This window comes from Podarcis erhardii (genome assembly GCF_964252035.2).
Source record: "Podarcis erhardii genome assembly, chromosome: 12".
Taxonomy (NCBI): Eukaryota; Metazoa; Chordata; class Lepidosauria; order Squamata; family Lacertidae; genus Podarcis; species Podarcis erhardii.
In genome coordinates this window covers 37044937-37332551 of record NC_138513.1, presented here as the reverse complement: position 1 = coordinate 37332551, position 287615 = coordinate 37044937, and the positions used below count along the sequence as shown (strand labels likewise).

General features: G+C 43.0%; 8 protein-coding genes and 6 long non-coding RNA genes across 36 annotated transcripts in view; 7 read left to right on the top strand and 7 right to left on the bottom strand.

Annotated features, from left to right (window-relative positions):
* Positions 1 to 10575, bottom strand: part of LOC309325710 (uncharacterized protein) — an 87360-nt gene extending 76785 nt beyond the window's left edge. For 6 of the 18 annotated variants that reach the window (XR_014149891.1, XM_081833996.1, XM_081833998.1 and 3 more), the window contains exons 1-2: positions 9934 to 10575; positions 7972 to 8099 (exon numbers count right to left, since the gene is read on the bottom strand). Coding sequence is in view for 9 of the 18 variants with exons in the window: in XM_081833996.1 (XP_081690122.1) it covers positions 7972 to 8099; positions 9934 to 10018 (213 nt within the window). In the remaining 9 variants the exon portion in view is untranslated. The other 12 variants (XM_081833993.1, XM_081833992.1, XR_014149892.1 and 9 more) reach the window with 11 other exon arrangements.
* A 98-nt stretch (positions 10576 to 10673) lies between these two features.
* TOPAZ1 (testis and ovary specific TOPAZ 1) lies at positions 10674 to 48922 on the top strand. Its single transcript, XM_081881828.1, has 20 exons — positions 10674 to 12454; positions 13757 to 16109; positions 20621 to 20688; positions 21121 to 21248; positions 22045 to 22097; positions 23759 to 23874; positions 26598 to 26668; positions 27457 to 27576; positions 28371 to 28434; positions 29803 to 29954; positions 31801 to 31893; positions 33541 to 33647; positions 35514 to 35580; positions 36893 to 37067; positions 40646 to 40746; positions 42656 to 42821; positions 43788 to 43952; positions 46221 to 46424; positions 47938 to 48121; positions 48649 to 48922. Exons 1-20 carry the CDS (start codon positions 11185 to 11187, stop codon positions 48845 to 48847), a joined length of 5856 nt encoding a protein of 1951 aa, XP_081737954.1. The 5' UTR covers positions 10674 to 11184; the 3' UTR covers positions 48848 to 48922.
* A 6005-nt stretch (positions 48923 to 54927) lies between these two features.
* Positions 54928 to 75093, top strand: TCAIM (T cell activation inhibitor, mitochondrial). 3 transcript variants are annotated; one of them, XR_014161534.1, is made up of 12 exons: positions 54928 to 55030; positions 58985 to 59054; positions 59555 to 59690; positions 61365 to 61518; positions 63543 to 63795; positions 67499 to 67621; positions 68150 to 68247; positions 68926 to 69017; positions 70624 to 70856; positions 72394 to 72525; positions 73406 to 73947; positions 74859 to 75093. XR_014161534.1 is itself a non-coding variant. In XM_081882243.1 (12 exons), exons 2-12 carry the CDS (start codon positions 59026 to 59028, stop codon positions 73803 to 73805), a joined length of 1425 nt encoding a protein of 474 aa, XP_081738369.1. In that variant the 5' UTR covers positions 54928 to 55030; positions 58985 to 59025; the 3' UTR covers positions 73806 to 75093. The 3 variants fall into 3 exon arrangements, 2 of the variants coding, with proteins under 2 accessions (XP_081738369.1, XP_081738368.1); XM_081882243.1 differs by having other exon boundaries at positions 73406 to 73554; positions 73780 to 75093; XM_081882242.1 differs by having other exon boundaries at positions 73406 to 75093.
* LOC309325804 lies at positions 69059 to 70617 on the bottom strand. Its single transcript, XR_014150025.1, has 2 exons — positions 69741 to 70617; positions 69059 to 69381 (listed from the first exon to the last, which is right to left on the bottom strand). It is a non-coding gene; the product is annotated as an uncharacterized lncRNA (long non-coding RNA).
* A 15364-nt stretch (positions 75094 to 90457) lies between the features above and the next one.
* LOC309325800 lies at positions 90458 to 116181 on the top strand. The gene is made up of 3 exons (XR_014150019.1): positions 90458 to 90528; positions 114034 to 114118; positions 114682 to 116181. It is a non-coding gene; the product is annotated as an uncharacterized lncRNA (long non-coding RNA).
* Positions 116182 to 119168: 2987 nt separating this feature from the next.
* On the top strand, positions 119169 to 170750 carry TRIM71 (tripartite motif containing 71). The gene is made up of 4 exons (XM_081882007.1): positions 119169 to 120129; positions 154029 to 154196; positions 160532 to 160666; positions 162634 to 170750. Exons 1-4 carry the CDS (start codon positions 119185 to 119187, stop codon positions 164083 to 164085), a joined length of 2700 nt encoding a protein of 899 aa, XP_081738133.1. The 5' UTR covers positions 119169 to 119184; the 3' UTR covers positions 164086 to 170750.
* A 477-nt stretch (positions 170751 to 171227) lies between these two features.
* On the bottom strand, positions 171228 to 213253 carry CNOT10 (CCR4-NOT transcription complex subunit 10). Of its 4 annotated transcripts, none has more exons than XM_081882043.1 (19): positions 213088 to 213253; positions 191761 to 191855; positions 191105 to 191266; positions 190598 to 190748; positions 189664 to 189806; positions 189143 to 189229; positions 188314 to 188397; positions 187254 to 187371; positions 186741 to 186890; positions 185675 to 185877; positions 183672 to 183793; positions 182615 to 182791; positions 182095 to 182175; positions 175258 to 175371; positions 174196 to 174326; positions 173695 to 173730; positions 172360 to 172487; positions 171918 to 171993; positions 171228 to 171653 (listed from the first exon to the last, which is right to left on the bottom strand). In XM_081882043.1, the coding sequence occupies exons 1-19, from the start codon at positions 213236 to 213238 to the stop codon at positions 171499 to 171501; spliced, it is 2364 nt and encodes a 787-aa protein (XP_081738169.1). In that variant the 5' UTR covers positions 213239 to 213253; the 3' UTR covers positions 171228 to 171498. The 4 variants fall into 4 exon arrangements, with proteins under 4 accessions (XP_081738169.1, XP_081738170.1, XP_081738172.1 ...); XM_081882044.1 differs by having other exon boundaries at positions 171230 to 171653; positions 182095 to 182172; XM_081882046.1 differs by lacking the exon at positions 213088 to 213253 and adding an exon at positions 193348 to 193438 and having other exon boundaries at positions 171232 to 171653.
* On the top strand, positions 195636 to 202368 carry LOC309325797. Its single transcript, XR_014150016.1, has 3 exons — positions 195636 to 195852; positions 198616 to 198673; positions 201435 to 202368. It is a non-coding gene; the product is annotated as an uncharacterized lncRNA (long non-coding RNA).
* On the bottom strand, positions 212059 to 213081 carry LOC309325803. Its single transcript, XR_014150024.1, has 2 exons — positions 212552 to 213081; positions 212059 to 212188 (listed from the first exon to the last, which is right to left on the bottom strand). It is a non-coding gene; the product is annotated as an uncharacterized lncRNA (long non-coding RNA).
* A 172-nt stretch (positions 213254 to 213425) lies between the features above and the next one.
* DYNC1LI1 (dynein cytoplasmic 1 light intermediate chain 1) lies at positions 213426 to 242913 on the top strand. Its single transcript, XM_081882172.1, has 13 exons — positions 213426 to 213792; positions 214679 to 214752; positions 227059 to 227175; positions 228588 to 228818; positions 232960 to 233129; positions 234711 to 234804; positions 236666 to 236801; positions 237282 to 237393; positions 238758 to 238817; positions 238924 to 238968; positions 239814 to 239934; positions 240758 to 240919; positions 242293 to 242913. The coding sequence occupies exons 1-13, from the start codon at positions 213629 to 213631 to the stop codon at positions 242403 to 242405; spliced, it is 1599 nt and encodes a 532-aa protein (XP_081738298.1). The 5' UTR covers positions 213426 to 213628; the 3' UTR covers positions 242406 to 242913.
* Positions 233139 to 240751, bottom strand: LOC309325791. The gene is made up of 3 exons (XR_014150009.1): positions 240299 to 240751; positions 236175 to 236330; positions 233139 to 233822 (listed from the first exon to the last, which is right to left on the bottom strand). It is a non-coding gene; the product is annotated as an uncharacterized lncRNA (long non-coding RNA).
* Positions 241214 to 243808, bottom strand: LOC309325785. The gene is made up of 2 exons (XR_014150003.1): positions 243611 to 243808; positions 241214 to 241886 (listed from the first exon to the last, which is right to left on the bottom strand). It is a non-coding gene; the product is annotated as an uncharacterized lncRNA (long non-coding RNA).
* A 439-nt stretch (positions 243809 to 244247) lies between these two features.
* Positions 244248 to 265379, top strand: CMTM6 (CKLF like MARVEL transmembrane domain containing 6). Its single transcript, XM_081833902.1, has 5 exons — positions 244248 to 245258; positions 248683 to 248837; positions 259514 to 259690; positions 261409 to 261507; positions 263878 to 265379. Exons 1-5 carry the CDS (start codon positions 245075 to 245077, stop codon positions 264019 to 264021), a joined length of 759 nt encoding a protein of 252 aa, XP_081690028.1. The 5' UTR covers positions 244248 to 245074; the 3' UTR covers positions 264022 to 265379.
* Positions 265380 to 273048: 7669 nt separating this feature from the next.
* Positions 273049 to 287314, bottom strand: CMTM7 (CKLF like MARVEL transmembrane domain containing 7). Its single transcript, XM_081833988.1, has 5 exons — positions 287067 to 287314; positions 281539 to 281712; positions 278904 to 279002; positions 275996 to 276077; positions 273049 to 273929 (listed from the first exon to the last, which is right to left on the bottom strand). Exons 1-5 carry the CDS (start codon positions 287226 to 287228, stop codon positions 273916 to 273918), a joined length of 531 nt encoding a protein of 176 aa, XP_081690114.1. The 5' UTR covers positions 287229 to 287314; the 3' UTR covers positions 273049 to 273915.
* Positions 287315 to 287615: the final 301 nt, after the last annotated feature.

Genomic DNA, 287615 nt, shown 5'->3' with positions numbered 1-287615 from the left:
TGTAAAAACACGCTGATTCCCGGACCGTCCGTGGGCCAGATTTAGAAGGCAACTGGGCCGGATCTGGCCCCCGGGCCTTAGGTTGCCTACTCCTGCTATATACAGACACTAGGGAGATAGCCCCATTTAACACACTGAGACTTGCGTCTTAGTAAACATATGAGATTGTGCTCTTAAATTCCATGCAGCACAAGTTGATGCAGGCTTACTCAGAAGTAAGTGCCACTATGTACAGAGGCTTTGCACGTGTGCACACAAGATACACAAGAGATGACATTCTTGTGTAGAACCAGAAGGTGGTCTGTGTCTGCCCCCCCAAAAAAACCAGAGCAAAGGCCCATCTGGTCCAATAGCAAACGAGATTAGATTGTCACTAACTTCAGAATGCCTTATGGGGTTCATGAATGAATGAATGAAATAATAGCCCATTCCTGTTGCTTGCCCTCTTAGCAGGTGGAATTCATGATGTCTCTGAACCTGGAGGTTGTATAGAGTCTTCATAGCCAGAGACAGATTTCTTCTCCTTGTCTCTGGGCATTTGTGTAATCCCCGTCCCAGCCCTCCAATCTGGTAGTCCTCATCACAACTTGTGCCTGCGAATTCCACAAATAGTTACAGGAAGAAACCCTTTCCATGATCTGTGCTAAATCTTCCCCATCAGTGATACTGAATGACACAGAATTCTAGTATTAAATGAAATAAACTCTCCCTCTATCCTCTCTAGGCCCTTGGCTGCCTCTTCCCTGATCTTTTCCCAGCTGTTAAGATGTGCTACAATTCAATTAAATGCAGAGGTACGGCTATGTCTGTCTGTGCAAATAAAAAGCTTGAAATATATTGTGTCACCTACATTTCTGTTCTTGCTGCTGTTCTACAATTATTCCCTATCCTTTCTAGACCCCCCCCCCACCTCCCCACAACAAGAACATTTCTGGTATTTCTGGCTAGAGGCCTCTGCCTCACTTACCCCCATTCAACGCCAGCCCAGACACTGAGGTCCAGCTCTGAGGGCCTTCTGGTGGTTCCCTCGTTGTGATTGCAGAAAAAGACCTGGAAGCAATCTGGATCAACCTTTGTTCCAAGAAAGATGCCATTTAGTGGCTCTAGGTATGTTTGTCCATAATTCTACCCAACCAAGTACATATGTACCTGCAAGTGCATCCAAAGAAGTGGACTTATGTATGCCACAATAAATTTGCTAGGTACTACAAAAGACTGCTATGAAAATGCCTCTCCTTTTCCCCCAGCCACCAAATCATAAAGCCCAGAAAGAAAATCAACACCTCTTCAAAGTACTGCTATGTTTTATTTATTTAAATAAATTATAATATTATTACTCTTATCATCAATGGGAGTTAATTATCTTGCACAAGCCCCTCGATTTTTTTCAGATCCTTTAATTCTGAACGAAGCATGAGTCAAAGAGAAAGGAAAAGTCAAAAGGATAAAGAATGCTAATAGGCATGTTCAAACAGTCAAAGAAAGACATAGGAATTATATTGATATTTATTACTACTATTGTTGGCATCCGTCTGATTGATTTATGAAATAAGCAGCATTAGATAGGGAGTATCCAAACTACAAGTTAGAAATGCTAGTTATATTCACAGATAACATAAGGCAGGAAATGTTGGCTTCCTTATGAAAGGCAGTTCTGCTCCTCTGCCTGAACACACACAAACCAAAATCCCAAGATCACACATTTTTCCTGAGCGTGCTTGTTGACTTACCTATATGTGGGTGGGTGGGGTGAGGGGGATTTTAAAATGTTTTTGCTTAGCTTGCTTAACCAAATGAAGCTTGGTTTACTTGCTTGCAGCTGAAGACAAATTAGGCTGATTATATTGGAAAGGGCACACAGTATATCTAAGAATTAAAAGCATGACTGGGTATTTAGGATAAAGGAAATGAATAGCCCACATTATCCTCAGACTTTGTACAATTAAGTGCCCCAAGGCTTTACGCTATTAATTTTAAAGGAAACGTCCAAATATTTTTAGCACTGGTCACAAAACACTTTTCATTTCCAGCCTTGGGCTGGCTTATGTACATATTGTGTACATGCAAAATTATTCACTTGAGGATGGGGGAATGTTATATAGTTCTGTGACTTGCCGCCTTGCTTTTATGTGAACAAATGGTCCATTTTTTATTAACAGATGTTTCTTTTGTGCGCACATCACACATTCCCCAGTTCATTTTCTTTCCTTTGAGATATTGTCTGGTATGCACATTTTTATATGCTAATATTAAACACGTGGTATTTGCCAGAGCAATTGGTATATAAAACAGGAAAGCACCACAGCTTCAAAAGTCTTTTGAAAAGGTTGAGATTAGTGCACTGAGTCCGTGCTAGCCTGAAACTGCCTATTATAAACATATATAAATACTAAACTATAAAAGCTTGAGATCTCTACAGGTTAGAGTATAGCACTGAGAAAGCTAGTGCATATTTGAACTTGAGAGGCTAGCACACATACATACATCTGCCACAGGATTCTTGTGGTGGGGTGCTGGTGATGTGAAAAACCTCAAAGGACTTGACTGATACTGAAACTGATGCAACAATAAAGCCTTACTCTGCTTTGACCACTTCTCTACATTTTTCTGGGTTCCTAAAGAATGTTACAATCTGCACACTGCGACAGAAGATCAAAAACAGGATAACAATTTGGCATGCATAACAATTCAGTTTTTGCTCTACTTTGGGGGGAAGGGAGATATTATTGCCATATTATGCACCTATTTTAATTAATGGGCATATTTTTTTCCATGATGTATTCAAATAGCATAAAATGATTAATATCCTGGAAGACAAGATAAAGCAATCATGCTAATTACAAAAGCAGTATAATGCAGTGGATAGAGTGTAGTGTTTGCATATTCAAGGGCCATGTTCAAATCCCCACCCAAGCCACAAATCACATGATAGCCTCTGCTCAGCCCCTCTCACAAGGTTATTTGAAAGATATGTTAGTCAAACACGACTCATGGCGCACTCTCCAAAAGTGCTACAAGGATGATTAAAAAAAATACTGTACTCAACGACAAAATTCAGACTTCTGACATAAATTCCAAGTGAATAAAATTAAGTGCATACACATATTAATGTTTGCAAACTGTGTTACAGATGTTTAAAAGCAATATAAATGCAGTCAGATCAGAATTAAGCGATTCAACATCTTGCTCCATACTTTGGTAGTTTTGTCTACTTTATTGCTTCAATATTTTATTACATTTATAATAGTTTTGCATAATTCCATAAATCTTCACCCAAATTTCAGAGACAACAGTGGACAACAATTTATGTTGACACACTACATAAGCTACTTGCCACATTGAAGCTCTTAGCAATAAAATTCAGCTGTAAAGAGTATTCTTACTAACCCCTTTGTACTCCTTGGGGATTTTTTTAAAATGAGAAACATTTTCATAATAGCATAGATATTACTCTATATTAAGGGTCTTTATTTTATATTGCAGAAAATTATTAACCAGACGCCACATGTTTTATCTATGTAGGCAGTACATTAAGATAATTTGCAGAAAGCTAACAATTCCTAAAAGAAAGTAGCACACACCACCTAGAGCAATATAACCCCTCGCTCTTTTCTAAAAGGAATGCTGGATTTGTTGGAAACCTGTAGCTTGTCTTACAGTAAAAAGCCAGGGAAAGTGATTCAAACCTTTGTCTGCACTGCAGGTTCATAATTAAGCAATGCAGACACAGCACCTTACAGCTAAACAAGAGCTGCAGTCTTTTGTTCACAAAACTAGCTACCTTGTAACTGCCAAAGATGAGCTGAGCCTGTAACCAAAGAAAATGTATTGGCTGGGAGTCAGATCTACAGCTCTTGCCAACATGATATCACAAATCCTGATTTAACACTAGCATAACAATGCACATTATTCTGACCTCACAGATAGACTGGTACAAGTGATTTGGGCAGGAGAACAATAAAGTCACCGGCCCCACCTTTTTATCAATCCATATTACAGCTGGCCACCTACAAACACTGGGCCCCAATATTTTATCTGCTCACTCATGGTGTGAGCGTCTCTTCCATCCCAACCTTAGCAGCATCAGGGCAGCCTTCCTAGAAAGAGTCATAAATGTGATCAATAGTTTGTGCTTTTGTAACATACTGTTACAAAAGTCGTGTGTCTGCCCCTCTCTCTGCCGAACAATAGCAAGAGACTATGGGGTCCCAGGCATCCCCACAGGGTTTGTATTCCTTTGCAGAATGGAAGACACGGCAGAGACTGTCATGGCTTTAAGAATTATGGTTTATTCACCTATTTACACCACAGAGGGAGTCCAGGTCTTAAAGCATGGTCCTTTCAATACCAAAGTAACACAATCTATCATTACTAGAAGGTCAGTGTGTCTGAAGGACTGGACAGAAGTTGTCTGCAGCTGAGAAGGTCCCCATGAACTAGACAGCACCCTCAAGAGACTTGGGGGCATAATTCAGAGGATACCATGGCTAAATTTTGTAGTATCTCTAGTTCAGCAATCTAATCTCATATGCCCTAGAGGTTTGAGACAAAGGTACTCTGCCCATACTTTTCTGTCCTGGGCATGTAGATGAATACCAGAGGCAAACTGCACTTTCTGGAAGCAACACCAATATGCATCCTCCTTTAGGTTTAAAGTGGTACTAGATGCCTAGCATATATAAACCCAAACAGTTCTACCTGGTGTTGGAGAGAGTGTCCTACTAAAGGGACATACTGACACATGTGGTGAGAGTGTCCAAAAACAAAAGTTCTGGGGAAATGTTTTCATAGAGATGTCTTTGATTGCGAGGCAGACAGTACCCACGACTCCAGGGCTGGCTCTGCTTAAACTGTATAGTCAGGATATGCCACAAATTGGAAACAAAGAACTCATAACACATATGTTAACCAGGGCAAGAATGACCATTGCCAGGACATGGAAATCATTGCAATTGTTGACCATGGACCTGTGGTTAGTGCAGTCTGGCAGGTAGCATTACTGGGGAAACTGACGTGGAAATGTAAGATAGCAAGAGGCCTGGGGAATATGATTAACTTTTATCCAGTCTGGGGCGATTTTATAGATTATACAAACAGGGAGGCATATGGTAGAACGATGCCTATGGTCTACATCTACAGCACAGTTTGACATGCATGAAGTAAACATTTTAATTTAATTTTTTCTCCTTCCCTCTTCCCTTTCTATAAACCTTGCAGACCAGCACTGCTGCTGTTACAATATATCTTTTTAGTTGCGGACAATAGTCTAAGTGATAGAGGTTATTATGTATCATTTTGCATTTGTTAAGATTGTCAAAGTGTATATGCTAAAATCATCAGTTTTGTGGAGTATTCAGAGATGCTTCTCTGATTGTGTGTAGTTGTTTTATCTTTGTTTTAAATATGTATTTTTAATGCATACTTCTTGAGGCTTCGGCCATTTAAAAGTTTTGCCAAATACTCTCCACATGGTTTAGACTAAGCATTATTATCCACATAATGGCAGATATGCAGAAAGCATATGACCCAAAAGTTACTGTCTCTTATCTCTAGGAGTTTTGTTTTATCTTAGCAGAGCAAACAATGCTGCGTAAATCAGGAAGATCTTTTTCCATTGACTGGACTCCAGCCAGTTAGTGACTTGTCAGTCAAACGCAGGAAGCTTGTGGGAGACAGAAAGATGGATTACATATGCAGAGAGTTCTGAGCACCTCCACAGGGAGCCTTTCCAGTCACAGCAAGGTTCCAAATGCGTTTTTATGCTCACCATGCTAATGCCTTCAGAAAGATTCCATGTTCCACTGAAGGCTGCATTTACCTTGATTCCAGAAATAGCATCCATATCTTCAGGAGGAAAGGACATTTAACACTGAGACCAACATTTCAAAATTGGACATGAAACATGTTTCACAGCAGTAAATTCCTGCAGTAATATCAAGACAAATCAGGATTTACATCCTCAGGGAATTGGAATGGTTTTTTAAAATTACCAAAATATGTACCCTATCATTTATGGATGATACTTTTCCCTTTCAAGTCCTACAAAGAGCAGCAAGCTCCCTATCTCATGGATCTGTCCTGATTACAGGAGAAGAGGGCAGGCATGGCCTTTCCTAACACTAGTGGATCAGTTCATTCCAATCAAAGAAGCAAGCATAGTGGTACATTGGGTTACAGACGCTTCAGGTTACATACGCTTCAGGTTACAGACTCCGCTAACCCAGAAATAGTACCTCAGGTTAAGAACTTTGCTTCAGGATGAGAACAGAAATTGTGCGGCGGCGGCAGCGGGAGGCCCCATTAGCTAAACTGGTACCTCAGGTTAAGAACAGTTTCAGGTTAAGAACAGACCTCCGGAAAGAATTAAGTTCATAACCCGAGGTACCACTGTATTCCTTACCAGGGAAGAGGCAAAGAGCACCAGTTTTGTATGTCATCCAGTTCTCACCTGACAGCAGGGAGGGACTCTTATGCCAGTCTGACAAGTTTATGCTCATACAGTGATTAGACTACAAGCCTTCAAATAGATGCATTTTGGGCAATAAGTAGACAAAGCATACTTAAATATACTTAATGTTCAAATACATTTGGTCTTAACTATTAAAAGAACAAACAAATAAACAAACAAACAAAAAACCTATTATGCCACATTAAGACAAGAGCAACAATTACCCAGGATCTTAAAATCACGATATACAACTTGTTATCTGGGTAGAAAAGAGTGTAATTTATTTTAAAGAACATCACAACCAAACAGCATGTACTATTTTTTAGGGGAAATTAAAATACAGGAGGTTCACTCTAACCTATATTTATTCTACTGCACAAAGCCACACATAAAATAGCTGTGCAGAGATGGAAAAGCTTGGGTGTGAAGTGAATAAATTGAAACTAAATTTAGCTTCTCTGCAACAAAAGTTTCAAAATTCCTGCTGTGTACTCATGAAGTTTAAAAGACACAAGCTCTTTGAAACTCCTTGTGGTTTAATCTATTCACTGAGTAATCAGTAATAGTTTAATGTATTCAAACTCTCCCTGTGTAAATGGATTTTAAAAGAAAATTAATCACAACCAGAATAAATCTACATTTCAACATACTATATATTTCCCTACTCCTTAAGTGCAAGTAGATAAATAGGTTCCGCTTTATAGTGGGAAGGTAAACGGCGTTTCCGTGTGCTGCGCTGGTGCTGGCTCGCCAGAGCAGCGATGTCACACTGGCCATGTGACCCAGAAGTGTTTGCGGACAGCGCTGGCTCCCGGCCTCTTAAGTGAGATGAGCGCACAACCCTAGAGTCTGGCAAGACTGGCCCGTACGGCCAGGGGTACCTTGACCTTTACTTTTTATATACATACTATATATACTTGCTACTATATGTACATACCATATAGTTCCCCATTTAAACCTAAAGTGGCTGCAAACCACTGTTGTGTCGTTATTTTAGGAAAAATTATATTTTCTCAAAATTTTACACTCAGAATTTTATTGACAGGCAGTCTATAAATACCTAGAATATTTTTTTTAAAATCCGCAATTCATTAAAATTTAAATGACAAGGAAATCCTTTCTTTACCATAAAAACAAACAGTAAGGAGAACTAATGCTAATTTCCTGCTATAATATTAATCTGAAAACCTAGTATTTATATGGAGAGAGAGAGAGGGAGAGAAAGACAGAGAGAGACAGAGAGTCTTATTAGAGTGTCTAAAGCAGGTGCTTCCTGCTGAAAGAGGGAGGGATAAAGAAAATAAATCTAATTTTCAAAGTTTATAACCTAGGGGTGATATTCTGTCACTTCTGTTGCCATCTGCACTAAAACTTAGTTGAATTAGAACTGTACTGCATTTAATACTACAGAGTGTGTGTCCAAGTGTTTGCATTCTTGCACAAATGAAATGTGTTAATGGCAGCCTTCCGGCAAAGCAAATGCTTAGTCTGTGCCCTTCAAAGGGTTTGTGAGTGATCCTTACCCTGCTGTCTTCATCCTTAATTGGCCTCCACTGTGGGGAGCAATTAAAAATAAATGGTAGCTTGCTGAGCCGCTGGGAGGGATGTTCTGCAGTTCTGATCATGAACTTCATAGGTCCAGCATCAACGCCTGAAATGGGCAAAGAGAGAAATAAAATTAAACTGAACAACTGTGTAAATACATTTGGTGGAAAAAGCTACCACTCACATCAGGCTAGTTGTTTAAAGCTGAAATTAGATTGACTTTAAAAGCGATGTACAGAATATTTGCCTAATGAACTGAAACTAAGCCTACGGATATGTAACTGAAGCAACTGCATGCAGTATTCTGTAAAGCACGGTGCTTACTGATTGTGCTAAATAAACATAATGATGAAAGCGCTAGAGATGTGTTATATGGAAATTAATGGTTATTTAAATATGATGTATCAAGGCATGACTCCTCTTGCCTAAGTATCAAATAACTAACATACTATGGTAGTTAACAGCATGGGCCTAAAACCCAGAGTTCTCCCTACCCCAACAATTCAGATTTAAAGCTCATCACTTAACTTTAAAGAAAGGCCTTAAAAGAAGCCACCCTCATCACACTCCATATCTGTAATACGGGGATAATTCTGACACACATTAGAGGATCTCATAAGAACTGAAATAACAAATAAAATGACTGAAGATTTAGTCTTAATATCATGTTTTCCCCTTTCATATTCCCTTTTATGTGAAGTGGCTAAACAAGACTGAGCACTTTCAGAAGGGCTGCGTTTTATGCAGCTTTTTCAGTCATTCTATTGTTACGTCATCAGGAATTGACCAGGTACAGAAGGAAATGAGAATAGGGCAACATAGAGTCCCTTCCCATTCTTCTTTGGCTTGGCATCTATGGAAGAATTGTCTATAATATATATCACATCTGAGTCTTTTTTTAAAAAAGCCCTGCCATCCCCTGATGTTCCATCTCAAATTATGTAACATTTCTAAGTATCATTCCAATTACAGGTGCAAGCAACAGCAGGAGTGCAGAATTATCCAGCAATTATCCCATAAAACCTTTGTTCAAATAAAAATGTTTAAATACTCCTAAGAGATGGCATGGTGAGACCTCATGGGGTTTCTTTCAGAAACGAGCTCAAAGCTAAAACACCATGGAGAAATCCTTGTTTTGTACCTTTCCAGATTCCACTTCCCATGTTGACAGAAATCAGAGTAGGGCATCAACCTCTAACCTGAAGGAAAGGGGTAGTAGTGTCATAAGGCTGAATATGCTTTTAGGGTATTACAGAGTAAGCATAGAAGCTAGCAGTTTTGGAATCAATGAATCCCATACAAAGCAGACACCTGTATAGGTGAAACTATAACCTGATTAATGCAAAGCATTAATGCAAAGCATTATAAGCCTAAACTATAGAAGCATAAGTGATTGGCAGTTGACCTCTGGAGACAGGCGTTGCACTTTAAGGTACCTTATTTTTTCCAAAAGCTCATTCTCATTTCCTTAAAATTCTGCATAAATTAACACACTGCGCAAATTCATTAAGTAAACTCCTACATGGCACACCAGAGCAGCACCATCTAGTGGCAGATTTCGAGAAACCAAAGGGGTTCTCTGGAGTTTAAACCAGGGTTTCCCAAACTTGAATCTCCAGCTGTTGTTGTGTGTGGGGTTTTTTTGGACTACAATTCCCATCATCCCTCACCACCGGCCCTGCTAGCTGGCGACGATGGGAGTCGTAGTCCAAAAGCAGCTGGAGAACCAAGTTCGGAAAACTGGTCTGAACCAAAAAAAAAAAGGGAGGGAAGAAGCCCCTCGAAACGATGGTGAACAAGAAGAGAATAACATGGCGGGGGGGATGTTTGAAGTGTGCGTGCAGATTTTCCCCATCCGCACGTTATCTCCACGAGACCCTTTAACACGTGTCTTCTGAGCACACTTGAGAGTTATAAAGTAAGGAAGAGACTCCCCACACCTTTCCCTTCCCTCTGAAACTCTTCATGGAGGGGCAGGAGGGCAGGGCGCCTTGACCGACGCCCGCGCTTCCTCGACGGCGCCATTTTGCGACCCTGCGAAGGAAGGGACCGGCTGGTCGCGTCGTTGTCGTTTTTATTTTATTGCCTTTTTCTCCCTTTGCTTAATATATTGGCAGCGGGAAGAAGAGGAGGAGAAGGAGGGTGGGAAGGGGAGGGGAAAAGCTTCGTCCGCTTCCCTCAAAGCTTCCCCGTAAGGTGCAAGGTGACCGCAGCGGGTGCGCCTGAGGGCGAGCGGGCGGGCGGGCGGGCGAGTCCTTCCCTCGTTCCCTTCAGCGGCACGCGACGCCTCACTCTCGCGCTCGCGAGGGAAAGCCGTGCGCCTCAACCCTCCCTGCGCGGCCTTTTTTTAAAAAAATCCCGTCCCCTCCCGAGGCGGATCCGCGGAGCCACCGCCCCTCAGGCCGCGCGTCTTTCGCCGCCTTGAGTTCGCTCGCTCCACGCGGTCGCCTCTTAGAGCGTGTGAGTGTGTGGGCGGGAAGGTGGGGAAAAGGGCGGGAAAGGAGGGCGGCGGCGGCGGCGGCGGGCCGGAGTCCGAAGGCTTGCGGTCGGGCCTACAAAAGAGCGTGAGGGGAGCGGGGTGGGGGGTGTGGCATGCACGCGCTGAGGGGAGGGAAAAACGGGGTTTCTGAGGGGGGGGGCGACGGGAAGTGGCTTGGGGGTCGCGGTGCTGGAGGGGAGGTCATTCAGAAGTGCGGCTTCCCCGGTTCTCTTAGCGGTTCAGCGGCGGTTGTTTTAGACTCGGGGCCGCGCAATTTCCGCAGGTCTGCAACGCGGCTGTGGGGGCTTCTTCTTTCTCGCTTTCCTACTGAAGGGGCTGCAGGCCCTAAAGTACCTCAAAAGAAAGGGATGGGCAGCTAGGGTTAAATCAGTTGCTATCTTTACACACAATATATTATACACGTCTTTGCTGTCGTGGCCTGAGGAAGACAAGTTTCTGTGGCAGGGCCCTTCCATCTTTTTTTTAATTAAATTTCAACGTCCTTTGGAAGCGGGGTTTTGTTTTTTGAAAAAATATTTTAATTTTATGTCTCTCTAGATTTGGCAAGTAGGTGAGCATAAGCTTCAAGTGAATCTAAGATTTTTTTTTAGAAAAAAAGAGGAGAGTTGTAGGTGATAAAACATAGGCCTGTCTCTAGAAAAATATAACTTTTTTTTAATTAAAAAAAGAAAGCACTTTGTTCCATTAGTCCATGATGGTACGAAAAGTGCAAAAGAGTAAAGAGCAGCCGGTTTGGTTGTTGCCAGAAATAGGGATGGAAGCTGAAAAGGGGCAACCATCCAGCAGTCTAGATCGCTCTCGGAAAGATGAGAGCAGCTGCAAGGAAAAGTCATTTTCTTTGTCGGCTAGTAACTTAAGCAACCCGATTGTTCTTGGTTCTGAAGTACAGTTAAGGGAGAAGCAGCAGCAGAGCAAGGAATTTGTCTCTAAAAGAAGGAAGGGGCAAAGTACTAGGGAAAGGAATGCAATCGGAGCAGACTGGAATTATGATGTGGGCATAAAATTGAAAGGGGAAATGGCTTTGGTGGAGAGACGTAATTCAAAGAAGGGTGTCCAGAGTATGACGGATCAGCCGAATGATTCTTCTTCTAGAGTTTGTTTGCAAACTAAATTGGCATCATGGGTTAGAAAGAAAAGAGAGAGATCCTTGCTGGGAATGGAATCTCATGACAAAGATATGACACCGGGGGGAAATAGTCTGAGTTCCTTGTTGGAACCTGAACGAAAAATCCAAAGTTGCTTGAAGAATGCAAGGAGCTTGAGGAAAAAGCACAGCTGTTCCTTCCTAAAACCAGCTCTTTGCTTAATGGGAAAGGATAGGAGTTCTGTAACAGGGCTAGAATCTCAGGAAGCAACTAGGGAACTGCAGAAAAGCGAGAGCTGTTCTGAACCGGGACCACACCAGAAAACATGGAACATGAGGAAGAAGACTAAATTGGTTTGGCAAGAGCAAAAAGCTTTTAGGAACCCGGAGAAAAGTCAAAGAACAAATAGGGGGTGCTTGTCTTTTAAGTTAAAGCCTGATATACACAGCGTAAGCCCGAGAACTTTGGGAGAAAGTGAGGAGAATTCTTCTGTTGCAGGGAATCTAGAAAAATTACATGTAGGTGCAGAAGTTCCAAAACAAAATAGCAAATGCCTATTGAAGTGTGTGGCAAATCTAGAAGAGAATGGAAGGTATAGGAACACTGCAGAAAAAAGAAAGCATAAAATGGTAACCCGAGCGTCTTTGAAATCAGTGGTGTGTGAAAATGATGATAAGAACCTGAGCTGGACACCAGAGAAGTCTGTTTCAGAGGTTCCTGGGTGTAGACAAGTGATCTTTGAGGAGAAAATGATGGATTGTGGACCCACAGAGGATCTACTGATAACCAGAGTACATGGTAGTATTAAGAAACAGAGAGATGGAAAGGATGAAATTGTGACTTCAACTGAACTTAAAAAAAAGACCAGAACATCTAGTAAGGATGCTTATTCCCTCTTTTTCTTTGTATTTGTATTTGTATGTTATGTTTTTTCACCATAACTTCCCCTCCAGCCTTTATTTTCTTACAGCCTGAAAATCTTAATTCCTTTTCAAATTTAATATAAAAACTAAATCACAGTCTTTATATTTACACTAGGATACTGTTAACTAGGAAATCTTTAAGCTAGAAACCATTGTACAGTAATTTTATTGGGACACTTCACAAAGCAAGCTTCTTGCTGGAGGAGACAAGAGGCTGAAATTCCATCCCTGACTAGGGAGCACTCTTTCTGCTTACAATTTGCATGAAGCCATTAAATTGCTCCTTTTGATTCATATTTAGATTCACTTTTGACTAACAAAAATGTAAGGCACCACAGTTTTAGCCCATACAGTGGTACCTCGGGTTACAGACACTTCAGGTTACAGACTCCGCTCACGCAGAAATAGTACCTCGGGTTAAGAACTTTGCTTCAGGATGAGAACAGAAATTGCGCGGCGGCAGGAGGCCCCATTAGCTAAAGTGGTACCTCAGGTTGAGAACAGTTTCAGGTTAAGAACGGACCTCCAGAACGAATTAAGTTCTTAACCTGAGGTACCAATGCACTTAAGCTATGGGAAAAACTTAATATGCTTGTTAACAGACGCTAACTAGGGATATCACCAAATGTGGCCAAGTTTGAATTTACAATTTCACAAAACTTTCCTTCTTTGGGTATGTTGCCTATATTATGTGTGTGTTTGTATATATGTGCACATTCTACTTTGTGTAATTTTCTTGATGTATTGCATTGAATTTCCAATATTGTGATTTTTTTGCCATTCTGGAAATGCTTGCAAATATATTTTAGCAATTTAAAAAACTTTTTTTAAAAAAACCCCAAGTATTTTACATAGCCAGTAGCAAAATACATAACTCAGTCAGTAGAGCATGAAACTCTTAACCTGAGGGTCATGGGTTCAAGCCCCATGTTGGATGAAAGATTCCTTTATTGCAGGGGATTGGACTAGATGTCCCTTGTGGTCCCTTCCAACTCTACAATTCTGTAATTCTTATATTCTGTATTTCTAATTCTGTTACTCTAATTGCTGTACTAATGAATGCCAGCCATAGTGGATGAGAACTATGCTTTATATTTTTAAGCTGTTAGATATGCTAGTCGTTACTACACTTGCATTTTATAAAGACATTTTTATAAAATACATATTTATTACAGATATGCTTTGGCAAAGTCCAACCTTGTATATTAGAGTGCATTCAACATTAGATTAATTATTATCCCCTTTTTTAACTCAGGAGAGCCAGTCCATGAACTTTCAAGCATACAGCATGGAAAAGTTTGCAAGACTGGTCTGAGTACTTCTCAAGATTGCAATATACAAAATCTGCTAGAGCAATCTGCAAGCCTTCCAGTATCTAAATCGGATGAGACTGAAAGCAAAGATCCTGTCATCCCTTGTTTTGGAGCAGATACTTCCTTGTTTCCTGTTACAAATGCCAATTCACAGCTTTTGGACATAACAGTAGCTGAAAATGTGGAAACAAATGCACTGGTAGTGCAGCAAAATGAAGAATGCAAATGGTTTTCTAGGCATAATACTTTGCCATATACAGTAGAAAGGACTACTATTCCAGTAGTGAGATTGCTTGACTGTCGTTACATTAAGGCACTCTTGACACCTACAGATTTTGAGACCACCCAAAGCTGTAAGGTTCACTCTGGATCTCTGCATGTTGCACTTGATCAGTGTAAGGTTTTGTTCTCTAGCGGGGGTATGGGACAGAACGATTTGAGTTGCAGCCCTAATATAGTACAAGCTGGACAATCATTTCCAGAAAAAAGCACATTGGTTGAAAAAGAGATGTGCCAAAATACTAAGAACTCCTCAAGACGTCAAAATAGAAAGCGATCCAGGGAAAGTAAAATGTGTTTAGATTTCAAAAAGTTAAACAAAGGGGTTAAAGTGCTTGAGGATCTGGAAAAAACAGACCAGGAAGCTTTCACAAGTGTGAATACACACAGTGAATGTGGATTACAAATGAAGAGTAAAACTGCCGTAAGAAGTTCAACGATTTTGGAAAACCCAGTCTACAATGAAACAACTTTATTGTCTTCACTTGGTCATACATCTGATTTTGTTCTTGAGCAGGCTGTTCAAAAACCTCAAAATAAACGTGCCAAATTATCTTGCGGTACAGAGATGAGCAAAGCACACTTTATCACATGCAGTGCCATTGGTTTTGAGAAATCAGAGATTCTTGAAAAGGAAAATGAGTTAAGCATAATAGAACCACAAATTTGCTGTAGTAATAAATTGGTTGATAATTCTATAAGGGAGACATTAGTCAGTCAAAAAATTACCAACCACAGCAATAATGTTGCTGGCTGTATGAAAAGAGAAAAAAGAACCATCAAAGAAAACACAATACATAAAGTTAGAAAGAAATTGGAGCTACAAAGCTGTCAAAGAGCAGTACCAATTTCTGGTAAAAATGTTTGGCCCCGTGAATCGTGTGCTAGAACATACTTGTGGTTTGGTAAAAATCATGCATCAGACTCAAAAAGAGAATTTTTAAGAGTTTCTGATTCAGTAATTCTCTCTGGCCAGGCAGAACTACATAAGCCATTGGCTTGTACTGTCAAAGCTTCTGCATATAAGGTAATGGATCATAAAACGCAACTTCCCAATGAAAACCCAGAATCTGTAGTTGATATATGCAAGGCTCACTCGGCTACTGCTAACGACAGCAGAAGTTCCTCTATGGGTATGGAGGAGAGACCTAAACATTGCAGATCTTCTAGCACTAAAAATGTAAAGAAATCAAAAAGAGCTTTAAATTCATCAGCAAAGGAGGCTAAAAATAAAGGAAGTATAGCAAAAAGAAATAGTTCTATAGATACTCATAATGGTGTTTGTTCCGACAGTGGAAAACATAGGAAGACCTCAGTTCTCAAACAAGAACCACTAATCAAAGGGAACCTATCAAATTTCAAAATTCCTTTACTGAAGGATAAAAATGAATCCAGAAAAACAGAATATACTAGATTGTCAAGAAGAGATGTTTGCAGTCCTTTGGACATCCTAGATTCTACTGTGTCAGTGAAGAAAGCCAGAGCTAAAGAGACCTCGTCCAATGTGCATTCTAGACATCAGTTCAAGTCAAAAGAAGTTAATGGAATTACTGTCCTAGAAGAAAATGCAGACCAATTTGACAAGGTTCTTGAAAGCCTTTATAAAGAGACAAGTGTTCATAATGAAGGTGTGAAGACTTCCCATGAGAGAGAATTGGAATTAGCAGATTTGAAAGATAATCCTGACGCTTTGAGTACTGGTTATATGGAGATTCAAAACCACAACCCTTCTGCGGTATTGGAAGTGCAAACTAATGATGAAAGTAATTACAGCAATAACTTTGCACAGGACAAAGCTAACTTCTCTGCAGAGGTTGTTAAGGCTTATGAAGATGATGTTCTTGTGATTGATGTAATTCAGGATGACCCTGATCTGTTTGGAGAAACCAAGGAAGAAGACAAAGGGCATTGTACCCAAACCAACTTGAATGTCAGCATTTCCATAAAGGAAGAAATGGAAGTAGAACCGGAACCCCCTCAGCTTCCACAGAAGAGACATTTGGATTGCTGTCCAAGGTAAGCATATCTTCTGGAAATAATTTGTATAGTAAGTGTTTTGAGTTATTAGATGCTTGTGCTTTAGCTAGGTAAAGGGACCCCTGACCATTAGGTCCAATCACGGACGACTCTGGGGTTGTGGCACTCATCTTGCTTTATTGGCTGAGGGAGCCGGCATACAGCTTCCGGGTCATGTGGCCAGCATGACTAAGCCGCTTCTGGTGAACCAGAGCAGTGCACGGAAACGCCGTATACCTTCCTGCCGGAGCGATACCTATTTATCTACTTGCACTTTGACGTGCTTTCGAACTGCTAGGTTGGCAGGAGCAGGGACCGAGTAACGGAAGCTCACCCCATCGCGGGGATTTGAACCGCCAACCTTCTGATTGGCAAGTCCTAGGCTCTGTGATTTAACCCACAGTGCCACTCGCGTCCCTCGTGCTTTAGCTAGCCTTAAACAATTTAGTGACTTTGAGGTTAGACAGTTACTAAAAAATGTGATTTGCTTCTACTAAGTATATTATGTAGGATTTACAGTAATAGTTTGGGATTTACAGTGAGAATTGAGGATTAGCAATAATGGATTGTTCTGCTTTTTATTTTTATTATTTTAACCCAGTGATAAAAGTAAAAAGTAAGACTATAAGAGTAACAATTGAAAGTGAAGTTTGAAACACATTTATGCTGGTCAGAGGCAGTATAAAATGGTCTTTTGCAATTGACAGTAGAACTAAATAGCCTCTTCAAATTATCTTAATATTTTTCATTTGAAGATTGTTCTTTGTAGTACCATAGCATTTAGAAATACTTTTCTATTCAGCTGCAGTAAACCGTTTTAGCTAAAGCTTACTTAGCTTAATTTCATTTGCTAGGTATTCTTTTTTTTTTTTTTTAAGAATAATTTTTTATTAACCAACCAATCACATCAAATCAAACCAAATTACATAAATTCCAAATTACACAGCCGAATTTTAAATTTTTGTTGGGGGTACCCATATTTCAAGTTCCGAAGGGATCCAATCAACTTCTTGCTTCTTACTGCTGTTTTAATGTCCACAAATCTAACCTTATGATGTTCACAGTACTATCCAGTCCTTTCTTATTATTTTTCCACATCTCTTGTTGTTATTTTCATATATTTTTCCTTTCTCTTTGTGACCTCTGATAGTCTCCGCAAGCTGGTTAGAACAGTTTGTAATCCTGCGTGGATTTTTTTTATTTTTTTATCCAGTAGCCATATCCAGACGTTTTCCATATAACATCATTTCCATACATCAAAACAGTCTTAGCGTCATTAATCTTCACCAATCTGCCTCCTTTCTCAAAACCTCTGAGGACATTCACTAGGAATGCGGTCTAAAAACAAGTCCATTCTTCCTCCCAGCTGTAAATCCTTTGGCAAGATGGCGACTCAGAATTAATTGCTGCGCCATTCCAAAAGCTCTTATTGCTTCTCGGTCTCCATAAAGCATACTTTTGGTTAAAGTTTATCTCCACGCAGACCTTAATCATCCTGCTTGGGTCAGTTCAACCGACGGTTCTAATGAGGAGGGGTTCTTGTAAATCACATGGAAGGAAAGTAAAAAAGGTCCCCCCCCACCCATTCAGCCCCGTTGTCAACATACCCTGCCTTTGGTGTATCTTCATCGTAAAATATTCCTGTTTCTCCAGCCCGTTGTCTTCTTTCGCAGAGGTCACTTAAATTAGCAGACTTCACTCCCCTTCTTCACTTGAAATATGTGCATTTGCTTCTTTTGTAATTAATTATTCCAAATTGCTGCAACTAGTGCGCGATCAGAGACAGCGTCCAGGAGAGCCGAGGTCCACACGGGGGCATTCTGCCTAGGGCCCTCACCCCCTTCTTTCGAATTAGGGGGTGATTTATGGGCACAGCAGGCAAGGGCAGTGTTCCCCATTTCCTTGGGGCAACAAGGGAGGCTGCCTACTCCCATAACAGCCTCTTAATTACCCCGTGTGGGTCGGAGAGATGGTATTGTCGGCCATCTTCCAATGCGCCCCCTAGTGGCCCCCCCATTTGCTAGGTATTCAGTAGTTAGATTTGTGGTTAGCCAACGATGAATATGCTTGCTTGACATAGTTAATAGAATGTATCATTTATATCATAAAAATGTATCATTTACCGTATTTTTCGCTCTATAACACACACCCGACCATAGCACGCACATAGTTTTTAGAGGAGGAAAATCCGTAGGCATGCCACCCGTAGGCATTCCCTCCATAACACGCACAGACATTTCCCCTTACTTTTTAGGAGGAAAAAAGTGAGTGTTATGGTGCAAAAAATACGGTATATCATTTAATCATGTCTATCAATAGAATACAACCAAGGCAGAATGGCAAATAATTTAAGCCATCTACTGCATACATAATATGTTGTGTGGGCAGTAGTGAATAGTTCAGCCTACCATCAATACTCCCAAATGTGATAATCCTACATTTGCTTTTCCTGTATTGTGAAGCATCTTTATGAAGTTGTGATCCCTTTGGAGGGATGTGTTTAGAATACATAACAGCTTTACGACTGGTAACTTGCCACACTAGGCAGGTGAAAGCCTTTAAAAACAAATCTTGTATACGTCTTTTGTGAATCTTAACTATGCTAAATTCTCCAGCTAAAACTGCACATGTTTTAATGCCTAAGGCTCAGAAAAGAATCTTCAATTGACTAAGAATACTTAAAAAGACAGAATCATTTCTAACAATAATAAAACAAGAAAACACAAAACAATAAAGAATTCTATAATAAATTACCCAGTTAAGTGGGCATATCTCTCTCGTAGCTAAACAAAATCAGTACAAAGTAACGGTTCTAGCTTTTGCATGCAGGTCTCCATGTTCAAATTTGAATGGCAAGATTTTACTGCCCTTAGCTTTAAGGCACAGTTTGTGATTCTTTTAGACACATCTAAAATTTTATTTTCTGTTTTAAAATACCACTATTGTTACACCTGTAGGATGAAGAGTCAATTCTAATCTGATACCCAAATGCCAGAACCTATTATTAAATTATCATAAATGAAAACTCAGCCTGGTTAATAAAATAGCTTTCTTTGGTAAGGCACTACTTGTTGAACTGAGCTGAGAGGTGGAAGACTATATTGTATATACAGTGGTACCTCGGGTTAAGAACTTAATTCATTCTGGAGGTCTGTTCTTAACCTGAAACTGTTCTTAACCTGAAGCACCACTTTAGCTAATGGGGCCTGCTGCGCCGCTGCTGCACAATTTCTATTCTTATCCTGAAGCAAAGTTCTTAACCCAAGGTACTATTTCTGGGTTAGCGGAGTCTGTAACCTGAAGCATATAACCCGAGGTACCACTGTAATATATGCATTCCCGGTCTCTTTAGCTCCAAAGTTATGTTTCTTATTCTAATACAGTGGATGCTCGGGTTGCGAATGTGATCCGTGCAGGAAGCATGTTTGCAACCCGCAGCGTCTGCGCATGCGTAAAGTGCGATTTAGCGCTTCTGCGCAAGCGCTGAAACCCGGAAGTAACCCATTCCGGTACTTCTGGGTTCGGCGCAGTGCGCAACTCAAACTCACACAACCCAAAGTGTCTGTAACCCGAGGTATGACTATATTTATATACTGCTTAATATACAAAATACCCAAGTGGTTTGCATAAAACACAATAAGTTTAAAAAGGAAAAGATAAAGCTGTTTACAGCATTGTAACCAGAATTACAAATAAATTCTTCAGTAAAAAGAGAGTTTATTATTAAAACATTCAGTTAAATATCAATAATTGCTAAACAGCAGTGTGATGAATCTAATGAGCAAGGGTAAACCTGTTTAAATAGATGGGTCAGCAGGAGTTATTTAAAGTTTGCTACTATTTCTATTTCACAAACAAGACAGGGCTGGGGTCCCATAATGTCAAAGGACTGAAGGTAGTCCATCAGTTTACATCTTTTATCTTGCAATATCCCAAGAGAGGATCTCCTGTAGGCGTAGTCATTTATTGAACTAAGTGGCTGGAAACAATCAAGTAAGGGGACATTCTTATGGATTCTCTCCCTATGCTTTTAATCTAAACTCCAATCTTCAGCTTCCTTTATAGGACCAGTCTCAGGAATCTTACTTGATTTCAAACTCTCCTAGGAACTTCCTTTCACCTTTCTTGGAGAATTGCTTTTAGAATTGCTTTGTTCCTTCAGGGAGGTAATGGGTCCTATGATAACAATGCAAGAAAGGTTATTGGGGAAATGCAGAAAGGAATGTGCCTCACCTTTCCCCACCGGGATTGTTGCTATAAAATTCAAATATTGTCATCAAATTTTCCTCCTGAGCTTATTGATAGGTATAAGGGGCTTAGATTGAATAGGCCCCATTTTCAAAAACAGTTTATGGTGCTAGGAACTCTAGGCAAAAGAACTCATGACCCAGATTGTTAAGGGTAGTTGTGGCAGGCTTACTGCACTCATTGTGTTTTAGTTAGATGAGTGTGGTATTGGTTCAGAAAACTTTTCCTTCACTTAACATTTTGTAAAATTTTCTTGCTTACAGAGAAGATCCCATTCCGTATGATGGAACATTGGAGTCTTTCACAGATGTTGGTGTTCCACTGGCAGAAGGTAAGAACAGGAATTTAAAAACGCAACATTAAGGAGAAAATGACAACTTGTGCAGGGGGAGTTAAGTGTTAAACAGCGTCTACTCTTAAACGTTAATGGGACGCAGGTGGTGCTGTGGTCTAAACCACAGAGCCTAGGGCTTGCCGATCAGAAGTTCGGTGGTTTGAATCCCCTCGACGGGGTGAGCTCCTGGCCACATGACCCAGAAGCTGTCTGCGGACAAACCCCGGCTTCCCTCAGCCAGTAAAGCAAGATGAGCGCCGCAACCCCAGAGTCGCCCGCGACTGGACAGTACTAGTACAGTACTACTGCATACTTTGTAAGAAGGGTCATCATTTAAAAAACTCACCAGTGATATGCCCAACTTCATAGTTAAGCATTCTGTTCTTAATTTTACTATGTTTCAGCAGTATGTGTTGCATTTTTTTCCAGTTGATGGAAGTAAATCAGAATTCCTATGTGAAATAAGTTCTGCAGGAGGTGTAGCTGAATCCTGTTTTGAGGATGGGCAGTTGAGCGAATCAGATGATGTTTTAAAGAGTTCTAACACAAATGAAAAGGTACTGAAGTGAATTAATTTTTTGTTTATAAAAGGTAGTGTTGCAGAAGAGTGTCATTTATTTGAGGGAACTTTTGTCAAGTACTGTAGTAAATTGCACTACATGCAGCACAATCCAATGCATGTTTACTTAAAAGTAAGTCCCACTGAAATTGGGCAGTTCTAACTTCCAATTATGTGTGCATCGGGTTACAGCCTTAGGCATAGGCAAACTCTGCCCTCCAGATGTTTTGGGACCACAACTCCCATCATCCCTGACCACTGGTCCTGTTAGCTAGGGATGATGGGAGTTGTAGTCCCAAAACATCTGAGTTTGCCAAGTTTGCCTATGCCTAGCCTTAGAGATATCTGTATGCTGTTTTAATACAATGAGATTCATTAGATGTACTGTTGTAAACCAGCATGGTACTTTTAATTTCTCTTTCATAAATCTGAACCTGTGCTGTGAATCTTAAGTGTGTAAATCAAAATTAAGCAAAGCAAGGAAATTGGATGAACGTTAAAAAATGATTTGTTCTTTTATTAACTTATGGGTCTAGCAATACTGTGAGCTATAGAGGGAAGCCATGGAACTTCCTTCCATTCTAGATTTGAAGACGACTTTGGTAGGCTTTTGTTGGTACTGTTTCATAAATAGGACATCCTGCAATAGGGAGTTGGACTTAGACATTGTAGAACCATAAACAACAACCACACTTCGTCCGCTTGAATATTCTATGAACAAAAAGAGAAAGTTATTAAATGAAACATGAGTTTCTGTTTATTTTAACTGAATTACAACCTTTTTAATCTTACAGTACAAAATTTCAACTGTGAAAGAAGAAGCAGAGATTCAGGACACTGCAAAAATGTGTGTATGAGTTTAAGTAGTCCTAGTTAAGTGAAAGGACGACATTTTATCTTCAGACCTTTTTCTCTGGTCTTATATTCAAGATTAGACATGTAGAAGTTAGAGATAAAATGGCTGGTCAGAAGCTCCCCTTGGGGAGAGCATTATAGAGCTGAGGCACCACAAACAAAATGAGCCTTTCCCCACATGCCTAGCAAATTGTCCTTTAAGCTACCTGGGTATCAAGCTATGTATTACGTTACGTTACGTTACGTTACGTTACGTTACGTTACGTTACGTTATTATATTTCCTATACCACCCTTCATCCAATAATCACTGGACAGTTTACGATATAAAAACACAAAAATACATCACATAGTCACAAACCAAAACAAATAACCTCTTCCCACAGTATTTTATTTATTTCTTTATGCCTTAAAATGAATGTTGAATTGAAGCCATTCTTGAGAAGTCCATACTTGAAGCCATTGGAACTGTGTTAAAACTGGCAAGATGTTCCACTTCACCAGTTTTGATATGTAATTGAAGCAGCAGTATTATGAACCAGTTGAGGTTTTGAGCAGTCTTCAAAGGCAGCCCCATGTGCAATGCATTCTCAGTAGTTTAATAATAACTGTCCATGTTTTTGCAGTTGCTGGAAAGCAATTCATGCCACAGCATGAAAAGCATTAAGAGTTAGTGCAGGGTTTAACAGCAACTTGATACAGAACGTGTTGAAAGGCCACTTCTCAATTCACGCAAGCAGCCTGTCAGTAGTAATTTTGTCCTGCCTAGATTGAAGTGCAGGTTGCTCACCTTCTTCTAGTCTATTACTGATCTTTGCCACCTATTGAGCACATTGACCACTTCATCTGAGTTTGAAAAGGAGAAATATTACTGGGTGGTTGTCGCTCCAGAACAGTGTATGTCAGGGGTCAGCAACTTTTTTCAGCCATGGGCTGGTCCACTGTCCCTCAGACCATGTGGTGGGCCGGACTATATTTTTTTTGGGGGGGGGGAACGAATTCCTATGCCCCACAAATAACCCAGAGATGCATTTTAAATAAAAGCACACATTCTACTCATGTAAAAACACCAGGCAGGCCCCACAAATAACCCAGAGATGCATTTTAAATAAAAGGACACATTCTACTCATGTAAAAACACGCTGATTCCTGGACCGTCTGCCGGCCGGATTGAGAAGGCGATTGGGCCACATCTGGCCCTCGGGCCCTAGGTTGCCTACCCCTGGTGTATTGCGTTACATAGTGATTTTACATAGATGTAAAATAGCATGGAGCCTTATGGAACTCCACAACACAAGTGCTGTGGAGCAGAATCCTAACCAATATAGTCAATGGAGGAGGATTAATAATAATAAAAATTATTGCCTCATCAGCTGGTCCCAGGGCAGGTTACAGCCATTTAGATGGTACTGATCCAGAAGTGATAAATGCTATGCCCAGTTCATCCCATCTCTCTGCTCACATTTATTCTCGTTCCCAGCTCACTTGCTATGTGTATCTTTGCAACAGTAGGAGCAGCCTCCTTTCCTCCACAAGGGAGGTGTGCTTGGGTATAGAAAATATAATTTACTTTATTGTGCTAATTTTTAAATAAAAGATACAAAGTTTTTGTATTATTAGTCAAATAAGCATCTTTTTCCTCATTTGGAATTTAGTGAGAGGGCTCAGTACATTGAATCTATGAGCCATGATCATCAGCTAGAATTGACACTTCCTGCTATGAAAACTGATCCCCGGCAGCAAGTCACAGCAGTGAAACCGTGGGTGCATGGTATTGTATTAGTTCAAAATACCTACACATTTTCGTTTTATGGTACTACTACAGTGCTACTTTTCTGTGTCTGTATAAAGGTCTATTTCATTGACAGGATTTGGTTTGCAGGAAAAACCTGTGGGCTCTCTCATGCGTGCTGATTTCCTCCATTTCCTGGCTCACAGCCATAATCTCATAATATTTGAACTAGACAAGCTATTACTGCTAGCTATAGTTTGCCCATGCTGGATAGCTCAGTTGGTTACACAGTGGTGCTGATAACACCAAGGTCGCAGGTTTGATCCCCACAAGGGACAGCTGCCTATTCCTGCATTGCAAGGGTTTGGACTAGGTAATCCTAAAGGTCCCTTCCATTCTGTGGGAACCACAGTCTAAACCACAGCTGAAGTGGGCAGTGGATTCTGGTGGTAGTGGTAACCATAGTTTTCCCAGTTCAGATGTGGCAACAAACTGGTTTCTGCAAACCATGACATAAACAATGTGTTGGGAGAGGCAGGAGTGTGTGAGCCCACAGCACACTCCAGAGGCATAAATGGTGTGGCCATGATGTCTGTGTACCTGGTGCAAATGTATGTGGGTGGGTGTGCTTATTACTTTATGTTTATAAAAGTTAAAATCCAACCTAGGAAAAGTAAGGTGATTCTGTATTAAAGCTTGGAATTAACATCTGGAGTTTCCTTTCTGTTGCCTGTTTCACTTAGTTCTACCTTCTGTATCCAGATCAGAGGGTTCTTAGCTTAATTGTACTTGGGTTCTAGATTTGCCCTTGCCAAGGCAACCGTTAGTTGAGATTTAATATAAATGTATCTTTGTTTAGCTAAAATGGCCATCTAATTAAAATACTATGGAAAGTTAGCTAAACAAATTCTAAAGATGACAGTGAAATAAATTACTGAATTGGTGCATTATTATGTATATTTAGGATAACGTTAGAGTGCCATTTCTATTTTCATTGGCCAAGACTCAGAGAACCATGTAACTAGTTATCTGCACTCAAGAAAGCTTTGGCATTACAAAACTGTTTTTGAAAACAAGGAAACTTCAAAAGTAGTTTGCTATGGCAAATCCACGTTTTGGATTCTAGTCACCATATTGAGTTAGATCCTGATTAGATAAAATCTTGAGAAATATGGTCATGCGTGTAAAGTAGGGTGCAGGCCAGATCCTATTGCAGTCAAAGAGCCCAGATGATTTTAGTGTCTGTAAATTTGACCCTATGTGACTAGAACTGCATTTTCTGTGTACCTAATCATGCTTACTTGGATTCTTCAGAGTTACAGCTTTACAATAGAATTAAAAATCTTTCAAAGGTTGTCACCCCAGAAGTCAGAATGGGGTATTGAAATAGCCCAAAGTTTTCCTTATGTTGAGACATCCTTCAAAGACTTAAAATAAATTACAGAATGTCATAGTTAAAATGAAGCATTCCTCTCACTTTTTTTTAACACAGAGGTATTGTATCCTCTGGGAATATAGGAATGCATATAAACAACAATATAGGAATGCATATAAACAACAAGTTTAAAGACTGTTGTAGGGGTACAGTTGTGGGTCCAACAACATGGAGGACCACAAGTTTGCTACCCTACTAGTAAAACCATTTAATTCTTCCAAATAGTTTTTGTACTTCTCTTAGGATGCTGAAGAGCTATATGACCAAAAGATAAAGAACAGCTACACACAAAATAATTTCAAAAATGCATTACTTGTGTGTAAGATATCAATGTAATACACTGACTGTTGGCATATAATGCTAAACCAACCACAACTACTCCTCTAGCTTGGCAAGTGTCTAAGGTGGGGTGGCAAAACAAACCATGCTTAAGCAAGTCTGTTTGGTTAAGACATGGCTCTAAAATGTAGTTAAACAACCAGTGGTTTATAAGGTGGACGCGGGTGGCGCTGTGGGTTAAACCACAGAGCCTAGGACTTGCCGATCAGAAGGTCGGCAGTTCGAATCCCCACAACAGGGTGAGCTCCCGTTGCTCCTGCCTAGTAGTTCAAAAGCACGTCAAAGTGCAAGTAGATAAATAGGTACCGCTCCGGTGGGAAGGTAAACGGCATTTCCGTGTGCTGCTCTGGTTCGCCAGAAGCGGCTTAGTCATGCTGGCCACATGACCCGGAAGCTGTCTGCGGACAAATGCCAGCTCCCTCGGCCAATAAAGTGAGATGAGCGCCACAACCCCAGAGTCGGTCACGACTGGACCTAATGGTCAGGGGTCCTTTGGTTTATAAGATAACAACAGATCTTTGCTTCAGATCATGGTTTGCTGCTAGAAAACCATGGCTAATCTGATGGGCAGGGTCCAGATATTTGAACAAACACACTTTGGCTAAACAAACCATGATTTAGAGTTGTGTGTGAACCAGGCCACTGTCTATATACTGCAACATCTGAAAAAGCACACATAAAAGAAAATGTATGTGTTAAGGTGTACAGTACCTGCATAGATGCAATATCAACATAAAGAAATCACTCTTTGTTACGCTGACACGGAATCAGTTTGAAAATTGCAGAATTTGCCTTCCAGTGTGGCAAATTTCATTTAAGATTCGTTATTGCTCATGGTACTTGAAAAGAGTTTAACTTGTCAGTGGACAGGAAATGAAAGCTTTAGTTGTCAGTCATCTCTGGGATAAGATAAGTGAAGTTTATAATGTATAATCATGACTTATGGCTATTTCATTCAGTTTAGGAGGATTTTTTTCTTCAATCTTAGATTTCAGGTTCTCAGGGAAAGGTCCTCTTTTGCAGCCATCATATCCCAACAGTTTAAAAAAAAATGTTATGGTAAGTCCTTAAAATTCATAAATTTCTGCAACTAAGCATAAGTTTAGTTACCATTTAAGCATTCACATTGTTAACAACCATTTAAAGCTAGTTTAAACAGCTTTAAACAGTTAGACACAATTTACATGCTTGTTTGAGGTTTCTCTTTCATAGGGGTTTAGTCATCCTGTTTTCAAATGTCCTGCTTTTATATAAAGTTTTTGACTTAAGGTATATAGCTGCTAGAGACATTTGATTCATAATTTTTGAAAATTTAGCATAATCAGGTTCCCTTCCAACTCTACAAGTCTATGATTCTAAGCCTCTCTCCTGGTTCTCAGACCCAAATCTGCTAGCTTGAAAGCTGATGCAAGGCACTCCACTCTACTGAGGCCATCTGAGCGTCAAACAACAGCAAAGGATCCAGTAGTACCCCAAAGCAATGTACCCACTCCCTCAGAAACAAGCCATGCTTCATAAGCCAATAACAAATCATGGTTTCTCCTCATGGTTTGTTTGTAGAAAAATAAGCTATAATTAGTTTGCTGGGCTAGGTTTGTACATTCAAGTAAACCATTGTTAGGTTAATCAAACTATGACACTTTGTGCTATGTGTGAAGTAGTCCATACCCTGCTAAATGCACATAAATCCCAAAATATGTGTACCATATGTGTTTGTGTTTTTTTTTTTTTTTTTTTGGTGTTTTTTCTGGTGGTGTTTTTTTTGTTTGTTTGTTTTTTGTTTTTGTTTGTTTTCAAATGAGAATTCTGAGAGGGAAATGAAAGACTTCTCTCTGGTTGCATTGCAGACTTACCTAGGATTGAGTTATCTACCCCGTGGAGTCTGCAGAATTCATTTCAATACATTGAATGGTTGTCAGAGAGCAAATTGCCGGTATTCACATTCACTTGCACCAAAAAATGAAAAGGTAAAAACTGTTTCTTTCTTCTCTGTGTAAAATACTTGGTTGGTGCTGCCTGGTTAAAGAACAAAATACGTGAGGCCTTTATCAGATCTCCAGGATAAGATTGTCATTAACAGAGTAATCAGAGAATTCTGTGGCCTGAGAGACATACACATGCTCATTGCTTGATGACTACAGAACCCATTGGTAATCTGTGAATGCAGCCATCAAATAAGACGGCACAGATAAAACTTTAGTACCACCTCAAATGTAACCTGTGAACTGGCTTTTGCAGAAACTGCCAACCTTAACTGCTGTTGCCTCCGACAGAATGCACAATGGGAAGTGAAAGAAACTGCCTTTTCTCCATGAACAGCGTGAGGGTTCCTGTGGGGTTTTTACACTATTCCTTAACAGCAATGTGCTGCTTGCATCTTTATCGTAAGCCCAATACAAGGACAAAACATTCCTTTATTTCCTGGGTTCTCTACCCATGCCTGGGGAAAGTGGGGGGTGGGATGGCAACCACAAACAATGGGTTTGGCTAGTATACTAAGCAAAAGGTTGTGCACAGGGGTGGTAATAATGATAAAACAATTGCTGCAGTTCCATGTGGAAGTTATTCATGCTTTACACTCTTGTCCACATCTAACTCTTAGCTACAGTTTAATATGTATTGATTATTATTTTTTAGTTGTACCAAATATAGATCATTTGTGGATCCTCACGTTCTGGAAACTTGTAATACGCTTGTAATAGATGGCAAGTTTATCTGTAATATATTTATAATAGATTTGTGGTTTTATTTTATTTTTCAGCTTTTCACTGAAATACTTAATACATATATAAGTATTGGTGAAGAGGTTTTGTTGCAGCGTGCAGGTATGATATAATCACCATTATAAGACAATATATAGGTTTTGCTTGAAGATTGACGGTGCCATATGTAACAGACCACATAATACATTCCATTATACAGTTGAGTAGAAATTTGGCTGTTAACATTGCATAGTTTCTTAACATGTATCCTAGCACAGCATTTCTGAAATAGTTTTTGATAGGCAATCTGATATGTAGATCATAAAGGCAAAAGCCTGTAGAAAAATAAGAGGATAGTTCTGCTTAGATCTGGAACTCTATTCAGAACTAGAATTCTAACCTGAATGAGGGTTTTTTGTGGCATAAGCACTTAAAGTTCTTTGGTTTGTGGGCTTTATTATATTAGTACTTCGGTGCTGAAACAGAAAGTATTATTATCATTATTGGGACATAAGTATATGAGACAAAGGCCCTACCATAATTTAATTCTTTTTAAAAAACAATAATATGCAGATAAATTGTTGCAGAAGCTCTATATGACATTTTTCAAGGTAGTGGATTTCGCTGTTGAGAGGGAAATTTTGTTTTCCTAATATGCTCCCCACAATAAGGTTCTTTTGGATATTGTACATACTGAGGCATCCTTCCTGAGGTGCTTGCTTTAGTAGGTACTATCCCTCTCTCATTTTAGGTGAAGTTATAAAGGTAAAGGGACCCCTGACCATTAGGTCCAGTCGTGACCGACTCTAGGGTTGTGGTGCTCATCTCGCTTTATTGGCCGAGGCAGCTGGTGTGCAGCTTCCAGGTCATGTGGCCAGCATGACTAAGCCGCTTCTGGCAAACCAGAGCAGCACACGGAAACGCCGTTTACCTTCCCGCTGGAGCGGTACCTATTTATCTCCTTGCACTTTGACGTGCTTTCGAACTGCTAGGTTGGCAGGAGCTGGGACTGAGCAATGGGAGCTCACCCCGTTGTGGGGATTTGAACCGCCAACCTTCTGATCGGCAAGCCCTAGGCTCTGTGGTTTAACCCACAGCGCCACCTGCGTCCCCTGGTTAGGTGAAGTTATGAACCAGTAAATATTAATGTGACCTACAGATTAAAGTGCTAAATTAATTCTTCGTTGGGCTTGACGAGGGATGCGAGCATTTTCGGATCCAAGATGTACTACTAGAACAATTGTTGTAAATGAAAGGAACAAAATTTGGTACAGCTATTTTCATCCAACAGATCATGAAATAATGCTGATGAGAAATAACGGAGCTTTTCATATGTTCATAGGTACTGCAACATTACAAATGCACTTGCCCAGTAAATAGATTTTCAGTGCTTCATTTTTACTCATTTTTGCCTTTTAAAAATGTGTTAATTAATGTTTCAGTAGTATGCCACATAAAACAATTTCACACTTAAATTTCCCATTTTTTTAGCCCAGGTATTTACAGATTACTGCAGAAATGGTGTTCCTGAAAAGCACTTGGATTCACAAATACTAAATAACCTGCTAACATCTTTGCTCCAGTGCTGTTTGCTGAAAGAATTATTTCTTGTATTCCACACCAGCATAATGATTAAAATACTGGTAAGTAACTTGGTATTTTTTATTAGTGAAGCCTATATATGTCTACCTAGAAGTAAGTCCCATTGAGTAAATGGATATACAACTGCAGCTTAAAAGGCCTTCTTACTCATGATATGATGACTTGTCATGTGTTTATCTTAATAAGCTCTCAATTTCGTTTTCTTGGGTTGTGATTCTGAGCTATTAATTTGGAAATCATAAGATAATTTTAAAAAATCTACAAGAGCCAAAAATGTTAAAGTGGGGCAGGGAGGTGAGACAGCCTTTAAATGGCCAGGGAAGTGCAGTACCTGACTCAGCACGTGAGTGACTGCGGTACGAACCTACCAAAAGGCAGGAAAATTGCTGTGCAAAACTCCTTTGATTTTTCTGGTTGAGCGGGCTGAAAACTAAACTTGCAATGTAGTCCATTCCATTAGTTTTCCAGAAGTGACTTTTACGTTCTGTCAAAGCTCAAGTATAACGTGCAAAATAACAGAGAAACATCAGGAAAACGGAGTGCACTGCAGTGTGGATGCAGCCTAAATCAGTCTCGAAGCAAGCCAGAACCCAGACTGAAATAGGTCTAGATCAGGGGTAGTCAACCTTTTTATACCTACCACCCACTAATGCATCTTTCTTGATGGTAAAATTTCCTTACCTCTCACCAGTGCTTGATGATTCAGCTTGTGCCGTAGAACCCCCTATCGCCCACCTAGAATCCTGAAACAACCACTAGTGGGCGGTAGAGAGCAGGTTGACAACCCCTGGTCTAGATAATGCATCTTGTCCAAGAGCATATGTAACTGAAGTGCCACAATCCTCTTGGTTACCTGCCTCAAGTGGGAGTATTAGTGTTCAGCCAGTTGTTGCCAGGAAATCTGCATGTGGGATTTCTTTAGGAGTTGTTGCATCACTGCTTCCTTCAGGTCAGCAGGCACCACTCCCTTGTGTAATGGCATGTCAGCCAATCATACCTTACAGGCTAGCTTTAAGTCAGTAAAAAGATCAAGAAGATGATCCCTTTGTTTTTCTCCCTTTGGGGGGGCCACCACCCAAGACAGTGTTTCTTTTCCCTGGGAAGCTGATGTAATCAGGAGTCTACTAGCTGGAAATGGCTGAGTCGGGCCTCATTCCTCTTGAAGCCAAACTCTCTTGCAGAAACACTACAGGTAGAAAGCAGGCAGCAGAACTTTGGTTCCTCATCTGAACATATATCTACATGCAATACCCAGAAAAGTTCATGACACTGAGGAAGCTGGCTCAGTCGTACAACAGCTCGTGAAACAATACATTTATTAGTCTTTTTAAACCTAAGTTGTTATTAAGATCAAGTACCCCCCCCAAAAAAAAATCGCTTGTTTGGAAGATACCGTATATTTCTGTCTATAAGATATATTTTTGGAGACTCCACTTTAAGAAAATGGGGGAAGATTGCCCAGAGTTGTTGAGCTTTTGGGGGGGAGGGATGCCGAAAATCACTCAACAGACTGACAAACTCTGCCAATCACCCACGTCACAGAAGCAGAGAAGCGTCTGCCCAATTGGCACAGCAGCAGCCCTTGCCACAGCCACCGATCAACCACCCAATTGCCGCACTCATGGCGGTCACCACAGAGAATTAACTTCCCACACCATCACCACGTTGCCTGTCCAGTGCTTGAGGTTCACCAGGACAGGTGATACTGCACAGGTGCAGTATCCCAGTCACTCAGAAGTAGCAACCACATGCCATGGAGTAATGATTAACTCTTGGAAGCCATCTATATGAGAGCCAGGTGTTTTATTTCAGATTGAAATTGTTCCTTGAAGTTCTGTTAATTACAGCTAATGTATTTAGCTCTAATGCTAAGGCATTTTTGTTTAGCCAACTGTAGACATTCTCCTCAATGTCTTTGAACAAGTGGCGTCCATGAAACTAAGAGTCTTAGTGCCTGAGTTAATTGACATTTCTTGTAAGGTATGACTTTGATTATTTGATTCTATCCTAAATGTCATTCTGCCTTCTGCATAAATTTATCTGCTTCTTCTACACATCTTATCAATCACATAAATTATGTCCATTTTTATTTGATTTGATGCTTTCTCATGCTGAAGGTTGTGGGTCCAAAGGTCAACCCCTTTTAAAAACTGACTCCAAAAGAAAGTTACAGTCATACCTTGGGTTGTGAACGTGATCCGTGTGGGAAGCACGTTCGCAACCTGCAGCGCCACATCTGCACACGCGTGATGCAATGCGGCACTTCTGTACATGACGTCATTTTGCACTTCTGCACATGCACGAGCACTGAAACCCAGAAGTAACCCATTCCGGTACTTCCAGGTTTGGTGCTGTCCGTAACCCGGAAACGCGCAACCCGCAGCGTTCACAACCCGAGGTGTGACTGTATATGGACGTAGAGCATATTTATTGAAAATACATTCTACCATCCACAGTCAATACACACAGAATTAAAAACTTAAGCCAAGAAATAGTATCAGCCTTGCAGATAGTATACTAAGCTATTGTTTGTTTACTGCATTTATATTCCACCTTTTTTCTCCAATGAGCTCAAGGTGGCATATATAATTCCCATTTATTTGTTACGTTACTGTTTATATAACTAAGTTCATTGGGCAGTTTGTTCAGATGATTAAAACTGACTAAAGTTATGAATGCCATGGAGGTGTTTCTGTTCCTGTAATATTAAGGACTGTTTTGAAAGATGCTTTCTTGAATACCAGGGAGAAAGAATTTTAAAATATATATATAATGGGAGCATGGAGGATTGCAGCTGAATTTTGTACTGTAAATCGGTATAAGATTTGGAGAATTTGGACAGCTTTATAGAATTCTGGGTCATCCCTTTATATGATCATAAGCTGCTGTCATGTACTAGCTTCTATAGGCCTCTGCAAAGGCTATAACATCATAGTATTTAGAAGACTCAACCCGGTCAGTACTAGGACTAACCTTAGACATTTTATATCTCAAGAAAAAAAATCAAAATTTACACCCTTCTTACATAACACAGAGGTCTACTAGCAGGAGGTGCAAAATTGGCATCCAAACTAAAATCTGTTGACTGAAGTGACTGCTTCATGTTATGATAAGCCCTGGCTTTACCATAAGAATAGTATAATTTGCATTACCTATGAGTCAGTGCAACTGTGAATTAAACAGAATTTGGCTGGAGGTTGCGAATGCTGTTGCCTCCAAAATCCATTTAGCTATAGAATTCTTCCACCAATTTTCCCTTATCCCCAGAGCATAGGTTATATAAGGCTTTATACTAGAGATTGGCAACCTCTTTGCTGTTGAGGGTTGCATACAGTAGGGCTAATATTTTGTTGGCGGGAAATTCTGACAATTGGTGAAGCCTGAACCCAACCCCTTTTCTTTCTCTGCTTGGGGAAGGAAAGATCACTCATGCCAGATAACAAAACTGATCACTTGCAGCGGGATTTTGAAAGCCAGTTGCCCAACACTGCTTTATACATAGATGCATTACTTAACTGTCTATTGTTAATCACTTGTACAGAACATTGCAAACATATAATTGCTTAGGAAGTCTTCAGTGATATTCAGGTTTTTGGTGCTTTTGGGTTTATTTCCTTCCTGTCATAGCTTTGTGATGGTGGAATGGTTTTTAAAGACGAGCACATTGGCTGCATCACCTCATTCCTAAACCAACTACAAGTTTCCAGTCAGGAACAAGCTATTTTTTTGTCCAGGTATGTTCATCTCTTATGCAATCTATATTAAACCTAAAATATAAAATATATTTTCTCAACTACTTGTGCCATAAAATGCCAGTCTACACATTTTATAAACTATTTTTCGATCTCAACAAGATGACAATATTAAATATTGGGTTATATTATTGATTTTATTTATTTATTATTTTGGGAGCTGCCATTGAGGGCTCTTATGCTTGGTTTTGTTGTTGTTTAGTCGTCTTAGTCGTGTTCAACTCTCCATGACCCCATGAACCAGAGCATGCCTTGGAAACACTTTTTTCTCAAAGCTTCTCCTTTTATATGTCCATGGAGTTTTCTTAGGATGAACAAAAATGAAGTTTGGCAATATCACTTTCAAATGAGTACATACAATGTGATAAAGATCTCCCATTTCTGAATTTTTATGTCTGGTTCAGCCATAACAATCTTGGTCTAATAAAGTATGGTTTATCAAACCCAAAATGAGAATTTGCTTATGTGCTTCCTCCTTTCGCTCATGCTCCACAATTAGGTCTCAGTTTATTAAACCATACTTCCTCTTTATATCCAAACCTGGGAACTGTAGTATGACACTCAGAGTACAAGCTAGGATATGAAACCAGGATCAGATCCTAGTTAAACCAGTTTCCCAGTTTGGATGCAAGAGAGAAGCTTCGGTTTAAGAAACCCTGGAAGTCCTTCATTACAGTGCATAATGCTAATCTTCCATCTAATAAACAAACCATGGTCATTGCATCTGAACTGGGACTTGAACTTTCTGTTGGAGCTTGTGGACAGAGGAAGGAGGAATTGGAGCAAAACCCAACTAAGTAATTAATGAGCTACACTTGGTTATGCTTACCACAATCCCCAGTAAGTATGCTGAGTTGTTGGGTGAATTTAGGAGTAGAAAGAGGTAATTATTTAGACTGTAGGGACCAAATCCGAGGCCACAACAGGTAGGAGAATGGGGAAGCAGGAGGGAGATGCTGTTTGGGTAATGTCACTGTTAAACCCTCATTATAGTAAGCATTGTCAGCATCTTTTATGAGCTGCTTCATCTGCCAATATTTAAAGTATTATGAAGGCTGTGCCCTCAAACCTTTTGCAATATTATTGTTATGTAAACCCCAGTCTCCAAGTGGCAAGAGACTTCCAGCAGTACCAGTGCTTGCCCAGGGTTCAGTTTCCTTAGAATGAAGGTCAGTGGAGATCCTGGCATCTTTAGAATATATGGTTTTATTTACATATATACAAGCTGAGCATAGGATGGAAAGGCTCACACAGTATTAACATTCCAACAGATCTTGCCTCCCCGTTAGGTTCTGAGGGAGATCCCCAGGACATAGCTCTGGGTCCAGCAGGGGCCCAGATACTCTCGCACACAGCCTTACCCCCTTTGCCTATTGTTATCTGCCCTAAGGTGATGTAGCATACAGCCAGGTGAGGTGGGAAAAGACCCACACATTTGTGTCTATGGGAACAGAGCAACCTCTTTGGACATGTCAATGGAAGTAATTAACTGGCTAGCTAAGGCAATTATCTTAAGAACTGGTTTGATTTCGTCTCACACAGGTTTCCTCTCACACATTCTAACCTCACATATACAGCATCATAGGCCTCGAAGGAACACAAAGATATCCACACTGAACCACACAAACATATAACACTATGAAGTATCCAGGTGCACACTTTTGTTGTATGCTACCCATGCCATGCAGCAGATAAAAAAAAACTGGATCATATTTTGATTGCAGAGTGTATGCTTTTTTGGGGGGGGGGGAGTGCAGCAAAATATAATTATTTAGAAAGTCACTTGTTGCTTTTTCTGTTAACTCCAAATTTAAGCTTTCTCAAAAGCAGATAACTCTTGTTCCTAAGATTTCAGGAAAGACATTTCCATAAGGCTAGCCTTTGTGGCTTGGATTCAGCAATTGCAGAATTTCAGGTACAGTTTATATACTCATTGTTTTAAAAGCAAGCTTGGGAGGACATCTCAGTACTAATCAAATCAAATGGAAGAAAGATACCTTGGAATCAGTAGACCTTGCTTCTGTATATCACATGGCGATTGGATTGCTAAATGCTTGAATGTCATATTTGCTCTTGGTGGTTAAGTATTCCTAAAAATATGGAGGGAAATAACTTTCCCTTCCAAAAGGAGAAATAAATGGGGCGGTGAGAGATTTAGGGACCTGGACTGCTAAAGCCTGCTTAAATGTCCCCCAATCTTCAGTCTCAGAAATCACATTGATGTATTTGTTAAGTATTCAATGTGAAAAGCTTGAAGATTAATTGCTTCATCATCACTCCTAGCTAGCAGTTGCAATTCACCTGACTGCTACACTATCATCTTTCATAATCTTGGGTATTCTTCCTTCCTTCCTTCCTTCCTTCTTTCTTTCCTTCTTTCCTTCTTTCCTTCTTTCCAACCATAGTTGCTTCTCAGAAAGCTTGACTCAAATGCTTATACAGTGTGCCAGCCAAATGTGTCTGGTGACTTCATGGCACCGCATCTTGTTCATCTTTTTAATTGGAACAGAAAGTCATCTGTTGATCTTAATAAGTCCTGTCCAAGAAGATCCTTCCCTGAAGACATCAGTCCTGATGGTAGCTGCTTTTGGAAGTACTAAATGTAAATGATATTAGGCTTGCACATGACGAAAACTTGACTTTTTGGCAGCTTTTTGCTGGAGAGAAAAGTTGTGGGTGCACCTGCATCCAAGGTTTTCATTGGAAAACCCACTGAAGGGGTACAAGTGGCACAGCCTAGCTTGAGGTAGATTGCAGCCTCCATTGCTGCATTTTGTATATGTTTAAAAAGCTAAATAGAAACCCAAACATCTTTGTATTCAGCATCTTTGTTTGTCCCTATGAAGCTACTGTTAAACAAAATGTAAAGTATCTGTCAGCTGCTTAAGGCAGTTCATTTTAGATAATACTATATATTTCCCTATTTGAAAATTAGATTGCATTTTGCAAGAATAATATCTGATCAATATGTATTGTTTGAAGAATAATTGGAAGACTTATCTTTCAGTTCTTTGTAAAATAACTATTTTGAATGCTTTGGTTGTGAAAGATCTTATAAAATTTACTAGTTTCCCAGTGACAAAGTTACAAACAAATCCCAAGTTACTAAAGTGAGATAACACTTCCAATTTTAAAACAAAAAACTCAAATGCTTATTAAGTTTACTATGTTTGTGATCATATTAAATTATGAATAATTCTATTTACATTTTATTACTTTTTGAACAGCATTGCAAAGAAAAAGGTGACTGGGCCAAACTGGGAACTTTATACGTTAATGTGAGAAGTGGATGTGAAAATTTTGGTGACCTTGAAAAGTACTCATTGTGTATTGCTAACATCTTGACCGATTCAGTGACAGAAGAGAGACCAGGCGTTCCTTTTTGTGAATTTGCAGTTGCAGGTAAAATTTGTACAATATTGCCCATTATTCTGGAGTCACATGCATAGGGAACTTTAAGAAAAGTTAGGGGTATTTCACCAAAATATCATTTCAGCAAGTACTATCACCCCCAAGTCCTCTTCCAAGTGTAGCACCATCACAAATATTTCACAGGCAAACCAACCCAATGAGATTTTAGAGGAAGTTCACAGGCATGGAGAGATCTTTAAATAGTGCATCCACAGAAGTTCATCTAACACAGATATGTGTGCCTCATCTGCAGTGTGAGGTGTCAACCCATTACCCTTATATTCTGATTGTGTGGTATGTTCAGTAGGCTGTGGACAAGGGAACAGAGCACAGACCAAAACACATGTACAGTGGTGCCTCGCAAGACGAAATTAATTCGTTCCGCAAGTTTTTTCTTCTTGCGAGTTTTTCGTCTTGCGAAGCACGGTTTCCCATAGGAATGCATTGAAAATCAATCAATGCGTTCCTATGGAAACCGCCTTCAGACCAGGTCCTGGGACAGTCTGTCCCCCGACCTCTTCTGAAGGCTGGGGGGGGACAAGGGCTTTTCTTCCCACCGCCAGCCTTGAGAAGGCTGTTCTGAAGGCTGGCGGTGGGAAGAAAAGCCCTTCTCCCCACCTCCTGCCCCGCAAGCTCTGGGGACAGGAGGGCTTCGCTGCCGCCCGCCAGCATTTTAAGATCGCCCCGGGACAGTGGAGAAGTTTCCGCTGTCCCAGGGCGATTTTAAAATGCTGGCGGGCGGCAGCGAAGCCTTCACTGCCGCCCACCAGCATTTTAAAAGCCCCCGGGACAGCGGAGGTCTTCTGAAGGCAGGCGGTGGGCGAAAGTCTTTGCTTCCCCCCCGCCTGCCTTCAAAAGCCGTCCGGGATAGCGGAGAAACGCGTTGCGCTTCTCCACTATCCCGGGAATGCAGGCGGGGGGGGGGGAGCAAAGACTTTTGCCCCCAGCCGGCCTTCAGAAGAGGTCCAGGACCTCTTCTGAAGGCCGGCGGTGGGCGAAAGTCTTTGCTCCCGACGGCCAGCATTTTAAAAGCGGTCCGGGATAGCGGGAAAGCGCAGCGCTTCCCTGCTATCCCGGACCGCTTTTAAAATGCTGGCGGTGGGGAGCAAAGCCTTTCGGCCCCCACCGGCCTTCCTGGACCTCTTCTGAAGGCCGGAGGGGGGCGAAAGGCTTTGCTCCCCACCGCCAGCATTTAAAAGAGGTCCCCGGAGATTTCCCTATGGGCTTTCTTCTTGCAAAGCAAGCCCATATGGAAATTCGTCTTGCGGAACAACTCAAAAACGGAAAACTCTTTCGTCTTGCGAGTTTTTCGTTTTGCGAGGCGTTCGTCTTGCGAGGCACCACTGTATGTTTAAAAGCAGGCCACAGCTTCATTATTTGCAGCAGGTAAGTGGATGTTGACATAGCAGTGGGGCAGGATTGGTTCTTGATTCAAAAAGACCTCCCTGGTGTTTGCTAACCCATCCTAGCACAGCCACTGAGGCACTTGGGAGTTAACCAGCATCAAGAACCCGCTATAGCACAGGCCATGCATTTAGGATCCCACTGGCAAGCTGTGGTGAGCAATGTCAGGCCTGAGCCTCTGAGCTATGGCAGAGACCTGAAACATTGCCCCCAAGACCCCATATGAGGCTCCACCCTGCATTGGAGATTCTGCCCAGTGCAATTTCTGCCAGAGTTATGACGAAAGAGAACAAACTCCTATCAAAGTAGGCTTTCTACTGAAGGAAAGGCAAAAGCCTACCAAACACTTGACTTGGTACAATTGAGAAGAAACCAGCCAGTATGGAGCCTCAGTGAAATGCACTACACCGGGATTTCCAGCTGTTTTTGGACAACAGTCCAGATCATCCCTGACCACTGGTCCTGCTAGATAGGGCTGATGGAAGTTGTAATCCAAAAACTGCTAGAGACTCAGTTTTGGGAAACCTTGCACTAAACCATGGGTAGGCAAACTAAGATCCAGGGGCCGGATCTGGCCCAAATGCCTTCTAAATCCGGCCAGCAGACGGTCTGGGAATCTGTGTGTTTTTACATGAGTAGAATGTGTCCCTTTATTTAAAATGCATCTCTGGGTTATTTGTGGGGCATAGGAATTCGTTCATTCCCCCCCCCAAAAAAAAAATATAGTCTGGCCCCCCACAAGGTCTAAGGGGCAGTGGACTGGCCCCTTGCTGAAAAAGTTTGCTGACCCCCGCACTAAACCATAGGAGGGTGGATGAGGAAGTTCAATGAGGAAGGCCTGGTCAGGCATGTGGCAGTTCCTTTTAAGCAAGTCCTCACTTCCAGAGTTCCCATGAGAGCAAATGGAAACCCAGGGAAGACAAGGGCGTCCCTGACATGCCAAGAAGGTGCCAAACCACAAGTTATCTGATAAGGCATTTCCAGGCAGGAGAACACACAAAGCCATCATGGCCAGCTGGGAAGAGTCTGGACTGTGCCATCAAGGGACCTTTAATGGGATTCAGGGAATAGCTGGTACAATCTGCACCTTACTATGTTATTGTTGCCACAATACGAAGTACTCAGCACTGCAAATGTAAAAAGATAAGGGCTGGTATCCTGGCGTACAGTGGTAGACATTGCCACTCACTAGGCCAGTTTGGACATAGAGCTAAACAATAATATCGCATTCCAGGTACTACCTATGGAAATCATTGGGCTTGTGTACTCTTTCACATGCAAGAGGAGGAAATAAAAACCTCCTGCTTTTGACTTTGAATTAGCCACGCTTTATTGCTGTGCCCAAACTTTGATTACTTTGCTTAAACTCTGTAGACTTAATTGGAACAAGCCCAGGGCCTTTTATGATCTAAAAAAAGAATGGGGAAACTTTTTCAGCCAAAGGGCCACATTTCCTTCTGGGCCACCTTCAGAGGGCCACATGCCAGTGTTGAGTAGAGCCAGAGGCAGAAGTGAGTGGAGCAACAAATGTAATGGGGGGGGGCAGTACGCTAGTTTCTACTCACACTTAAATACCCCCCTCTATCCTCCATCCAGATAAATAAGAGCCATCAGAGTTCCAGGAGACATTCCAGCCAGGAATGCAAATACTCAGGATGCAAAGGGTGCAAAAAAATACTCGGGGTGCAAAGGATGTGGCCTGGGGAAGGTTCTGAAGGGCTGCATTTGGCCCCAAGGTCTGAGGTTCCCCACTCTTGATTTAGCTTTTAACGTATCTGAGCCAACTGGCTCCATACTGATGGTGTTGGTTTCCTGGCCCTTAAATGGGCCGTATGTGGTGTGGTTGTGCCATTTTCTCCTGCCTTATTTGTCACCCTTCAAAACAGAGTTACAGCATAATAACTCTATGCACGCTAGTCCCACTGTGTCCAGTGAGACATGCCACCTAGTAAGCATGTTGAAGATGGAAGCCTGCTAATCTGCTACGTTTATTGTATGTCTTTAAAAAAGCTGTTTTCATGGGAAATAATTCAGATTATTTATTACCCAGAATGAATGTCACATTGGCACATATGGGAATGGGTAATCACATAACTAGTTTCTCCATTGAAAAACATTATTTCAAGAAATCTAAAGCAACATGTTGGTTTTTTTTTCTTTTCTAGTTAAGGCTGATCCTTGTCACAATGAGACAGATACAACTTTATTGGGAAGGATTGGTATCGGTGCTATGTTTTCATATTACAAACTGCAGCAGTGGCCAAAGGTACTTTGCTTCTTACAAGGCATACCCATGTGTCTTATCACATATTACATGAGCATGCAAGTAACATGACAATGGGAGCATGGTTTTGGAGATACTTAATCTAGAAATTGAGGGTGTAGGTGGCGCTGTGGTCTAAATCACTGAGCCTAGGACTTGCCAATCAGAAGGTCACAACAGGGTGAGCTCCCGTTGCTTGGTCCCTGCTCCTGCCAACCTAGCAGTTAGAAAGCACATCAAAGTGCAAGTAGATAAACAGGTACCGCTCCGGCAGGAAGGTAAACAGCATTTCCGTGCACTGCTCTGATTCGCCAGAAGCGGCTTAGTCATGCTGGCCACATGACCTGGAAGCTGTACAGCAGCTCCCTCGGCCAATAAAGCGAGATGAGCGCTGCAACCCCAGAGTCGTTCACAACTGGACCTAATGGTCAAAGGTCCCTTTACCTAATCTAGAAATTATTGCACACCTCGGCAGTGGGCGGGGGGGGATTTTACTGTTCCTTTACTCATATTAATTACTAACAATAATGATTCCCACATTCCTATGATTATTCTAATTTGCTTCTGCCAACTTTGAATCTCTAAAATTCAATTAGATGGATGACCTTGGCAAACTTTTATAGGCAATTTAGAAGAAGACTAAAACAAGTTGTAATGCTTCAAACAATTATTGTGGTTATTGCATTGCTGTATTTAAATTTAAGTCACACTCTTTTCAGTGGGAAAGTGCTTACTTCTACTTAAGTCAGTGGGATTTTAAAAGTACTTAACTTTGCCTGATCATGCACAATATATACTGTATAAGCAAGATAGCATAAGAAGTACTTTGGCAGAAACAGTGCCTTTAAGTGTTTTCTGAATGGGGATGGATTTAATTATAAATTGATCAGCAGTTTCAAGCAGCATCTGTGAATGCTTGGGGATTTTATATATACTGGTAGTTCTAAGTTAGCTTGTTTTCAGAGGCATGCACATTCTTGAGAACTGTAGTATGGGTTTAGGGGAGGCAGTGTTTCTTTCCTTACCTGTACATCATGGTTATTAAGGGTTATGTGGAGGACATGCCAAATTTAAAAATTGTTTCATTTGCTAAACTTGGTTAATTGGTTATATATGTGGCAAGGTTTTCCTGCTGTGACAAATGGACTTGGCGATTTGCTTTTAAAGAGTCTCATTTGCCTGATGCTTGCTCTCCTCTTGAGGCGTGTGTGTGTGTGTAAAAAATATTGGAAATTTCCAGCCAAATTATTCATGTAAAGGCTTAGGAGCCAGGGTAATGCTTGGTATACTACATACTCATTTTTATAAGTTCAAAGTGGTTTTGGCAATCATTGAACACATGCCAACAAAGCAATTTGCCTTTTTGGACCCCTAAGCTGAAATTGCAAACCATACAGGTATAAAAATATTGGTGCCTTTTAATCTTGAATTAAATTTATAAGCAGAAGACAATTCCATGTGTGAAGGGAGTGCAGCTCAAGATGCTTGTGTATTGTGCTTTGGCTGAACCAATATTTTCCTGTGGTGGAGGATAACGTCCTTGTTCACATTGCTCCTCCCACTAGACTAGGGCTAAACCAATTAGGCTTCAAGGCTCCCTTTTGGGAGGCAGCAGCCAATCTTCAGTCCTTTGTCCTGACTGGTCCGAAAAGAAGCAAGTGGGAGGAGCAACCCAAATGAGGATGTCATTCTATCAAAGCAGAAAGGAGCTTATCGCAGGTAAAAACTACTGCTCCTTTCCATGCTCATTTTTTTCATACTTATCAGTGTTGCTAGCTAAGAACAAAAAAAACAACCAACCACCACCTCTTGTGCTTAGGAATGTACAGTGTCGTGCATGAACAACTATTCTGAGACAAAAAAAGTGATACTGTGGTAATTCTCTACGCTGCTTTCCCCCTTTGTATCATAGGCCAAGAAGGTTCTGGATACGCTTCATGCCTTAAAGATACATTTCACATTTTTGAAAGGACTTCTTGGTCAGGAGAGGTTGGCATCACGGTGCCACATTGTTAACATTGCTGTGGAAATATTTCTCAAGTGCAGGAGCCTAAATGGAGCATTATGGGTATTGAGAGGTACACTTCTTTATTAACAGAAATAAGCAAGGCTTAAAATGACACGTCTAGGTTCTGCCTTAACGTTACAGCGGAAATTGAGAGAGCCAAAATATGTGGTTGAAGTCTCAAGCTGACAATTACTCATATTTCTGAGAATTTGCTGACATAGGCTTGGTGAATAATTAAAGTATGTTGACAATAGTGCAGAATAAAGGAACCAAGGGGAACTGTCCGTCATCTAAAATTTGGTCTCCTTCATATTTCATGTCTTGCTAAATGCAGAAATGTCAAATCCTTACCTCCCTTGCGTTTTTAAGGAGAGCAACTTTCTCTCATTAGTTATGTAACGTTTTGTGAGATTAATGGCCTGTTCCATAACACTGCGGCACAGTGCTGTGCAAATGGTCCCTTGGTGCTCTTGACTGTGTCTAACCCCAGCTTCTACTGCTCTGACCTGCTGCTGTGCTTCAAGTGACACTTTTTTGGTAGCTGTTCCAAGCAGTAGCCAACCAGGAAATGAACCCCATAGACCTGCGGCTTCTGGAGGGGGGATATATGATATATGACAGTATATCCTCCAATCACACATTTTAAACTCCTCTCTCTCTGTCTGTCTCTCTCTCCCCCCCCCCCATCCTGTGCAAATACCTTGAGGACACCTGGTTTCTCTCAGTCAGGAACTCAAGCTTGTCAACAAGACTAGGCCAAACTGATAGTTTTCCACATAAGCTGCCAAGATAACACTCAAGACTTGGCAGCCTCCATACATTTTCATGAGATTCACAATGGTCAGTACAGTAGTTCATAACTGGACATCAAAATTATTTTCCTCAGGCTATGCATGGAGAGCAGTTCTTTGTTAAATAGCTGAATGCAAGGTGGGCAGTCATCTGGGAGCTTTCACAAGGCCCTATATTATTTCGTTTGTCAGCATTCATGGCCTCATTTTAATCACTTTTAAAATACCAGTATCAATCTCTCTAGAGTCGGAATGGATAATAAGTACTCTAACATGGCCATGTGATCGAATGGATGTCCTCAAGCGACATAACCTGCTATATGTAATAGCATCTGAATGCATTGCAAAGAGCCGTTATGGAGAAGCATTTGAAGTCTTGCAAAATCTACCAGGCTTCAGGAATTCTTGTAGTAAGTGTTTATAATTCCATTCTCAATGGCTAGTAAGCATCTATTGACTTTTAATCAGATACTAAGATAAATTGGTATTTTATGCTGCAAGTTCTTGATAGAGATGGCTCATTTCATAAGAAAGGTTTTCCTTCCATTCTCTTCCTGAAAGGAGAGCAACTGTTCAGTTTAAAACAACTGCTTCTTTCTGTTTTTTATCCTGTCTCTTCTGTTTTGAGGTCTATAGAATTAAGAAACGCACAAGGTGTTTTTGTTTTGATAAGACCTTTCAGGAATCTACAAAGCAGGATACACCTGGCAGTAGTATGTATCTAGGTAGATACCATGTTGCATCATCACTGCCATTCATATACAGTGGTACCTTCGGTTACGGACGGGATCCGTTCCAGAGGTGCAGCCGTATCCTGAAAAGTCTGTAACAGGAGGTGCTCTTCTGCACACGCATACGGCACGATTGAGCGCTTCTGCGCATGTGGCAAAACCCAGAAGCATACACTTGTGAGTTTGCTGCGTTCGCAACCCGAAGTTTACATATCCAGAGGAATATGTAAGCAGAGGTACAACTGCATATATTTTAATCTCAAGTATTTGTTCCCTACCTTCTTAGAGTGCAGGCAGTCTGCATTGGGTTGGTTCTCCTTTAAAATCAGAAGGGGGAGAGACTAAAGCTTATTGGTTAGCCTTCAAGAAGGCTCCTCCAGAAACAGGTCCTCCTACCTTAAGTCATGAAAGTAGTGTTTGCTGGGGATCTGACCTGCCTGTCCTTTACAATATATTCTTAATCTGCCAATAAAACTTTAAAGCTGCAATACCTTGATGCTTTGCAGGGTAGAGGCAAAGGAACTGTAAAGGGAGGCCTTGGGTGTCAGGAAATGAATGAGGTAAACACAATGGGCAAAGATGATCAGAGGAGCAACAAGCTGGAAATGTGTACTCCTGAAAATGATGCCAAGAGATGGTGGGGCAATTTTGGATGAGATTGGAATGAGAACAGATTTACTGAGATCGATTATTTCTTGGCATATAGCAGTGTTGGAACCCTTTGTGGACTTGCAGTGTGGAGATTAGAGTTAAAATTCCTTAAATGTCAGTTGCTGGAAAACCACAGCAGAAGAAGGCAATTGCCCTCTTCTCCTTCCCATAACTATCTTGCCAATCACTGGGAAAGGGGACGCTGTACCACATAGACCTTAGGTCTGATCCAGGTCAGCCATGAAGCTTGCTGGATGGTCTCAGAACTATTTTTAAGTCTTAACCTATACTTCTGGATTGTGAGGGGCAATAATGGGATAAATATTTGTATATTAACATTTATATACTGCCCATATATGGGTGGTTTCTACACCATTCAAATACAAAATATAAAATTTAAATTGTAAGTACGAAAACCAATTATAAGACAATCAAGACAGTGGAAGCCAACCCAACACAGCAACTGAAATCAATTTAAAACAACATAATACCAGCCAGGGGAGCAACTTGGTTCTGAGTTCTAAAAGTACTAAAATAATTGTATGATTAACATTCAAAGACTTAACAAAACCAAAAGGGATCATAGTGTGGGCACCAGTCAGTCTTCTCTAGGGAGGCCATAAGACCCTTTCTCTAGTCATTAGTTGGCTTGCCTTGCTAAGCAGGAGAACCTGGACAAGGGTTTCTGATGAAAATCAATTCTTGGGCAGGTATAAATTAGAGCAGGTGGTCCTTCAGGGGGCCTGGCTAAAAGCAAATAAGGGCTTTAACAGTTAAAACTAGTGCTTTTAATTGGGCTCAAAAACATACTGGGAGCCTGCACAGATGTTCACTGTTTGCTTGCCCAAACTCTTTAGAGGGGTTACTAAAACAATCACCTATGTATCTCAGGGTGCAGGATTTAAGCTGTTTGTTTTGCGGATCACAATATATTTGTAACTTTTTTTGCTTCTCATCAAGATCTATTTCTGTGCAGCATTTATGATATGACAATAATATTTATTGCTTAGTGTACACACTTCTGAAATATTTCGTTTAGCAGAAAACCATTTTGCAGTGCAGTTATTCCAATATAAGAAGAAATGATGCCTCAGATGGCCGGGGTGGGTGGGTGTGCGCGCATTCTAAGCAGAGTTGATTTGTTTATGAAAATGAGAGAAACTAGGATCTTTTTTAAAAAAATTTAAAACTGAGAGGGAAATCTTTGCTGTAGTTTTCCACTATTATATTGCTGAAACCAATGTTCTACTTAATAATTGAAGAAAATTAATCACTTGTAATGTTTTTCTTTTGCAGATAGTTTGGATGTATCCCAGTACAGGAGTTTATTTAATAAACTGCTAGGTGCTTCTTTGGAAAGCCAGAAGCTTCAAATATCATCTACTGTAGTAGATTTCATGCTTGCAAAGAACATTCCCGTTGAATTTGATTTACTTAGAGCATTAATCACAGCACTTGGAAGAGGCTGTTGGTGGCTTAAAGCCAGAGCACATTATAAACGTAAGCTCTCAATGTCTACTACATTACTAGCTGAAGAACTTCAGTTATGCTGCAATCTTAAATGCACTTATATAGAAATAAGCTACTGTATTTTTCGCTCTGTAAGATGCACTTTTTTCTTCCTAAAAAGTAAGGGGAAATGTCTGTGCGTCTTATGGAGTGAATGTGTGGTCCCCGGAGCCGAATTGATCTATTTTCTCTCTCTCTCTCTCTCTCTCTCTCTCTCTCTCTCTCTCTCTTTTTGAAAGAGGGAAGTGGGTGTCGAAACAAAGCTGCTAATCCGCAAGAGATCGGGGAGGGAGATAAGGGACGCTAGAGATAAAGGAGGCTGCCTGGGAGGGGAGAGGTAAAAGCACATGGATCCTCAGGCTTTTTGCATTGGGTCACCCCAAATTCACCATCAGATCACATAGCATGTCCATGGCTACAGCCTGCACCAAAAAAAATCACGCACCCACTGTTGCATGGGGCCACAATGGCACAAAAACATGGTTACAAAGCATGGATCCACATGGATTCTCTGGATTTTTGCATTGGGCTACCCCAAACTCATTGTCAAATCACATGTCTGCGGCCATAGCATGAAACACAAAAATCATACATCAACTGTTTTGTTCGGAATATTTTTTTTCTTGTTTTCCTCCTCTAAAAACTGGGTGCGTCTTATGGTCAGGTGGGTCTTATGGAGCGAAAAATACAGTACCTTGAATTTAGTGCGTCTTATGGTCAGGTGGGTCTTATGGAGCGAAAAATACAGTACCTTGAATTTAGTAGCACTCACTTCTGAATAGATATGATTCAGGTTGCATTGTTAGAAAACTTCAGGCTGCAGTCTAACCCACAATTACACATTAACAACTAGATATTGAAGAATTCTGCCCAAAATTATTTTTGGGAGATCTCTTGGGAGCTCCTGAAAGTACAATATAGCTAAAGAAGTACTCGGCTTTGTTTGACTTCTTATGACTTGCTTTAAGATATTGACATGTGCTGGAATTATTCAGAAGACCTGTCTGATATGTGTTGCCATTCCAAGCAAACCCAGCATTTTCTAGATTTCCTCGATTTGTGCTTTAGAATGAATCTACAGCAAAAGGAACATTCAGTGACAACTTCTCTTTTTGAAGAAAAGTAGTAGGCTGCTAACCTTGTCTGGAAAAAGTGAGGTGGGAAAACAAAAGCTGGTCTGGTCCCAGTTGCAGAACTTTAAAACTGAAGTTTAGAGTTTTCTAGCTTTTAGGAATAAGTAGAGCAGCTTTGGACTTTCTGAACAAGTAGTGGAGGTTTCCCATCTCTCCTTGCCTTCAGTTTTTGAGACTGTCCAAAACAGCAATTATAGTAGGATGGAAATTGGAAACAGTTAAAAGTAGTCCAGAAGCTCAAATAATCTTGGAAGAAACTGTTTTTCAATAAAGCAGTAGATGATACAAGTACCCACACACAAACCTAGAGATGTGTGCTGTTTAGTACAACTTTGACACCTTCTTTTACATAATTTACTGTCACTTTTTAGATGCTTTAGCATTGGGTTGCTACCCACCACTGGAAGGAAATCTTCACCGTAAACTTCTTCTGATTCCCTCTTACATGACTGAGATTGAGATGCTGTTAGCAATTGAAATTTTCTTGGTTTCTAATGCTAGTAGTATTCAGAGTCCTGGTGCTTCCAATCAAATACTTCAGATAGTACTGAAAAGGTGAGTTCATTTGCTTTTCCAAGTGCATGATTCTGTATCCTCCCCTCAGCTTTCTTGCTTATGTCTTTGATTTGTGTCAAGGAAAAGAATCTTATGAATAATCAGTTTAAATCAGTAATTTATAAAATACAATAAATACCTAATTTCTTCAAAGTCCTTTTTGTAACATGTTGCCAGTAGTAGGAACCTGGTTTTATTATTTTGTCTTTTTGAATTTTCTCCTCCCACTACTGTTGGTGTTGTCTTCTAATTTTGCACCATTTCCTCATTATTATTTTTTTGTGATCAGTCACACATTAGTTAGGAAGAAAGCTTGTTCTGGAAAAGAGCTGGTTCTTCCACATAATTGCTTCATTTCTGCTGACACGTTACAGTAGTTATCGTTTGTTCCCAGTTGAAAGACTTAACAGAAGAGGATTGAAGCACATTTGGGGAGGAAAGGCAGGATGGTAGTTCATATAACACTGCTAATCATCTTAGAATGACTGGTTGCTGGTTGTAACTTTTCTTTGTGAAAACTTTTTCAGATGTGAAGGCAAGGATGATAACTATCAATGTGCAGTGGAGAGGTTGATTCAAGCTACTAACATATCTACTCCAAAGCTTTTCATAAAGCATTTCACAGTAAACAGTGGCACGGAGCAAGTGTGTGGTTTGGAAAACATTTGTGCACTTGAGTGGTTGAAAGAGAATATGAAGTGGGCAGGGAAAGTCTGGCTTTTTTAGTCATTGATAAGACTTCAGTTATAGTAATCACTGTTCAAAATAATGAATCAATAAATGGTTTCTGTTGTGTTCAAACTTCCTATTGTTAATTTTATATAATTCAGTTTTCTAACTTGTTTTTTATGTTTTAACTTCAGTAACCCAAGTAACTGTTGCGTTTAACAGGCTCCTGACTTGGCAGATACTTGTTTTCTTACTACAAATTCACGATCTACCAACCAGTTGCTAAAGACAGAATTAAACTGACCACATTTGGATTTTAGGAATTTGTCTTCAGTAGCAGAACTGATCTGCTACAGTCCTTTCACACAAGTATTCTCTTGGTTAGCTTTCTTCATTTCAGCCATCTAATTTAGGTGGGAAAAGTTGTTTCTGTTATTAACCCTTGCCAATTTGCAAATTACACGGAGATCTTCCAGAATAAACTGATCTACCTGCTGCAAGCCCTTGACAATAAGCTGTGGAATCCTGCAAAGTACAGGGTCTTTTTCCTAATACAAGAAGTGTGATAACACCAGAGAGCAAACCATTTTCCTCCTACCCATCATGCATGAGGATGTCAAAGTTTTGAGACTATGTAAGCCTTATTCCTTTTATCACTTGAAAAAGGAAACTTGAGTGTGAGCTGGGAATTCCCCGATTCAAATCTGAACTCACTAGCTTCATTTATCTTTTATATTTAAAAGCATTTCTAAACCACTTAATATTTAAGCAGTATATAAAAATGCAACATAAAAGCAATACACATCATAAAAATAAATAAAAAACAGTATTATTAAAAACAGGAATTGGATAATAGGGTCCAATCTTGTCGGTCAGGGAAAGCCTGAGCAAAAAGATACATCTTTACCAAACTTGTGAAATTACAGGTGGGCGAGGTTTCATCTATGGCATGGAGAAGGACACCCTACAATGGAAATGCTGGGAAATGTGTATTTTGGAGGGTCAGTAGCCTGTGGCACTCTGTAGGGTGTGGCACCATGAGTAAAATTTCCCCAGATAGAAGTTTTGCAGATCTATACAGGGACAAGTGTGGTCTTTCAGGTAACATTGTCCCAAGTGAGGGTCTTATATGTTAATAACATGGCCTGGTAGCTGACTGGCAGCCAGTTCAGTGCCCTCTCCAATCAATGCACATCTAAGGTGCTCCACTTGTTGACTCCGATCTGTACCAGCTAAAGCTTCTGGACCAGTCTCTGCATGCTACATAGAGCAGATTGCAGTAATCCATTGGTGAGATTTCCAGTGCATGAATCATGGTGGCCAAGTTATCCCTGTCTTGGGGAGGGTGAAATTGGCATACCAAGTTAAGTTGCTAACAAATCTAGGAGCACCTTCAAATTACATACCTGCTGCTTCAGAAGGAGTTGTGCCTTGTATAGAATTAATAAACTCCTGGACCTGGGAACAACTCACCCACAGAGTCTCTGTATTACTGAGCATCAGTGTCTGTTATCCCCCTCACCCAAGGACCAGTCTAAAATGCCACACCTAATTCAGATACAATAAATAGCTGTGTATAGCAGTGGGATATACACATAAACTCCCGGCCCTGTTCTGTCAATTCAGCCTTTTAAGTAGGAGTGGGAAACAGTGCTACCAACTTCCAACTCACGATGACTGTTGTTACCCCTCTTGTACTTCTCCCCAAGGTCATCCATTTGAGTGACCAAGGCCAATTCTGTCCCAAAACAGCCTGAAGCCAGGCAAATGGGCCAAGATAAATCTTTTTTTCCCCAAGAGCATTTGGAGCTGACCCAACACCACCCTCTTTGAGCACCTTACCTAAGGTATTTGTGACTGAGCGTTAGTTGTCTAGTACCTCAAGGTCCAGAGGGTGTGGGGAGGGGTTTAAGGAGCAGCCACAGCTGCCTCTTTCAAGGAATCTGGCATCATCCCCTTGTGATGCACTAGCTGCTTCCTAGGCTCACCCCACAGTCTGCTCTAGCTCAAGTCATGATGCGGCAAGAGTCAAGAGAGTATGTCGTGGGCCAAATCACTGAAAGTACCGTGTCCACATCCTCGGGCATCATCAGTTGAAAGTGATCCCACAACATCAGTTAAGACTTGGCTCTGTTAAAGTAGTATTCAACTTAGCATGATGTAGGTGAGCGATTTTATCCTCAAAGTGCCTGGCAAACGTACTAACAGCAGGCAGGCCTGCGCAAATCATTCTCAGTCCTATTCCATCTGCAGCACACTGATAATGCAGCTAATTTACCTCACATGACAGTTGTAAGGATTACAGAGAATCTCTGTTGGAGGATTTTGAATATTTTATATTATATTGTATTGATGCACTTAATTTGAAAAACGCCAGTAACGGAACAAAGGATTTGCTGAGTTGTCTCGTGTTACAGTCTTCATCTCTTTACCATCTTTAGGTAGACTTATGTGCAAACTTGTTAACTCCACAGTAGGCAGAAACAGCATTCATACAACTAAAATATAGAACACTTGCCGGAGTATCAAATTTCCATTCAGATATGAACAAGCTCAAATGAGGAAAGAGGAATTGTGTTAAAATAAGTTGCTCTATTTGCTAATCCTTCTTTATAGTTTGTGGAGTTCAGTGCTTTTTCTTTTTTACAACCCAAGGATCCATTCAACACTCTGGCTGGGTTTCATTTCCCATCAATCACATGCATGAGGCCAATAAATAGATTTACTAGTGAGAAAGTTAAGTGCTTAAGGTAAGTTACACTTGGCAAAAGGACCCACACCTCAACGGTTTTGCGTCAACTGGATACGAGCGAAATGGTCACCACTTGTTATATAGTTTAGAAGTTTAGTTGTAGGGAGTTCTCTAGTCCCATCTGGATTGCTATATATTGAGCATGCTCAGAACAACTGCTGCCTTGGAAATGAAAATAGGTTCAGGGGGTCTTCAAAGATTCTAACCAAGAGCAACATTTATAATTGCAGTAGTAGAAACCGTGGAGGCTTCTTACTGCAAGCGAAAGGGGCAGTGCCCTCTCACAGCAAAAGACTACCATCTTTTCCCACTTGCGCTACAAGACACACTTGCTTCACCCCAGAAGTCAGTTCTGGCTGCTGTGTGAGTGCATCTATCCTGACCTGTGCTATGGCTCACCTGCTCCCATGCACCTGCCCATCTTTTATCCAAGAAGGAAATATTTGTGCTCCCACCTCTACTCCCATTCCCTGAACCCAATCTTGTATTCCGGAGCCTGCAAGCAGCTGGTCCAATGCCACTGACATGCCTCTAGGGTGCCATTTCATGCACCTAATAAAGTGGTTGTAACCCAGGGAAGTTCCTTGCTGCTTTTGTTCTAGTATTCTTGCTTGGAAAAACTTCCTGCATCGCTTTGGGAGCTTTGCAGTGTGCAGATTCTTAATCTGCACGCTTACGAGCTTCTCAAAAGGCCCCTTACATGGTGGATTAAACTCTGCTCCAATTTTATGAAATATCCTATTATCCTGGAGACTATTAAAGCACCTATAAAAATTTGGATGAATATAAAAAATACCGTATTTTTTGCTCTATAAGACTCACTTTTTCCCTCCTAAAGAGTAAGGAGAAATGTGTGTGCGTCTTACAGAGTGAATGCAGGCTGTGCAGCTATCACAGAAGCCAGAACAGCAAGAGGGATTGCTGTTTTCACTGCGCAATGATCCCTCTTGCTGTTCTGGCTTCTGAGATTCAGAATATTTTTTTTCTTGTTTTCCTCCTCCAAAAACTAGGTGTCTTGTGGTCTGGTGCATCTTATAGAGTGAAAAATATGGTAATAAGGATGACCCCTATCAGCATGAGATATTAACAATATGGGCCAACCCAAAATTAAAAATTGGAAATCAAGTAATAATTTGGCAAAATTGGATGAAAAAATGTATTTTGACATTGAATCAATTAATTGATGAAAATTACAAATTTGTGGAATATAAGACTTTGCAAGTAAAGTATGGATTAACCAGTGAAACACAACGGCAATACATCCAATTGAAACATGTTGGAAAGGCAGTTTGGCCCTGATGCTATAGCAGCATCGGAAACACCCATGCTGCTACAAGATTTAATTTCTGCAACAAAAACAAACAACTCTACACTTGCACTATATAAAACCCTACTCAACAGGAAGAAATATGATTTAGAATATGACAGACAAAAATGGAGTGAAGAATTAGGGGTACAGATAACAGGATATATGGGAGTCAAGTATAAAATCAACAGAAACAGCATCTATGGATCTAAGACTAAGATTTATCCAACAGAAAATAATATTCAGAGTCCGCTGGACTCCAGCAAAACTATACCAGAAGAAAATAACAAGTGCAGACAACCGCTGGAGATGTGGGAGTAAAAATGCGAACTTAGTACATATGATGATTAACTGCCTGATGATAAGATCATTTTGGTGCAAGGCGAGGATATTTATAGCAAAAGTAATAAAAAGAAATTATTTAGGGGAATTTAAATTCTAAATTATATTCCGGGAATGTGGGAGATTACAAGGGGTCAAAAAAATTGGATGTACCATATTAGAAGCAAAAAAACTTGTTTTGATGAATTGGAAGAGCCGCAAAAAGAATCCATTGAGCACATGGATTGATAATATGGACAGACCAGCCACACACAAATGAATTACATGTCGACGCAAATTAAGAATGGATGAATGTGAAGACATCTGCAAGGAATATTTAAACGATAAGGCGGACAGTGGTGGGAAGTAGGGGAAGGAGAGGTGGGAAAATATTGTTAGAAAGGTGTAGTCATAGGTATATCAGCATTCAAATCTGAATTGTAAAATTGTGTTATTAGTGTTATGGTTTTTGTTGTATGTGTCTTTTGCAGTTGTTGTTTGTATTGAAAAAATGATTTATTTTTTTTTAAAAAGGCCCCTTACGTAAGAGCCAGGGCGGAGTCGGCCCAGCACCCACTTTCCAAGGAGCTTGTGCTCAGTAGGGCATCACTTCTGAGCAGACATGGAACAGGACCACACGGTGAGCTCAACCGGCTGCCTCTGCCACTGCAGTCCATGCAGATCTACCAAGCCAGTAGCATTCTCAAGGAGGGCGATGGGCACATTTCCAGCATCTAACCCGTGGCACCACAAATGCAGCTGGAGGAGCCATGAAGTAAGCCAGCCAGGGCCGCCCACATAGGAGGCAAGGTGAGGCAACTGCCTCGGGCTGCGGAATCCACAGGAGCAGCCCATCCCAATGTAGATCTTGTTCCTGATGTATTGTTGTTGTTTAGTCGTGTCTGACTCTTCGTGACCCCATGGACCAGAGCACGCCAGGCCCTCCTGTCTTCCACTGCCTCCCGCAGTTTGGTCAAACTCATGCTGGTAGCTTCAAGAACACTGTCCAGCCATCTCGTCCTCTGACGTCCCCTTCTCCTTGTGCCCTCCATCTTTCCCAACATCAGGGTCTTTTCCAGGGAGTCTTCTCTTCTCATGAGGTGGCCAAAGTATTGGAGCCTCAGCTTCAGGATCTGTCCTTCCAGTGAGCACTCAGGGCTGATTTCCTTCAGAATGGAGAGGTTTGATCCTTCTTGCAGTCCATGGGACTCTCAAGAGTCTTCTCCAGCACCATAATTCAAAAGCATCAATTCTTCGGTGATCAACCTTCCATACACCACTACTGGGTCCAGCTCTCACTTCCATACATCACTACTGGGAAAATCATAGCTTTTACTATAGGGACCTGAGGTATACAGTATCTTTATTCCCCTTGTTCCTGCTATGGCACACCACTCTCCGCTTCTCCCCTGCGGGGGGGGGGTAGGGAGAGGGGGCGCCATTTTGTGGTTCGCCTCAGGCGGCAAAATGTCCCGGGCTGCTAATACCCCCCCCCCCCCACTTTTATTGCTTTTCTTCACAGCTCAAAGCAATGAGCCAACGGCAGCCTCTGCTGCGCATGCGCAGAACGGCGGCGGGGAGGAGGAGAGGAGCGAGTGACGACGCCTGCGTGACGCCGCCTGCCTTAAAGCGCCGCGCTTCGGAGGCGTGCGTCCTCCGGCCCTCCCTCCGTCTGTGGCTCCTGGCCGTCAGCGTGACGGCGTCGGCCCCGCCCCCTCGCGGACCTCCCGGCGGTTCAGGTGTCTCGCGCGCAGAGGCCCGAGTCCCACAGGCAGCCCGGCGCTTTGGCGAGCGCTCGCTTCGCCCCGCGTGAGGCGATGGGGGCCGCGTCTCTTCCAGCGGGACAGCGAGGAGGAGTAAGGTGAGCTTGTCGGGCTCTGAGATTTCGGAGGAGAGTGCTGGGGGCTCTGAGAGTGGGGAGGACTTTCTGCTTCCTCGAACGTCTGAACGGCTCGACACGCGTCAAGTCCCGCCGAGCGCTCCCACGTAAGCTGGTGTGCAGTGATTTCCTCACAGTGTTTGGGTTGGGGGAAAGAAGAAGCGCTGGGGTTTGGTTTGGTTTCGTTTGGTGTCCCCTCACCTTCGTCGTCGCTGAGGTAAAGCAACGGGACCGGCGTTTCGCGGGAGGTTCGCGCGGTTTCGAAGTGACTTAGGCCTGCTTCACCCGTTGGGATGAAGGGGGGCTCTCGTCTGTGGCGTGTAGGGGTGCCGAGTTGAAATAAAATATGGGGGGCAGGAAAGCCCCATCCCACATAATCGCATGACTGAATGGCAGTGCCTATCGACTTTGGGGAGGCCACCCCCCTTTAAATATTTTATTGGGGGGTGGGGGGTGCAAAGGGACCGCAGTCCCTAGGAGTTGGCCCCTACAGTGGCGTGTTAGTAAAGCCGGGCGCTGCCCTGCCTTGGGAATAAGATAATGGGGTCCTGAGCATCATATCTGGAACCTTTTGCTGTGGTAGCCTGGCAGCAGGTGGTTCTTAAGCTCCCTTTCCATCTTAAGATCTGATATGCACTCATCAATGTGCTTACTTGCAAGCAAGCCTCGTTGAACTTGAACGGACCAACTGGATCACTCGGTTGGTTAGAGTGGCCTCAGGTTGTGAGTTCGATCCCCGTACGGGACAGCTGCCTGTTCCTGCATTGCAAGGGGTTGGACTAGATGGTCCTTAGGGACCCCTTTCCAACTTTTACAATTCTGTTATTGTTGTGACCGGAATTGAACTGCTAACAGGATGGTTGGCAACAAACGTAGCATAATGACAAATGAAGGCCGTAGGCTGCATTTCCCCCTGTATTTAGATCAATTTTATTAAAGGTTTTTGACAAAGAGGAAAAAACAAACAAAAATGGTTAAGTATCTACAAATACTGTATGAGGCTGCCGGCATAGTTTTGTATCTCCTAAAGTGATGGTCATTGGCATGTAAAAGTTCTGAATCTCTAGGCACCTGTCTGATCCTTCACATGCTTACCTCATGCTGTACTTTTGTAAACATCAGCTGTGCTGTTAAAATGTACCTTTTTGTTCAGCCAATCAGAGTGTGTTATGGCACTTTGCCAATTCATAGAGGTTACTCTCCCTTTTCCGCAAGAAACTTAAGTAGCTAGCTTTGTCCTGAGTCTGCAGTTTTTATGGTAACCTTTGTGTGTCATGCACTGTACAGCCTTCAAAAGGTGGCTAATCATTTGTCTATAGTGTGATCTGCTGTATCTCAAATTTCCATTTGGCATGGTCTTGATTCCTACCCCCATCCTGCTCCTTTTCTGCACACAATAAGGTTTTAAAAGCTTGGGCAGATTGTGTGTGGCTTTCCAAGAAATGCTTTAAAACCATTCAGATTTTCTAAGTTTTGGCATTATGTAGTTCTGAAGAATAGGGATTCTGTGCATGTATCTAAGCAATCAGAATTATGTCGACTTTCTATGTGCATTTGAAGTAGCTTTACACCATAACTTAAGATATTTAAATTGTGTTCTTGGGAAACCTGCTAATATGTGTTTGTGCCTAACACTAAACCATGGTTTAGCACTACCTGGACAATCTCTGGTGAGACTGAGAAAAGCACTGGGCTTGAGTGCTCCTCCATTTCTTTATACTCTGCTGCTGGGAAGAGGATCCCTGCTGAATTTTATTTTGCTTTCAAATACAGTGGTACCTCGGGTTAAGAACATAATTCGTTCTGGAGGTCCGTTCTTAACCTGAAACTGTTCTTAACCTGAAGCACCACTTTAGCTAATGGGGCCTGCCACTGCTGCTGCACGATTTCTGTTCTCATCCTGAAGCAAAGTTCTTAACCCGAGGTACTATTTCTAGGTTAGCGGAGTCTGTAACCTGAAGCGTCTGTAACCCGAGGTACCACTGTAATGTTGGCTTGTCAACCAGTAATCCTCACTTACAACAAAAACTGGTAAGGTTCAAAGCAAACCACCTTCAAATCATGGTTTATGAAGCTGGCTTAACTAAGCAGTTTGTTTTAAGCCATATTCCAGATTTGTACAAGTTGAAAAGTCAATGTTATCTGCACAGAAATCCTCTGAGCCACATAGAAGGGGAGAGGGATTTTTGCTTGGGCTCACAGCAGCTCATCCATGTAGCACTAAACCATTGTTTAGCGTTATATATCCCCAAACATAAGGGATAGGCTGGAGCAAATATTAACATGGTTAAAGCAGTCTTCACATAATAGAGCTTCCCTTGATCTGGACTCTGGACTTCTGTTGATGCTGCATAGAATAGCTTTAGCTATAAGTAATAGTACCACTCTGTTCTGCCTTTGTTAGACCACACCTGGAGTACTGTGTCTAGTTCTGGGTGCTACAGTTTAATAAGGATACTGACAAGCTGGGACATGTGCAGAGGAGGGCAACCAATATGATCAAGGGTCTGGAAACCAAGCCATATGAGGAACAGTTGAGAGTTTGGGGTATGCTTACCCTGGAAAAGAAGAGACTGAGAGGATATATGATAGCCATCTTCAAATCTCTAAAGGGCTGTCACATGGTAGATGGTGCAAGCTTGTTCTCTCCTGCTCCGGAGGGTAGGACGCGAACCAATGGCTTCAAGCTTCCTTGATAGGTTTTAAGCAGAGGTTGGATGGCCATCTGTCATGGATGCTTTAGAGGGGATTCCTGCATTGCAGGGCATTAGACTATATGACCCTTGGGTCCCTTTCCATTTACAGTTATCTGATTCTATGCTCCAGATGGTGGAATTGCCCTGAACTGATGAGTTCAGATTACACAAAAAAAAAGGTTATGACTGACCATCACAAATAGCTTCCTGATGGTACAAACTGTTTGACAGTGGTTGTCTTGTAAGGTTGTGGACTCTCCTTTGTTAAGGGTTTTAAGCAGTGGTTGGATAACCAGGGATGCTATAGTAATAGGTTTCTTGTATTAGCAAGGGGTTGGTGACGCTTGAGGTCCCTTGCAACTCCTTGATTACATTTAAAATCAAGATTAACACAGAGCTCTACTTAATGTCAATGAATAATCTGAGGGATTTTCATATACAGTATTTTAAACATTTTTTTATTTTGTGTACAAGTGTGTGTCTCTTATAAAGACTGGTATTTGAAAAAACTGGAAGTGGTTATTATAAGTTGCTTTTGCCTGCAATATATAGTTAAACTTTTTTTCTGCTCTTCTGTGGTCTCCAGGCAACAGGTTCCTGTAACATTTTTAATTGTATCCTGGAAAACGTGTAAATTACTACCCAGCAGCCAACCCAGCTAGTACTGGTGCAATACATGTTAGTTGTGACTGTTGCATGCGCCTTTCAGATAGTACCCATGATGAGCAGCACTCCTCTTTTCCTCAGTTGATTTTATTTTATTTATAAGAAAGGATGTATGAGTGCCCACATATTTGCTTGTATCTCTCCCTGTCAGTAATGCCTTTACTATTCAAGAATATGTTTTATTTCTCTTAAAGTTTCCTTCAGGATGAAATTGACTAGAACAGCATCTCTTTGTAATCTGATTTATAGTCGGCGTGCTCTTACCATTGTATTGGGGCCCAGGAAAGGCGCTCTAATTAAAAATTAGTACTGTATAGAAATTATCAGGCTTTTGTGTTTACTTGCTTACACAAACTTTTAATTAGTTTGTCCCTTTTTAAGCGACTTGTGTCACAACAACATTAAAGTGGTTGTTCCTGCTACTGTTTAGTGTCACTGGTGAACATTTTTACGTAAAACCAGATTGTAATTTCACAGTCAAATTCTGTTGCTTAAAGTATAGGCAAAATGAAAGTAAACATATACAAAACTAAATGCATTAATTACATGTTTAATATGTTTTATTTGCTTAAAGAAATTTAGAGGCAATCTGGAATCAAGATTAAAAGAATTGAGATGTTTTGCCGTTGGGGGACTGTGAGGAGGTAAGGCAGCTCTATTCCTACACTTTTAATTGTAGCATATAAATGATTACATCTGCTTTTGGCTTGATTTCTGGGAGTTTTAAAATTTTAGTTTTAGGAATTGTAAATTAGAAGTAGGATTGTAAATTGGAAGATCTATTGGTCAAAACTATAGAGGTAAATGTACTTCTTCATCATCATCATCATCGAGTAGGCCATTCATACACAGGAAGAATGTGTACTTGTACATTTAAGACAGCACCAGATTGCAAGTAGTAGCCAGAAATTCATCTACAGTTTTGTGTTGCTTATTGGACTGATGTGATAGTTCTGAGTACATGCTTATATAATTCTAAATTTATTAGTACTGTTACAAGTATTATCCACATAGCTACCTCTTATCGCATAGCCCAATCCTTATTTAAATAGTCCCAGAATTCTCCCATCTCTATTGCAATTTACCTTTAAGCATTTTGTGGTCTCTTAGGCTGCTTAACCTACTCTTCATCTTTATTTCTTAGGTTATGTCTCAATAAATTACCATTGCAGCATGTTATCCAGGCAAGAGCTTTATCAGGGGCTGATGCTGTCAATGCTCTGCGGCCATTCTATTTTGCAGTGCATCCAGATTTCTTTGGCCAGCATCCCAGAGAAAGGGTAAATATATTTTTCTCCAGTGGTTTAGGCTGCAATCCTAAACACCTACCATGACATCATGTAATGGTTCTAGGGGTTGCTCGTGCGTAAAATCGGCACCACACCTGGCTGGGTTGCCTGAGTGAACCCTTTCTGTCCGGACAGCCACTCACCCGTGGCTGTCTCATTCGCTGGCAGAATCCGTCAGTGGGCGTTTCTTGAACTTCTTCCAGCAAAGAAGCTCTTTGACGCCTAGTCTCCGCCTACTCTCCCTGCACGGAAGCCTTCTGCGCAAGGAGGGTGTGGGCAGTGGAGGACCCTTACTCTCCCCGCTGGTCTCCGGCGAGGAGTCATGGAGCCACCTCGCCGATTCCCCCATCTGCCCCCCTTCTCCACTGGTGCTACGCTGATTTCCTTCCCCAGAAGATGGGCTGCTTCTCTCCCTCCCGGGACGCTCTCCGGAATCCCTCTGGAGCCCTCCCTCTCCCCCTGGCTCCGATGGCAGTTCCCTGACAAATCATCAACATCATCATTATTATTTTTTAAAAATTGTATGCCACCCTTCATCTGAAGATTACAGGGCAGTTCACAACATAAAAATAGAAAATGAGAACAGTATGGAGACTGAGCTCCATTTAACTCAGTGGGACTTCTGAATTGATAGATACTGTTAGATATTTGTATTATAGACAAACTCTAATACAGTCATGCCTTGGATCCCGAACGCCTTGCGAGTTGAACGTTTTGGATCCTGAATGCCGCAAACCTGGGAATGTTCCAATTTGCTAACCTTCTTTGGAACCCGAACGTCAGGTGCAGCTTCCAATTGGCTGCAGGAGCTTCCGAACGTTTTGGAAGTTGAACGGACTTCTGGAACGGATTCCGTTCTCCTTCCAAGCTACCACTGTATATCACTTAAAATATTTTTTAGAATTGTTGTGAAGATGAACTTAGTGGATAAAACTTGAAGTAGAAATGCTGCTGTTAGGAATCGACAGGGCTAATTTCCCAGTAAAAAGAGATGCATAAAAACCTGATGAAATCTGCATCATTCCCTCTTGCCCTAAAATATTAGGAGTCCTTATGTACTAAGGCATTATGGTAGCTGGGTCATTACTAATCTGTTTGACACTTTTAAAATGCACACACTGTTTTCATAGTGATTTTCATAATATGTTCCAGAGAACCCTAGGGTCCCTTGGAAGCTTATGATGGCTCCTCTGTGAGAACATTTTATAACCCACCCTCTATCCAAAGTTTCAGGGTGGAGCACACAAATCCAGAAGATAAAACAATAATTATCTTAAAACATGTGACAGTTATTATAAAATTAGACTGTGAGATTAACAGTTACTAAAAGCTTGAGTAAATATGCCAATTTTACCCTGGCACCAGGTGGGCCTCAGAGGAAAGGCAGTGGACTCAAGATGGTGAACATGACTCCCCCTTCACCACTTTTTTCAGCTATCTGTGTTAGGTTAGGCTGAAAAGCTGCCTGGCACAAGGTAACTCATGGCAGAACAGGGATTTTTTGAACCTGAGTTTCCTCAGTCTTAGTAAACTACACACATTTCCATATAAATACACTGTGAATCAAAAGTTGTTGTGAACAGACACTGTTAATGTATGTGTATTTGCTTTAACCTGGGCCATATTCAAAACTTGAGTAATTCTTTTTCTTGTAATTATTTTCAGGAGATCAATGAAAATTCTTTGAAGAGATTAAATGGTTATTTGGAGAATCTCCAAAAACCGGGTTTCAGGTCTTTAAAACCAACTCGGCTCACTTTTTACGTACGCGAGAAAGAACAAAATCCTTCCAATGTTCAAGAACCATTTGGCTCCTCAGGTATTTTAGACATTTTGGGTCCCACCCACCCCCCTTACAAAATAAAATGCTTTTGAGTACTTGAAATTTTGTCATTAAAATTTCTAGCCGTTAAGCACTGGGTTGTTGTTTTTTCTAAGAAGCCTCTTAAACAGAGTTTAATTAGATTTAGCCACCAGATTTGTTTCTTTGTGTATCTGTCAGAGCTGCCCCAAGGTCCCAGCTCACAGAGGACCAACGCCAGGTCGTCGTTATGTACAAAAGTCTTTATTAAAGTTCAGTTTCCATTTCAAAGCCGCAGCGCGCAGCTCTACGTCTTAAACCCTAGACCGTCGAAGTTCCATCTGAATCTCCTCCCCCTTGACACCAGTTTAAGATTCTAGCCCTGCTCCACCTCTTCCTCTGCTCTCTCCTCCGCTGGGTCCTCCTGCCCGCTGAGGCATTCCCCTTTCTGGACTCTTCTGACGCTGAGTCTCCTGACTCCTCCCCCTGCCTCTGGCGGGCTTTAGGACCTGGTTCCCAATCCTCGTTCTCTGCTGTCCCGTGCGCCTGTACATTTGAACTTGGCTCTCGCGCCAACCCAGTGACCTTCCTCCTGACCTAGTTACAGATAGGTAGCCGTGTTGGTCTGCCATAGTCAAAACAAAACAAATTCCTTCCAGTAGCACCTTAAAGACCAACTAAGTCAGTTCTTGGTATGAGCTTTCGTGTGCATGCACACTTCTTCAGATACACTGAAACAGAAGTTTCCAGACCCTTCTATATAGTCTATATAGACCCTTCTATATGACTATATAGAAGGGTCTGGAAACTTCTGTTTCAGTGTATCTGAAGAAGTGTGCATGCACACGAAAGCTCATACCAAGAACTGACTTAGTTGGTCTTTAAGGTGCTACTGGAAGGAATTTGTTTCGTTCTTCCTCCTCACCGTTACACTGCTTCTATCACTGCTTCCCTCTTCCGGGATGCTGGCTGGACCTGACCTCCCCTCCGTTGCCTGACTCTCCGATGGAGGCGTGGTCAGCCCTGACTCATCTTCCCTCCCTGCTGGGGGAGACGCTGACCCCGATATCTGGGACTCTTCCCCCCCACTACGCTCTGGTGGGGAAGCTGGTCCTGATCTCCAACTGCTGCTCTGGGAGTCCCCGCTGGCCCCTTGCTTCTGGAGTGTCCCCCTTGGGACCCCCCTTGCCCTGGCCACCGGCGCCCCCTTCTGTGAATCTTCCGATTCGCTGGAGAGGCTCATGGAATCTCTCGGGCCACTGTCATCTTCTCCTACGCTGCCCTCCGATTCTTCCCCTTCGCTCTCCCTTTCCTCCCTTCCCTGTGCTTCTGCTCCTGAGCCCCTGACAGTATCCCTATTAAAATTATGGTTTCCCTCACTTGGCCAAAATATAGTGTATAAAACTGCTTAATGTAGACGGGAGGATTTTTTCCGAAAATTAAAGCTGCACTTTTGAAAATTCATGTAGCCTCTAGATCAAAAAGATGTTGAGTTTTTTATTTGAAAATATTAACTATTTCTCGCTTTACTATATCCTGTTCTAGAAGTTATTAGCACAATGACCTGAGAATTAATTATGAATAATCACTTTTAACAAGTTCTTTTATTTACCATCTAATACGTAGTAATCTTCAATTGTTGGAGCAGGGTGCTGTGATAATAGACAAATACACTGATGTTTCTGTGTCTTAGTATCATGCATACCTGCCCATAGCACTTCACAGCTATTGGTTTATATTTCAGTGTTGTTGTTGTTGTTTTATTAGAGTCCCGTAGTGCACTTCATCCAAAAATAGCATTAGGAAAAGCCTTCACAGTGGAGCCTGTTCATATCAATCTTGGAGCATGGGGACTTAATCTGCTGAGTCCAGGAGCACTGTCAGTTGAAATCAAATCAGCTAATAACAGTAGTACTACAATTTAATGAAGTTGACTAGGAGATTAATCCATGCAAGCCATGGTTTGCATTATCTTTGGTAAGGCAAGCATAAGGAAATGCATTCTGTTAAATACTGCCTTGTTCTGGGTTTGCATTTTGTAGGATTTCGAGCAGTCAGTTTCACCTTGCGCACCAGGGACCTACTAAGCACAGTACTGGACATCCTGAACTCCTGTAACTTATCTACGGAGCATGTCCAAATTCTGAATGGCAAAGTGGCAACTCCGTCTAGCCAGTCAGCAGAAAGAATCTTCCACAGGCCTATCAAATGGGACAAGACTTACTACTCTTTTACTGGATTCAAGGATCCTGAGGAAGAACTTGAACAGGCTCAAAGGATGGAAACTACACTAAGGTACTGACCTTAGTGACATCACCTTCCTCAATTTCAGAGTCTTAAGAGGCCTTTTCAGGATTTTGAACCAATTGATTTTTCACCAGGAGATGTCACAGGTAGAAGTTGGCAACTTCTACTTGCAAAGCATATGATTTATCCCAAACACATATTTTAGACTTGAATGGTTAATTTTTAAAACATTTGAGTAGGGAAGTGTTGAATTTGGAACTCCTACCAGGCATACAAGCATGCTATGTGAATGGACTTCAGCTTGCACAATGGAAGTTCAGTTTCCGCTGCTCTCCCACTGCAGCCCCCAGCTCCCCATGCTCCCAAAATCTACCCCACAGGTTCCCCAACTAGGAAATAGATGGATGTGGGAAAGTAGTATTCGTGAAATAGACTTTGACTTGACCATCACAATTTGAATTGGTTATCTACTGATAACGACATGCTTTTTCCATCCCTGAGAGTACATACAGAAATTTGCATGCATAATTCTAGAATGACAGCCACACTCTTTAACTTTATATAGTTGTCACTACGTTGCCATCAGTCCTCCTAACTGTTCACAGGCTGACAATACGGGTTTCCATGAAAATGTTCCTTCCTCCAAAGTATTTACTGCCAGGAATGTTGGCAGTTTTTTTTTTTTTTTTAAATAAATATTTATTAAGGTTTTTAAATATAAATGCACACATAATAAACAGTCTTACTTCTTTCACAACAATTTCGTCACTTCTTTGGACTCCCTCACGTCTCCCGCTCCCATTTACATCGTTAAAAAAAAAATTTTTTTCCAAACAAATTATCAACTTGTTTACAATCTCATGTCCACTCATTCACATATAATCTAGCGCTTCTTCCAAAAAATTTTATATTTTCTTTAGTCTCACTTATCATCAAATTTAAATCTAGTTTAGTGGTGACCAGTTTTTGATAATCTAGCATCCTTCTTAACATTCAACCAAATTACAATGTTTTTGTAGATACATCTTGAATTTCTCCCAGTCTTCCTCCAACTTCTCTTCTCCCAGATCACGGATTCTGCCGGTCATCTCGGCCAGTTGCATATAGTCCATCAGCTGCATCTGCCACTCTTCCAGTGTGGGTAGATCTTGAGTTTTCCAGTTTTTTGCGATGAGAATCCTTGCTGCCGTTGTTGCATACATGAAAAATGTTCGATCCTTCTTTAACACCTTCTGGCCGACAATGCCCAGAAGGAAGGCCTCTGGTTTCTTTGTGAAGGTATACTTAAATACCTTTTTCAGCTCATTATATATCATTTCCCAGAAGACCTTCACCTTAGGGCATGTCCACCAGAGGTGAAAGAATGTTCCTTCATTTTCTTTACATTTCCAACATTTATTATCAGACGAATGGTATATTTTGGCAAGTTTAACTGGGGTCATGTACCATCTATATATCATTTTCATAACATTTTCCTTCAGAGCATTACATGCGGTGAAGTTCAGCCCAGTGGTCCACAACCTTTCCCAGTCCTCAAACATAATGTTATGCCCCATGTCCTGTGCCCATTTTATCATAGCCGATTTAACCATTTCGTCTTGTGTATTCCACTTTAGCAGCAAGTTATACATTCTAGATAATACCTTGGTCTTTGGTTCTAACAATTCTGTTTCTAACTTCGATTTCTCCACCTGGAACCCTAACTTTTTGTCATTTTTAAAAACTTCTTTAATCTGAGCATAATGTAACCAGTCTCGCACCTTATCCTTCATTTTCTCCAAACTCTGCAATTTCCAATTGTCTCCATCTTTTTCTAATATTTCCCAATATTTTGGCCATTTGGCCTCCATATTGGGTCTTTTTCGGGCCTTAGCCTCCAGAGGTGAAAGCCACCTTGGAGTTTTATTTTCCAATAAGTCTTTATATTTTGTCCAGACATTAAACACTGCTTTCCTGACAATATGGTTCTTGAAGGCCTTATTGATCTTAACTTTGTCATACCATAAATATGCATGCCAACCAAAAGCATTGTTAAAACCTTCCAGGTCCAACACGTCAGTGTCTTCGAGAAGTAGCCAGTCTTTTAGCCAGCAAAAAGCTGTGGCTTCATAGTACAACTTTAAGTCTGGCAGGGCAAAGCCCCCTCTTTCTTTCGCATCTGTTAATATCTTAAACTTAATTCTGGGCTTTTTGCCCTGCCAGACAAATTTAGATATATCTTTCTGCCACTTCCGGAAGCACTCCGTTTTGTCCACAATCTGTAATGTTTGAAACAAAAACAGCATTTTTGGCAATACATTCATCTTAATAGCAGCAATTCGGCCTAACAAAGAAAGCTTCAATTTTGTCCAACTATCCAAGTCTCTCTTAATTTCAGACCAACATTTTTCATAGTTATCCTTGAATAGACTCAGGTTTTTTGCTGTTATGTTTACCCCTAGGTACTTTACCTTTTTAACCATAGTTAATTCTGTTTCTCTCTGAAACCGTTCTGACTCTATATCTGTCAAGTTTTTTCCCAACACTTTGGTTTTCTGTTTGTTTAATTTAAATCCCGCCACCCGACCAAAGTCCTGTATCAATTGTAATACTCTTTTCGTACTAGATTCTGGCTCCTGCAGGGTCAAAACTAGGTCATCTGCAAAAGCTTTAAGTTTGTATTGTTTCGCTCCGACCTGAATCCCTTCCACCAACCGGTCCCCTCTGATCATATTCAAGAGCACCTCCAGAACCGAGATAAATAACAGAGGGGAAATCGGGCAGCCTTGTCGTGTTCCTTTTTCAATTTTGAACTCTTCTGTAACCACATTGTTAACTATCAGTTTGGCCTTTTGTTCTGAATATATTGCATCAATCCCATTTTCAAACCCCCGTCCCACTCCCATTTCTTTCAAATTTCCCTTCATGAATTTCCAAGAAATATTATCAAAGGCCTTCTCCGCATCTATAAAAATTAACACTGCTTTTGTATTTATGTCTGTTTGCAAAAGTTCCAAAATGTCAATAATGTTCCTAGTGTTAGCAAACATATGTCTACCTGGGAGAAAGCCTGCCTGGTCTTTATGAATTACTTCATTAAGAGGAATGTTGGCAGTTTTGAAGAGCACCATAGGGAGGCTAGCCATTGTTGAATGAAAGCCAGACACAACTTTTAATCAACAAACCCATAGAAATTCTTCGTTCGGGATACAACTGCAAGTCATTCTCCAAGTATGGATCTTTATGTAGCCAAAAAGGCAGCATTCACACTCGAGGTGGACAAATCAGCAGGATTAGGGGAACCTGCAGGGGTTTGCAGAAATATAACAGATATTTCACAGGGAGGGAAACAAAACAACCCAGTGAAGACTAAGCATGCTAAATTGGTACTGAATGCCCAAATACCTTGAGAGAGAGAAAACGGGGAGGTGGAATGGTACATCCTGGAAGAGGGTGTGGCTGGCTGTGTGCTAGATAAATATTAATTGAAAGCTCAGTCAGTAGAACATGAGACACTTAATCTCAGGGTCATGGGTTTGAGCCCCACATTGAGCCAAATATTCCTGCATTGCAGGGGGTTGGACTAGATGACCCACAAGGTCCCTTCCAACAATTAGTTCTATGATTCCATAATTTTAAGAAGGTTCCTGATGTGCTCTCACACTTTTTCTGATACATGAGCACTTTAAATCGCTGCTTAAAGTTTATCGTTAATCCTCTTCCCCAATTACTGTGTTTTTAAATCTCTTTGTGATCCATGTTGTTTTTCTAGTTCTTGGTTAGATAGTAATGAACAAAGTGCAGAAAAGAAGCTGAAGAATAGCTTACCACTCAGGAAAGAGCTAGACCGTTTGAAAGGTGAACTTTCTCAACAGCTACACCTCTCTGATATCAGGTAACAAATTAACTTAAGCTGTGTGAAAAAGCAATGGTTTTTATTTTTTTCAAGATTAAGGGTGGAACAGAGCAATACTGCTGGTATGTGATAGACTCCAGCAAATGTATTTCAAATGTACCAGAAATGTGTGCTTACAATGCTAGTCCAAGTGTTACAATGGTCACTGCAATTTTATTCTTAGTTTAGTTGCATTTTTAAGCAACTGCATCCAGTGCATCAATGTTTTAATACCCTCCCACACAATTGTTTCAACAGTAAAAAATAGTTAAGAACACAAAAAAGCAAATATATTTAAAAAAAACTAGATTAAGAGCTATATAGGCATCCATGGCAGTCACCCATTCATCCAAATTGTCAAAGTTTCTATTTGAGTTATAGATCAAGTTCTTAATGCTCAAAGCTGCTTGTCTGCTAATGACAAATAATAATGTCTTTCATTGACAAGCTCTGTCACTCTTTTGTTATCTAAGTTGCTGTGCAATTTAAAACGAGTGAAACATGCTGGTGTTGGTTTGGGTTTTTTAGATGGCAGAGGAGCTGGGGTATTGCCCATCGGTGCAGCCAGCTACACAGTCTAAGTCGGTTAGCTCAACAAAGCCCAGAAGCGCTAAGGAATGCTAAAGGTACATTCTTTTGCAGCCGTTTTCTTTCTTTCACTTGTCAACGATATTATGCTGCTCTTTAAAGAAAATTCTGAATCTTTTAAGCTGGTGCAAGTTGGTCTCCTGCTTTCCTTCTTAGCAGAATGTGGGGTGCTGTGTTTGAGCTTTAAAGCCCTAAATGATTCAGATCCTACATGTCTCCAAGATTGCCTTGACAGAGGCTAAAGCTATTACTGGCTACTAGGCACGATTGCTATATGCTACTTCATCTGTCAAAGGTAGTTTATTCTAGACACAAGCTGCAGAGGGATTGCAGGTGGGGAGAACGCCATTTGAATCAGGACCCACTTGCAAGCTTTCCTGTTGGAGAGCACCATTGCCTTTGGAATTATCCAGCAGAGCTCTTTGTATGTTCTTATCCTACCCTGATCTCTGTGATAACTCAAAGCACCCATATGAGATTATGTTGGTGTTAACTCATAGGGTTTACTTATGTATGTGGGTGCCAGGAGTTCAGGCGGGCCTAGAGAGAGATGCCTAGTGGAGGGTGGCCTAAAAGAGACCTTAGATCTGTAGCAGGGGATCCACAGGGAACCTTTTGGAATCCCTAGACGAATCCCCTTTGTTGTCAGTCAACCCCACCCTCCAAAAAGCTCAGCTGTGAATAGTGACTAAAAAAATGCCTCCCCTTTTCAATAGGCCGCACAGTGATATTTACAGACCGTTCAGGCATGAGTGCAACAGGCCATGTTATGCTAGGAACTATGGATGTTCACCACCACTGGACCAAAGTAAGAACTGGTAACTAAATTATATATTTTTTTATTTTAAAAAATGTTGCCTTTTCCAGCCTGTTTTAATATGTATGTGGAGTGCAAAAAGTTAAGTGGGCAAAGATTTGGAACCTCCTTGTTTCTGGTTGACACAACCTGTCACTGAATTCTTAAGGAGAGTTTGTGGTGTCTTGTCACCTTGCTGCTGGAAAGTGGAGTTACAACATTGTATGTGCGTACAGTAATTGACTCTTTCTCTAGTGCCTTAATGTCTAAAACAACTAACTCACAACTCTAAAAGATAACTTATAAAGCTATATTTTGGTTCTAGTTAAGGATTACATGAATGCATTTTTTTAAAGCCTTCCTGCAGTTCTGATGGCTCTGTACAGTGGTGCCTCGCAAGACGAAATTAATCCGTTCCGCGATTCTCTTCGTCTAGCGGTTTTTTCGTCTTGCGAAGCAAGCCCATTGACAGCTTAGCGGATTAGCGCTATTAGCGGTCTAGCGGCTTTTAGCGATCAGCTGAGAAGCGGCTTATCAGCGGAACAGCTGATAAGCGGCTTAGCGCTTAGGGAAAGGGCAAAAAAAAGCGGGGGGGAAACCGCGGGAACTCGCAATATTTTTTCGTCTTGCGAGGCAACCCCATAGAGAAATTCATTTAGCGAAGCGCCTCCAAAACGGAAAACCCTTTCGTCTAGCGGGTTTTCCGTCTTGCGAGGCGTTCGTATTGCGGGGCACCACTGTAATATATTGAGCTAGTGCAGGCCTAACTCATGAGCTCCCTCCTCCCACCCCTCTCTGCCTTAAGGGATATGTTGGTACAGTCTTTTATTTAAAGCAGCCATTTGGCAAGGAATTACGTGTAGGCGAGTGAGGAAGCTTCCTAGGAAAGGAGAAAGTGCTTTGTTCCTACCCTAGATAGCTAAGCAGGTTGTCAGAGGATTCCATCCCACTCTGCTAGCCCCTAGGGAGCTAGTGAAATGTTATGCAGGCTAGTAGTCTGTGTGAGCTTATTTATGAGGTTGTGTCAGAGCCACTTTGACTCTAGCTAATACTAACCAGAGTTCCTATTTACAATTTAATGCTTTTGTTTAAAAAATAGCTGTGCACTTAAACCTTTTCTGGGGTTAAAATCTGAAGTGAATAAATGGTGCCCCTGGGTTATCAGCTGTATTTTATTTAGATTATTGTGATCTTACTGTTTTATTATTGTATACAGTACTACCTTTTGAAAGATTGTAATAGGCAATGTATGAATTCTTTTACAAATGAAAATTTGTAAAAACTGAAACGGCATTAACAGATGAGAACAAACCGAAATACATCAAAATGGAAATACAGGATGAGTCACCTGACAAGGCTGTAAAAACGTTAAATCGTTTTCATAAGATTTGCTGAAATTACAAAATCCTTAAATTGGTGCTTAAAACGCCTCACAGATATTTCCAACTTGATTTCATTAGGTAGAAAGTTCAAGTCTCAAGCTGGGAGCTTATCATTTTCCATTAACAGTAACTCTCTGCTGATAAAGAGTTTCTAAAACGTACATTTGGACAGTTGGGTGGGAGTTGGTTGTGTTTGATCATGTCACCCACTTAAATAAACCTTTTAATTTGTGCAGATTTTTGAGAGATTGCCAAGCTACTCTGCACTTCAGAAAAAAGTGCTGCTTTTGGAGGATCGCATAAGCCATATTTTGGGAGGCATACAAGTCGGATACGTTGAAGAGCTTCAACCGATGCTGATGCTTGAAGAGTATTACTCTGTCCTGGACAGCTTTTACAATCGGGTGCGCAACAGCAGGCTCCCATTTCACCCTCACAGCCTGCGTGGGTTGCAAATGATTCTAGAAAGGTGTGCATTTACGAAGATGAAGACGATGATGATATCTATTAACCTGCTGCTTGTTGTACCAAAGTGTCTCAAAGTGACTTGCGTAATAAATATAGAAATTGGCAAAATGTTAAAACCAAGTAGTAAAACAAGACCCTAATGTAGGTATGATTTTATTATACAAGAAACAAATCCTACCCACCCCACTTAAAAGGATGAGCGCAACAAAGAGGCCACAGATATAGCTAGTTACCCTCTCAACTAAAGGCAAAAGGCTTGAGTAAATAAAAATCTCGTTGCCTGGTGCCTAAAACAGATGGTGATGGTGCCAAGCATGCCTCCCTGGGGAGAGAACTCCACAAGTGGGGAGCCATCAATAAAAAGGGCCGTTCTTGGGTTACTACCTTCCACACACTCCTCAGAGGGCAGCCTGAGAAGGGTCTCAGATGACAAGTGCTGGGTTGGGTTGGTTCATGTACGGAGAAGCGGTCCTTGAGTTAATTGGAGACCTGAGCCACACAAGACTTTATAGGTTAAAACCAGGACTTTGAACGGAGCCTAGAAACTACCTGGCAGCCAGTGCGGTTGTGCCAGAGTTGTTACATGTTAAACCATCTTGCCCTGGCAGGCAATCTGGCCACTGAATTTTGCACTAGCTGCAATTTCTGAACTGTCTTCAAAGCATTGTGCATTACAGTAATGAGGGCTGGCCCACTCATGTGGCAATGTGAGGCAACTGCCTTGGGCAGAAGGATCCACAAGGGCGGCAGATCTGGCCTCTAAGGCAGAGGTTTTGAACCTTTTTGAGTCCATGGCTCCCTTAACAAACCACATTCCATTTGTGGCAACCCGGGGGGCTCAGGAGCCCAGTTATGTCACCCCTTCCCTGCCAAGCTGGCAGCTTCTCACCCTTTTTTGAGCACGCTCCCTTGTGGAGTGTTCCCTCCACAGCCTCCTCTACCCTTTCCTTGGGAGTCCTCTGGGCAGCCGCTGCTGCAACAAACAGTTGTCCAAGCCTTTGGGAGGCAGAGACAGGAGAGGGGATCAGAGGAGAGAGGGAAGGAAAGAGGCAGAGAGGCTAGTGCTGCCCAGGGCACCCCTAACCATCATTCAAGGCACCCCAGGGTGCCATGGCACACTGGTTGAAAGCTACTGCTCGAAGGAATATTGTCTGCAGTGGCAGCAACAGCTGCAGAGCATTCTTTGGAGGCAGCTCCATTTTTTTTTAAGAGTTCCAGCAAATTACAGACCAGTTAGATTTAATATATGTTCCAGGAAACACTGATGAAAAGTATCATTAAATAGAGAATTATGAAGCATCTCAAAGAAGCAGAATCAGCATGGCTTCTGCAATGGTAACTCTGGTCTGTCTAACGTTTTAGCATTATTTAAGAGTACCAATAAGCATGTGCATATGGGTGATCCAATAAATAAGGACTTATCTTCTTGGGTTAAGTTTCTATATTGTGAATATTACTTTAAGCAAAAACCTTCCATACAAAAAGGACCACCAGCTGTTTTGCACTATCCTTAATGTACTGTCCCTGTTTTATTACAGTGACAGGTATGCACCATATCTGCATGAACTAGGGCACTTCATCATCCCAACAACCTGTGATCCAGCAGCACTCCAGTGGTTTATGATCACTAAAGCACAACAAGCACGAGAGAAACTGAAAAGAAAGGAAGAGTAAGTGCTTCTTAAAGCTCAGTGCTACTGCTCCGTTCTGTGCTTGACATCTTGGGAGGTTTCCAAGGAGATTGATGGGGAGGAGCCAACACTTAAAAGTGTGTAAAAAGTGTAGTTCAACTTACAAATCTACTAGCGTCCTCCACTATATAACAGTGTGTTGCTTCAGGAAGTTGTGAAAAACCTCTTGCCTAGTTTGCCCTGCTATTAAATGCTGTGCTCTAGGTTCTCATCTGGATGTGTTAGCACAAATATACATACAACTAAACACCATGGTGAGCGGGGAGCATGAGAGAGGGTTGAGGACCTAGTTTTTACCTGGCCTTAGTGCCAGCCAGTCGCTAACTAGTTCAGTTGCCGCCCTTTCCTGGCCCTAGCTAGGAATTTGGAAAAGGGTATGATAACTGAGACAAAACCCATGGAATACTCCTTTATTCCTATCTCCCCCACAGCTGGGTACAAGATTAGTAAAGGTAAAGGGACCCCTGACCATTAGGTCCAGTCGTGGCCGACTCTGGGGTTGCGGCGCTCATCTTGCTTTATTGGCCGAGGGAGCCAGCGTACAGCGTACAGGGTCATGTGGCCAGCATGACTGAGCCGCTTCTGGCGAACCAGAGCAGCGCACAGAAACTCCGTTTACCTTCCCGCCGGAGCGGTACCTATTTATCTACTTGCACTTTGACGTGCTTTCAAACTGCTAGCCATCCATTAAACTGATTATTTGCAGTTTGGGAAGCACTGGAGGTGGGGAGGGGGGTAAAATATGGGTCTCTTGTAGCGGAACGGATATTTCCAAAAGCTGAAGCACAAGAACCAATTCTGTATTTTCTCCCCTTCACATTTATAACTTTGGAATGGGGGTTTATGTTTATTATTTCAGGTCAATGGTGTTAGAGAAGAAACTGATCAAGGCTTCAGCTGAGAAATTTCGTCTCCAAAGGCTGTACAAAGAGCCCAGCGTTTCCTGCGTACAGATGATCCATTCTTGCAATAGACTGCTGGAGGGGGAATCGCTTCCCAACTTGCAAGGCATGCATCTCTGCATTTCTCATTTCTATTCTGTGATGCAGGATGGAGACCTCTGTATTCCTTGGAACTGGAAACACTGAAGGCACCAACTGAGTAAACTTGACCAGTCCAATATTTTCCTAGGAAGCAACTGAACAATCGGAACTACTTAGACTAAATTATTGAGATGCTCGTTTTTTATGCCAGTATTCTACAAGTAATCCAAGATGCTTCCTTGGTTTTCAGCTGCTGCTAAAGCAACAAACTACTAAGTCAGTTTGTTTATGCAGTCTCACAAAAGGCTGAGTGGTTCCTATGTGAAGTCCGGGATATGTCTGCTTCAGGGTGATCACTGAAAGGATCTGTTGAGGGACAAGATGTGCAAAACTTGGATGAAATCTAAAGAAGACAAAGGCATGTGGGTTTTTATATATTCAAAATCTGTTAGTACATCCTCCAATATAGATGAACAGTATGGATTTTAATATATAAGAAATTGTACTTAGAGAATTGAATTTGGCCTTGAAGCTTATCTCTAGCACAGATCCCCCCCCCCCGCCCCCACTGTTGGGACTATAAAATCCTGAAGAATGGATATTTTTCAGACGTTGCCAATATTCTAGTTGAGTATTTGTACATAAAGCATACGGCAGAGTATTTATTTTGCAGAAGTACAGTACAGGTTGTTTTGACAAAATTTTATAAATGTCTATGGAAAACCTTTACCCGTTAGCATTGCACTTTCACCTCTTTTTTTTTAGATGAAATTTACAAAATAACTTACTGTGTTGCACATTGATTTGTAAACTGTCCTCTTTTCAGCCATGAGACTGGTGTGTGATTCTCTCCAGGTGCACTTACAGCTTATTCCAGCCAAAGCATTGTACATGTCCACACAGAAACAGCCTGTGCACACTACTAGGTGCTGTGGGCAATCTACCCATAAGACACGGGGGCCCCTAAGCTCCACAGGATACCCCTGTGTCAAAAGCAGGAAGTTTATTTATGCAGAGTGGGGAAACCTACTCTGCATGAAATCCCTAATGTTTGAAAAGTCAGATCCCTGAAATAAGCACCTTAAAAGACATGTCTTGCCGTCTTCAGACGCAAAAGATGCATGCAAACTGTACCAAATGAGAGTATTAGTGTGAGGAAGAGTATTGAGAAAACTAATTTGCCATGAGATTGTCTACCAAGTACTTGGTTTCATCTCATTGGGGTAAAATGCAGCACTGTGTTTTTTTTCTCTTTAAATTTTTCAAAAAATATACTTTCGTTTTTATGTGTTTATAATGTATGACTAACTCAATGAAATCTCTCAACAGGGAAAGGAAGAGGTGTTAACACTTTTGTTAGTGCGAGTAGTGGAACACCTTTCGTTTCCGTGGAAGCTGATGGCATTCATATTCCCAAATAATGATCCCTAAGCTTCTGGGTACATATTTGAGTGCTGCTGGATGTCATTAGTCTGAAAGTTCTGTTGTCCTGTGTCAGTATTTTTAAACTACTCCTGATGAGATGTCAGTGTTGTTCTTCAGAAATAAAACAGTCCTAAACTTGCATGACTAATGTTATTTACGGTTTAATTGTTTTGATGAAAGGGGTTGATAAAAGGCCTGTGCAGTGTTACCCACTTAGTCCAGTGAGTCTTATCAACATTTCTCTTCTCCTGGGCCTTTGACTGATTGTTTAATCAGCCTATGGCCCTTTGAATGTGTTTGGAAGAACGGGATTATTGAGGGTTTTTTGTTTGCTACGCATTTTGTCTTTTCATTTTGTATTTGTGACCTTTTGCCCTGTGACCTTCAGATGAAGGGCAATGTACAAATTAAATAAATAAATAGCCATAGATGGCACCCAGTCAGCAGCTCAGTACATACCCTATGTTTGCCGCATGGCTGGGACTGGAAAAATAAAAGGGGTGTGTGTCTACATTACATTTGGTAGGTCACAATATGCCCTGCCTTACATGTTCATATATAACTGAGCCTTCCTGTTGTTGTCCATATGGAATAACAAAACATGTAGCTATCCTATTCCTAATATGAGAAGAGAATAGTGTGAACATTATATTTGCAAACTAGTTCCAAGCCTTGCCAGTAGGGGGCAGACTTTCCAAAATAATCCTGAAAATCAGAGTTAGGAGCAAAAGCATGGAGCCCAGCTAAAAACAAAAAGTTTCTCCACTGTTACCTATATTCTGTTCTATGCTCTCAACCCCAAGGTAAGAAGAGCAAAGTTCTTTACTGTTCCACCATGGAATATTGAAGAACAATCAAGTATTGGGGTTCAGTGTCCTTAGGAAATAGCTGAGCTACCAGTGCTGTCATCTGGAACAATCTTTCTATACTGAAAAGTGCTCTCGAAAAGAATATAATTACAATTGGGATTGTTACGGCATTTGTACTGTCTCGTGTCACAGGACGTATATTCTGGCCAATCTTTGATGTAAATATTGTAGCCGAAAGCTCTGGGTTGTTATGCTACTTAGGGTTAAAAGGCTTAAAATACAGGAAGATACCTTCTAGCGAGCCACACCACTGGTTCATCTAAGCTCAATATTGGCTATATGGACCAGCTGTGACTCTCCAAGGTTTGACAGAGGACACCTACCTGGAGATCCTGGGGATAAAATCATACAATTGTAGAGTTGGAAAGGGACCACAAGTATCATCTAGTCCAACCCTCTGCAATGCAGGAATCTTTTGCTCAACATGAGGCTCAAACTCATGACCTTGAGATTAAGAGTCTCATCCTCTACTGACTGAGCTATCCCAGCAGCTAGAACCTGCCATCTCTCTGCAAAGCAAATACTCTACATTTGAGCTATAGTCCTTCCTCCTAAGTATTAGGAGTATCGCAGGTTCGATAATGACCCATTCTACAAGTTAGTCAAGGGGAGAATGATTGGTACGGTCCTAAAGAGTGCAGGTTGCTTATACATACATTCCAGTTCTCAAATGGCACTTTTAGTGTATTTTTTTTAATAATAATAAAAAAAAACACCCTTAGAGTTACACTATGAGATTAATTACGTGATTAATAATGCTTGCAGACACCCTGCTGGCTAGGCAATTCTCAGCGAGCAGAATGCAAAATGTTCCATGGCATTATTTCCCAATGTGCTGGATGCATAGCTTTGCAGCATTTATTATAGAGCTGAGTAGGGGAGACACCCTCAAGGGAAAACAAAAACTAGATCTGTCTCAGGTTATTATAAACTGAGAATTGATGGGCATTCCCAGTAGCTTGTTGCTAAGCAGCCAGTAGATGCAGTTGCCCATAACTCTAGTTTTCTTTAAATAAAGTGTGTTCATCTGCAAGCATAACTATGCTCTTGTCACACTCCTGTCTTTCACTTCAGATGGGGCAGGGAGTCTTAATACTATTTTCGGGTATTTGGGCCAGTTTTTAATTGCCTGATACGGGTACAGTATTTCTTGGGTCACCTGCGACATAAGGGGAATGTGTGCATCAAAAAAGGTAAAGGTAAAGGTAAAGGGACCCCTGACCATTAGGTCCAGTTGTGACTGACTCTGGGGTTGCGGTGCTCATCTCACTTTATTGGCTGAGGGAGCCAGCGTACAGCTTCCGGGTTATGTGGCCAGCATGACTAAGCCACTTCTGGCGAACCAGAACAGCGCATGGAAACGCCGTTTACCTTCCCGCCAGTGCGGTACCTATTTATTTACTTGCACTTTGACGTGTTTTCAAACTGCTAGGTTGGCAGGAGCAGGGACTGAGCAACAGGAGCTCACCCCGTCGTGGGGATTCGAACCGCCGACCTTCTGATCAGCAAGTCCTAGGCTCTGTGGTTTAACCCACAGCACCACCCATGTGCATCAAAACACCCCAAAATTAAGCTTGTATATGTTCTAAACACTGAAGCATTCGTGCTATATCATTGTATATTTTGTGCTCTTGGTCTGTTAAAGACCAGAGGAGATGAGCTGTTCCTTATAGAGTTTCATGGCTGCAGAGGAGTCTTACAAGTTGGGGAAATACATTTTTCCCATGAGTTATTAGCCATGGGTGGTTAAGACTTCCAAACATTTTCTACCTGGATATTAGGTATTAACAGCCTTTACCAGTAGCAGAAATATTTTTACAGCAGCCACATAGTGGAAGTTCTTCATTTGCACTCTAGCTCTGTGATTATGTGGATATGTCTAGTCCAGCAAAGAACCATAGAATCACAGAGTTGGAAAAGACCCCCGAGGGTCATCTAGTCCAACCCCCAGGAATCTTTTGCCCAATGTGGGACTCGACCCCACAACCCTGAGGTTAAGAGTCTTCTGTTCTACCGACTGAGCACACCCATGGCACCCAATGGTGCCTGTGGCCAGTTGCATTCCACATAGCAATGGTAATAATCAGGAAAGCAAATAGAGGGTGGGAGAAAGAGAGAAGAAGAATCACATTTGCACAGCAACAACTCAAAGGAATATTTTTACCTTATGGGCATGGGCAGTCTGCTTGGTGCTCTCCATATATTGTTGGACTCCAACTCCTATCAACCCCAGCCAGCGTGGCCAATGTTCAGCAATGATGGGAGGAGTCAAATAATATCGGAATACTCACACACTGGCTACCTATGGTCTGAATAGAGTTGTAATCCATGCAACGGTCACCTCCAGGCTTGACTACTGTAATTCGCTCTATGCGGGGGTGCCCTTGAAGCTGTCCCAGAAACTCCAGCAGGTGCAGAATGCTGCAGCAAGGCTCCTCACGGGGTCTCTGCCATGGGAGCATATTCACCCAGTGCTTTTCCAGCTGCACTGGCTCCCGGTGGAGTACAGGCTCAGACTTAAGGTGCTGGTTTTGATCTTTAAAGCCCTTCACGGCCTAGGACCCTCGTACCTATTGAGACCGCCTCTCCCGGTATGCCCCACGGAGAGCCTCAAGGTCCATAAATAGCAATACCCTAGTGGTCCCAGGCCCTAAGGAAGTTAGATTAGCCTCAACCAGAGCTAGGGCCTTTTCAACACTGGCTCCGGCCTGGTGGAACGCTCTGCCTCATGAGACCAGGGCCCTGCAGGATCTGATTTCTTTCCGCAGGGCCTGTAAGACAGAGTTGTTCCACCTGGCCTTTGGCTTGGAGCCAATTTGATTCCCTCCCCCTCTTTCTTTTTTCTTTCTCCTCCTGTGATGAGGCTGCATTTTAATATTTTAATGTTTCAATATTTTAATGTTGTATTTTAATCTTGTTTTTAAATTGTATTCGTTCAACTTGTTTTTATTATTGCTTGTTAGCCGCCCTGAGCCCGGCCTTGGCTGGGGAGGGCGGGGTATAAAAAATATTATTATTATTATTATTATTATTATTATTATTATTATTATGAAGAAGAAGAAGAAGAAGAAGAAGAAGAAGAAGAAGAAGAAGAAGAAGATGGCCCTGTAAATCTGCCTGGATGAAAGATAATCTGAAAGCCACGGTTGCTCTGCATTCTTACGTGCAATAACCAAACGCAAGCACTATTTAGAAGACATCTGGAGGGCACCCCTGGACCTTTCTTGCGCAAACCAGTCAAAATCAAGGCCAATAAGTATAATCTCAATATGCCCTTGCTGTGTCTTTAATTTCTCATGTGTAAATCAGTAGTGGTAGTGGCCTAAAAGGGATGTGAGGTCAGGCAGGCTGAAGGACACCCTGAAACTGCTATATAAATATTGGGTGCAACTATTCATGGGACATGGTTATTCTATCTCTACATGCCCCCCCCCCTATTTAAATAAATCGAGAGATTATGGGAAGGATAAAAAGAGACTCCCAAGGAGCTAACCTGTGCCTCTGAATCAAGTCTATCGTTTCTGATGCAGCTGGAGCTTGTTTCAAGGAGCGCCGCTTGTGTACCTCATTAACAATGGGGTTACAGTGGGCTAGAAAATTTGAGAGAGCCTAGCATGCCAGGGTCAGCTGCCCTTGCTTCCTCGCTCCTCCTCCACCCATGTGCCTAAAAATAGAGATAATCAGGTTTCAAAGAGGAAAAGGAATGGAAAGGTCAAGTGTCATGACCCCAGCTGTATTCCAACACTGCTTTTCTCTCCAACTCTGTTTTCCTTAGCTGGGCCTCCCCATCCTCCAGCAAGCAGCAACAGCAGCAGCAGCCCCTTTTAAGAGGAGCGAAGCCATCTCTACAGCGTGATCTTGGTGCTATTCATGATCATCGATTGTCTTTGACTGTTTTACAACCCCCATCCCTTCACCATCTTCCTGCCTGCTACTCTTGGACTACTTATCCTTTACACACACACGCACACACACACGCACACACACACACACAAAATCCCTAATTATAAAGTGTAATTTATTAGGCCAATTACGGAGTCAACAAAGCCATAATTGCTGCAGCTCAAGTGCCTTGGAGCCAGATGTGAAATGCAGTTTTTTGGGGGGACAACAGGCCCAGCATTGTAAGTCTGAAGTGGCACTTCTGCTTTTAACTCCTTGAGTATTGCATTTTCCGCACACAAACCTTTAGCAGGGTAGGGAAGGGGTTTTATTCCACCCCCGTCTTGAGCCATCTGCAGAATGCATTTTTAACCTTTGTAAACCGCTTAACCGGATGAAACATCTAAGCGGTGCACATTAAAACTGTACATAAAAGTCAGAAGTTAAAAACACGTTGACCTAAAAAAAAAAAAAAAGGTCAAAAACCCAGTAGTTAAAATATACATAATTTGTTTAAAAAAACAAAACTACCCATTAAATTGTATGTCGAACTTCCCTATCTGCATAGGTTTGCATAAGCAAAAATGTTTCGGGCAGACACCTAGAACAGCAGAGCAAAGGTGCCTACTTCAATATCAATAGGCTGTTATTTTCTTTTACATTAAATTCAAGGGGGTGATTTAAAGGCCACTGAACATAAACACCTTGAGCCTAACAAGTCCCTTCAGGACCATCTTCCCCACAGGCGCACCCAGCTGATGTTTGGTGTGTGGCTACTAGAAGTGGGGCTCTCACAGCTGTGATGGCACCAACTTCATGAAATGGCCTCCTCAGGAAAGTCCTTCAGGTTTCAGCATGAAGGCCAAGTTCAATCCTGGTCCTCCAGGAAGGCTTTTGGGCCTACACACAAGACCTTTAATAAAGCACATTTGAAGCACATCCTTTCCCTTCAGAGAATTCTGGGCACTGTAGTTTGTTGGGGCTGCTGGGAATTATAAGTCTGCAAGAGGTAAACTACAATGCCCAGAATTCTTTGAGGGAATTTGAATGTGCTTTAACAGTATAGTGTATACTACATTTGAAGCTTTTGCTTGCTTGTAGGTTTGCTTCCGCTTCTCCTCTTTTGTGTTATGTACTCCCTCTGAATTTATAATTTAAATTGTGCTTTGTTTTTTGTAGTACTCTGCCTATTTTTGTCGTGGTTCCATTTTTTTACCTCAGTGCTACATTTTTTTGTTTGTTTCTGAGATAAGTCACTTTGGTTTAAACCAGGGATGGGGAACCTGCATCCCTCCAGATGTTTCTGGACTTCAGCTCCCATCAACCTCAGCCAGCTCACACTGCCCCTTTCCATTGAGCCTGCAGTTGTGCCGTAAAGAGGGGCGAGGGAATAAAAGCAGGGAAATCAGTCATGGATGCCATCCTGGCTCTTCTCACTGGAGTCTGGTTGATCGGCGACGGTTATATATGTCACCTGAGGCGAACCACAAAATGGTGCCCTCCTCTGCACCAGGGGAGAAGGCAGGGAGTGAAAAACTACATCGGGAACAAGGAGGAAATAAAGATTTACATCAGGATCCGCTGCCCCTATGGATTCTGCCACCTGAGGCGGTTGTCTTGCCTTGCCTCATGGGTAGGCCGGCCCGGAATGGTATGGCAGGTTTCATGCGTTCCATTTGCACATTGTTTCCAAGACATATATGGATTCCAACAAAAGAGCAAGTCAAAATGATGACAGCGAGTCTGGGCCTGCCTACATCCCCAGAAAAATGCAATTCGGCTGCTGAATTTGATGGTGGTAGTGAACACACACCCACATACCCTCTATTGGAAAAGATCCTGTTATATTATTAGTCTTGTGGTGGTTGGAGAAAAGCCCCTCACCTGTGTTATTTAAAACACACGGTGGAACGACAATAACAAGATCAGAATACGTGTTTTATGTGTTTGTGTGATGCCCTTTAGGGACACCATCCCGGAAGGAAGATGCTGCCAATATCCTCTCAACTTGACTCGGAGTAAACCTTGCTTTTTTTCGACAGTTGCTAGGCAACCTCCGGCGAGATGCCTGCGCCACTTCACCGGCTCCCTGAGCAACGCTCCTTTGTCACCCTTGAATGTTGCAGGGTTACAGGGTGACATTCCTTCCTCGGCAATAAAGAGGCATCCGATATTGCAGAGGTCAAAGGTAGCGCCCTTCCTGCAAGGCCCGTCTCCCGACTGTAATATAGTTTATCTGTAGATTTGTATTCCCCCCCCTCCCCTTTCAACCTTGTACGAGCAAACAAAACAAAAGCGAGGACAAACGATAGCGGGGAGCGAGGATGAGGAAGCAAAGTGATATGTGTTTCCCAGATAATGCAACTCTGCGCTCCGTCCAAGGGTTCCCAGAGGGCAGGGCGCACCGGGCGCACCAAACCAGAACTCCCACCGGGACTCAGGGCAGGAAAACCTGGATAATTTCCTTCATTTGAAGAGGCAACCTGCAGTGGGGGTCGGACAGGGACCCTGCCACGTTATTTGAAGCAAAGAGGCCTTGTCAAAATGTTGAGATGCCCAACCATCGTCCACACGGCTATTTGGGATGCGACGCCTGACCCGCCACAAACGTATGCATGTGTGCAACCATACGTGTCTGCCGTGCAAAATAAAGCCAACAGGTATTTTTAAAAAACGCAGCTTCTACATTTTATAATAATAATTTTTCTTCATTTTCAATTACCATCCAATAATAGCCTCATTACAACAACACCAAATTATAATACAATTACTAATACCAATAATCCAAATAGTGATAATGATTAGGACCACCTAAATTATTTAATTCAGCCTCTACATTTTAAAGCACTATGATAGTTTTTTTTAAACTGTCTTGACGTCCCTCAAAGGATTCTGGGAGCTGTAGTTTGTTGAGTGTGCTCCTCACGTTGGTCACAGTTTCCTCAGATGGTTCTTCACAGGGAATTCTGGGGATTTTTATTATTTCTGTTATTCTGATTCTTATATAACACATTTATTCGAAAATTACAATACAGCTTTGTCCACCGCCGTAATATCACAGAGTGATCACTCCAACCCTGAATTCCTCATCACTTTCGTGTTGGCTCACCAAATACCCTCAGTAGGAACCCAACTACCAATTTTATTTACTAGGCATTTTCAATTAATATGTCCCCTCCACAAATACCCCTGCGATGAAGAATAACAAATATAAATATTGTTGTGTGTGTGTGTGTGTGTGTGTGTGTGTGTGTGTGTGTGTGTTTAAAAAAGATTATGTGGTGTAGAAATGCTTTTAAATAAATAATATTGGAAAAAACACACATCACGAATAAGAATAAAATGGCAGCAAAAAACCCCAATAATGCCCAGAAGTATAAAACTAAGTTACCAGTATAAAAACTGAGGAACATACATTAAAAGCAAACTGGATTTTTTCTTTAAAGTATTTTGTATGCATCTCAAGATGAGCAAAATAGGGTTCTCACTGGATCTCACCCACGAGGGAATTCCACAATCTTTGCGCATGGCGTTTTACACAAAGCTATAATCAAACATGACAGATCTCTGCTCCAAGGAGATGACAGTGGAGGAAATAAAATAGTAGAGGAAGGGGAAAAGAGACCAGATATATTGAGGAATGAATGTAAGCCAACATGATTAAATTAAAATTCCATGTTATGGGCTGAAGCCAGTTAAGTGATACGTGTAGGGTATCAATAGATCATTATAAACAAAATAATAAAACAGTCTGTTTTTTAAAAAAGTTAATTTACATGGTACTGGGGTTCACATATGAATGGCTATGGGAAATTCAGTTATCCTCATTCTACCCTGCAGGTAGATTCTCTTTTGGGCTTTAAAAACTGCATAAGTTCGGAATACTTTTGTTGTCTTTTCTCTCTCTCCAGTGCAGAGTGATTGCCAGTAGACTATTTCCTGGACATTATTAGGTATTCCTAACAATGTTCTGCACTAACCTAAATCCTTTGGCTCTTTCCAGCAAGGCTTTAATGAAAGATCCTAGTGGATATATTTGGATTTTAATTTTAATCAGCTTCAGAATGTACACTGAAGTCATTGCCAGAATTTCAGGTTTTAGTCCAATTATTTCTCTGTCCATTTTTCATGAGTTTCACTGCATGGAAAGCTTAAAAGGAGGAAAAAGTGAGAAAGAAATAACTATGGATTTACAAGTGGAGTTATGAGATATGGGATGCAGACGTTGCTATGGCAACTAGACTTTAAGGCGATCTTCCATTGTCAACCCTACATGTCAGGTTTTTAGCATCTTGCAGGTTAAAATGTGGAATAGAAGGTAAAATTCCTAAGGCAGGCACTTTTATTGTATCTCTATGTGCCTGTGCCAATAACAGCTATTTGCCATTTGGGCATAGCCAGGGGGTACGCCTAACTAACTGACCAATTGCATCGCAGATAACAACAACAACAACATTTTATTTATACCCCACCCTCCCCGGCCAAGACCAGGCTCAGGGCGGCTAACACTGAATATAAATACAGTAAAAAAAATATAAAAAAAACCAAACAGTAGATTAAAATATAAGTTAGATTACAGTTTAAAATGCAGCTTAAAATGCAGCCTCGTTTTAGTGGTAGCCTATAGATCAAAGCCATAAGGGGAGAAAACGTCAAATATTCACCGGCACCAGCTATCCATGCTGGTCCTACATGGGCCAGCAAAAAGAGCCGAGGGAAAATTTATATACAAAATCCCATATAAGGGGTTCCATTAAAAAAAATTAATAATGAGAGTGGGGTCAGACTGAGTCCAGCCCAAAGGCCAGGCGGAACAGCTCCATCTTGCAGTCCCTATGGAAAGAGGTCAAAATCCCGCAGGGCCCTAGTCTCTTGTGACAGAGCGTTCCACCAAGCCGGGGCCAGAGCTGAAAAGGCCCTGGCCCTGGTTGATAACTCGGTTCTGCCACCCCAACATAAAGCCTGCCCCCTCCACTAAAATAAACCCTGGCTATGCCCATGGGATGACCCCACAAACCCATTACCTCTTTCCAATGTAGCATCACAACTACACCGCACATTTAATGCACATTTAAAGTACAGTTGTACCTTGGTTCGCAAACGCCTTGCAACTCGAACATTTTGGCTCCCGAACGCCACAAACCCAGAACTGAGTGTTCTGGTTTGCGAACATTCTTTGGAACTCGAACATCCGGCATGGGTTACGTGGCTTCCGATTGGCTGCAGGACCTTCCTGCAGCCAATCGGATGCCGCACCTTGGTTTCCGAATGTTTCGGAAGTAGAATGCAGAGGTACTTGCTTCCACTCCAAAGCATCCTGGGAACTGTAGTTTGTTAAGGGTACTGGGAATTGTAGCTCTGTGAAGGATAAATTACAGTTTTCAGGATTCTTATTTTTTTTGGGGGGGGAAGCATGTGTTTTAAATGTGCATTTAATGTACTGGGTGGATGTGACACCCGCTGCTGCTCCTCTGTATAAGCTGTCCAGTCTACCTGAGATCAGCTGCAAAGACTCTTTTAAGAACATGCACCTGAACAGCATTTGGAGTGAGATGCCATCAGTATAATGACGATACACTGTTTGTCCTTGTTCTTCTGAATCAAGTGGAATTCCAGAAGTTCTGAACCGGGTCAGGAGTCAGTATGAGCTTTTCTTGGCACCTCCTTGGCAGAAAAATTTTGCTCAGTACACATCCCTGGTTGTTTTTCTCTGGGTTGGTGGTGTGAAAAAGGAGGGAAGGGGGAGAGAGAGCTAACTAATCCTTAATGTCCTAATTCAAGATGACTGCCAAACCATTCTCTCCTTCCTGAGGATACCTGATAACTCTTGAGTGGGTGGGTGGAGATGGCAAAATTCTCAGTTGGTTTGAACAGCTGCATACTTTAATGTCCAATTTCCTATATTTGTCTCTGCCGGGATGCAGTTGCTGCTTCTTAAGAGAGGGAAGAATATCAGTTTAGCTTTATTATAAAGGCAATTCCTAAGAAGAGCTAAAAGGGCTGATATGAAAATTGGGGATTTTTAATAATATTTTTTCTCCTTTAGCTGAAAGCACTAAAAAGTTGTAATCATAAAGGATGCTCGTATTGTATGGCTAGGTATTTGTACACATACTGTAGGTAGGATTGCCAAATGACCCCTAATACATGGCCCTGGCCTGATCTTGTGCATTTAACAGCAGCTTACTGTAAAGAAATTGGCAGATCCAGCTTCTCATAGCATCACACATACCCTCCAAATGTACCTATTTTCCGGGGACAGTCCCAGATTTACAAAAGCCATCCCAGTTTCTGATTTGCTACCAGAATGTCCTGCTTTTCCTTAGGATGCTCCTATTTTTATTGGAGAAAGGCTGGATGGAATAGGATGTCCCTATTTTCCCTATGATCTGCAATTTATATTGCAGACATCTGTGCTGTACTGGTTTTGATACTTTTATTTAGTCACATATATCCAGACATGTAATTTTATTATGTACTTTTTAAAAAGAAACTCTTGATATATGTTTTGATAATTCAATTGTGTATATATATTTTTAAAAGTCAGTTTTTACTTCTTTCTCAATGAATATTTTCTGCTATTTTATTTTAACCGCATATAACTTCCCCCCCATTAAGCAGTATATAAATCTTGCTAAAAACAAATAGATGTAAATTCAGTGTCAGAAAGAAAAACAGGCAGATTCAGCCAATAATTTAGGTACGTTAACCTAGTGCTAATGAGCTTTTCCTATGTGCCAAGCCGGAGAGTAGTTAGTTTAAAGATGAAGGAAGTTTATTGAGATAGCAGGAGTCAAGCCAATGCTGGAGATATGAATGCCTTTATTCTCTTCTTTAAAGAAATCAAAATCAAAATGGTGTTGGGGGAAGCATTCTTCCCCTCCTGCCGACAGCAGCTTTGATTTAAAATGTCAGCAAAGAGATCACATCACTGGCAGCCAATATTACTTCCTTGCTCACTGCAAGGGTGTTGACAGAAGGCAGTAAAGTCTCTTCAGGCATGACATCAAGTCAGATACTGTGCTTCCCAAGGCAGGTCTCATGTCACATCAATATTCTAGCATCTAATTCACAGGTTATAAATTTAGAACCAGTTTTCTGGCTATGTTCTCTGAACTGCGGCTAGGGGATAGTAGCCACAAACTTTCTTTAAAAAATAAATAAATCATAGACAAGGTTTTACAGGACTAGAATAAATGTCGGACACCTAGTAACATTTGTCAATTGCAAGGGTGATCCCAAAACTGCATTTTATTTCCCCCTAAAATGACTCTGAGACCATACCACCCCCATAGGCCTTTTTTTACACGATCCCGTATGATCATATAAGATGGGGGGGGGGTGTGCCTGGCTTACTAGTAGTACATGTGAAAAGGATTTAGGAGTCTTGCTGGGCTACAAGCTTAACATGAGTCAACAGCGTGATACAGCAGCAATAAATGCTAATGCTATTCTAGGCAGCATCAAGAGAAGTACCTATCATGTCCAGATCAAATAATAGTACCACTCTATTCTGCCTTGGTCAGACCACACCTGGGATACTGTGTCCAGGCAGCAGTAAAAACTATTCAGTCAAAATACTTATACAGTGGTACCTCTGGTTATGTACTTAATTCGTTCCAGAGGTCCGTTCTTAACCTGAAGCACCACTTTAACTAATGGGACCTCCCGCTGCTGTTGCACCGCTATTTCTGTTCTCATCCTGAAGCAAAGTTCTTAACGTGAGGTACTATTTCTGGGTTAGCGGAGTCTATAACCTGAAGTGTATGTAACCTGAAGTGTATGTAACCCAAGGTACCACTGTATTTACATTATAACCAGCTTAAGACATATGCCTAAAGCTGGAGCAAGCAGAGGGATGTCTGCATCCAACAAAGGTCAAAGGAAGAGAGAGAGGAACAGGAAGTACTATATGTTCCTCTCCAAGAGAAGAGGGGAAATGACATCACACAGAACCCTCTCTAACAATTGTATTTCTGTGGTCTGAGTATCTGCCTATCAGCAATAAAGCTTTGTGGCATTAGCCACTTTTCATGCTAACTAGCGAGAATATGCATTTGTTAGGTTTGGCTGCTATTCTCCCACAGTTCAGAAAGGAGGTGCCATGTGGGTCAGTCAGGAAAATGTGACTGGTGACTGAAGGAAACACATCTTTCATCCTCCCCGTCCTCCTTTTGTACCAGCACATGAGTTGAGCCATTCAAAGCCAACTGTACGTGTTCAGCTCGGTTTGGCAATCTATGATGCAAGATCATAAGAGTCTTCCACATCGGTAAATGTCATGGACTGGTTGGACACAGGAATGGTGGGAGGAACGAGATGGGAAACCCTCAATGAAAGACTACTCAGAGCCCGGGGAGTGGTGGTGGGACAAAGAGGAGTGGGCAGAAGATTAGGAGGAGAAGGTGTCAGAAGCTGGAGAGATAACAGGACTTGCTGAGTTGGGTGTCATGGTCTGGTTCATGGGCGATCGAAGTCCCAGCAGGGGATGTCAGGACCGGGGGCAAGATGGAGGGATGGGGGCAGGAACGGGGGTCCAGAAGCTAGGATTCAGGAAGCCGAGGGTCCGAGGGTCAGGAAGCAAGGAGACACGAAGACAGGGGCCCGAGGATCAAGAAGCAAGGAGTCACGGGTCCGAGGATCAAGAAGCAGGGAGTCAAGAAACCAAGGTTCAAAGATCAGGAAGCAAGAAGCCAAACGCAGCAAGGCAGGAAGTGAGTTGCTGTGGCAAAGAGCTGAAGGGAAATGCTGACCTTATAACCCTTCCCAGCTCTTGCCACCAGGTGCTGTGAATTACCAATCAGCTTCACCTGTGAGGCCGCACCTTGCCTCTTCAGAACAAACTTAGGAAGGCCCCAGTCCTGTAAAGTCCTATCGGTCACAGGGCCTGGCTCCTGCAGGCACTCCTGACACTGGGAGAGTCTGTGGCAGAGAGAAGTCCAGATGCAGAAACCAAAGCAGGCGAGTGGGAGCAGGGAGGCTGGTGAAGAGTCACGGGTATCTCCTCCTGCTGCTGCTCAAGCTCACCACTGTCTCCCAGAACCAGAAAAGGGCTGAAATGGGCTTGGGGAAAACCATGGAGAGCAGGGGACTTAGACAATTGGGGGAGGCGGGGACTTTCAGTCTCAGCAACTGATTCATAAGACCTAAAAGGGATGAGTTGCTGTACTCAACAGGCCTGACACTCAGCCAAGTCTGTGAAGATTGTGGTTTTGCTAATACAGTGGTACCCCAGGTTAAGTACTTAATTCGTTCCAGAGGTCCGTTCTTAACCTAAAACTGTTCTTAACCTGAAGCACTATTTCTGGGTTAGCGGAGTCTGTAACCTGAAGCATATGTAACCTGAGGTACCACATTAAATAGTTAACTCCAAAGCTCACTCTTTGACAATACGTGGGATGCTTTGGACCAGACACAGGCAAACTCCGGCCCTCCAGATGTTTGGGACTACAATTCCCATCACCCCTAGCTAACAGGACCAGTGGTCAGGGATGATGGGAATTGTAGTCCCAAACATCTGGAGGGCCAGAGTTTGCCTATGCCTGCTTTGGACCTTACATGCCTGAGCCTTGGGCTGGCCTGCCGCCACCTTCTGCCACAGCCAGTAGCCCAGTTTAAACAGAACAGGCTTGGGTGAGCCTTGGACCAGCAGGCTCTCCCCTCCCCTCCTCTCTTCCTGCCCCCACCCCTGCCATGAGGCAGGTCTTTCATCCTGAGTACACTGAACATCTGAAAGAGAGGTCTGCGTCCTGTGTGTTCAACAGACAGCGGGACTGAGGGGCGGGGAATGCAGCAGGCAGCATCCACGACAAGTTTAGGAAAGTCTGACCATTTGAACGTTTAGAGATAAAAGTACCCATCTGCCTCTGTTGATATTGTGTGGACCGTGCCATTGTGCCCTTGACACTGCGAGATTAAATATTGAGTCAGGCCTTTATCTGTATAGACAGCAGTTGTGTTTGCCATTCTGTCACCCAAAAAATAAACCAATGACTCTACATTTCAGAACGGCTTCATCACATTAGAAGCCTGGTTCCCTTTCTGAAGCAGCCTTGCAATCCTAAAAAAACCCCCAGTTTTTAGGGACCAGGGCTGTCATATTTCCCCTTTATTTCAGTGGGATCCACTGTCAAGTCAGTGTGTGGCCAATTCACTGAATTCTTAGTAGTTCTACCAGTATGGGTGGTGATAGAACACACCCACAAGCATCAGCTCAGCTGGAGATTTTGGGATACACCATCCTGGCTCAGCCAAGGCCAGATTGTAAAATGGTGTAAGCCCTGGAAATGGGACGTTCTGAGGGCATGTTTGGGGCAGGATAGAGAGTGGAAACATGGGGTACATCCCACTGTCTAGGATCTTCACAGTCAAGCTTTCCAACTTCCTCCCACCCCTTGCTTGATCTGACCAGCTCCTCCAAGATGTCTCCACAGGACTCATGACACCTAAGCCCGTTCACCTTGGTCATGCGATCTGGCACACCCTGCGTAAATTAAGCTGGCAAAAACAGAGCGGTGTGACTCAAACACTATTTTAAAGGCTTGTTTTCCCTCTGCCAGGCTTCGGTTGGCGAGGCGTTTGGATCTGGTATGCTTTACGCCAACTTAATTTACACCGGCTTGCTTTATCCCAGCTTCTTGTGCATAGGATTGTTCCCTAAAATGACTATAAAAGTTAATTATGTTAGTAATTAACAACATAATCCTAATCATGTCTCCACAGAAGGCTGCTGGGAAACTACCATGGAACTCTGTAAGTTCTCACTGAATGGCATGCGTAAGATTATAGGGGAAGGAATCTGTTCATCGTGACAGGAAGGACTGGTAGGTCAGTTCAGATTATTGGGAATAATTATGGAGAAATAATTGCTCCATCAATGTTCTTCACTTATATGTTGACTTTGTTTAGAATAAGTTGGAATAGATCTTGAAATTAAAATGTTGGCATCCAGTTTCACCCCCTTTTTACAGGCAACTTGTAAACTGCAATACGTTTTTGTAGCAGTGTGCTTCAAATATCTCAGTGCTATTATCTCATACAATTTTCTTGCATTAATAACTGAATAGCTCTTTTTAAAATATGACTAGAGCTGCTTTGTTGAATCTTTTATCTTGTGAGAATTCATGGTTGAGAGGCTGTGGAACAGTAAGTGGATTGGGGCGGGGGGAATGGAGTGGGGGGAGGGATATAAAATGATCAGTGACTCCAGAATTAGAAACAAAGTGAGAGATCCATTGGGAGAAGGAGGGAGTTTCTTTTTTTCTTGGCCCTACCATTCAAAAGAGGTGCTGATTTTATTCAAAATCATCACATACAGACACATGCGTGTACCTGGGCATAGCTGTCAACTTACAGATTTGAAAATAAGGGACCAGCAGCCTCAAAAATAAGGGATCAGCAATTAATTTGATAAAATACATATTTTGTTGCGTGCAAATGGCTTTAGATACCTATTAGGTCCATAAAGTACCATACAGCATATATTCAACACACAAAAAAGCAACAATTTGTTGTTGACAAAGGACAGCTGGACATAGAAAGGGCCCCATTACCTTCAGTAGCTTATTTAAGGGACATCATCAATAAGGGACAGCAGCGGGACATGGCGCTGGGATAAGGGACTGTCCCGCCAAATAAGGGACGCTTGACAGCTATGTACCTGGGAGTCCCATTGAACTCATTGGAACTTACTCCCAAGTATTCCATGCACAAGAATGCATGGTAAACAGTAAATTTTGCAACAAGTGTGGCCTCATGTCATAGGAGCCAACTTATAGCAGCTGCAGGGGCTTTAGGCCCCACAATAAATTTTCTGAGGGTACCGGGCCCCCACAAAGTTGATGGGCATTCCATTCAAATGGTGCATGTGTGCTGTGTCATGTGATCAGTTATGAGGAAAGGGGCTTACCTGGGCCCCCTTAATATTTTACTCAAGTTGCCACCCCTGCCTCATGTTCCCCCCCCCCCACAGAATATAACATTGCTGAACTACATCCAAAGTGAGCGTTTCCTCCCTCTGTTTATTTATTTATATACTGTATATACTTGACTATTTTCCGTTCTGTCCCTGAAAAATGAAAGCATTGCAAAACCTAATTCTTTCATTCTAAAACCCCCTACTGCGCCTGGCTACCTTGCCAAAGTAAATATGATTCCCCCACACACACACACCTCAAACTCTATTAATAGAATTCAGACATGCATAATAAAGTTTACTAGATTATTTTACAAGATTATCCATTAACTTTTAAATTGCAGGACTTGGCTACTTTTTGTCCCTCCAGGCTACTGCAACTAGAGCAGAAGTTCATTTCCCCAGTACTTGTAGTGGAAATACATTTATGGCTAGCGGAGGCCGTGGTTATCTTTTTCTTAATGTACCCTTCCTGGGCAAAAATTTGCTTCTAACTAAGGGATGTTAATCCAGCTGTCTGATAATCAGATTATTTCAATGGGTGTACTCAGAGTATGACTAACCTTAGATTCCACCCAACATTTCTGCATGGCCTAAATCAGCTTAAAGGAAGCATGAATTCAATGTGACTTGTGGTTCTCTGGATCCCATACTGTTCTCATACAACAAAAATTGCATTAACCCAATACTCCAAACTCTAAAGAGGAGGCTATAGTTTGAGCAGTGCAACTGTAGAAGGTGGAAATATTCAATACCCCACTTTCTTTTGCTCAGTTATTTTACCTATTAAGCTTGTTGACCTCCTCCTTTAGCATGGATGGGGAATCTATAGTTCTCCAAATGTTGCTGAACGTGCAGCTCGAACCCACAACCCTGAGATTAAGAGTATTGTGCTCCACACATTGTTACCCCAAAATCTGCAAGATTTGAAGAAGGCTGCGCACCCTGCCTCATTGTAGGGCAGAACACGTGGGGTTAGCTCTATTTTTTGTTATTTCATTTTCTCTTTGCTTCCATCCTGCCCCATTATTTACAAACTGAAACTCTTTATAAAACTTGTGTCATGGGGGAACACTTGTGTGATTAAAAATCCCGCCACAGGAGGCCAGTGTTGTTCTACAGAAACAACGCAGAAAGGGAAGGCTGTGCTAAGGATCCCAGGTGATACATCTAAGCATCCATGAACTTAATTCGTTCCGGAGGTCCGTTCTTAACCTGAAACTGTTCTTAAATAGAGGTGTGCTTTCGCTAATGGGGCCTCTTGCTGCCGCTCCACACAATTTCTGTTCTCATCCTGGGGCAAAGTTCTCAACTCAAGGGAACTCTTCCAGGTTAGCGGAGTTTGTAACCTGAAGCATTTGCAACCTGAGGCGTTTGTAACTTGAGGTGCCACTGTACATGAAAAAAGATCTTCCTCGTAAGTATAAAGGTAAAGGTACCCCTGACCATTAGGTCCAGTCGCAGACGACTCTGGGGTTGTGGCGCTCATCTTGCTTTACTGAGTGAGGGAGCCGGTGTATAGCTTCCAGGTCATGTGGCCAGCATGACTAAGCCACTTCTGGCAAACCAGAGCAGCGCACGGAAACGCTGTTTACCTTCCCGCCAGAGTGGTACCTATTTATCTACTTGCACTTTGACATGCTTTTGAACTGCTAGGTTGGCAGGAGCAGGGATCAAGCAACAGGAGCTCACCCCATTGTAGGGATTCAAACTGCTGACCTTCTGATCAGCAAGCCCTAGGCTCAGTGGTTTAGACCACAGCGCCACCTGCGTCCCTTAGCCTTGTAAGTATTGTTCCCTTTGAAAAGAACTGTGTTATTGTGCACCCGTGATCCTCGTGAGGCTAAGTGCATTACTGTGACCCCTACATAATCCTTTTTTTGTTTTTTGGAAATGATTTTTATTTGATTTTACAAGTGTAGAGTTATAACAATATCAAATACACATCCATATTTAGAGATTTCTCTGAATCTCCAGACTTCCCACCCTCCCCTCCATGGGCCCTATTGTCAACTTTCTCAGCTGCATATTATTTCATAATCCATATTTTATACCTCTCCATTTTGTCCATAATATTTGCTGCATTACAAGTGTTATAAGAATCCTGCCAACGTTTTCATCTGCTTATAGTGGTCTCTGAAATAAATTATAACATTTTCCCAGTCTTTATTGAAGTTTTTGTCTTCTTGGTTCCTGAGTTTTCTGGGCAGTTTTGCCATTTCGGCGTAGTCCATCAGCTTAGTTTGCCCTTCCTCTCTGGTAGGGACTTCATCTTCTTTCCATCTCTGGGCTAGTAGGATCCATGCAGCTGTTGTCACATATATAAGAAGTATTTTCTGCTCCTTTAGGATATCAGAACCCACAATTCCTAATATAAAAGCTTCTGGTTTTTATAAAGGTTATTTTAAACATTTTTTTTCAATTCATTATATATCATTTCCCAGAATGCTTTTATTATCTTACAAAACCAATGCATATGATAAGAGGTACCTTCTTTTTCTTTACATTTCCAGCAGGTATTTGTACTTGTCTTATACATTTTTGACCCCTACATATTCCTATTGGTTTCTCACAAGCTACAGAATTGGGAAGGAAATGTAGAAGTTAATGTCTTCCTTCCTTCCCTTTCCCTCACTTGTTTTATAACATCTATTATTGTTATTGTTGCTGTTGTTGTTATTATTAGCACGCCCATGTAAAAATAATATACTTTTGATTGGACCAATAAAAAGGTAGTCACAAAAACCCAAATAAGATAACTGGATAGCTCAGTCAGTGGAGCATGAGATCTCAGGATTGTGGTTTCAAGCCCCACATTGGGCAAAAGAGTCCTGCGTTGCAGGGGGTTGGACTAGATGACCCTCAGTGTCCCAACTCTACAATTATATGATGCTAACTAACTGGTCCCACCATAGGAGCCAACTCCTAGGGGCCAAGGTCCTTTCGGTCCCACAGTAAAATATTTGAAGGGACAGGCACCCCCAAAGCTGATGGGCATTGCCATCCAAATGGTGCATGTGCCACATATTGTGATCGATTATGCCGGGCGGGGCTTACCTGTGCCCCCCCCCCAATATTTTATTCAAGTTGACATAGCTTGAGCATGATTTCGTTGAGCATGAAATCAAGCCAAGCATCTTGTCAGAGCAATTCCCGAGGACATAAGCTGCTTCTGGAGACACACAGAGCAACCCAGACCCTCAATGCGTCATGCTAGAGGAGGTGTGGATGAAGCAGAGGTGTCCCTCCAGCCTTCCCTGCCAGGATCCATCAGCTGGGGAGCTCCAGAGGTGTCAATGAAGTCCCCACTGGCAAGGAGCACTGAATGTGCCTGCCAAAATGATGGGCAGCACGGAGCTACTACTGGTGCAATCCCCAGTGGTGGTAGATTACAAAACCTCCCAAAATGGGATCTGGGGGCTTGGCGTACTAGCTGGTCAACACATGTGGACACTGCTGCCACCTCATGACAACAATGGGACTGATCCAAGCCTCTTCGCTGCACCAGCCCGGGAGCTTGCACAGTAAAGGAGTATTTTGTTTTCCTGAGACTCCCTGTCTTACTGTCCTGGTTGGCTTGCACACTGATCACCACTTTATCAAGCCCCATCGCTACCAGCCAGGAGCTAGGATTGTGTCCTTAGGGTGGTAGCTAGCAAACTTTACTCAGAGTAGACCCATTGAAATTAATGGACCTATTGAAATTAATGGACCTAACGTCATCACATTCATTCATTTCGATAGGTTCCCCTCCTCGCCCGAGTATGAATAAACATTGGATAAAGTCCAGAGGCTGGATTCAACCAAAGTATCATAATTTTACAAAGGAGATCAAGACACTTGTGCAGCATGTTCCAATTAAATGTAGTAAGATTTAGAATCATTCTGCTCCAATATTCTGGTCCCATTGATTTTGGTGGAGCCAAAGCCTACCTTAATCTAGATTCAATCCTCCCCCCCCCCCATTTTGTAACTAAAATGTTTACTGGATGACCATGAACTCTTATAATCTGTTATATTTCTTAATCTTCAAATGGTCTGATTATTTGCTGTACCTAATCACCTACTGCATTGACTGGGTGTATGTACAGAAAGGAGGGGAATAATTTTGTTTAAAACAAAATAACAAAGCAAAGCACATAATTATGTTTCTGAAGGCAAAAATAACTCCTCCTATTAGCAGACCCATTTCTGAAATTAACATTTTCATGAATATTTATCTTTTGAGAAAACTCCATTGCCCTTCATCATTCATTACATTTAAAATCATTTCGAAGTCTTTTTTTGAAAACGACCTCTGTAGCTAATTGCAGTAAAAGAATATTGACGGAGAACACTGATAACAGGATGCCTCTGTTTGTTGCAAACAAATGTTTTGCCCATTTGGCTGTTCTTAAAATTCACCCACTGATATACAGCAATTATTTATTTACTTAGGTATTCAATTTACCACCTTTCATACAGCATTCCAAAGACACCGTAAGTTACACATTTTAAAAAACATTAAAATAGCAGTACAAATCTCCAAAAATAAAATATAGCAGTGATCCAGGGCAAGCTAAGTCTCTGGTGCTCACAGAATTAACTGATGAGCTTCCATAATATTTTTTAAGTGCCGTGGATATTGCTTATACTGTGAGGTTGCTTTCCTCATAACACCAGATATTTGCAAGTTGATATCATTACTTGTTGGTGAACAAAACACACCTTGCATATGAGCAGAGGCTCTCTCACCTTTTTTGTTTATTTTTTAAAGAATACTTTACATATTCCAGGTCTGAACCAGATATTCACCAGGTACCCTGTTTTAGCTGAACTACATAATTTATTCAAAAAGAGAAGAGTCTTTTCTGCGCTTGGAAGTGTTGTTGTTGTTTAGTCGTTTAGTCGTGTCCGGCTCTTCGTGACCCCATGGACCAGAGCACACCAGGCCCTCCTGTCTTCCACTGCCTCCCGCAGTTTGGTGAGACTCATGTTTGTAGCTTCGAGAACACTGTCCAACCATCTCGTCCTCTGCCGTCCCCTTCTCCTTGTGCCCTCCATCTTTCCCAACATCAGGGTTTTTTCCAGGGAGCCTTCTCTTCTCATGAGATGGCCAAAGTATTGGAGCCTCAGCTTCACGATCTGTCCTTCCAGTGATACCCCCCCCCCTTCAAAAATCCACATTCTGCATCAACATTACAACATTGCAAACTTTTTGGTCTGTGGTCAGGTTCTTCCTCTTTGCCCAGGCATTTTAGATGACAATATTGTTGGTATTTAGCGGCTTAGTCATGCTGGCCACATGACCCTGAAGCTGTATGCCGGCTCCCTCGGCCAATAAAGCCAGATGAGCACTGAAACCCCAGAGTCGGTCACAACTGGACCTAATGGTCAGGGGTCCCTTTACCTTTATTCTTTATTCTCCCTCTTATTTTTGCTGCATATACTTTAAAAATAATAATGCATTCGTACGTTGTGTGGCTAGCTTCACTCACACCTTTGCATACCACTGTAGAATCCTCTCCATGAGGGCTGGGTGATTTGAGAAATATGTTAAATGGATAAATAAAATAATATTGGGGGAAAGAGATTCCTGGGGCCCTGCTGAGCTCAGATTAAGCCCTGGGGTTCCCATTAGCACATGCAAATTTCAAGGACTGGTATCTCCCAAGTTATCTATTTGCATGTCAGCCTCCTTGTAGGATTAAATGGGGAGCTGTGAATGCAGCTTGGAGGATTCCACCGTTCAAATGCTTGTTTAGCAAAGGAAATAAGAGGAAGGAGAGGGTTTAAATTAGGTGTGGTCAGCTGTTGCCAGTGAAGCTCAATCCAAACTGGCTTCAGCTATTCATAGATCTTCTATATGAGCCTTAATTTGGTGTAGGGAATCCTTAGATTGTATAAAGCAAACCCTTTCCATTCACCCTTTGACTTGCGAGTCTTTAAAATATCCTCAAATGAACCTTTCCAGTTTGACCTTACCTTAAAATAAAGCAAAATAGGGAGGAGGGTAGTTGTTCGGAGTCCTGAGTTCAGGAACCAGACAATTTATCACACATATGAATTGTTAAGAGACAGTGATGAAACCAGGTGCTTTTTTTGTGGCTCTTGTTAGATGCAGATTTACCTGGGACACTGGTAGCACTGTGGGTTAAACCACAGAAGCCTAGGGCTTGCCGATCGGAAGGTTGGCAGTTCAAATCCCCGCAACAGGGTGAGCTCCTGTTGCTCAGTCCCCGCTCCTGCCAACCTAGCAGTTTGAAAGCATGCCAAAGTGCAAGTAGACAAATAGGTACCGCTCCGGCGGGAAGGTAAACGGTGATTTCGTGTGCTGCTCTAGTTCGCCAGAAGTGGCTTAGCCATGCTGGCCACATGACCCGGAAGGTGTACGCCGGCTACCTCGGCTAAGAAAGCGAGATGAGTGCAGCAACCCCAGAGTCAGCCATGATTGGACCTAATGGTCAGGGGTCCCTTTACCTTTACCCCTTACCTGCTTAAAATGCAGCTAGATGGTTCTTTTCCTCAATTGGGATTGAAGCTGGTTCGGGGTGGGAAGATGCATGAAAATGCAGTACAGTGGTACCTTGGTACTCAAACGGCTTGGTTCCTGAACAAATCACCTCCCGAACGCTGCAAACCCAGAAGTGAGTGTTCTGGTTTGCAAAATGTCCGACGTAGCTTCTGCAGCTTCCAATTGAGTACAGGAAGCTCCTGCAGCCAATCAGAAGCTTTGCCTTGGTTTTCAAATAGTTTCGGGAGTCGAACAGACTCCTGGAATGGATTAAGTTCAAGAACCAAGGTATCACTGTATTTCTAAAGAAAGTAAGAGAGATACAGGACAGATATGGACTGTGGCTGACACTGTGTGTACATTGCTTCCCAAACCAGTGATGGGAGCACAGTAGATGCAGAGTAAATAGGATTGTGTAAACCGCCTTAATTGGGACTTCATAGTCCATGGAATCATTGCTCTGTTAGACAAAAGAAAGTTTTACAGAATGAAGTGGAATGCCCTTCTAAATTTGCTTCAAGTCAACAACATGTGCCCAGATAACCACGGAAACAAATCAAAATGAATGTTGACAATGAAAAGAGAACCATCCTGTTCAAATTCTGGTGGTCATGTGCATGCCCCACTTTGCAGAGGAAAACTTCTTCCTGAAGGAGCCTTGTTTCCACAGAGCAGTCCAGGCCAAGTCTGATATGAAGAAATAGTAAGCCAGTGTGGTGTAGTGGTTAGAGAGTTAGACCAGGACATGGGAGCCCAGGATTCAAATCCCCAATCAACCATGAAGCTCACTGGGTAGTCACTGTCTCTTAGCCTAACCTATCTCACAGGGTTGTTGTGGGGTTAAATGGGGGGGGGGGAGAGAACCACGCCATGTACGCCACCTTGAGCTCCTTGGAGGAAACAAATTTATAAATGTAAAAAAAAAAATGAGGGTCTGCAGACACATACCTGGTCACCTCATCACAGTCTTCCCCACTGTCTTGAGACACAGTTTATTGCTTTTTGTTGTTGTTGTTGTTGTTTAGTCGTTTAGTTATGTCCGACTCTTCGTGACCCCATGGACCAGAGCACGCCAGGCACTCCTGTCTTCCACTGCCTCCCACAGCTTGGTCAAACTCATGTTGGTAGCTTCGAGAACACTGTCCAACCATCTCGTCCTCTGTTGTCCCCTTCTCCTTGTGCCCTCCATCTTTCCCAACATCAGGGTCTTTTCCAGGGAGTCTTCTCTTCTCAAGAGGTGGCCAAAGTATTGGAGCCTCAGCTTCAGAATCTGTCCTTCCAGTGAGCACTCAGGGCTGATTTCCTTCAGAATGGAGAGGTTTGATCTTCTTGCAGTCCATGGGACTCTCAAGAGTCTCCTCCAGCAGCAGAATTGATCTTTAAATTACTGTAATTGTTTCTAAATCAGCATCTACACATATAAATTAGCAGAAGCAAACTGTATGCAAATCCGTGGCCCCTTTCATCCTCTTTTGGGTTCTTTCTCCCTGTTTTTCCCCTGATGCATTCCTTCTTTTCTTTTTTTGAGGATGCATTAAGTGGCCATTCTAATCACAGTTAGCAGTAAATCTAATGTCGGGAAAAGGTTTAAAAACTGCCCAATTGCTCACAAGTATTATCTGACAATATCCCTCTCGACCCACTTAGCTAGAGAACTATGTTCCAGCCTCTAAATATATCTCCTTCCATTAAAGCCTACCTCTGTGTTTTCCAGTACAAAGTGAAAAAGTTTTAAATGGACCAACTTATGGTGGTAAAAGCTGTAGATTTTGTTGAGTGTGATTTTCATATCTTTATCTCTGTTGTACCACTCTGGAGGATTCAAACAATTAGAAGCTCTAAGGCTTAAGCTCTGTCTACAGAAACTCTGAAGTGATGCCTGAATTTTCTAGATAAAAACAATGTCCCACATTTTTTTGGTGTGGGGAGGATAATGAGATAAGATTTCCTTTTCAAGCACAGTGCAATCTCTGCTTTTGCCACTGTCAGAAGATTAGCAGGAAAGCTGAAAGTACAAGCTTCTGCTTTACACAGAATTCTTAAACAGTAGGCATGGAAATGAACTTAATTCTAAGTAATTCTATTATACTCTTGCAATTTCCAGCTGTTGTGTTGAATTACATACAGATGTTTGAAGTGGTGAAGCTTTTGTGATTGTTTGCTGTCTGGCTGTAGTGACTAAATGTTTGCATTAGCTTATGTTTACCCAAGAACTAAACCTATTAGATGTATTTTAATAGGAATGTGTGCTAGGATTGAGAGAGGAAACTTATTTTAGTGAGAGGAGTTCAAAGTTCCATATATTTATTAATATTTTATTTAAACTATTGTTACACCACTTAATATTTTAAAGTGAATAAAATAAAAAAGGCATGGAATACAAAGCAAAACAACACAAAAATAGCCTAAAATACATTTCTACAGCTACACATTGACCAGTAAAATATATGACCAATATCACTAATCTGAAAATGTTTCAGTGAACAAAAAAGTTTTAGCATATGCCCAAAACGTAAGATTGTTGGCAATTTAAACTGCACTACCATGCAAACAGCATACCGTTGTTAACTGGGTGGATTTATTGTCATGAGAAACCAACTACAAAACTAGAATAATCCAAAATGTAGAGTTCAGATTTATAGGGTTGAATCCAGACTAATGTCAATCTACACCATGCATTTAAAGCACATGACTTCCCCCAAAGAATCATGGGAGCTGTAGTTTACTCCTCACAGAACTACAATTCTGAACAAACTACAGTTCCCAGGATTCTTTGGAAGAAGTCAGGTGCTTTATAATAGGGCAAGTTAGTACAGTCGTACTATGGATCCCGAATGCCTTACGAGTCGAACGTTTTGGCTCCCAAACACTGCAAACCCAGAAGTGAGTGTTCTGGTTTGCAAACATTCTTTGGAACCTGAACGTCCAGCGTAGCTTCCGCGCCTTGGTTTCCCAATGTTTTGGAAGTCGAATGGACTTCCAGAACTAATTCAGTTCAACTTCTGAGGTATGGCTGTAATTGTAGAATCATAGAACTGTAGAGTTGGAAGGGACCACAAGGGTCATCCACTCTAACCCCTGCGATGCAGGAATCTTTTGCCCAACATGGGGCTTGAACTCATGACCTTAAGATTTAAGAGTCTCGTGCTCTACCTACTGGTAATTCATTACCATTTATTACAATGAGACTACACTTTTGGATGCAAGCCATTGCCTCCTCTCTGGACAGCATAAAAAGCCATTCTGTCAAAGTTAATAACATCTGATATGATCTCCATTTGCACTGCAGATTGTTTTGAGGACTTGCCTTTCCACTTAATCTTGCTATGCAGGGGATATGCACAGTGCCGGATTTACATACAAGCTAAACAAGCTATAGCTTAGGGCCCCACTCTCTTGGGGCCTCCCAAAAAATTAAAGGAACAAAAAAACCTGGAGGTACATTTGCAAAATATAAGATAAAAAACAAATAAAAAAAATAAAACCTACATACAGCAACAGTGTTTTGTGTTGTGTAGGCTCCTATGATGTAAGTAATGAGCCTCGCCTGCTAGCCTGCTCTCTAAAATATCACTGGTTTGCTCATTTCTATATATAGGATGCCTACATTCTGCATGGACTGTGGCATGGCAACATGTGCAAATGGCTTTAGATACCTATTACAGTGGTACCTCGGGTTACATACGCTTCAGGTTACATACGCTTCAGGTTACAGACTCCACTAACCTAGAAATATTACCTCAGATTAAGAACTCTGCTTCAGGATGAGAACAGAAATCGTGCTCTGGCGGCGCGGCAGCAGCAGGAGGCCCCATTAGCTAAAGTGGTGCTTCAGGTTAAGAACAGTTTCAGGTTAAGAACGGACCTGCGGAACGAATTAAGTACTTAACCCGAGGTACCACTGTAGGTCCATAAATGACCATATAGCATATATTCAACACAAAAAAACAGCGACAATTTCTTGTTGACAAAGGACAGCTGAACATATAAAGGGCCCCATTACCTTCAGTAACTTAGGGCCTCATCAAACCTAAATCCGGCCCTGAATATGCACATCCCATTCTCTGTCTTGGGCTGCTAGTTGCAATCAGCACCAGATTGTCAGCTGCATTCGGCCCTATTCTGAAAGCTGGCCCTATTCTGAAAGCTCTACAATGGGCAACAAGTGATTGCATACGACCCTGCAACCCTAAACATGTTAAATGGATTTAAATGGAGCATCCAGGTAAATCTCCTTCAAGTACCGCAATACCAATTGCCCATATGCAAAATGCAGTAATTTACAGTGCAAGCCTATATATGTCTACTCAGAAGTAAGCCCCACTGAGTTAAATGGGGCTGACTTTCAGGTGAGTAATTGTAGCCCCCATTTATTTGATGGCCAACTTCAACTTGGTATAGGATTGTAGCCCTCATTTGTTTAAATAACCAGCACTGATTTGGGTGCTGGTTGCTGTGGGCTGCACTTTAACCATGTTGCATTTGATTGATATGCTATATATTCGGTCAGTGCTGACTTGAAGATACTCCTTCCAACACCCCACTGTTAATATTTGCTGTTTTTATCTCTTTGCTTTGTCTTTCACAAAAGAACACTGAATGATAAGGGAATCCACTCCTCCTTTGATCATAAAAAAGTGTTTCTCTTGCCCAGGGATCCCAAACGAGACATTTATAAGGATCAAAAGATTATTCTATTTACAGCAAAAGAAGTATGGAAGGATAAATTTTGAAAAACAGAAAAACGCAGGTAAACTAAAGTTCACACTAAGATAGGACCCTATCAACTCAGAAGAAAGGAGAGCTGAAATCAATTTTTCCAGAGTGCCAAAAATATACAAATTGGAACACTATATATACTAAATATACAAATTGTGGCACTAGTCTATGTTGGGGTAGCCAATATAGTGCCCTCCAGTTGATCCTTGACTACAATTCCCATCATCACACACGGACAGGAGTGAGATGGATTTGTCTTGCATATTTCTGAGAGCCTAGTGTTTACATATGGCTAAACTGGAAGATAATAGTCTTTTATGTAACTAACCGCAATGACCTTCCATTGAAATAGCGAGTCCGGACAAGACTGATGTTATCCTCCAAGACTGGGAGGCAACTGATGTTTCACTCTGGAGAAACAACTTAAGAAAAAAAAATTGAAATAGGTGCTGCAGTTCATGACAGAGCCCAAGACTTGCTTGGATGAAATCTCAGATTCAATCTCAAAGTAGGGGTGAGGAGCCTTTATTTCTGCCCAAACTAATGTTCCTTTAGGCATAATTTGTCAGGGTCGGCAGGGAGGGCTGGAGCAAGAGTGGAAGAGGCCAGAGCCAAAGGTGGAAGGTACAATCCTGTACCAAGTGGAAGAGTGGAAGAGGCCAGAGCCAAAGGTGGAAGAGGGACCTATACCATCTCTCTCTCTCTCTCTCTCTCTCTCTCTCTCTCTCTCTGCCATCCATTTTCTTCTTCCTTGCCTCTCTTCATTGAATTCAAGTTGAGGGACACATGCATCCCACGAGCTGCAGGTTCCACAACCCTGGTTTAAATGCTCCCAAGTAGCAGGAAAATCCTCTACCTTGAGATCTGCTACCAATGAGATAATAACTGGGCTAGGTGGTCACGGTGACACTGTGGTCTAAACCACTGAGCCTCTTGGGCTTGCCAATCAGAAGGTCAGTGGTTCAAATCCCCGCGATGGGGTGAGCTCCCGTTGCTCTGTCCCAGCTCCTGCCAACCTAGCAGTTTGAAAGCACACCAGTGCAAGTAGATAAATAGGTGCCGCTGCAGCGGGAAGGTAAACGGCGTTTCCGTGCACTCTGTCACAGTGTTCCATTGCACCAGAAGTGGTTTAGTCATGCTGGCCACATGACCCAGAAACCTGTCTGCGGACAAACACTGGCTCCCTCAGCCTGAAAGCGAGATGAGCGCTGCAACCCCATAGTGGCCTTAACCAGATTTAACTATTCAGGGGTCCTTACTTAGGAGTAATTCCAGTTGAACCAAGTGAATTTTACTTCTAAAGAAAACACATCAGTTTGCACAAGAGAAAGAGTGGGAGTTGATACATCAACAATTCAAACCTATGCATGCTTACTCATAAGTAAGACTCTTTGAAGTCAGTGGGGTCTACTCTCAGGTAACCAAGAAAGTGTATTGTCATGCAAACTATGCCTGTTGAAATTCCCTTTCATGAACACTGTTTAAGGGAGCCCTTTCCACTTCTTAATCTCACCACCCTTAATTCCACTGTAAATGGGTTTTGGGAGGGGGTGAGATTTAAATAAAAATTATTCCCCGCATGGCTTTCTGGCCAAAAGGGAGAGAGAAACAAACAAACAGACAGACAGACAAACAAACAAACGAATAATGCACATTCTCCTGGACTACTGATTCTTGAAAGCCCAGAAAAACTAATGGCATCAAATAAAATAACCTGCTGACTAAGGACTAACAGTCATCCCTGGGGTGGGGGGTGCAGTGAGAATCCACAAATAGCACAAAGGGAAGTAATTTAAAATAAGAGGAGAGTGACAGCAAGCCAGGAAGACCAGCCCTCATACTGCACAGAAGAAAAATCTTGGCCTTGTAGAAATGAGTTGCAAAATTCCATTAGTTGCCAAAGACAGGCTTCAGACTAAAAAACAACAACAGCATTATAGGAAGTATCTGTGGGTGGGCCTTAACTGTCTGCTAAAGGTGCCAGTTTTTCAAGCATTCTCTGTAGCTGCACCTTTGCAGCAGGTTGATTGTTACAGGGATTAGCCAGCGCAGCATCTCACTGTGTACACACATTGCCCGTTGAAAATGTAGCTAGTTTGTTCTTTTCCTTAATTTGGATTGAAACTGGTTTGGGAGGGAAACACATTAAGCTGAAAAAATTAGTGCCCTTTTTCCCAATTCTCATATGTATGTACAGTGGTACCTCAGGTTACATACGCTTCAGGTTACAGACTCCGCTAACCCAGAAATAGTGCTTCGGGTTAAGAACTTTGCTTCAGGATGAGAACAGAAATCGTGCTCTGGCGGCACGGCGGCAGTAGCAGGAGGCCCCATTAGCTAAAGTGGTGCTTCAGGTTAAGAACAGTTTCAGGTTAAGAACGGACCTCCGGAACGAATTAAGTACTTAACCCAAGGTACCACTGTATTAATTTCAGCCTGCATTACTGTCTACCACATTTATTTGCTACCCCTTCCCCACAGAAAATGAGTAACACAATGAAACTGGAGATATTATGCCCCCTTTTCCGCTAGTGTATGCATTAAATTTTACAGGGGAGGACTGGGCCTGTGGGAAACAATCTCCATCTTTAATTATATTTACTCATCCTGATATTTAATTCCTCCAGCTGGAGACTCCAAGATTAGGAAGCTAAAAATGCAGAGGTTCCTCATTGATGGTGTTGAATAGTATGCTTCTCTAGCCTAAATGGCACTAATACAGTCATACCTCGACTCCTGAATGCCTTGGGAGTCAAACATTCTGGCTCTCGAACGATCGAAAACCGGAAGCGAGTGTTCCAGTTTTCGAACATTTTTTGGGAAGCCAAATGTCTGGTGCGGCTTCCGCTATTGTTTCCAGTGCACCTGCGCAATTGGGAACCAATCGGAAGCTGCGCCTTGATTTCTGAACTTTTTGGAAGTCGGGCAGACCCTACTTCGAATATGACTAACATTGGCTATCAATCATGATGAGCAGGTGCTCCAGCTAGCCCAATAGCTGCACGTATGATGGATTTTGCACACCACCTTTCATTCATTCATTACAATTAGGCTTCCAGGCTGCCTTTTCCAAATATAAAGATCTGATAAATTCATAGCGACCAAAATTCAAGCAGGGTTACTTTACATGCAGAACCAGTAATATTATTATTATTAATAATAATACCCCGACCATCTGGCTGGGTTTCCCCATCCACTCTGGGTGGCTCCCAACAGAATATTAAAAACACAATAAAACATCCAACATTACAAACTTCCCTAAACTTTCCAGTAATATTCTACAAGTCTCTGTCTTTAAAAACAACATGCTTCAAAAGCCATGTCTGAATTAAAAGCCATAAACCACATAATGTAGATTGAGCCCTGTCATAGTGCAAAACCACAGAGACACTCGGAACAGATGTGATCCTTCTATGATGATTACATCTTAAGGGTCAGTCCTTAAGACTCAGACACCACAGTGCCCTCAGATAACCATCTTGACATTTATCATTTGCTTTTACCATTTTAAAAAAAACAGAACAAATTGAGGGGGATTGCTTTGCAAATGTCACCAGCTTTCTTTAATCAGTGCTTTGTATTAAGGGGTGTGGGTGTTTTTGCCTGTTTTTTGAGCCAGGGGTATTTCTGAGCATCACCATCTTTCTTTCTGTGAAATGGGAATTTTGTGGTGCTTGTGACATATTTTCAAATGTGCCCCCGAGCCCAAAAGCATTGAGCACCCCATATTAGCTACAGTGGAACCTCTACTTATGGACGTAATAAGTTCTGGAGGTCCGTCCGCAAGTCGATCCTGGTCGCTGGTAAAAGTGCCGTTGTGCGCTGGCATATTCGGTGGCAGCACGCTTCTGCGCATGTGCGGACGGTGGCAACCGCTTCTGCATGTGCACAAACAGCAGAAGCTGCTTCTGTGTGTGCGCAAATCGCAGCAAACCCGGTATTTACTTCCGGGTTTGCCGCAGTCACAACTTGGATCAAGTAGAGACGGTCATAAGTAGAGGTTCTACTGTATATTTATAATACTACAGTGGTACCTCAGGTTACATACGCTTCAGGTTACAGACTCCGCTAACCCAGAAATAGTACCTCGGGTTAAGAACTTTGCTTCAGGATGAGAACAGAAATCTTGCTCCGGCGGCGCAGCGGCAGCAGGAGGCCCCATTAGCTAAAGTGGTGCTTCAGGTTAAGAACAGTTTCAGGTTAAGAACAGACCTCCAGAAAGAATTAAGTTCTTAACCCGAGGAACCACTGTACCAGGGGTGGGTGGGTGTGAATATATAAACAGCAAGCGTGTTAACTGGCCCTTCCGGAACAGGATTTTTTTTGTATCTCACTCTTCTTCTTGCTGTCTGTTTCATCAGACAGGGTGGCTCCAGAAGGTGCCTGCATAGAAAACATTTGCTACTAAGTGCCACAAAATTCTCACTCTTGCAGTCACGTTTCTCACTGGAAATTTAGTTTGCAAGAACAGCTGAGCTTCCTTCAATATACAGTACCTTGTTCTTCCTTTGCAAGTTAATTAAGCTTTGCAAGGTCCAGCCGCAAACTTAGCTATCGTTACCAGAAAAGTAGAGAGGGGAGATAATAGGGAGAAGTCCCAGGTTCAAGGGCTAGCATTAAAGTATCCAAAACAAACTAAAAAGAGTCAGATTGCCCTGAAACATAGCTCTGGGTCTGGTTTGCAATAGATCAGCAATAATTTCAACTGTTTAACAATGGTAGCAACGTCTCCCCCACTGGACCTTAAATGATATTGCTGAAATGGAGAAAGCTTGGGGTGAATTTTTGTGTGGAAAAACTGTGAGCTCTGTTCAGTTCTGGGGCTCAGAACCAATCCCTGGATTGGGGATTCTTTAATTTTCAATCTATTGGAGTGGATTATTGTTGCTTTTTGCACCTGGCTCTTGTTGCTAGATCTGTAGAGACAATGTTGATTCTGCAATCCTGAAATTTGCTGACACACCTAAAATAAGCTGCACCAAGGGCCCCTGGGACATGGTTGATGGGCAACTTGCCCATGATGGTACGCCTGCCTGTGCAAGTAAATGAAGGGGTATCTCCTACTGATGCATTGCCACCCAAATTAATATTGTTAGGCCCTGCAGTGTTGGATCTACTTTAAAGCCTGGGTTGCGGCAACTTCCGGAAAACATACTATGGCTCCAAAAGGCACCAATAAAAATGGTGCACGGTGTCCCAGAACTGAATGCACACTCTTTGTGGTTCAGAAGCTGCTGCAGTGTTAGATTTAGAGGTGGATGTTGAAATCCAGGTTCAAATCCCTGTTTGGTAAAGGTAAAGGATCCCTGACAGTTACCGTATTTTTCACTCTATAAGATGCACCAGACCACAAGATGCACCTAGTTTTTAAAGGAGGAAAACAAGAAAAAAATATTCTGAATCTCAGAAGCCAGAACAGCAAGAGGGATCGTTGCGCAGTGAAAGCAGCAATCCCTCTTGCTGTTCTGGCTTCTGGGATAGCCGCGCAGCCTGCATTCGCTCCATCAGACGCACACACATTCCCCCTTACTTTTTAGGAGGGAAAAAGTGAGTCTTATAGAGCAAAAAATACGGTAAGTCCAGTCACGAACGACTCTGGGGTTCAGTAAAGGTAAAAGGACCCCTGACCATTATCTCGCTCATCTCGCTTTACTGGCCAAGGGAGCCGGCGTACAGCTTCCGGGTCATGTGGCCAGCATGACTAAGCCGCTTCTGGCAAACCAGAGCAGCTCACGGAAATGCCATTTACCTTCCCGCCAGAGTGGTACCTACTTGCTACTTGCACTTTGACGTGCTTTCGAAATGCTAGGTTGGCAGGAGCAAGGACTGAGCAACGGGAGCTCACCCCGTCACAGGGATTTGAACCGCCAACCTTCTGATCAGCAAGTCCTAGGCTCTGTGGTTTAACCCACAGCGCCACCCACGTCCCTGTCTGGGGTTCAGTACTGAAGCTTAAATCCTCATTATCGCCTTACCTGGGAGGAAACCATAGAGAACTCAAGTGGGACTAACTTGCAATAAGACTTCCAGAGGACTGAGCTGTGGGCATCCATGATTAAGGTAGATTCCAATTGCAAAAAAAAAGGGTAGCCAAGTTTTGAACCCGCCCTTGTAGCCGTGTCTCTTAACAGTATTTTGTGGTAGAAGACATGTTCAGCATGCAGGTGTTTCAACAACCAGGAAGATCCAACCTAAGGCAGCATCCTTCTTTCCTCTCTTCCCAGGAACTTGGTGACTGCAATGCATGGAAATAACAAATACGTAGTGAGCGATAAGTATTCATTCTCCCTGTGTAAACAAAAATGTGATTCTTGCCCATCAAGCTTCTATTAAAGCTACTTTATTTCTGCTTAGTTGGCAACGCTACTTGCAGGAGTTGAGCTGAAGTTCCATGCATACAGCGTTAGGGAAGGGGGAAAGACAGGCGTTTTGCCTTCTCGGTTGACATGATTTCCTTCACAAACCTTAAGATTACCTTAAGGAACACATCTGTTTCCTTGGCTTCCTGCTTCTCTATTCAGCTTCACCTGCACTAGATCCCCAGGCTTGGGAAAGTTTCCTGAAATGCCCATTTTGCTATTTCATTCTGTTTCCTGAAAGGCTTCTCTTCTCTTCTCAAATTCTTAGTTGGATTTGCAGTTGCATGCAAAAGTATCAGATTAGTTTACAATACAGAAGGAATGGTAAAATATTCCTTTCTGAGAGATATTGTTCCACAGAGAAAATAATCATTTCTTGGACGTTGGACCACAAATTGATTTTATAGCACTAATTGTTCACTTTGCAATCTGTACATGAATTAATAACTGTACTAACAAGAGCTGTCCACCAGTTAAAGATCTGAAGTTGATTAATCACCTGTCTTTTAATCAATTTACTGATGAAATTTAAATAAATGAAATTTGCATATTAACAGAAGCGCAATGCCTTTTTGAGGAAATGGAAGGAAGTCTATGACAACTTACAACAGCATAAGTAAAAGCTAAAACTCATGTTTCGATAGAAAAGCCGTTTTTACTATTTTTATTTTAAAATTCCATATGGTAGTACTGTGATATTTGACATTCATGTATGTAAATAAATACATAAAATACCAAAGTCAAAACATCTTAAAAAGATACAGGTGTTTGCTTCAACCTCACCCAAGTTATTCAAATATGTCCCACTAATTAATCAACCAAAGCTAATTAAGCCTAACCTCATTTATCTGGGAGTTAGCCCCATGGAATTCAATGGGACTTACTTATCTGTAGACATAGGATTGTGCTGTAAAGTATATGATCAATGTACTCAAGCTGGTCCTATGCATACTTATCTGGGAGTAATGCCATTCAAATCAATGGGACTTATAAGTAATTGTGCATAGAATTGTGCTGGGAAAACTAACACAGTTTATGCAGATACTAAAATTCTAAGTCGTCTTCCAACTCTTAACTCACATCTGCCACAGCCAGCATGACCAGTGGTCAGGGATAATAGGTTGTACACAAACAACATATGGAGGAACCAGGTTGGGGGAAGGCTGTTCCAGGCACAGTTTTTGCATAATCCTACTCAGAATTAACCCCACTCTGTGTAATAGGGTTTACACCCAGGAAAGTATGGATAGGAGGATTATAAACTAGTAAGTCCAACTGCACTCCAGTACATGCATTGGATTATGCTGTTGTGGCGATCACACAGGGTCCCCAGACGTTTCACCGTCTATTGATCCTTGTGCCACCACTTGATTTCTCACTGCCACCACCCAGGCCCTACCTGGTACAATACTGAGTCCAGTCAGGGTTAAATTGGAACATAAACTTCTGTTTTTTATTGCAGTTTAACAAGTGTGTGGTTTTATAAATGGTATCGGTCAATTACAATCATGGGCTGCCTCTCCAGTCCTATAACTTCTGCTACCTGCTCTCACTCACTAAACCACCTCTCAGATATTTACTTGTCTTCCTAGCCCCTAACTGTTCCTGACTCAGCGTATTTCGCTACGCTAACTCAACCTACCCACAGACTCTATTCCCATTCACTCCCACTCCAACCAACCACCCAATTCTCAACAAACTCCTCCCTTCACCCCTCCCAGAGCTGCCTTTATAGTCCCTCTGACTCCACCCCCCTGGGTTCTGATTGGGTAACCTGTTTAACTATTTCACCTCCAGCACTCTCATATGTTAACGTCACAGCTGTAAATTGAATAAAGCTGGTACCATACTGAGGCTAATAAGTCTGATTGAACTCCACCAAACTTAATTATGCATAGGCACTTGAATATTGGCCTTAAATGTACTTTTATTACCACTCAATCAAAGGTCTCACTTAAAGAGATGTGGGTCTCTTTGACTGTGATAGCAAACTTATTCACCCAGACATAGGAGGGAACAGATCCTCCTTGCCCAAGATTTTGAGGGGCCACCACTGCACTGCCATGATAATGACCTTAAAAACTGGGTAAAGTGCACATTGAGAGCAGCTGTTCCATGTTTTGTTGAGATTGGACATCTTGGAGGTGCCTAAGCCACCATGTCTAAAGCATGTTCTAATTCGGGTTTTCCCCAAACTTGGGTCTCCAGCTGCTTTTGGACTACAATTCCCATCATCCCTGACCACTGGTTCTGCTAGCTAGGGATGATGGGAGTTGTAGTCCAACAGCTGGAGACCCACGTTTGGAAAACCCTGTTCTAATTATACGTGTGACCACAATCATGGTAATATCCAAAGAAAGTCTATGGCTATCTGATAGCAACCTAATTTAATGGTGAAGATTGCCCATACAAAAAAACCCAATGGATTGTGGTTATTACCATTCCCTGGAGGAAAAACTACTTTTATGGGTGAACAGTTAGGGCAACCACACATGAAAAGTGACTAAGCCTTAAGAAATGAGTGTATTGAGACAGGCACTTGGGTGGTGTTTATTTCATCTTGTTAAATGACGGATGTGTGGCTATCCATTTTACCATGTAGGAGGAAACTTTGTACTCTCTCTGCTAAAGCAATAAGGTGGGAATTTTGTTCAGCTGATAGAATCTCACAAAAATGTGGTAGGTGTCCACGGAACAGCGGAAGAACAAGCTCAGTTTAAAACTGGTTTGGCCAAGTGTAGTCTTCAGAACTGAAGAGAACAGGTCACAAGAGAAATCCAGAGCTTGTTTCACTGGACAACCCAGCAAAATGTACATGCCTCAGGAACAATGTAAGAGAGCTAAGGGTATGACTGTGTGTTTAATATTATAATAAATGCAGGATCTATATACAGTACTGTGCTGCTTTGCTTCTTACAGCTGTGAGTGCTCATGCACAGTGAAGTACCAGGCAATAGTGTGTGACAGAAACAGTGACATAGACAAAAAATTATTATTATTATTAACATTAAAAAATTACTTGAGACAGAATAAAAGGTAAAAAATATATCACAATTGCAATGCACACTACAATATGCTACAGCACGAACAGGCAATAGGGAGTGTTTGAAAGATACACAGGGAAGTTAAGAAATTATATTATACTCAAATTATGATCGAATAATAATAATAACTTGAGATAGATTAAAACAGTTGTGTTTAAGAAACAGATGTAAACAGACTGTCAGGAAGAAATTATGAGTAAATAAGGGAATGTGTATTTTAAGGATGAATGAACAAAACAATGTACCGTAGGTTTAGCAACCACAGAAAAAGAAAAAGCCTCCAACTAACTCCATCAACTCCATTTCAGTACTGCTTCTGGGAGACAGAACTAGCAAATGGCAAGAGAGAGAAGGCAATTTGATTTCCTTCAGCATCCTTCCCTTGGTGAAACCATTCCCTGTGGTTACAAGCTAGACTTGTCAGTCGCAAAAGAGCTCTTTCTCACCCCTATCTCCACCTTGGTATCTTCCTTACATGGTAAGATTTGTTGTTTAGTCGTGTTCGACTCTTCATGACCCCATGGACCAGAGCACGCCAGGCACTCCTGTCTTCCACTGCCTCCCGAGTTTGGTCAAACTCATGTTGGTAGCTTTGAGAACATTGTCCAACCACCTCGTCCTCTGTCGTCCCCTTCTCCTTGTGCCCTCCATTTTTCCCAACATCAGGGTCTTTTCCAGGGAGTCTTCTCTTCTCATGAGGTGGCCAAAGTATTGGAGCCTCAGCTTCAGGATCTGTCCTTCCAGTGAGCACTCAGGGCTGATTTCCTTCAGAATGGATAGTTTTGATCTTCTTGCAGTCCATGGGACTCTCAAGAGTCTCCTCCAGCACCAGAATTCAAAAGCATCAATTCTTCGACGATCAGCCTTCTTTATGGTCCAGCTCTCACTTCCATACATCACTACTGGGGAAACCATAGCTTTAACTATGCAGACCTTTGTCGGCAAGGTGATATCTCTAATTTTTAAGATGCTATCTAGGTTTGTCATTGCTTTTCTCCCAAGAAGCAGGCGTCTTTTAATTTTGTGACTGCTGTCAACATCTGCAATGATCATGGAACCCAATAAAGTAAAATATCTCACTGCCTTCATTTCTTCTCCTTCTACATGTATTTGCCAGGAGGTGATGGGACCAGTGGCCATGTTCTCCTTTTTTTTTTATGTTGAGCTTCGGACCATATTTTGCGCATACTTTTGCTTTTAGCAGACACTTGTGAGTTGCAATAGCTTCTTACCTAGTTGGGCACTACAGGGTCCTCTACATTGGCCTCTAACACAATTAATGAGGAAGGAAAGAGGAAAATTTGGCTGACAAATTAATCAAGCAACTAGCAATGAAGCAGAGGATGACGAGTGCATGAGGATAACATAGAAGCAACCAACCAAAATGTCACAAAATAATGAGCAAGCTTTGAAGTTCACAGAGCTCTTCATCAGGCTATTTTGTGACTTATTTTTTGGTCTTAATCAAAATAAAAAATTGTCTGCCTGTTTTGATTTTTTCCTGATAGACTGAAACAACTTCCTCTGCTTTTTATAGGCATCTTCAGCTATGAGATTTTGACACCCTTCTCATTTGAGAGCCAGATTCCAAATGTATATTGCTTTGGTGTTAGGGTTCACATTTTAGCCCGATTAAAAAGTGAAATAAATAAGGAGGGGGGAACTTTAATGAATAAAAGTGCAATTGAAATTCCAGAATTCAAAGTTTTAGGGTCGTCATCTTGCCTGAAGTTCCGCGATAAGAAAATGATACAGATTTGAATATCATAATGAACATGCAAGTTCTCCATTTGCTGTAGAAGCGAGTGGCGAAGCAGAGCAACTGCTGAGTTTGGAGCAAGTTAATATAACTCTTGGCACTGAACAGCATTTACAATCCTGCAGGTACAGATAGGTAGCCGTGTTGGTCTGCCATAGTCAAAACAAAATAAAAAAAATCCTTCCAGTAGCACCTTAAAGACCAACTAAGTTAGTTCTTGGTATGAGCTTTCGTGTGCATGCACACTTCTTCAGATACACTGAAACAGAAGTCACCAGACCCTTCTATATAGTGAGAAGGTGGGGAGGGGTATTACTCAGAAGGGTGGTGGGATTGGGTGATTGGCAGATAGCTGTGATGAGCCTGTTGACGACTCTTAAGGACTGCAATAGGTCTTGCAGGAAAAAGCAAGGGGTGAGAAGGTGAAAAATGGCTTTGTCATATATAATGAGATAAGAATCCAATGTCTTTGTTCAGACCAGGTCTCTCCATGGTTTTAAGTTTGGTAATAAGTTGCAATTCAGCAGCTTCTCTTTCCAGTCTATTTCTGAAATTCCTTTGTAATAGAACAGCTACTTTGAGTTCTTGTATAGAATGTCCTGTGAGATTGAAGTGTTCTCCTACTGGTTTCTCTGTCTTGTGATATAGAAGGGTCTGGCTCTTGGAAGGAATTTTTTTAATCCTGCAGGTGACAATCATGCAGGACAACAACCCCTTGGCTGAACCTCTGAGAGGTATATATGCTGTATGAATGAGCAATCCAGTAATGGCACCTGAGACACACTTGCCCATGTCATCAAAGTATAGATTTCAAGTAAAAGTTAATGCTAATTTAATAGAATTCTGTACTGTGGAACCTATAGCAGAGGTGTCTTTGTGCAATTTGCAAGCATATATTCAGAGCTCCGAAATTAGTGACTAAATAAACTATTGATTTTATGAAAAATAATAAAATGACTCCCTTATTTTCTTTTGTATTTCGGTACTGAAAATAGGAGCCTAGGGAACTGTCTTGTATACCAAGTCAGACATGACAGCAAACATGTTATTTTGTGCCACAGGGCACCAGTACTTCAATTCTAAAGACATAATGTAAACTACAATAATGAAAATTAATGGACAGCTACATATATTTGCATTTGAAACCACAGCACCATCTTATTCATATAAATGGGGATAAGAAATCCAGCATAGTCTGAGCTCTGTGAGCGCAGCTTTCTCCCAATTGAAGCGCAGAGTGTTTGAGGACCGGGACATTCACAGGGAAACCAAAATGCTTGTTTACAAAGCTATTGTACTGCCAACTTTACTGTACGCTTGTGAAACATGGACTACTTATAAACTTCATCTCCCAACTCCTCAAAAGATTCCATCAACGGTGTCTCTGAAAATTGTTACACATCACTTGGGAAGACAGGCGAACTAATGCCAGTGTACTGGAAGAAGCAAAGATCACCAGTGTCAAAGCAATGATTCTTCAACATCAACTTCGTTGGACTGGTCATGTTGCTCGGATGCCTGATTATCGTCTTCCAAAGCAACTACTCTATTCCCAACTTAAGAATGGAAAACGAAATACCGGTGGACAGCAAATGAGGTTTAAAGACACTCTGAAGCCAAATCTACAAAAATGTAGTTATAAGCACTGATAACTGGGAAACACTGGCCTGTGAGCGCTCCAATTGGAGAACAGCCTTTACCAAAGGTGTGGTGGACTTTGAAGACACTCGAACTCAGGACGAAAAAGAGAAACAAGCTAAGAGGAAGGCATGTTTGACAAACCCTCACCATGATCAGCTCCTGTCCAGAAACCTATGTCCCCACTGTGGAAGGATGTGTGGATCCAGAATTGGCTTCCACAGTCACTTATGGACTCACTGTTAAGACCGTGTTCATGGAAGACAATCTTACTCGGCTACAACTGATTGCCAAAGATTCATATCTACTTACAAGAAGAGTTCATTGGTGCTTACTTTTAGATTATGTGCAGGATTGGAGCCTTAAAATTCTTTCATGCTTGGGACCTAACCCTGCAATCCTATACACACTTAGCTGCACTTCTAACACCACTTCCCTGGGAGAAAGCCCTAGTGAAATCAGTGAGGCTTACTTCTGAGTAAACATGTATAGAATCATACTGAAAGTGTTTTCGTTTAATGTCCCGGTCTTTTTTAATTAGTGGTTGTAATTTTTGCTTGTCAACATTTTATGAAAAGAAGAATTCCATTTTTTGCGATTCCTGTCAAACAACTTAACTTCCTGTACTAAAAGTAAATATTAATACATGCTACTTTGTTTGGTAAAGCATACCTAAACCCTTAAATGTTATTGGTTTGGTACAATGTTAAGTCAATTAATGAACTGAAAATATTTTAAGACGTACCCTTAATGACTCACTGTTTTTTAAAACTTTTTTTAAAGAAAAAGTTATTTATTTTTAACTCAAGTACTGTGCTTATAAACGCCGTAGTTGGCAGGCACCATTTTAGAAAGAAGACTTCCTCATTTACTCTCATAGAGAAGGGAATACCTCTTCTAAGATGGTGGCTGTAATATGTGTGCGTATCATCTGTCAGGAAATGCTTCTCTCTCTTTCAGAATAATGTTTTTATTCACAAGCAAATTCATTGAGGAATTTCTGCAGTTATTAATACAATCAACCCAGTAAGATTGATTTAATCAGATGACAGACCTCATTTCAGAATAACACAAATTTGCAGAAGCCTTCTTGCATGGAATTGACTGAATTATTAACCCCCCTTGCCCTCCCCCCCCCCCCACAAAATATGAGATCTTACTGATGTATTTCATAAATGCTAGCTATTTTGTAGCTATTAAGAGTTTCCTCAGAAACACATATCTATAGATTACTGGAAAGGACAGAATCATGTGCTTTAACATGGAAGGGATTTGAAAGGTGTTGTTTTCCATTTAAAACAAAACCCTCTATAAAACTGGTTCCTTGGTGCCTTTAAGCTGCAGCCTGTGCACTGTTACTTGAGACTAAGTTTGCTGGAAAACTAACAAGATTTACTTCTGAGTAAACAATGAGGGTGGCGTCAACTTTTAATAAAATAAAAGTGTGGGTGTGTGAAAAACCAAGAACAAAAATTTAAAATTGGACGGGGAAGGGGGACAGCTAATTTAACGCCTTGATGCCAGCTCCTAATCCTCCCATCCCGGCTATCTCAGTTTAAAAAAAAAAAAATTAGGGAAAAGCGAATTAAAAGAAGGCAAGTTTTATTCCAGTCGTGGAGCAACGCCTGGCTACTAGAAGCTTCAAGAACCTCCCCGTTTGCGCTGGAAAGAGCCAACAGCACACAAAAGGCAGCGGTAGTAAGAGGGTTAATGTTTCCTGTTTGCTTTTGAGACCCCCCCCCCTCCTTTCCCTCTAGCCACCCCCTCTGCGCTCAGGCGGAAGTGAGTTCGCTCCTTTGGAGATTAAAAGGATTCCGAACTCTGGATCAGTTTCAATAACACGCATCCTGAAAGAGGCGGACCAGGAATGCGAGCAGATCGGCGCCCGGCAAGAACCACGTTGCTCCCCTAAATCTACCGGGTGGTGGAGATCATAATAATACTACTGTAATAAAAATAATAAAACAGGAGGGGGAGAGAGAAACCACCCATTCTCCAGCGCGCTGGCTCTGTTGGAATCAAATGCATTTGGTCTTTCATTCGCGGGACCTCCATGCTGCTGCGTAACTGCTGCTAATTCAAACCCGCTGCCGGCTCTCCCTTTCTGTTTCCGTGAGTTTCTGAGGACAGAAAGCACCATTTTTATTTTATTTTAAGAAAGAGGATTTTAAGCGCGCACACACACCGCCCTCAGAAGACCACGCGAAGGGGCGCAATGACAAAGGAAATGTGATCTTGGATACTGACGAGGCTCGGGCGCTTAAAAAAGAAAAAAAACACACGAGAGAGCAGACGAAGAAGGGGGTGGGTGGATCCTGTTGGGTGAGCGTGGGCCACTCGGATAGCATTGCAGCGTCGCTCCAATTTGCGCGAGTGAATATAATACGCCCCCCATGAATAATTCAGGCCGGCCGGCCGGGACCTGCCGCTACTGCTGCTCCTCTCCCCGGCTTTCGCCGGTCTGAGCGCGTGTGCGCCCGAGAGGACCGAGAGAGACCGCGTGGGCGGTTGCTGGGGTTTTGTGTTCTTTTTCCGGGAGATCTTAGGCGAGGACCTGATCGATGCGATCGCCCGATCTCCCCCGAGACCTGCGGAAGGCGTGGACCAAAGGCAAGACGCCAAGCTCGTTAGCGTAAGATCGCGCGCTCCGCTCCATTCATTCATTTCATTCATTCGCAACCACCCCTCCCTTCCTCTCCGCGCGCGCGCGCACAAACACACACACACACACCATTTCTCTTTTGGGGAGCCCGCCTGCCCAGAAGCTGCTGCGCCAGCCGGATCGCCATCTCTCTCTCCTTCCAGCTTCTCCCGACATGCGGTGGCGGGGCCGGCGTGCGAGGATCGGGGCCGGAGAAGCCTGTCTGGGCAACAACTTGCGCCTTTCCCGGAGTCTCTCAAGAAAGAAGTGAACCCAAAGACCTCCCTCCCTCTTCTCCATCGACATTTCCCCCCTCGGCCCAGCTCTCTCCATCTTCTGAGACCGGCGGAAAGAGGTCCTGGGTTCAGAGACTTCTTCCCCCCTCCCCATTATTTAGTTGTTTTTTCCCTGGTCGAAGAAAAAGGAGGAGGAGGAGGAATAATAATCGCCCGGCGACGTGCACTCCGCGCTGGATTTCAACGCGAAGGCGCCGATGCACTTTCCAGACCAGGAAAGCTTCGGTCGCCCGCCCCGCCGTCCCAGAAGCGCTGCGCCGGGAGGGAAGGAGGAAGGCGCGACGGCGGCTCGGAAACGGCTTAAGACGCAGCAGCAGCAGCAGCGCGCAGCCAGTCGCGGGGCGCGGCAGGGAGAGAGACCCGGGCCCTGACGGAGCTTAAAAGAGGGCGGCGGACGGGAAAGCCAGGAGGGAGGAGAGGCCAGACCCACCGGCCCGCCAAACCCGCAAGGAGGAAGCTCGGAGCAGCGCCCTCACACCGCGCCTCCTTGATGCCACCCACCGGGGCTCGCCAAGCGGGTCTCCGCAGCTCGCCGGGGTTCATGCGGCCTCCTTGCTAGCCCGGTGCCCCTCCCCCTTCTCTCCTCCCCCGGACCCCCCCCCCCCCGCAATCCCCAATGGCTTCGTTCCCCGAGTCGGATTTCCAGATCTGCCCGCTGTGCAAGGAGATGTGCGGCTCGCCGGCTCCGGTCTCGTCCAATTCGTCCACCTCGTCGTCGTCCTCGCAGACTTCCACCTCGTCTGGAGGAGGAGGAGGGGGCGGCGGCGGCGGCGGGGGCGGGGGGTCGTCGTCCTCGTGCGCCCCGTCGAGGCGCCTGCACGTCCTGCCCTGCCTGCACGCCTTCTGCCGCCAGTGCCTGGAGGCGCAGCGCCACCCGGCCGCGGGGGACTCTCTCAAGCTGCGCTGCCCCATCTGCGACCAGAAGGTGGTGATCTCGGAGCCGTCGGGCATGGACGCGCTGCCCTCGTCCAACTTCCTCCTCAGCAACCTGCTCGACGTGGTCGTCGTGGCGGCCGCCGCCGAGGACCAGAAGAACAACGGGCGCCCCGGCGGACCCGGCGTCGTCGGAGGGAGCAACAGCAGCACCAACAACCGGCACCACCACCACCCTCGACAGCAGCCGGCGCCGCCGCCGCCGCAGCAGCAGCAGCAGCAACACCGCGCCTCGGCCGGCGGCGGCTCGTCGCCGGGCTCCGTGGCCGGCTCGGCGTCGTCGGGGGGCGGCGGCGGCGGCTCGTCGCTGCTGCTCCGACGGCCGCACAGCCGCCAGGGCGAGCCCCGCTGCAGCTCGTGCGACGAAGGCAACGCCGCCAGCTCGCGCTGCCTCGACTGCCAGGAGCACCTGTGCGACAACTGCGTGCGCGCCCACCAGCGCGTCCGCCTCACCAAGGACCACTTCATCGAGCGCTTCGGCCCGGGCCCGCCCGCCTCCACCGGCGCCGGGCCCGCCTCGGCGGCCGCGCAGCTCGCCCTCAGCCAGCCCTACTCCGCCGCGCCTTACACCATCCTCTCCTCCGTCTTCTCCGACCGGGTCAACTACTGCCAGCACCACGACGACGAGGTGAGTGGCTCGTCTCGACTCCTTGATCCGAATCAGGGGGGCCAAATCAAGCATTGGGGGGCGGGGGAGGGACTCCTCGCCTCGCCTAATCGACCCCAAGACACCACTTGAATGGCAGTGCCTAGAAACTTTTTTTGGGGGGGGGGATTGGCACCTTCAAATATTTTATTGGGGGGCCCTAGGAGTTTGCTCCTGTGCCTTGATCCGAATCGCCTTGTGGGAGTGATGTTGAACCGGGTGGGGGGGGCCGGGGAGTGAAGCCGCCTCTGAAGTTCAACAGGGAGAGAGGAGCCGGGGCTCAAGGGGTCCTGCAAACTGTCCTCGCCTGCCCTGATGTTTGGGGCTTTGTAAGTTGCATTGGATAGAGAGCAGCTTGCAATAACCGTATTGGGTTAAGTTAAGCAATGAAGTCTCTGAACTCCGTGTATTCAGCTTCTTGATCTGAGAACCCCCTCCGGAGTCCTGCCCCAAATCAACTTCAAATGGCTGCTTGCTTTGTTCTGGGGGTTTTTTGAGGGCCTTTTTTTTAAACGGAAGATAATGTAACGTGGAAACGTGTTACTCTTTGCTTAGATCATGTGCGGCTGTGCTCTTTCCACCCTGGGTGGAGCGATCTGAATTAAAGAGCACCTACAGAAGAGGCATATTTGAACGCCGTTTTGGTTTTGCTGGTTAACAGCACTAGGTTGCATGACTTAAATTCACAGCTGCTACTATATAGGACCCTTTTTCTGTACTTACTATCAACCCGGATTTTGTTCACAAGTGTGCACTGAGAAAATCAAAGGAAACAAATTACCCACTGTACTGTTCCCTCTGATCTGCCTTGTGGCTTCCAGGAAGGTGCTAAGGTGTAACCGATTTGTGTTAATTGGAATTATTTTTGAATCTGTGCCCATAAGAGCCTCAAGAGGAATGCTGTGAAATAAGGGTCCCTCCTGCGCAAATTGTTGCTGTGTTAAGAATTTATAGCGGTTCTTACAAGTTCCGCTTGTCTTTTGCAGGAAATGTATACTTTTCCCGTGCATTTGGCAATTCCCCTTATTGTATAGCTTCATTTATTCCTCATGATATTGTCTTGTAGCTGTACTGAAATGGGATTTATTTTTCTATAGGGCTGTCAAGTTCCTCCCTCCCTCCCCGCGGTTTTTAAAAGAGCGTTTGCCCTTCCTTTCCAGGACATCTGGCAACCTTAATTTCCTTTAATTCTCCCCCTTTTTACACCTACACGGTGTTCTTGCTGCTTCCAGCCCTTTACTTCCCTGTTCCTGCGTCTTGCATGCTTTGTTCACGTGGAGCTGTCCACGCTTAACTGGAGTAAATCTCCATAATGCTGTACAAAGCAGTAGAGCTGCTTTGGGTGGGGGGCATGTGCTGCAAGCAAGAGAGGATGGTTGGAGCTCTTAAGAGCAAAACTTCGTGGGATGCTGAAGAACAAGTGATGTGGGGGGGGGGCATGAATTTAACAAGTTTAACACACAGTACTGAAATCAGAATCAAGTGTGAGAGCCGACAATTGAAGCCCTGTGAACTCTGTAAACAGGAGACATTTTTTCACTTTGTTGCAAGCTCCTTTTTGTGACTTCCATGTCTCTTCCCAGCATTGCAAGATTGTCTCCTGAGATGGACTAAAGCTGCTCCTTCAGGATTCCCTTCCCTATTTGTTTTATTGAAAATAGTGGTTTGCATGAGCAGATTACTTAACTTTGCCAGTCTACGCTCTGCAGTTTAGATTGTGGGTTCTTAAAATGGAAATGCTACAAGTCCAGTTATGGAAATGGGAATTAAGGGTCACCATCTCTTAGCTTGTGGATTTTGTGGAGGATTGTGGCATGCAAATAAATGAGTGTGTAAGTTTGCCAGGGTGTAATACGACTCAAGGCTGACCTATGGACCCAAATGCCTCTGAGCATATGTAAAGTATCTTTCTCGCTGCTGCATAACAGCTAGAGCTCTTGCACATGTGGGATATAGACAAAGGCTTACATGGTCAGAGGATGTGGTTTCAAGATGGCTTTGAAGCCCTCCCTCTCTCTGATATGGTGATTCACTTTTGCTCTTTTTCATTTTTAAACAAGAATCTTCACTGTTTGAACTTTTCTTCAGTTAAAGAAAATATAAGTCACGTGAGCTTCTTTTGGTGTGTATGTTGTGTTGCAGCCCCCCCTCAAAAAATAATAATCATGCTACACAGAGTGTTCACAGTTTCCAAAAATATTCCTGTCACTGTTGTCTAGAGGTGGTCTCTGGGCAGGGGAAAAAAATAACAAAAATAATGCAGTCACTATTGTTGAGTTTATTTGATTGGGAAGGAAACATGAAAATGAAATGATCCTGAGATTATTGCATAACAGGAGAGGTGCTTTTGAGCTTGTTGTCTCCTCAACCTTAAGCATTGGATAATACCTAAAATCAATTTCCTATTATAAAAATGCTGTGTAGTGTGTCAAAGTTCTCACTTCTGATGATGTTGAAAAGCACCCAGTAATATGCTGTTTTGGAAGTTCCTATATTGAGTGAGATGAGAGACTTTTATGCTGCTCATGAAGAAACTTTTTGTTAGAAGGATCAAACACTTAATAAAATGAAAGGAAAACATAACGTTTAGAATTGCACTCCTAGTAAACTAATCATTTAAACCAAAAGCTAGACCCAAATGCCCTTAAATTTGAATTCTGGCAAGATTCCCATTAGTCACATAACATAAAATAGCAATAGTTGGAACAAAATAAGAAAGCAAGAGCAAATTGCTATACGTTTATTTTTATAACGCTTTAAAATTACACCTGTAAGCAAGGATAGCCATATAATCACGTTGCATTAAATGTATAAATAAAAGTCTGCAGTGCATTGATAATCTCAATTTAGTGCAATTTTTCCAAGTGCTAGCATTTTTTATTTATTTAAAAGAAGAGAATCGTACTTGGCATAAATCTATATTATAACAATTTGTTACTGTCGTAATTAAGTAGGCATTCTGATCCCCAAATAATAAAATCTAGATTCTAGTAGCAACTGCATGAACTGGAAGTTTAATTTGTGAGCCGACATTCCTCATTGCGACATTCCTCTTGGCGGTAGTGCCACAGTGGAATTTTCCATTGGCTTCATTGTTAAGAAGATAGCTTGCTTCCCAGCAAACTTCTTAGCTGGTCCTGACTACTTTGGAGATAAGAGTCATGACTTGAGGACAGAGTGGGCAAAGTTTCCCCGTGATTATTGCTATGTACATGCACTATTTAGGCTTAACCCCCCCCCCCTATGTATTTTAAGAAGGACTGGTTCTTAGCAGAGTCAAGCCTGTTCATACCAAGAAACTGGGTGACTTTTTACCATTTCTATGTGTGGTTATTTAGGGGGGGAAATGAGAAAGAATGCCTGAATTTGGTAAATAAAAGGACCGTTTAGGAAGGCTTTTTTTCAGGAAGGGTTTGAGGAAATGCAAAAATCTCCTCATTAGCACTTGGTTCTCCCACAGAGCTTTCTAATGTTTAACAAATACTCCTGTCTCTTTGTGGACCTCTGAAGGGCATTTGGAACTTTAAATGCAAATTTTTAAGCCTGCAAAGCTCAACCAAGAATAGCATTCCTTACTGCTGTAAGTATTTGGAATATTTCTGCTGATAGTTGTTGATGTCTTCTTCCCACTTCTTCCCAGCAAATATTTTCAGTACCTTCTCAGTTATAGTTTAAACTGGTTTACCTTAAAAAGGGCACACAGTAAGAAACTGGAAATACCTGTTGCTATAGCTGCATTGGGCATGTTTTTTGAATGTGAAGTTGTAACTGAACCTAAGGTTGGAAGCTTAGGTTCCAAATGATACTGAGATCTTGTACCAGGCTGAAAAATTAAGTTGCATTGCATCTTGCTTTGCGTTCATGCTTCTCTTGCCTGCTTCCTGCAAAAGTCCCATTTCTGGATTTTCAGACCTTGTCTAGAATAATTGCAGCAGATAATCGGTGAATAAGTGATGTAAACTCTTGTCACTGTAATATTTTAAAGTTGCAGTCCTAAACATGCTTTCTGAAGCGTATGCTCACCCACCCCCAAATACAGTTAGATTTTTGCAGGTAAACATGTAGAGAATTATATTTTTAAAAGAGGATTTTAACTCTGTAGTGGAAAAAATGCACTTGAATGTGCTGTGTTCCATATTGAGCCCAATACAAATCTGATATTAACGTTCTTTAATTTTTAAGGTTTGCCTTCCCCATCTAATGTTCAAACAACCTATGATGGGCCACTGCTCCCATCACAGCTGCCATGTGGAGGCCAGTTTTTAGAATCTGTTCATTGGCAGCTGTTCACTGCATGGAGCTGACAATTCTTAACACTGACCATTTGTTGCCATGTCTTCAAGTGGCAATAGAGAGAAATTGCTTGATCTGTGTTTGGTGAGCCACATTGATCAGTTTAAATACTTTGCTTATCCTGATGGACTTCCTTATCCAGAGCTAAACGGGTGAGCTAAAACTTGGAATACTTGGGGGAATCAAAACAGCAATGGGGGAAGGAAGCATTTTCCTGTTCTACAAATGCGTCTGACGTACATCCCGTCTATCTTAAACATTTTTTTGAGAGAGACTACTCTGAATACCAAAAGCGAAACCCTAGAGAATGCTTAATATTGTTGAGAAAGATTATGGTAAATTCACAGCTTGTTTTCGTTCTACCAAATGAACAATTGTGGAGAAAATTTTAATTAGAATTAAAAATAATAAGAGAAAGGTGTCCCTGATTTTGGAGACTGAACAATTCTGCAGAATTCAGCCATTAAGTTTGCAATATAGAGAAGAAAAAACCCAAACATGCTAAGGCAATTCTTCAAAATACCACAACTAAATGCCTGAGTTGGAAATATTCCTTACTTAACACTGCAGTTCTATCAGTGTCTACTCAAGATGCAAGTCTATAGAAGGCTTTTCCCCTAGTAAGTCTGTCAGAGAAGGTAACAAAAAATTGATACTAGCACAAAAGGACTAGGAATACTTTCCATATGCTCTAGGTTTGTGACTTTTGTTGGTCTCTGTACAATGTCTGCAACTCTTCTTTACAGGGCTGTGGGTTAGAGAGTGCTGGACTAAGACCTGCATGACCCAAGTGCGAATGTCCACACAGCTGTGGAGCTCATCAGGCAACCTTAGCCCAGGTGTGCATAATTTAGCCCTCATTCTAATTTCTCTTCCTCTGTTGTTGTAAGGATAAAATAGTGGGGAGAAGAGAGGTCACTGGAGGAAAGACTGGGATATAAATGTAATAAGAAAGCCTGGCCAGTCTGCTAGAGCTTCTGTCTGTAGTACGTGACTGTTTTCCACAGTGTTTCCATTTCTTCCTATTTTTGTGCTTGCCAGTGGGTACGGAATAAGTATCCTTTAACAGGATACCTTTAATCCAAGGGACAAACATATTTATCTCAAGTTGTGCTGATTGCATTGGGTAAGTTAAAAGAGAGCTTGAGCAGTGAAGGTGGGGAGAGGGAGGAGGAGGAGAATGTTGTTTATTTAAGCAGCATTCTTGCACAGTGGCTTAGCTATATGTAGATGCGTTCTAGTTGTGGTGTCTTCAAATGCTTTTTACCTAGATTTGACAGAGCTTTGGGTCTACGCAGGGCAGTGTTTCTGTCTCAAAACGAAAACCTGAGATGTTCCCTGGAAAGACGCTCCCCTGTTCTCTTCCTTTCTTGTTGGAGTGGAGTGGCAAAGAAGGGGGAATAAATTTATTTCTGCCTTGCTCTCTTGTACCCACCCTCCGATATTTTCTCATGGAAGTGTTGCATGATGGGGTTACTGTGCCCCTGTTTTGAATCTTGGTTTCCACAGTATTTTGGGCACACACATCTCAGAAGTCCCATGCAGAATTTGTTGTGCACTGTTTGCAGAGTTCAAATCCATGAGCATGGATTTTTATTTTTTCAGTTTTGCTATGATAACTTGTGCCACCTCGTTCATTTTTGATCAGCGTGTATCGCAAGGATGCCTACCCAGCACTATTGCTTCCTGAAACAGCTTGCCATAAACCATGGCACTAGAATTTAAGAATTGTTCAAACTTTCCCCCAAGAAACACACAAGTTTTTTAGGTAAACAACAGACTGCGTGGTGCCAGCTATCATAGCAAGTGACCCCAAGAGCCACAAGAGCTAGTGAAAAAGTAACAATTTGATTATATAGAGTGTAAAATGAGAGAGTTAAACATTTCCCTCGGGCTCAAAGAGTAAGCCTCATATCTGTCTCGGTAAATCAGATTCTGAGTGAGGATCTTCCAGCGACAACATGTAGCTAAAGTTGGCTCATAGTTTCTAGTTCCTTATTTGCCTGAAAGTTTTAAAATGGAGCTTAATCAGCAAATTGAATAAGCAACTGCAGCTTGGGTCTGCACGTTCCTACCCTGTACCATGGAGCTAGGATGTAGACCAAATCTTATTTTGGAGTTCAGAGACACATAAATTTATTAAGGTGAATTAACTTTCCTGTGCTCCTAGCCTTATTTCAGATTAGTACCTGGGAACTAGTAACCAGTTTTGGCCCTGTATTCACAAGGTCGGTTTTTAATATGCACACCAAGCCTTGTTTCTTTTCATGGTTTCTCTGTTGAAACCATGCTCATTTTTTAAAAATTGCTTAGATTTATACCCTGTCTTTCAAACGCATAATCAAGGCATCTAAAATTAACATTGTAATGTGGAAGAATCTTTCCACTGGAAACGTGCTCCCTTTCCCAAAAATGTTTTCTTTCACTGGAAAGCCAGGGCATTTCCTTTGTGAATTTAATACCCATAGTGATACTTCTACAGTGGTACCTCAGGTTAAGTACTTAATTTGTTCCAGAGGTCTGTTCTTAACCTGAAGCACCACTTAGCTAATGGGGCCTCCTGCTGCTGCCACGCTGCCGGAGCACGATTTCTGTTCTCATCCTGAAGCAAAGTTCTTAACCCGAGGTAATATTTCTGGGTTAGCAGAGTCTGTAACCTGAGGTGTATGTAACCCGAGGTACCACTGTACTTAACTCTAGGTTATGCTGTTTCTCCTTTATACTCTCTTTTTAATCCACTTTTTAGAGGGGTAGTACATTGGATGCAGAACTTGATTTCTGGAGAAAAGTTGGTTGAACTGTGAAAGAGAAGATTAAAAAGCTTACACTGCTTGTATATCCTTGGGCAGCCTGCTGGGCTCCCAGCTATTTTGGACTACAACTCCCATCATCCCCCAGCTAACGTGTGCTGGCTGGAACTGATGGAAAGGTAAAGGTAAAGGACCCCTGACAGTTAAGTCCAGTCTCAGACGACTCTGGGGTTGCGACGCCCATCTTGCTTTACAGGCCAAGGGAGCTGGCATTTGTCCACAGACAGTTTTTCTGGGTCATGTGGCCAACATGACTAAGCCGCTTCTGGCGCAACGGAACACTGAAACCAGAGCAGCGCACAGAAACGCCATTTACCTTCCTGCCGAAGCAGTACCTATTTATCTACTTGCACTTTTTGGTGTGCTTTCGAACTGCTAGGTTGGCAGGAGCTGGGACTAAGCAACGGGAGCTCACCCCGTCGTGGGGATTCGAACCACCGACCTTCTCATCAGCAAGCCCAAGAGGCCCAGTGGTTTAGACCACAGCGCCACCCATGGCTGATGGAAGTGTAGTTCAAAACAGCTGCAGAGCACCAGGATGTGCTAGGTGAATATTTTGCAGTTTCTGCATATAAATGATGTTTTTAGTGTAAAAGAGGCAGAATTGGTAGCATTGCTGCCACCTCTTCTTGGTCCTAGAGTGACGGGGGAAGAGGCACCTGTAAAGAATGCCACAGCTTTCTGAGAGAAATGGGAGTAGGCTGCATGAAGGAGGAAGGATGTATTTTCAAAGATGCATTCTAGCAAAGTTTGTCGTCTAGCTTCCTAAAAGAAAGGGATCTCATTTGAACATGGCCTATTGTGTTAAATATCGTTGTACCTTGGTTTTTGAACAGCTTAGTTCTCAAAAGTTTTTGCTCTCAAATGACGCAAACCCGGAAGTGACTGTTCTGGTTTGCAAACTACTTTTGGAAGCTAAATGTCCAACGGGGCCTCCGCAGCTTCCGATTGGCTGCAGAGCTTCCTGCAGTCATTCAAAAGCCATGCTTTGGTTTCTGAACATTTTGGAAGTCAAATGGACTTCCAGAATGGATTTCATTGAACTTCCAAGATACGACTATATTGGAAATGAGTTAGTATCATTTTTATTGTGGCATGCTCTGTTAGTCTTGGCTATATGCCACCTTTTCTTCTTTTTTTCCTTCCCCATGCTCTTCATTGTGTTGCTTTAGATTGCAGTGTGAACTCCCAATAATTTTTCAGATGGCCAGGCTCTCATATGTCCCATATATGCATTAGCTTTATGCTATTCTTGAGGTGAAAAAGCTGGCATGTTTTCTGAGGTATAAAGGAGCAAAAATCGATCAAAAGTCCTGATGGCAGCAGGGATTAGGGCAAAATATTGTGTATTGCTTGGATTTTGCAACCTGATTAATTTTATCTGTGTCAGATATCCATTTCAGCTGTGTTCCACGCACTTCATCAAATAACTTGTGCAAAACCCCTGTTGTGTGCCAATTCTTGAGAAAAGCGAAGGAAACGCTGTGCTCTAGAAGCCAGCATGATTAGATACATTTGTACTCTCAGAATGACATGGATTTTCGTTCTTCTAGCCTTCCTTTAAAAACGAGAAACAGAAGTGAGTTCTCTCTGTGTGTTTTTTAAAACAATGGAAACTCTCCTCTTCGCGTACTTCCTGGAATGTATATATTCCTGCTTGGACCAGAGCTATTGTGACCTTTTAAACTTATGAATGGACTGGCTTGAGCATCTTCACTGAAATTGTGCCTCTTGAATGTATGCTAATTGCACTAAAACAAGTATTGTGATGGGTTGGCTCCCAGCTCCCTGCACCTTTTGATGTGTAGCTAGCTTTAATCTCACCTAGTACTGTATTCTGAACCTGCCTCATGCAACACTATAAGTTCATGGTAAGAGAGCTTAGTTCCTGAACAAACAAACAAAAAGCTTGAAATTGTGAATAAGTTTGCTGCTGTGTCACCTTGGTATCTTGTGTATACTTCCACAATCTAAATGTCTGCCATCTTAACTGTGTACTAAGTGGAAACCCGGAAGCTGCATTTCCTTAGAAAGTTAAGTAGTGGCAATGATGAATACCAGTGGTTGTCAAATGCATCCAGTTATGTTGCCCGTGTGAAATTTGAGGTGGGGGTGGGGCAATGAGATATATAAAAAAAGCTGTAGTTCTTCTTAGGGAGTTGAACAGAAGAGGAAGGAAACACTGATCTAGATCAGGGATCTGCAAACTTTTTAAGCAGAGGGCTGATCCACTGTCCCTCAGACCTTGTGGGGGGCCGGACAATATTTTGGAGGGGAAAATGAATGAATTTCTATGCCCCGCAAACAACCCAGAGATGCATTTTAAACAAAATCACATATTCTACTCATGTGAAAACACCAGGCAGGCCCCACAAACAGCTCAGGGGTGCATTTTAAATAAAAGGGCACATTCTACTCATGTAAAAACACACTGATTCCTAGATCATCTGCGGGCCGGATTTAGAAAGTGATTGGGCCAGATCCGGCCCCCGGGCCTTAGTGTGCCTACCCATGATCTAGATGCATGTAGCTCTGGTAGAACCAATTCTAATTCTAAGCTTGCACATGCTAGTTAGATTTCTCTCCCCACCCCCATTCCTTCTGTAGGTTGGTTATTTGACCTTAGCAGATGGTAAGATTTCTAACTTTTAACATAGGGCGAGGAATAGAAAAACCAATAAAAAGTATCTTTCATTATGCAAAGTATCATTCCATTAAAATATCTATATGTCGGGAGAATTGCATTTCTAGAGTCAATATTGTCAATATTGCGTTAAAATGAAATACTGTGTGCCAGTCAGTTTTGTGTTGGCAACAACCACCAATCAGTAATGTACAGTGGGTGCTTCTCTTGTAGAGGCAATTCAGTCAGAAGGATATTCTGTGCCAGAAACTTTGCAAAGTTTCAGACGGGACATTTCCCAGCGCTACCAGGTGAAGTCTGTAATTGAGCATGTACTCTGCCACTCAAGCTTAAGGGGGAAGGAAATTGATTTGGTTCTGTTGTCCTCTGTGGACTGTGTGGAAAAAGGGAGCCAAATAGGTGGAGATGCGTTTCCTCCCTGTTATCAAAGCTTTCATGTAGGAAAGAGAAGAGACCTGTTCAATGAAAGTTGCGTTAGGGCTGAGGCTGCCATCACCCAACCAATAAACACTGTTTTGGAGAAGTGTGAGGGACGCGGGTGGTGCTGTGGGTTAAACCACAGAGCCTAGGACTTGCTGATCAGAAGGGCAGCGGTTCGAATCCCCGCGACGGGGTGAGCTCCCGTTGTTCAGTCCCTGCTCCTGCCAACCTAGCAGTTCGAAAGCATGTCAAAGTGCAAGTAGATAAATAGGTACCGCTCCGGCGGGAAGGTAAATGGCGTTTCCGTGCGCTGCTCTGGTTCGCCAGAAGCGGTTTAGTCATGCTGGCCACATGACCTGGAAGCTGTACTCTGGCTCCCTCGGCCAGTAAAGCGTGATGAGCGCCGCAATCCCAGAGTCGGTCATGACTGGACCTAATGGTCAGGGGTCCCTTTACCTTTTATACTGGCAACATCTCCTGGATTGAATCCTCCTCTTTGTATTTTCTGTGTTGTTGCAGATTTGTTGATTAACCTGAAGGTCTCTTCTCCTTGACTTCATCTTAGAATGGAGATGAATATTTGAGGTGGTGAACTTTGGTGTGTTGGCTTCCTGATCTTGGCTTCTAATGGCTTATAGCTCCTCCCATCCTATCCCTGATATCCTACACTCCATATTAAGAACAGTAAATTCTGCTTTCCCAATGGTTAAAGCAGTCCTTGTTAGGCTTTTGTGGACCTGGCATGTTCTAAATCTGGTTATTACACTATTTTGGAAACTTTTTACGTAGCAAGATAGTAGAGCCTCATATTAGGGCAACTTGAAACCCTACTCATCTCCACAATGGAGATTCACCCCCACCTCCCACCCCCTTTCCAAGCTACAACTTTTGATTTACACAGATACAGCACAAGCGGGAAATGACCAATATAAATGCCTCGGATAGAAAACCATTGATTGGGCTTATTGAGAGATACCACCTTCCTTTCAAGTAGACTGTGAAGGATACCTCTCTCACATGTGCCTTTTGAAGCAAATGCTGATCTTGCTTACATTAGATTTAAAAGTTAATCATCCTTCTCCTAGAAGTACATAGGCTGATTTTCTCCCCTCTGCTTCCCCTTTAAAAAAAGGGAACAAATTGATAGCGTTAACAAGTATTGACAGTTTGAGACTTGTAGACTTGAGTTCTGCTGGCATGCTTGCTTGGGAGGTGACTCAGCTGACTGGATGATTATTCTTACACCCCCCCCACCCGCATTTACTGTGAAGATTATGCAAACTCAGACTGGTTAAGTTCAGGTATTTATGAGCCTTTATCATTCTTGATACCAGTTTCTAACTGGGAATGCAACATACTTTCTCATCACTCTTTGAATACGGACCTGATCTTGCCTGTCTGAATAAAAGAAGCAATTTGGGATCATTTTTAAAGAAGATTTTATTGCCGTTTAGTCAATATTTGGCATGTGTGTTGACATGAAGAAGAAGTAAGCTCTTCAGAAAGGTGTGCGTTTTCTAATGGCAGACTGCGTGCATAAGCATTTATTTAGGAAACTTATAAAATGTATATAAACTACACTACAGGATAAGCTTCTTTGGTGGCACATGCAGCGATAATACAGTTAAACTAGCTTTCATTATACTCTAGTAAAAATCACCAGCCTTCTGGGAGCAAAATTGCATGTTTCTGGTAGCGACTGAAGCTCCCTCCCAAACTCTCCCCTCCCAAGACCCTGGTGTGAGGAATACAGTGGTACCTTGGGTTGCATACGCTCCAGGTTACATATGCTTCAGTCTCTTATTCTATTTCAAAAGTTATTCTATTTCAAAAATAGCATCAAAAATTGCTACTGTAAAGCTTTCAGCAGCCACAGAGATGCTTATAAAACACCTAAGCAGGAAATTGGCCTATTAAAACCACTCAACCCAACAGGCCCAATGTCTGCTGCAACAAAAATATCTTGTTCAGACAATGGAAGGTCGAGAGGGTGCCAAACAAGCTTTCAGGTGAAGGGAATTCCAGCGTTTGGGCACAGCCACAGAGAAGGCCTCTTCCTATAGCTGTTTCCTGCATCCCAAGGATGCTTCTGGCACCCTTAGAGTTCAGTGTGCCCATGTATTCAGATGCACATGGCTTAAAATTAAATAACTACCTGGCCACTTGCTTGGCAGTGCACATATGAATTGGCCCTTTTTGAGTTACGAGGTTGCTTTGAATAAAGCTGAGGAAACAATTTTTGCTACTGTTTTTTAATTAAAAATGCAGAATCAAGTGTATAACAAAACCACAGAAAATGTTCATGAAATATTGAAGCAGAGACAAAGAGGGGAGCCAGAGACATCAGTAATACATTCCTGATTTTTTGTATAATAGAAATTATAGCAAGGCTATAAAACAACCCATTGACATGCATCATAGCTGTCAACGTTTTCCCTTTTTTAAGGGAAATTCTCTTATTCCAAATAGGATTCCTCACAAGAAAAGGGAAATGTTGACAGCTATGACATGGATTATCCCTTATTTTCCAGGGAGATGAGCAGCATTTCCAGCAAACCTTAGTTCATGAAGCTCTGCATGTATTTCTACATCATCATCATCATTATCATTATTATTATTATTATTATTATTATTATTATTATTATTATTATTATCCACAGGCATGTATAAGTCCAGGGGGCAGGTGGAGATTGGTATGATTTCACTGTTTATGTTAATAATGCAGAACATAGCCAACCAAAAAGTAATTTGTCCTCTCCCCCCCCTTTTTTTTACCTCTAGCAGTTCTTAGTTTATACATCTTTTTTTCCTAGTAGAGTTGGTTGCTAGGCAAACCATTATTAGCTAATAGTTGCTGTGGGTCAAAGATACCTTTAGTTGCAGCACAGCCATACCGTGGCTAAATCATAAGCAAATTTGACTACACTGTGGAAGTAGTGGTTACAAGTAGAACATAGGTGTTTTGCCTTAATGAGGAATGAGTGCTGATAAGCCCAAAGCAATAAATCCGACTTTATATTTGTCCCCAAAAAGTGTGTTTTGGAAAGCTGCAGATCTTTGTGCTAAAAATTGCATTCATGTTATCTGAAGCTAGGTTAAGAATTGCTAGATACTAGAGAGATCTTAACATAGGCTATTGGTATTCAAGATTATGCTTCATTACATTAGCAGAGAAACTTGTTTGGAGAAGTCAGGTGACATTCTTAGCTTGATCCAGTTGTGTGTGCTTTTTAAATCTCCCCACTCCGAAAACCAACAGTGTACAGTGGTGCCTCGCAAGACGAAATTAATTTGTTCTGCGAGTTGTTTCGTCTTGCGATTTTTTCGTCTTGCGGAGCGCGGATTCCCTGGGTATTAACGGTTGTAAGAAAAAGGAAACAAACTCGCAAGACGTTTTCGTCTTGCGAAGCAAGCCCATAGGGAAAATCGTCTTGCGAAGCAACTCAAAAAACGCAAAACCCTTTCGTCTTGCGCGTTTTTCGTCTTACGAGGCATTCGTCTTGCAAGGTACCACTGTACAATAATCACAGCATATACCTAAACAGTATATGTGCATCTGTAAGAAAATGGGCAACAGAAGAGGGACGACACCCAACATTAGAAACCTTAAAAAAATGGAACTTTCAGGGCCAGCACAGTCTGACTCTCCTCTCAGCAATGGATATTCAAACAAGAAGCTGTGAAAAGCAAGGGCATGTTATTCTAATGTTAGACGTTCAGGAGTGCAGTAAGATGATGTGTAAAATGAGAGCACAAATAGGATAATGATGGGCTCCATGAGTTCAAGAATTATTATAATGAATGAGTACTGGTGTTGGTTAAATTGTAAGACCTAATCCTGGAATATTTTACTTTTTACTTACTGAAACAAAATGGGACCTGGCCCTCGTGAGTGAGTGTAGTTTGTGTGGCGGGGGGGGGGGAGTCTTCTCTAACGAAGTCTTGTATTCCCAAGACGGTCAACAGATGCACTTAATAGGGTAGTTGGGTGTTGTGAGCCAGTTCGGGACCCATCCTGTTGATGATCTACACAGAATTAATCATTTCCTTTGACCTTCTGCTCCCTTTTCTAGCTGTTGCATTGATCATTGTTGTTTAGTACTCCGGCTTGCTGCCTGCTTGCTTTCCCTTTGTGGAGGGGCTGGAGAAATTATTTAAGACCCTTCATTTTCTACCTCAGATATTTGTAGCGAAGTACTTTTTGGCCACTCTGCCTCACCTTTTTGCGTCCCAAATGTTTGAATTGCTTCTCGGAGGTTGCTTCCCTTAAATTTCGATGTTGAATAATTCTCATCTGAAACATCTCAATATTTTAAAAATTGCGTTTTTGCTCGGTTGACACCAAGATATGCTGCCTGTCGCTATTGATAAGAGGCAAATCTGGGAAAGCAACATTGCTATTTAGCAAGACACAGAGGGATTAAACTCTTTGAAAATTGTTGCAATCTAGCATGATTTTAAAGAAATCTTGCACATATTATTTTCCATTTGAAGAGCTTTATCTTAGTTAGTGGGGAGAAATGTATAACTGGCCCTGAAGGCATTTTGAATAACAGTGTTCTAGCTTGATCTATTTTGAGCTTGGTTCAGGCAACCTGCTGCATATAGTTCATATATTGTACAAAGTGGAACTCAACATATGAAGTTCATAGCTTCAGAACTCAAATGTCTCTTGCTGCTGAACTAGCAGTGATGCCCCACTTCCACAATTCCAGTGGTCTACCAACAAATTCATCTGTGTGTGTTTTGTAAACCAGCAATAATATAATTATCAATATATTTTATTGACAAATTCAAAAGTTAACAAATTTAATTTAATCCCCTAGGAATTATTAGTGCTTGCATGTTTTTGGATGTTTTAATTGTTACTCCACAGCAGGAAATGCTATGGTGTGGGTAGAAAATTCAACTCTTGCCAGATTGCCACCAGAAAATTGCATGGGCCACTTCTTGCAAAATCAAAGGTCAACACCACGCCATGGTGGCAGCTGGGAAACTAATGATTTAATGCTGCCTTGACCTTTGACTTCCTAGTCCGTTTGAATATGACCCAATGTTTAATTTCCCAGTACTGCTGGGCCCTGGGCTTTTGTTTCTTTCCAGATGTATCTTGCACCTCGAGGCTTGTTACTAAATTAAAGATGCCCCACCCCATGCCAGAAAAACCTTTAAACTTGAAAGGGACAAACAGATTGGGTGTTCTGTGTTTTTGTTCACTAGGGATGAATAGATAGCAATAATAAACACATGGTCTTGATGCAATATACAAAACTCGTGACTAGGCAGTCTTGACCGAATGATCACAGATACTGGCTACTCCTAGACAATCTGGGTTTTTTAAAATTTAATTTTGAGATTTTAAGTGTTTTCTTCCGGGCAGGATGAAACTTGCAACCAAAGCATCCACGTTTCCCATTTTAAATTTTCCAACAAATCACTTCACTTTCAAATAGAAGCTCTTCAAGGAAAGTGAGAGAGAGAGGTTTTCTACTGAATGAAATGTTAGTTATTACACTTTTATCCCACGGTGGTTGTGTACAAATTTTTCCCCAGTTCGCGACAAACACATAAGGTAGGAAGATTGAGCCAATCCCTATCTTTCAGCCTCAGATTACTTATCGAGCTTCGTTCTTAATTGTATCTCAAACCATTTGAATGGTGCCTTGGATTGTATTCATTTGTAATTTGTGTATTATGTCAGCACCTTGCTGCTCTGATTAATGAATGAAAAAGAGTAAGAGATAAATGGGTTGTGGGCAGCAACTGTGGGGAGCCAAGACCAAAGAGCCCCTTAGGATCAAAGGACAAACCAAAAACCAGAGTCAAGGGGGAAGAGGTTGGAAACAAGGGTGCAGGAACATGCAAGAGCTCGAGAGGACTTGGTTGCTCAGGCAAGAGTCAGCAGCTCCTGCCAGCCAGCTTGCCTTCATACGCACTGTAAAAATAGATCCAGTCATGCCCGACTCTGGGGTTGCGGCGCTCATCTCGCTTTATTGGCCGAGGGAGCCGGCGTACAGTTTCCGGGTCTTGTGGCCAGCATGACTAAGCCACTTCTGGCGAACCAGAGCAGCACACGGAAATGCCGTTTAGCTTCCCACCAGAGCGGTACCTATTTATCTACTTGCACATCTTGCATATCTACTTGAAAGCACATCAAACTGCTAGGTTGGCAGGAGCAGGGACTGAGCAACGGGAGCTCACCCCATCGCAGGGATTCAAACTGCCGACCATCTGATCGGCAAGTCCTAGGCTCTGTGGTTTAACCCACAGCGCCTCTCGCATCCCACATCATACACACTCTACGCGCCTCCAAATAATCCTGGGAACTGTAGTTTGTCTCTCACAGAGCTATGGTGCTATACAGCCTTAACAAACTGCAGTTCCCATGATTCTCTGGGGATGATGACGACAACTTGTGATTTAAATATATGGCATGTGCGCCACTCATATGAAAGTTACAGACACTACTTTCCTTAGAATATCTTCAGAGATCTTGTACTATCACATCTCCCAAATTAATCCACCCTCTTTTGCTGACTGTTTCTTGAGCTTGCTGGCATTGTTCAAATTACTTATTATCCAGATTCCTACCGTGGGCAGTCAAAAGGGCTCCACACCAGCTTATCTTCAGAAATATGCAGTGTCGGGCTTTTCCAGACCACTTGCTAGCTGAGAGAGAATTGTGGCACTTTATACACACAATGTTCACCGCAACAACCACCACAGCGACAAAGGTCTAAGGTTACTAGCAAGCCGGAACATATTCTTGAAATGTCCTGATTATGCTCTCTAATCAATCCAATTTTAAAGAAGCAGCATTCTCCCCTTCCACACATCGTCTTCGTCCTTATGGGACGCGGGTGGTGCTGTGGTCTAAACCACTGAGCCTCTGGGGCTTGCCAATCAGAAGGTCGGCGGTTCGGATCCCCGCAACGGGTGAGCTCCCATTGCTCTGTCTCAGCTCCTGCCAACCTAACAATTTGAAAGCATGCCAGTGCAAGTAGATAAATAGGTACTGCTGTGGTGGGAAGGTAAATGGTGTTTCCTATGTGCTTTGGTTTCTGTCACGGTGTTCTGTCGTGGTTTAGTCATGCTAGCCACATGACCTGGAAAGCTGCCTGTGGACAAAGGCCGGCTCCCTCTGCCTGAAAGTGAAATGAGTGCCACAACCTCATAGTCGCCTTTGACTGGACTTAACCATCCAGGGGTCCCTTTACCTTTATCCTCTCCCTTAAGCCCTATTTAGGCACTGTGTGTGCCAGCCCAGTTGCTCCACCCCAAAATTTCCCACATTGCACCTGAAGACATGGACCCAGATTGTGCACGGGTGGGGCTAACACATGTAGCACCATGCCCCTTCCTCGGACACAATTCCAGAAGACCCCCAAGGTAGAAATCCTGGAAGTGTACATCAAAAAGAAGCTACCCACCATAGTGTTCTTGTATATAAATCTCTATATTACTGGTATTCTTTACCTTCTGCTGATCACGTAGCTAAATTCTCAATGAAGCAAGACAAAGTTAAAAAAAAAAAAAGGCACAGTTATTTTAAATTAAAATATGGATACCACCCCCTTATGAATTTCCCTCCCTAAACTCTGAGTGATAAATGCAAATTCGATGCTTTTATTACTGCTTAGTTCCCCCTAAACCAAGGGAAGCTTAGCTTTCAGCAGTGTTAGAAACAGAGATATGAAAAACTAGGAGCTTAAATGGGACCTTAAACCGAGTTTATGGGCACAACGACGGAATGTCTAGGTGCTTTTTAAATATGACAAGAATACAAAGCTGAAAATGAATGAACTGCAGCTAAAACATTATGTTCATTTTCCACATGGTCTAGTCCTTCCCCTGCCCCACCCCTCTAATATTCTTAAGAGGGTCTCTTCTCCAGTCTTCAAAGAGTAGCTGGAAGTGGGGAGGCAGAAAAAAGGCCCTGCTTTCTTTCCTTCCACTTTGAAGTTTTAACCTGAAATCTTAGGCACAGTTCTGTACCCAGAGCTCAGAAACAGCTCGCACTTACGAAATTCCATGTCGCATAATGCGCCCAGAACAATGGGAGTTTTGAACATTGGCTTTCAGAGATGAGAATGTGCTGCTTTCCACTCTATAAGTAACTTTGAATAAAGAGAGAAAGAGAATATTTGTTAATCTAGCTGCTGAAGGGATGGAAATTCAAAGGGCATAGAAAACCAGAGTTGTGTGTGGCTAGGTAGGTGTAAGAAGGGAAATTCTCTTTTTAGCTCAAAACCATACAAGTGAGCCTTGCAGGTTCAGCCCAAAGGCCAGTCTAGTATTCTGTTCCACACAGTGGCCAACTATATACAAATGGAAAGTCCACATGCAAGATACAAGGGCAGTAGCAGCCCCTCTCCCTCTCTGTTCCCAGCAGCTGTTAATTTTAAGGCATGCTGCATCCCAGCTTGGAGGTTGTGCATATTATAGACATCTTGACTACTGTACTGAAAGCCTCAGGGTCAGCATGTGCTTAGGCCTGATTCTTTTGCTTGGGTATGTGACATTTGGGACACTTACTTAATACGCAATTGCAGGCAAGATCTTAATGGGAGCAAGACCGCTTGCCACCATAGGGGGATGTGAAATGTCCAAAAACGGATCATCTTGGGGGCAATAATCATATCGAGTGGGACTTTGCTGATGCAGAGAATCCCATTTGTCCCATGCCAGAGCAGGGCTATTTCACTTGAAAATGCTGTGTGGGTGATACTGGTTATCGTTTGAATTTGATTTTTACTGGACTTCTGACCCATAAGGCTGGATGGAAGAATTGTGACTTTATATATGTTGTAATTCAGTGGCTGTAGAAATAAACTATAGAGCAGGAAACCTGCTCCTGAATTCTAAGTGTGTGTGTTAGAAAGAAGATTGCTGAGGAAGAGCAATCTACATATATTTGGGGGGGGGGTGAGAGAGAGAGAGAGTGTGTGTGTGTGTGTGTGAGAGAGAGAGAGAGAGAGAGAGAGAGAGAGAGAGATTTCCTATACAGTGGTACCTCGGGTTACATACGCTTCAGGTTACAGACTCTGCTAACCCAGAAATAATACCTCGGGTTAAGAAGTTTGCTTCAGGATGAGAACAGAAATCGTGCTCCGGTGGCACGGTAGCAGCAGGAGGCCCCATTAGCTAAAGTGGTGCTTCAGGTTGAGAACAGTTTCAGGTTAAGAACGGACCTCCAGAACGAATTAAGTACTTAACCCAAGGTACCACTGTAACATGGATAAAGAAGAGTTGTGGAAACATTACATATTTTATTAAGTGTAAATGGAGGGGAAATGAATGGGGGGAAATCATAATATATACAACAACAACCTTTTTATTCAACCGTCAGTCAGAAAAAAATACAAATACATTTGTCAATACACAGTTAACACAATACACAATACACTCAGCCAGTCGGTCCCTTCTCCCTCCTTCGGGAAAAGCCCCCAAGAGCCGCGCAGCCTTTAAAGAGCGCACAGCTCAAAGTGGGGTCGGGGAGCAGCGCGAAGGCGTCGCTCACCTTCCCGCTGCCCCCCATCTTCTGGGGCTGGCGATGGGGGAAGCGCTGCGCTCCCCCACCGCCAGCCTCAAAGAGCAGACTCTCCTGGCTTCAGCAAAAGCAACGCGACGCCTCGGGAGCAGGCTTCGGAGGCTTCGTGTTGCTTTCGCTGAAGCCAAGGAGCCTGCATTCGCCCCATAGGACGCACACACATTTCCCCTTCATTTTTGGAGGGGAAAAAGTGTGTCCTATAGGGCGAAAAATACGTTAAATTTTTAACAAAATGTATCTAGTTAACAACCCCTTCTGCTGCATGGTAAAACACTTCTAAAACTCCCCTCCAATATTAGTTTGTATCTTATGAGAAGACCTTAGTGGAGGCATAGAACTCTTCTGCAATTCTCCACAGTGTGATGAGACCAGGAGAAAAGAAAACAAAGCACTTAATACTGTAACTTTATTAAAAGAAGACTGTATTTAATTCACAGTTCCTTTACTTGCATTAGTTTGCATTAGCACTAGTTAGTTGCAGCAGTTGGTTACATTATTGCCATGATATTTTAAAATGTGAAGACCTTAGTGGTTGGATGTTAGTCGGCATGCGGTCGTATCCCGTTAAAAGATACTACCTCACCACTAAGGTGATTCTGGATTTGGTTTGTTTGTCTGAAGGGAAAATTACTAGAAATTTTGAGATTAATGTGTGAAAGGTGTTTGAAATTAGCCAGGCGCATTTTGCACCTGACTATTGTTCTCTTGCGACCAGGTAAAGATGCCTGGGCAGCGGGATGGTGCCAGAAAACTCCATCATCTGGAGGCGCATGCCTGGGACTCACTGGATCTGTTTTCAGCCACTGTTAGAAACTGGGATAGAAAAGCTAGGAGGCAAATGGCTTCTGGGACCTGAGTTGTGGGCGCCAAAACAGAATGTCTACTCTCCACCGGGGTGGGGGGGAGAGCGTGTGTCGGCAACACTTTTTATTATTATTTTGATAAGCATGAACTAATAGGCAATTCACATAAGTGATATATTGTTAATATCACATTTTTAGCAGAACTTGTTTGTACGTGTTTACAGTGGTACCTCGGGTTACAGACGCTTCAAGTTACAGACCCTGCTAACCCAAAAATAGTACCTCGGGTTAAGAACTTCAGGATGAGAACAGAAATCGCACGGCAGTGGTGCGGCAGCAGAAGCGGGAGGCCCCATTAGCTAAAGTGGTACCTCAGGTTAAGTACAGTTTCAGGTTAAGAACGGACCTCCAGAACGAATGAAGTTCTTAACCCGAGGTACCACTGTAGTTTGGTGTTTGCAATGAAAATATTGGTACCATGCTTCAGTTTTCAAAACATTCTACTCTTTATTGTATAAGCCTTTAACATATTGTTTATCCTTAACATATACTTTGAGGCTTCAAAGCACATAGATTTCAGTAATCCTTGAGTGTCAGCCAGGTGCAGAAAATGGTGCCCAGACCTTTTTGACATGCTCGCAGTGAATGTTATAGCTAATAGTTGTAGCTTGTCTTCACTTACCCCATCCCACTGCCCTGCTCACAGTTGTGAAACATATTCTTACCGTTATAAATGGTCCATGTCACCATTAACAAACAGGTAGGAATAGGGCAATACATATGTGGACATACCAAGTGACTTTTCTTCTTTAAGTTCTCAAAAGTTCTTAACCTAGCTCAAGGTTGTCATCTGAACTAGCCAGATGTTTAACTGATAATTCATCACAGTCAGTGCATCACTTGAAAAATAAGACGTTAGAGCCGTCTTGCTCCAAAATGGCAACTAGACTTTCTGTTTTGGCGACAGTAATCTTTGTTTAAGGAGCCATTTGGTGCCTATCTTTTATACAGTATCTGAATTTCTAGCACCGGTGTGTGAAAAGCGGCGATAAGAGAATAAGTGAAGAAAGTTAGTGTGTCCTGTGGTGAGAACACACTTACTGAGAATTAATTTCCCTTCTACTTCATTATAATTTAATATCATTATATTTCGGTGTTGTCTGTGACTATATGGGATCCATTTCTAAAATGGAAAATCTTTCACATTACTAGATCCTCTAGGTTTTGCAAATCAAGCAAAGTGTATTTGTTTGGAACCAAGGAGGAAGGAGGACTGTGGACTCTGCCTTCTAAAGCTGTGGGAAAGGCCCATGGTTCAAATGCTCCCTTCTTTCTTCTATACAAATCCATCCTTCTTCCTTCCCTTGTTGACATTCGCCACAAGCTAGATTTGGTGTATTGACCGAATAGTGCATCATGATTGATACAAACTAGGCGTTGCAGGGAGAGGATGATTGGCACAGGAACTGGAAAGAGAGTACACATGACTCTCAAGTCTGTTAGCCTCAATTATTACACCAGACAGTTCTAAAGGGTCGATGAAACAAAAGTGGGAGAATATTTGGAGTTGGTTTTCACAGAGTGAGTCTTTGAATGATTTAGGATCACAAAGGTGCTGCCACCCAGTGAGGTGGGTTGGGGAGGGAAAGTGTATCTTAAAATATAGGTGGAGACAGGGCTCTAAGCCATGTTAAGCTTTTTTCCATAAGGAAAGAAAAATAACTTGAGTCAAAGTCTATTGTACTCCCAAAGCTATGGACAATAGAACTAAAAAGCATGCCATACTTAAAATGGTTTTGCATGTTGGAGGGAAATACTCATCACGGTTACCGAAACAGTGAAATGTTCTTCCCTGCTGAATTCTGTTAATAAAATAATTGAATCCTCATTTTGCATATTTCTAATTGTACACACAACCTGAGTGTTGTGATAATATTTTGCTAGACGGAAAACAAATTGTGTGCCCAGACAAAAGAATGCACAAATAAAAGCAAATCTGCCTTTTGCTAGTTTTGAATTATTTGTTCTAAAGAGTATATAATGGTGTGTCCACTGTAAAATGGTCTCGAATTGCAAATTAGGAAAAATAAAGTTTTTATAAAGCCGTATATCTAAGTCGCCTGCAAGTTCTTCTGACCCCCTGTAACAGAAGGTGCTTAACCTAGTTTTTTGTCTGTTAGTGTAGCAGAGAATTCAAACAGTGGTTACCTGATCTCCCACATTGTGCATGCATAAGATGTTTGGTCCTTTAACACACACTCGCTTTAACGTTAATCTCTTTAATTATTCAGCCGCTATAGCAGTGTATGTTGTGCTGGACAGACATGTAGCAGTTATTTTGAGAAGAAATATGTGTATCGCTTCTCCCTTGCTAATTAATTATTAGATGTCTTGTCTTCTGCTGAATGAAGTCAAGTTATATATATCCAGAGCCAAAATGCTTGCTAGAAAATACTGAAAGTACACTTCTATGAATGCATGCTTATGCTAATAATGTGTGGCTTCCACTCTAGAGAGGACAATTTTCAAGCACAGGTAGTTGTGTTTTGTTAATAATTGACTTGTCTTGACCACAAGACAGAATTAAACTTAAGACTGATGATTCTGCTGGAGCCAATGGAAGCATCAAAAGTACACTTGTCTGACTCTATAGATTACGCAGCATAGAAGATGAGCACTCGCATGCATGCAGGAAAACACACGTGCCAAAAATCTGCATGTTTTATAGCGCATCTGAATAGCTTTTTCCAATGTGAGCTGACATGCAAAAGGTGTGAATTGGAAGCAGAGCTTTTGAGCGAGTTCTTCCCATACTATGTGCCTTAGCTCTGTTCCTAGGAATTGGTCGTCCAGATGTCTTAAGGAGAGAACTCTGCCCAAGGCCTTTTGTTTATGGTTCCTCTTGAGAAGGACAAGATATTGGAAGAAGCTTTTGCCTGAGCCTTAGGTGGTGTGAGAAATGAGTCATTGGGCAGACCCCATGTTGCCAGATTTTCAGTCCTTGGCCAGTTTCAAAATACGAGCCTTAAGAATCAATTAATTGCTTGCCAACAAAGACTGCATTTCCGCCATGACCATTACCTGAGTGACTATCTGAGAAACATGGCAGTCCTGGGAGCATGGGAGCTTAACCCTGAAACCGTTCATTAGGACAGAGGCAGTTTTCTGTCTGAATATAATTTAACATTAACTGTTGAAGTGAGGCTTACCAGTGATGTATGGTCAAATGTAAACCAGCTTGATTATATTGTTCTGATCTCTCCCCCTTCCTTCCACCATGGTTTCTGGTGAAACAGCTGCTGTGGACCAGCAAAACGCAAAGGCTGTTTAAGGCCTTTGTTTACAGTACTACATGCAGGCCTGGCTGTTTGGATATTTGAACCTGTGGTGTGCATAGTGAGGTTTGGGTAATAATTCCTCATGTTTGGATAAGTGAATTTTTGTACAATGAGCTTTTGATACTGGGACATGAATGTACATTATATACATGAAGATCTCCCCTGGCCAGGCTTTTTATTTTTTAAAGGTATGCCTACATAGAATTGTAGAGTTAGAAGGGAACGCAAGGGTCCTCTAGTCCAACCCCCTGCAATTCAGGGATCTTTTGCCCAACATTAGGCTTGAACCCAAAACCCTGAGATTAAGAGTCTCATGCTCTACCAACTAAGCTATCTCAGCTCACATTCTTCTTGCCCCTTGGCATATATAACGTGAGCCCCACATTGAGGTATTCTGTCAGGTAGGGAAAGGCTGGGAATTCTCTTTATAATTAGCACCAGCGGCGTAGCGTGGGTTGTCAGCACCCAGGGCAAGGCAAGTAATTTGCGCCCCCTAACCCGGGACAAGGCAAGTAATTTGCGCCCCTAACCTGCCGCCGCTGCCAGCTTCTTCTTGCTGCTGCCTGGGCTGGGGTATTTACGGTAAGGTAGCCGCGGCGGCGGCGGGTCCGTGTCAGGTGATCTGAGGCGAGTTGCCGCTGGTGCTGCCGCCGAAACGACGCCGCTTGCCCGGAGGAGGAGGAGGGCAGAGAGGTGAGGAAAATGCAACATGGCCCAGCAGCTGCAGCAGCGGCGGCGGGGCTGTGAGGAGGGGCTGCCTGGCGCGCCCTCCGCGGCCCTGATGCGCTGAGAGCTGCTGCCTGCCGGACGCCTTCAGCCCGGACGCGCGCACAGCTCGTCGGTTCCGCGAGACATGGGGCTCTGCTACAGCCTGCGCCCGAGGCTCTTCGGCGACTCCGGAGGTGCGGCCGAACCCCCTGCACCCCCCACGCTACGCCACTGATTAGCACCTTAGTCACTTAATTTTCCAGTTTCTAAAAGGCTGCACTCCCCTCCCCCACATATGAGCAATCCATTCTCATTGGTTATACCTCAAACCCATCATTCGAAGCAGCGTTCGAAATTAGCCAGAAAGTGAGCACTCTGAGAAGTCTTGTCACCATGTATGGCGACTGAGACTCGAGAATAAAATTGCTTGAGCTGAGGGCCCGGGAGGAGAAGCCTCTGCGCCCAACTCAAGGGTAGAAAAGATCACTGCTGCATAGCAGAAAAAGAATAAACAAGGAATACAGTTCCCTAAGAAAGCTAATACTCTTGTATGTCAAAAAATAGCTCATGAAACCATTTTATGCTCACAAAAACTGACCACAATTCTGGTGTTTTTATGTTTTAATTTTTTTGCCAGTATGTCTTCTTCCATTTCAGTAATAGAAGCTCCCTGGGAGGGATCATGTGTTGGTGGAGAAATATAATTAATTGATTGATTGATTAAATTTGTATACCACCCTTTACCCGTAAATCTCAGGCAGGTTTATGATTACTGTACCTGGATATCAGTCTTGTAGACAAGGTAAGAGTATTGAGTTTTATAAGACTAAATTCTTTCCCCCCTAAATGAGGTTTCTAATGTGGTGTCTGCAGCTCCACATGCACCCAAAAAAGTATTCAGCGGCATCAACAGGGTCCCTTCCCGCTGCTGAAATTAGATTTGAAAGAAGCGGTTTATTGTAGCCCGTAGAATAGGTTCCACTCTGTGTTGTTTGTTGGCAACCAAAGTTTCTCAGGCTTGCAAATGTTGGTAAGGTAAAGGATGCCTGGACGGTTAATTCCAGTTGAATTCAACTTTGGGGTACAGCGCTCATCTCACTTTACAGACTGAGGGAGCTGGCATTTGTCCACAGACAGCTTTCCAGGTGATGTGGCCAACATAACTAAACTGCTTCTGGTGCAGTGGAACACCGTGACGGAAGCCAGAGCTTACGGAAACACCGTTTACCTTCCCACCGCAGAGCTACTTGTTTATCTACTTGCACTGGCGTGCTTTCGAACTGCTAGGCTGGCAGGAGCTGGGACAGAGCAATGGGAGCTCACTCCGTTGTGAGGATTCAAACCACCCACCTTCTGATCTGCAAGCCCAAGAGGCTCGGTGGTTTAGACCACAGCACCCCCTGCGCCCCCTCAGATGTTGGAGCAGAGCAGGCCACTGAGCTGCATGATGACGAGCAAATAATCAGAGCGTGTGTACTAAGCTTCTCCACTCTCCATCCATTGCGCCTTGCCAGCGGGTTAGACTAGATGACCCTGGGTGTCCCTTCCGTCTTTACAGTCACAAATACCCCCCCCCAAATGCTCCATTTTAGTGTCAAGCCCACAGGTGGCATTAATGGTCATCGGTCAAACACATTCTCTCCCGGATCCATACCTGAATAACTAGGCAAAGAGTGATGAGCATAAGCTGCAAGTCAAGTCGCCGTCGACTCCCCAGAGAACCTAAGCCCCTTTTGCATCACTGCTTTCACTGGAAGCTGCGGCAGGGAGAACCCCGCATTCCTTTGCTTTTGTTAACTCTGCCTGGCACTTGAAACTTTTTGGGAGAGAGGAGGCCAGTGGGTGGGGCGTGCGGGAGAACGGACCAACAGAGAGGGGGTGGGGGGAGGGGAGCTGGTTGTAGGAATTGTCCGGTCAGGTCAGAGTTTAACTTTAGCAACCATTCATCAGATGTTGGTTGGTTTTCTGTGGAATCCCAGGAGACATTTAACCGAATCCCTGCCCATCCTCCACGGTGCTCTTTGAAAACAAATGGACCAAAAAAGGGGGAGGGGGAGGGGGGAAGCATGACACCCAGGAATTCTTGGTGTTGTAAAATGTTTTATTTTTTACTTTTTTACAGTGCACTGTAAAGCCCTTTCCTAGAGCAATCAGGTTTATGACCTTGCTCTGTTACGCTTTGGCCCACTGTGCCTATAAAAGATGAATAGCCCTGTGATGTTCTTCGCCAGCTTCTGAAACTTGTGGAAGGTTCCCGTTGTGTGTCTGGGGTTGGGGATTTTGTGTGTGTGTGTGTGCGCGCGCGTACATGTACATGCATTGAAATTTTTCAAAACGTGTGTGATCAGGAAATGTTTCCCTTTTAAAAGGAAATTATCAATTCACTTGCATTCAGTGCCTCTCTTGAATGCTAACTGCTATTAAGCACCCCTAACCATTCTTTCTCCACCTCCCAATTTCCTTGTGTCTTGTGTACCCTGTAAAAGTGCCATGTTGCTTTTTCAGACGTTCCCAAAAGAACTTCATTATGGCTGGTATGGAATACCGATAAAGCTTAATAACTGAGCTTGATTTAGCTTAATAACCATTAACAAGCATAGCTGTGTCCCCCTCTGGAATATGCCTTATATAATCTTGGAATATTTTAAAACTATATTGCAGTTCCAGAAACAAAACGAAAAAGGCTTTCAAACTTGTGCTGCTCTGTGTTTTATGCTCTAGTTTTCTCTCATTCTCAACATAATATTTAAATAGAATTCCACCTTCGTTTGTTGAAAAAATTTACATCCCACCTGTGCTTCAGAAGTCAAGGTTGCTAACAGTTCAGAACCATTGCAGCAATCCACAGTTGAGAACCATATCATAAATAAAAAACGTTAGTGTAAAAACCAAGACCACAATGACAGTTGCAAAGGAGCCAGCAGAGGTAAAATAACAGCATACCAAAATGAGGAAATACTCAGCCTGATGCCTTTTGGAACAGTCATGACTCTTAACAATAGCTGTCAAAAGCAGTAGGGGAAAAGCCTGATGTAGCTCACTTGGTAAGGTGTTCGGGGTCACTGCAGAAAAGGCCCTACACCTGGTGTTTGCTAAGTGTGCCTCACTATTTTGAGCAAGTCCTTTAATGGTTATTGAAATAACAGAGTGAGGCATATTCGGAAGACAGGGATCCTTAGGTCCGAAGCCGTTTAGAGTTTTAAAGGTTAACACCAACACTTTTAGTTGAGCCCAGAAACTGAACTGGCAACCGGTGCATGTCACACAAAACTGGCATGAATAAGACACAGAGTCTCTCTTGCTTATTGCATTGTTGTAAGTTCCTAATGCTCTTCAAGGGCAGCCCCACATAGAGTGCATTTAAGTCGGGGGTGCCCAACCTTTTTTCAAATAGGGCCAAATTTGATGAAGTAAACATGCGTGAGGTCTGACCAAAGTTGTTGAACTTTTTTTACAATTTTACCCCAAAGTTATTGAACTTTTTTTAGGATTGAAGTTCTTGAGCTTTTTAAAGGATTTAACCCCAAACTTGTTCACCTTTTTTTTAGGATTCAAGTTGATGAGCTTTTTTTACAATTTTATCCCAGGACATATACTGCCATGGGGGCCGGATTAGGCCCCCGAAACAGACTTTGGACATGCCTGATTTAAGTAATCTAGAGGTCACCAGGGCATACATGACTGGCAAAGTCCAAGGCCAGCCGAAGCTGGAGGAAGCCAAAAGCTAGGTACATGAAAGCATTGGATTCATGGAGCCCCCGAATCTGTTCAGCTGCCTCTTTTACAAATGCTTCTAAACCTTGGAGAGTTTTGTTCTCCACTTTTCCCAACAGTATGATATATATTAAACATCATAATTCTCAACAGAGAAACATAAGAGACACAACAAACTGGTGCCTTCTGGTTCCTGACTATATCTGGAGGGGGCCAGGCTGGGGGAGCACAACTGAGTCCATGTTACCTTAAATTCCTGTTTTGGGAGGAGAACTAAGTTGCCAGAAGATGGGGAGCCGAGCCTTTCAACACCACTCCATGGTTTTCTCCCTAGCCTGCTCTCTCCCCAACCCTCTCTTAGGGTTTCATTTGATACTGTGCTAGATAGAAAATAGCCTGGGGCGGGGCAGTAATTGGGATGAAATTTCAGGCGGGGGGGTAGGTATGAGATTGGGGGTTGGTTCAGTTCCACCCATTCATGCTATGTTTTTAAAATGCTACACCGTATGCATGCCTTGTAAGTATTCAGCAGTGGTGAAGCAATCCTGACACCCGGGTCTGCCACTGCCATGCCAGGATTTGGCTCATAATGTGATCCCCGAATTGTGCAGTTGTGTGGTAGCATTTTGTCCCTGCATATGGAATGGATGAGATTGTTGCTTCGGGGGAAGGGGCGGCAAGTTGGACAACCATTGCCTAAACTTTGTGCTAGATTGCAGTTGTAAAAACCCTGCCGTTCTGCCCCTTCCTTCCTTCCTTCCTTCCTTCCTTCCTCTCTCTTTCTCTCTCTCTTTTTCTCTTTCTCTTTTTCCTTCCTCTCCCATGTTAATTTGGCCATCTGCCACTGGGTGAAGCTGGATGAGTGGTGGATGGTCCTCGCAGCTTACTCTGCAGGTCTAGCAGCAAGTCGTGTAGCCCACACTGACATAGACTGAGCCCTAAGCCCTGCACTTTGCCATGCAAAGTAACTTGATGCCACCCATAACATTGGTGTAGATGTAACTCAGGCAGATGGGCAGGTAGGGGTGGGGGTGGGGGCAGCACAAATAATAAAATTATAATATTTTTATTTCTATTAACTCTAAACTAAGGCTCAAGCCCAGGGACGCGGGTGGCGCTGTGTGTTAAACCACAGAGCCTAGGAGTTGCTGATCAGAAGGTCAGCAGTTCAAATCCCCGCAACAGGGTGAGCTCCTGCCAACCTAGCAGTTCGAAAGCATGTTAAAGTGCAAGTAGATAAATAGGTACCGCTCCGGCGGGAAGGTAAACGACGTTTCCGTGCGCTGCTCTGGTTCGCCAGAAGCAGCTTAGTCATGCTGGCCACATGACCCAGAAGCTGTACGCCGGCTCCCTCGGCCAGTAAAGTGAGATGAGCACCGCAACCCCAGAGTTTGCCACAACTGGACCTAATGGTCAGGGGTTCTTTACCTTTTAAGGCTCAAGCCCAGGCCTCTCTTTGCCCACTGCCCCAACCTGTGCTTGAGGTCCGCTGCATTACTGCTTTGTCATTACTGCCAACCTTTCTAATCCTCCCACTTGAGCTCGGAATCCTGTGGTCAAAAATTATAATTCTGCACCAAGTTCAACTTCATTATGTTGCCTTAAGTTTTGGGGTTGTTGTTGTTTATATGAATTATATTACTTCCTCTTGACTTACCCTCATGAATTTGTATCCATCTTACCAGGGTCCCCTTCCTGACAACACACACACACAATTTTTCTTCCCAAAAGAGTGTCCGTGGACTTTGAATGGAGAGGCACTTGTGTTTATAATGCTTGAGGGCATATTAAGCCTTGGCATTTCCACACATAAACATAATTAATATAGGCCTCAGTCACTTTGAGTAATGGTCAATTAAACCTGTTTCAGCCCCTCCTCCTATTGGTATCTATGAAAGATGAAAACCCAGCTGTTAAGAGCCCAGTGAAATCAGTTGCTAAAGAAATCCCTTTCAATTTTATGGTATATTTTGTTAAATCGTTACCTGCAGATTGAAGATCTACCAGAGTTTTCATATTGTTATCATGTTGAATATAGCTGGCATTTGAAATCCTTGCATGCTCCAAGCTTCATGAGTCTGTGCTCATCATTGTAGAGCATGGATAGGCAAACTAAGGACCGGGGGCCGGATCCGGCCCAATCGCCTTCTCAATCCGGCCCGCAGACGCTCCAGAAATCAGTGTGTTTTTACATGAGTAGAATGTGTCCTTTTATTTAAAATGCATCTCTGGGTTATTTGTGGGGCAACCGGAATTTGTTCATTTCCCCCCCTTCAAAATATAGTCCGGCCCCCCACAAGCTCTTAGGGACAGTGGACTGGCCCCCTGCTGAAAAAGTTTGCTGACCCCTGTTGTAGAGTTTTTAGTTTCCTCCGATGGATTGGCCCCCCAGCCTTAGGCAAGAAAGATTTGGGCTGATCTTGCTCCTTTTGCATTTGCATGGGATAAGGGTGGGGAAGCTAATCTCCTACCCACTACCTTATTGGTGTAGGTGGTGGTAAAAAGGTAAAGGGACCCCTGACCATTAGGTCCAGTCGTGGCCGACTCTGGGGTTGCGGCTTATCTCGCTTTTTTGGCCGAGGGAGCCGGCATACAGCTTCCGGGTCATGTGGCCAGCATGACTAAGCCGCTTCTGGCGAACTAGAGCAGCGCACGGAAATGCCATTTACCTTCCCACCGCAGTGGTACCTATTTATCTACTTGCACTTTGACGTGCTTTCGAACTGCTAGGTTGGCAGGAGCAGGGACCGAGCAACGGGAGCTCACCCCGTTGCAGGGATTCGAACCACTGACCTTCTGATCAGCAAGTCCTAGGCTCTGTAGTGTATCCCACAGCGCCACCCACGTCCCTTTGTAGGTGGTGGTGGAGGAGGGTAAAACAATGTATGTTGAATTCTGAGGAAGCCCATGAGGGAATGAGAAATGGATCAGTTAATTTGTTTTCTCCCCTCACTAAAAAGATTTACATTTACCGGCTAATGTAAGATTAAGACTGAAGTGTGTACATGCCTCTGAGTGTGCTCTTTCAATTCATCTTTCTTTGCTGTAGAATTTGGAAAGTTTATAGACAAATGAATGTGTATTTGTTTGAGGCACTTGTTGGCAAATGTTGCCATGCACTTTTGCACCAGAAGCAGAAAGTTGCATGGCATTCCAACCACTCTTAGGGACCTTTTGAAGAAGGCGGTCGGTGCAATTTTGTTTTTGTTTCCCTTGGAAAGGCACAAATGCAACCTTTGCAAAGAAACTCCATTCAAACCACCCGCCAACAAGCAGTTGAGTGGTATATTGTAGCCTTTGTTCGGAGTGAGAGAGCAGCGCTCAAAGCAGTTACTGCTCCAAAACTTGTCTTTGAGCCAATTTGGCAAACTTCAAAATCTGTAAATTGCCAATTTGGGGCAATTCTTCTCCGCCACCCCAGCACTCCTGCAGTATCCTGACACATTACCTACCACCTTCTGTGATGAGAGAAAAGAAACTGTGAATTATTGCTTGAGACACTTCCAGTAGCTAGGCTCAGGACTGCCACAGTCTCCATAGGCTAACTTGAAAAACCAGTTTTGTACTGAAGACTTTTAAAAAACATTTTTCTTTATATACAAAGCCTTTTTTTTAAAAAAAAAGGAACCTGTTTGGCATGGAACAAAATGTTGGAGAACTATTGTTACTGAGCTAGCATTTCTTGATATGCTAGTGGACTAGAGGCTTTCTTAAAATAAAATAAAAATCTGTTAATTGTTTTGATTGCTTTCCCCTCTCTTCTTCTGTAGTTTGTGTGCCTGAATGACTTCTACACTGTGCCTTGTATTCTTGCAGAAAGTAGCATTTGGATCTGCATGACAGGACTGCTCTCTGGCCTTTGACCTAGCTTTGCTTCTGGCATTAACTGTTTCAGAGGGTTAATAGTAGGTTTAGCTTGAAGCTGAACCCTTGCTCATATTGACGCCATTTTCTCTTCAGATGGCCCCTTTGAGTAGAAAGGGGTGGGGGGAAGGAGGATACTTTTAACAAGCAGGCGAATTGTGATATTCATGTGACTCATTAGTTGGCTTTTTTGCTTTCTTACTGCTTTAAAACTAGTAGAAGCGGGGTTTTCTGTACTCCGTGCAACATCATGATAAATCCTGTTGTTGAGAGATGTTTTGCCAAAAGAATAGTACTGAACTTTACATAACAAGAGATTTGTTAGACAGAAATATTCACAGTTTTTTTATTTTAAAGGATTGTGGTCCAGGCATTTAGGGAAAGCATGGGGATTAGACTGCAAAGTGGGTGTAAATAAAGATGAATGAATCCCTAAATAAAATTATCCCTCTTGGCCCTGTAGTGTTGAAGAAACCATCTTGACCACCTGGATTTGTTTGAACTTAAATGTTGAGAGTGACACACAGGAATGTCTGATCCTGTTATCACTTGCCCATCCCTTTTGCTGATTGACTGTTACCCATTGTTTGAACGTAATTTGTGCTGTTTGAACTTCATGTGTTTCCAAGAGGTAAATTTGAAGCTGATATATAGGTTCAGAGATTATGCATTCAACCTGACTTGAGTTCTTAGAGGGTGTTTTCCAGGCAGAATCAATAGGAACAGGGATGGTGCTAGGAATGGCTTTTGCCATTTTCTCTTGAATGGATTGTTAAAAGTTTGCTACCATGCCACAGGGTCTCTTGTTACTTCCCTCTGCTGGATGGAATGTGAAAATAGCTTTCTGATTTACTGATGGACAATTCAACTAACCCTCTCCATGCTTTGTTTTGAGAAAGTTCACTGTAGGCCCCTTTAATGACAGAATTGCAAGTTTTTAAAGAAGTTGAAGAAAATGTTTTAATAAATTGGGGGGGATCTACACACACACAAAGGGACGTGGGTGGCTCTGTGGGTTAAACCACAGAGCCTAGGACTTGCCGATCAGAACATCGGCGGTTCGAATCCCCGTGATGGAGTGAGCTCCCATTGCTTGGTTCCTGCTCCTGCCAACCTAGCAGTTCGAAAGCATGTCAAAGTGCAAGTAGATAAATAGGTACCACTCCAGCGGGAAGGTAAATGGCGTTTCCGTGCACTGCTCGGGTTCGCCAGAAGCGGCTTAGTCATGCTGGCCATGTGACGCGGAAGCTGTCTGCGGACAAACGCTGGCTCCCTCAGCCAATAAAGCGAGATGAGTGCCACAACCCCAGAGTCGGCCACGACTGGACCAAATGGTCAGGGGTCCCTTTACATTTACACACACACACACACACACGCACACCATCTCAGCAGTGCAAGAAATTCTCCAGGCATGTTTTGTGACTCGTGCAGGACCAATTGACTCGTGCAGTATAGAAATGAAATCAGCCATAATAATAATTCCCACCACGGGGGGGGGGGGGGGCACCTGGACATTGAATTGTGGTGACCAGGTTTATGGGGCCATTTGGCAATCAGCTTATATATCTTGAGTTTCTGCATCTGAGTGCCTTAGATAGCATCATATCGTTGACATCAGAGGAATCCCTGTGATTGTTCACTAATCTTACAGGTGACCATTGCTAACCATTGTTTTTAAAACGCACTTCTGGAGTGGCTTTTGTTCACCCACGTCTCCTTGGACCATCTCTCTTTCAGGTGCTGCACTTCTACTGTGACACTTGCTCTGTCCCCATCTGCCGGGAATGCAGCATGGGACGTCACGTGGGCCACAGTTTTATCTACCTCCAAGATGCTCTGCAGGACTCCAGAACTCTTACCATCCAGCTACTAGCCGATGCTCAACAGGGTCGCCAGGCCATTCAGGTAATGTACAGTCATACCTCATGTTACGTCCACTTCATGTTACGTTCTTTCAGGTTACGTCCTGCGGCGACCCGGAAATACCGGAAAGGGTTACTTCCTGGTTTGGCTGCTCGCACATGCGCAGAAGTGCAAAAGGACGTCATGCGCAGAAGCGGCGAATCGCAACCCGCATGTGCAGAGACGCGCCACTGTGGGTTGCACTGTTTTCATGTTGTGAACGGGCCTCTGGAACAGATCCCATTTGCAACCAGAGGTACCACTGTACAAGCTGCATGGCGGGCTGCAGATATTGTGGCTGTTCCTTGAAACCCAGCGGCCAATTTCTATAATCAACTGAAAGTAATAGTTGTCTAATCCAGAGGTTTTCAACCTTTTTGAGTCCACGGCTCCCTTAACCACCTACATTCTTTCTGCGGCACCCCTGTGGGGCTCAGGAGCCCAGTTACGTCACCCCTTGCCTGTAGAGCTGGCAGCCTCTCGCCCTTTTTCAAAGACCCTCCCTTGTGGAGTGGTCTCACAGCCTCCTCTCCTTTCCCTTCTCCTTGGGAGTCCTCCAGGCATCTGCTGCTGCAGCCTGTGGTCTCTGAGCTGCCCCCCTGCCCCAAAGAGAGGTGCCTCCTCACACTGCTCCACAGGGGCCTGGGACTTGTCTGCCCATTCCAGTGGTGTAGGGGTTGAGAGCGGTGGACTCATAATCTGGTGAACCGGGTTCGCTTCCCTGCTTCTCCACATGCAGCTGCTGGGTGACCTTGGGCTAGTCACACTTCTCTGAAGTCTCAGCCTCACTCACCTTACAGAGTGTTTGTTGTGGGGCAGGAAGGCAAAGGGAGATTGTGAGCCGCTTTAAGACTCCTTAGGGTAGTGATAAAGCAGGGTATCAAATCCAAACTCTTCTTCTTCTTCATTCCCAACAGCAAGGGCTGGTGGACTGGCTGGCTGGACTCCCTCATCCACTTGCTTGTTTACTCCAAGGCCACCTCAGCTCCTGGCAACCAGTACCCCCTGGCCAGCCCTAGAGGCACCCTTCGCTTGCGGAGCTTGTAGCCAGGGCTGCAGCATAACAGCTGTGCAAGCCATTCGGAGGAAGAGACGTGAGAAGGCATCAGAGGAGGGAGGGAAGGAAAGAAGGCCAGAGGCCAGTGTTGCCTAGGGCACCCCGGCCATCATTCAAAGCACCCCAGGGTGCCACGTCACACTGCTTGAAACCCACTGGGCTAATTACAGTGGTACCTCGGGTTACATACGCTTCAGGTTACATACGCTTCAGGTTACACACTCCACTAACCCAGAAATAGTGCTTCAGGTTAAGAACTTTGCTTCAGGATAAGAACAGAAATTGGGCTCCGGCGGTGCAGCAGCAGCTGGAGGCCCCATTAGCTAAAGTGGTGCTTCAGGTTAAGAACAGTTTCAGGTTAAGAACAGAGCTCCAGAACGAATTAAGTACTTAACCTGAGGTACCACTGTATTAGGGAAGAAGGGCTGAATATAAATAGAATAAAATAAAATAAATAAAATATAAAATAAAATAAGATTAAGGCCTCAAGGTCTGGTGTGCCATAACTTCTTTTCCATCTAAAAAAATGGCACAAAGCTTTATATTATGTTACAAGGTATGGGGAGTAGTGTTTCTGGTAACTCCTCTTTCTGCTATAAACTGATTCCACAAAACTAGTTAAACAGGTATAGCTCACCTCTCCAGAAACGCTTTCTTACTTTATATGGGTGGTATTGCTCTGGTTCTTCCATCTGGAATGCAAGGGGCAATATTTCCTAGATCTTTGGTATTCAAAGAAGCACTATAAATGACTTTGAATGATACGTACAAGTACTGTATTTCAAACTGTTTTCACAAGGAAAAGGCACTCTCACTAAATAGCACCACCTGGTGGCACTAGAGCTCATAAGAATCCATTTTTTAAATTCCTTTTTGCTGATTTAAAAGTTGTGGGGATGTGAAGGTTCCATTTTTTATCTTAAATGTAAGGGAGAGAAGACCTTTCCTTTAATTGTGGTGCTGCATTTTCAGAGAAGAATAGTTTAAAACAATGAATGGCATTAGCTTGCAGAAACCTAGTTGCAAATTATCGCAGCATCACTTGGGAAACCTCAAATGTTTATAAATTAAGCTTGATACTAAGTTCTGATATGCTAAACTATACGTAAAGGTAAAGGGACCCCTGACTATTAGGTCCAGTCGTGACCGACTCTGGGGTTGCGGCGCTCATCTCGCTTTATTGGCTGAGGGAGCCGGCATACAGCTTCCGGGTCATGTGGCCAGCATGACTAAGCCGCTTCTGGCGAACCAGAGCAGTGCACAGAAACGCCGTTTACCTTCCCGCTGGAGCAGTACCTATTTATCTACTTGCACTTGACATGCTTTTGAACTGCTAGGTTGGCAGGAGCAGGGACCGAGCAACAGGAGCTCACCCCATTGTGGGGATTTGAACCGCTGACCTTCTGATCGGCAAGTCCTAGGCTCTGTGGTTTAACCCACAGCACCACCTGCGTCCCTATGCTAAACTATGGTTTGGTACTATTTTGCTTCAACTAACCACAGTTAAGAGTAAACCAGAGTTTACCAAGTTTGAGTATAACAGGAAACTGTGCTGTGCTTTATTCAAAACTGAAGAAATAGGAGATGTTCTCAACTTCTTTCCCTCAAGTACTGAGGAAGTAGGGAGGGGGGAGGAATAAGTCTAAGGTTTGCCATTCCCAAATGCTCAGCTGGGCCAGTGAGTAGGCAGTTAGAGAAGAATCTGTGCATTCCCAATCCCGGAGAGGCCATGACAGCAGCTACTGTGTCAGTTCCTAGTGAGAGAAGTTATTTTAAGGCTTTATTTTCACTTGAGCAACCAGCCCATTGTATTCCATCGGCAACCTCTAACCTCAACATGAAATAAACATAAAAACTGGCCTGGGGGTTGATTTGCCCCCAATTCTGCGTGTTTTAATGTCTCTTGTCACATTGACTTGGTTTACACATGCAGCAGATGGATCGCTTAGCTGGTTAAGAGTGTGGTGCTGATAATGCCAAGGTTGCAGGTTTGATTCCCGTATGGATCATCTGCATATTCCTGCTCTGCAGGCGGCTGGACTTAGATGATCCTCGGCCTATAATTCTATTATTTATACCAGGGTTTGTGCCAGCAATGGAGGGGAAGATTTACACATTTAAACACTACCCTACATGCAGAGGTAAGGCATGCAAGGAAGAAGGTTAGCATGCCAAGGGAATGGTTCAGCCTAGCTTTCTACATGTCCTCCACTCCCCATGTAAAGCTCTCCAAAGTGAAGCCAGACTGGTGTCGACACTTGACATCTTTCAAGTGCAAGGTTAAGAATTTCCTCCTCTTCCAGACATTTGATAGAATATGATCTGGTTGGGTCTTATGTTGGTGTGCTTGTAGGTAAGGTTTTGCTTTTCCTGCAAAGGCTGCTATTTAATGTGTTTGATTTGTTGCTAAATTGCTGACAGTTTTTAAGCAATTCTGTATGGTTTTTAAATGTTATTGCGAGTCTCCTAGAAGCTGCCCTTTATTATCAGACATTCATTCATTTACTGTGCAAGGCAACATTTAAACATGTGCCTTCTTGCTTTTCATCTTGACGTGGTATGCACAGGAAACCTCTTGCTGCATTTATCAGTGATGGTGCCTGTACAGTGGTACCTCGGGTTACATATGCTTCAGGTTACAGATGCTTCAGGTTACAGACTCTGCTAACCCAGAAATATTACCTCAGGTTAAGAACTTTGCTTCAGGATGAGAACAGAAATCGTGCAGCAGCGGCGCGGTGGCAGCAGGAGGCCCCATTAGCTAAAGTGCTGCTTCAGGTTAAGAACAGTTTCAGGTTAACAACGGCTCTCCAGAACGAATTAAGTACTTAACCCAATGTACCACTGTATTTTAAAAACAGGCTAGAGCAGGGGTGCCCAAACTTTTTTCAAAGAGGGCCAGATTTGAAGAAGTGAACATGCGCGAGGGTGAGCTTTTTTTAGGATTGAAGTTGTTGAGCATTTTTGACAATTTTACCCCAAAGTTGTTGAGCTTTTTTCCTGCCACGGGGCCTGGATTAGACCCCTGAAGTGGACTTTGGACATGCCTGGGCTAGAGGGAAAGAGATCTGCCACGTTGGTTGCAAGTGGCCAGCCCTTTGTACTTATAGCAGCAGCACTGCTGCTAGTCGCTGTATATCAATGAGGAGACTTCAGGGGGAAGGGATCTGAAAAAGGCTTCTTGGAAAACCCCATAACTCTCCTCCTGATGGAGCCTTTTAAAAGAAAGCCTTGATCCTTGGAATGGTGGAGGTGCATTTTCTGCTTCACTTTTGCGACAAAGGCCAGCGCTTAGTTGCTCAATGGGCCCTCTGGATAAGAGAAATGAAACGAACATGCGGAATTTCCATTTTTGTAAAGAAACATCTGCGAGGGGGAAGAGCAAACCGAATGCTGCTGCTGGAGGCTTAAGCGCCAACTCTCTGCAACTGGGAAGTTTTCATGGAGAGATCTTATCTCTCTCTTTTGTTGCAAAACTACAGCTATCTCAATGTAAATAGATATGTTGCTGCCCCAATAAATCACTCTCTTTGGAAAAAAATTCTCCCCTTAAACAATAGAAGCCCCAAGGGTATGAACTTGTAGGTTTTCAACCCTTTCCCCCCCTCAGGTGAATTCTACTTATCTACCTTTGTTAATCATGCCTTGCTCGTAAATCTAAAGCTTAAATTTATAATAATCAAAGGAACAAATGTCAGCGTAGCTGCATCTTCAGCAGTAGGGTTGGTAGTAAAGTGACTAGGGCTAATTTCCCCGGCATCAGGCTTAGAGTGTGAATGTTCAAATTAGTGCTAGTACCTAATTAACCTGAAACCACCAATCACTTCTTATAAGGTTAATATTAGATGCCTGACTTAACAATGCACTATATAAGCACACGGTTTGCTTGCTGTGCTGTGAGCCACCCAGAGTGGCTGCGGAAACCCAGCTAGATGGGCGGAGTATAAATAATAAAATTATTATTATTGCTTTATTATTGTCTCTTTTGGATGGGGGGGGCAGCGGGAGGCAAACATTGCACTGAGCTCTGCTCTCTTTCTTGCTTAAGTTTAGTGCACTTGGAGCATTGCTGAGTGATGGCTATTACTTGGGGAGGGGGACAACAACCAACTGTTTATATCAGGGGTCAGCAAACTTTTCCAGCAGGGGGCCGGTCCACTGTCCCTCAGACCTTGCGGGGGGCCAGACTATATTTTGAAAAAAATAATGAACGAATTCCTATGCAGCACAAATAACCCAGAGATGCATTTTAAATAAAATGACACATTCTACTCATGTAAAAACAAACTGATTCCCGGACCATCCACGGGTCAAATTTAGAAGGCGATTTGGCCGGATCCAGCCCCCGGGCCTTAGTTTGCCTACCCATGGTTTATATCCTGTCTTTTCTACCAAAGAGCTTATGGTCCTCCTCTCTTTCTTTTATCTTCACAACAGCCCTGTGGAGTAGGCTAGGCTGAGAAGTAATGACTGGACCAAGGTCACCCAGAGAGAGTTTCATGTCTGGGTGCGGATTTGAACCCAGGTCTCTCCCCCAGCCCTATTCTGGCACCCGAACCACTCTACTGGTTTTCAAATCACTTCTGAAAATGAAGGAAGGAAAAGTGCATGATGTCCAGGAGATGAAGAAGCCTGCCATTTGTCAAAATGATGGTGGTCTTGTAAGCCGATGTAGTATTGGGCTAGGGGTGTTCCCTAAGAAATATTGAAGAGCCAATTCTCAATTTTAAACAGCTTGCTGCTATTGAGTTGGAGGGTGAGGAGGAGTAGGATGACAGCAGGAGATAGAGGGCTGCAAGACATGTTAAAGCCTGGGTCTAAAAAACCCACTGAATTAGACTAATGGTGCCCTATTTGCACTCCCTCTCCTTTCTACAATGCCTTTTAAAAAATTTGAAAAGTGAAGAAGAATCTACAAACATCCCAAAGAAATGAAACTTTCGGGTTTTGACAGTGTGCTTTCTATTAGCTTCTTGCTGACGGATCGTGTGTAGCTGCTTGCTGTGTGTGTGCTGAATTGGAGAGAGCTAGCCTGGCCCCAGTCATGGGTAGAAGCTCCCTCCCTCTTCCACTGAAAAACCTGATGGTTATCTTGGTCAAGTCTTGAACACACTAACCTTGAACTTTTTGCCCCATGCTGTGGGAATTGGTGATGTATTGGTCACTTTCTGCTTCAGTTCTAGAAGAGTTGTATTGCATGAGAAATCCACCGTGTGCTACAGTTGAATCACATTGACTTAAAGGTTTTTTTCTTTTTCTTTCTCTCCCTCTTGCTTTTTAGCTCAGCATTGAGCAGGCCCAAGCTGTAGCAGAACAAGTTGAGATGAAGGCAAAAATGGTACAATCTGAAGTGAAAGCAGTGACATCTAGACACAAGAAGGCCCTAGAAGAAAGGGAGTGTGAGCTGCTGTGGAAGGTAAAAAAGAAAGAAAAAAGACATAGGGCTTGCCATCTGGTTCATGAACCACAATGGCACACTTTATTGCCCCTTGACAAATGGGACGGGGCATTCCCTGCTGATCTGTCTCTTGTTTAAACAGCTGGTTCTCTTGTTTGTCTTCACATGTGTTATGGTTACCCATCTATAAAAGGAACAAGAAAAAAAAGTTCTGTGAAAGAGTAGCTGAATTCAGACAAAGTACCAAACTATGGTGCCATGCCAACATTGCTGGACTACAGGTTCCATCATTCCTGAGCATTGCCTGTGCTTGCTGGGGCTTATGGGAGTTGTAGTCCAAAGCAACTTCTGGAGGGGCACCATGTTGCCTGCACCTGTATTAAACATAGGTTAGTATTGCAGGAATGATGCTAGCCTTGCCCTGGTGAATGAGCTGATCTACTTCTCTTCTGTCATCCAAATCTTGGCAAACTCTGACTGATCTCAACTGTTCATGGAAACCAGCCAGCTGCATAAACCGTAGTTTGACGTTGTCTTGTTTCCAGTCACAGTAATTCAGATGCAACTCTGATTTGTTAAGGTTTGGATGACCCAGCAAGTTGTGGCTAATTTCAGATGGAAGTGAAACTTTCTGAACTCTGTGCTGAAGGAGGAGAGGACCTGGGACAAGCTGTGTTTGTTCATGCAAAGCTAAACTATGGTTTTAATATTCCCTCTGAACCAGCCTATTCCCTGCTAGACCAAACTGGCTATCATCCAGTCCTTGATAAGTTAAACACGGGAAGTATATAGAGCTATAACCCGCCCGCCCCCAAATGTGAAATGTACTTTAGTTTTTACAGCAAATTCTGAACGCTACAAAGCCATGTATTCTTGCCACAGACAAACTACTTCACTGTTCTTTGAGTGTGAAACCCTGTGTAATTAACTTTCCTTTTAAGCCCCTTGTGTGGCTTGTAAAGAAAACTAGCAGGGCTGGAAAATTTAAAAAAAATCTATTTTGGACTATCATTTTAGGCTGTATCAGGGGAATCTACTTGGACCTCAGGTTATGGGTGCCCAGTGTGTGTGACGTTATGACACCACAGTTTCACATCTGCCACCCCTGCCTCGGAACTTGAATTCTGGTGGCACCAGACGTCAGGTTCCGAGGTCTCGCAAGGCCTCAGACGGCATCTCCGACGTGTCTCGAGGCCTCAGATATGACTTCTGGTGCTTCAAGAGGCTGAGCACCCACAACAAACTTTTTGTGGGTGTTCAGGCACCCAGAGCCCCCTCTAGTTGGCGCCCCTGGGCTGTATATAGGTGATTTTCCTGATTATAGTGACTTCAGGCAGGTAGGAGGGTAATTTTACCCCAACCCAACTTTAGAATGTCTTACTCTTTCCCTAAATGCATAGCATGCTAGGTATATCTTTGTGGTAACATATCTAACATGTTACGTCTTAACTGGGGCAACATCTAATATGTTGCCCCAGTTAAGATGTTACACATAATAGGCATAAATGTAATCTGAGAGTGGGCCCATCTCGTCCTTTTCTCTCAAGTACCTGAGCTTTCACATCTACATGAGGGGGTAGTTTTAATGGGACAATAGATATTTTTGAGTGTCTGGGGGCGGGAATGCCACAAACATTCAGCAACTCCCTAAATAACATTTTCCTCACTGTCATGCCTACCATTATTGCAGTGAAAGAGATGATTTCTGTTAACTGAGGTGCATTTGTCAACACATAAGAATTCTGTTTCTCTTTAATATCTTAAATACACAGCTCAAGCTGCCAACAGCATTTTTATGACATCCTAGAGACAAAGGGTGCATAATTGTGTGTTTTGGGGGGGGCATAGCTAGCTGGAAAACAAAATGGCAGCCTTGGAGCAGCCCTAGATCTATTTGAGCAGAAATTCGACATGCTTTCTAACAAACTTGTCAGATACTTCTCAAACAGCGTACGAATTGTGTCTCTGTGTTACCTTCGTTTTAGGTGGAGAAAATCCGCCAAGTGAAAGCCAAGTCCCTTTACCTGCAGGTTGAGAAACTGCGTCAGAATCTAAACAAGTTGGACAACACCATCAGCGCAGTGCAGCAGGTCCTTGAGGAAGGTCGGAGCATGGATATCCTCCTGGCTCGCGACCGGATGCTCGCTCAGGTGCAGGAGCTGAAGAACGTCCGAGGCTTCCTGCAGCCCCAAGAGGACGACAGGGTCATGTTCACTCCTCCTGATCAGGCATTGTATATGGCCATCAAGTCTATGGGGTTTGTCAGCAGCGGGGCCTTCGCTCCTCTGACCAAAGCCACTGGAGAAGGTCTCAAGCGTGCACTGCAGGGCAAAGTGGCCTCTTTCACAGTGATCGGCTATGACCACGACGGGGAGACGCGTCTTTCTGGGGGAGACATGATCTCTGCCGTGGTCATGGGGCCCGATGGAAATCTCTTTGGGGCAGATATTAGCGACCAGCAGAACGGAACCTATCTCGTCAATTACAGGCCGCAGATGGAAGGGGAGCACCTGATTTCGGTCATGATGTGCAACCAGCACATAGAAAACAGCCCGTTCAAAGTCACCGTCAAGTCAGGGCGCAGCTATGTTGGCATCGGGCTCCCAGGGCTCTGTTTTGCCAGCGAGGGGGATAGCGAGGGCAAGCTGTGCCGCCCCTGGGGCGTCAGCGTAGATAAGGAAGGCTACATCATTGTCGCCGACCGCAGCAACAACCGCATCCAGGTCTTTAAGCCTTGCGGCGCCTTCCACCACAAGTTTGGCACCTTGGGCTCCAGGCCCGGCCAGTTTGACAGGCCTGCCGGCGTGGCCTCCGACTCCTCGCGGCGGATTGTCGTGGCCGACAAGGACAATCATCGCATCCAGATCTTCACCTTTGATGGCCAGTTCATTCTGAAGTTCGGGGAGAAAGGAACCAAGAACGGGCAGTTCAATTACCCGTGGGATGTAGCGGTGAACTCCGAGGGCAAAATCCTGGTGTCCGACACGAGGAACCATCGGGTTCAGCTCTTTGGGCCTGACGGAGTGTTCCTGAACAAGTACGGTTTTGAAGGGGCACTCTGGAAGCACTTTGATTCCCCAAGAGGAGTGACGTTCAATCACGAAGGCCACCTGGTCGTGACGGATTTCAACAATCACCGTCTCCTGGTCATACACCCCGACTGTCAGTCGGCCCGCTTCCTTGGCTCCGAAGGCACAAGCAACGGCCAGTTTCTGCGCCCACAAGGTGTGGCCGTGGACCAGGAAGGCCGAATCATTGTGGCAGATTCCAGGAACCACCGCGTGCAGATATTTGAGCCAAATGGCAGCTTTTTATGCAAATTTGGCACTCAGGGAAGTGGCTTTGGTCAGATGGACCGTCCTTCAGGTATAACAGTCACCCCAGATGGCATGATTGTTGTGGTTGACTTTGGAAACAATCGCATACTCGTCTTCTGATCTGTCTTTAATCTATACTTAAGAAGAAAACTGTCTCAGGGAAAATCCTTTTAAGAAAACACACAAACACACACACACAAATTTCAACGTTAGTTTCAAACCTACCTCATCTTTAATTTTTTTTATAGATGAATGTACTTTTATCTACCTCATTATATTTGTGTTCCTTTTACCTCCACAGTATACACAGTGCAGCATAAAATTAAACTACTACTTCTTCCCACCCCCCACCCCTGGATGTGGGGGCATTCATGGTTTCGTGCACGCTAGCTGGTTTGGGCAGCAAATCCTGTAGACTCTGCCGAAACGGCACACGCTCTCATCTTTAAAAAGAAGAAAGAAAGAAAATTGGTAGTTTTTAGGTATTTTTAATTTTGTTGTTCTGACCATACTGTGGGGAGTTCTTTTATTTTATGGCGGCGGTGAAGGGGTCCTGTTTTTAGATGCTGCTGCAGCAGAGAACTTGTTCCTTGTTCTCCTTTATTTTCGTTTTAATACCTCAGTGCATTTGACATACTGTTCAGCGTTAAAAGAGTTGTCGTTTCCAAAAGGCTTTGGTCTTTTTTTGGCAAGTGGCATGGGGTTCCCTGGGCCAGGGCGGGAAGCCCAGGTGGTTCTTCATTGGTATTTGCTGTTTTGCATGTATTATTATTTTTTTGTAAAAGAAAAATGCAGTAACCCCACAACACAAAAGGAAGCTGCTTAGGAAAATGCACAAGGCGTTATGAATATGTTTAGCTTCTCTTTATTTGGTGGCTTTGGACACGGGTCCAAAGGCGCAGGTGGTAAATGTCCTCCCTGTATGTGGAACCTCTGGGAGCAGCCCTCCTTTCCCTCCTCACTGCTGGGCAAGCTGCTCTCCAAACTTGGAAATGTTGAGAAGTTTTACCTCCAAGGCAGCATGAGGAGGTGCTGCCTGGGTGTGCGGGTGCTTGTGTGTGGGGGAAGCCTCGAGAGAAAGTGGCTTCTGTCAAAATCTCTGGATCATAGTTTTGGTGCCACTTATTCTCGAAAGGTGCGCGAGGGCTTTCTTTTGACCGTGTGTTTCTCTCATAGCCTTCCTCTCCCCCGCCCCCATTCTTTATAAAAAGATATATTTTTGTCTGTGCGCTCTCTTTCTCTCTCTCTAGATTTAGACATAGCTCTCTGTTACAATACACATGGAAAGGCAATGAGCTTGGGCCGAATGTTGTGTTTTGAAGGCATGCGCTGGAAGAATTTACTTTTTTAGAAACCAAGCCTAGTTTGTGCCTCTAGACATTTATAATTGTTCAGATATAAACAACAGAACTTTGGAGATTCAGGGTGTTTCAGTCGCACCTGGGTGAAGGAAAAGAGACTGTAGTAACGAAATCTGAGCTTTTCATAAAGCTCCCCTTCTTGGAAATTCATCTTGCCAGGACTCCCATGTAGCGCCCTCTCTCAGGGACAAGATAGTGTACAGAAAGAGAACCACCCTAAAACCTACCTCATTTGTTCCAGCGCCAAAGAATGCCATGTGAAATGGGGTGCAGTATCTTAAACCAAAACTACGAGTTCCTTGAAATTAATCAGCCACAGAATTTAGCACTGAGAGAGGTGAGATTCTTAGACTTCTCCAATAAGCTCCAGATTTTAGGTTTAGTACCGAACCATAGGAATGCAATTCCTCCATGTGGTCCTGTTAAATTTTCCAGTTCTCACCTTAACACTGTAATTCCTCTATACAGATATTTGGGAGGAAACCTCATTGGCCACCGTGGGGCTTACTCTTGAGCAAGTGTGTGGTGGGATTGTAGCTATTCCCTTTGCTAAGGTTATCTCAGGAGACATATCTGTCCTGTTTCGTTTGTGTCTCGACTAGAATCCTAGTTGGAAATCCAAAATATTAATAAGGTGGATGTTTCTGGCATAGTGACGAGACTTTGTAGTTTTTTTGTATCTATCCTTCGTTATTACTGAGGAAGAAATAAGTTGTACTGATGTCACATGAAGGCTGAAATGTGGTCCAGTTAATGTATACGAATGCTCTACCATATGCCCATTATTGGCAATTAAAAAAAAAAAAAATCTAGGGATTTCAGTACTAACAAAGATGTTGTGAGTTGCACTTTGCGTATTTTCTTAGAAACTAACTTTTAGAAACAGGAAGCTTGAGTTTTGTCTTTCCATTGAACCGCAGCCCACAAAATGTAGAAAACTTGCATCCCTTCCCCCAGCAAATTTGGGTGGTCCAGGAAAAATATAGAATTGGTGAGTGTCTGAACTCTAATGTTTCTAATAGGTTTAATCAGGTTAGTTCGAAACATTGCCTTTCCTTTTAGCCAATACCAGCATCTCTGAAGAGAGTGCATCAAAGCCTGTTAGGATACTGGGTTGTTTTTTCAAAAGAGAGCTGTGATAGTTTAAAGTGGGAAACTGTTCTCTACAGTCACTGAGAACCATCGCATCCTTGGCAGTGAAATTCACTTTGGGTTCTCATTCCCTCCCCTCCTCGTTTGTAGTGGGCCTGATGTTGTGACGTCTGAGGATGTCCACACACTACGTAGCTGGTTAGTTGCAAAGCATAGTTTAGTGGAGATGGGGGCATGGACTAAGCAATCTGTCAGTGGCATTGTAACCACAACTGTACATTTTGTGCCACCTCTTCAAGAATCCCTTGCATCATGCTTGGAAGGTTTTCTGCCCCCTCTGTGTACACCAAAATACCATGTTTTCGTCTGGAAAAGGGTAATCTGTGTGCTTTTAATAGAAGACTTGCCATTTAACTGCTCATCACAGTACGTCAGAAATTGTTGTCTAAATTGGAGGTGTGTTGGTTCCATGCAGTGTTGCTGGAGACTTGATTTCGTGCTTCACATGAGGCCGGCGTATGACGTTCGAAGGCATTGCAGATTAGATCATTTTACTTGGGACTCAAGTTGAGAAGTAAGGTTAGCCTTCCTGATCTAGCTACCAAAGATAACTGGTTAAAAAGCTTTAATTATAGAGTTGGCAGAATCCCGTGTGTGTGTGTCTGTAAGGCAAGCGTTTGTCTTCCTTCTATTGATGTTACCCTATTTGCTTTTGGATGGGCTTCTCTTAAAATAAGCTACTTTTTTGTTGAGTAAAAGTTCTCTGTGCTGTGCCATCCCATTTTGCTGTGTAAAACTGTTAGGTAGCGGAATAGTGTTTTGAGCTTTGTGACTTTTGTATGTTATTTGCTGCACAAGCTTGGAGAAGCCAGAAATCTCTTTACTTGTAGGAAAGAAATGGTGTGTCGTTCTTCCATAAATACACTACTTCTACTGGTGGATCGAGATATCCGCAGTTTGGCACACAGAAAACCGGGGTGGGGTGGGGGGAAGCATCTGATAAACACGTTCAGCTTGCATATCGAAATGTTTTATTTTTAAAATGCTGCTGTTTGGCTACCCTGAGTGACTCCTGTCAGTAACTGCAGTTGGTGTAGTGCTAAGCACATGTTACCTCACCTAAAGTATTAGTGTACTTCTGACATAGGAGTGTTTATAACGCTATGAAGCTAAGTAGTGTAATAATACAGGAAACATTTAATGCCAACATAAAATGCCCCTTAGGGGTTTGGGTTTTTATTGGGTATATAAGTGACAGGATTTAAACTCCATCTGTTTGCATGTTCATGGGCTTTATACAGCAACCCAGACACAGGACTCAAGTACAAAGCAGAACTACCAAAAAGTGCGTAAGCTACAAGCTACAAACATGTGCTTTGTATAAGTCTTCTGAGCTAATAAACCTGGTTTAGGCAAAATATGTTTTTTAAATGCTTTCTAAATTTTGTGCACTAAACACTTGAATTTGAGCTGTTATAAATTGCAACTCCCCCCCCCCGTCCCAAATGCATTCTCCATCAAATTATCGCTACGCTCCTGATTAAGCTTTATGAATCAAATATTCTGCTAAATAGTCTTTTTAGTTGATGCTGAAAGCCCAGTAGGAAGTCATGGTGCTGAGCAGCAGTACTTCAGGTGGCAAACTTTGGTACCCTTAAGTATAACTTATTTGGGGAAACCATCAAAGGAATACTATAAGTGGAGGTTGCCATGGAGACCTAAAATATATTAAAAATATGTTCTCCCTAAACCTAATGAGATCTGGGATCAAGGGGGACATTTCCTTATGGCATTGCAAGAGATTGGTGTGGCCTGTTTTAGTTAGTTAAGCCAATATTAATTTATTAAAGAGGAGAGGTCTCTGCTTGATTTTAGCCATATCTCAAGATTTCTTTTGAAGATCAGGAGATTCCTATGTTTAGTTCTGATTTAAATTAAGAAGTGCCAAAGCATTTTTGTGTGGAGTTGTGTTTTGTGTGTGTGGTTTGTTGTTTTTTACGTAAGTATATCCAAAGGTGCCAAAAGGTAATAGGGTATTAAAAAGTAAGAAAAGATGATGTTTAGACATACACACAGTTTGGACTGTGTAAAAAGTTAACACTGGTACTTGCGTTAGACAAACACTGTTTTTGGTCCTTGAGTCCTCAGGAAACCAGCAGAACCCAGTTTGCTGTGGTACTAGATGCCTAAAAAAGTAGAATTTAAAGTTCTACCTCACTTTGATGAAAGAAGCACAGTATCTACCTCAAATTTAGCACCAGAATGTCATAGAAGAAAATGGTTTTCCAACACGAGGAGAAAAGGGATTGACCACAAATAGCATTAAACCAGGGTGGTACAACCCCCACCCCACCTCGATGGCCACACTTAAAAGTATAAGAGACACTTTGGAAATCTCAGGCAAACAAACCGATAACCCTTCGCCATTAACTGGTCTTTATAAGTCACAATCCCTCCCCATCTTTCAGTATTAAGACACAGTGGACTGGTCAGTAAATTGGGTCTTGCATAGTTCTTGTGATTACAGGTCTCTCTGCTAGAGGGAAAAACTCTGTTTGCTGATATCTACTGGTTAGTTTGTTAGAAAACAATCTTGTGGAGACCTGATACACCTGCCAGGAAAACTCTCATTATCCGTTGAGAATGTAGGAAAGGAAGTAATATTCTCCTACATTTCAAAATGATAATATGTGACAGGACGGGAATGAGATTGTGGGTTATTCTGTTAATTTTTGGAGCAGGACATTTTGGCAGTGTTAAGATGCTCACACCAAAAGTAGTTTAGACTGGACTGTCTCTTCCATTGTTTTCCATATTTAACAGCAAAGCTAGAATAGAAGCACACGATGGATTGCTGTGATTGTATCTCCTAAATTTTTGCCTCCTCCTCTGTCTTTCTTATAAGTGGGATTGGAGAAATGAGACTTGGATAATGACTCCAGTGGGTACAGACCACCACTAGAGATCATGCTATGTTGACCTTGGTAAGATTGGGATGGTATTGGTTCTCTTCTCCCCCCCCCCCTTCCCCATCATTGTTTAACCAGTAATGGTTCTTCAGGAAGAATTTTTTTTTTAATAAAGAAAGCTTTGTTGTACCTGCATGGTCTTAGACCTCTTCAATGATTGTATCAACGTACAAACTCAGGTTGCCTTTTAATTTTGTTTGTAGCTCCTTTGTCAAGAGAGCTTTGGTGACTGAATGTTAAGTGTATGTAGTAGAATAGTTGGCGTTCTTTAAGCCGCCAAACTAGAAAAATTCTTTTGTAGCGTTACAGAATATTTCTCAAGTCTATGTAGATTCTTTCCCAGGGAGAGCTTCTTGGTTTTAGTCTCTTCCCCTTATGACATTTTTTAAAAATAGTTAATGTGCGCAAAGTCACCCAAGCTTGTGGGGGGTGACTCTTCTTACTGTATGTGATATTTTCTTGTATTGTGCCTCACCTGTTGTGCATCTATTTAGATGGTGGTACATTTCTAAACAGTTAAGGCACTGGTCCTTGATAAAAAAGCATGTCCAGTTTTTTTTCTATGCCTAAACACAAAGTGGGTGGTCTAAGACCAAAGAGAATGGGGGGGTCACACACCCTCTGCAGACTAAATTCTTCCATTGGCTATATAGTACAACTTGATCTTTGTGAATCAAAGTTGCTCAATCAAGAAATTTAATTTTAGGACAGTCCTATGATCCCTTTAAAAGGCACCCCAGGGTCCATAGGATAGAGATTTCACTCTCAGCTCGAGAAGGAGGCCTTACCTTTGAATTGCAAACCCTTCTGTTGTGGGTGCAAAAACCACTGGTGCTATTACATACTGTGGGTGGCTTTGGACACATGGGATTCAACACCCCCCCTCCCCGAATGAGAGCAGGGAAGTACACCAGTCCTAGAGCCGGTTGCTTTTTAGTAAATCTCTGCTGTCCACTTCCAGGTAAGCAGCCTAGCTAAAGTCCCACAATACAAATATGGGCATTGTGTATAGCTTGGTTTGGTCGAGACAATTATTCCCTTCCTTCAGCTGAAGCCCTGTATCTTTTTAAGATTCGGTCAGCTGGTGTTCTGAACTCCAAAGTTGCAGAGCACAGCAGAACAGGTGAGGCACAAGCTTTGTTTAAACGGGCTAAAAAAATAAAGTTAGAACTTGCGTGTTTTTAATGGAGGCTTCTGAATGTATCTTTGTGGTCCGTGGAGAAGGCTGAAGGATGTAGCAAGGGGACAATGTATCAGCTACTGGCAGCCTTAAAACAAAGTCATTCTCTCTCTGGACTTTAAAATGTTTCTATGCAGTTTATTTTATTTTTGTTTAATCAAATAAATGTGAGTTTCACTTCAATTGTGGTTTGTCTTCCATTTCTCCCTACCCCCCTTTTAAATGACTGTATACCAAAAACCATCAGCCCTCTAACTCCAAGAAATTCATATGGACTCAACGCTGGAAAACAGGTTAGCCTATTACTTGCTACCTCTTGCTAACAGCCTACTCTTGAAGAACTGATGTTTTTCTTCCAGTTAATGTGCTTTAATGCATCCTCTATAGGAAAAGCCCTGCACTTCTATGATGGAAAGTGTTTTACCAGCAGACACCCCAGTGTGGTGGGGTATTCAGCTAGCTGCAGGTACAGTTTGGTCATACCATCACTTAATCCTCCTGAATGCAACAAGGCAATGCATAACAGAGCAGATCTGTGTGGGCTAAGACCATATATACAAGGTAAACCCTACTGAGGCATGCAACAAAAGCATGAAAAGGTGTATTTCATACCTCCTAAGTAGATGGGGGGGGGGAGGTCAAAAGGGCTACTCTATGCATACAGTGCAGCCAAATCATTTGAGATATGTATGTTTGCTCTGTATCTTTTAATTATACAGCATCACAAGTGCCAAGCCAGGCAACTGACAAGCAGAACGAATGCTGGAGAAAGGGATAAAATGAATCTACAGTATGATTTTTTGTTTGTTTTAATTAATAATTCAAACCAACACACTTCAGAACATCATATGCAGTACCACAAATGTTTATATATATAATTACAAAATTTCCAAGTGGTCCCCTAAAAGGGCCAATTTTCACCACAGCTTCTTCACTTCCTCTGAGCAGAGGTGAATGCAGGCATTTGAATAGGCTGGACCAGGTGTGTTGGCTGAAACACAGGCTTCTTCCGCATCTCAGAGAGCATTTTCACTGTAGGAAGAAGCTGGTTTCTTTTGATGATCTGCAGTGCCAGCTGTGTGTTTCCTAGAAAACAATTTCAGACTTAAAATATAGATTTTTGTGTTACTCTATAAATAGCAGCCTTCCACAGAGTTAGGGGAGCGAGTGCCAAAAACAACCCTCCCTTTTCCACAGACGAGCCTTTCTGTCAGGCGAATATAATCCAAGGTGCTCGGGCTGTGGTAGGGGTTCTGAAAGTCACACTACTCCTAAACCTTATGGCTTCATGTGGAAGAAAGTCTGTAAAACATCTCAAGAAATAGCAATGTACATTCAGGAAGAACTTACCATTCTGAAGTTCAAGGTATACAGCCAGCAAGATGGCCTCGGGTGGGATCTCTTTCGGATGAATCAGTGAGGCAGCCTTGCACCAAAATAAAAACATAAAAAAGAGTTGAATTAATGTATGAAAGAAAGCCCTCCACTTTAGACTGTGCCTTAAATTATTGCAAATGCACAAAAACTTCGCTAGAGGCAGTGGCTTTCTGTCTTCTGAACAAAGCATTGCTTTGTCATTTGGGAAACAAAGGATTTTTCCAACTTTTAATCAAAAATCCCTGGTGCCGATTCCTTTTTGTAAGTGTTGTTTTTCCACCCATCGCAGGTTAACGTTTGGTTACCATGGGTGAGAAAACCTTGTGCTTCGACAAGGAAAACTATCAGAACAACTTGTGGGACCAGTTAGTTGTATTTGGGTGGTTTCCCCTAGTGAAAAGGCCACAAGACTCACCTGGTGCAGACACTTCCGTGCTTTGTCATACTCGCTTCTCAAGCAGTAGGCGCTTCCAAGGTTGAACAGCATCATGGTCCGTGCAGATGTGACAGAACTGGGGTAACATTGTGGGGTTTGCTTGCCAGCTTAAAAAAGATGCAAAAACACATTTGTCAAATTTAAGATCATTCGCAATTACCAGTGGCCAATGGCCCAGTCTGCACATGGCTTAGCACAAATGCCTGAGCTCCTGGCTAGGAGATCACAACCTGGTCTACCCTAGTTGTTCTGCTGCAACACTGAGGGAAGCCGTGGCTTGATTTAGCTTAGTGTGTCATCCAAAATGAGACTCATGAATTAGCTGTCACAGATAAACCATAAACCACAGGGGAAAAAAACCTTTGTGTTATATATAACTGCCGAGAGCTAAACCTCAAGTCTGGGTTTGGATAATAAGTTGCAGCACAGCAGAACTATTGGGGAGAAGTAAAACAGATACAATCTCCTTCACTGGAGCCTGTGTGCTTACACTTTTGGGGGAAGCCCACATTGGCTTACCATGTAACTAACTAAAAATAATGCTTAGTGTATCAAGTGCAGCTTTAAACTTAAGCTAGAAATGGGCATATGCATCTCCAAATTTTTACAACCACTTGTCTGGGGAGCTTCTATTACCAACAGCTCCAAGATGCATATTTACAATGCAGAAAGGAAAATTGTGTTTGCACACCAGTGTCCCATCAGTATTTTCAGCAGCAGAGTGTCAAAGCCATTTCCTTTGGTATGGAGTTTGGATCACTTGCTTGTACCAGCTGGAGCTACTCTGCTCTGAAAACATGCAATATATAATAAAGGCCGGAAGGAGGAAGGTGGTTATATGGTGAGCTAATGGAGGCATGGTTTCTCCTTTGTGGCAGAGCTGAATTTATGATGAACTTCCCATTATTATTACAAGCCTTCCCACGAGTCATATGCCCTGAGTGACGGTTCCCATGGTTTTAATTTAAAAGTAGCTCCTTAACTGGAATAAAAGATCTCTAGGCTAAAATATGTAACAAATCAGGTGATGCCAGAAATAAAAAGGGAGCCCTAGGAAGGGTTCCCCTCTAACTCTTCTACGAAATGTACTTCTTAGGTACAACAGCTGCTTTATTAGGTAAGGGACTTAAGCAGCGATGTTGACGGGTTCATGCAACACACTGCAGAAAGGACACGAGCATTTACTGGATTTATAGCTCACCCTGCTCCTCAGTAAAGGAAGCACAGAGACAAAGTTTTTTATCCAGTCTTGCACTTAAGGCATAATTTCACATATGTAATTACACAAGAGTAAACAGGGAGGTGAGTACTTACAGGATTCCATTGCTTCATTTTCTCCTTTCTCAGATCCTGCGGAGAATACAAGCAGGAACGCATCGTTTAGTGAAATCAACATTTCAACACAACATATGCTTTAAGGCAAGCAACAATTTAAAGATCATTCATGACCCCCATTCCAGTCAATCTGGTTATGTTCGGGAATATTTCATCAACATTCAGTGCAAATATGACGAATACAGATACAGGCATACTTGGAAATCTGTTTTTGCATTCCACATGTATTTTGCATTGCATACAATGTTAAAGCATAGCTGGGGATTCCAAGAGTTCACAGCCCAAATTGAAGTTAACAATATTAAGATTAGAGAAAAAGGAAGCAGCATTCTAGGGGCACTTAAACTGAAATAGATTCTAGGAACTTTGCAAGCGGCTATGGCCTTTATAACAGTGCATTAAAATGTAGAGCTGTTACAAGTTACAGCAGGAAGGCAGCTGAAAGCATGACCGGTTCTAATCAAGTATGGACTCATTAACCTTGATCCTGCTCGTTTGAAGAAATCCCCAGGGACACATCAGTGACATTCTCCGGGTTCAAGTGAGTAATGGCATCAGAGATTCTGTCTAGAGAGATGAGAGCCTCTGCAGCATACAAATGCCCAAGGAACCTGCAGAAAGCAAGAGCGCGCACAGTTGCAAAGGTCAATCTGGCAACAAGTCACATCAAGCTACTGCGTGGATATCTCTCTCTGAGTGACTGCCCTACTGCAACTAAGAAACCCCACATTAAAAATTAAGTATAAGAGGATACTTGTATAAAATAGTAATTGTTTGGACCATTTGGAGCTGGAGGTGCCTAATTCCAGCTCTCGCAACTTCCAAAGCCATTCCGTACTCCTTTGAATCTGAAGGGGCAAGAAGACAAAACTGAAGGGATTGAGAACCTCTTTCATCAATTTAGTATTCTAGTAATAGAAGGTAAAGGTACCCCTGCCCATACGGGCCAGTCGTGTCCAACTCTAGGGTTGCGTGCTCATCTCGCTCTAGAGGCCGTGAGCCGGCACCGTCCGAAGACACCTCCGGGTCACGTGGCCAGCGTGACGAAGCTGCAGCTGGCGAGCCAGCACCAGCACAGCACACGGAAACGCCATTTACCTTCCCGCTTTAAAGCTGTACCTATTTATCTACTTGCACTTAGAGGTGCTTTCGAACTGCTAGGTGGGCAGGAGCTGGGACTGAATGACGGGAGCTCACCCCGCCGCGGGGTTTCGAACCGCCGACCATACGATTGGCAAGTCCTAGGCACTGAGGTTTTACCCACAGCGCCACCCGCGTATATTATATATATTACAGTAATATACAGAACTGCAAAACATCTTCAAAGCCAGGTGTAAATATAAATTGTCTCTCGCTTTATCATGTGATGGTCTATTTTTTCCACTGATCAGGGGAGGAGGAGAATTTTGGGGGGGGGGCACTTCATAGATGAAAAGAATCCCAACTATCATGTGAGCAGTTATGGCATAACTTGAGGTCATACATGCCTACACACTATATACAAAAACTAAATGTAAAAGAAATTGACCAGGGCAAGCTTACTTAAGGGATCCTGACAGTTTGGGCTGCTGGAGAAGTTTGTCTGCATGATTCAAAGCCATAAGGTTGTCCCCCAGGGCCAGGGCCACATAAGCACTGCAAGCAAGTATTGAACACCTAGAAAACAAAAATAGAAACACACATAGAAAGTTGATACATGCAGAAAATCCACACAAGCAGACCTTTGGCTGAATGACACCCTTTATCCTATTATAAATGGGGGTGGTGGTTTGTTGTTGTTCTTATGTATTTTGTGTTTTTAATTTGTATTTTTATGCTGTGAACTGCCCATGAAGGGTGGTATACAAATTTAATAAATAAACTTAAGAGAACTTTAAAGAGGAAAGGTAGACTGCCTTATCGCATAAAATAAAGCTGTTACATACTTTACTATGTGCACTAAAGGAAAATATTGAAAACAAGCTTTTTCAGCATCTCTAAAAAGAACAATGGGTTCTGCGCAATTGGCACTCATGGCACCTCAGCAGAAATGCTTTTTTGGCATTGCTGTCCCTCCAGCCTCTCAATAAAGCACAAGTAGGTCCTGAAATTCTTTCCCTGAAATTCGAGCCAAGCATTCCACAGCTTCAAACAAAAGGCCCGCATCAGGATGTCAGTATTAGGTCAGGCTTTTACAGCTTGTAATTCCACCCCTCCCTCCCTTCTTAACACAGCACTTTGGGATATTTTCCACTTCACAAAGCAGAGTTCAAGGCAGGCTCTCCTGGCTTCAGGGCAGGAGGCGGCTTTGCTTGCCTTGCTACAAGAACAGATCCAACTCTGTTGCATGGCAGAAAGGAGAAGGAGTGAGTGGATCGTCTTGGACAGATCTGGTGTTTTGGAGCTGCAAGAGGAGTCCATTAAACTCTCTAGCCAGTAGGTGGGCTATTACGGCTGCAGCCTTCTGGCAACTGTCAAGCCCACTTTTGGTTCAGCAGTAAGCCATGTTAATTCATGGCAGGGCCTGGGGTTCCTTTATGCCTGTGTCCCAGGAGGCATGCCCTTTAATTACACACAAGCAGGGTAAGAAATCGCTCTGCTGCTTCCTCCCCATTTCCTCTGTTCCATGCCCAGATGTCACATCAAATCCCAACACACAGGGGGAAAAGCTTGCCAAGGAAAGCAGGCATCCTTTCAAGCCCAAAATCTTACTTTGCTTTTTAAAAAATCCATTTGCAGTTGCAACTGTTAGGGTGGTGCTGTGTATCAAGGGCAGTCAAATAACACTGATGCTATCTTATTTGTATGGGGAAGCGCTGCTTCTTAACCAAGCTGGCTATAAAGGCTCGTAGCTAATTGATGCAAAAGAGATCATGCTCACATTTTCCAGTATATAAGCAAGGCTTTGATGTCTACAGACATTCTGAAATCCATTTGCACTGCTGTGAATAGTCACTTTTCCTCTTCCCCCTCTCCTGCTGCTGCAGCACTACCAGTAACCAAGTCATGTGTTCATGTTACATCGGAACATGGGCTCATGCTTATCACGAGTTGGTTTTTGCTTACTGCTGGTTTGGAGATGGACACAAACCACGAGCCTGAGCTGGGATGTAATGCTAAGCCCAACCAAACTGTGGCTTAGCTCCTGGTACCACAGCAGCAGGAACAGGGTTTTTTTTTGGGGGGGTAAGCAACCCCCATTTCTCTCTATACACTACTAGCACATTGCTCATTCATGCCCAGGTGTAACTAGGCTTAATGTTGCATGCTAATGCAACCAAGAGAATATGCTTATAGGCAACTTGAACTCAAGTAGCTTGCCTCCAGCTTACAATATTGTTCCAAACACTGTCAAGGCTGCCAACTAACTACTCAGACAATCTGCAGCTAAACCCACAGAAATATAAACTGTCCCCAACCCCACTCTAGAATTTTGACACATCTCCACAGACTGCCTTTACTGACTCTGTATTCTTGAGCTTCTTTTCCTCCCTTTTGTCTGAAAAAGCTTTTTTAAAAAAAGAAAAAGCTGCCTTTTTATATCAACCAGCCTGTTCAGTTTTCTTACAAGATCTATTAGTCCACAAAGTTTAGTCACTCTCATCTACACAATGAATTAAGCCTGCACCACATGAAAGTTATCAATGTACCGTATTTTTCGCTCTATAAGATGCACCAGACCACAAGACGCACCTAGTTTTTGGAGGAGGAAAACAAGAAAAAAAATATTCTGAATCATAGAAGCCAGAACAGCAAGAGGGATCGTTGTGCAGTGAAAGCAGCAATCCCTCTTGCTATTCTGGCTTCTGGGATAGCTGCGCAGCCTGCATTCGCTCCATCAGATGCACACACATTTCCCCTTACTTTTTAGGAGGGAAAAAGTGAGTCTTATAGAGCAAACAATACAGTAATTGATCACTAAGAAGTAACACTTTGTTTCACTGTGGTACAACTTTAAATGCAGAAGGTACCTAAAACAAATGAATGGCACCCCCAAGCTGGCAATTTTCTGCACAAGACTGAAAGTGAATTAAGTTTAGTTGTGAATTTGAAGTGACTTGGCAGGGGGAGGGGGAAACAGTTTTATCATAAAGCTTTGAAACCAAGCTGCAATTTTCCTTAGAAGTATTCTTTTCTGGCAATTACCAGGATCAAAACCAAAGGGGCAAAATGCTTTAATACTTCAACGTGACCTGAACTCCTCAAATTCACAGTTCTAATGCCTTTGCAGTTCTACAGTGTTTTCTATGATTCCACATGCAGCTGGGCAGAGACTATGAGCTCTAGAAATTTGGAAGTAGTCTCCAATAAAGCACAAGGAATGGTTGCCACAGGGGCAGCGATTGCAGGAGGAAGGGAGGGACTAAGAAAGCCCAGTGTACTAGGATTAAGAAACTTTTCCAGCAAGGGAATCTTTACAGTTGCTATACTTCAGCATGACTGGCAGCTGTTAAAAGATATAAAGCAAAGAATTGGCACCCTTTACTATGCATCAAAACTTTGCAGGAGCCTAAACGGGTACTTGGGACGCGGGTGGCGCTGTGGTCTAAACCACAGAGCCTAGGGCTTGCTGATCAGAAGGTTGGTGGTTCGAATCCCCGTGACGGAGTGAGCTCCCGTTGCTCGGTCCCTGCTCCTGCCAACCTAGCAGTTCGAAAACACATCAAAGTGCAAGTAGATAAATAGGTACCGCTCCGGTGGGAAGGTAAACGGCATTTCTGTGTGCTGCTCTGGTTCACCAGAAGTGGCTTAGTCATGCTGGCCACATGACCCGGAAAAACTGTTTGGCTCCCTCAGCCAGTAAAGCGGGATGAGCACCACAACCCCAGAGTCATTCGCGACTGGAGCTAACAGTCAGGGATCCCTTTACCTTTAAAGGGGTACTTTTGGATTACAGTCCTAATCTGAAACACTTTTCATGACCCATATTCCCTCCCCGAAACAAATGTGCTTTCGAAATACTAGAGAAGATCAAAACGGAACTCCCAAGTGTAAGTGATGCCTAATAATAATGTATAATTTGCAAGCAATACTGCTTACAAAGGATGAGACCAGGTGAAACAATTTGCAGGAGTTTACTACCAGCCACCCCTCCAAGGACACTTGCTGAGGACAGAGACTAGGAGAAGTATGGGACAGACAGGTGAGCCACTAAGCTGGGTTCAAGATATGGAACAAGAGAATCCATTAACACTGGGACTGCTGCTACTCTGCCATTACAGGTTTTTATGTATGGCCATGACAACCAAAAATTCTGTATAGAATTTTTAACATGCTGACAACATCAACTGAAGGCAAAATTTGGTTCACAGGTCACGTTTAGATAAAACTCCTTTCTGCCAAAGCTCCATCCCACAGTAGCCAAGGACATGGATAGTCTGCATGAGTGATAAAATTATTATTTCCCATGAAACAACAACACACTTATACTCCCAGTCACCTTGTGCAGAAGATTAAAAAAAGTGAGACATAAGGAAAAAATGGAGGGAGCCTAACTATCTGGAGCTAGCCTTACAGAAGCTAAAATCAATGTTTCTCTTCCCTCCTGTCATGCTTCCCACTCCCCGCCCCCCCTTTCTGCTAGGAGTACAATCATTTTTGTTATAATGACAGGATTTTCTTGACAGGCTGTCAAGTTTCATCAATTGAGAACAACAGTGGATTGTGAAAGATTATTTCCCTTCCTTTACAGCACAAGAAATGTCAAATGTGAGATTGTTTTCACAGCCTTGGCACAGTATACTTCCTTTACACCAAAACCTTCCACTTGCGGGATTGTGGGGTGGCATTCAATTAAGTTTCACTCACAGGGGCCCACTAAAATTAATGAACACATCTATGCTAGGCCCACTGATTTCAATAGGCCTACTCTTAAGCAAAACTTGGTTTAATGCCATTCATAGTTACTCACAATTACTAATGTTTAAGCAGAGCCTACAAGAGGGGATGGGCTAGCCTGTTTTTCTGCTCTGGGTGACACCTCCAGAGGGGTGCCAAACTGGGTCCTTGACCTGGGTAAATTAAAGCCTAGTTTCACCCCTGGTTTAAGTAACTGAGAGAAAACTTAGTCCAAATACAGTTTCATTTAAATGCTGCAATAAGGATTCATATGCACATTACATTTCTAGATATGCCAGTCTGAATTCACATTCAAGGGCACACATCCGCTATAGTGCGAGAATGGCCATGCCTAGTATTTACATGCAGAAGTTAACTCCCATACATGTACCCAAAATGCATGGATCAAGCAAAAAACAAACCTGAAACACACTAATGCAGCTATTCCCACATTTTGGAAAGTGCATGGATTTATGGAGGATGTACCTCTTTGCAAGGAAATGCAGCATTTACATGATTCCCCTATATATGGATGCTCATTTTTAATACTGATGAAACTTGTGCCTATATAATAAGCTAGGACAAAAGGAGTTCTACGTTGGCATAATGACTTCCTCTCTCTTGCGCCTCTCAGATAATCACCATTTCCAGTGAAATATTTAACTGTATGTGAACACCAGTGGAAACCTACCACAGTAATGTTTCATAGGCAGCTTGCTTTCCTTTGAATCTCATGCCACCAATTATCCCGCAACGCAGAAGTTTTGTCCCGATGACTATCTGGGTCTGAGCATTCTAACTAGTACTCAGGATTACTAGATTCCACCTGGATGCATGCCCACAACAATGAAAATATTTTGGGGAGAAAGTGGAGAGGATGCTAGTGCTGGGAGGAGACCCAGGTTTAACATCTTTATCAACACTGCCAAACACCAATTACAGAATGAGAGGGGGAGTTTCTGCAGTTGCATCCCTAGCTAACAGGACCAGTGGTCAGGGATGGTGGGAATTGTAGTCTCAAAACATCAGGAGGGCTGAGTTTGCCTATGCCTGCCTTATAGGAACATACTCAATAAACACACAAGACGTGACCGGATGTATTTTTGAATAAATAAGGTATTCATTGTATCAAATTGTAGATTTCAACGGAAGTTTCAGAAAGTTCAATGAAAAAAGCAGAAGACCCAGTAGATCAGTTCATTCTCTAGTCAGTTCATGCATAAGGTCCATACATGTATAAGTGTCTATTCCACCTGTCTGTTCATAGAGTCCAATTATCCACATGAAGGGTTGTTACAGTTCCACGGAATCCTTTCACAGAGTCTAAGACAAGGATTTCCAGAATATTAGCCGCCGAGACCACATAACACCGGTCTTGAAAGACCTACATTGGCTCCCAGTACGTTTCCGAGCACAATTCAAAGTGCTGGTGTTGACCTATAAAGCCCTAAACGGCCTCGGCCCAGTATACCTGAAGGAGCGTCTCCACCCCCATCGTTCTGCCCGGACCTGAGGTCCAGCGCCAAGGCCCTTCTGACGGTTCCCTCATTGCGAGAAGCAAAGCTACAGGGAACCAGGCAGAGGGCCTTCTCGGTAGTGGCGCCTGCCCTGTGGAACGCTCTCCCATCAGATGTCAAAGCAATAAATAACTACCTGACATTCAGAAGACATCTTAAGGCAGCCCTGTTCAGGGAAGTATTTAATCTGTGATATTTTAGTGTATTTTGGGTTTCTATGGAAGCCGCCCAGAGTGGCTGGGGAAACCCAGCCAGATGGGTGGGGTACAAATAATAAATAATAAATTATTTTTTATTATTATTATTATTATTATTATTATTATTATTATTATTATCCTAGGCTTCTTCAGTAGAACAGGCTCATATGTAATATTACAGGACAGTGGATCTTACAGCATAGTAGTGGTCCTGTGAAAGGACTCTACGGAACTGTAACAAAAAGTACAGCCGGTTACGTCTTGTGTGCTTATTGAGTATGTTTCACGTACTTACAGGTTTGTTGTTCTTGTTGTTTTGCATTGTGGGAACATGCTAGAAAATAGTACATTTTCCCCCCAAATATAATTAGTTTAAATTTAATTAGTGCTTTCCAGCTTCTAGGAGGTGACACAACTTACTGCAAGAGTGGGGAAGTTTTCTTCTTCTGAGCTTTTTTCTTTAGAGTGGGATTATCTGTTGAGAGGCCACATACTGGCGGGCCAGAGTCCATAGTGGGGGCCACCCCAGGCTTCCCCTTTTTTCCACAGCATGAAGTTAGGCTGAGGCTGCTCAATCAATTTACTGCTTATTAATAGCTACATGAAAAAACTTTTATGGTGGATATATATGGAGCCAGGAATCTGTATAAACGGTCTAAATTCAGTATAGAACCTCCATTAAGGTATCGTTAGCATACGTTCATATAAAATGTCATTAAAATAATTTGTACTCGAGATTTCTCTTACTTTAGGGAAAGCAAACTTAGATTGCTTTCTTTCAGAAACAAAGTCCACAGAATACTGTAACTGCACTGTCTGGCAGCACATCCAGAAATTTTAGGACCTACCTTAAATTTTCTAGTTCTTGCTTCTTCAGTGGAGAAGATGGTGGAGCAGGAACGAATTTGTCTCCTTCGTGGCTTTTGCTACTGAAACAAAGACAGAGAGTGAGTAGCGACGTTAACAGCTTGAGAAATGTGAAATGATGAGAGGCTTGGAAAGTTAACAACCAGTAACATTTGCTTAGGCCTTAGGAAAAAAGAGGAACAGGAAAGGGGCTGCTGTTGAGGGCCTCCATGGAAAAAAGGCTAATATCTGGAAAAAAGGCCAGTATCTGGAATACACACCAATAGAAACATACAAAAAAAGGAAGAGTAATAGTATAGTTACAACACCTTCAGCAACACCTTAGGTTTGCTAGATTTTATTTACATGCAACACATTTGTTTTCAAACCACTTTTCACCAACCCCATTTTTCTCCGTATTCAATTATCCTAACTCTGTTAGCAGCCACAAAATTTCTTTTTAGAGTTGTGGGCAAGACACTTAGTGAAACAAGCAATAGAAACATCTGACGCAGCACTCACCTGCAAGCTTCATTGTTCTCGCTGTTCTCATTATTCCCTCCCAACTGGTTGCCAATTTTAGATCCATTTTCCTGCTTTGGCTCCTGCTGGTCTTCAGGAAGCAGCAGCAAAGCATTTCTTAGACAAATTGCTGCAAACTCCATACTAGCTACAGGAATAGCTGAAGACTGGCCATCACTTGAAAACAGGAAAAAAAGTATATTGGTGCTCTTTGTACTACATTAATATAGGCAAGGATTATAAGTCAGGAAGTCAAAATATTTTTCTTAATCTACAGCAGCTTTGGTTTACATGAAGTACTGTATTCCTGTTTTAAGTTGTTTCTGAATAAACTATATTATAAAGAAATAAACACAATTATGTCTTAGAGAAGTTTCAAGAATCCTGTGTAAAACTAAATTTAAGAAGATGGTCCCTTAAATCCCATAACCTAGCAAAGTAGTAATTTTGCTTTTTCTGCGCCCTTGGAGAACAAAGCTATACAAATTGTGCTAATGTGTTTGCTAAACCCATCTGGATTCCATGTCCAGGTTCCACTTCATACCACATAGCCAATTATAAAGAAGTGTGTTCCGTAAGCAAGAGGAACTCAAATATGAGGCACAGCGGACAGCATTTGCACACTACAGCAAACCATAGTTCATGGTTTCCCATGAGCATGCAGATTGCTCCTGCTTTACCTGTGCTCCACAAGTGGGAGCAACAAAACACAATAGTGTTCAATCACAACCCCCAGTTTGGACAAAACACTGGGATTGCTGTTTGTTGCTCTCACTCACCCTACAGGTGCAAAGTGGAAGGGACCTGCATATTCATGGGAAATCATTAACCACGGTTTACTGTGAGATGCAAAGAGGGCCAGCCAACATAACTTTTCTCATACACAAAGCAGCCTTGTAAACATTGCAATGCAAAGCACTTCCATTCACATGATTGGCTGAAAATTAATACTTAAAGAAATAAAAGAATAGCACCAAGAAAGGGCACTTTGGAAATGTTTTCAGCCAACCAGCAACTTCCCTTTCAGATAACAGCAATGTAAAATTGCACAACTTACTTATAAACAATGTTCTGTACAGACTGGGATGCCAATACTATTTTACGATGATATCCTTGACCTACAATGGACTGTACAATGCCCTTTTTGCTTGGAAGTCCTTTTGTTTCTTGTTCTGAACTCTAGGGAACAAACATTTAAGGCATCAAGAGGAATATTTATTAGATAAAGGCTGGCATTTTCTCTAGCTGCTGCTATTCAGTATTCTGTTCCTTCTTTCCATAGCATCTTTATACTCTGCATTATATTCCCATTTTTCTAGGCACAAAAGCAATTTCAATTGTACTTATTACAAGCCAGTTTACATGCAGACGACACCCACAAAAAATATTGCCAATACCAAGGTCAGACCTCAACTCAGGAATTCATTGCAGGAATCTACGCTGCATTAAAAGCAATCAGTCCCAACCCCATTTAACATGGTCCCAGGAAGAGCAAACAATGTCCTTTCCTGCCTGGAAATCGAAGTCTCTTTTTAAAGAAAAGGATAAAAGCCCATAAAACTCTTGTTTGCACTTGCACCACCAGCCTGATTCAACTCAAGGTGTTAAGTTGTATTCCTATATCGCCATCATTCTACCAGGCTCTTTTGAGCATGCTGAACGGTTTCCATTGTGTTATTATTAGAAAATATTTGTTTTTAACAGGTCTGAAACACTATATTAACTCAAGTGGAAATATGATATACACCAGCTAGCCACTTTTAGTCTCAACATATATTTGGGGTCCCACCTTAATCAGGGTCCGACAGTCTTGATCTCCACCTTCTCCATGAGCAGGCCATGGGAGGGAACCTGTGATTTGTTTTAGCTCTATGCTTGCTGAATGAAAGCAGGCAGCCAACAGAAACCAGAGCAGAAAAAAACAACAGCACACCGCTTTCAAGCTGGAGGACATGGCAAAGGCCCTCCTGTTTCTCCCTGACCTTGTGCTACATTTCAAAGATGAAGCATAAACAACACTCCATCTCTCAAAACCAAAAGTGTTAAGAAGGGGGGGGGGGTTAATTATTATTTGCTACTGTATTGGTGGTAGTTGTGAACCAATTTAGGTCAGGCTGCAACTCAGTAGATAGTATCTACCCACTTTCAGAAAGCCAACTCTGCAGACACAGAATCTAAACCTGAATAATACAAAGATTATTCCAGGAATGACTGCTAGCTCACCGACCAAATTCAACCACTCTGATTTAAACACCCACCTAATTGGGCATTAACACCAACATCCTTTTCCGACATCATGTTAAACTACGTTTCAGTGTTGTGGGCACAAGCTGGCTCGTCAACTTTCCACTTCCCTCTCTTCCACCACTGCTGCAATATTAAATGCTTACACTTCTGCATTTAAACTAAGTTTCGGAAACTGAAACTAGGTTAAACTATGGTTTGTTCAAACACACCAAACCTTAGCCCATGATCCTTGCATATTAGCAAACCATTCCCATAGTTTGGATATAAAGAGTAACTGGTCAGCTTAAAAGTGGAAGCTTATAATCTCTTCATGGGTATGCAAGGGGAAGAGAGAACCATGTGATACTAAACTCTGCTGCTGCTCATGGGTGTAATGGTAAGCAATTGTCCAGAATTATGTCCAAACCAAGCCTAGCATACCATACCATACCATACAGCACAACACAGAAGCGGTTTCTAAAATCAGAAACTGAAATATGCAGATGATGCAAATCAACCAAAGAGGCTCACAAGAAACAAAACAGAAGTACAGTTGTTTTCCTATAATAAAAAATGGCTCCTTTCAACCACCTGGAGAAAATGGCAATAACTCTTTTTAATAGTTTAATAGTTTCCCAGAGTATTTAAAGACCTGGCTCCTCGCTAGGATTTTCAGGTTGTTTCACAAAGATATTGAAGCATCTGACAATACTGTGAACGTAACAAAGGACTGCAGGGTTAAAAAAAACATTAAACTCCCAGAACTGCATTTTTGTATGCATGTGCTATTAAACTATTTCTGATTGGGAAAAAAATCTGCGGGGTTCATCTTACTCCTTTATTGGCAGCTATACAGCATTCGGCTATCCTCAGCCAGAGACGAGGGTTCGAATGATAAACTTGGACGGCTTCTATCAGGCATTCAAAAGCAGCTAGCGGTCTCCCAATATGCAAGAGCTGAATGCCGCAGTTATACAGCAACTCATAACGCTTGTTAGTCAACAAGGTGCACATTGGTCGTCCTGAGAACTTTTTACCTGTGAAAAAGAATCAGATAACATTAAGTGCAAAAAGGACACTGCTGGAAAAGGAATAGGTTAATTAACCTATATCCAAAGACAAGCCACACTGGAGCTAACCAAAACTAGAATATAATCACTGCTTTCCCACGACCACTAACCTCTTCGTGACATAATCATATTTTAACGAGTGACTTGCACTTGGGTGCACAGATTACTTCATAGCGAAAGTAGGGATCTGAATCCTGTCACTTAAGACCAAGTCAAATTCTCCCCCCTCCCCCCAAAAACCCCTCTTTTTTATTTGAGTTGAGGCTGTGGTCAATTCTTCATGCCATGACAATTTTCCAATTCAAGGAACCCAATATATCTTGTGCACTCTATACATAGTAGCTTTGCATCTCTCAAAGTTATTCGCTTATGGTAAGCAGGATTGCTGGAGGGAGAACTTTAGACAAGGGCTCAAAACGTTAGGGAGCAGCTTTCATGTGCAACAGTAGCATGACCACCAGAGATATGAGAGAGGTGAGGCCAAGTGGGAAACCTCCCACTTTCCTCATGCAGTTCTTGTAAGGAGTCTATCTGGTACTTAAAATACATATAAAGTCTGGCTAACTCCTTTATAAATTTAGGTGATGCACTAAATTGATTACTATTTAAACATTTGGAAGAACTGAGGCTCTGCTATTTGCATAATGTGGTCTAGCTGGAAAAATAGGTTGGAAAATACAATTCTACATATTAAGCAGTCACATATTAAGTAGTTTTTCGATACTGATGTATTTTAATTGTGGGAGGGAGCCATTTCATGCTTATATTATAGGCCCATAAAAATACAATTTGCTAATGCTTCAGCGTGTTTTATTACTAGTCGACCTTACCTGTGTCGGAGCCACCTGTTCCAAGTTGTGCACAGGCATTGTCATTCTCCTGCAAGGCCTTTTTGAAATAGAAAATTCCCAAGTTGTGTTTCCCCATAGCAAAATGGATGCACCCAAGGTTATTCCAGAACATGCACCGTAAGCATTCACCTAAGAAAAAAATAAATAAATGAAATTCTGGGTTTTGATTTTTTTTTTTTAAAGGCCCACAGGGACTGCCACCGCTGCTTGTTTTGCTCGCCAATGCCCTCATTTCCTCATAGCACCTTTGTATCCTTCTAGTCCTGCTTTATTGAAACCTCTGCTGTTGTTCAAAACTGCCATTTTAAAACCCGCACTCTATGCAAATTTTCCAATGGGGGCTGTGTGATGACAGCCTTGCATTTTTATGTATATAGGAAGAAATCTACTAGAGATACTCCTGTCTACAAAAGCATTTTACACCAATTCAAGGAAAGGGAATTAAAATGTGAAATGAAGCCCCGTTTTTGCAAACATATAAGTTTAAGGTACCTGTTTTCATAAATCCCGGATGTTCTGCGATGTTTGAGCTGTTCAGCAGCTTTACTGCTTTCCGATAATTGCCTCTTAAATACTCAAAATTGCTTTTCAGAAAGAGAGAAGGAGCAGACTGTAAAGAGAACAATATCCATGGTTACTCGTACTTTGAAGGGAGAAATTTAGTGTGGTGGGATACTCCAGTTATCTACATGAGAGAAACAGTATGCTCAGAGGTGACTGCACATCCATCAGCCAGAAAGCCATCACTTACCAGTCCAAGCAGGACTTGCAGTGTGGCCTGAAGGACTGCTGACATAAGCAGGGGGTCATAAAATTGAGAGGCTGCTTAAGAGAAATAGCTACAACAGAGAAACTTACTCCAAAGGAATTTAGAAGTGCAGGGAAGTGAAGCTGGAAGCAAGAGCAGCCAGTGGGGAGAGACAGCGGCAAGGTCATGTCCCCCAAGCAGCACCACTATGGGTGCAAGGCAGGGAGGCTGCAAGCGAAGAGGGACCAGCTGAGCCAATCAGGTGCTCTCATTGGTTTACTCATACCACCCAACCTTGTTGTTGCTCTGCCCTGCTAAGCAGCAGTGACAATGGCACCAGGAGACCAGTCCTGTATTGGTGCCCCAACCCCTTCTTGGCTGGTAGTAATGGAAGAACTGGGACGGAAGGTATTTGGGGCACTTTCTTTCTTTGAAGAAATGTGATGGGGGGGGCTTTTAGAACTCTTATTCTGCTGCTAAAACTCAGCCGAGTACAAGTTCAAATCTTTAAATGAAACATTAGAATCTACAAAATCAATCATCACCTACAAAGCTACGGTATCTTAAACTGCCAAGTCCTATCACAGATGTATAAACTAGATCAATAGTTATATCATTAACAATCCAGAATCAGGTTGGGACTCTAGAAGTCCCAACTATGCCATTTTCTCAAATCCTAAAAGAGAATCTTTATTTTCAATGTCTCCCTTCCACATTACGATCTGTCCATCAAATGCTATGATGAATGAATGATTCTTTAAAAATACAAACATGTGACTTAAACCAACAGTTATGGTTACTTACATTTCCAGCAGTGTTCATAACGGACTTTATCTCCCTCTTGCATGCTTTCAGAGACTTCATCTGAATATAGGCTCGCACCTTATACTGTTAATGAATAAGTGATCTCATGAAACTGAAATAAAACTACGACTGCTACTCAGAAATTAATTATTGTATTTGGGGAACAATATACAGTGACATGCCATGATACACAATTTGCTGAACAAAGGTTAAAACATGTTTATGTTCAAAATTGAATATTTGAAGATAAATTGAAACCTTAACACAGTTGAGGAATTGTGTACTAAACTAAATTACTAATTAAAATAGCCCACCAACATTGTTTAAGGGTCATCAGAAAATCCATACTACACTTTAGTATATTTCATTAGTAAAGGATATACAAAGCAAAAGGTTAGAACTGTATTATATGCTTGCAAAATAGGCGTAATAATTTGAAATACTGAAACTAAAGACTAATTCACACATCTAAGTGGCTGCCTATTTTGTCCACGTAATAATACCTTCTGGGTACATAATTATGCAGAGAAACTTGCTGTGAACTGACCCGCACATGGATATTGATAACGAAGGACAGCAATTATTTCCACAATCAGAGTGACTAGATTGAGCACAATGTTTGCCAGAAAAAAATAGTTGCTGTGAGCTGTATCTAACACAGGCCAGTACACAACAAAGCTACTCTTACTGTTATATACATTGGAGTGACTGTGGAATGGAAATAATTACACATATGTCCTAGCCTTGGGTCACTTGAAAAATGCCAAACAGCATGTAGTACCTTCTAAAGTGTCATGTAGAATAAAAAAAGCCCTATATTTAGTCTTACCTGATGAATTTTAGACTTAGCAGCTTCTGTCAGGGTTCCACTTTCAGCTTTGTGATTGGAAGTTTCCTTACTAGTGTTATTACCTGTCTGATCACAAATTGAGATATGAAACAATTGTCAGATTTTAAAGCACATGATTGTGGGTGTTACATGACACATAGTTCATAATTCCTGAAGCATCTCATGAAGGAGTAGCCCTCCAACCCTAATCAACCTAATGAAGGCATTGCCACAAAAACAGTCACAGAGAAAAGCCTATGAGATGGCAGCTGTGACTCTCAAAAGCAACACCTGTGTGAAAATAAAACAAAACAAAACACAAATTGTTAAGAGACCACCAGAAAGCAGTTTGGCTACAATAAAGGATTCCTATGCTGTTAAAAATAAGTTTACTTATTAATGTGAACAGTTCCAAATCCAAACTATATGAAATTCCACTATCGTTTCAAAAGGCCAATTAAGGTTTAGCTGGACAAGCATTCTTAAATTACTACATTTCCTCTATATTCTCCTAGACCTACCTCATTTTTCCCATTTTTGTTGTTGCCACCTTGTAAAATCATTTTTTCCAATACAGCAAGCAGATGCAAGGCTTTTTCAGCTTGGCAAGTCAGCAGGTATAAGTCTACAAGCAGGAAGCACACTGCCTGGGCAAATCTCTCCTCTAGAAGACAAAATAACAAACATTTAGTCCTTGCCTTGATAGTGTTCGCTAAAACTAGTTCAAGGATACTAAACCTGTCCCAAATGCAGGTGATTTTCACATTTACATTAAGGATTACTTATGAAAACCAACCACCACAATACTTTTCTGGTTTAAATACTGACTTTGTTAAGGCTTTCAGTTTAAAGCTAGTCATACAAGTGCACATAATTAGACAGCAGCTTCTGCAAACTTCTGAAGTTGTGCATATGAAGAGGTATCTGAACACAGGCAGCTACATATTTGCTCCTGTGATTATACTATTGTTATATGCATAAGAGAAAAATATGTTCAATTGTTTCTGAACTATTTATCTTGACTAGCTATGTACAGTGGTGCCTCGCAAGACAAAATTAATTCGTTCTGCGAGTTCTTTCGTCTTGCGAAGCACGGACTTTGGAAAAGCTTCAAAAATCACCAAAGTCTTCAAAAACCTCAAAAAAGGCTACCACACCGCGTGCTATGAGTTGCTCCTCAAAGTGAATGCACGGTTTTAAGAAAAAGGAAACAAACTTGCAAGACATTTTCGTCTTGCGAAGCAAGCCCATAGGGAAATCCGTCTTGCGAAGCAACTCAAAAAACGAAAAACTCTTTCGTTTTGCGAGTTTTTCGTCTTACGAGGCATTCGTCTTGCGAGGTACCACTGTAATTTTAAATATAACGAATACAAATTAGCTTTCTCAAGCAAAAGTTGCATGAAATCTGAGATAGGGGAGACTAGGAACATGAGCCTTTTACCTCTGTCAACTTACCAAAAGGTTCTATGAATTGATAAAGCTTCTCTCCAACTATTATTGCTTCAGTATACTGCCGAAGATGGTACAAAATAACAGCTTGATTGTAGTAAAGCATGCTGTTTTCAACATCATCTAATCCATCCATTTCCTCAACAGCTGAATGAACCTGGGGGATAAAAACACAGCCCTTTTTTATTTTTACCCACTCCTCCATTTATGACCAAATAAAAAAACGCACTGTTAAATCAGTATGTGCTACAGACTGGTGTACGTGAAAATGTAACTTGCTATTGCCATTTCCCAAAGCACTCCAGAGTGTACCAAATACAAGATGATAGTTTACTTACAAACAGAAATAAGAACAGAAAGAACTTCCTGCAGTATCTACTCTGGTCTTCAAGATTCCATTGCCTTTTGGAAATGACTTTTTGCAGGATTAAGGAGGGACGAGAAATATTTGTGCAAATCACAAGGAACCCTTTACAAAAAAGAGGGCGGAAACAGCAAACAAGCAAGCAATACCTGGTTTTTCAGCTGATTAAGTGTTTGTTTCAAGTTGTCAGTTGTCGTCTGATTACTTTTACAGAACTCTGCTACTGCCATGTTCAAAACTATTTTGTAATCATCCTTGTTAATTTCTTGCAAGCAGCTAAGGTGTTGTAGACAAGCTTCGTAGTTGCCAGCCTGCAAGGATCACAGTTGAAAAGGCAATGTTTAAATAGACACATTTTAAAAATCAAAACCCAGCTTAGAATTCCAAAACACTGCTTCTAATTTGCAGAGGAGCACAGGCAGATGTCACATTTTCCAATCTGGAACAAGTCATGTGTGCAATCCCTCCGCCCGTCTCCTTTTCCTACCTCAGTGAGAAATATTTGCCTAGCTAGCAGCCTGAACTATGCAGAAACCAAAATATTAAAAGGATTGCTAGAGTGGAAAGATCTATCAAATTTCCCCTGCAAAAACGTCAGACTAAAGGCTGGAGGTATTCTATACCTTTTGGGATGTCTGAATTTATTCTTTACAAGAAGCAGTGCCTATGATGTGAAATAAGCTGCTCCTCAAAATCATACCAGCTCCACACTTTGCTTGCTATGGGAAACACTGTGCTTCCAAAAACTAGCTATCACACTACATGTGTATGACATACATATTTGCTCTCTCAAGAATTGCCTTACCATGAATGCTTGCAGAGCACTGTTTGAGAGCTCCTTCTCTTGATCAGTAATCCCAGATGATGTGCCTGCTGCTTCATGTTTTTCTGCTCCCTGATCTGCAACACAAGTGTTTCAAACAACAGCTAACTCCAAGCATAGTTTCAAAACATTCTAAGCAAAGCTTAAATCATATTGTGTTCTTGCTCGTGCTCCAAGCATATTTTTTCTGAGAGAGAGAATACTGAATTCTGTAATTTTGAATCCTTGCTTTTAAAGGTTCAGGTATATGTCATTAAGAACAGCAGGCCGAAATAAATAAGTCAATGAGAAACTTAAGTATGTGGGTAAACAGTGCGGCTTGCTTGGCACCTTACAGAAGGGTTTGGTGGAATGTAGATCAGATTTGCTGGGAGATGTATGGGTGATTTGCAGTTAAGATGAGAAGTATATCGAACTCCCAACACATCAACAGCCGAAACAACTAAAAAGCTATTTGCAATAGACTGCTGAAAATGAAAACTTAGAAATACACTCCTAGTTTTCCCTAAGTGAAAGCACTTGTCAGCTTGGTTCTGGTAGGGATCACAAATTTCTGGAGTAAGCATGTGCAAAGATCTAGTTACAGGTAGGTAGCCGTGTTGGTCTGCCGTAGTCGAAACAAAATTTAAAAATTCCTTCCAGTACTACCTTAGAGACCAACTAGGTTTGTTACTGTATTCTGAAGAAGTGTGCATGCACATGAAAGCTCATACCAATAACAAACTTAGTTGGTCTCTAAGGTGCTACTGGAAGGAATTTTATTATTTTGTTTCGACATGTGCAAAGAGGAACCCTGTTCCTTAATTCCTAGCACACATGCATACACCTGAGCCTGTATTTTGCAAAAGACTCGAGTTCGTGGACCTCAGAGTTCTAATAAAAAGTGAAGTCTGACATTTCTTCCCTTACAAAGTCCACATGAAAATCCAAGTTCACCTTTAAAGCGTTTTTGCCCAGTTTAGGTTGAACTCTGATGAAAAAGGCCATTCTGGCTTCTATTACACATTCCTTGGTTACAACCAGATTAGATTACTTCAATGTGTTCTATTTGGGGCTGCCTTTGAAGTGTTCTGACACTTCCAACTGATGGAAAGCATATTAGCAATTTTATTTTATATTTGTATACTGATATTATACCAGCTTCATTAGCTTCAAATACAAAACCCTGGTTTTGGCCTTTACAGACCTAAAAGTTTTAGGATGTGAATATCTAAGGGATCACCTCTTCCCAAATCCTAGTTGGGACCTGCTTGCATACTTAAGTCTTCAGCTGAGGCTATCCTCTGTGTTACCACATTGCATATCAAATAGTGGTGTAACAGTGGTTCTATCCAGGCTTTAAGAAAACTTGTCTAGATTCCTCTTATGCCAGCCTGTAGGTGCCAGATCAATATGTTATTGTTTTGAAAGTTGTTTGAACTGTGTGGTTACAGAGAACTCTTCTCTCTATTATAGATCATTGAAACAGCTGCTTCTTTAGATTGGTTAGTCCCATTCCATCTGCAGCTCGTATCTTTCACCTGCAGGAAAAAAAGCTTGAATCCCAAGCCTCTTCTTACTATATTGTACCTTTTCGTGGATCTTTTGGTGATGAAACCTGGGGTATAAATAAAATACAGTATTTGATTGCCCATGCTGATGCCATTTCTCTGGTTTTGATGCCATTGCACTGGTTTCCCAGAGGCTGTTTTGCTATTAGTAGTTTTTTAAAAAAAATACCGGTAAATGATTGTTTTATTATAGCACAATAGCTCTGGAAGATGGCACCTGCGAGAATACCCTGTTCCCTATTACATCTTGTCACTACCTCAACCGAGTCCTCAAACTGGGTCTAGGGACTGACCTCACTGCACTGTCAGAGGATTCTCAGGCACGTTTATCAGTTCAGATAGAGAGCTGACTAGCCACAAGAGAAACAGCATTGGAGCCCAGGCTAATTCATTGTGTTCCTTACATTATGCCCCCCAAGGTACAAGAGTGCTGCACTGCACAGAGGATGTACAGGGAAACTCCCAGGGCATGTTTTGTTTTGTTTTGATTTGATTGAATGCCCGCATGCTGCTTTTCCAGCAACACTGAGCTCAAAGCAGCTCATGATAATAATTAAAAATGAGCAAATGAGATTTCTACCAATACAATATATACAAAACACAAGAGCATATGAAGCGAAAAACAAACCAACCATAATTCGATATGCAATGCAGTTCAAAACAAACATGTTTTATACACACACACACACACATATATATATATATATATATATATATATATATATATATATATATGTACAGTGGTACCTCGGGTTAAGTACTTAATTCATTCCGGAGGTCCATTCTTAACCTGAAACTGTTCTTAACCTGAAGCACCACTTTAGCTAATGGGGCCTCCCGCTGCTGCTGGAGCCCGATTTCTGTTCTCATCCTGAAGCAAAGTTCTTAACCCAAGGTAATATTTCTAGGTTAACGGAGTCTGTAACCTGAAGCGTATGTAACCCAAGGTACCACTGTATCAGAAATAGCTGCTGACCACCAGCTGACACAACTTCTCTGGGAAGGGGCAGCAGCATAGCCCCCGGCAGCAGGTCCTTTTGGAGTATGGGCCTGAGAAGCCCTTTTAGTTGCCCCCTGAACATCCATAGTGGAAGAAAAGCAGAATATAAACGCAATCAAGCGCACCTGCCAGCACCCTCTCACAAGGAGCTCTTTCATTTATTTCTGTTTTATTTACTACGTTTACATACCACCTTTACCCTCCAAGGCCCTCAAGGTGGTGCGCACGGTGCCCCTCCTCTCCGTTTCATCCTGTCAACAACCCGGCGAGGTAGGCTAGGCCTCCAACCTCACCCCAGAGAGCTTTGTGGCCGAGTGAGGCATTTGTCCTCCCAAGGCTGTACTCCAACACTCTCACCATTAGGCCACACAGCAGGGACCCTCTGTAACAGTACAGAACCACAGAGGGTCGCCTAGTCCAGTGTTTCCCAACCTTGGGTCTCCAGCTGTTTTTGGACTACAACTCCCATCATACTTAGCAAGCAAGACTAGTGGTCAGGGATGACGGGAAGTGTAGTCCAAAAACAGCTAGAGACCAAAGGTTGGGAAACACTGGGCCCTAGTCCAACCCCCCCCCCCCCAATGCAGGAACCTCAACTGTCAGGTTGGGCCCCCTCATGTTTTAGTTGTTGTTTACTCCCCTTGTGGGCTGGGGAAGAGGAGGCGGGATAAAACCCGCAACTTGAGCCTCTTCCCCAGGCGGCAGCGACCACTAGGCGAAGTTGCCCCTCGCATCCCCGCTCCTGAGAAGGCGACGCCTCACCCCCGTCCGCCGGCCCTACATTCCAGAACCGCGCGGAGGTACACACAGCACCCCTCCCGCCCCATCCAATGAGGGCAGAGGAACCGCGGCTGAAAGGAGGATCATTCCGCCACGACCACCCAAAGGAGGTTATTCTCCCCCCCTCCGCCTGAGGAAGAACAAGTAGCCCCGCAAACAGCCGAGGCAGCCCTGCTTTGTCCTCACCTCCGCCTTTGTCCGCTGCCATGGATGCTGCTCAAGACTCGCGCGCGGCTTATTAAAAGGCGGGGAAGGAAAAAGAAGCCGTGTCTGTGTCTGTCTGTCTCTCTCTCTCTCCACCCCCGCAGTCTCAGGTGGACTCGACCGCCTCCTGCGACAGCACCGCCGGGCTAGAAGAAGAGGAGCGGAGGGGAGGGGGGGGCCGAGTCTATTTTATACTCCCCACCTCAGGTTCCGCCGAGCCGCGCTCGCTCTCTTCCTCTCCGCTTCCGGGTGAGGCGGGGGGGCCTTTCTAGGCCAGTGGCGTCTTCTCGTTTGCCGCGGCTTGGTGGCGTCACGCACGCACGCACGCCTGCGACGTCTCCTGGCGGGCAGGAGCATAAGAGGGCGGGGCCATGGGGAGGGAGGAGGAGGAGGAGGGGCGGTGACTCATCTGGTTGTGGGCGCGCAAGAGTCAATATGGCGGCCGCGTCCAGGCAATTCGAGCCAGAGTTTAGCCCTACCTCCTGACTCTCTTTTGCTCTAAATTACTCCATCAGTGGCGCAGTGGGCCATAACCAGGAGGTTGGTGCTGGTTCGAGTCCACCCCTGGACAGCTGTGGGCAGGATTTCTGCATGGCAAAGGGGATGGACTAGATTGGCTCTTGGGTTCCCTCCCAATTCTATGGGACGCATTGGCAGGCCCGAGTTTCCGTGAAAAGCACTCACTCTCCTCCTGTAACAATCTCACAATCGTAGCCTGACTTCTTCACGCCTGGGCTAGGGTTGCCGCCCGTTAGGGACCAAATGCACGTGTTTGAAAGGGTATTTAAGCTCTGGGTAGACAGATTTACAAATTCCATTTGTATGTGCACGTGCGTAGCAAAGTCCAGAGGGGCCACCCTGTTAGGCTGCAATAGATCCCTTATGGATTGCTTTGCAGTCACTTCAGAACCCGATTAAAAAAAAAATCCACCAACTGCCCCACCCTGCCCTGTATCTTGCCAGAATAATGGTGGCAAATGACAACCCTACCTGGGACACAAGAGGACAAGTGAGACCAAGCACATCCAGTGAAGCCCAGTGATGCTGAGTTTTAGTAATCACAGCATCCTTTTCTAAATGCTCACAGACTGTTGAATTTTCTGTTCTAGGATCTTTCTGGTAGGTATTGATGCCAAGCTCACCAGTCAGTAGTCACCCAAGTCTTTCTCCCCCGCCCCCCTTTTGAAGATGGGGACATTGTGTCTGCCTCCAGTCTGCAGGGACCTCACCTGTTCAGGAATTATTAAAGATTATAGACAGGCTCTGAGATTACATCTGCAAGCTCCTGCACCCCCTTGGGTGCAGCTCATCAGACCTTGGGAGATCTGAATTCATTTAAAGTAGTTAGGTGTTCCCTTACTACCTCTTTTCCTATCTTGGGCTGCAGCTCCCAATTTACATAATTTATTATGTTATCACCAGATTGGGCATTGCTTTCCTTTTGGGTGAAGAAAGAGGCAAAGTGGGTGTTGAGCAATTCTATCCAATAGCATTTCTCTATCTTCTCCATGCAGACGATTTGCTTTTTCTTCCTCTTGCTTCGAACATAGCCAAAGAAACATTATTTTTAACCTCTCTTGCAAGCCTGAGCTCATTCTGAGCTTTAGTCCACCTCACATTCACCCTGCAACTGTTGGCTACTCGTGTATATTCCTCCTCTGTGATTTCCCCTTCCATTTCTTATACACACCCTTCTTACATCTCAGCTCATCTTTAAGCTCCTTATGCAGCCACACCAGTTTATTTAGATGCCTCCCACTATTAGTATTAGTCCTGACCCCAAACAGAGCATATAGCTTTTAAGGTAGGGTTGAGCCCCAGCAGCAAGATGGTCTCAGTGTGTGTTGTCTGTACACACTAAAACTGTGTACAGTGTAACTGCAGAAACAGCTGTACTTGTGGTTAAATCTGCATCTGAACTGACACTTTACTTCTAGGATACATTACCAGAGACTCAAAATCTTAACTGAAGTACAGCTTGAGACCCCAAACTCAAAATCTTTGAGTTTGAGACCCCAAACTCAAAATCTTAACTGAAATGATTCAGTCAGTTTTTTGATACACAGTGCTTTATTCAGATAATATTATCTTCATGGCTTACAAAACCATGAATAAATTACAGTGGTACCTTGGGTTACATATGCTTCAGGTTACAGACTCCGCTAATCTATAAATATTACCTCGGGTTAAGAACTTTGCTTCAGGATGAGAACAGGAATCGTGCTCTGGCGGTGCGGCAGCAGCAGGAGGCTCCATTTGCTAAAGTGGAGCTTCAGGTTAAGAACAGTTTCAGGTTAAGAACGGACCTCCAGAACGAATTAAGTACGTAAGCAAGGGTATTGAACTGCACATTTGCAATGTTTTATTAAAGACTATTGCCACTAGGTGGCATTGTGCTGCAGCTTAATGCACTGCAACAACCCTTTTTAATGTTAACATCGGTATGAATTTGAATGCTATTTGAATGTTATCTGAACGTTATTTGTAGCCAATGGCATTTATCTGTTTGTCTTAAAAGACATACATGGGTAGGTGCACAAAAAAACCCCCAACCCCCTATGTCCAATGGTGTCTATAAAATTGAACAGGATAACTGGCATCTAGGCTGCTGCAGAGTTGAAATCCCACACCATGTGACTGCTGAGAAATCCTGCATGTGTAGACACAGAATTCACTTCCAATATAGAAACCATGCCGCCGAAACAAAAGTGGGAGCATAACATGTTTTGGCAATCCAACACTGGAAGTGTGTCAAAGGTCTTTTCGTGAAGAACCACTTATACAACAGGGTTCCAGTAGCTCATCTTTCTTCTCCCTCCCAGATGGATTATCAATCATAGTCCATGTTTATGTAGGTCCACCCATGTGAACAGTAATGTATATGGGGGGAGGGGAAATATGTTCCACCAAACACGGTCTGTAATGCAATGCTAGTTATTGGTTCCTAGTTCCATACGGAACACACAGGTGCATAACCAGCATGGTGTTAAAGTGACTGTCACTCCCCTGCTTACCACCTTATCCTTCCTCTCTCTTTCTCATAGCGCCTCTCCCATCTAAGCCATACATTTAACACACATGGCTTCCCCCAAATAATAATTGGAACCGTGATTTGTTAAGGGTGCTGGGAACTGTAACTTTGAAAGGAGTAAAGTATCATTCCCAGGATTCATTAGGAACAGCCAAATGCTTTAAATGGATGGTGCGTGCATGTGAGCTGAGCCTCTGTTTTATATGTACTGTATATCCCGAAAATGTAAGATCTACCCCTTATATATTTATTCCAATACTTTTTTTGTCAAGTTGCATGCTTCGGACTGCGAAATAACTAACATACCATTTAAATTGTAACAACCAACAGGTAAATAAAAGCTTTTTATTATTATAGCTGAACATAACATATCAAATATGCAGCTAACTGTACTTGTATTTTAACGGCTCATTCGTACATATTTGTGTGTGGCATGTGTACTAAGACAACCTACACATGCCACACACAAATATGTGTTCTAAAACACCTGTGATGTTGGGGTGTCAGGCTCCTGGGTTTCCTGAATATATGTTTATTACAGAAGGGTGGGGTTGGGAAAGAGGAGTCAAGAAATAAACATCGGATGATGTCACAAATCCCATTAACTGTGACAAGGGTAGTAAAGTCAAGTGAGCTACTGAGCCATGTTGCCTGAAAGCAGCTTTGTGCTTCAAATTTCACTAGAGAAGGCAGGAGACCACCTGAACAAAGAGAGAGGGACACCAGATTATTTGGTTTACTGTTCCTTATCAGGGTTCCCTTTATATGAAGCCTGGGATACCAGTTTGCCAGTTCAGTTGCTGTTTCAGAGCATAAGTAGCAGGTAATTCTAGCCATCACAAAAAAAGGCAAAATACCCATTTAAGTTGCAAATGAGCCAGAAAGCACAATTAGCATTTGAGTAGTAGTCAACAGTAACCACAAGACAGCTCCAAGCAAAGCTTTAAGGCAGCTTTAAGCAAAGCTCAGCTAATGGCTCTTGAAGAAGGAATTCTCCTGGGCTCTGTGTCTGATTCAGACAACCAATAAGCTTCCCTCTTCCTTTTCCCAAAGATGTCTTATGTCAGGACTGATGGAAACAAGGCAACTGAATCATGAAATTCCTTGTTTTATAAGCGTTGCAAGCTGAGGCAAGGAGTGAGTTAAAAAAAAACCTCACGGTAACTTTCTGCATGGTAAATTGTCAGTGCATGCCAGCAGAGTAGAATGTGGGTTAGGTTTTGGTATAATGGACAATTAAATTTTGCTCATGAGCTTTTGCTTGACATACTGAAGCTCCAGACAGCGGAACCCTGTGATCTCTTAATCCCAGATGTGTTTGGTCTCAAAATAATCAGCGGTGAGTAAAAGTCTCTCTGCACATGCTCAGTGGTACTCTCAAAGTTGTTCAGCTGGAGTATGTGGAATAACCCTCCGCATATAAACAACATGCTTAAGTCTAATTAACACATGAAGGGGTTAATACTATAGAGTAAGCTGTCCTGCCAGGCTTAGCTATGTCCACTTCCCCTGTCCATGGAACTAAGTAATCAATTTCTACGTAATTTGTTCCATCTCTCCTTTTTACCTGAGAAGCTCAGCGTGCGAAGAGGTTTGAGCTGGTTGGAACAACCAGCTCAACAGCATGGCTCTCACAAGCCACTCAAGTTCCTACACCAGTGGTTCCCAATTAGCTAATTACTGAGGACTCCCTCTTTTTCAAAAGCCAAGCCATGGACCCCCTACTTTTGAAAATTTTTATCTCTATGGTAGTTACCTCTGCAAAACAATTTTTTGAACAAAATGTGGGGTAGCCCCTAATAAGCAAAGGATTTTAGGTATACTAAAAAAACTAGGGCTGAGCGATATCTGTCTTTCAACATTGTGATGTATCAGCAGCTAAACATAGCGATATTGCAATATATCACAATGTCTGAAATTGAAGATGATGATGATGATGATGATGATGATAATAATAATAATAATAATAATAATAATAAAAATAAAGAGCAGGTGTGGGGATGAGGGAAGAAGCAGCCGCAGAGTTCAGATGGGTAGGAGGAGGAGAGGAAAAGCTGCTCTGTCTCAGTGCCAAGGGAAGTTTACTAACACGGTGCCATGAAGTGAGAGCGATCAGCTACCCTGGTCTCCTTCAGCATGAGGGAAGGCAGCCCAGATCAGCAGCATTATCAGCTGAGATCAGCAGTGCATTGAAATCGGCTGCCCTGTTCTCTACACCCTGCCAGTGTGGTGTAGTGGTTAAGAGTGATAGACTCGTAATCTGGGGAACCGGGTTCGCGTCTCCGCTCCTCCACATGCAGCTGCTGGGTGACCTTGGGCGAGTCACACTTCTTTGAAGTCTTTCAGCCCCACTCACCTCACAGAGTGTTTGTTGTGGGGGAGGAAGGGAAAGGAGAATGTGAGCCGCTTTGAGACTCCTTCGGGTAGTGATAAAGCAGGATATCAAATCCAAACTACTACTACTACTACTACTCCCTCACAAGAGGAGTGATATATTGCTGCGTATTGCCAGGTCAAAATCGTTATCATGGTGTGATTTCAAAACCAATTTTGGCCAATATATTGAAAAATCACACAGCGCTAAAACAGACCATAAAATTTGTGATATCACCATGCAAAAATGACAAAAAAAATAGTTGGAGGGAGGCAAGGAATGGGGCGGTGGACCCCTTGGGTACATTCCACAGACCACCAGGGGTCCCCAGACCCCTAACTGGGAACCACTGTCCTACACCAATAATTTAGGAACTTTCACCACTCTGTAACTAAGCTGTGTTTTACTGCCTGTGCAACAATTCTGAAGCACATTCATCTGATATTTGTAGAGTTTGTAAGTAAACCATTTTTTAACTTACCAAACGTGGTATTTTCCTATACTGGGATAAGAGGGAAAGTTTGGAAAGAAACTATTTAAGGGGACATTTTGGTGCTCACTTGGAACGGTATATTATAAAGGTCTAAAGTGGCCTACGTTTCCATTCTTTTCTTTGTTTCATGTTTTGTGACTTTAAATCTCTGCTAGGGCTTTTTCATTGAAGAATGCTTGCCCCTGACATCCAGGAATTCTCTCATACATTTATAGCACCAACAGAATAGTCTATGGGCCTCCTGAGGCTGTTGGTGTCCAGCTCCTATCAGTCTCCACAAGCAGAGTCAGTCCTCAGAAAAGCAGGGTTAAATGGCGCCACACAAAGCATATTCCAGAGCTGGCTGAAAGCCAAGTCCTCCTTGGATGACTTAATGAGCTCAATGCATGGTGCTATTTATTAAACAGAAACAAGAACCTGTGTATAATTTACTAAATTAGTTAACAGGTTTTGAATGAGGAGCCTCTGGATAAACAAGGAGGCAGCCATAAAGAGATTCAAACGATTGATTGATTGATTTTATATGCTGCCCTATACCCTCAGGGAATATTGAACCATCTAACTGTAGTATACTGACTGGCAGTATAGTTTTACAGCTTTATACAAGATCTTTCCCAATCCCAGTCTTATCTGGAGATGCCAGGGAATTCATCCGAGATCTTCATCTAAGATATGTGCTCTGCCACTGAGCTATAGCTTCTTTGCTGCAAAAAGGTTGTCCAATGGTATAATACAGGTATTGGCTTTCAACACTCTTCTGGAAATGTCAGCGATAAATACTGGAAATGTTGTAGGAAAATATGCAACTTTATTCAGCACTTGTGGGCCTGCTGAAGAGGCAAGTAAATAAATGTAGAAATTGAGAAGTAATGTATTGGGGCACCTGTGTGTGTGTGTGTATAAAACCCTTCTGCTCACCTTATTTGAAAGCCTACAAAACAGGCTGTTTATTGCTCGAATAACACTGGACAGAAATGTAATGAAAAACCTGGATATAAAAGCCTAAAGTTGTTCTGCTCCAGCCCGTAATAATAAATGTAACCCTATAAAACTATATTTATGCAAGTGTAAAATTTTATATGGCTCTAAAATAAACTTGCTAACGTATATAAAAAACACAAACAGCACAATCCCACCCCATTAAGCATGCTTGTGTTCCACTTATTCTAATAAAAGGGTTACCGAACAACCCAGAACAACAGTTACACTGGGAGCAGGTGGGGAGACATAATACCTCTACACCAACAGAATGGCTGCCATATCCTATGCTCCCTCAGCCCAGGATGGGAGAAGAAACCCACCATTTGGAAAATCCTGAACTTGCTCCCTATATGTCATTATAGTGAGGGTGTACCTGCTGATGCAAATCCTATAGCTCATCAGCCAGTATGATTTGAGTATGGGATTGTAGAGCTACCCACAAATTTACAACATAAATATCAAATTGGCTTTCTCAGTTGTATTTTCATGCCATAGGTAAAGGTAAAGGGACCCCTGACCATTAGGTCCAGTCGTGACCAACTCTGGGGTTGCGGCACTCATCTCGCTTTATTGGCTGAGGGAGCCGGCGTACAGCTTCCGGGTCATGTGGCCGGCATGACTAAGCCGCTTCTGCCGAACCAGAGCAGCGCACGGAAACGCCGTTTACCTTCCTGCCAGAGCGGTACCTATTTATCTACTTGCACTTTGACGTGCTTTCGAACTGCTAGGTTGGCAGGAGCAGGGACCGAGCAACAGGAGCTCACCCCGTCATGGGGATTCAAACCACCGACCTTCTGATCGGCAAGTCCCAGGCTCTGTGGTTTAACCCACAGCGCCACCCGTGTCCCTTTTTCATGCCATAAGAAATAACAAATACCTCTTTCTCAATAATGGTTAATCAAATTATGGAACACAATCATTATGACTAAGCTGGTAACTTCTGGCCGGAGGAGTCAACAACTTTTAATAGAAGCTCTAGTCACAAGTGGAGAACCTGCTGGGCATCAGCTATGACCACGAGTGTCCAGACAGAGATTTCTCCTCCTGCCCTACCCTAGTTAAGAATCCAAAGATATTCAGATAGTAAAGTTTTTAATTCCTTGTTGCATTGCACATATGTCATCAAACAAAACATAAATTTTACCAAATGGTGGTATTTTATCCTTAGGCTAAAAATAAACAAGGCTTCTTCTCTCTCAACAACACAACTTTTATAACATTTTAGGGCTATCATTCTAAGTGGCATGACTGTTATATAAAACAGCAATCACTGTATCACGAGTTTAAGAATAACATAAAAATGGCATCCAGCTTAGGATCTGGAGCCCTGAAATAGTTGTTCCTTTATCCTCTCCCTAAGCATGATCTCCACAGTGCTAGGGCTCATCAATATATTTTGCTGCTGCAAGTGCAACAGGGAAAGAATATCTGCACATGAAATGGGAGTACTAATCAGAACTCACTATCACATCACAAAGGATTCAACTGCAAATGTTTCCTACGTGCAGGGAACTGGGCCTGCAGTGATCCATTGCCGTCGCTTGGATCAGCTGGCCTCAGTGGCGCAGAGTGCCTTCCACCAGCTTCAGCTAACTTCTGTCATCTATGCTCTGGCAACCTGTACGCTAGGTTACTGCAGCACATTATATGTGGAGCTGTCCCTGAAGACAGCTTGGAAACTTCAGGTAGTGCAGAGTTCAGCAGCCAGAGGCAAGGTGGATTTTTGAGCGGACTGCACTGGCTGCCAATTAATTTCTGAGCCCAATTCAAAGTGCTGGTTTTGACCTATAAAGCCTTAAACACCTCAGGACCACAATACCTCAAGGACCACCTCTCCCCATATGAACCAATATGGACCCAGCAATCATTATCTGAGACGATAGGTTCAGAGAGTGGGAACACAAAAATGGGCCTTTTCTGCAGTGGCTCTGTGTTTATGGCACGCTCTCCCCAGGGAGACTCACCTGGTGCCTTCGTTGCATATCTTTAGGTGCTAGGCGAAACCTTTCCTCTTCTCCCAGGCCTTTGGCTAATTAAACGTATGGCCTTTTAAACTGTGTGTGACGTGGGGGTTATTGTTGTTTGTTTGTCATTATGGTATGTGTTTTTGTGTTTTTATGTTGTAAACCACCCTGTAATCTTTGGATGAAGGGCAGTATAGAAATGTCATAATAACAAAATCATATTTGTTTGGTTTTGTTCAAATCTACTTATTGTCCACCAGTACGCTCCATCTGAACCCATGATGATTTAGTTAACCAGGAGAAATTTTTCAAGGCTGTAAACTGTTAAAGTCATAGCTGAACAACACAGCACAGGTGGCCTGGAAAAGGTGGCATTGTAGAGCTGGGTTTGGGAACCTTTTTCAGACCAACGGCTACATTACATTCTGGGCTCTCCAGTCCTCAGGTATGGAGGCTGATCTTAGGGATAAGTTACATAGTTTGTTAGAAGTCCAGCAATTTTACAACTCATTTATTTAACAACCCTTGGGGGGTTGCCATCAGGGCCCAGCAATCTGTTAGTTTTAAATTTGTCATTGAGGCCTAGAATTTTGTAATAATAATAATATAATAATAATAATTTATTATTTATACCCCACCCATCTGGCTGGGTTTCCCCAGCCACTCTGGGCGGCTCCCAATAGAATATTGAAAACATCATAAAACATCAAACATTAAAGACTTCTTTAATGCTTCTGCTTCCATTCTGCTTCCATTCGTCAGGTTCCTTTCCTAAGGGAGTTTGTTCAGGAAAAGGTATCTGCCCTACCTCTTCCATAGTGAATGAAGACAGATGCAAAGAATCCACTCAACTTATTTACAATCTTCTTTTCCTCCTGTTAGTTAGACCCCATTTAGCATCTTGTGAGAATGGTAAGTAGTTAGTGAGGGGGAGGGAAGAAAATGTATTTTAGTACTGAAGACAATGTTTCCAGTTAAAAATACATCTTAAGTATAGTAAACCTATTTAATCGTAACACTTTAATATTAAGTTGTCACCCACGACATGAACCTGATTGTCAGAAGTCATTAAAATATGGAGATTTTTGCTACGGTGTACACAAAGTAAAAGCAATCTTCTATTGGTTAAATTCCATCATGCTCACTTATTAAGCTATGAATACCTGGAAATCCTTTAATGGATTAACTGTATCTGCCTGATAAGCTTTCAGAGGCTGTTAAAAATAGCTGGAGACTGATTCTACTGACACACTTTTAAAAGAACCCTGCTCTACATATTTTTAAAAAACACGAACACACTTGATGTTTTTTATCTTTTTGAGCAGGCAATTCCACTTGCATCTTCTTCACATTTCCAAGAAACATGCTTCAGGAGCAAACACCATTGAAACCATCTCAGCCTTTTTTTGTCCTCTTGGCAGCAGACACCTAGTGACCCAGAGAAATCTGTGTGCGTCATTAGCTTCCAACGTGTGCTGTGAAGGCAGACATCCTTCTCCACGAGCATCCGTTTTGCACTGCGATGCTCATCCAAGCCAATGTCTGACTATATTGTTTGACACAAACAGAGATGCACATGGGCAGCCAGCGCCACCAATTGTTAAGTTGCCCCTGACTAAAACTGAACCGGCTGGGCTAATAAAAACATGCCATGCTTTAGTGGTAGGTAAAATGACAAGTGGAGTGAAAATAACCTAATTAATGCAAAAATATACAACAAAGCATTTGTTCTGGTCTGAATAATTTATTTAAGAACATAAGAAGAGCCTGCTGCATCAGGCCAATGGCCCATTTAGTCCAGCACCCTGTTTTCACAATGGCTGCAGCAGGGAGAGACAAGTTCAGGAGACAGGGAGTGGTGTTGTCCTGGGGACCCCAAATCTGCCACCTCTCCCAGCTGTCCGCAGCCTGCTGCCTGAGGCGACTGCCTCACCCAGCCTCATGAGATTCTGGATTCTGAGCTCCTCACAGAGCTCTAGGACCAAAGTCTCCAAAGCTACTTTCATACGTGGCACTTTGAAGCACGTTTGAACCAGCTCTCATTTTGTGTATGTGTGTCCTGTACAAATGTGGTTCATGCAGAAGAGAATGAAAAGAGAGAGAAAATGCCTAAGAGCAAGAGCTGGGACCTGTAAACAGTTCTGTACTTCCAGCCAATTAAATAGTAACAGGCAAGAACACAGTTATAGAATGAGAAGTGCTCTTTTTTTTCAAGGGTGGAGTCAAGGGTGAGGTCATGAAAGAAAAGCTGACTGAAGCAGAAAATAATTGTCTATGTTTTGCGCAACACGTTTGGCTGGTGCCTAGTTGGTGGGGATGATATTTCAGTACTTGGGGCCAATTTATTGTAATTGTGTTCAGCTTTAAATACCTTAGTTTAACTAAAGGAGAAAATGGGATGAGGAAGAGCAAGAGCAAGGAAGAGCTAACACCCACAACCTCTTGGTTTCTGTTGTTTGATTTCTCAGTTACTTCCTTCTTTATACACAACTTTTAGCTACCCTCATTCACACTTCCTTTTTAAAATCCTGCTGCAGTCAGGAAAGCTGTTTCTCATCAATGCTGTGTATCACACAAGCACATTACACAAGATGCTATATACAACAACACACTGAGAATATGCCTCAGGTGTCCTGACACTGATAGAACTGATGCTCCTTCAGTCATTGATTTTGGCTAGGAACTTGCTTTGTATAAGAGAGGTTAAGGATGAGGTGTGTGAATGAGCTTATTGGTGTAACATAGAAAAGTTCTCAACACAGAGGACTAATTGCGCTGGTATACAACCATATAAAGTTATAATGAGCTAATTGACAACCAGTTATTCAGACTAGTCAGAGTGCAAATTCAATGTGTTGTCTTTGGTTTATCTCTTCATGTTTATAAGTTGAGTGTTTGTATTAAGTGTCTAGTAGTTAATTTACCTCTTCATCTATGCAAATAAATCACTGGACTGTTAGGACTGGTCAATGCAAGCATACACATCATTTTATATCTCACAGATCATTAACTTATTGAGGTACATCCACCTCCTGGCAATCAATTTTCTAAAATGTTTGCTTTTATTTAGGATTCTGAAACCTGAGTTGTGCTCTTACTTCTCTATTTACAGGGCACTTTAAACAGTGTTCAGTAAATAAGCTTCTCTATGATTCTCTGATTAAGCTTGGGAGGGGTAGGGAGGATTAAGAGATTCAGGAAACCGCAGCTCACTATATGTGCTCATATAGTGCTGTCTCTGAAACACTTCCACAAATTCTGTATTAGAAGACTGCAGCTGATAGGTACAAATATGATAGGCTGGTCCACTGGTAGCTGTTTAGCCCAAAGCCATCTTAAGACCTTTAGAGGCCCTAAGCACTTGAAAATATTGTGGTGTTGTGCCCCCAACATATGTAACTCTAAATAAAAACAATACTAAACCGTAAAATAAATATTTATTGGTTAAATTAAATTGGTGGCAAGCAACCACTTGCAGATTCAGATGGTCCTACCTAGCCCAGTACAGTCTAGCAGAAGAGCAGCCAGCATGGTGCCTCCAAATATTGCTGGACTCCAACTCCCATAATCCCTACTCATTAACCATGCTGCCTAGGGCTGATCAGAACCAGAGTCCAACAGCAACTGGAGAACAGCATATTGGCTTCTCCTGGCTAGAAACAGCCCTTCAAGGTATTGGGTAGTAACTTATTTTCCATCACACTTACCCAGGATCTAATTCAGGGATGGAGAACTAGATCTGGCCAGCCTAATTTGACAGGTGGGTCGGGCTGCCACCTGTCTATCACCTGGTGTCACAATGATGTCTAGTGATCCTCCTGCCCCCTAGTATGAACAGGAACCAAACACTGCCATTGAAGGCACAGCCTGGGAAGCACCTTTCAAAACACAGGAGTTGCAAGGGGCATTGCAAGACCGAACAATCAGCTGATCACTGGTCTTTGCAAAGCACTTTGTACAGGGTTTTGCAGGTGCCACTGATTGGCTGAGCCGGGTTTTTAACTGCCCCACATCTGATGTCATATCAGGTGTGCAACAGGTGGGTGTGGCTTGGACAAAGTGGCTTTGCAAGCCAAATTGGGAGGCCTGGTTGGGCCTGAGGCTCTCCGTCCAAAAATGTTGCAAGTTAACACTTATTTTGCTTTGTATTTATGTAATTAAGCCTAGATAATAATTTTTTTGTAATGCTGAATTTTGTGTTTGCCAAATTGTTGGGTTTTGTCATTTCTGAATTTACCGACATATATTTTGTATATTTGTATTTCCAATACTCTGTATTTCAAAGTTTTGAATGTTTGCTTTAAGCCGCTTTGGGCACAGCGTTTTGTGGAAAAGGGGCATATATGGTAAGTAAACTCAATCCATCAATCCCTAATTCACTTGGTAGTGTTCAAGGACTGAACACAGAGCCTTGCACATATAAAGATTGTGGGGTTGTGAGAATTTTATATATATACACAGTGGTACCTCGGGTTACATACGCTTCAAGTTACAGACTCCGCTAACCCAGAAATAGTACCTCAGGTTAAGAACTTTGTTTCAGGATGAGAACAGAAATCACGCAGTGGCAGCGGGAGGCCCCATTAGCTAAAGTGGTACATCAGGTTAAGAACAGTTTCAGGTTAAGAACGGACCTCCGGAACGAATTAAGTTCTTAACCCAAGGTACTACTCTCTCTCTCTCTCTCTGTGTGTGTGTGTGTGTATTCTTTTAGAGATCCTTAAAATAATAAAAAAGGCACCCCTCGCCTCACATAACTATAGTTTCCAAAAGCCTCTAGAGAGATGCAATAACTATTAGGCTATAATCCTGCTCAATTACACTTATTTTGGGTAGGCATGTATATGATGGTGCTGTTAACCAAAAAATCCTATGTATTCTTATTCAAAATAAATCCCCTTGTATTCATTGGGGTTACTCTTAGGAAAGTGCATATGGAATTGCTTGGTTACTAAGTCTCTCTTAAATGTAGACATGCTGAATATGGGTAAGGTAAGGATTAAACTGTATGTAGTTGCCTGCCTTTTTTCCAAGTGTGGCTGCCCTCCTCCACCATTGCTTTTTTAGTATAGCACTTCCGTACCACACAGAAGGAACATTATGAGTACTGTTATCATTTTTCTCTCTTGACACAAATGTATGTGCAAAGGCACTGCTTTCCTTTACTGCTTTCTGCTGATTCTGAGCCTGTGCGGTGGTTCCTAAATCAGCACAAATGGCCAAACCTTTTCCCTTTTCGGCTTCTGCTGGGAGTAGATTGTGTGTGGGAAGCCGAAGCATTAATGGCAAACAGTGACATTTCAAGGCTATGACCATCTGAACAACAGTGTGACAGGATATATAAATAGCCAAGAGGAATCGGTGATAACCGCAGCAAAATCTTCCATTGCAAAAAGGCCAAGCAATTAAAAATAACTTTTAAAATATAGCATAAATAGATGCAGAAGGAAAGGCGAGAAAAGGGATGATGCCTCTAGCAAAACGAATGAAATCTGGCAGGTCTGTCACTAGCTATATATTTTCAGGAAGGAATAATGGCCTGTAAGGATACAAGAGTCTAGAAACAGCATTTCTCTGCACAGCTCTTTCCTCCAGTGATTCTTTTATTATCATCATGTGCTGTTCCAGGCATATTTATATGTGTTTACTTCAGGCAGCCAAAGGTTTCTACATCCGTCACACTTTGCCTCCACCCTGATTTAGCTATTCATTTATTTTTAAAGTTGCTTCTTATAGTGGCCTCACCAGATACATTTTTCATTTTTATGAGGTTCCCAAAAGGGCAGCATGGATGGGGGATCTAATCCATATGCTGCAAATAATAAACACGTTGTTGTTGTTGTTTAGTCGTTTAGTCATGTCCGACTCTTTGTGACCCCATGGACCAGAGCACGCCAGGCACTCCTGTCTTCCACTGCCTCCCGCAGTTTGGTCAAACTCATAATAAACACTACAGATGCAAATAAATATTGACCGGGGCCAATCTTAAAAGAATCAAGTCTTCAAAAAGGTTATATGATCTAAGAAAGTCTTTAAAAAGGACTTTAAAAAAAAATCCAAAAGGAAGGATTCTTTTAAAGACTTTCTTAGATCATATAACCTTTCTGAAGACTTGATTCTTTTAAGGGAGTTTTTAGGTTTTATAGAAGAGTCTTTTAAACTATCTTTTTAAAGAATTGTTTTAATTTATTTTGACTACGGCAGACCAACACAAATTAAAATTAATCACATTTAATTTAATAATGCTACTGATTCTATTTAAACTGAGCACCTTGACACAGAATCCTGGCCCTCAGCATAATTTTTTCACACACCCTCCCGATTAGAGTATATGAAATAACATGCAGTTTAGAGGCTTTTAACTATAAAACTCTACAATAATGTGTAACATTGCTTACCATTTTCAAACTAGACCTGAAAACACAGAAGTCTTCTGTGATGCACATTCATTTAGGGAAGACCATATAAAGAGCATCTTACAATAAGGATTAGCAATGTTGCAATTCCATAATGAAGGACAGAATGGCTGCTGAGACTATAAATTTCTTAACGTGTTGGCATATTTTGGAATGTGTCCAAAAAAATCTCTTGACAATACTGTGTCAGCATACTGAAGCATGCACAATCACAGCATATTTCAAAATTTGTCAGAATAGGATCCCTGCTCTCAAATCCACAATTATTTTCAGCTTTCACCCTCCAATACTTTCTCTATGCATGATGTCGGACATAGTTGCTTTGCCCAAACCTGAGCAGAGTGAGGATCAAACTAATTGTGCATCTCTCCATGTCATTTTATCTGCTGAAAGCAGTAACATAGGGTTCCCATTTGAGATTGCTACTCTAGGGTCCTTTGGGAGAAAAGGTTGGATATAAATTTAATTAAACAAATACATACAATTTTAATAAATGAATAGTTTAAAACTTACAGTGCGGCACAAACTATATATGTGCGATGGTACTGTGTTTAACATGACAGGAAGGTTCTCTCTGTGGATATTTTAATTTATATACATCCCCAGTGGCATACTGGTGCATTTTAAAGTGTAGGAGCTCATCATGACAGCCCCATAGTCACACCACCATAGAGTCTATAGTTATGCCCCCAAGCACAGTGCAAGAATGGAGACAGTTGTGTTAACCCATTTATTGGCTTGTGTTGACCCACTCCTGCTTTAGTGTCAGCTGACAGTAGAATAGTGAACTGGCAAAGTGTAGGGTATTGGTTAGTATGTCGGACTTTGGCTGAGGGGACCTGGGTTCATATTGCTGATCAGCTTGAACCAGCCACTGTCTTAGCCTAACAAAAAGATCATGCCCTGGACCTGAACTTCCTTCACCCTCCAAATTTATGCCACTGGCAAACACCGCTCCAGCAGATGCCAGTGTTCCAACTGTGAAAAAAGCACCAGAACTGCACTCACATGTGTGCATGCCATGAACAAAAGATTTCCGCATCACAGAGGCGTTGGACTAAATGACCATTCCAACTCTGCAATTCTATGAATCTAAGTCAGTAGTCAATTCCACAGTCAATTTGGTAATCAAGATACAGTACATGTGTACCGTAACTGTTCTTGAATAACCAAATCTAGTCTGTCAGAGCAGCAGTCCTTCCATGAGGCAAGGCGAGACAGCTTTATTACATAGTAGTTTTTCGCTGTCATTAAGGGTGGGAAAGTGGATCTATTAAACATGAGTTGTGGTAGAGCATGGGACCCTTGAGAATTATTAGTTTGGTCCATTTGGGTTTTTCACCTCTGACATCAACATGTTTCAGGTTCAGGCTAATGGCAAGGTTCACATATTAGAGGAGAGGCAGACTTTCAAGTTTGGATGATTATAAATTCCAGTTGGGCAGCAGTTGTTACAGCAAATATTTAAGAGTCTTGTGGATGGCACCTTAAAGACAAACAGATTTATTGTAGCATAAGCTAAAGCCCATTTCACCCATGCAAATATTTAGTGTGTTGGTTGAAATGTGCCACAAGCAACCTGCTGAGCTTAAGGTATCCTGAAAACAAAGAGTCCCTCTGCACATTAGGTAAAGGTAAAGGTACCCCTGCCCGTACGGGCCAGTCTTGCCAGACTCTGGGGTTGGTGCGCCCATCTCACTCAAGAGGCCGGGGGCCAGCGCTGTCCGGAGACACTTCCGGGTCACGTGGCCAGCGTGACATCGCTGCTCTGGCGAGCCAGAGCCGCACACGGAAACGCCGCTTACCTTCCCGCTAGTAAGCGGTCCCTATTTATCTACTTGCACCCGGGGGTGCTTTCGAACTGCTAGGTTGGCAGGCGCTGGGACCAAACGACGGGAGCGCACCCCACCGCAGGGATTCGAACCGCCGACCTTTCGATCGGCAAGCCCTAGGCGCTGAGGCTTTTACCCACAGCGCCACCTGCACATTAAAGACTCGCAAATTTCATTACGGACATACGTGTCTGTGGACCAGGGAGTGTAATCTCAAACACATGCATCTGATGAATTGGAATCTGTTCCACAAAAGATCATGCGGTAATGAATCCGTCATGTCAGGAAAGGAGCCAAAAAGACTCTTCCTTGCTTTTGCTGCAAAGGAGACTTGGCACAGCTTCCTCTCTGGAAACAGGATGGAAGGTACTTCCAAGCAGTGCTTTTTTCTGGGGATACGCATACCCCTAAACATTTTGTGAATCGAAGTTTGGCCTCATTGAGGGGCAGTATTTCAATATGAGTAGGAAAATTAGAGTACCCCTAAACATTTTATTTATTTTAGGGGGAAAAGCACTGCTTCCAAGATTCCTGTGTTTTCAGGCCAGAGGCGGCGGGTTTCCATAGAGGGCAGGGCTTGGTCACTGGTGGCGCCTCTCTCAGAATCACAGTAGGGAAAGGGACCCCCGGGGGTCATCTATCCCAACCCTTCTCAAGGCCATTTTCAGGCGCCGGAATCGATACCTTCGCTTCCCGTCGTCGCAGCTACTTCAGGGGATGCTTTGACAGCGGCGTTAGCCCTCACCTGGCCGAAAAGCAAGGCCGCTCGAAGACACCTGAAAAGGTGTGTGGGGCAGGTCGCTGAGGCGACTGTGAGCTCCGCCCAACGTGCCATGCGCGCCTTTTCCGGTTGGTTTTTTTTGGGGGGGGGCTTCGTCACGCGCCAAGTCAACGTCAACAACAACAAACAACAACGTCCCAGTCAGGGGGGGGGGTGGGCTGCGCAGAGGCAGCCGGAGCGGGGTGGGGGCGGCCGCCGCCGCCGCCGCTTCTCCCTCGCGCCTCGCAGGCCCGCCTACATCCGGGTCCCTCGGCAACGCCGGGTGTCGGCCGCCCGGCCCGGCCCCGCTCCTCTTTCCTCCCTCCTTGAAGAGAAAGGGAAGGCGTCGGGCGTCGGCGTCAGCGGCGCGCTTTCCTCGGGAGGGGCGCGCGCCTGCCCTCTGCGCGCTCTTGCGACTCTGTGTGTGTGTGTGTGTGCGCGCGCGCGCGCGTGTGTACAGCGAAGATGGCGGCGACGATAGGAGGGCGAGCCGGCTCCTACGGTTCCTCTTCCTCGCCGGGGCTGGGCTCAGGCTACGGGGCTGCGGCCGCTTTCAACGCCACGAGTAGCGGCGGCGGCGGCGCGGACTCGCGAGCGGGTGGCGACGAGGACGACGGGCAGAATCTCTGGTAATTGAGGACGCCCCCCCCCCACCCGCACCCGGTCGCCTCGCCTCCTCAGAAAGGGACCGTTACTACCTGGTAGCTCCTCCCCATTCCTCTTATCCCCCCCCCTCCCACCTGCACTCCAGCCCTTGCGGGCAAAGGGGCTTTCCTCGCCCTCCTTCCCGCACCTGGCGGATTCCCGAATCCCTTCCCTTCACACCCCGCCTTTTGTTTGTTTTTAAGTGGGGCGTCCCGTGAACGGGGGAAGGAGGAAAAAAACCCCCTCGTAATGCCCCCTCCGCCATGTTGCTGGTTCTCCCTCTCTGAGGTGGGCGGGGGAGGTTTGTCTCTTCTTCCTCCCCCCCACCTCCCCATTTCCTCCCTCTCTCCCCACATCTCTCACGTCCCATCCCCCACCCTCTTTCCCCCCCACATCTCCCCCTATTTCCCTCACATCCCCATCTCCTCCATCTCTCCCGCACCCCCATTTCTCCCCGATCTTCCCCTTACACCCCATCCCCCATCTCTCCCCCTGTTCCCCACATCTCCCCCTAATTCTCCCCACCCCCATTTCCTTCATCTCTCCCCATCTTCTCCCTACACCCCATCGCCATCTCAACCCCCCACTCTCTTTTCCCCACCTCCTGAACTGCTCCATCTCTCCCCCACTCCCATTTCCTCCATTTCTCCCCCCATCTTCTCCCAACACCCCCCACATCTCTCCCCCTATTCCCATCTCCCCCTAATTCTCCCCATTTCCTCCATTTCTCCCCCACCCTCCCCACCTTGCCCATCCTCTTCTCCCTCTGCTTCTCCTCGCCTCCGCTTGACAGGAGCTGGTTTCTCTCCCGCTGGACCTTCCCTCCTGCCTCCTCACTGCCTTCCTCCTTTCTCTTGTTTGCCCCTGCAGGTCCTGCATCCTCAGCGAGGTGTCGACTCGTTCCAGGTCTAAATTGCCGCCGGGGAAAAACGTCGTGCTGCTGGGTAAGCGGCCCTTTCTTCTCCTCGCCTTGTTTCTGTTCTGTTTGTTTGTTTGGTTTTTGCCTGCACGTCTCGTTTCCCGTTTGCGATCGTTTTCACTTGTTGTTAATGAGGGCGGAGGGTGTGCGCGCCGAATTGCTGGCCATGGACCTCGTTGTGTTTGTAAGCTGTGCAGGAGGGAGGGGCATCCGCAGTGGTTCATTGATCGCACCGTTGCCTTCCCACCCACCCCCAGCCTTGTGCAGAAACTGGCAGTTTCCCTTCCGCAGAACTGGAAATGCACTATCGGCACAGGGGTTAAAAACCTTTTCTGCTTATTGTTTCTGGTTACAGCTGCATGCTGTGTGGTACTTCAAGCCTGACTTCCAAAATCCATAGAGGCCTCTACTGTTTGTTGGCTGGCAGGCTAGGGGGAGTGAGCTCTGCCCATATGCATAAGGCCTGCCAAATGCATTGTTGTCACATTATGTGTCAGCATCAGCCTGCCTCTCTGTTGCTGGCTTGCCTTATACCCTCATGGCTCCACCCATTTGATATGGTTAGCACCTCCTTCTGTTTTTTCTTTCTTGGCACTTAGAGGTGTTGCTTTCATTGGGGTGCTTGGGAGAAACGGAAAATTAGGTGTGTTAGGGTACATCTGCTGCATCAGCTGGTTTATTTTTGTTTCTTTGATGGGATGTATTGTGCTATTTGCATCTTGTACTGACTGGTGTCCCTAAATAGATTCTGGGTTTTGTCGTTGGAGAAGTTAGTTCTCTTACTAGCTTCCCCTGTGACATGGTGCTCTCAATAAGCTTGTTGCTTGAAACAGTAACCTTAAAGTGTTTATGAGTAGACCCACATGTGAATAATCCTTCCAGCTGGCTTTTTCAAGCAACTCCTGGCTTAGTTTTCACACTTTGGGGGTGACATTGATGAGAATACTGTAACACTTGAAATTCTACATACTGTACTTGCAGTCCTGGTTGTAAATAAACACACTACTGTACTACTAGATATTACAGAACAGCAGTGTACAAAGACAAGGAGGAATTTACCTCTTAGTTTACTAGAAAAGCTTAGGAAGGAGAGGTGATACAGAGGTAGGATCTTATCTGTTTGTGGAACTCTCTTATTGAGAAAAAGCTGTTACCCTCAAGGATAGTTTTTATATAACCACTTGAAACACATACTTTCACACAGGCATTTCAGGAAAATCTGTTGAGTGGGCATAACTTTTTTATGCTGCTGCAGAGCACTTCATTGGTTTAATGAAGTTTAAATTAATTGTTTCATAGTTTCATTATGTGTCTTTATTGCCCTGAGGTTCTATGTGACAAAAGGGGGGCAATTTATGAAGGTAAATAATAAAGTAAAAAACTGAGAAACACATGGTTCTGCAAAACATGGAATGTAGAATGTGAAAGGACTGTAGACAAGGCCATAGAGAGAGCTAAAAATACATAATGTTTCATAGTCATAATAACATGCTATAGCCCTCTTACTTTGCACTACAAGTTTTTTGTGGCAGAGAGATTTTTAAAAACCAAAATGACAGATATTTAGCATGGATTATTTACATTGTTTCATTCATAAAAAACATAGTATGAACTCTCTTTTTTAGAGTTAGATCAAAGATCCAAACATTCTACTGGTTTGTATTCAACACTGGCTGGTCAAGTGCTTCTGGGAAACTTGCAAAAAGAACATAGTGGAAAAGCATGATAATACACTGGATATATATTGATATTGCACTTGTAACTATCATGCCTTTTTGTAACCATTGATAGACTGATGTTCCCATAAACTTAACTTTTTTAAAATACTGGGTTTTGTGCTAGTTTTTTACCATGGCAATGAATTCAATGAGTTAATTATGCATAAACAACCATGGGATAAGATATGATGTCACCCCACAGCTATGTCTTAGGGCTGGTAACTGATTAAAGAATAGGAAGCAGAGAACAGAAATAAATGGATAGTGCTCCAATGGAAGGATATAAGAAGTGGAGCCCCACAAGCATCTGTATTGGGATCAGTGCTTTTTAGTAAGTTCATACATGATATATTAGGGGTGAGCAGTGAGGTCACCAGGTTTGCTGATGTCACAGAATTATTCTGTAAAAGCAAAAAGGGATAGCAAAGAGCTCCATGAGGACATCTCCAGACCAGGTGAATGGGCACTAAAATGGAAAATGCAGTTCAGTGTATAGTGACGCACATTGGAGTAGAAAACTATAATGTCACATACACTGATGGGGAGGCATGCAATGATTTACCAGGAAAGGGATTTGGGGAGTCATGGTAAGTAGCTCGCCTTTACCCATTGTGAAAAGGGCAAATTATCCATTAGGTAGAGGAATCTAATTACTGTATCTTATAATGCCTTTATGTAAATATGTGGCACAGCCACACTTAGAATAGTCTAGTCACTGCACCTCAGAAAGGATATTGAAGAGCAGGAAAAGGTGCAGAAAAGGGCAACCAAAAGTATCAAGGTGTTGGAGCAACTCTCCTATGAGGAAAGGTAACAGCATTTGGGACTTTTTAGCCTAGGAAAAAAATGAGCATGGTTGACTATGGAATTTGCTACCACAAGATGTAGTGATGTCCACCAGCTTGCATAATTTAAAAGGGGATTAAACAAATTAATTGGTGATAAGACTATCAATGGTGTGATGGGATAGTGAGCTGCTTGTGCGTAAAAGCTTGATCCCTCTGGGGTTTGGCTGGTCATCCAAACCGATGCACTAACGGAGCCCCCAAAGCATGACTCCGTCAGTCGCTGGTAGAATCTGACAGTGGGCGTCTACGGAATTTACGCCAACATAAAAGCTCTTTGACAGACATGCGCTTTCGAGACTCTCTGCGTGACAGTTTCCGGCGAAGGGTGGGCGTTCCCAACGGGGGTCCCGTTACCTCTCCACTACTCTCACTGGAAGCATCCCAGAGCCTCCCCTCCGCTGTGACTCCTGCACTCCCCCTGCTGGTTCCCTCTTCTACTGCAGATTCTCTCCTATTCTCCTGTAGCCTGTCCACCACCTGTCTCTCCGATGGCAGTTCCCTGACATCCACCTCCCCCCCAGGGCCCCCTTCACCCCCTCCCGCCTCCTCTCCCACTGGCGGTGAGGGCGGAAAGCCCCTGAAGGAACTCTCCTCGTCGTCCGAGGATTCTAACACTTCCAGCCACGGCGTACCGTCTCTCTCCCCGTCTTCCTCTTCTTCGTCGGAGTCGGCTTCTTCACCCACCCCTGACTCTGGGAACCCTTCAAACTCTCCTTCCTCATCGGTGGTCCCAAAGTGTTCCCTTCTAAATCGAGCCACGGGTTGCGGTTTTCTTGGGAAACGCTGATGAAATGTTTCTATTAAAACCTCGTCATTGACTACCTCTGCTGGTACCCAAGTGTTTTCCGACTCTGCTTCCCCCTCCCATTCTACCAGATATTCCACCTGATTCCCCTTCCACCTGGAATCAATGATTCCTGCCACGTTCATGTCGCGCTCTCTCTCTTCTATCACGGGCGTTTGGGTGGCCTCTCTCTCACGCTCCCCCCACTCGCGTCCCTCTCGGTACGGCGACAGTAATGACCTGTGAAATACTGGGTGTAATTTCATGTGACTGGGCAGCCTGAGTTTGAATGCCACTGGGTTGACCTGCTGTATGACCTCAAAGGGTCCCAATCTTTTGGGCCTCAATTTCTTACTCCCGCCCTTGAACGGTAGCCCTTGGGTGGACAACCACACCCGGTCCCCCACCCTTATAGTTTCACCTTCCCTCCTATTTCTGTCTGCTTGCTTCTTATATTCTTCCTTGGCTTTCTCTAAGTTAAGTTGAAGCTGACGGTGGATCGCCTCCATCTCTTCAAAAAAATATTCCGCCGCCGGCACGCTCCACCTCTCCCCTCCCTCTCCTGGGAATGCCCGGGGGTGACACCCATAATTTGCCAGGAAGGGACTCATCCCTGTGGACACGTTCTCCGCGTTGTTGTAGGCAAATTCTGCTAGAGGTAACTTATCCACCCAATCATTTTCTCTGTCTTTTACATAACACCTCAGGTATTGTTGTAAAACCCCATTTGCCCTTTCCGCTTGCCCATTGGTTTCTGGGTGCCGGGCAGTTGAGAAATTGAGTTCTACGTGCAGTAAGCTCATAAGTTTCCTCCAGAACCTGGAAGTAAATTGTTTCCCTCTGTCGCTGACCACCCTCAAGGGGGCGCCATGCAACTTGAAAATATGTTCTACAAACAACTTGGCGGTTTCCTCCGCTGTGACTGCATGTGAACAAGCTATAAAATGACACATCTTGGTTAATTGATCTACCACCACCATGACAGCTGTTTTGCCTTTGGATTTTGGCAGGTCCGTCATAAAATCTATGGATACTGCCTCCCATGGCCTTTCGGGCGTGGGTAAGGGTTGTAATAGCCCCGCTGGCGCCACCCTCTCTCCTTTCGCTCGCTGGCACCTGTCGCAACCCCTGACATATTCCCGTACGTCCTCCCTCACCTTGGGCCACCAAAACTCCCTGGTAACCAACCACATGGTTTTGTGCTGTCCAAAATGTCCCGCTGTGGGGCTGTCATGCAACTGCTTGAGTACTCTGCCCCTCAGTTCCCCGTCGGGTATGTACAGTGCCCCTTTGTAATACAACGCCCCGTTCTTTTCTTCGAACCCCCCTGTGTTCTCCTCTGTCCTCCGGAGCTCTCTGAGTTTCTCTTGGGCGCATTCATCTTTCTCCGTACCCTCTATCAGTTCCCTCTGCCCCACCAATGCCGCCCCACACACCCAGCGGTCTTCAGAGATTACATGCCTTGCCTCAGGCGCTCCCTCCCCCTCTAAGTACTCAGGTTTCCTGGAAAGAGCGTCCGCCCTCACGTTCTCGGAGCCGGGCACGTAACGAATCTCAAAGTGGAATTTGGAGAACTCCTGGGCCCATCTCACTTGTCTCTGGTTCAGCACTCGGGCTGTTCTCCAGTATTCCAGATTTTTGTGGTCAGTTCGGACTTGAACCTTGTGCTGCGCCCCAATCAGCAAGTGCCGCCATTTCCGGAATGCTTCATGAATGGCGAGCAGTTCTCGGTCGTACACTGTGTAGTTCCTCTCTGATTTGTTCAACTTCCGCGAGAAGAATGCACACGGTCTCCATTCAGACGTATCTTTTCCCGGCTGGAGAAGAACGGCCCCCACCGCTCGGTCTGACGCGTCAGTCTCCACTCTCATTGGTTGTTGTAGATCCACGTGCAAGAGTTGCTCTTCCGACGCAAACGCCTGCTTTAAGCGTTCGAACGCTTGTTGCGCTTCTCCCGTCCAAACAAATTTCTTTTTGCTACTAAGACAATCCGTGATGGGCTCTGTTAAATGGGCAAAGTTTTTGATGAACTTCCTATAGAAGTTTCCGAAGCCCAGGAACCTTTGCACGTCCTTCTTGGTCTTTGGTGTTTTCCATTCCAGTACCGCTTGAACCTTGCTGGGATCCATGGCCAATCCCTTGTCAGACAACCGGTACCCCAGGAATTCCACCTCCTTGGTATGAAACTGACACTTCTCCAGTTTCACCCACAGCCGGTTTTCTCGCAGCTTGCTCAGTACCTCTCTTACATCTCGCACATGCTGCTCCTCATTGTCTGAGTACACCAGAACGTCATCTAAGAACGCTACGCAGTTCTTGTAGAGCAGTGGCCCCAGGACGTGATTCATGAATGATTGAAAACAGGCGGAGCCCCCTTGTAATCCGAAAGGCATAACGGTGTACTCAAAGGCCCCCAAGGGGGTGAACATAGTGGTCTTCCACTCATCCCCCTTTCTCACACGTATCAAGTTATATGCCCCCCTAAGGTCCAGCTTGGTAAAAATTTTCCCTTTTCTCACCCGTGTTAGAATGTCATCAATTCTGGGCATAGGGAAAGTCACTGGTTCTGACACTGCATTTAGGGCCCTGAAATCACATACAAGCCTGGGCTTGCCTGTGTTTTTTTTGTCCACAAAGAACACTGGGCTGCCCCCCACCGCTCGTGACTCTCTGATGAAACCTCGCTTGAGATTCTTGTCAATGAACTCCCTTAACTCCTGCATCTCACTGTCTGACATTGCATACAGCTTGCCCACTGGCAATTGTGCTCCTGGGAGTAAGGTAATTTGACAATCAAAGGGTCTGTGCGGGGGCAGTTTATCTGCTTCTTTTTCGCTGAATACGTCAAGCAAGTCAGCGTATTGTGGTGGCACCCTCCCTTTGTCCATCACTTCCATCACTGCTAGAGTGCCCCTGGCGCCTGCCTGAGCCTCTCCCTCCTTGCAGTGTTCTAGGCAATGTGCTGATCCAAAGGAAACCACTCTCTGATGCCAGCCTACTAGCGGATCGTGTAGCGCCAGCCAGCTCATACCCAAGATAATAGGAGCTCCTCCCAAGGTGGCTACGTTAAACGCTATCAGTTCGGTGTGTCGTGCCACCCTCATTATCATTGGTACAGTCTGTTGGCTCACTTCTCCTCCCAACAGCTCCCTCCCATCAATCGTGGTAACCTGCAAAGGCTTACTCAATGGGATAGTCTGTATTTGGTGTGCAGCTGCAAACTCTTTGCTCATGAAATTACATGAGCTACCTGAATCCAATAGCGCCTTTATCTTCAGTGGGTGTCCGTTTGCCAGTTCCAGCAACACCTCTATCACAAGCGCTGGTCTTGGAGGTTCCGGCGTGGGCACATTCATTACTCCCTGGCCTGGCTGCTGTGCCCTGATGTTGGCAACCAGGCGTTGGCTTTTACTGGCTCCGTGATTTCTTCTTCCTCCTTCCCCCCAACAGTTCCTGCCATCCCTTGCCATTCCTTCCTTTGCGGACAGACTCTGGCAAAGTGACCTGGCTGTTGGCAGAGATAGCATCTCTTGCCGCTCTTTCCCTCCTTCTTCCGCCCTTCACTGGTGTTTGAAACTGCGCGCGCGCGCGCTGTTCCAAGTTCCATCGGCTCTGCTGGCGGGAAAGGCTGCTCCGGAATCTCTGGAATGCGGAAGTCCTTCCAACGTTCCCCCTTTCCTTCCCGCTTTTCCATAGCTCTAGCTTCCTGGCGTGCCCCAATGGACAGCGCTGATTTAGTCAGCTGATCCATAGACTCCGCCCTAGGCGCCCGGGAAAGTTCATCTTTCACTGCCGGAGAGAGACCTTCTTCAAACAGCATTTGAATAGGTTCACTAGCAAGGTCCCACCCAAGTCTATGAATCAGCATGGTGAACTCAGTCCAGTACTCACGTACAGATCGGCTCCCCTGTTTACACGCCATTAACTGCCTGCGCACCACTCCCTGCTCGATCTCGCTGGAAAACATCAAGTCCATGGCGCGGAAAAACTTCATTGTGTCCTTTAAGATTTCATTATTGGCTGCCATCAGGGGCCGAACCCAGTCCCTCGCCCCTCCCTCTAGATGGCCAATCACGTACGCCACTCTAGAGTTCTCGTCGGGGAAGTCATCAAACAGTAGATTGAGAGCATATTGCATCTCTGTCCTAAAGGCTTGATAGTTCCGGGGATCCCCCCCAAATTTCTGCACCAGTCCAGGCACCCGTCTGGCAAGTGGGGTGGTCTTCCCCTTATCTGCATCTTGAGCCCTCCTCTCCTCGAGCCTCGCCGTTTGCAGTGCCAGCTGGACCTCCAACGCCCTGTACCTTTGTTCCAGGCTTGGATCTGCGCCAGCTCCCGCTCCTGCTCCTCCGGTTCCGGATGGTTCGCTCATGATGCCTTCTGCTTGCACAAGCTGCTTTCAAAGACTGTCAGATTGCTGTGATGGGATAGTGAGCTGCTTGTGCGTAAAAGCTTGATCCCTCTGGGGTTTGGCTGGTCATCCAAACCGATGCACTAACGGAGCCCCCAAAGCATGACTCCGTCAGTCGCTGGTAGAATCTGACAGTGGGCGTCTACGGAATTTACGCCAACATAAAAGCTCTTTGACAGACATGCGCTTTCGAGACTCTCTGCGTGACAGTTTCCGGTGAAGGGTGGGCGTTCCCAACGGGGGTCCCGTTACCTCTCCACTACTCTCACTGGAAGCATCCCAGAGCCTCCCCTCCGCTGTGACTCCTGCACTCCCCCTGCTGGTTCCCTCTTCTACTGCAGATTCTCTCCTATTCTCCTGTAGCCTGTCCACCACCTGTCTCTCCGATGGCAGTTCCCTGACAAATGGGTACTAGTTTGATTAAGGAGATGGTATATAGCCACCAGGGGCAATATGCTGCTGAATACCAGTCAGTGATAAACAATAGCAGTAGAGTGCTATCACACTCGTGTCTTGCCTATGGGCTTCTTAAAGGCATGTGATTGACCACTATGAGAAACAGGAAGCTGGACTAAATAGGTCTGGTCAAGGAGGGTTGTCAGTTCATTGGAAATTTAGTTCTGAGCATCCTAAGTTTTATATTTATACTCTCAGTAATTTATAACTTTCTTAAGCCATTTAATGTTTATTTATAACTTATGCGAGGTGGGTGGCGCTGTGGTCTAAACCACTGAGTCTCTTGGGCTTACCGATTGCAAGGTCAGCAGTTTGAATCCACATGATGGTGATGAGTTTCTGTTGCTCTGTCCCAGCTACTGCCAACGTAGCAGTTTGAAAGCATACCACCTTGAGTAGGTAAATAGGTACCGCTGTGGCAGGAAGGTAAACAACATTTCCATGCGCTCTGGCACTTGTCGTGGTGTCCCGTTGCACCAGAAGCAGTTTAGCCATGCTGAACATATGACCCAGAAAGCTGTCTGTGGACAAACACCAGCTCCCTCGGCCTGAAAAACAAGACGAGTGCCGTATCCCATAGTTGCCTTTGACTGGACTTAACTGTCCAGGGGTTCTTTACCTTACCTTTAACTTTATTAAACCATTTACTTGACCATTATTTTGTCTTAAATTTTAAATTAAGATCTTTTCTATGAGAAAGGTACTAATTATTTTTATCATTATAGATCCCTGTTAGATATGCATGACTATAGGATGGCCAGTGAAGTTGTAAAATCCAATGTGATGGTAGCATTGCCTGCTTTAGTTAACCAGGGTCTGGTGTAGTCAAAATGTTCACTATTGCAAGCATGCTCAAAAACTGGTCAGCCAAGGCTCCTCTTGTATTGGGAGCAATTTCTTTCTCTATCCATACCCCTCAGTTAAGTATTTTATTGGCACCAATATTAACAATGGAGCTTGTCGGGTGCAACCAGAACAGTAGCCTCCCAACAGCGATGTCACTGCCGTTACCAGAAGGAAAGGTGTAGTTCGGGCTGTGTGGATGCACTGGAGGCAGTACTGGATGAGGTTGGCTAGTGTGGCCCAACCTTGCTGCCATCTTGCCCCTTCCCTTCTTTGGCCTGGTAAGTGGCAGCAACTCTGCGGACACAGGAGGCTATTGCTGCACCTCCACCCCACCAGGCAAGCCACTTTGGGGGGCTTGTCAGGGTTCCCATTTTACCCTAGTTGTATTAATTAACAGGGAACTCTAGCTATCCTTGTGCTTAGTTTTGGTGCCTGTGCAAAGCTTCACCATAATAAAGAGAAGTGGAATGAACTGATAGAGAGGGATCTGGTGGTGAAGTATGCAATTTCATGGCTCATTCCCAATCACTTAACTGTGCTTATGAAGTTGAAAAGCATGTCTACACTGGCACTTATGGTTGTTCTTTCTTTTGATTCATGCTCATCAAATTGTATTGGGTTTTTTTAAAAATAAGATGATGTATTATAGGAGAGCGCAAAGTTTATTTTTGAAGTGTAGGTGCCTCAGAATGGAGCCTGTTTTGTTAAAAGGCATTTTATCTTTACTTCTTTCCCCCCCATAGCATCTGATTATACTGAAATTTTTATTTACATGAGGATAGGTTAGGTTATAAGCACTGCGTAATACCAGCAGGCATATCTTCTGCTACTCTTATGACATAAAAACGTAAGAAGAGCCTGCTGGATTGGGCCAATGATCCTGTTCTCCCAGATGCCTGTTGGAAACCCACAAGTGGGACCTGAGCACAAGAGCGCCCTCCCCCCTTTGATGTCCAGCAACTGATATTCAGAAATATGCTGCCTCCAACTGTGGAGGCAGAGCACAGCCATCATATAATAGTAATAATAATAGTAATAATAATAATAATAATATTTATACCCCACGCATTTGGCTGAGTTTCCCAAGCCACTCTGGGTGGCTCCTAATCTTATGTTAAAAACAATACAACATTAAATATTAAAAACTTCCCTAAACAGGGCTGCCTTCAGATGTCTTTTAAAAATAAGATAGCTGCTTATTTCCTTGACATCTGACAGGGCGGGCGCCACTACCCAGAAGGTCCTCTGCCTGGTTCCCTGTAACCTCACTTATCGCAATGAGGGAACCGCCAGAAGGCCCTCGGCGCTGGATCTCAGTGTCCAGTCTGAACGATGGGGGTGGAGACGCTAGTAGCCATTGATAGCCATTGATATTTAAGTTTCTTTTACACACTAAGGCCTAGGGCAGAGTGGGGATGGAGGAGATTTTCATTGGGTTTGCATTTTTAACTGTATTGACCCAATTCACACATCCTGGATTAATAAATAGATTAGTTATTCTTCAGAGTTTGCTTTTCTCTAGTTCTAAGCTCAAAAAAGTACCTAAATGCATATTTTAGCATGAAATATGTACATTGAGATAAATTATGTATTTAAGTACAATTTAAATACAATCTTTTGCACATACTTTAAAAAATGCAGGTCAAAGATGATATGGGAAAGATCGGACTCATGAATAAACACATGTAAAATTGGCACAGACTGGAAATAAACTCATCTGTTCATGGCTAGCACAGATGTAACAGTCTCAAACTGATCAACCATGGTTTTATCTGCCCAAGAATTAATTATATGGTTGCATGTTCTTTGTGTTCCAAGATTCAGTGCTGACATTTTGGTTTATTTAATCCACTGTTTCCCATTACATCTTAACGAGAAACTGTGATTTTATTCCCTGCTTCCTAACATGGTATTGAACTGAGGCAAGGGGTTAGAAGGGAACATGCAGGAATATATGTGTTCTTGGGCCAATAAACGGTGGTTTAGCAGCCTAAATTTCTTACATCTCAGCTGAGCAGATATGCCTTGCAGCTAATTTTTAAAATGACTCTTTGTAGCTATGTTTTTATTTAAATGTTATGTACCCAAAACATTGTATCAATATTTGTGATACTAAAACTTTATTATCTGAAATTTACTAGTGAAAATTTGTTCTAAAAACACTAGGAATTGCATATTTTGTGGAGAATACTTTATAAAATATATTCAAAAGTGTCTGTTGCTCTGTTTCTAGGTTAGTAACACCTCCCAATTGGGCAATACAGACTAACTTGATAGAGATTTTTTTGGGGGTAGGGAAAGGTTAAAGTCAGTGTCTTCTAAGGGTTGTATGTTCCTACTAATGTTATAGAAAATATATGCAGAAAAGCACCTAGAAAACAGAAGATTTGCATATATAATGTGTAAAAGATCTGAAATGTGGGGATGACAGTGAAGCTTCTGGGAACTTTGCCAGACTTCTCTGACCACTCAGAAACTGACTACTTGCCTGTCAAAAACCCACATTTCTTAGACATATTACCACCAAAATATCACAATATCTCAATATATCATGATATATATCTGCAGTGGCGGAGGGCCTTGCTGGGCCTCCCTGCGGGGGCAGAGGGTTCAGCCATACCTCTCTGCAGCGGTGGAGGGTGTGCCATGCCTCCCCATGGCAGCAGAGGGTCCCGCCGTACATCCCCACAGTGACAGAGAGTGCGCTGCGCTTCCCCGTAGCAGCAGAGGGCTTTGACATGCTTTCCTGTGGCCGCAGGGGGTCCTGCCATACCTCCCCATATGAATTATTAAAACTGTGGTGGTACCTCGGGTTAAGTTCTTAATTCGCTCCGGAGGTCCATACTTAACCTGAAATTGTTCTTAACCTGAAGCACCACTTTAGCTAATGGGGCCTCCTGCTGCTGCCACGCCGCCGGAGCACAATTTCTGTTCTCATCCTGAAGCAAAGTTCTTAACCTGAAGCACTATTTCTGGGTTAGTGGAGTCTTTAACCTGAAGCTTATGTAACCTGAAGCATATGTAACCCAAGGTACCACTGTACAAATAAGATAGCAGCAACAGGACTTGTTCATGTGCTTTTCTTGCTAATAATGCAGTACACATGACAGAAGTCATGTCTACATGGCAATGTTTGCTACAGACTACTATTTGGGCCAAGTGTCCTAAAGCAAAATACCGGTAAGTTTCACAGATTGAAATGGAAATATTACAAGAAATATATTTCATATATGTTATTAATGAAGTCCACTTTTAAACTTTTTTCCAGGGGAAGATGGTGCAGGTAAAACAAGTTTAATTGGAAAACTTCAGAGACTTGTTGAATACAAGAAAGGAAGAGGAATGGAATATTTGTACTTAAATGTACACGATGAAGACAGAGAAGGTAAGTACCAGTTCTGATAACAACAACAGTGAGTAATTATTCATTGCTTGGGAATATTCCAGATTTTAAAAATGTATGGCATTTTCACTAGTCAGCAACTTCCAGATTCTATCTCCAACTTAGTATCACTGCATTTCCTTGTTTTCTGTTCAGGGAAGGGAGTTTGCAGGCAAAGGAGGACGAATGGTATGGGGAGGGTGACTTCAGGGAGAATGAGTGGGGGCTTTTGGGTGGTGGTGGTGAGTGATGTTAACAATACCAGAGTGGAATAAGAACTGAAAGAGGACCCTGCTAGATCAGGCAAAAAACCTACCTAGTCCAGCATTCTGTTCTCACAGTGGCCAACCAGATGTCTATGGTAAGATCACAAACAGCATATCATTCACCTGCTTGTGAACCCCAGCAACTATCACTTGGAGGCATGTTGCTTTTGATATAGGAAGTAGCATAGTCATCAGGACTAGATAGCCATGAATTTGGATAACCTTCCCTTAAAGCGGTCCATCAGAGCATCTTCTAGGAGCGAATTCCATCGTTTAACTACACATTGTGTGAAGTTCTTCAATTTAATTTGATGATCCCTAGTTCTAGTGCTATGAGATAGGGAAGGAAAACTGTCTATTGACTTTCTCCACACTTGTACACTTCTATTACAGTGGTACCTCGGGTTAAGTACTTAATTCGTTCCGGAGGTCCGTTCGTAACCTGAAACTGTTCTTAACCTGAAGCACCACTTTAGCTAATGGAGCCTCCTGCTGCCGCTGCACTGCCGGAGCACGATTTCTGTTCTCATCCTGAAGCAAAGTTCTTAACCCGAGGTACTATTTCTGGGTTAGCGTGTTTCCCTTACTTGCCTTTTCTAAATTAAAAAAGCCCTCAATTTGTAATATTTTCTTAATTTTGCCTCTGGTCTCTCACCTTCTACTTCCCGATTCCCTTCTCCCCTTTTATCCTAAATCTTCCCAACCTATTTTTCCATTAGTCTTCCTGCCTTTTCCTTTTATATTTCTCCTTCTCTCCCTCCTTTCTCCACTCTATAAAATTCCTTTTTTTGTTTCCTGAAATACACTTAAGATTCCAGATTGTGTAGCTTAGAATACTGCAAGCTTTAGAAACCTGATCAACATCAAGATTGTCTCACCAGGCATATTGCTAGTCAAAAGATTTAAAAACTGTGCTTGAGAACTATCTGCTATCCAAATTCATTCAAGAGTTTTGACCTTTAACCATTATCATTCTAATAGTATATTTATAAATACTAGCAGTGAGTACCAATGGTAGTCATATTTCAAGAAGAGCCATTTAAATCAGTTCATTTTTTTTAATGAGTGAAAATAACTCATTTGCATATTGTCCACTGATAATAAACTATGGTACATGTTAAGAACACCTTATTTATGTTTTTTTTACAGATCAGACACGATGTAATGTATGGATACTAGATGGTGACCTCTATCATAAAGGTCTACTTAAATTTGCATTGGAAGCTATCTCTCTAAAGGACACTTTGATTATGTTGGTGGTGGACATGTCTAAGCCATGGGCTGCTTTAGACTCTTTACAAAAATGGGCAAGTGTTGTAAGGGAGCATATTGACAAACTAAAAATCCCTCCTGAAGAAATGAAAGAAATGGAGCAAAAAAGTGAGTACATACACTTTATAGATGCTAGAAAAATATTTATTGAATTCATCTTTGTGTAAATGTACGCTTTTGTGATATGTTTGTCTCTTACAGGAAATGTAATGCCAACATGTTTGTCAGCTGATTTAACTATATTCACTCTTATGCTTTATAACAGTTTTATAAGGGGTTTCTCTTGACCATGCGAATTCTCATTATAATATAACTATAGTATCTAATGTATGTAGCATTATCTTTGCAACCAGTCTTGGGAATGTCACATGATAATAGATTCAGTTGAATATTTGTTGTCAACATAAGATTTTTAAATCCATTGTAAAACTTTGTTATATGAAATTCAGTGCCAGAGCAAAAAAGTTAGTTACATCTTTTTAATTCTGATAATTTTTAGCTTTTAGCTTTAATAATGCTGAAATGTTATCTGGACTTGGGTGCACTAAAATGTTAGTCATGTGGAGAGGGTGATTCAATAGGCTCAAAACTTCTGAAAGCAAATATTACTAAAATCTGTTCTGCTACAGCAGCTCATTTTGTGCATGCATGGAGCTGTTGAGAGCTTCTCTATATAGTTTTTGATATGCAAATAAAAGACAAGTCCTTACTCATGCAGAATCACGAACAGTGGGTGCTATATCTATGGAAATTGATTCCATTTTTTTCTTTTTTCTTTTGTAGTCTAGTCTCCTGTGCCAACCTTTAGATTGTAAGCTCCTTGAGACAGGGCCCTGCCATATTGTGTATTATTATTATTATTATTATTATTATTATTAATAATAATAATATACTGCCCTATACCTGGAGGTATAAAGTGCAATGCACGTCATTGGTGTTTAACAACTAATCTTAAATTGATAAACAATTCTTAAAATTATAAACAACAGCTGGAAAAATGAACAGTGAAGATGTAATGCTTAAGTTTAGCGGGCTTGGAAGGGATGCATTGGGGGGGTTTCTCTGTTCTGTGGAATGCAAATTCTTCACCCAGAAGATCAAAACCTGTGCTCAACAAATTTTATAGTAACTCAATTTAATCATTTTGAGTGCAATATTTTTATTTCTCATATAGTTCAGGGTATTTGTTTATTTTTGTAGAAAATGGTGAAGGAGAACAGTAAGTTCTGTACATTAGTAAGAAGAGCAGTTTTATTTAGCAGAGGTCTTACCACTGTCACCTTTGCTTTGACTTTTCGGAAGGCTCTGCTTTCATACCTTTTTCATACTCTTCTAAGCAGCTTCCTAGGATAGAAATTTCCTGTATAAAAGAAAATAGAAATGCTTTGCCTTCTAAATTCACTGTACCCTGTACACGCAGGGGTGAAGAACTAAATTCAGGCCAAGGACCACATTACTCTAGTGGAAAGCTGAAAGGAACTGCATTCCAGCCTCAATAGTGTTTTTAATGAGACCTACACATTGTTACTGGGACGCGGGTGGCGCTGTGGGTTAAACCACAGAGCCTAGGACTTGCTGATCAGAAGGTTGGCAGCTCGAATCCCCGCGACGGGGTGAGCTCCTGTTGCTCGGTCCCTGCTCCTGCCAACCTAGCAGTTCGAAAGCATGTCAAAGTGCAAGTAGATAAATAGGTACTGCTCCGGCGGGGAAGGCAAACGGCGTTTCCGTGCACTGCTCTGGTTCGCCAGAAGCGGCTTAGTCATGCTGGCCACATGACCCAGAAGCTGTACACCGGCTCCCTTGGCCAATAAAGCGAGATGAGCGCTGCAACCCCAGAGTCGGTCACGACTGGACCTAATGGTCAGGGGCCCCTTTACCTTTTACACATTGTTAACACATCATAACATTCACACACAAAAGTCTTTCTTTTTGGAGATGGAAGTATATATTTAATTTTTAGTATTTACTCAGGTGTCATTTTCAATTTTCTCCATAGACTTTTGTTTTTATAACGTTTGCTAAAGTGTGCTGGCGAGCTTTTTTCTGTTCTGACTTTACCTAAGGCACAGTCGCAACACAAGAATTAAAATAACATCAAAGTACAGTTGAACTGTGAACTGTTCAGAGTCACCAACTTCAATATGCTCTTGCATCACAAAAATTGCATCCAATTGCAAATTACTTGGGCACTTTTTGTATATTTACAGGAAGCCCGTCACACTCTCTCTTAATATGTTTTCCCTTCTGCAGCTGATGTTATTGCAGAGGAAGGAGCTGTTTGTATGTTTTACACACCATCACAACATGGCCCCTTTACTTCCCTACTCAACAGCTGATGGTTAGGAGGATATTTAGAGGGCCAGCTGAAATTCTGTTGATGGGTGAGGGTTCCTTGCCCCTGCTGTACACATTCTGCATTATGTAGCAGGTATCTGAAGTACACATTGCATTAGCATAGCCCTCATTGCAAGCTAGGGAAAGGAGTGATCTTTGATATAAATATTTCGTGGGGTTTAAATAAATGTTACATACAAATATGCATATAAGAGCACCAAAACAGAGTTTCTCGTCTTTTCACCCCTCTGTTTTAATTTTAAAGCAAAGCAGCTTCAAGAGAAGATTACTCAGACTTGGATAAATACTAGGAAGGAAGAGGTGCTTTGTCCCCTACCAGCTCTGTTTCCCAAATCACACCTTTCTGAAGTGGTTCATAAAATAATGTTTGTGCTTTGACATGTACCTTTGGCCCATAACGTGTACTGAGCCTCTTAATGTAACTAGTCAGTTCCTTGTAATTACTATATGGGCTCTACGATATGGCCCTACTATCTGTACACATTTCATAAATATGATATCTTTTAATTTTTGTGTTCTTCCTGTATTTTAATTGTTGCAAACTGTTTTGATATTTTGTATGAAACTGTAATACAAATATTTTTAACATTCCAGCTGCTGAGAAGTTGGCTTTTTAAAGTTAAAAAACAAACAAATCCTTCTTAGATTAGTCCCAAAAGAAGATTGTGGTGATATGATAGTGGAAGCTTGCATGTGTTGTCAGGAATCTGATTGTCTTCTCCATCCTACAGAAGAGGCCTTATGAGGTCTTATAAGCATTGCATCTTTGCTGCAAAATGCTCCCATTGTCTTCCCTTCCATATGCTTCTATTGTCTTTTTACCGTCTACTTTTCACTTACCAATCAATATACCATCCACTGAAACTAATAGGTGTTGTTGACAAAGGTACAAATCAGCAACAACAAAACAGCTTTCGTCACTTCTTTCTTGGATACAGTCTAAATTCTGGAATTTCCAGCACAAAACAATATTGGCTTAAACCCAAACAAATTAGTAATAAAGCTGGCATTTAGGGAGTTTAAGGTGCCTAAAAGATCTGCATGGGAGGATTTTTTTGCTGTATGTATCTTTAGTTTGGGGCCCAGAAGTAAGTTAATTCCAGTATTGTTGAAAGTTTTGTTTTTTGGGTAACTTAGCATCTTTTTAAAATGCCAGACTCTAGATTTACCAGTTTTCACTGAAACATTTAGAATATAAATTCAATAACCTATTACATCCTGTATTTGACATAAACCTTACAGAATTTGGGTTAAATAAAATAACTACTGCTGCCCTCATGGTTAAAAAACAAAACAAAACCCTAAAATGTTTGGGTTTGCCACTTTATATCTACTTATATTATATATGTTTTATCTATTAACTAGCTTGCCTTATATCTTAACTTTTGCTGTCTATTGTGCAGTATAAACTTGTGCCAAAGAACTTAGTTACAAGTAGGGTATATTTCAAAATGTTTAGAACTATTAATTGAATTAACACAGTTCTTTTGAAAGACTGGTTTTTAAATTTTGCAGCTTCCTTAAATCCCTGTTTGTTTGCTTGTTTGTTTATCTGTCCCTATGTCCTTTTAATTTGTGGGATGGGGTTATTGGTTTGTTTTTGTTTTTATTATGTATTTTGTGTACTCATTTTGTATTTTTATGTTGTGAACTGCCATGTGGTCTTTGGATGAAGAGTGGTGTACAGATGATAATAATAATAATAATAATAATAATAATAATAGTAGTAGTAGTAGTAGTAGTAGTAGTAGTAATGCTTCTTTGTGTACTTAGGAAAACATAAATTGACATTTAAAAACTGGCAAAGCTAAAAAGAATAAAAAGTATTTGGTACAAATACAGACTCCCAGGAACAAAGTACTTGCTTGATTCATTTTTTCCTTTCTTATTTCAGTTGTAAGAGATTTTCAGGAATACACAGAACCAGGAGAAGACTTTCCAGCTTCTCCACAGAGGAGAAATACTTCATTACAGGAGGACAAAGATGACAGTGTCATTTTACCGCTGGGTGCTGATACACTAACATGCAACTTAGGCATTCCTGTAGTAGTAGTTTGTACAAAGGTTTGTTTCATGTTTCAGATTATGTTTGTACATCAGAATTTTTAAAATGATTTTTAATTTCAAATAATAAGACATATCTATACAAGGAAAACAGAGCTTCCAGAATATTTTTTCAAATGGGGTGGGGAGTGGGAATACTTCTATTAAATAAAACCATTTTCAATATTGCACATTGGTTTTCCATCAGCTTAAGTATTCTTCACTTTCTCAAGTGTAATATTTAACACATTGAGCAACTGAACAAAGATGCTTTGTACTGCAGGTATAGATTTTAATTAATAGTCTGAATTCCGCAAGAGTGTATAATGGATGGCAGCCTTTATATTAAAAATTAGAAAGTTATTTTAACCATTTTTTGCCATATAACAAAAATGTAACAGTGTCATTGCGTAGCACCCATTGGAGGAGTTGTAGTGCCACATCATAATCCTGGATTTGCATGAAGTCAGGGCAGGGTAGGGGAACAAAAGTGAAGGCAGGTTGCAAGGCCATGGCATGGAAGTGAAAAGGGAGGACCACTGAGAGGGGAAAACTCATGGTTTAAAATAGTGGCAGAAGTTTGAGTGAAGCAGGGATAGAAGGAACTGAGGAAAATGGCAGAGGTTTGAGTAAACTGGAATACTTGAGGGCTCCACATTCTTTATCTCTCTCACATGAGGCAGCTGAGGAATGAAAGAGGGAGAAATTTGAGTTCTGCAAGGAGGGAGGGATATTGAAAAATTAAAATTAGCTATAATTTTAAACAGTGCCAGAGGTTGAAGTAAAGCAGTTATGGAGAGGCACTGGGAGGAAAATGGCAGTTTTAAGCTATGATAGAGGTTTGAGTAAAGTTGTCTGGAAGAACCATTAGTCTCTAGTAAGTGGGTCAAGGAGTGCAGCTAAGTTATTGTTTAAACTAAAAACTTTGTTGGAATTTTTCGGGAAGAAAACCCCCCCTCAATATTCTGTTGTTTATTCTCTATATTTTATCACCTGTCTTCTCTATATCAGAGAAGGGTATCAATCTTTCCATGCAGTAAGAAAATGCATACTAGACAAATTTTTTAGAATACATTTTATCCTATAAATATTTTTACAAGTTTTACCAAATGCCGAATATTGGTTCAGGTTTTTATATCTCTTGTATTTCAATTTTTTATGTTCTAAATCTTAATAGGCAAAGTTCCCAAGAACCATAAATTAGTTCCACAGGTCCCAAGAAGCCTGAATTCCTAAAGCCATCCCGAGGAGACTTTCAGTTTCTAATGTAGCATCAAGGCAACAGTGTGTGAGAGATTGCCATTAAAAAGAAAGAATGAAAAATGCTGCTGAGTGCATTGTAGCCCTGGAATGTGCTGCAGTAGCTCTTTGGATCCTGGCCTTCATGAATAGATTCCAGAAAAAGAGAAATATTAAGATATCTCTATAGAAGTTTTTCACATTGGATGTAGTAAAATGCAAGGATTATATATTTCATAGCTAATATGAACAGTGGGAATTTCTATAATTGCAGTGATGGTAAGTTACAGATGCAATTATGATCAAAATTGCATTATTATTATTATTATTATTATTATTATTATTATTATTATTACTCCACAGTGTGATGCCATTAGCCTGCTGGAAAAAGAGCATGATTACAGAGATGAGCACTTTGACTTCATTCAGTCGCACATCCGACAGTTTTGTTTACAATGTATCCTTTAAAATGTAGATTTATTATTAAAATTACAACTGGATTAAGATAATCTGAGAACCCCCATATTTGCTGGGTCATCTTTTATCAAGCCACTGCAAGCCTTGGACTCTCATGTAATCTGAATGTTAGTGATAAGTGCTGAGTTTAGATGATCATCCCTCTGTTTACTAAGCTAAGATATGACCCTCTGTAATTGAACCAATAAACCTCTAATCAACCATAGTTTCCAATTTCATCCAAACCAGGAAACTAGGTTAAAGTATAGTTTGAATTGGTTTAATATCTTGGTTTGTTCTTGAAACCATAATATCCCATTTTGCAAACTGGTTAGTTAAAGGCTTCCTGGTTTGTTTGTGTAGTGTAGTGTAGTGTAGTGTAGTGTAGTGTAGTGTAGTGTAGGAGTTTAATATACAGGCAAAAACTTCCTATCTCAGCTCACAAAGCCTGGATATAATGTTGTCTGAACCAATGGCTCTATGAGAGTTGATAAGCAAAGCATATTTGGTGGTGCACTTATGTGCCATGGCCCAGAATTATTTCAGGGATGCCCAAGGACCTGGCCATGCCTAGGGGAATTTTTTACTTCAAATATCAGAAACTGATCTATATCAGAAACTATATCAGAATCTGCATTTTAAATAGTCTATTTCCAAAGTGGCTATCTGTGTGGTATGAAGAGCTGCTGTTTGAGAAATACAATGCAAAAGCATGCCCTGGGCATGCAGAAGAAGCTTTATTGTTCTTTGGAGTCTGACCCTGTTACTACCGTTTCATAGCAATTATATTGTTCAAAGCTAGTTTTGACAAAGCAGATACAAATGCTGTTCTTCAGTAATTGGCATTCACACCAGAACCGAAACATGGTGATTACAGTATTAAGCACATCAATAATTACTGGTATCCTGTTCTGCTTCCAAGACTCTCAGGAAAATAAACACAGCTAGGCATGTGCCTTATAAGTTGAGATGGGAAGCTGGATAGTGCCTAGTTATTTGAAAGTTAAGATGGGTGCTTTATGCAAAGGATATCATTTCAGTGAAGGAAAAGCTGTATCCCGTGTAGATAGCAGCATGTTTGTCCATCACAGGGGTGATGAACATTTTTCAGCTTATGACTAACCCCTTGCATTTAGGTAGGTAGAGCTGACTATCAGAGGCAAACAAATGCAAACAACCAATTCTGCCCTCCCCTCTCCATCTCAAAAGTCTGTTAAGAACCACATGAAAACCCTTTAAGAGAACTGGCTTTTCTTGTCCTTTGCTCCTCCCAATGAGAAAAGTCAACGTGGAGCTACGGGGAGGGGAAGAAGACTCTCAAGTAGTAGAACATCACAAAACCAGCAATGTCAACAAAGTTCCTTTCCTCACCTCTCCTTTTGGGGCTGGGCTTTGAAGACAAAGTGGGCCATTGGTGGGTCAGATGTGGAGAGGCTTTAGGGCCCGGAAGAAGACTGGGGGCCGCCAGTAGTTCCCACCGCTAATGTAGTGTAGGTGTGAAGCCTTCATGACTACATGGAAGTGTGGCTTGTGTAGGAAAACAGAACAAAAATTAGGAAGGCACCCAATTTGTCTTTTAACAGAAATTGTTGATGAAATGAAATTGCTCTTCCGCTTGAGAGTTTGGACAAACCTGCCTTCCCCTAACAGTTTATGTGTCAATGTTTGGCTTTTATACTCTGGTGCATGTTTTACAAGAGGAGGTAATATACACAGATATTTTTAAGTATGTCATCACACACTTAATGTTATAACACTTTGCCGCTGGATGAATGTTACAGAAGTATTAAAGTATCACGAATAGTTTCTTGCCACTGCCAAGCAGAAAAATACATTCACATTTTCTTTAACAAATAACTCAGATGGTGCAGCACTTATTTACACTTCAGTAAAGGAAAATAAGAATATTGATTACGTGTATAAATTTATTGTCCAGAAATTATATGGATTCCCCTTCAATATATCTGCTTCTGTTGTGGAAAAAGATGCAGTATTTATGTAAGTTACTTAGTTATTGGGTGTCTTGCATTATAAAAAATGTGTTTCATTGTATCCCTAACCCCTAATAAGAATTTCCTGTTCAGGAAACAAGCCTGTCTGAAATAAGAGTATTGTAACAATGTTTGTAGTTCAATGGTATGGTAAAATTTCAGGAGGTAGAAGAGGAAAAATGACTACTGTTTTATCTTTTTCCTCCCTCTGTGCTATATTTAGTGCCAAGGTCTTTCAATTCCAAATTAAAGTGCTTTATTATTATATTTTGGGTGGGGTTTGCAAAAAGAAGAGAAACCTCTTCCTATGTTTCAGGAGGCATTTTTTTAACCTCATGGTGAGCATCCATCTTGGACTTAAAATGAAAAATAAAATTCCTGCTCTGTCTTAAGAAACAGGGTTCTTTGTATAGGATGGGATTGGACAGAAGGTGAACCAAACCTTGAACAACTGACATTCAAGATGTGACACTGTATTTGCTTTCAGTCCTGCAGGATGGGACAATGAAAAGAAGATAGGAATATTACATGAGAACTTTCAGACTTTAAAAGTGGGTGACAATTTTGAGGATATAATAACAAAGCCTCCGGTCAGAAAGGTAACTGTTTCCTGTGTTTAGAAGAAATACCTTTAATTTAACACATTGCCTTGTTAGTGATCGGTGGGGTGGCGGGAATTTGTAACACTGATTGCTCAGTGCAGTGACAACAACTCAAGGAAGCTTATCACTGATAACAGCATCGTAACTACTAACTATAAACTGGCCATCTCTATATTAATTTAGTCTACATAGCTGATCTAAATGTGTAATAAGGGTTGTCAAATAAATTAGTGTCATTTATTATGTGCCTTCACACTAAATGACAACAAAGATGCAGTTTTTAAGGAGTTGTGCCAGCTAAAAAAAAAAATCTGCACACAGTAAAGTAGGCAAAATGCCATTGCCTAATAATATATTATAATGAGTCTCAGTGCAAAGATCTTGAATTACAGACATAAGAAAAGTCCTGCTGATCATATCAGCAGTCCATGTGTTCCATCTTTTTTTATACAATAGCCAGCCATTTTCCAGGGAAACTCAACAGGAATAAAAGCAATAGTTGACCCTCATTTATCCCCAGCAGCTGGTATTCAGTCTTACTGTCCATATTCAGACATTATGTTTGAAGAGAAAACAAGTAGGGCATGTGAGGCTGCATGTGCCGCACCACCTGCCCAATCCCTGACTTTACTGCCTTGAATAAGGAGTTCCGAAAGGAGCTCCTAAGTGCATTTTGTTGGACATGCTTAGAAGCCTCCCTGTGATCAGGAATGAAAACACAGGTTTCTTGATCATAGAGGTCTCTAAGTGCATTCTGCTGAATGTTTTTTGAAATCGCCTTCAGACTTCCCACTCAATATGGGACAGCAATATTGGAGGCAGGGACAGTGCATATGCCCCGTGAACCCTATTTGTGGTGGTGTTGCATATTCAGACGTAATATCTTGAACATAGGAGATCTCTTTAGTAATCAAGCCGAATGGCAGAGCTTGATAAGCATCTCAACAGCTGTAACAAAGCTGTAAATCACCATTGTGAGGTGGAGACCTATCCTGACTCAACAGCATTTTTTAATGTCCCAATAAAGGATACGAGCAAGGCTTCCCTAGCACATCTTAAGAAAAATGTATTACTCAGATGGGTAGAGACACTTCCAGAGATAGGCTGGGTCCAAGCTGTACAAGGTTTTGAAGGTCATAATCAGTACTTGGAAACTGGGTTTGGTAGCGCATAGGCAGCCAGTCCAGGTGAACCAACTAATGTGTTCTTTGTAGGCAAATGAATGGGCTGCTGCATTGTGCACTAGGTGAACCATCTTCATGAGCTTTTCATCCACTTGTTCCAGTAAATATTTGTGATTGTGCTATTTTAAAAATTATTTAGTTGGACATCTCTTAATGGCTTTCCCCCCCTTATTGCAGTTTGTACATGAGAAAGAGATAGTAGCAGAAGATGACCAAGTATTTCTTATGAAGCAACAGGTACATATTCCTTTAATCTACATTTCATTTAAACTAAGATTAAATTTGTGTTGGAATTTGCCAACAACTTTTTGTTCCAAAATTTCTCTTTCATTTTGTTTTTCAGTCTCTGTTAGCAAAACAGCCACCTACTGCAGCTGGAAGACCAGTGGTTAGTAGTAAATACTTAAATACTAATAACTTAGCAGTACATTTATTTGGATCCAGTTTTGGAGCTCATTTTTGGTGAAGTATTTAATACATTAGTAGCTCTGATTTCTGTAGCTGAAAGCTTGCTTGCTGCTATTAGGCTTCAGTCCTGTACCTACTTATCTGGCAACAAGCCCCACTGAACAAAATGGGACTTACATCTCAGATATGTACAAGGTTGGGCTGATAATGGGTTGTATCCAACAAAGTCATCCTGTTTGCACAACTTTGTCGGGTACAGTTCAGTGCCTTTATCAGCTTTTTGTATTAATAGTGTTTTGCAGAAAAAAATCCCAAAACATATATTATAATGTGCAGATTTTTCAAGTTACTCTCTGGGGACATGGAATACAGCGCTAGTCAACATTGTTTTGTTTGTTAAGTGTGCATTTCAAAACTTTGCCAATTTCTAAATGTGAACGCCATGAAGTAAATTTGGGGATTGTTTCTTTCCCAATAGAAATTATTACATATTTTCCTAGCCTAGAAAATGTTTCTTAAAAGCCTGCCATAGGCTGTGCCTGGCTTTTCTGTAATGCCCTTCATCTGATAAAACAGGGGTGTTTGTGGCAGTAGCATGGCATTTTTCTAAAATCTTTTAAATAAGTATTTTTGTAGTTGCTTTTATAGACTACATAATCTATAACTGCTTTCTTCTTACCAGACACTTCTTAATCTAAAGCTAATTAATTAATTATTATTTTTTGCTATGAATATCTCATAACTTAGAAATGTCCCTCTCAAAATGGAACTGACAGCTCAGTATTTCAGTCTAAGTACTTCATTGTATTTTCTAATTCTGTGTAGGATACCTCACCGAGAGTCCCTGGAGGATCCCCTAGGACTCCAAACAGATCGGTTACTTCCAATGTTGCCAGTGTTACAACCATCCCTGCTGGATCCAAAAAAATAGATCCTAGTATGAAAGGTAAAACATAATAATAGTTTTGCAACCTAAATATTCTAAACATTGACATCCTAGTAGCAAAGTGTTGCATACTTCCCCCTTTCTAAAATAATTTTACTCTATGGAGTATTGATAACTTTTAAGTTTTAAACTAAGGGAAGCAATTACTTATACTTTAATCGGATTAAATTTGTTGAAATTTTGAGATGAGGGTTTCTTTTTAAAAATAGGAAGCGTTCTTGTGAATTGAACGAAACAGAAGTTCTAGTTCATTGCGTATTTCCCCTATTTAAGACTTTGCAAGAAATAGCTTGATCTATTAAGTAAACACTAGAAATGTGGTCTGTTGAAGAAAAACTGTTCTGGTAGTTAAGCAGTGACTCACTGTTTCTAATGTACTCCGGGATGTTGACATTTATGTTCAGCATGCAAGGTAATCACTTTGATGTAGTTGACTTCCTCAGTGGGTTAGATCCAGACTAAGTTAATTGAACTGGAGTCCCCTAAAAACGTGAGACCAGATAGTCATATTTATGGGTGACCTTGGGCTAGTCACACTTTTCTGACGTTTCTCAGCCTCACTCACCTCATAGTGTTTGTTGTGGGGGAGGAAGGGAAAGGAGATTGTTAGCCACTTTAAAACTCCTTAAGGGGAGCGAAAGGCGGGATATCAAGTCCAAACTCTTCTTCTTCTTCTTCTTTGGATCCCACTAAATCAATGTAACAGATGTTGATTCACATCTGAATCCAACTCTGTGTGTTTAGTATTGCCATTTCATGTTTTAAGAACCCAAATACAATTAATATGCATTATCAAAATATCTGGGCGGTAACTTCTTTTCAGCTGGAGCCACAAGCGAAGGAGTCCTGGCTAACTTTTTCAACAGTTTGCTGAGTAAGAAAACTGGCTCACCTGGTGGACCTGGTAGTGTTGGTAGTCCCGGAGGAGTAGGGAGTCCTGGAGGCGGGGGTGGCAGCAACTTGCCACCATCTGCAAAAAAGTCAGGTAAGAACAGTATATAAAACATTTTGGTATTACATAGAATGGACACTCCAAGCTAGATGCAGTTTTTTGCTGAAGTGAGAGTCTTTATACTGTACTGCCAAATGTATGACATAAAAAAATCATTTAAAATATTACTGTAATTTATCTGCTCTCACCTTATAATGTTAGGTGCTGGGTAGGATCCAGGATCCATACATTCCTGTGCGTATTGGATTGTGTGGTATTCTGTGTACTGTTTCTGAATTCCAGAGATAGATGGTACTGTTCCCCTTTGAGAATCTCACTCAGCTGTGGGGGAGTGGGTGGGTGCGCAGGACTGGTTTGAGTTTTGTCATTTTCCCAAAACAAATGATGGATCCTGTCAAAACCATTTTGGATGTGTGTGTGTGAACCTGATAAAGAAGGATCACTATGTGAGCAGTCCTGCATACGAAATACATTATCCTTCCTTTGCATGTGTGGCCCCTTTGTAATGATATCTGTGTGCAGATAGCCCTTGTTTGATCAAGGAGCAAGTTGATTATATGCCTAAGGGAAAGAATTCACAAATCTTTGCCTTAGCAATCTCTGAACCCCCACCTTTCTCGAGTCCTCTGTGGTTGCTAGAGAACTTGGGGTGGGGTGGGAAACTGTCTCATATTGCATCAGGGTTTGGAATACACAACCTGAGCATCATGTAACCCCTGGATAGAGTTGTGGCACTGAGATATGCACAAGGCACATAATGGGTAGCCAGGAAAAACCTTAGGTTTACCAGTGTAAAAACCTGGACCTTTCACAAACTCTAACTTTTACTTGCATATCATATATATGGGATATATTGGTCTTCCTTACTGTCCTTTCTGTATGCTATGAGGAGTGAGCTAGGGGCCTTTAAGTAAGGAAGTTGAAGCAGATCCAGAGGTGAAAGCCATGGATGTCACATCATTTTCAGCTCAGATTCTGTCCTGCATTCATGGCATTCTACCTGTATGAGCAGACGACACACACAGAGAACATATGGCTGTTCACATATATTGTAGGTACACTGTGTCTGCATACATGGTGGCTAAATGTGGGGGATTATACTCCCCAAAACTGCTCTTTTCTCATGGGTTGATGTAGATCCATTTGATTGTGACACTTGTTTTGCAGACTTGTAAGCAAATATACTTTCCTATCAAACTTATCCTAAGACAATCTAGCTAATGGTAGTAAGGGCCTTGAATGTAGAGTACTGTAGTAATGCATGTTGGAATTACATGATCTCTCGCAGTGGGACTGAACCTGTTGTGTGTTGTGTTTCACCTTAATTTTGGCCTGCCCTTGTGTGCGGTACTTGTGAAAAACATTTAGCTTAAAATCTTGTGTTATGTGCCCTCCTTTATGTATAGGCCAGAAGCCTGTCTTAACGGATGTTCAAGCTGAACTGGACAGAATGTCACGAAAACCAGATCTGGCCTCTCCAACAACACCTACATCCCCCACAGAAGGTGAAACATCTTGAAGACACCAAATATAGCCATTTATTCGATTTTCTGGGATAATTTAAACTTGCCTCTGCCTCTTCCTTCTGTGACTGGGACTAGGGAGCTGAACACGTTCAGAGAAGGACAAGCAGTTGATGTCTTTTGTGTTGCCCAACTTTGTAAAAGGGAACTGTACAGATGGAAAATTATCACACAATGTAAGACTGCTGTTCACAGTACAATGTGGCATTCAGAAATATCGAATTCTGAATTTTGTTTAAAAGTCAGTGTAATTCTGTAAAATTGAAAGTGTCCACTTAATCATTTGTAATGCAAAAGGCTGCTTGAAGAGTTGGAATGGTGATACTCAACATGGGCACTTAATTTATATTGATCACCCAAACTTTTTAGTTTAATGCAATTTTGCAAATTAACCTCGAGAGGATTTACTAGTTTTTGTTGGAAAGAGATGGATCAACTGTTGTTCTTTTGTGCATCATCAATAAACTAACTCAAATAAAATTTAACACTTCATTTGGAATATGACTTCAGACTTGTGCTGGTCTCATTTGAAATCTAAACTGTACTGAACAAACTTGAACTCTTAAACAAGAACATATTGTTCTATTAAGGATTTCCTACAAAGCTCAGTGTGGTCTTTATATTACTAGGCTCAAAGCTGAATAAATTTTGGAATTTAATAATAAATGTTTCCAGTCTAAGTGGAGACGGTCCTGAAACTAAATTTCCTGGAAAACCTTTTTGGAGCATAGATGTATGTTGAAAATAGCAAAGGTTGCTCTCAAATTAAACAGTACAATCATCTGCAGATATATATGTACAATAGACCTACCATACTTTTCATTTTTAAGGGTATATTAGTTATCCATAATCAAGCAATTTCTTCTCAACATATATTTTTATTTATTTCATAAAATTTATACACTTGATTGTAAAAAAAAACAACCCTCAAAGTGGGTTACAAAGATCTAAGTTGTTTCTCAATACATTTAACAAAAGACTATGCTGATTTTTGCCTTTGATAAAGCCTACATCTGTTTCACACATACCTCTTAAATAAGCTGCCTTCCAGATCAGTTAAATAAGTGTTCATACTTCTGGAAGACAGTGCTGTATTCACTGTTTCTTGCTCAAAGTAATATTTCTTCCGTTAACAAAACAAAACTGTTCTCTTATATGACTCCCAATTGTCTCCCATCCAATAAACTGATTAGGTTAGTACCTGCTTATCCTTAATGATTCTGCAGCCTTTGACGCTTCCAGGCCATTCACTGGACTCCAAACCAGAATTTCTAACAAACGCCTGTCAAATGCATAGATGTAATTGCAAATGAAATGCTGTAATTCGTAAAGGTTAGATTCTGTTTGCTTTCAGAGCAGAACCTTTGCCACAAGACCCTACACTTTATGACAATGAGCAGTTAACCTGCACAGTCTTGTGTGTCCTCAGTAGATTCCACCCCCTCCTTCAAACACTCAGCCATGATGGCATATTCAACAGCTTTTGCAATTCCCCTCACTTTCAAAAGCCATGTAGCATGTAAGGATGCTGAACAAAGAAACAAGTCCAAAACACGCTTGCACATAGATTGGCAATGATCTGTAAGTAGAGCCATGTGTTTATGAATACTTTGAGCTTCTTTCTTTGAACAGAAAATAAACATGGAATAAACATGAATATGTGAACAGTATAGCAAACTTGAAAGTGCTGCTTTTAAAACTTCCAAAAAATAGGAAACTTTTCTAGTGTAGAACGTCTACATTCTTGGGCCAATGTTGCTTGAAAAGTTAGTAGTCTACTTTGGGGCACTCTTCTTTGCAGCAGTATTATTATTATTATTATTATTATTATTATTATTATTATTAGAATAGTTTTATCAATGTAAAGCTCTCTGGATTGAAATTCTGTCCCCCTCAAAAAAAATTCCTTTCTGAGAGACCTTAAGGAGTTCCACAACTACTTGATGGTTGTAGTATTTTACATCATTTAGATCTAACTTTCTTGACTGAATGCTTAACATGACAAGGAGCAACTGTATGAAAGGAGCAACTCTACAAAGCTTTCATTTCCAATCACATGCATGGCACAAATTGTACTTTTGAACAGATTACTACTATGTAACACAGCGAACTATTTGAGTGTATTTAAGATGTGCATGAGTATATGCTACTGATGCGGTAAGTAACGTATCTTTATTTCAGTTACTTTGTATCCCAGAGTTGAATTGTTTGTTTAATATATTTGTAATTCTTACGCGTCGTAGAAGGTATCTTTACTGTTCACATAATAATATATGAAATGGCTTATCTAAAGACACTAAACAAATGATTTAAGATATATATTACACACTGTGGAGTTCATAAGAAAGTATCCCTCTTGCACACAAAAGTATAGGCAGATATATTTCTCTCTGCTGGTGTAAAGTGCTTTTTTAATAGCAATAAAAGCTTTGAAAGGACAAAAAGGTGCCAGAAGCACTTTTACTTTGTCAGCTACCCATCCTACACAAGAAGCTGGAGGGGAGGAAATATGAGGGAGCATGACGCAGATAGCAACATCATGAAATGAGTAAAAGAATGGGTAGCATACAAATGTAAAATATATCAAGCTTAATTGTCTACACTAAGTGCTGGTGAAGCCTAGCATAGTTTTAGATTGTGCTCTATCTGCCTTCCAGAGAAAGAGATGATTGTGGAGCTACCAGGGAAAGAGATGATTGTGGAGTTACCAGGGGAAAATATAATTGTGGAACCATCACTGAAAATGTCATTATCCATTCCCTCTTCATTTGAATTTTGCACGTGGTTTGTGTCAAATAGTTCAGAATCAAAGGTCACAGTGAGATATAATGGCAGAAGCATCTTTTCAGGTAGGCTGGAGTCTAACTGTTGCATTCAGTGTTTTTTTACTCGTTATCATTAGCGTCTTGCATTGTAGAAAAAGTACAGGAAAATTTAGGTCCATATTTTGCAAGGTGAAAAACATACAAGTGGTCCCGTCCCCCCTTATTGATGTACTGACACGAAACTCCCTTCCAACTTTTTGTACATAACATTAAACCATAGCTTAACGTGCACACTGCTCAGAAATTCCCATAACTTGTCCCTTTCTCCTGCTGCACTGTGGACGAAACAAGCCAGTGTCTGACTTGTCTGATCTTGGGCTTCAGTTCTGTTTTCTCCCAAGAAGTCATGAGAAGTAAACAAGGTTTGTTATTAGCTTGCTGCTCATGATTTATTTGGGGAAAACAAACTAGCTTGGGTTTGGATGACATGATGAGCCAGACTTGGCTTGTTTTGTCTATGGCACAGCAGGAGGAGGAGGAGTGGGGAATATTACCCTGGGAGTTATTGAGCACCATGAACTGGCACACTAATAATTTGCATTAAACCATAGTTGTTGCATAAATATATGCATAAATTCAGAAACAGTGTGATATACTACTAACAGAAAATGCACTTGACAAATAACATCTAAATTAGTATTTCTTTTAACTACTGGAATTTCCCCCAAAGCATATTCTATACTCATAATGACGTTTTCTTAGAATTACCTGCAGTGCCCAATTACTGTTCATGGTTTGAACATGCAGGCAAAGGTACAGCCTGCAAATTGTTGAGTCTCGCAAAGCACTGTGCATGGAGCTCCACAAGACCTGACAATCTGCTTTGCACAGGGCTTTGTAGCCACTGCGGGTCAGCTGTGCCTGAAGTTTTGGTCCAGCTGCATCTTTTCCTGTCTCATTGCTATCATCATATATGTCATCAAATGTAAGGCAGCTAGTGTGGTTTGGTGGAAATGGGCTGGCAGACTTACGGTAATTAAACCCATGGGCTGGAGGCCCACTGCTAAGGTATAGGATTATAGCCTTAGTCATTAGTTTATATTCCTAAATCATGTAATGACTCTAAAATTAATTTGAGCTCTCTGGCAGATATCATGACTTAATATTTTATTCTTCTCTCACACACTTGTCATCTCCTTGTTTACACTACACCCTATCAAGAAAGGGAAGCTTTATTATTTAAAATAATGCTAAACAAGAGTTTCTCACCTAGTATTGAGGCTGGAGGAAACCCATGCACACACATCCCCCACTCACGGGGTGTGTGTGTGTGTTAAACAACTTTTTCCTCTGTTTGCAGCAAGTTTCTGCATTTATTTCTTAAACATCCTGCAATTTCCATTTTGACCCAATGTTGCAACAACTTCCACACAAAAATAAGCTGCTCAGATAGTATGAGAGATAACTACACGGAAGGTGTTACCACTTGCTTTACTGTCTTTATGTACAAATTCAGTCTTCTCTTGTACATTTTGGCCTGGTGCCCCATACCCCTTAGGGCAGGGGTACTCAACCTTTTTATACCTACTGCCCACTAATGCATTTTTCTTGATGGTAAAATTTCCTTACCGCCCACCAGTGCTCGATGGAAGGAGGATTCAACTTGTGCCGTAGAATCCCCTACTGCCCACCTAGAATCCTGAAACACCCACTAGTGGATGGTAGGGACCAGGTTGACAACCCTTGCCCTAGGGTATAAATTGACATACATTAAAATATAGAAAGAAAATGTGTTGGTACTTCATATAGATGTCCACAAGGGGGAGGTAGCACACTTTTGAGTAGGCTTAAAGAAAAAAAGGTCAAATAATGTAGATTAGGTTTCCTGTAGCATGTTTTCAGGATTCAAATATAATTGTGAGAGTTGGAAGGATGCATTGATCCCCATAGCTTTGTGATGCATGACACTAATCTTCTAGTGCTACAGTTCTGCACATATTTACCTGAAAGTAAATCACATTGAAAAAAAGTTCAATACTCTATTGTACAGAAGTACACACAATAAACAGGTCATCTGGAGCCCTTACCCTCTTTAACATCTGTGCCACCTCTTAAAGCAGGAGGGGGAAACACTGGTTATTGGACTTTCTCACCCTGTCAGCCTCAACTAGCATGGACAATGTTCCAGGATGATTATGGGAGTTGGAGATCACAACATATGGAGCGCCCAGGCTTCCCACCCAGGTTTTCTGTGCATGAGGCTTAGCTACACTGGCAGAAATAGCCATTGCCTGAGGGGGTCCCTTAAAGAGACTCTTAATCTCAGGGTCTTGGATTTGAGCCACACATTGGGCATAAAGATTCCTGCACTGCAGTTGGACTAGATGGCCCTTGGGATCCCTTCAGATTCAACAATTCTATGAAATGGAAAGAGGAAGAGTCATGTTAAACTGCAATGTCAATAGCAGGCATAAGTTCTGATAGTGGCTAGAAATATAGAATTGTCGCTGTTTCATTGGAGACATCTGCTGCTTAACTTTTTTTGTGGGTACTGTGGGGATAGAGCTCTATTTTGCCAAATGCAGGGGCTCAAACCTCTTCAGACGTTTTTAATGTTTGATATTTTACCGTGCTTTTAATTTTCGGTTGGGAGCAGCCCAGAGTGGCTGGGGAAACCCAGCCAGATGGGCGGGGTATGTATAAATAAATAAATAAATAAATAAATAAATAAATAAATATTATTATTAGCAACACCCTTTTTTAAGCGGTGTGTACAGTCTGTCCTTTGAAACACACTTTGCCATTACTTACATAACCTGCTCTATCCATTTTAAAAATACCTTTGCTGTGGCGGTCAGTGTGGGGTGTAAACTGTGAATTACAAGCAATAAATGTAGTGGAAGAATTATTAAGTGTGGGGCTTCTTGAACACAAGCCACACCCCTTCTAAGACTAAGCAACAAAAATGATTTTTTGACCAAAACAGCTATAATGGCCTCAATACCAAAATCCAGCCTTTTCCTCTCTCCCCCCCCCTTCCCTTTGCTTAACATCCAGCCTGATGAAGAGTTCAGAGGAACTAAGAAAAGCTGCCTATTATGTGGCAGCTGGGCTTTGCAGTTTTATGTTAATAATGCAACTTATTTGGCGGGTTCGTCTCTTGGGAAAGAAAAAAAAAAAGCCAATTTATTCGGTATGCAGGGAGGGCTTGCCAACGGCAAGAGGGCGGCGCTTGGAGCCCGCTCCTCAATGCTTCAGGGCAATAAATGAACACGGTGAAACGCCGTGAGGTGAATTTGGCCGCCGGGTCTGAGGCAAAGGCCCTGTTTCTCCTGATAGGCGACCGGATTCACCTCCTTCCGCGAGAGGAGAAGAAAAAAGGCGGGGAAATTTCGACGGCCCTCCTCCTCCTCCTCCTTCCTCGAGGCCTTGGCGCCCGGCCCTGTCTGGGGACAACTCCCCCTGAAGCTGAAGCGGAGGCCGCCTTTCCCTTTCGTTTTCCTCGCAGGGCCTACTCCCTTCGCGGCCATGGAGAACGGGGCGCCGGTCTACGCCGACACCACCGTCCCCGCCGAGCAGCCGCCGGGGAAGGGCCCCCGCTGCACCGGCTGCACCGCCGACAACTTGGGAGCGCGGCGGCTGGCGCTGAAGGCCTCGCAGCTGGTGAGTCGGAGGGCGGGAGGGAGGGCGGCCCTGCTCTTCCCTTTCCCCTCAGCCAGGGCTGCTTTCCCGCCTAGCCGAGGCTGAGGGAGGGAGGGATTAAACACACGCAACACGCTGGGGAAAGGGAGGGAGCCGAGCACGGCCAGGCCCACAGCAGTGAGGGGCTTCGGGACTGCTAGCCGGCCTCTTAGCCCGCCTCCCAAGCTCGGGTCTTGCGGCGGAGCCGAGAGGAGAGTCCGCCCGGCCTCATGGCGGCGCTGCAGCAGCAGCAGCAGCAGGTGCCGCTTTCTTCGCCTCGGGACGAGGAAGGAAGAGCGGCCCTGGCGCTTGGCGTCCTCCGAGCTCCGCCCTTGGCTCGCTCGCTGCCGGCGTTTTAGGGTCCTCGAGGCGTGCTTGGAAGGGGAACCCGCAAACGCTCAGGCCATTGTTTCTCAGCTCAGGGCGCTGGCTGTCGTTGGACTACAACTCCCATCATGCCATACCGCTGGGCCCGCTAGCTAGGGATGATGGGAGTTGTAGTGCAACAGGGTTTTCTCAAAGGGAGTCTTCTGCCGTTGTTGGACTACAACTCCCATCATCCCTTACCACTGGACCTGCTAGCTAGGGATGATGGGAGTTGTAGTGAAACACGTTGGCCCGGTGTTTCTTAAAGGGGGGGGGGTGTCCTCCCGTTGTTGTTGGACTACAACTTCCACCATCCCTGACCGCTGGCTAGGGATGATGGGAGTTGTAGTCCAACAACAAGTTTGCCCAGTGTTTCTCAAACGGGGTGGGGTTGTCTTCCTGCCGTCGTTGGACTACAACTCTCATCATCTCTGGCTGCTGGACCTGCTAGCTAGGGATGATGGGAATTGTAGTCCAACAACACCCAGGTTTGAGAAACACTGGGCAAACTCTCCTATTGTGGCACGGGGCTGGGGGGGGTGGAAATGCATGGGCACAGCCTCGATTTATGTTACGGAGAGCAGAATGGAGCTATCTGTGATGTGATTGGTCAATTAGTTAAGTATTTTTATTTATTTATTTGGGGAGGGGCAGCTGCCCCGCCCGGTTATGCCCAGGGAGGAGTATAGTGTGGCACCTTTCATACAAACACACATCTATAGGGTCATAGAATTGCAGTGTTGGTAGGGACCAAAAAGGCCATCTAACCCAGGAATCTAACCCTTCAATGCAGGAATCTTTTGCCCAACGTGGGGCTTGAACTCGCGTCCCTTAGGTTAAGAGTCTCATGCTCTACCAACTTCAGCAGCAGTAGAATCACAGTCATAGAACTGTAGGGTTGGAAGGAACCCTGAGGATCATCTAGTCCAAACGCCTGCAATGCAGGAATATGCAGCTGTTCCATACAGGAATCAAACCTGCAACCTTGGCTTTATCAGCACCATGCTCTGACCAACTGAGCTAGCCTGGGCACTTTTCATATAGGGTTCCTGTGTACATGTGTTGTTGATTTGATGAGGGAAACACGGCTGTATGAGCAGAAGTTATATTTGTCACCTAAACACAGGTGGCTTAATTTGGTGCTTTTTAAGAGCAGAAGAAACTGCCTTGGGCCCATTGCTTTGGCTTGGTATGTGTCTCATTGTTCTTTACTGATCGGTTTGCCTGCTTAGAATTGCTCGCTCCATCCCTAGCTGAATCTCAGAGAGTGGTATGGTGTTCAAAGCACAGCATGGAAAGCTGGGAGATTTTTACAGCCCTCCCCACTAGCATGCATTTTTCCACCTGAAATGTCCGGTAGACATGTAGCATGGTCTGTATGAAAGCCACAATGAATTTTTTGTTTTTTGTTCCCGCAGTAGTGCTTGATTTCTTAATTGCTACTCTTCCTATGTGCAGCATAGCCTTGTGGCACCTTAAAGGTTCGTTTATGATGGCATAAGCTTTTGTGGACTAGAGTGAGTCCATCCACTTCATCAGATGCAGGAACTGTTTTCATCAGATGGCAGGTATAACACACACATATACAGCCGTACCTTGGTTCTCGAACAGAATGCGTTTCAGGAGTCCATTCGACTTCTGGAGCTGTTCGAAAACCAAGCCACGGCTTCCAATTGACTACAGGACCATCCTGCAGCCAATGGGAAGCCACGCCGGACGTTCGGCTTCCAAAAATCATTCGAAACACTCACTTCCGGCTTTCGATCCTTTGGGAGCTGAAATGTATGAGTTCTGGGGCGTTCGACATCCAAGGTACGACTGTACATTGTCCCCCCCCCCATATATATATTATATATTATATTCTATATGCACACAAGCATGCCTAATGCACCTGCCAACTAAAGATAACACCTCTTGTATCTAATGAAGTCCTCTCTATTCCACAGACTTTTATGCTAGAATGAATCCATTAGCCTTTAAATTGCCACAAATCTCTACATAGTTTTCATGGCTTCTGACTAATATGGCTACACTCTTTGGAAGTTGCTACTTACTACAGTTTTTGTCTTTATTAAAATTAGTATCTTAAGTTGGGAGTGATCTAGATCAGTGTTTCCCAACCTTTTTTGGGCAAAGGCACACTTGTTTCATGAAAAAAATCTCGAGGCACACCACCATTAGAAAATGTTTAAAAAATTAACTCTGTGCCTATATTGACTATATATAAAGTACAGTGGTGCCCCGCAAGACGAATGCCTCGCTAAACGAAAAACCCGCAAGACGAAAGGGTTTTCCGATTTTTTAGCGGCTTCGCAAGACGAATTTCCCTATGGGCTTGCTTCGCAAGACGAAAGCCCATAGGGAAATCTCCGGGACAGCGGGGAACCCTCCTCCCACCGCAAGCCCCGGGAACAGAGGAGAAGCTGCGCACCTTCCCCTCTGTTCTGGGACCTGTCCTGAAGGCTTGCGGTGGGAGGTCCGGGAACAGAAGAGAAGGCGCACAGCTTCTCCTCTCTTCCCGGGGCTTGCGGTGGGAGGAGGGTTTTTCCTCCCCACCGCCAACATTCAGAACAGCATTCTGAATGTTGGCGGTGGGGAGGAAAGCCCTCCTCCCGCTGCAAGCCTTCAGGACAGGTCCGGGGCAGCAGGCTGCTATCCGCAGCTTGGAAAGCCCTGCGGGGAAGTCCTGCAGGGCTCTCCAAGCTGTGAATGTCTGCCCCGCGCGAGGGGCGCTCTGCTTAAGAGCGCCCCTCGTGCAGGGCAGCAGGCTGCTATCTGCAGCTCGGAGAGCCCTGCGGGGAAGTCCGGCAGGGCTCCCCAAGCTGCAGATGTCTGCCCCGCCCAAGGAGCGCTCTGCTTAAGAGCACCCCTCGTGCGGGGCAGCAGGCTGCTATCCGCAGCTTGGAAAGCCCTGCGGGGAAGTCCTGCAGGGCTCCCCAAGCTGCAGATGTCTGCCCCGCCCAAGGGGCGCTCTGCTTAAGAGCACCCCTCGTGCGGGGCAGCAGGCTGCTATCCGCAGCTTGGAGAGCCCTGCGGGGAAGTCCTGCAGGGCTCCCCAAGCTGCAGATGTCTGCCCCGCCCAAGGGGCGCTCTGCTTAAGAGCACCCCTCGTGGGGGGCAGCAGGCTGCTATCCGCAGCTTGGAAAGCCCTGCGGGGAAGTCCTGCAGGGCTCCCCAAGCTGCAGATGTCTGCCCCGCGCGAGGGGCGCTCTGCTTAAGAGCACCCCTCGTGCGGGGCAGCAGGCTGCTATCCGCAGCTTGGAGAGCCCTGCGGGGAAGTCCTGCAGGGCTCCCCAAGCTGCAGATGTCTGCCCCGCGCGAGGGGCGCTCTGCTTAAGAGCGCCCCTCGTGCGGGGCAGCAGGCTGCTATCCGCAGCTTGGAGAGCCCTGCGGGGAAGTCCTGCAGGGCTCCCTAAGCTGCAGATGTCTGCCCCGCGCGGAGCTCCCGCCGGGCGCGCAAGGCTTGGGGCGGCAGCCTGTTGCCCGAAGCACAGGGAGCCCTCCGGAGGGCTCCCCGTGCTTCAGGCGAGTGTCTGCAAGGCTTGCGCGCCCGGCAGGAGCTCCCGCCGGGCGCGCAAGGCTTGGGGCGGCAGCCTGTTGCCCGAAGCACAGGGAGCCCTCCGGAGGGCTCCCCGTGCTTCGGGCGAGTGTCTGCAAGCCTTGCGCGCCTGGCAGGAGCTCCCGCCGGGCGCGCAAGGCTTGAGGCGGCAGCCTGTTGCCCGAAGCACAGGGAGCCCTCCGGAGGGCTCCCCGTGCTTCGGGCGAGTGTCTGCAAGCCTTGCGCGCCTGGCAGGAGCTCCCGCCGGGCGCGCAAGGCTTGGGGCGGCAGCCTGTTGCCCGAAGCACGCGGAGCCCTCCGAAGGGCGCCCCGTGCTCCGCGCTGCCAGCTGCCGCCCCAAGCCTTGCGCTCTCGCCCGCCTCCCTCCCACGGCACACCAGGCAACGTCGCCGCGGAACACCGGTTGGGAAACACTGATCTAGATGTTTCTTTTCAAGGCAGCACTTCTGATACAAGTAAAGCAGATTTCCTCACCACTTGATACACTTTTTGTCACAGGGGAAATGCATTCTGCTTCAACTCCAGGCCAGCACAGTACAGTGGTGCCCCGCAAGACGAATGCCTCGCAAGACGATAAACTCGCTAGACGAAAGGGTTTTCCGTTTTTCGAGGCGCTTCGCAAGACGAATTTCCCTATGGGCTTGCTTCGCAAGACGAAAAGGTCTTGCGAGTTTTTTCCCTTTCCCCCCCTTTTTCTAAGCCGCTAATAGCGCTAATCCGCTAAGCCACTAATAGGGTTGCTTCGCAAGACGAAAAAACCGCTAGACGAAGAGACTCGCGGAATGAATTATTTTTGTCTTGCGAGGCACCACTGTAATTTCTGTATTTTATATAGATATAGCTTAGTCAGTAGAGCATGATACTATTAATCACTGGGTCATGGCTTTGAGCCTCATGTTAATAATAATAAATAAATATATATACCCCGCCCATCTGGCTGGGTTTCCCCAGCCACTCTGGGTGGCTTCCAACAAAGTATTAAAATACAGTGGTCTGTTAAACATTAAAAGCTTCCCTAAACAGGGCTGCCTTCAGATGTCTTCTAAAAATCTGGTAGTTGTTTTTCTCTTTGACATCTGTGGGAGGGCGTTCCACAGGGCAGGTGCCACTACCGAGAAGGCCCTCTTATCTGCATGGTTCCCTGTAACTTGGCTTCTCGCAGCGAGGGAACAGCCAGAAGGTTCTAAGATTCTACGAATTTAAAACATTTTGATATTAGCCTTAATTGAACCACTACAATCTACAACAGACCACCCAGATACTACACAGCCCGATTATTAACACAGCCTGCAAATACCTGTGTAAACAGAAGGGTCTTTAGCAATCATCAAAATGCTTTTATTTTAGAGGGGAGGTGATCCAACAAAGGCTGGGTGCACCAAAGTGGAACAGCTCCTCCCCAGGGTTTTCAATACAAATGCCAGCAGACTGAGGCACAACCAAGGGGGCCTCATGCAGAGATCTTAGCATAATTGTGTGGAATGCTGTTCCAGGAGAGATTAAGTACACGTCTTCTGCATTCATCTTTAAATATTTGATGAAAACTTTTTAATACCACCATCAATTAAGGAAAAAATAATAATTATGTAATAGCTAGCTGGTAATCTGCAACAATAGTTTTGTGGGTTTTTTTTATTGTATATATAATTGTTGTGAACTGCTCTAATATTCTCCCCACCCCGAAATTGTGATATGTTAAGTATGTTTTGTAAATCAATAAGGACAGGTCTGTATAGGAGAAGTTGTTCTTTCAAATATCCACCTCCCAAATTGTTTACGGCTTTAAACAAAAGAACCTCATACTTTGGCCTGGTGATAAATTGGCAGCTGGTGCAGTTCTTTCAGAAGTGATAACGCATGTTTGCATTAAGATTGCCCTCCTCATCTACTGTGTTTTGCAGTTCCTGCAGCTTCCAAACCTACTTTTAAGGGCAGCTCCACACAGAGTATGTTACAGTAATCTAGTCTTCATAGAATTCTAGTGTTGGAAGGGACCGCAAGGGTAATCTGGTCCAACCCTGTGCAATGCAGGATTAAGAAATGCATACTGTACTGACTGAGCAATCCCAACTGGTAACCAGTGCTTGGGCCACTGGTGCCAGGTTATCCCACCAGCTGAAGCTGGTGGAAGATGCTTTCAGTCACCATGGCCACTTGGGCCTCCGGTCACAGTGATAGATCTAGAACAGGCATAGGCAAACTCTGGCCCTCCAGATGTTTGGGACTACAACTCCCATCATCCCTAGCTAACAGGACCAGTGGTCAGGGATTATGGGGATTGTAGTCCCAAACATCTGGAGGGCCAGAGTTTGCCTATGCCTGATCTAGAAGCTGGTTCAGTAAGATACCAGGGTCAATGGTATCAAAAGTCACTGGAGGATAAAGAAGTGTTGCACTGCCTTCCCCATCGGTTGCCTTCTAATAAGGGTAATCTGGCAGGTCAACCAAGACTTATCCAGTTCTGAAACCAGGCTAGATCAGAAGGCTTTCATAAGTGAATATTGGAAATAATAGTAAGGCTATTACTCTACCACATGATTTTCTTCCTGTGCAGCAAGACTCCACCCTCAAGACCATAGCTGGGAGGGTAGGGATTGGATATCATCTGGGAAGTTCCCAGTTGTCATGAAGCACTAGGCTACACAGCGCGATACAAATGATAGTTTCCAGCTCTGGGGATTTCAGGTGTGTCTCAAAGGACACTTCTTTTAAACTTCAAAACAACCAAGCTCCCATTCACCCCAAAGCCAGGCAAAATCAAAAGGCAAATCCAACCCCACATATTCCAGGAATATCCCTCCAAGTGACTTGTTCCGCAGGCCAGACGTCTCTCCTGAGTTTGTAGCTCTCAAGTGATAAGCGGGCTTGTTTGACACAATAGTAGAGTTTTTGCTTTTGTGATGAAGAAGCTAGTTGTTTTACCTGTGTGAAGCAACTTAATACCATACGTTAACATTTCAGGAGCTCTGAAGAAAGCTATGACCCTTTTCTGTTGAGGTTCCCCACCCTAAATATATTAACATAAACCCTTTTATGTACAGGGCAAATGCAGCTCATCCTTGTCCCCCAGTGTAGAAATATGCTAAGTGCCTGATCTACTTGCCTCCTAAAAATGTGGTTCTGGTGCCTAAAATTTTGAACCGCTTCTTTAGCTCTGTGCAGCATTCATAAGTTGAATTTGGTTTGTTGGCTTCTGAACAATTGGTTGCTGGTGACTCTTTGCTGCCCTGTTTTGTCCACCAGCAATTGTTTGTAGATAAATAGTGTTGGCATGTGGTTCATTTTGCAATGTGGTTATTAGGCAATTTCAGAGACCAGTTCATTCTGGTGTTTTCAAACTAATCGGCTTACACAATGCATCTCTTTTTCTCCCATCCCACACCCTTCTTCCTGGTCTTGCTTAGTGCATTTGCCGCCACACTGCCGTGGTGTTTCTGCATGTCCCTCTTTCTGTGGCTTCAATATTAAATAAACTTGCATGGTCTCAATATAGCTGCCTTTTTGAGGAAATTGGTAGATGGCGGTCATTTCCCAAATGTGAGGACTTACAAGGTAAATAAATGAAAGCGAACAGCCCACTTTGAAAGGGGAAAGCCATCTGTTAGATTTGGATTCGTTTTTTTAAAATTACATTTGAGAGAATGGAATATTTCCCATTACAGTAAGTTACCAGAATCAAAATGACTTAAGAAACCAATAATCCCACAATACTGTGGTGGTTTCAGATTTAAACTTTGTGTTCACTTTGATTTTTTTATTTAGTGCAGGAAAGCCGTGGTCATTTCACCATGAAATGCAAAGTATTTGCTAACTTTGGACACAGACTGTAAGGAAAAATCTTCTTTGTTTTCCTTGACATATACACTGTATAAAGCAGTGTATGTCTGCCTTCCAAGGTAAAGGTAAAGGGACCCCTGACCATTAGGTCCAGTCATGACCGACTCTGGGGTTGTGGCGCTCATCTCGCTTTATTGGCCGAGGGAGCCGGTGTACAGCTTCCAGGTCATGTGGCCAGCATGACTAAGCCACTTCTGGCAAAACAGAACAGCGCACGGAAACGCCGTTTACCTGCCCGCCGGAGCAGTACCTATTTATCTACTTGCACTTTGACGTGCTTTCAAACTGCTAGGTTGGCAGGAGCAGAGACCGAGCAACAGGAGTTCACCCCGTCGCAGGGATTCGAACCGCTGACCTTCTGATCGGCAAGTCCTAGGCTCTGTGGTTTAACCCACAGTGCCACCCACATCCCCACCTTCCAGGGTATGTCACTTTAAAACTTACAGCCTCTCTGGTTGCCCTTACTTCCAAGCAACCAAACTACAGAACTCGCCCCGCAGTTCACAATGCTCTGAGCAGACCATACTCCAGCTAGCAGTAATGGACCAAGCAATTTTTTAAAATTAGCACCTACCCAGCCTAATCTCCTGGCTCCTAAAGGTGTTAAGAACACCTTCCTAACTAGCAGCAACTCAGCCAATTAGTTACACTGGGCAGTTTGTCACTCAAGGCCTCCTAGGTGCAAACTTCCTAAGTGTGGAATATTGTCCCTATATTTCTTTGTCCCTACAGGATGCTGCATCGAGGTTTTTAAGCCATGGATGCTTTAGCTGAGATTCCTGCATTGCCGGGGGTTGGACAAGATGACCCTCGGGGTCTACGTTGACTCTACATTGGGTGACACTATCTGTCAACAGGACTGTCTCCCAACAATCTTTGGTTGTTGATGACTTCTTGGGTTTTTTGCTTTGCGTTTGCAAGCATAAATTCTGTTCTAAATTGCAAGACTGAATACTACCAGGGAGGAAAAGCCATTGACACCGTATATGGTGTAATCACTTCTTATCTGGTGGTATGAAAGTGTCGCTGGTTTTGCACACAGTATAGCCGTGGTACATGCAAATGCATTTCTGTAACCAATACTGTTTGCATATCACCAGGAAATAAATTTTCTGCATCATACACATGGGTGTATGGTGATGTGTGGCCGTATCAGTGCTTCCTAGCAGGAATTGGTAGGTATTGTACTTCTCACTAGCCCTTCCAAACCCAAAACTTGACTACAGAGAACTGTACATCAAGCATGGGCTTGGCATACTGGAGAGGAATATAGGAAGCTGTGCCATATGAGGTCAAGCCACTGGTCTATCTAGCATTGTATCATTCACATGGACTGGCAACAGCTCACCAGGGTATGGCCAGCACCTCTCCCAGTCCTACATGGGCATACCAGAGATTGAAGCTTTGACCTTTTGTATTTCAAGCTTGTACTTTACAACTGAGCCCTGGCTCTTTGTGAGGCAGTGCTCAGCTGGTAGGTGGATAATATTCATGACAGCTGAGTTTTTAGCTGGAAGAGCCTAGTAGTGAGCATCTGTGCTTTTCACAAGCTTAATTGAGCTTACAGTTGGCAGGTAGTTTTGGCAGCCTCCAAGTATACTGCTGGAGGAAGGATCTGTACTGATGCATACTCAGACAGCTCTGATAACTTGTCAAGAGTTGGAACCAACAAAATTGGTCATGTGCATGAGGCTTCTTCATCAGTTCCATTTCTATCTACATGGACAAAGGTGTATTAATTATATCACTGCTGCTGCTAATTTTCAGCCACATTAACGAGCAAGAAATTGGAAGCTTGCATTCTAGGAAGAACAGTTGAGAGCAATCATCCATGTGCATTGATTTCTTGAGAATATCTGCTGTTGCTTCAGTCATAGCATCACTAATCAGGGCTGGGAAAATGTCAGTCCTACGCTGGAGTATCTTACTTTGATACTACAAACTTGATGCTTAGTAGAAATTGGGTATGGGTATTTTCATGCCCTCTTCTGTGCCATTGAAATATGTGTCAAGTAGAAGGAATTGATCCATTCTAGAATTTCACCAGATTCCAGATTACTTTGCACATTTATTGTGCAAGGCCAATTGATGTTATTTCTGTGTAGGCTTGGATTTAATCACCTACAGTAAATCTGTTTTGAGGCAGAGCTGTTGGACAATTTTATACGTGCTTCTTTTTGTTGTTGTGCAGCAGTGATTGCTGGTATTTAAACAAAGAGTGCAAAAACTGAAAGTAAAACAAAGCAGGAGTCATATTGTCCCCTGTTCCCTCAGCAATTGAGAGACGAAGGCAAGAGGCAGTCAGGAAATGGACTGCAGTGAGACAGACAATAAGTGGAAGAATTCATATGCAGCTGACTTCTGGAAATGAGAATCTGGAGCAGTGTGGCATTACCCAAGGTTTCTTGGAAAGACACATGAACATCATTTTCCTTTGTTTTCAGATAAAGCAGGGAATCTTAGAAACTCTCCCGTAACTTATAAATATTGTCAAAATAGTCTTCAGACCAAGAATTGCCTGCAGTGGAGATTCCTATTCCCAAGAAACATGCATTGCAAAACTGGCTGGCAATCACATGCCATCATATTTAGTTTTCTGCACCTTTGAGGTACTTTGCAGTTTGCCCCTACAGTTGCCGGGGAAATGGACGCTTTAATACAAACGAGAAGCATGCTAGCGTGTGTGACTCAAATGTCTCTGGTTCAGCTAAAGTCCTGTGAAATGGGAACTTTTAAAAGAACATTTCTCACAAGGTTGCAGGAGATAAGATTGCAAAGCATTCTAGATCTTAAAAGTGCTTTCATAAACATAGTGCTTGAGTCGTGGTAACTGCCTTCCTGCTGAAGGGATGTTCTAACAGCCAGTGGTTTTCTTCTTCTTCTTCTTCTCCAACAGGTCCTGTCCTTCCTAGCCTTCTTGTGTGAAGAAATCGTGCAACATTGCAGCAGTTGCGGTGGCCTTTACTTCTTTGAATTTGTCAGCTGCAGTGCCTTCCTCTTGAATATCCCGATCCTGGTTACATATTGCACTTCTTTGTACGAGAGGACAGGGAAGGAGAAAGTAGCAAATGTGGTAAAGGGAGCCGCTTTTTATATATGTTACGATTTCATATCATAATTTTTAACAGCCATAGGCATGCTCAGGATTAGTCAATATGGCCTTGCCTCAGCACTTAGAGGAGTCTGGAAAAGTTGCAGTTAGGAAAATCCAAACGTGTATTGGAAATTTAAGCATGTCATGCTAACTTACTGAGAACGTCAGCTGGTGGGCAGGGCATAGAACCTGTCCGACAAGGAACAGTGATGGCAGCTCATGTTTACAGGGTCTATTGCCACCACCCCAGGGGGTTGCCTGTGGAACAATGACGCTGCTAGGATGACTAGGCAAGATGGGTAAAGGTAAAGGACCCCTGACAGTTAAGTCCAGTCGAGAACGACTCTGGGGTTGCGGCGCTCATCTCGCTTTACTGGCCGAGGGAGCCGACATTTGTCCGCAGACAGTTTTTCCGGGTCATGTGGCCAGCATGACTAAGCCACTTCTGGTGAAACCAGAGCAGTGCACAGAAACACCATTTACCTTCCCGTCAGGGCGGTACCTAGTTATCTACTTGCACTTTTTGGCATGCTTTCGAACTGCTAGGTTGGCAGGAGCTGGGACCAAGCAATGGGAATTCACCCCGTCACGGGGATTTGAACCGCCAACCTTCTGATCAGCAAGCTCTAGGCTCAGTGGTTTAGACCACAGCGCCACCTGCATCCCAGGCAAGATGTGTAGCAGTGCCTATATTAAGGGTGGGGGTCCTTTTTCAAATCAAGGACCACTTCGCTTTCTGGGTTAATCTTCCAGGAGCTACATGTTAGCGGATGGCGTGGCTAGAGGCAACTTTGGGTGGAGCAACCGATGTGGCCTTTGCATAGTAGGCGATATTCCAGGGGCTTCTAATGCACACACCGCCACCCTTCATTCATGCAAGCAAGAAGCATTATTGTTACAGTTCAAAGACACATTCCAACCAGGCAAAAGCCCCAAAGGCGGGCAGGAAAACTAGAGAGGACGGGGGGTATGGTCTGGGAAGCAGGCATTTCATTTCGCGACCCGTACCTAAGGTTCTCTACTCTCTGCTTTACAAGCCAAGCATGTGTCATGTTCCTTTGTTTGCATGGGTTTGCAAAAGCTTTTTATATCTCCAGAGGTTACCAGTTAAGATGCATTTAAAGCATCTTAGTAGCCTTTAGTAGTATGCTTTACTACCATGCATTACTAGTACAAATTTTTCACATCCAAGCTTCCTTTTGACATTTTCCTAATGAATACCATCAGCACTGAAGTTTTTGCTTCCTAATTTTCTCAGCTTGGTTTGGGTGTCTTTGCAGTTGGTGGAAGAGATTCTGTTGAGCATTTACAGTTAAAATAGTTGGAGGGCAAGAGGGGCTTTACTTTGAAAGCAAGGATGACGAACTGGTCACAGTGGCACACTTTGAGCTGGGTGAATGCAGTTTCACATTGCACTCAGCCACAAATGTACTGAGTTGCCCGGAGCAAGTCATTAGCTCCTGACTTCACTTTCCATCTGTAAAATGGGAATATTAGTGATCTCCCTTGGCAGGTTTCTTTGAGGGACAGCAAGGTAAAGGATGAGGCATTTCGTGCATCAAAAGTGCAATAGTACTAGATTATAGAAGTATTTATATGCATTATAATTTTTGTTGTGTGCTAGGAATGAGGAGCAAAAAAACAACGAATAAATAATAGCTCTGAAGCTACCTTTCACTTTTTTTTTTCTTTTGTAGGATTTCTTGATTGTTTCAATAGTGGCGGTCTTTTTCCTGCTAGCTTCAATTGTGTTTGCTGCAACCAACGATAATACACCCCCTGAAACCGCTGCTATTGTAAGTACTTTTCTCCTCATTATTTGTGTTCAATATCTCATGTGTGGAATCAGTTTTGCATTTTCAGGCCTTCCCTTCTGTATGTATAGGAAGATGTGGCATAGGTGATGCAAAAAGAACGTAGTAGGATACTGCTGCTACTGGGGCTGTTAAGACCTAGTGAAAAAGTTGCTGCGGAATAACTTTTAAGAGTCAATTGAAAATTCCTTCATTCCTCGCATGTGGCTTCCCCTCTGCCCGAAGCCTCTGATTATTGGCCCATTTGGGAAGAAGAACTCTTGTCCAACTGGGTAATCTTGGTGTTATTTTTAAATTTGGTGTTCACTACATACTTGCCTTTTGATAAAGACCAGTTATTCTTGCTCTCTGCACCCTTTCTTTCTACAGGGAATCTAGTAACAAAAGAAAAATATCAGTGCCTCAGATCATTTTATGAGTTATGTTATCCAGGGCTGACAACTTAAGATTTGGGCAATGATTTCTTCAGACATCTTAAAGTCTAAATTGGGGCTTGTTGACGCTCAGGGAAAATTCACCCCATCTGGATTTTGTGTGTGAAATGATGAATACCACTAGTTGTTTTGTACAGCCTGCACCACAACATCATGTCTTATCCCAGTTGTTTTCTTGTGCTAAAATGAGGACCTCTGAGAATAGTTATTACAATTGCCATGATTTCCCTTCAGTGCTGCCATTTGAACAAAGGTTGTGCTAGTTATAAATTTTCTACTAGGTCATTCCCTCCTAGTTCCTCTTGCCATTTAAATAAAATATTTAGCCTTGATGTTCTTATGCACTTTCCTTTTAATGGTTCTTCCCCTTTCTTCTTCTTAATAATTTCCCACAGCCCACAACCAGTGCACACCCATCTGGCTGTGTGCCAGACTGCTGCACCACGCTTTTAAATCTAAGCTTGCCCCCAAAGTGCATATCATCATGAGAAGATGATAATGCAGACAGGATGCTCAAAGCTTTTGACAGGTGCTGCACTGTGAAAAGCCAGGAAATAAACCAAATGAAACAATGTGTTGAAGGGAGGTGCACTGGCAGAAGCACAGAATGCACTTGTGGAAATAAATACAAGTGGAAATGCAGCACTGCAGTAGCAAAAAAAACCCCCAATGCTTTCAGACTAGCTCAACATACGCCAGATGCACTGTGCTGGTGAGTTGGAGGGTTGGTACCCTGCTTTAGGAAGTTAGTAGTGTTTGCATTAGGGACACGGGTGGCGCTGTGGGTTAAACCACAGAGCCTAGGACTTGCCGATCAGAAGGTCAGCAGTTTGAATCCTTGCGACGGAGTGAGCTCCTGTTGCTCAGTCCCTGCTCCTGCCAACCTAGCAGTTCGAAAGCATGTCAAAGTGCAAGTAGATAAATAGGTACCGCTCCAGCGGGAAGGTAAATGGCGTTTCCGTGTGCTGCTCTGGTTTGCCAGAAGCGGCTTAGTCATGCTGGCCACATGACCCGGCTCCCTCGACCAATAAAGCGAGATGAGCGCCGCAACCCCAGAGTCGGTCACGACTGGACCTAATTGTCAGGGGTCCTTTTACCTTTCTAGTGTTTGCATTTGGAAAAGAGCTTCCAAATCGCACAATGTCTTTACGGTAGCATAGAGCCGCACACTTTTCTGCAGCTCACACTCCATCAGACGGTGCAACATATGGCTGTGTAGGGATTGCCAAAGCTGGGGCTGCCACAAAACTGTGACTTAGTAGGCACCAGCTACATCTATGATCTTTTTATTAGGGATTGGAGATATATGGACCAGCCGGTTTCCTCTTGTTTTATTCCTGGATGTCTTACTGGGCCTCCTACTCTCATCTCATTCTCTTAGTTTTCACTGCCTATTGGTAGTAGTTCCAAACACTTTCATTTTTCACAAACACTTTCATTTTTCACTTCACATTTTTCACAACCCGCAAAGTGCCTTTCAGCATTCATCATTGGCAAGTTTTATAGCAGGGATGGGAAAAGGGCTACATCTTTTTCTGGGCAACGTTTTGGTGGCTCATGTGTCCGTGGTGGGTGGAGCCAGAGCCAAAGTAGATGGAGCATTGAATGCTTTATGTTTTGCATAGGAGACTGGTAGAAACTCACACATCCCTCTCTATCCTTCATCTAGGCAAGCGTTATCAGAGTTGAAGGGCACAGTCCAGCCAGGCAAAAGCACTTAAGGAGGGTGCAAAGGAGGGCCAGGGAGGGGTGTGGCTGAGCAGGGGAAGAGTCATAAGGCCCAGAATCCCACCCCTTTTTTTATAGAGACCAACAGGAAAATGTACCTGGAGATAATCAGGCTATTCTTGTATACTTTTGAATCTGAGTTGAAGTTTATTTATGTGTATATAGACTCTTCTCACCCTTTGTTTAACAGGTATTCGGCTTTCTCGCAACAATAACGTTTTGTGTGGACGCTGTTCTGATGTATCTGAAGAGACGTAAGGCGAAAGAGGAGAGAAAGACAGAAAACCCAGCCAATACACTGAATCCGACAGAGAATCAGCCATTGAATAACTAGCAAGTCTGAGGTCTAAACCATCCCTTATTGTTATTACCAGATGCCGAGTGAAGCTGGAATGATTCTGCCTTTTAAAGAATGCCCAGATAGTTAAATTTCGTTTCAGTTTTCAACTCGCCGTCCTAGTGCTGCGTCTTTGCACAGTTCCCACACATAAATAGTTCGAGAATTGTGGGCTTCTTTTTCCCCACACACACTCCAAGAAGCACTTGATTTTGTGCAATTGCACACTCATTTGTATGCAAGTAGGCAAGGGAAACTTGCGATAGGATCGTGAAATAATTGGGTTTTGCTTCTTCCAGAATAAAATTTTCGACAGGTGAAAAATGGTTCAAGTTCAGAATAAAATTAGTTTCGTAAGGCCCCAATAATGAAGGGGGTGGGATGGGATTATAGCTGAAGAGAAAGGGATAGTGGGAGGTTTCTGCCCATATTAATCACAGAAGGGATACATTTCATGTTTTTATATAGGAAAAACTAGGAAATTGAGAAATAAAAACAAAGACAGGAAATTAGATATTGTGTGGCCTATGGAGTATCCTCGTGTGAAAATCAGTAGGCACTCTCTCTCGCTCTCTTACACACACACACACACACACACACACACACACACACCAGGATGTGGTCCCAATTCTTTACCTAAGGGATCATTGTTTTCCCCTCCTAAAATCATGTTCATCTCCCTGCCCATAAACTTTGGGTTTTTACTGCTGGCATTTTGAGAATAAGGTTTTTATAATGTAGCTGGGGGCCTGCAACATAGTGTTGCAGCATAGAGTTTCCTCTATTCAGGATTACAGTTGTTTGATTTGATTCCCACCCCAATAGTTAATCAGCATTCTGACCCCATTGGGGAGTAGCATTCTCTACTGAAGGTTTTTCCCCCTCTAAATATTTTTTTTATACATGTGAAAATCATGGGATTCCCTGGCATGTGTGGGTGGTTTTTTTCCTGATTGCATAATTCATGTTGCTATTGATGTATATGATTTTTTCATGATAGTAATAATCGATACTGTCCATATGGTCTTATGCCATTTTGTAACATAGCAGTATATACAGCTTATTTTATTTCTGTGTGTTCGTGTGTCTTTTAAGTCCGGGTTTAAATTATGTACCATGCAGTATGTAGACATCTGCATTCGCTGTGTGTTCAGGACTCTGAAAGAGCTGTTACAATTTTAAGTAGACACAAAGAAGCAGTCAGCCAAGAGGAAACAACTTTAAAACTGTAACAAGCTGCCTGAAATTTTAAAAGGAGATTGTATTAATATAAAAAGGGCTTGGCTCATGTGTTGAGGAAGTATGAAGAGCAACACTTGTTGCCTCCAATCTTATTCATAAAACATTTAATAGTGCGATGCTTTCGGGCTATTTATTTTGTGTAGTCAATTGCGTGTGCAGCTTCTCCTGTTTATGAATGAAATATTGCAGACTGTGGAAGACTTTGGGGCAGGGGTGGGTGTGCTGTTGGTGACAGGAAGTTAACCAATAGCTGCTGCTCAAGATGTTGCAGCCCACATTGACTCCCAAGAGTTTCATTGATGTGTAGAAGGAATCATAGTCAAGGTGGTGCATAATGATCAAAGCCCAGAAATGTGACTTCATTTAGGGAGTCTCCAAGCAGGCCACACATAATGCCAATATAGGGATAAGAATGCAGTGAAATGTTCTGGCTTTTGTTTGTTTTGCAAGTAATAATAATATTTTTTTAAAAACAGCCTACATGTGACAGCTAGCGAGGCAATGCAAAATACAGTCTTACCTTGGAAGTCGAATAGCCTAGTTCTCGAACGTTTTGGCTCCCAAACGATCGAAACCTGGAAGTGACTGTTCCGGTTTTCAAACGTTCTTTTGGAAGCCAAACTTCCAACAGGGCTTCCGTTACAACGGCATCCCTTTTCTACTTTCAAGGCTGCAGGAGCTTCCTGCAGCCAGTCAGAAGCTGCGCTTTAGTTTTCGAATGTTTTGGAAGTCAAATGGACTTCCGGAACGGATTCCGTTCGGCTTCCAAGGTATGACTGTAACCTGTTGTGAGGTTTCCACATCTTCCTGGTGTGAAATGCTAATACAACTCCTCTCCCCCCCCCCCCACTCTGCCAGGACAGAGCCTGCAGCCTTGAAAGTAGAAAAGGGATGCCGTTGTAACATATTTGTGGTATTTTTGAATAGAATAGGACTTCTTGTTTTTAAAGGAAGAGTATTTGGGTTGTACAGTGAAATAGGAACATATAAGAACCACCTTCTGTATCAGACCAGTAGCCCATCTAGTCCAGCATCCTGTTCTCACAGTAGCCAACTAGACACAGGTGTCACTGTGGTCTAAACCACTGAGCCTCTTGGGCTTGCTGCTCAGAAGGTCGGCGATTCGAATCCCCTTGACGGAGCGAGCTCCCGTTGCTCTGTCCCAGCTCCTGCCAACCTAGCAGTTCGAAAGCACACCAGTGCAAGTAGATAAATAGGTATGGCTGCGGCAGGAAGGTGAATGGTGTTTCTGTGCACGTTGGCACTCATCACGGTCCTCTGTGCGCCAGTAGCGGTTTAGTCCTGCTGGCCACATGACCCAGAAAGCTGTCTGTGGACAAACACTGGCTCCCTCAGCCCAAAAGCGAGATGAGCACTGCACCCCATAGTCACATTTGACTATGGTCCAGGGGTCCTTTACCTTTTTACCAATGAGAAGCCCACAAGCAGGATCTGAGCATAACAGCTCTCTCCTCTTCTGCTGTTTCCAGCAACTAGTATAAAGATGCATAATGCCTCTGACAGTGGAGGGAGAACTGTCAGGGCTGGTAGCCACTGATAGCTCTATCCTCCACAATCTCTCATGTATTAATTGGAATTGTCTTTGAGCAAAGAGTTAGAGGCAACTGACCTCAAGCTTCATTTGTCAAATATCCCCTTTCCCTTTCCGATGTTTGTGTCGTTGGGAGTTATCTTGAGGGGCTGGGATGCAATTATGCCGTTTCCTTTCTATAGTGCCCTAAACTATGGGGGGTTTGGGGGAAGAATTGTGAAAGCTGTTAGGAGGCAGCTTGTTTCTACTAAGCATATAAAGGGAGACTAGGGCTGCAATTCTGTACCCAATTACCTGGGAGTAAACCCTACTGAACGCTGTGGAGCCTGCTTCTGAGTAAGTTTGCATAGGGTTGTGCGGTAAATTTCTGTTTGCTGTCATAGTAAGTTTCTGCAAAACGGTGAAATATGAGATGCCCTAATTGGCACCACCTCAAGCAAGCTAGACTGGTAATCTTTCCACATAGCTGGGCAATGCCAGAAAATGTGACAGCTTAAGAGCCTCTTGTTTGTTCAGGCTGAATTTGCATAGAAGAAAAGGTACACAGCAGCTACAGCTTAACAATGTAGGTTTGGAAAGTTTCACTTGCCTGGTTTTCTATGGAGAGTAATGATAGCCTCAAAGTGATCTGGCAGGAAAGCTCTTGTAGACAGGAAGCTAGTGTCACTCTCCTGCTCCCCCAAGTTGTGAGTGTTAGAACTTTAAAATATCTGTGGATAGATTAACTATTAAGAGGTGAACTAATGAGATATTTATTTACGGGACTGTTCTCATTTCCTTCAGTAATGACCTGGGTCCTCCCCCACCAAAAAAACCCCTCTGTGTTCCCGTCCACTCCCCCATTGCCCCCATATCATATTCATTCCAAGTTTAGAACATTTTATCATTCTTAATTTTGTTGCTGCTTTTAAAGAATCCAGATACTATATTAGACTTGCTGAAATCTTGCTCATGTGAATGGATCCAGTGGGTCTTAATTTCAAGTAAATCTGTTCAAGGTTGCACCGCTAGGCAACTTACTGTGGTGTCTCTGAAAATACACTAGCTTATTTCCAGTGTGCGTAAAGCTGTTTTGGGATTAAATTGGAATTGCCAGTTTTTATTATTATTATTATTGCACTTTCTGCTTCAAAATCTTATGCAGATTTTGATCATGCGGCCTTCTAAGTTTCCGTCCTTAATGTGCATGTGCACACAAACACAGTCCTTGGTGGCTCAGAACAATCACTCCCCCCATTCAATGATCTCCTTTTTATACCAATAGTTCAGCGCCATAAGACCAAAGCCTTTGAACATACTGTGTTTGATCCAGACTGCTTGCCACACTTTAGTCCAATTTAAATCAAATGACTTGTTAAGTAGTGAGTAACTTGTTGCATAGATTTACGTAGGACTAAAGCAGGGGAAGCTAACTCATGGGCTGTTTCCAGCCTCCCAAGCTGTTTTTTTTTGATCCCCTAGGATCCACCAAATTACCATATTTTTTGTTCTACAAGACTCACTTTTTTCCTCCTAAAAAGTAAGGGAAAACGTGGGTGCATCTTAATGGAGCGAATGCAGGCTGCGCAGCTATCCCAGAAGCCAGAACAGCAAGAGGGATTGCTGCTTTCACTGTGCAGCGATCCCTCTTGCTGTTCTGGCTTCTGAGATTCAGAATTTTTTTTTTCTTGTTTTCCTCCTCCAAAAATTAGGTGAGTCTTGTGGTCTGGTGCGTCTTATAGAGCGAAAAATACGGTGACCCTTTTAAATTAATTATTTTAAAAAATATATTAAAATTTGACTTCTCCTATGGACCCACCTATATGACACCATGACATCAAAAGCTTTTTTTGTGGCCTCTAGACCCCTCCAAAACATTTAATTAATCTTGGCTCAATGCAGCCGTCAGTCCCCCAAAAATGTCAGCTGCCCCTTGCCTAAAGGAAGGCTGACTGTTTGGATCCAACCCATTGTGTTTGCAGTGTCCTTGAGTAGAAGGGGCACAGGCCAAGATCCAAACAACTACTTGTGGCACCACCAAGCGCATGAGCACACTTGGTGGGATTGTTTTTTTTAACTTTCCCTGTTTCGTACAGCAAATCCCCATTCTCCCAGGAGAGAAAGTTAGAAAGTCCCCTTAGTTTCAGAAGTGGTTTCCCACATGACACGGAGAGCCACTGTTTGGATAAGCTTAATGGTGAATGGGCACACAGAAGGGTGCTGTTCTTTGGATCTCAGCCCCTGTATAATCACCTGCATTCCATCCATAATACAGGAAATGCTTTGAAGAATGGTCCAGTGTGAAGATGGGAAGACACTTTTGAGAAATTATTTATAATGGGGTTTTAAAATGTAGTCTAGGCGCCAACTTTTCTAACAGCATATGCTTCGTGAAAAAGGTTTGGCTGATTTTGAACTGTGAATTATAGCATTGTCTTCACTTTGGAAATGTGTAATGACAAACCATCTCTTGCCTAAACTGTTCCTGTATAGATTCTTATTGTAAACTGTACGCTATGTCAACTTTTTTACCTTCTCTATTGTAGCCTGGCCTTTTTACTACCTATTTTTTATCTTCATTGGAATCACTTGATTACGAAATGATTATGTTTGTATTAAAAAGTTGTAGAAAGCATGTTGCTTTGGAGTATGTCTCTTTTCTGCTGTTGGTAACTGGGCACTTATTCCTGAAGAAACAGGGATAAATGGTAATGTCCCCCCCCCCGAGGGCTGATCCATTGACCTATTACAAGGGAGCACTTTGGAGTATCAGCCTTCCTTTTCTGGTGCGTTTTCTCAGGGAAATCTCTCATGAACCATCCTGAAAATATCCCATGGTGCACTAAACTCTTCCTGATGCAACCCTTCCTACAGATCACAACACAAGACTTGTTTTGCTATATATTACATTCTTTAGGGCAGGGGTGTCAAACTCAAATTCATCGGGGGCCGCATCAGCAGTTTGGTCACCCTCAAAGGGGCCGGTTGTATCTATAGGACTCAATATGCGCTCAATATAAAAACAAGTGGAGGTTTCCTGTGTAGAACGGCCGGCGCCGCTAGAGGGCAGACGTTCTCTGGCTTGTAGGCTGCCGCGGCTTTCTTGTGTCCCAAAAAAAAAAAAAAGCGAGAAAAAAAGGTGAAGGCTGGCGGCCGGCGGCAGCTACACAGGCCACATGACGAGGTCTGGCGGGCCGGATTCGGCCCGCGGGCCTTGTGTTTGACACCCGTGCTTTAGGGTCACAAAAAGTGTTAGATCAGGCTTCTTGACTGGAAGCTTCAAGGTTGTATTTCTGGTGCATCCTATGCAAAGAAAAATGTGGGTGATATCTAAACATGCAGAGCAAAAAAAGTATGCTTGACAGAAACAAGACATTAAAACTTCCAGGCACGCAGGACGTAATCTGTTTTCTAGGTATGCTCCACCAGCTATAGTGCAGCCTGCATTTTTATGTAATCCCTGCATAGTGCTTCGTACGCTGCTTGTTGTTCTTGCTCTATGGATTATTCCCCCCCCCCCTTCAACCAAGCTTGTCGAAGATACAGTGGTACCTCGGGTTAAGTACTTAATTTGTTCTGGAGGTCCATACTTAACCTGAAACTGTTCTTAACCTGAAGCACCACTTTAGCTAATGGGGCCTCCAGCTGCTGCCACACTACTGGAGCCCGATTTCTGTTCTTATCCTGATGCAAAGTTCTTAACCTGAAGCACTATTTCTGGGTTAGTGGAGTCTGTAACCTGAAGCGTATGTAACCTGAAGCGTATGTAACCCGAGGTACAACTGTACATTCCTGCTGTTGGTACATTTTATTTTTATTGAAAAAAATTACTAATTACATTCTGTTTCTCCAAGGAGTGCACATAAGGTTCTGCCACCCCTGTCTATCCTCACAACAAGAAGGTAGGCTAGATAGAAGGGTTGGCCCAAGTTCACCCAGTGTGCATCATGGCTAAACTTGGATTTCCATCTGGCTCTTCCTGGTCTAAGTCAGACATTCTACTACATTGGCTCAAGTGATTTTTCTAAAGTATTCTGCTGTTGTTTAAAGCAGTTAGACAGTCTTCACTGTGAACTGTTGTGTTACGTTGGTATCTTTGTATGCCACCTTGCTCAGGTAAAACAGGAAAGGTGTAAAGTGCAGGTTTAATTTATAACCATTGTGTTCTTTATTCAGTATTAATTTGCTCAGCACTGCATTTTTGTCCATTTCTAAGTTTAATATAAGGTTTGGAAGCCTGCTGGATTATTCTTGTAAGCAAGGCCACCTGTTGACATTGCTGTGAACCCAATGCCAATTTGGCTCGTGATATTTTTGGGATGCTGCACAATTAGATGATTGGGGTGAGATGTGGGAGCTAGGATTAATCTTGACTTCTCTACTGAAAATGTACTTTAAACTCTGGAATAGTCATCAGTTCTTTGGCCATTCCCTAAATATGTCATATGGATTCAGAGCTGCTTTGGCAGCCATACTCGGAAGTCTCATGTTCCCCACCTTAGTAGAGCCCAGAGTTAGCTATATGCTGCGTCTTTGAGCTAAAGCAGGGAGGCACTTATTTGCAGGATATCCCCGACACCTTTACTGGAATACTGCAAGCAGGGCCATAGCTAGGGGGGTGGTGAGGTGGGCCCCCGCCAGGGGTGCAGGCGTTTGGGGGGGCACAAAATCTGCTAAAAGCAAGTTTATAAATATAAATATTGATTGTTGCCTTATAAGAAATGGTTTTAAATAGAGGGCGAATTGAATTGGAGGGTGGAAGTGGAGGAGATGCAGAAAGAAGAACTAATTTGTCCGTGGGGGGGGGGGGCAATCTGGATGGTTCTGTCAGGGGTGCAAGATCAACTAGCTATGGGTCTGACTGCAAGGCTCTCAAGAGACTACTGATTCCACATATTCTCCAACGGCTGTTGAATTTCCCCTTTACTTTTCTCTACCTTGTTTTGTTTTTCTCCATTAACCAGCTTTTTCTCGCCATGTCCTATTATCGCGCTTGCATGTTCTGTTTCGCTTAGGCACCTGAGCAGCTGCTTCTTTTTAAGTAATTTTTAATATAAAAGATGGAGATGACGATGATAAATTAAACCCTTGCTTTGAGGGAAAATGGGGTTGTTTTTGCTTACAGTTTGTGTAGCCCGAGTCTGCCAAGAGCACAATTACTTTGATGTCATGCATGATAAACTGCTGTGCATGCAGTATTAATGACGGTTTTCCGTGAGCCTGTAGCACTAATGGCCAGTCTTCTGCACCCTTGCTCTGGCCTCTGATCATGCAAAAGCAAGTCACCAACAGACAGCATATCACATGAACCATCTCTGGTTACCTAGAGCCTTTTTGAAAGGCGTACTTCTATTCATGCATTGTCCTGTTTTTTCTCTGACTAATAGTGCTAGCAACTTAACAGCATAAATTACTTGACTGATCTTTAATTAAACATTCCAGAATCCCCACCCCAAACTGCCCACCTTGTTATCCTGAAACAGCAATGAGATGCTGTCAGGCTGTGAAATGAAAGCACTGGGTTAAATGCTTACTCCCAAGTAAGCAAGCATAGGATTTTGCTGCAAGCCCCACTGAGTTATACAGGACTTGCTATCAGCTAAACCGTTTTAGATTATCTTGTGGAAAGGTTCGAACCCTTTTGCAGATTTGTTTATTCAAATATTTCCACTCCACTGTTTCCTGTAGATTTGCAAAGTGGATAAAAACATTAAAAGCTCAATGAAACAAAATAAAACACACAATTTCACATAAACACACCAGAGACCGGGAGAATAACCTGCAATGATAATGTTAAGACCATCTAGGACTCAAAAGTGCTCTGGAAGGGAATTTTCCTAAATTGGTAACTGAAGGTCATGAAGTTAATCCTCACTGAGGGGCATTCTATTAGCTTGCTGCTACCCTAGAAAGAAGATATTGTCCAATGTATTGCAGTCAGACAACAGGGGAATACAAAACAACAAACCTTCAGCAATAGAATCCCTATAAACCGAAATAGCATGTTGAACACTGAAATAATGAAACAATAAAACTTGCTGCTTCTTTTTTTACATAGCTGCCATAAGAATTCCCCATGAACTGCTCATTTGCACAAAATAAGATTTGATTGTATTTAACTGGAGTCTTCCAGCCAAAAGAGCTGATCTTCACAGAGACCAAAATTAACTATGAATAATGCCAAGCAACACACTATCAAAACTGAAAACTAGTCGGTTTTGTCTAACAGGTATGGATATGGAAGCGAGTGGTGTTTTTGAGGTATAAAATTTATTTAAAATTATTTTGTCATGAATAAAAATACTTAAAAACAGAAGAAACACTAGGACACAAAGGAAACTCTGTTTCACTTCTGAAGACATATTCACAGTAAGCCAGTAAAAACATAAATTATCAAATGCCTTTTCTCACACCGGGAGCCAAAAGCCAGGAAAGGCAGAGATAAGCAAGAGACTTTGCATGTATAACTTAATATAAAGCAGCTGCTGGTCTATGATAAAAATGTAGCATTTTCCAGCTGCAGATGAAAGGAAGCACAGTAAATTTCCCACCTTCAACCTTTATATGCAGGTCCCAGTTCAGATCACTCAGGTAGCTTGAGTACTATCAACATGAAGAGAGGGGAGCTCGCTCCTACCAAATCGTGGCATAGAATAATCATTTTTACATTTACACCCCACTTTTCCTTCAAGGAGCTCAATGCAGAATACAGTACACGGTTCTCCATCACCCTCTGCATTTTATCCTCACAACAATCCTGTGAGGTAGGTTAGGCTGAGGGAAAACATCTGGTCACCCAGATCATGGCTAAGAATTTCAATCCTGGTTTCCCCTTGTTTGCAGAAAGAAAGAAAAAACAGATTCCCTAATACAAGAATCTTGGTATTAAGACAATGCAGTATAGAGACTGCTGGTACTAACAATCTGGACAAATGAATATGAGGAGTGTAAGACCAGAGCCATCTGGTGGTCAGCTCACTTAGTAAGAGGTTTCAGGAGTCATTACAAAAGCAAGTCCTCAAGAACATCACCAGAACAAAATTCCATCTTACATACATTTGCTGTCTGTTAGCCTAATGAAATCCTCAGTTTGGTGTGCATCGTAAGTGCCAAAAGTTTCACACAGCAGCATCTGAAAAAGAAACAGAGAATGACTAGAATAAACTTGTCAAGCAAATTACAGACACAATTTATATAGCTGCTCCATAACATGAATTTTCTAGGCAAGCTCACAAAACAATTTCATCCAATGAAAGAGGAGAGAGCTTTGTAAATATTTGGGACATGAAGATGTAATCGTAAATTTGTCACATACTTAAGAGGGCAAGGGGTGACTTGGAACCAGCCAATATCCATTCTGTCTGCATTGATGCCTCTACGAGACCCCATCTCTCAAATGTAGATGTGATATCAACCTATATACATAAAAATGTAAGGCTGTCATCACACTGCAGTTTGCGTGATCTTCGGCAGGCAACTATGCCAATTCCAGTGTGGCAACAAAAGAGCAGGCAGGCAGATGAGTGAAGAAGCAATGCAGCTGGTGAGAGGCCCAGTCAAGCTGTTTAAACAGAAGGTGGGAGGTGCTTCAGAGAGCAGTTGGCCAAACCATACTCTGAAATGCTTCTCCTCTACTTTAAAAGAGGGCAGGTGTTTGGGCGACCTAGAAGGAAAGGGGCAGGTTTGGGTGAGCTGTGAGGAAATAGGTGAAGGGGTACATTGGTAAACGGAGTTGATGCATAGATAGTATTGGTGTGGGCGAGAAAGAGGTGGGCAAAGGGATTGACAGGTAGGGTTGGCACATGGAGCGAGCAGGTGTAGGAGCTTCTAGTAAATATTTTTAAATGCTGAACTACTGTATTTTTTGCTCTATAAGACGCACCAGACCATAAGACACACCTAGTTTTTGGAGGAGGAAAACAAGAAAAAAAATATTCTGAAACCCAGAAGCCAGAACAGCAAGAGGGACCTGGCTTCTGGGATAGCCTCTTGCTGTTCTGGCTTCTGGGATAGCCGCACGAAGCCTCTTGAGGGCAGCGGAATGAAGGCTCCTCCTGCCCTCAAGAGGCTTTGCATGGCAAAGCCAGGACAGCAAGAGGGATCGCTGCGCAGCAATCCCTCTTGCTGTCCTTGCTTATGGGATAGCCGCACGTAGCCTCTTCCGGGCAGCAGGATAAAGGCTCCCCCAAGAGCCGCACTCCCTTTAAAGAGCGTGCGTGTGGCTCTTGGGGGCTTTTCCCCAAGGAGGGAGAAGGGCAGCCCTTCTCCCTCCTCAGGGAAAAGCCCCCAAGAGCCGCACACACACTCCACGGGGCTCTTTAAAGGGAGCGCTGCACAGAGCCTCCTGCCTACATTCGCTCCATAAGACGCACACACATTTCCCCTTACTTTTTAGGAGGGAAAAGTGTGTCTTATAGAGCGAAAAATACAGTATATACAAACAGTACCAAACCAGAAGATTTTTGTCTTAATTTTTAAAAAATATAGACATGAACAGGGAGAAATTAATACAGAATGAGAGTGCAAATGTTCAGGCATGAGTAAAAACATTTTTGAATGTAAGCAAGTGTTTTCAAATGTTTTTATCCTTGATAAAGGTCACCAGCTAAATTATAGTTAACTGTGAGTGTTTATTTAAAATATTTTATTCCATCTGCTCAAAGTTTCTAATGAGCAGGTACACCTTTTTTTTTAATTCACTCCTTTATATAATAAGTCATTTATTGAAGGGATGGCATGAATAAAATCAGAGATGTCTGCACAAGAGATGGAATTTTATAGGTACCAAGCTTATGCTTAGCAGGCCAAGAATATCTTACAATGAAGGGAGCCAATGGAGGAAGCTCTAGTGGTGTCAGTCTGCAGTATAATTTAAATGTGAGCTGGCTTGGGTCAAACATATTGCTGAGTTATTTGTTGAACCTTGCAACTATCTAGGTCCCTCTGGCTTTGTGACACAGTTTACAAGAGTTTACAAGGCTGTTTCTTATGTCCGAGACAATCCATGATGCTACTGACAGGTTGGGGGAGGACAATGTCTTGGGTAGAATCACTTTATCTTTCTTGTCTAAGAGGCTCCTGCTTGTCATCCTCACCTACGCTCAGACAGTTCTGCCGATGGACCACCAATTGTTCATTCCATGTTTAAATAATGCAAGTTAGATGTGGTTGGTGCAATTTAATTGATTAGATACCTACCTGTTGACTGAGTGACGCAAGAGACTTTGTAGGATAGCCATATACTTAAGAGACACAGAAATGAAGCTAAGAAGCCAAATACCTGTTAAAAACAAAACAAAAAGAGCCATGTGATAACTAAACCTTCCAGTATAGAGAATCCAATTATACCCTAAACCAACATTTAAGACTTATCCACTAAGGATTCTGTTCACCTGCATGCATCCAATTGACATATCCTATCCAGGATTTAAAAAAAAAAAAAAATGGACGCAGGTGGTGCTGTGGGTTAAGCCAAAGAGCCTAGGGCTTGCCAATCGGAAGGTTGGCGGTTCGAATCCCCACGACGGGGTGAGCTCCCGTTGCTCAGTTCCTGCTCCTGTCAACCTAGCAGTTTGAAAGCACGTCAAAGTGCAAGTACATAAATAGGTACCGCTCCGGCAGGAAGGTAAACGGTGTTTCCGTGCGCTGCTCTGGTTTGCCAGAAGCGGCTTAGTCATGCTGGCCACATGACCCGGAAGCTGTACGCTGGCTCCCTTGGCCAATAAAGCGAGATGAGCACCACAACCCCAGAGTCGTCCGTGACTGGACTTAACTGTCAGGGGTCCCTTTACCCCTTCAGGATAAATTAGGCTTCTAGTTTAACGTGCTGTTTCATGAACTCTGTTGGACTCTGTTGCCAGTTTATTATGCAGCCAAAAGAGTGGCCATTAGCAGCTACAACCCAGAAACTCTGAAATCTGCATGACCCCAATGGCCCCATGATGTAGCCATATAGTGCGGAATCTGGCTGCAGAGGCAGAGTTTTAGAGAACCTAATTATAATTTTAAATGGGCAAAGTTTACACAGCCCTTGTTATTGCAGGCGAAAGTCTAGTACTTGGTTGTCAAGCTTAATCCATTCTGGGAGTCCATTTGACTCCCAGAACAGTTCAAAAACCAAGGCGCAGCTTCTGATTGGCTGCAGGAGCTTCCTGCACTCAGTCGGAAGCTGCATCGGACATTCGGCTTTCAAAAAACTTTCGCAAACCGGAACACTCACTTCCGGGTTTGTGGTGTTTGGGAGCCAATTTGTTCGGTAGCCAAGCCATTCGACAACCCAGCTTACTACTGTAATGTGAGGACCAGGGACATGGCCAAATGGAGATGTCTCCTCCACAGATTCCATTGACTTCAAGAAGATAAAAAGGGGGGAGGGGTATCTTTAGTTTTGACGGACGGGCCAAGCTTTTAATCACAATTTATTTCCCCAGTGCACTCCAGTCACAGTGATTTTGAGAAGGTATGTTGCAGTAAACTTGTGAGCTGTATGTCTCCGAGTTTCGACTGCGATAGCAAGATGTAAGGAGCAGAATTAGACGGCTGAGGTGACCTGCTTCTTTCCCAGTTGCTCTTCCTAACAGACAATCACAAATCCTAGTCCTTTCTTTTTTTTCATTGGGGGGGGGGTACTTCCAGGAAGTGTGGGAAGGGAAAATATATTATGACTGCAATTTGAATAAGGTAAAGGCACCTAGCATGACAGCCCCTGAACCTAGTTGTCTGAAATTAGGCAGAGCTCATTCCCCCAGAAGGAGTGTCCATATCTGCAACTTGCATCCAATTTTGGCAGAAAATAAAGTTAGAAGCTTCTTTAACAATTCCCCCCTTTTTGTAAATGTGGCAGGCTCAATCCACTCCAGAGGAGCTCCTTTGTCTGCATATTTCTTCCACTTAAGTGAAAAGGGGGGGTATAACTATTTTTAGATTTCCCGTTGAAGTCAATGGGACTGAAACCGAGCTTCAAATTTAAAAGATCTGATTCTCATGCAAATAACAAAACTGAAACAACAGAGAGCGGATCCAAAACAGATCGGGCTGCTTCCAAACGATACAGATACAAGACGAATCTAGCGGTTGCCGCACACCCCTAGTAAAAAAAAGTGAAGCACCGTATTTTTCGCTCTATAAGACGCACCAGACCATAAGACACACCTAGTTTTTGGAAGAGGAAAACAAGAAAAAAAATTATTCTGACAGGACAGCCAGCGGGATCGCTGCGCAGCGATCCCGCTGGCTGTCCTGGCTTATGGGATAGCCGCGTGCAGCCTCTCCCGGGCAAGGGGGCCCTTCATCCCCTGCCCAGGAGATGCTGTGCGCAGCTAAGGCTCCCCCAAGAGCTGTGCTCCATTTAAAGAGCGCACGGAGTGTGTGTGTGGCTCTTGGGGGGCTTTTCCCTGAGGAGGGAGAAGGGCAGCCCTTCTCCCTTCTCGGGGAAAAGCCCCCAAGAGACACACGCTCCACACGGCTCTTTAAAGGGAGCACTGAGCAAAGACTCCGGCCTGCATTCGCTCCATAAGATACACACACATTTCCCCTTACTTTTTAGGAGAGGAAAAGTGCGTCTTAAAGAGCAAAAAATGCGGTAATAAGAAGATCCAGTAATGGATGAGAACAGGTAAAATGGTAGGATACGGCAAACTTCAAGACTTCCTTTGGCTGACAGTACAAAAACATTGTACCTTTGTACAGTCGTACCTTGGAAGTCAAACACCTTGAGAGTCGAACATTTTGGCTCTCGATTGCAGCAAACCCGGAAGTGAGTATTCCAGTTTGCAAACGTTCTTTGGAACCTGAATGTCTGCTGTGGGTTGGTTTCTGAATGTTTTAGAAGTTGAACGGACTTCCGGGACGGATTTAGTTCGACTTCCAAGATACCACTGTATGTATACAAGGTTTTGTCAAAGGCCCTCCAACACTCAACCCAACCAGGATACACAGCACAAACAAGGAACAAATCCTGACTTGCGGTATAGACTGCAGCTCTACCTTACATGCATACAAAGAGTAATTATGCAGAAAAAACCTGGAATCTGCATTAAAATCAGACCCCAGCAGTAACAATGTAAAAGCAATTCCTTGTCAATTGGGGGGGGGGGAGTAGCCTCACCGCTCCAGCTGTAAGACTTGCTAACCCAGAGCTTCTGGCCGCCACCACCACCGATCCAATGAGAAGAAGGGTGGTACCTATTAGGTAATGGAGAAACTCCTGAAAAGAAACAAGCAGAGAACAATTTTGAAGGCAACCCAATAAAAGGAGCATTTCAATGTGGCACAACACTGCCAAACCAACAAGATTCTTTTGCTTTAAATCACCTGTGAAAAAGGAAACATGGGACTGCCGTCCCTGGCCCAAATCGCATTTCCTGAAGGAAAGACAAGGTTCTGCTGAAACAGATAAGGTTGCTATCCCTTGCTTTTCCCACTCCCCGCCAAAACAAACAAACAAACAAGTTCTTTTCGAGATTGCACAATAGGTAACCGTAAGAGAGATGCTGTAGACTTGCTGGTGCATGTTATTGATCAGGCAAGCATAACTCCCAAACAGAAAGGCAAAGCCTTATTGACCTCTGAGGGTTCTGCTTGCTTCCTTTCCTCACTTTTAGTGTGCATCTGTGGCCAAATTCTCATTCTCTCTTTAGGCTTTGGAATACACGGGGATCCTTTTTTGCACCTTAAATCATAGTGTGAGTGCGGCATGATTTGCAACTTTGCTTTCTGAAGCAGCATTCATATCCGCTATCACTTTCATTTCAAGAAATGAACCAACTTTTCTTTATTCCTCTGGTGTGAGCTTCTTGGGGCATAAGGTTAAGGATAAATAAATTCACAACAGATGCATGTTCTAACTCTCAGCTTAATACTGGGGCTGTGCACACGAAGACACCTGCACGTGGATTCAATGCCACTTTGAGCTCCTGCAAGGAAAAGTGGCATATAAAACTATAAGAATACATACACCAGATTTTAAAGCCTTTAACAGAGATGCTGCAACTACATTTCCAAACGAGGGATAAAGGTAAAGGTAAAGGGACCCCTGACCATTAGGTCCAGTCGTGACCGACTCTGGGGTTGTGCGCTCATCTCGCTCTATAGGCCGAGGGAGCCGACGTTTGTCCGCAGACAGCTTCCGGATCATGTTGCCAGCTCCCCTAAGCCACTTGGAGCAGCACATGGAAACTCCGTTTACCTTCCCGCCAGAGCAGTACCTATTTATCTACTTGCACTTTGACGTGCTTTTGAACTGCTAGGTTGGCAGGAGCAGGGACTGAGCAACGGGAGCTAACCCCATCACGGGGATTTGAACCGCCGACCTTCTGATCGGCAAGTCCTAGGCTCTGTGGTTTAACCCACAGCGCCACTAAAAAGCAGATTATAGAATCGCATGTCTTACGGCTACTGCGGAAAGTTAGCATATCACAGACGTGGGTCTAGTCTCCACACACCCATCCTACTTTTTGATCTGCAAAGAAGAAGCATTTCAAAACTGATAAGCATTTCTAAAGTGGTACAGTGGTGGTCCCAGGAGGTTTGAACTACGTGATATTTCTGAAACTGGGACTTTACAGTACAATAGGAAAGTGATAATGTCACCAATACACCTCTCTCTGTCTTTCCCAGAAAGACCCGAACTGCATGAGATGTTGTTTTTATTCTCTTGGGTACTAATTAGAGCAAACTCTAACACATAGTTTCCTCTGCTACTTTGCACTCCTTTGCCCCTCCATGTGCTATGAAGATTCTGGAGCAAATTTTCCAATTGTCTGACCTCCCCCATGGGAGAGGGCCTGCAGCAGTTGACTCTTGTACCTGAATAGCAAGTCAGAGAGACAGAGCAGACTCATCTCTCCAGTGGATGCTGTATGCAGCGATAGCAGCAGAGAAAGTAAAGGTAAAGGGACCCCTGACCATTAGGTCTAGTCGTGACCGACTCTGGGGTTGCTCATCTTGCTTAATTTGCCGAGGGAGCCGGCGTTTGTCCTCAGACAGCTTCCGGGTCATGTGGCCAGCATGACTAAGCAACTTCTGGCGAACCAGAGCAGCACATGGAAACACCATTTACCTTCCCGCCGGAGTGGTACCTATTTATCTACTTGCACTTTGACATGGCAGGAGCAGGGACTGAGCAACGGGAGCTCACCCCGTCACAGGGATTTGAACCGCCGACCTTCTGATCGACAAGTCCTAGGCTCTGTAGTTTAACCCACAGCGCCACCTACGTCCCAGCAACTGGGTCAAATCAGGAATAGGGAAATGCCATCGTCATGCATGTATAGTCTTCGACCATCTGCAGTAGCTGAAACATCGTGGCAGCTGAGCAGCATAGCTGACACACATGCATCCCCTCTAACTTGCTTGTTGCAAATGCAGATTGCAGAGCCCATCACATTTTAGGACAGCTAGGAGTCACGGGAATCCTGCCGTTTCAAAAGGGCCGGAAAGTGTGCTGGGGAAAACCTGAGGTTCCTCTTTATGTTCTGATAATGTAATTTTTCTTACTGTGAAAACTGATGACTGGGAGCTTATCACTTAAGATTTAATTCTCTTTAAGTTTGGACTTTGCTTAGAGCTCACTGTCACATTTTATGGCTTTTTGGCCCCACTGTCTTACTAATGTTTTTATTGGGGGGGGGAGTTTTTGTTTGTCTTTAGAGGTGCCATGGGCCAATTTATTAAAAGCAACTTGTGCCCCCCCCCCCAGAAATTAAAAACAAAAGCGATTTTAACTATGAGCAGGAACTTACTGCAAGTGGCCAGTTGATGCAGGTCAGCATTCGGTAAATTCTGAAGATATAGACGACGTAGAAAATGAAGATCATAACTAAGTCAAACATGGAGATAATTTTGAAGTAGGTATATGTACTGTGACCGGCCACTGGCGAAGCAATGATGCAAATAAATCCGATCAGGAGCAATAGCTGAAAGGCAAGAGACAAAAGAGGGTGAGCGAACAGGAAAGCAAAAGAAACAAACTCCAAAGTTCCAACTCGCAGCAAAATGCTCAAAATGAAAAAAGAAAAGAAAAGAAAAACCACTTCTTGAAGAGTCAAACAGAGGAAAACAATTCCAACTAAAGTAACAATAATACAGTGGTGCCTCGCAAGACGAAATTAATCCGTTCTCTTCGTCTAGCGGTTTTTTCGTCTTGCGAAGCAAGCCCATTGACGGCTTATCGGCTTAGCGCTATTAGCGGCTTAGCGGATAAGCGGCTTAGAAAAAGGGGGGGGGAGGGGAAAAAACCAGCAGGAACTCGCAAGACATTTTCGTCTTGCGAAGCAAGCCCATAGGGAAATTCGTTTTGCGAAGCGCCTCCAAAACGGAAAACCCTTTCGTCTAGCGGGTTCTCCGCCTTGCGAGGCATTCGTCTTGCGGGGCAACACTGTAAAAGTTTAGATTACAAAAATATATTGGGGGAGGGAATACACTGGGGTACAATCCTAAGCAAACTTACAGCATGCAACTCAGTTTGAAGTCAGTGGAACTTCGGTGTAAATGTTTGTTGGGTTCAAGCTGCCAAGAAAGAGGGCAGGTTTGTAAAGACGGCAACAGTTACAGTGGTACCTCGGGTTACATACGCTTCAGGTTACAGACTCCGCTAATCCAGAAATAGTACCACAGGTTAAGAACTTTGCTTCAGGATGAGAACAGAAATCGTGCTGCCGTGGCACGGCGGCAGTGGGAGGCCCCATTTGCTAAAGTGGTGCTTCAGGTTAAGAACGGACCTCTGGAATGAATTAAGTACTTAACCCGAGGTACCACTGTACTACTGTTTTGCTAAGTGGGGGCTTAGGTCATCAGCAAACAGTGATCCAGAACACAATGGCTGCATGGTAACACTATGTCTCATTCTAGACTAAAAGAGGAAAACCTTGCATTTAAGAATAATTTACAGTTGATTTAAATATAAAAACACCACATTTAGTCCTGTATCCTCTCTCCACAAGAGCCAACTAGATTGCCTGTAAGAAGCCTGCAATGTGGACCAGAACTCAACAGCACCTTCCCCTCCTCTTGTGCTACCCAGCAATTATATCCAAAAACCCACAACCTCCACTACAGTGCTCGGGTTACAGATGCTTCAGGTTACATACTCCGCTAACCCTGAAATAGTACCTCAGGTTAAGAACTTTGCCTCAGGATGAGAACAGAAATCGTGCTCCGGCAGCGCAGTGGCCCCATTAGCTAAAGTGGTGCTAAAGAACAGTTTCAGGTTAAGAATGGACCTCCGAAAGAAATTAAGTACTTAACCCGAGGTACCACTGTACACATACGATTCCTTAAGCTTCAAAATTCCAAGATCCTCCACATTTAGAGACATCCAGCCATTTACAGTGGTGCCCCGCTAGATGAATGCCTCGCAAGACGGAAAACCCGCTAGACGAAAGGGTTTTCCGTTTTGGAGGTGCTTCACAAAATGAATTTCCTATGGGCTTGCTCCGCAAGACGAAAATGTCTTGCGAGTTCCTGCGGGTTTCCCCCCCCTCCCCCCTTTTTCTAAGCCGCTTATCTGCTTATCCGCTAAGCCAATAAGCCGCTAAAAGCCGCTAATAGCGCTAATCCGCTAAACCGTCAATGGGCTTGCTTCGCAAGACGGAAAAACCGCTAGACGAAGAGACTCGCAGAACGGATTCTTTTCGTCTTGCGAGGCACCACTGTACACACTTCAGAAGCTGCCAATCTTTCTGGGCCTATGAGTACATTTGCAAACCAGAGAAACTGTTCTGGGCACCATGTACATAATCAGAACACAGATGCAACACACAAATACTGTACACTTATTCTTCACCTGCCAGACATTCCATTTAACAGCTGCAAATGACTATGTCTTTCAAAACTAATCTCAGCATGGCAGGTGGGGGAGGACAGGACCCCATAGGTGCTGGGGAAGGCATTTGCATTTGATACTGGGAAGGTTAGCAAGCGCTACAACCAATGAAGGTGCTTCTGATTAGCTGCATTCTGGCATTATGCAACTCAACATTACATAGAATATGCAAACAGGGACGAGCATGCTACCTCTGCCCCCATCACTGTATAAGAGTTGGAAGGCAAAGTGTCTGCAGTTAAGGCATTGTGCTCCTATAGATTCCTCACAAGATGCAGAATACTGGAGAAATCCAGGCTCTACACTGCCATGGGAAGTTTCCATTAAGTACCAGAGGTCCCTCACTGCAGATGGGTGTCCTCCAACTCGTGCAAGGTGACAGGGACGGGTGGAACAGAAGTGGCGCTTTCCTCCCCATCCACATATTCTGCTTACTCATCCATATAATGCCTGAATTGAACTGCTCTTTCACACCAATTCAACAACCCCTCATGGAGATAAAGGATTCCACTGCACAGATGGAGATTTCAGAACCTTTGCTTCGATGAAGGGTAGCTCTTCATGCAAAAAAGGAAACCCCAGAAAATGTGGCTGTCTTCATTGTAAAGGTAAAGGTAAATGGACCCCTGACCATTAGGTCCAGCCGCGGACGACTCTGGGGTTGCGGCGCTCATCTTGCTTTATTGGCTGAGGAAGCCGATGTACAGCTTCCAGGTCATGTGGCCAGCATGACTAAGCTGCTTCTGGCGAACCAGAGCAGCACACGGAAATGCCGTTTACCTTCCCACCGGAGTGGTACCTATTTATCTACTTGCACTGGTGTGCTTTTGAACTGCTAGGTTGCCAGGCGCTGGGACCAAGCAATGAGAGCTCACCCCGTTGCGAGGATTCAAACCACCGACCTTCTGATCAGCAAGTCCTAGGCTCTGTGGTTTAACCCACAGCGCCACCCACGTCTCTTGTCTTCATTGAGGTGCATACAAAACCTTGATCTCCCAGAGCACACCAGTCTACCAGTTCTCAATCAATATGTATTTCTGAAATAATAATATTTAAAAATAGTACTCCTTCTAGATAAAAGTTAAGAGACCATATTCCCCCCCCTCTCTGTTAGGGGGTGTGGCGTTTGCCTCCTAGGATGGATCAAGGAAAGGGTTAAAATGGGTGTGATGTGATTGGCCAGTGAGAATGCAAGGGGGGAGTAAAAGATAGAGTGGGAGGTTTTGAAAAGTTAGTTGAGGTTTGGGAGTTGGGAGTTGACAGTGGAGGCCTGGGTGTTGGAGAAGGAAGAGGGTGGAATAGGCAGTGGGTTGGTCGAGTTGTATTGTGAGAGAGTGAGAGGAATTGTTAGGGAGTTAGATAGATAGTTGGGAATAAATCAGTTTGAAGTTGTTAGGAACTAAGATTTAAGAAACTGACAAGAGAAAAATAAACCGAAACCATACGCTTATTCCTGCACTTAGAAATAAACTTGATTATTTGTTTATGTTAACAACTGTCTGGACTCCGTGTGTCCCCGTGAGAAGCGGGGTGGTGGCAGCGAAGAAAGCAACCGCAGTGGTGGCACAGGGTCAATAGACCGTGAAACGTCCGGGGCCCTGTGTGATCGCCACAGGGGGATAATGCAATTCCACTTGAGAAATCCTCAAAAAATAATAAGGAATAAGGGAAGAGATCCTAGAAAATTCATGCACCTTCTCCAATTAAAGATGGATTCCAGTCCCCACTGTGCAATGCAACAAGTGGGTGCAAGATAAGAGATTTGATACAATAAGCCCTAACTTGACAGTTACGCATTTGAGCAGAATTCCCTTTCTAAATCTCAGGTGTCGGGGTTACCATGTGCAATACTTTCTCTAGCTTTTTTTTTTTCAAGGTTAGAGAAAGTAGTTGACAGTAAAACACTTCAATTCCCAGGGTCTTCTTTGAACAGGAAACACATTTTTTGTGTCTTCCTGTTTTGACTCAACTGAATCTGCTATTCCTAGTTCTTTACAATGCTACTCAAATCACAGCAAATCTTTCAATATTTATAGAGCCCTCCTTTTTTAAGAAACAAGCAAACAAGAATGCCATACTGAATTGGTTTTACATTTTGAAACCTTTGAGGAAATTCAGCTGCAACTGAAATAGAGAGCCCTCACATGGGGAAAAGATTACAGCAAAAATGTGTCTTTTTCTAGCAAGAGATGATTTTTAATGCAGTCTTTTCAGAGCTAGCCTCCAAACTAAAAAAGACAAAGGGTTTAACAAACTTGAGCTTTAATCCTGTCATGTCCTAAAAAAATCTTAAATTGACATGTTTTCAATTCATATGCAGATGCAAAGCTTCCCCTTATTATTATTTTTTTCAGATCTAGAAGAGAACCATGCACAACAAACACCAACAAAGGTAAAGGGCTGGATCCAAATGTGCCCTTTCACTAGTGGAAATACTCCTCCACTCACGAAGGAGGCTTGTTTCTGGGGGGAAAGCCTAAGAAGCGTAGCTGCCCTACCTGTGCCCCAAGGTACTTAATTTATCAAACAGTTACGGCAAGCTTGTAGGTCTGAGTCCTTTGTGGTTCTTCCAGGGCATCTAAGCGGCGCTATTAGAAGTGCGCGCGGAGGGAAGAAAGAGGCAGAGAGGAGACGAGAGTTGCAAGACGAGGAAAACGGGAAGGAAGGAAGGAAGGAGGCAGAAGGGAAAGCAGTCAGTGGCGTAGCGTGGGGGGTGCAGGGGGGGCCGGCCGCACCGGGCGCAACATCTGGGGTTAGGGCAAATCCATGGGTTAGGGGGCGCAAATCCACGGGTTAGGGGGCGCAAATTACTTGCCTTGCCCCGGGTGCTGACAACCCACGCTACGCCACTGAAAGCAGTAAGTGGAGGGAGGCAGGCAGGCAGGCAGCTGAGCCGTCGGAAAGGCTGAGAAGAGCAGACCCGACTCCATGGCCGCGGAGGAAGTCACTGGCGGAGCGCAAAAGACGACGGAAAGCAAACTTTTGTTGAGTTTCTGGTCCATGGTCTCTCCCGCCTTCGGAGGCGCAGATACAGCTCCTCGCCACGGACGCACGAGGGAGTCTAGGTACGCCTCTGCGTAAATATAGCTAGTCACAGTTTCTAGGCCATCGACTTTGAAAGCAGCAGTCAGCTCAGCTTCCCTCCCACCACCCAAACAGGACTGACCAAAGGCGGAGTGGAGCGAGAACAGCGCGAAGAGCCGCGCTTCTCCTTCGCGCGCTCGACGGCGCATTGTGGCGCCCGCTGTTCCTGGACAGAGAGGGGCGCGCGGGCGGGAGCGACACGTGCAAGAAGCCCTCGGCCTCTCATTGGAGCGCCAGATTTAGGCCACGTCGTCCTCCCTTGAGGGGGGAGGAAAAAAAGGCGCGCGGCAAAACAAGCTCCACAACTGTGGAGAAGGAACCCGGACCCCGGAATCCGTGGACCACCCGCCTCGGCCCCCTTACCATCTGGGCCACTTTGAGCAAGGCGGAGCAAGAGCCCGCGTAGCCTCTGTCCAGCACCCCGGAGTCCGGCCCCGAGGCCGAAGGCGCCGCCGAGGACGTCGACGCGCCGCCACCGCCGCCGCTGCTGGCGTCGGTGCGGACCACCTGCAGCCCGCGAGACATCTTAGCGGGCGAGGAGACGGCGCGGCCGGCCCTTCCCTCACGCGCTCTTCTTCCTCCTCCTCAGCGCTGCTAGGACCGCTATGGGGCTCCGGAGGCGGGACAGGGCGGGGTTGGGCTGGGCTGGCTGGCTGGCTGGCTGCAGCGCCTCTCGGCACAGCTGGAGCGGGGCGGAGAGGACGAGCGAGGCTCCGGCGCCCCTGCGTCTCTTCCACCAGGCGGCCTGCTGGAAATCTGTGGCGCGCGTCCTGAAGAGGGAAGGTGGGCCTCGGCGGCGGCCGCCTGAGACAAGAGCTGTTTCCTAAAGGGACGGCGGGGGTGTCAAGCCAGAGCTTTAGCCGGGACAGCGGGGCTCGGCTGCAGGGGACAAGGAGGGACCCAAATCCTCTT

Bases quoted from the DNA above. Each gene is read 5' to 3' on its own strand.
- CNOT10 (XM_081882043.1), bottom strand. From the start codon at position 213,238: ATGGCACGTTGGGCGGAGCTCACAGTCGCCTCAGCGACCTGCCCCACA. The intron at 183,794-185,674 runs GTAAGATGAACC...TTTGTTCCCTAG, and splicing joins GTATAGCTGCCAATAAAGGA to AGTTCAGAACAAGAAACAAA. The intron at 174,327-175,257 runs GTAAGCTTGCCC...TGCTTTCTGCAG, and splicing joins AAACTGTCAGGATCCCTTAA to GTTCCTTGGGCATTTGTATG.
- CMTM6 (XM_081833902.1), top strand. From the start codon at position 245,075: ATGATTGTGGAGCTACCAGGGAAAGAGATGATTGTGGAGTTACCAGGG. The intron at 245,259-248,682 runs GTAGGCTGGAGT...TTTTCCTCGCAG, and splicing joins TGGCAGAAGCATCTTTTCAG to GGCCTACTCCCTTCGCGGCC. The intron at 261,508-263,877 runs GTAAGTACTTTT...TTTGTTTAACAG, and splicing joins CCCCTGAAACCGCTGCTATT to GTATTCGGCTTTCTCGCAAC.
- TOPAZ1 (XM_081881828.1), top strand. From the start codon at position 11,185: ATGATGGTACGAAAAGTGCAAAAGAGTAAAGAGCAGCCGGTTTGGTTG. The intron at 23,875-26,597 runs GTATTGTATTAG...CTTCAATCTTAG, and splicing joins AGTGAAACCGTGGGTGCATG to ATTTCAGGTTCTCAGGGAAA. The intron at 48,122-48,648 runs GTGAGTTCATTT...AAACTTTTTCAG, and splicing joins CTTCAGATAGTACTGAAAAG to ATGTGAAGGCAAGGATGATA.
- TCAIM (XM_081882242.1), top strand. From the start codon at position 59,026: ATGTTTTGCCGTTGGGGGACTGTGAGGAG. The intron at 61,519-63,542 runs GTATTTTAGACA...TGCATTTTGTAG, and splicing joins AGAACCATTTGGCTCCTCAG to GATTTCGAGCAGTCAGTTTC. The intron at 69,018-70,623 runs GTAAGAACTGGT...TAATTTGTGCAG, and splicing joins TTCACCACCACTGGACCAAA to ATTTTTGAGAGATTGCCAAG.
- DYNC1LI1 (XM_081882172.1), top strand. From the start codon at position 213,629: ATGGCGGCGACGATAGGAGGGCGAGCCGGCTCCTACGGTTCCTCTTCC. The intron at 236,802-237,281 runs GTAAGTTACTTA...ATTTGCTTTCAG, and splicing joins GAAAAAGATGCAGTATTTAT to TCCTGCAGGATGGGACAATG. The intron at 240,920-242,292 runs GTAAGAACAGTA...CTTTATGTATAG, and splicing joins ACCATCTGCAAAAAAGTCAG to GCCAGAAGCCTGTCTTAACG.
- TRIM71 (XM_081882007.1), top strand. From the start codon at position 119,185: ATGGCTTCGTTCCCCGAGTCGGATTTCCAGATCTGCCCGCTGTGCAAG. The intron at 120,130-154,028 runs GTGAGTGGCTCG...TCTCTCTTTCAG, and splicing joins GCCAGCACCACGACGACGAG to GTGCTGCACTTCTACTGTGA. The intron at 160,667-162,633 runs GTAAAAAAGAAA...CCTTCGTTTTAG, and splicing joins AGTGTGAGCTGCTGTGGAAG to GTGGAGAAAATCCGCCAAGT.
- CMTM7 (XM_081833988.1), bottom strand. From the start codon at position 287,228: ATGTCTCGCGGGCTGCAGGTGGTCCGCACCGACGCCAGCAGCGGCGGC. The intron at 281,713-287,066 runs GTAAGGGGGCCG...CTTGCCTTTCAG, and splicing joins TGCTCAAAGTGGCCCAGATG to CTATTGCTCCTGATCGGATT. The intron at 276,078-278,903 runs GTGAGGCTACTC...TGTTTTTAACAG, and splicing joins CAAGTCTTACAGCTGGAGCG to GTATTTGGCTTCTTAGCTTC.